The 222,056-nt window shown below is 48.6% G+C and overlaps 1 protein-coding gene across 5 annotated transcripts; it reads left to right on the forward strand.

Moving 5' to 3' along the window:
- The first annotated feature begins 34,624 nt into the window (after positions 1-34,624).
- On the forward strand, positions 34,625-204,200 carry MAN1C1 (mannosidase alpha class 1C member 1). 5 transcript variants are annotated; one of them, XM_064363495.1, is made up of 12 exons: positions 34,625-36,145; positions 104,527-104,623; positions 164,045-164,160; positions 166,594-166,674; positions 174,090-174,184; positions 179,439-179,649; positions 185,371-185,464; positions 191,077-191,192; positions 197,464-197,683; positions 200,784-200,956; positions 202,374-202,489; positions 203,416-204,200. In XM_064363495.1, the coding sequence occupies exons 1-12, from the start codon at positions 35,606-35,608 to the stop codon at positions 203,540-203,542; spliced, it is 1,986 nt and encodes a 661-aa protein (XP_064219565.1). In that variant the 5' UTR covers positions 34,625-35,605; the 3' UTR covers positions 203,543-204,200. The 5 variants fall into 5 exon arrangements, with proteins under 5 accessions (XP_064219565.1, XP_012295396.2, XP_064219566.1 ...); XM_012439973.3 differs by having other exon boundaries at positions 179,439-179,556; XM_064363496.1 differs by having other exon boundaries at positions 179,439-179,556; positions 203,595-204,200.
- The last annotated feature ends 17,856 nt before the right edge of the window (positions 204,201-222,056 follow it).

Raw genomic sequence — 222,056 nt, forward strand, 5'->3', positions numbered from 1 at the left:
ATGTATCTCTTTATCCCTTTCAAATGGTGGTATCTTAAGTGTCCAGAACCCAGAGGCAGAGCCCTTATCTCAGCATCAGGCTGACTCCCTGTGAATTCTGAGTGGATTGTGGATGACTAAGAAATTCTCTCCTTTCTTCTTTCCCCCATAATCTGAAAAGACACCCAACAAGTTCATCTTTCGGTTTAAATTTGGCCAATGTCTTTAGTCTCCGGATGTCTCGAATTATAAATCCTGAGCACCCGCTGTCTGCTCTTTCATGCATAAGGGATGAAGCCAGGAAGAACAAAGTCGCCTTTCAGACTTGATGTGACCTTCAGCTTCTCTGGGTGGATGTTAGGGTCTTCTCTCCCAGGAAGAGATCCCATCCCATGTAAATCTCTGGGGACTTTTCAACAAGCCTGGCTAGGGAATCAGCAGATTCCACATCTCGGGTGCTGGCTTGGGGCCTGGTCTTCCCCTGGCCTCCTCCCCCAACCATTCCCAGGTGTGGGTTGGAACAGGTGCCCATTTGTATATTAAGTAACCTTGCCAGGCCCAGTGGCCCATGCCTATAGTCCCAGCACATTGGGAGGCTGAGGCGGGCGGGTCACAAGATCAGGAGATCGAGACCAGCCTGACCAACATGGTGAAACCCCATCTTTAATAAAAATAGAAAAATTATTAGCTGGGCGTGGTGCCGCGTGCCTGTAGTCCCAGCTACTCGGGAGGCTGAGACAGGAGAATCGCTTGAACCCAGGAGGCAGAGGTTGCAGTGAGCCAAGATCACACCATTGCACTCCAGCCTGGTGACAGAGAGAGGCTCCATCTCAAAAAAAAAAAAAAGTAACCGTTGGCACTGTTAGGTCTTTGCACCTGCCACCGGTGATACTAGTCCTCAACCTCACATGCTCCCAGGGAGGTGGTTCTAGTCCCGTTTTCCTGATGAGGCAGCTGAGGGTGAAGGAAGCTCAACAAGTTGCCCAAAGCCTCTCATCCACTCAGAGGGGGATCTAGGATTTGAACCCTGTTCTCTGACCCCAGAGATCCGGATTTCCACTGCACTGTGCCCCTCTGTGTAGATTGAGGCAAATCCCAGCCAAGCTGCTGTGTCCTGCTCTGCCTCGCCCGTGGCCCCAGCTACCACAGAAGACACTGGAAGCTGCTGGCCAGTGGGAGTCTCCACAGGCAGAAGCTGACTTCTAGATGCCAGAGCAGATCCTCCCCACTTCCCCAGGGGCTGACCTTTGGGGCCACTTCTCTGGACATGCCTAGTTTAGAGCTTCACAGGGCTGTGTCTCATTGCGTTAAGACCCTGTTTTGTCCTGAGTGGCATTGCTCAGCCTGCCAGTGGGGCCCACAGTGAGCTTTGGTGCCCCTCAGAGAAGGAAGGCTTCCTCTGGGAGGCGAATGCCAGCCTTGGAAGGGCAGGAAGTAGGGGGCAGCAGCATCCCACACATACCAGCTAGTTTAAGCTGCTGCTCAATGCCTGTGCTCGTAGGTATTGTTAGCCCATTTTAAAGATGATGACACTGAGGCCTGTGGAGGTTACATGATTAGCCAGCCTCACATAGCTACCAGGAGGCAGGCCTGGGACTCAGAGCCTGTGTTTTCCACCATGCTGGGTGGCCCTGCCTCTGCAGGTCACCTGGGGCATTGGCAAGTCAGGATGACCTTGCTTGCTTAGGAACTTCCGAACCCAGCCCAGAGTAACCATAGCCAAGTGTCCAGCACAGAGGTATGGATCAGATGGTACGTTTGTGGCTGGGACAGATGTGGGCTGTGTCATGAGTCCTTGTTGCCAGACAGCAATTCTGACTGTACCTGCTGAGCCCCAGCACAGCCTGTCTCGGGGTGGCTGAGGCACAGCTGCCCTTGACCCCCTTGCAGTTCAGGGGTTATAGTTCATGGTGCCCTGGAAAGCTTCTGGGCATGGGCTGGGCTTGCGCCATGCCAGTAGGACATTAGAAGTCAGAGCTGAGGCATGGCAGCTGGGGAAGCCGGGGCAGGCTCCAAAAAGAGGGGCTTGTTCCCGCTGGGCCTCGGAGGAAGGGTAGAATGATTGGTGACTGCGTGTGCTAGCCTGGGAGCTCCCTGAGGACATGCTTGTCTGATTCGCCCCATGGCCTCAGTGCCCAGCCTAGCACCGGGCACAGAGCGGCCACCAGTGAGTCAGGTCATCAGGAGGGGAGAACCAGCCTGGCTCCCATGAGAGCTGCGAGAAGGGGCAGCCCTGGCTTAGCAGGCAGCACTGGAGCCCCTGCAGCCTGGTGGTCCACTTTGCCTGCTATCAGATGCATCCTATGACAGCTCCCCTGTGTGCACTGGGCTTAGGCATTCTGAGCCTTTGTCACACAGAGCCTGTGGCATGGCATGCCCGGCCTGGTTTGGTAAAACTTTGTGTGGTCCACCCTCTACCCCGACCAAAGATATTTCATGCTGCCTTCAAAGTGAGATTCTAGAATGTTAGTGCTGGGAGAACCCCTGATGGTTCCCCAGCCCACCCACTGTGCTTATAATTGGGAGCTGAGGCCTGCAGAGGGCACAGGACTTGCCTGGGACTCACAGGCAGTTAAGAGAGCTGGGATCTGAGCCGTATTTTCCACCGACTCCGTGCCCAGTCCTCCATCCACCCGGTGGAGAGGAGCGAGAAGTCTCTTTCACTCTAGCTGCAGTGGGCCTCGTGCTTGCGGGGAACTGGATGTGATGATGATAAGAAGAGGCTGGACCTTGGTGGATTCTTGAGCATGTCCTGAGCACCAGCTCATCATCTATCTCTCCACTGTCCCCCTCAAGGGCCCTGAAGTCTCATGTGCAGCTCAAGCTGCTGGCCAGACGCCTAGAAGAGGGAGCAGGAGTACAGCCTCTGGGGCCACAGCAGTCAGGACTGGGTTTCAATCCCCGACAGCCACTTTTTAGCCACAGATACAACTTAGTAGCCTGTGTCTCAGTCTCCTCCCCTGTAAAATAGGATAAAGGTGCAGTCCAAACAAAGAGGGGCTGCTCTGGGGGGTGGGGGGAGCAGGTGGGGGTGGAGAGGACCAGTCTCTTCTGAGTGGTAAAGCCCAACAGGATAGCCGAGGTGAGGGGGAGACAAGGTGTGTCCTACCGGCTCCCAGGTGCACACTCGGGCCCTGCCACGTGGAGACCACCACATGGTGCCCTCGGGAAAAACTCGACAGACTTCACTCCTCAGGAAAGCATTCCAGTCTAGCTGTTTCCAGGAGGAAGGCATTAAGTGAAGAGCGCCGGATCACAAACGCTCTGGCAGGGCAAGGGTCCAGGTGGTGCCTGCAGGGGCTCAGGGATCTGGCTGCTGCCGCTCCTGTAGATCCCAGTGGTCTCATCCTGGGGCAGAGCTGGTTGGAAGCTGCTGGCAACAGAAGTTGGGAAAAGATGGTTTGAAGGCCTCCAGCCCCTGTGGCTCAGGAGGGCACAGGGAAGGGAATGGTGCTGAGATGCAGCAGACCCTCTGGCACCCTGCCACCCTGACACTGTTGGGAGGCAGGGAGGTTAAAAGGAGCTGGGGGAGGTTAGCCCAGAGGAAACCTGGCTGCCACACCTACAGTGTCGGGAGCTATGCTGAGGCTTCGCTCACATTATCATGTAACCCTTAGGAGAGCCATGTGAGGCCATGAACTGACCTGATCAAGATGTGAAAAGCTAGGACAGCACCCCAGGGCTGTTTCATATGGGCTGGAGTCTGCTCCTGCCTCTTGCTGAGCCAGGCTTGGGTCAAGGGTCATTCATCCGATGCCCACCGATTGCGTGCCCACCACATACCAGGCGCCTGGAACATGGCAGCGAACAAAACAGAAATCCCCATAGTCATGGAGCTTATGCTCCCCAAAAATGTATGAATATTTATGAATATGTAAAAATAGGTGTGGTGTAAGCACTCCGAAGGAAAAAGGGCAGGGGAGGGGACAGGGAGTGGCCTGGCCGGCGGTGCTGCTGCACCTGGGGTGGTGGGCATTGGACAGAGTCCTGGAGGAGGCAGGGAGGCCCCAGCGAAAGAGCAGCTGAGAGGGCAAAGAGCAAGTGCAAAGTCCCGGGACTGCATTTTGGAATCTGCCAAGAACAGGAGGAGGTCTGAGGCTGGAGAGGAGGGAGGAAGGAGGTGAGCTGGGCACTGGGCTCAGAGCAGGCACAGGTGTGGACCACAGGGCGGTGGCAAGGCTCAGCCCTGCTGTGCAGGGCTCAGTGTGGGGTCTCAGGACACAAAGGCTGCACAGCCAGGGGCAATGCAGAGACTGAGGCTGTCATCCAGGGTTGGGCCCAAGAGAGAGCAACCTCTGGGCTTGAAAGGCGGCAGGTGAAAGTTTGAAAAGGAAACCGCGTTTACTTCTGCTCTGTAGTCCGATTGGGGGTTTCCAGGTTTGTCGAAGAAAAGGAGGTGTGGATGGCCAGTGGCCTGGGTTTGGTGGTGCCCAAATCTGTGTGTCGGGAGCCCTGTGGGTGTCTGTGGGCCTCTGGCAATGGCCCGTGTGGGGGATTTATGTATCCCCATGTGATGCGGGGGCTGGTGTCTCTTGGTCCCTCCCAGCCGTGCGAGAGGCTGATGCAGCGAGTGTTCAGGCATGCTGTGTTATTTCTCTGGGTGTGTGTGAGTGAGCCTGTGTTGGCTCCGTGGGCCTGTATCTGCCATGGGCGTGTAGACCTGAATGTAAGTACGTGAGTTGGGGGTGAGAGGCCTTGTGTTTCCTTGTGCGTGCCTGTGGGTTCCTGCTTGTCCATAGTGGGTGCAGTGAGGGGTGTCTTTGACTCTGGCTTGTCATTGTCTGGGTCATGCTTGCTTGACATTCCACAGCTCAGCTCTAGTTCTTGGAATGAATTGAAACAGCTCCCAAGACCCAGCAGGACTGGCCTGTGCTTACTGGGGACTTGGGTTCAGGATCTCCTCCCCGGGGGCCTCTGACAGCTGAGGTAGGGAAGACTCACCATCCTGGTCCCCAAATGCAGTGCTTTAAACCTAGAGACCTCCCTTCTGGATCACAAGGATGGACCAGGGCTCTCACCACCCGGGTGGGAAGACTGTATAATGTTTGGGCCTTGCCAACCCCAAGGAAGAGTCAGATCCCTAACCCTGGGGGCCTCCTGGGAAAGCCAGGACTCTAGCACTGTGGAAAGAGCATGGAGTTAGAAGTCAGAAGGACCTGGGTTCAAATCCCACTTCTGGCCCAGCATGAGGGTTCACACCTGTAATCCAAGCACTTTGGGAAGCTGAGGCAGGTGGATCACCAGAGTCCAGGAATTTGAGACCAGCGTGAGCAACATGGAGAAATGCCGTCTCTACAAAAAATACAAAAAGAAAACCAGACAAACAGAACACAAAAAACCGAGCTGGGCATGGTGGCATGCTCCTGTAGTTCCAGCTACTCAGGAAGCTGAGGTGGGAAGATCACTTGAGCCTGGGAAGTCAAGGCTGCAGTGAGCTGTGATTGCGTCACTGCACTCCAGGCTGGGCCCCAGAATGAAACCCTGTCTAAAACAAACAAACCAACCAACCTCACTCTGTCATTTCCTAGTTCCAAAACCTTAGTCAAATGGCTGCTCAGTTTCCTTATCTACAGAGGTGGGGACTGGCCTCTTGGGCCTAGTGTAGAGATTAATTGAGCACTGACTATGTGCTCAGCCCCACTGGCTCCTCTCAATAACTCTCTGGAATGGGTATGGCCCCATTTTGCAGAAGAGGAAACTAAAGCCCAGAGAGGTGGTGTGACTTGCCTGCCCATGGTCACTCAGCTGGGAATGAGCAGAGCCTGGATTTGAACCAGGCAGTCTGACTTCAAAATAAGAGCATGAGGCTGGGTGCAGTGGCTCACGCCTATAATCCCAGCACTTGGGAGGCCAAGGTGAGTGGATCGCTTGAGGTTAGGAGTTCAAGACCAGCCTGGCCAACATGGTGAAACCCTGTCTCTACTAAAAATACAAAAAAAATTAGCCCGGGCATGGTGTCACGTGCCTGTAATCCCAGGTACTCAGGAGGCCGAGGCAGGAAGATTGCTTGAATCTGGGAGGCAGAGGTTACAGTGAGCCAAGATCGTGCCGCTGCACTCCAGCCTGGGCGACAAGAGCAAAACTCTGTCTCAAAAAAAAACAAAAACAAAAGTAGACCAGGTGCGGTAGCTCACACCTATAATCCCAACACTTTGGGAGGCTGAAACTGGCCGATCACCTGAGGTTGGGAGTTTGAGACCAGCCTGACCAACATGAAGAAACCCCATCTCTATTAAAAATACAAAATTAGCCAGGCATGGTAGCATATGCCTGTAATCCCACCTACTTGGGAGGCTGAGGCAGGAGATCACTTGAACCCAGGAGGCAGAGGTTGTGGTGAGCGGAGATTGCACCATTGCCCTTCAGCCTGGGCAACAAGAGCGAAACTCCGTCTCAAAAAAAAAGCCAACCAACCAATCGAACAAAAACCCCAAAAGTAGCAGCATGAGACAGTGAAAGGAAAGCAGAGTGTCTGGCTTTGGGTGCCTGGCCAGTAGTGGCTATTACTACTGAGGCTCAGAGAGGTGAAGCAACTTGCCCCAGGCCACACAGCCAGGAAGGAACCCAGCCAAGACTGGAGTCCAGGCCTAACCCCACACACCATCCACTTTCTCTTTCACAGAGGTCCTCTCCCACCCCGTCCAGCCTGTCTGCCAGGGGAAACTGAGATGGGGCCCAGATTTGGAGTGGGACTTGACTGAGGTCACACAGAGGCCCAGGCGTCCTTCCTCTTCAGAGAGCAGGGCTGGGGGCAGACAGACACCCATAGGCTTAGCAAGCCCCCAATGTAGGCCTGGAGTGGGGGCTGCCCCTCCTCCACCATGCCTGGAGGAGGCAGCATGGTGCTGTCAGGCAGAGGCACTAGGACTGGCCTGAGACAAAGAGCCGAGGAGGAGCCAGTGGTGTGGTCCAGGCCCGCACCTGCTGTCTCTGAGAGCAGAGGGACTTCTGCCCAGTGCAGGGAGTCGTGGGGCGGCTGCATGTGGAAAGGCCTCAGCCAGGCCGTGAATGTCCAGCCCATGGTTCCCGCCCGTGGCAATGTCCCTGTGAGCGTGGCAGTCGGCCCTCTCCCCACTGAGTCACCCCAGGCAGCAGAGACTGTGCCATCCCTGCTTCCACCGCCTGAGAAGGATCGGGAGGAAGCATGTCCTGAATGCCGCTTTATTGCAATAAGTTTATGGATTCAGCTCATTACATTTAATTAGAATTATTTAATTAGAATCTTAATAAAAGAGTAGAGCAGGAAGGAGGCTGATGAACGGAGGTGAGGAGAGCCTTGCTGAGTGTGAGGAGCAGACCCAGCTGGGAGGTGGAGTCGGGGAGGGGCTGCCAGGATGCCGGCCTGGATGGCTAGGCAGAGGGGACTGTGAGTGCCAGGACCACTGGGGCCTGGGCTGGGCTTTCCCCGACCTGTTCCTTACCAGATGGTCCTGGCCCTATGCGCAGGTCCTGGGCTGGGTTCCTGCCCTCAAGGAACTCAGAGTTCATGCAGGGAACAGACAAGGAGCCAGACACTACCACAGCCAGTGCAGAAGGCAGAGTCACGTGCCAGTCAGAGATGGGCGTCGAGCCTGGCGTGGGTTAGGAAGGCCTTCTAGAGCAGGGAGGCCTGTGGCGAGACCTCGCTATGTTGAGCGTAGACGAGAAGGGGAAGGGCTCCAAGCAGGTGTAGGGGAAGGTGGAGTGTTCAAGGCGCCTGGCGAGGACAGGACAGGGTGTGGTGGAAATTCGGAACAGAGGCCCGCCAGGCGACTGGCTCAGGCCCCGGCATCACCATGAGCTGGCTCTGGCAAGTGACTTGGGCAGGTTGTACCACTCCTTGGAGCCTCGTCTTCCTCATCTGTAAATGGGGGTGATGGTGGGACCCACTCGTGGGGCTCTTGTGTGGATGAGATGAGCTGCAGAGAGCACTTGGAACAGCGCCTGGCACATGTCAGTGCGTGTGCACGCGCTATCGGGACTGTTGTTAGGACTGTCGCAGTGGAGGTCTCCAGCAGGTCATGTTACACGAGTCACGAGCTCAGGGGGCATCTGGGCTGGGGACGTAGCTCTGTCATCAGTCAAGCGGCAGGTGTGAGTGAGCCCCCTACCCCTCCAGCTTCTATTTCCTCTTTTCTCATTTCCTGAAAAAAAAACAGTTTTGTTCAGAGATCTGACCCCAACAGAGCTCTTGCTCTTCAGGGAAAACTGGTCCCACACCCCAGCTCCAGGGAGATCCTGGTGAGAGGAGCCAGGCTGCTCAGGCCATCCCCTGGGGCTGGTTCTCAAGGAGGCTGGAGTTTCCTCTCTCTCTCTCTGTCCCTCTCTCCTGAGCACATAAAGAAGTGGGTGACTGTCGACTAAAGAAAAAAATCAAGCTTTTAAAGAATTAAAATTAGTTTTATGCAGAAGTCTTACTGATGACTGTAGACAGAGGCCTATGGCCCTCAAGCAGCCCCCAGAAACGTTTTGTCGGGTGACACTGGCACAGCATTTGAGCCCACTGCTGATATGCAGCTGGTGGAGGTTCAGCAGAGCAAAATATCATATCCAAGTTTGGGTGCAAGAGTCCATTTGGTGACAGATTACAGAGGCATCATCACTAACCCTGTTAGACATTATTACCTTATGTGTAGGAAAAGGCAAGGACTAGGGTCGTTTATCTTTTTTTTCTTAAGATAAGGTCTCACTCTGTCGCCCAGGCTGGAGTGCAGTGCACTGGTGTGATCATGGCTCGCTGCAGCCTCAACCTCCCAGGCTCAAGCGATCCTTCCACCTCAGCCTCTTGAGTAGCTGGGACTACAGGCACACACGCCATTGCACCTGGCTAATTTTTATATTTTTTGTAGAGATAGAGTTTCACCATGTTGCCCAGGCCAATCTCAGACTCCTGGGCTCAAGCAGTCCACCCACCTTGACCTCCCAAAGTGCTGGGATTACAGGTATGAGCCACCGTGCCTGGTGTGGGGTCATTTATCTTTTAAAGAATATAGTGACTCGGGCAAGAGACGTGGGGATTTTGTCTTTAAAGCATCTTTCTGGAGAACTGCATGTTGTCACGGAATCAGGAGCTTGTGAAATTATGCTGGCATGTAGAAATGAGAAACACGGCATCTTAAATTTGTCACTTTGTCTTACGTGACCTGTGCTACCCCTTCAGAGGACCAGATCTGTGATGAAGCTAGCAGTGCAGTATGCCACCTCTCCATTTGTTGTTTAAAGCCTTGATTTGTAGCATTTGTCGATTTCCTAGTATAAATATGGCCACCATGGCCAGTGTCAGGCTACCAACATGACATCACTGACCTGGAGTTGAGATGCATACAATCAGTTCTTGCAAGCCAGAAAGAGCCAGCTCCAGCACCCTACTAGGTGAGGCCAGCCCTGAGAACAGCAGAGCTGGGAGCGAAAAGCACCTGTTCACAGATCTGCACCACGGATCCGCCTCCATGTGTGCTGTTTTCTGTTACTTGGAGCCAAAAGCATCCCACACCTTGCAGGGCTGCCGGGCAAGAAGAGAAGAAAACCCAGGAGCAGCCCAGAGGAACTGATAGGATTTATGCAGCCGGCAGAGGAGGAGGAGGCTGTGAGCTCAGCTGCCACTGTAAGGTGGTGATGCCAAGGGTCAGATTTTACATTTGGTTTTTCACAGACTTAATCCTGCTGCCACAAAAGATAAGAGAATTTTTTTCAGGCCAGTTATAGAAAGTTCCTAGGCTCCAGTCTATGCCTTGAGCCAAGAATTTAGGGATTTAAGCTTGTTATTCTTTTTCCTTGAATTGTCCAGTGCCACGGAAGAAGCTACCCAGTCTCTGAAATCTTCATGCCATTCACGTGTTCAATAGCAGTGTGGACTCAGACCCTCAAAGCTCTGCCTTCAATGGCACTTTTTTCCAGATGGCCACAGGCCATAATTTAATTAATTAATATAACTTAATTAGCTGTTTCACCACGACGTACCACAGCTGCTAGATTCTCATCCCTGAACACTAACTGGATTTTCCCTTCCTTCAGCTCCGACTAGACCAGATCATCATTTCCCTGAGGGTATGTAGCCAGAAACCCACCCCCACCAACCAATTTCCAAACCCTTCAGGTTTCTGAGTTGAAAACTATAGAAACTGACCTTCGCTAATTTAAGCAGAAAGGAACTTATTGGAAAGACACCAAGGAGCTCACACAATCAGCTGGAGAAGTGGGCTCAGAGAGAGAACAGCTGTTGAGGGAGGCTGACAGTCAGGACACACAGGCAGGGTGCCCCTACGGAAGATGTCTGCTTCTGTCTGTCCTGTCTATTTTCCACAGATTCAGGGTAGGCTCCTGGTGGATGGAGTTGGTGTCATGGCTGCTCCTAGCTGACTAGGGTGAATATCAGCTTCTGCACGAGGAAGATGGAGCTGTCTCCTGTAAGGTTCACTAGGCTTGAGTCTGCCACGGTGGCTCCTGCCTGTATTCTCAGCACTCTGGGAGGCTTGAGCCCAGGAGTTCAAGGTTACAGTGAACTATGACTGCACCACTGCACTCCAGCCTGGGTAAAAGAGTATCTCTAAAACAAAAAAGTTATATAAAGATATTTTAATGCCAAGTGAGAAAGAAAACCAAAAGCCAGAAAATATTCACCTTGGCTAGACATTGTGCTAACATTTTGGCTTCATTATCTCAATTTAATCTTCACAATTATTATTATTTTTGAGCCAGGGTCTCACTCTGTTGCCCAGGCTGGAGTGCAGTGGCACAATCACAGCTCATTGCAGCCTTGACCTTTCTGGGATCAGGTGATCCTCCCCACTCAGCCTCCCAAGTAGCTGGGACCACAGGTATGAGCCACCATGCTTGGCTAACTTTTTAATTTTTTTTTGTAGAGATGGGGTCTCACTACATTGGCCAGGCTGGTCTTGATCTCTTGGTCTCAAGTGATCCTCCAGCCTTGGCCTTCCAAAGTGCTGGATTACAGGTGTGAGGTACTGCACCTGGTCCACAACTATCTTTCAAGAGGTATTCCTTTTATAAACCTCATTTAATAGATGGGGAACAGGCTCTGAGTTTCTTCACCAGTAGTAATCCCAGGCTTTGGGGTACCATGAGAACCCAGCTGGACACCATGAATGCTGGATGGCTCAGAGCCAGGCTCTGGAGGAGCTTCCCAAAATTTAGGCCAGCCTTGGTCTGTTGGCCTTAGCAAAGGCAGGAAGAGCCCGTCTAGATGGAGTGCTTCCTAATTCTAGATGATATTGCCATTGGCCTGCTTGGAGGCCGGCCGTGGACCAAGGGGGTGCCATGCTGGGGTGGAGAGCTTCTCATCAAAAGCAAATGGGGTGTCAGGAACATGTGTTCTCTGCCAGGCCTCAGCGCATGGGCAGTCTGTCATGATGTCGCTGTAGGCAGCAGCCTGGCACGGGGCACTGCAGAGTAAAGTAAGAAGGAGTAAGTTCTGAGAAGCGGAGAGGCAGGTATGGGCCCCTGGCCTCTGAGCCAGGCAGAGGAGAGAGCTACCAACCAGGGCCCACATACTGACAACAGGAAACTGCTGTGATGGCTCAGGTTTCCCCCATCAGACCAGAAGTTCCTGAATCCGGGGTGGTCCGTTTCCCTCTTTGGGCTGGAGGCTCCTAAGGGCAGAGCTCTCGCTCCTGCAGCACATCGGGAGCTCCAATATGCAGGGCCCTATCTCCCACCTTGGGCTGAGGCTTCTAACAGCAGCGCGTCTCTTTCCTCAGACTAGGGCACCTGAAGGGCTAAGTGTTCCAAGACACCAGTGTCAGCAAAGCCTGCGCAGAATTGAGGGGTGGGACGGGCAGAGCTGGATGGAACCTGACTATGCTGAAGGGGAAACGGAGACCCTGGGAGGGGCAGGGACCTGCCGAGTGCCTCCCCCAGGGAGTAGCTGACCTGGACCACATCCTGGTACTCCTGCTGAGGGAGGAGGATTTGGGTTAAGGGGACAAAGTGTGGCCTTAGGAATACAGCCCAGGAGGGGGCAGCCCTGTAGGGCCCAGGTTCAAGTGCGAAGCTGCCAGTACCGCCCCTTGGAAGCGCCTCTGTTGCTCTGTCCTGGATGTTTGAGTCCTTGGCCAGCTTCCTGGGCAATGGCCTCATCCCACTGAGATGGGCAGATGGGGAGGGGCTAGGTAAAATCCAGCTCCGCCCAGTGCAGGCCTGGGCTTTCCAGAGGTGGAACTTATCTGGGTTCTGGTCCCAATCTCTGCCTTGGCCCTGTTGTGCGGCCCTGGGCAGTGCTATGGCTTTCCCTTGGGTCTCACTTTTCTTCTCTCTCAAATAGGGGAAGCTCTTCATTCTTTCATCAGATGTTGACTGTGGTGGTACATCCTTGGCCCACTGACTCCAGTATTTGGGGGTGCATTCTGTGGTTCTAGGATACTTCTCCCCCTTTATTTTAAAATTTATTTCAAAAAATTATGGTAGAATGATCTGGGTGTGGTGGCTCATGCCTGTAATCCCAGCACTTCGGGAGGCCGAGGCTGGTGGATCACCTGAGGTCAGGAGTTCGAGACCAGCCTGGCCAATATGGCAAAACCCCATCTCTACTAAAAATACCAAAATTAGCCAAGTATGGTGGCGCATGCCTGTAGTTCCAGCTACTCAGGAGGCTGAGGCAGGAGAATTGCTTGAAACTGGGGTCAGGTGGTCAGAGGTTGCAGTGGGCTAAGATCGCACCACTGCACTCCAGCCTGGGCAACACAGCAAGACAGCAAGACTTTGTCACAAAAAAAAAAAAAAAAGAAATATATCAAAGGCTGGGAGTGAGCAACACTGAGGAGTATGCTTGTCGAGTGTGATGGTTGATTTTGTACATCAACTTGACTGGGCTAAGGGATGCCTGGATAGCTGGTAAACCCATTATCATCATGGGTGAGCCATTTCTAGAAGAGATTCACATTTCAATCCATAGACAAAGTAAAGAAGATCCACTCACACCAATGTGGGTAAGCACCATCCAGTCTCACAGAATGAAAGAATGGAGGAATAATATAGAATATAGAATAAAATGCTGGAGGAAGGGTAAATTCTCTCTCTCTCTTCTTGAGCTGGGGCATCCATCTTCTCCTGCCCTCCAACATTGAAGCTCTTGGTTTTTGGGTCTTCAGATTTGGACTGAATCACACAAAGGCTTTCCTGGCTGTCCTGTTTGCAAATTGCAGATCATGGGACTTCTTGGCCTCCATAATTGTGTGGGACGACTCCCATAATAAATACCCTCTTATATATGCATCTCTCTATATCCTATTTGTTCTGTCTCTCCGTAGAGCCTGACTAATACACCAAGGCCCAGGGCTGCATACTGAGGACTCAGGAAGAGTCCTCTGCACGCAAGAACACTGCTATTCACCAAAGTTGATGTCAGCTGTTCCCTGCAGACTGGCCTGGTCCAGCAGAGCCAGCTCTGCTGAACTACCAAAGGCAGGAAGAAAATGAGCCACGAGGGGCCTCCACACTTGTCTCTCATAAAAAATATATGCTCCTCAAGGGCAGGGGTTTAGTCTGTCTTGTTCCCTGCTCAATAATTGTGTGCTATGGATGAGTAAATGAATAAATCAAGAGATAAGGATGGAAAAGCAACTTACAAACCCGAAGCATTGTGCAAGGCAGGGCATAATTGGGGAGGAATCTTTCTTCTAGAAGTTATTCCTTAGGAAAGGCCAAAAAAAAGTCTATTAATAGACCCAATTAATAAACATCAGCCAAGGTAAATGTTAACAGGAAGTGTATCTGCAAACGTTGGCAGTCTCTCAGGCTGGGCTCAGAGTCGGTTGGCATGCTGGAGAAGAAGGCTTTCTCCCTGTTGTTTGCTCAGAACATGCTCTCAGGCCTAGGGGAGCCTCCTCCTTGAACCCCAGAATGGGTGTCACAGGCCCAAGCTTGCTGCGTCCTGGAAGCTCACCCTGCTTCAGTGTGCAGTTAGACCCAGGTATGCATGCATGCAGTGTGTGATCAGACCCAGCTATGCATGCATGCAGTGTGCGGTCGGGCCCAGGTATGTATGCATGCGGTGTGCGGTCGGACCCAGCTATGCATGCATGCAGTGTGTGGTCGGGCCCAGGTATGCAGGGATGCAGTGTGAGGTCGGGCCCAGGTATGCAGGGATGCAGTGTGCGGTCGGGCCCAGGTATGTATGCATGCAGTGTGCGGTCGGACCCAGCTATGCATGCATGCAGTGTGTGGTCGGGCCCAGGTATGCAGGGATGCAGTGTGAGGTCGGGCCCAGGTATGCAGGGATGCAGTGTGCGGTCGGACCCAGCTATGCATGCATGCAGTGTGAGGTCGGGCCCAGGTATGCAGGGATGCAGTGTGCGGTCGGACCCAGGTATGCAGGGATGCAGTGTGCGGTCGGACCCAGCTATGCATGCATGTAGTGTGCGGTCGGGCCCAGGTATGCAGGGATGCAGTGTGCGGTCGGACCCAGGTATGCAGAGATGCAGTATGCGGTCGGACCCAGGTATGCAGAGATGCAGTGTGCGGTCGGACCCAGGTATGCAGGGATGCAGTGTGCGGTCGGACCCAGGTATGCAGGGATGCAGTGTGCGGTCGGACCCAGGTATGCAGGGATGCAGTGTGCGGTCGGACCCAGGTATGCAGGGATGCAGTGTGCGGTCGGACCCAGGTATGCATGCATGCAGTGTGCGGTCGGACCCAGCTATGCATGCATGCAGTGTGCGGTCGGGCCCAGCTATGCATGCATGCAGTGTGCATCGGGCCCAGGTATGCAGGGATGCAGTGTGCAGTCGGGCCCAGGTATGCAGGGATGCAGTGTGCGGTCAGACCCAGGTATGCAGGGATGCAGTGTGCGGTCAGACCCAGGTATTCAGGGATGCAGTGTGCGGTCGGGCCCAGGTATGCAGGGATGCAGTGTGCGGTCAGACCCAGGTATGCAGGGATGCAGTGCGGTTGGACCCAGGTATGCAGGGATGCAGTGTGCGGTCAGACCCAGGTATTCAGGGATGCAGTGTGCGCTTGGGCCCAGGTATGCAGGGATGCAGTGTGCGGTCAGACCCAGGTATTCAGGGATGCAGTGTGTGGTCAGGCCCAGGTATGCGGGGATGCAGTGTGCGGTCAGACCCAGGTATGCAGGCGTGCAGTGTGCAGTTAGACCCAGTTAGGTGGACCTTAAACATACCATGCTGGTTTGCCCCTGGGGAGTTCACCCTTTCTCTTCCGTTGTTCCTCTTTCCCTCACTTCCTTCAGGTTTTTGTAGAAATGTCACCTCCTCAGAGAGGCCTCATTTGACCCCACACAAAAATAGCAGCCACATAGAGGTATAATATGCTGAGAAAATTTTAAAAATAAAAATAAAATAAAATAGCAGCTGCTGTTGCCATCACTATCCTTAAAAAAAAAAAAAAATCCCTAAGACTGTTTGATTGTTTTATTTTTATTTTTTGAGATGGAGTCTCCCTCTGTCTCCCAGGCTGGAGTGCAGTGGTGCAGTCTCAGCTCACTGCAGCCTCAGCCTCCTGGGTTCTGGGTTCAAACAATTCTCCTGCCTTAGCTTCCTGAGTTGCTGGGATTTACAGGCATACACCACCATGCCTGGCTAATTTTTGAATTTTTAGCAGAGATGGAGTTTTGCCATGTTGGCCATGTTGGTCTCGAACTCCTAACCTCAGGTGATCTGCCCACGTTGGCCTTCCAAAATGATGAGATTATAGTTGTGAGCCACCAAGCCCTGCCTTAATTTCTTGAAAGGACTTATTACAAGTGGAAAATGTATGTAAGATATATATATACACACACACACACAAATATATATATATATATATATATTTGTTTTTATTCATTTTATCTGATTCCCTCTTCATTCTAGAGAGAAAGTTGGACAAAATACATTATTTTTTCTTTTTCTGCAGTGGCACGATCTTGGCTCCCTGCAACCTCTACCTCCGAGACTCAAGCTGTCCTCCTACCTCAGCCTCTCTTGAAAAGCTGGGACTACAGGTGCATGCCACCACGCCTGGCTAATTTTTGTATTTTTTGTAGAGAAGGGATTTCGCCATGTTGCTCAGGCTGGCTTGAATTTCTGGACTCAAGTGATCTGACCACCTTGGCCTTCTGAAGTGCTGGGATCACAGGCGCGAGCCACTGTCCCTGGCAGTTTTTCACTTTTTTAAATAAATAAATAACTTTGTCCTGTTTACTGCTCTATCTCCAGCACCTAGAACAGTGCCTGGCACCTAAGCAGGCATTTGGGAAAACTGTGGCGAATGAGTGAGTGAGGACAGAGTCCTAGTCCTCCCCAGCCCCCTCCCAGCAGTTCAGGCAGCTAGTCAGGCTGTGTCTCCCGTGAGGGCCGGGCAGGCAGTGTGATGGAGGCAGCGCAGGCTGCCTGCCCTGCGAGCCTGAGGAAGGGCTTGGAGCCCGGCTGGGAGGACAAGGCAAGCCTTCTTGGATGACACCACATCTAAACTGAGATCTGAGGGCTGAGTAGGAATTCTCTTAAAGAGGAGGAGAGAGGGCTCTGCATGGTGGCTCACAACTGTAATCTCAGCACTTTGGGAGGCTGAGGCAGGTGGATCACCTGAGGTTAGGAGTCTGAGACTAGCCTGGCCAATATGGTAAAACCCTGTCTCTACTAAAAATACAAGTTAGCCAGGCATGGTGGTGTGTGCCTGTAATCCCAGCTACTTGGGGGACTGAGGCTGGAGAATTGCTTGAACCTGGGGGTGGAGGTTGCAGTGAGCCAAGATCGCTCCACTGCACTCCAGCCTGGGGGACAGAGCAAGACTCCATCTCAAAAAAAAAGGAGAGTATTCAGAATAGAGGAACGTACAAGTGCAAAGTTCTGAAGGCAAAAGAGAGCCTGGCAAGTGGGTAGAAAATAAAGAAGATTCATGGGTGTGTATGAGAATGAGGAGAGCAGGAGAGGTGTGGAAGAGACTGGGTGGGCTGAGCAGGGTGGGCTCCTGAAGGATCTGGAGTGACCCGTAAGTCTGTACATGACATGCCCAGAACAAATATCTGCAAATGTCTCCAGGAACTTTGCCATATCCAGCATCTCTTGTGATAAATACTATATTTGCTTCATATTTTACTTATAGCTGAATCACTTTACTTAAATACATTGGTATAAAAAGGAAGCCCTTTGTAGCACTATCCCAATTTGTGTGATATACACAAAGTAACAGTAAAACTAAACCAAATGAAAACAAAATTCAGATGCTCCTTGACTTAACCTGAGGTTACATTCCGATAAACCCATTGTAAATAGAAAACATCCTAGGTCAAAAATCCATTTAATACTCTTAATCCACTGAACATCATAGCTTAGCCTCACGTCACTTAAATGTGCTCAGAACACTTAAAAATAGTCTACGGTTGGGCAAAGTCATCTGGCAGCCGGTCCACAGTGGAGTATCTGCTGTCTACCCTCACAGTCCTGTGGCTGACTGCGAGCTGTGGCTCCAAGTCAAAGCACATATTGCTAGCCCAGAAAAACATCAAAATTCAAAATTCCAAGTACAGTTTCTACTCAATGCCCATTGCTTTTGAACCATCATAAAGTCAAAAAATTGAAGTTGAACCATCATTTAAGTCAGGGACTGTTTGCAATGTTGTATTTCATTGCCTGTCTGAGACTCTGATTTCAGTCTGTTTTCTCTTTTTAAAAAGGGAGAATCACAAGTGTCAACAAAGTGTTAAAGACATGGTAGCACCAGACGGAATGTTCTGTCTGGGTTCTTTCTAAGATACTGTATTTCAGTAACTACATAACATAATCTTTTCTTTTTTTTGAGACAGAGTCCTTCCCTGTTGCCCAGGCTGCAGTGCAGTGGCGCAATCTCAGTTCACTGTAACCTCCGCCTCCTGGGTTCAAGCAATTCTCCTGTCTCAGCCTCCTGAGTAGCTGGGATTATAGGCGTCTGCCACCAAGCCTGGCTAATTTTTGTATTTTTAGTAGAGATGGAGTTTCACCATGTGGGTCAGGCTAGTCTCAAACTCCTGACCTCAAGTGATCCGCCCTCTTTGGCCTCCCAAAGTGCTGGGATTACAGGTGCGAGCCACCATGCCCAGCCAAATAATCTTATAAGTGGTATAATTTCCACAAATAGAGAAACTTGCTGTTAACTTTTCAGGTGTCTGGCTGAATGTGATTAGGACATGGAAGAGAAAATGAGGTAGATGGCTAAGAAAACCAAACAAGCCAATCAATCATCAATCAATCACGTTTTGTCCTCTCATTCCCCTTACATTGTAAAACCTACTTATCCACTCACCCACCCATCCAACCACCTGGGCATCCACATGCCTGCCCATTCACCCACCAACCTTTCTGTTTATCTGCCTACGCATCCACAAACCTATCTACTTACCAACTTGCATCTGCCTGCCCATTTATCTGAACATCTTCCCACCTGCCAAATATATGTACCCATTCTCTCCACCAAACTACGCTCCTAAACATTCCCTATCCTTTCCTCCATCTACCTACCTGTCCATCAACTCATTGTCCATTTATCTATCCATCCATCCATTCATTCAGTCATCTGTCTACCCAACCTTCCATTCATCTGTCCATTCATCTACTCATCCATCCAACCTTCCATTAATCGTCTATCCATTCTTCTACCCAAATTTCATTCAGATGTCCATCTATCCATTCATCCACCCAAGCTTTCATCCATCTGTCCATCTATCCATCAAACCATCCATCCATCCATCCATTCATCCATCTGTCCATCCATCCATCCATCAGTTCATCCATATATGTCCACCCAAGCTTCCACCATCTGTCTATCCACTTACTCATCTAGCCATCTGTTCATCTATTAACCTATTCATCTATCCATCTATCAATCCATCCACCCTTCTATCTATTCATCTATCCCACACAATACAATCCCACATAATACAACCCCCTAGTTCTCCTCCTATTCTTTCTAGCACAGAAACTGGCCATGACTTCCTTAATTGATTTCTGATCTGAGGTCTTATTGCCTCGTACAAACCTCAGTCCTAGCTGAGTTGCTTCTTGGATTGTCCCTGAGTGGAATCTCTGAAAAATCACATTTTTTTTTTTTTTTTTAATAGAGACAGAGTTTCACCATGTTGGCCAGAATGGTCTCAGTCTCTTGACCTTGTGATTTGCCTGTCTTGGCCTCCCAAAGTGCTGGGATTACAGGCGTGAGCCACAGTGCCTGGCCAAATCACCTATCTTTAGGGTGATTTTTCACCTTTTTGTAGTAGATTTTCACCTATTTGTAAATACCCCTTCCCCCTATACACTCCTCCCTGGGTCTTCTTTTCCCATAGCCTTACCAGGGCAGAGGCCTAGAGTGTCAAAGCTGGAAAGGCTTGGACAACAAAGTCCAGTGCTTGGCCCCAGATCCCAGAGAACATCAACAGGCTGAGTTTCAAATAGAGCTGAGCTAGAGGAGTCCAAAAGTCCCCAAGACTGAGGTCTATATGGGAAAGGCACTTAGGCAAGGTCACAGGGTGAGCCAGCTGCAGTGCAGAACCTTTTCTTTCCCAAACTAAATCCTCCAGTTCCTGAAAGTATGTATTGATTTCTAAAATGGCAGGGCTCAAAGCATTCTTAGACATCAGCTTGTTCAGTGTTCTTTTCACTCAAAGAGAAGGGCCTCCCACAGAAGGAGGTTGGGAATGGTCTACTTGCTGAGTCCAACGTTCCTATTCTTTTTTTTTTGAGATGTAGTCTCACTATGTTGCCCAGGCTAGAGTGCAGTCATGCAGTCTTGGCTCACTGCAGCCTCCTCTTCCCAGGTTCAAATCATTCTCCTACCTCAGCGTCCTGAGTAGCTGGGATTACAGGTGTGCGCCATCACGCCCGGCTAATTTTTTAATTTTTGTAGAGATGGGGTTTCACCATGTTGGCCAGGCTGGTCTTAAACTTCTGACCTCAAGTGATCCATTGGCCTCAGCCTCCCAAAGTGCTGGGATTACAGGCGTGAGTCACCTCTCCTGGCTTCTGCATCCCTATTCCACCACAGAATAGGCATATGTAACATTTTCTTGAACAAGAAAGAGATTTTGCTGCTAAGAAAAAGATTTAAAATCTTTGTTTTTATCCGATGCCCTAGTTTTATGAACAAGGAAGCAGGCTCAGGGAGAAAGAGGTTCTTGCTTAAGGTCCCATAGCAGGTAAGTGGCAGAGCTGGGTCACTAACTCAGGTCTCCTGGTCCTGTCATTTTTCTTTGCCAAACATCTTCTGGCTTTACAGGAACCTGAATTGTGGTGGCCAGGGAAGAATGAATGCTACTCTTCTATTTCAGAAATTCCCGAATCTGGCTTAGGGAAGGCAAATGCTGCAATTTGCTGTTCATGAACTGAGGAGATACTACACTTAAAAAAAAAAATCAAATATGGGCCAGGTGTGGTGGCCCATGCCTGTAATCCTAGCACTTTGGGAGGCCAAGATGGGCGGATCACCTGAGGTCAGGAGTTCAAGACAAGCCTGGCTAACTGAAACCCTGTCTCTACTGAAATTACAAAAATTAGCTGGGTGTTGTGGTGCTCTCCTATAATCCCAGCTACTCGGGAGGCTGAGGCAGGAGAATTGCTGCAACCTGGGAGGCAGAAGTTGCGGTGAACCGAGATCGTGCCACTGCACTCCAGCCTGGGCGACAGAGTGAGAAAGAGAAATAAAGAAAGAGAGAGAGAGAGAGAGAAAGAAAAGAAAGAGAAAGAAAGAAGGAAAGAAAGAAAAAGAAAGAAAAGGAGGGAGGAGAGAGGGAGGGAAGAAAACGAAAGAAAGAGAAAGAAAGAAAGAAGAAAGGTGTAAAGGTGGAAAGGTGACATGATAGAAAGGTGACATGGTAGAAAGGTGACATGATTGCATTTACCTTTCATATGGATCATTCTGCTTCTGCGTGAGGAACAGATTGGAGGGAGCCAGAGAGGTGGACCAGCCTGGAAATTATTGCTGTTGTTGAGGCAAGAGCTGAGTGTGACTTGGGACAAGGTTCAGTGATTAAAGGGGAGCCAGGTAGATGCATCAGAGGTAAAAGGATAATACTGGGTGTTGGCTGAGGGGCTGCAGGCTGTCTGCGTGAGTTCTACCTGATGAGACCCTTCTGTTCTCTGTGCCTCACTCAGAGTCCCTCGTACCTCTACAGTCACACAATGGAAAGAGCAAGGGCTCAGGTATTGGATATATTGGGTGTCAATCTTATATCCAACACCCACCTGCTGTGTTACCTTGGGCAGGTCACCTAACTTCTCTGGACTTCAGTTTTCCTCTTTAATCAAATGGGACAATAAGAAGGATAATCCTAATAATTCCATTGATTTGTTGAACAGTGCCTGGCATGCAGTAGGCAGTCAATACATACTTGTTGAATAAATGAATTGAATAGGCTGGAATTGAGCAGGGACAAGGAGGAAATGGCCTTACATTTTCTCCTCCACCTGCAAACTTGCTCTATAAAGAACAGATTTCCCTTCTTGACTCCTGCCGGTAATTCAGGCAGATCTATGGCTTTCTGTTCCCTTTTGGTCAAAGTAAACAGTTTCATTTTGATAATTAAAACTCACTGCAATAACTAGAAAGTCCTCTCTGACCCAGTGAAATGTAACATTTTGATTTTGCCCCCAGTTGAAAGGTAAAACACATCCCTCCTTCAATCAATACCTACCGTGTGCCAGCCCGTGTGCGGCATAGTCAGCTAAGGGCAGCTTGAGTTGTCAGAAAAAATACAGGAAGCCCTGTTAAATTTGAATTTCAGATAAATAATGAGTATCCTTTTAGTATAGATATGTTCCCAAATAATGCATGGAGCATACTTAGTAAAAATTATTTGTAGCTTATCTGAAATTTAACTGGACTTCCTGCTCAGCTTTTTTTTTTTTTTTAAAGTGGAGACTGGGTTTCACCATATTGGCCAGGCTGGTCTCGGACTTCTGACCTCAAGTGATCCACCCATCTCATCTTCTCAAAGTGCTGGGATTATAGGTGTGAGCCACCACCCCCGGCCCCTGCCCAGTATTTTTATTTGCTAAATCTAGCAACCCCAGGGGCAGAGGACATAGCCCTGAAATGACTTGGCCCTTGTCCTATGTGAGTGTTTGCCTTGGCTAAAGGCGCTTGACTCCAGGTGGGTAAACAGAAGCAGGAATACCTTTGCCTACTTTCCCTTAGCACAGTGAACATTACCTACACCTGCAGGTGAGATAGAAGCAGCACTCCCTTGTCCAAATGAACAGTCCCATTGCGTAGGTATCCACCTTTATAACTATATGCTTTGACCTTTGGAGGCTCCCTCCCTCCCTTCCTTCCTTCCATCCTTCCCTCCTTCCTTCTCTTTCTTTCTTTCCTCTCTCTCCCTTTCTCGTCTTTCTTTCTCTCTCTCTCTTTCTTTCTTTCTTCTTTCTTTCTTCTTCCTTTCTTCCAACAGGGTCTCATTCTGTTGCCCAGGCTGTGTCTCATTCTGCAGTGGCACAATCTCAGCTCACTGCAACCTCTGCTTCCCAGGTTCAAGCAATTCTTGTGCCTCAGCCTCCCGAGTAGCTGGGATTACAGGCACCTGCCACCATATACAACTAATTTTTGTGTTATTAGTAGAGACGGGGTTTCATGATATTGGCCAGGCTGGTCTCAAACTCCTGACCTCAAGTGATCGGCCTGCCTCAGCCTCCCGAAGTGCTGGGATTACAAGCGTGAGCCACCGTGCCCTGCTAGAGGCTTCTTTTCAGCTGGTTAGGAGAGCACATGTGCCTCTGGGATGTCTGAAGGCATGTCAGCAAGCACTTTATGTGACCTAAGGCGGATCACCTGAGGTCAGGAGTTTGAGACCAGCCTGGCCAACATAATGAAACCCCCATCTCTACTAAAAATACAAAAATTAGCCAGGTGTGGTGGCAGGCACCTATAGTCCCAGCTACTCAGGAGGCTGAAACAGGGGATTCGCTTGAGCCCAGGAGGCAGAGGTTGCAATGAGCTGAGATCCCACCACTGCACTCCAGCCTGGGTAATAAAGTGAGACACTGTCTCAAAAAAAAAAAAGAATAGCCATTAGAGAAAACAGTATTGAAGTTCCTCAAAAAACTAAAAATAGAAATACTGGCCGGGCGCGGTGGCTCAAGCCTGTAATCCCAGCACTTTGGGAGGCCGAGGCGGGTGGATCACGAGGTCAAGAGATCGAGACCATCCTGGTCAACATTGTGAAACCCCGTCTCTACTAATACAAAAAAAAAAATTAGCTGGGCATGGTGGCGCGTGCCTGTAATCCCAGCTACTCAGGAGGCTGAGGCAGGAGAATTGCCTGAACCCAGGAGGCGGAGGTTGCGGTGAGCCGAGATCGCGCCATTGCACTCCAGCCTGGGTAACGAGAGCGAAACTCCGTCTCAAAAAAAAAAAAAAAAAAAAAAAAAAAAAAAAAAAAAAAGAAATACTATATGATTCCACAATCCCACTACTAGGTATGTATCCAAAGGAAATGAAATCAAATCAGTATGTTCAAGAGATATCTGCATTCCCATGTTTGTTGCAGTATTATTCAAATAGTCAAGATATAGAATCAACCTCAATGTCCATCAACAAATGAATGGATAGACCAGGAGCAGTGGCTCACGCCTGTAATCCCAGCACTTTGAGAAGCTGAGGCGGGTGGATCGAGGTCAGAAGTTCAAGACCAGCCTGGCCAACATGGTGAAACCCCGTCTCTACTGAAAATACAAAAATTAGCCGGGTTTGGTGGCACACACCTGTAATCCCAGCTATTCAGGAGGCTGAGGCAGGAGACTCGCTTGAACCTAGGAGGCAGAGGTTGCAGTGAGCCGAGATCGTGCTGCTGCACTCCAGCCTGGGTGACAGAGCCAGACTCCATCTCAAATAATAATAATAATAAATAATAATACCAAGGGGCCAGTATCATTATCCTCATTTTCCAAATAAGTAAACTGAGGCTCAAGAGGCTGTCTGATCTTGGAGTATGTTTGAATTTTAGTTGTTAAAAGAAAAAAAAAAGAAAGAGGAAAAAAAAGAGGCTGTCCGAGGGCTGGAACGTGGCAGGACCTGGTACTGTTCACAGCCCTTGGACTCCAACACTCTTTTCACAGCTGTGCACAGCTCTCCTTGCAATGCCCAGAGAAGGCTGTGCCCTCTACAGCTACAAAGAAGTTGGGTCTTCTGTGGCAAAACACTGGTGACAGTGGATGCCCTGAGGTGGCCACATCATCCTCCATCTGAATGTGTCCTCTTACTGTCCGCTCTGTTAGAGATGAGGCATTATGAGAGGGAGAGACTATTTGTCAAATGTAATTAACAATTGGAAATGACCTAAATGTCTGACAGCAGCAGATTGGATAAATAAATGATCATAGAGCCACATAAGATATACTATTTGGCTGTTCAGAACAATGAGGTAGAAGAATATTTAATTTCATGGAAATGCTCCTGATATATTGGTACATTAAAAAAACCAGATTGCCTAAGCAGTGAGCATGGTACAATCCCATTTTAACAACAACAACACACACAGTCATAAATTAATTAAAAAGGAGTCAACATCTATATACCCATACCCATGTTCATAGCAGCAGCATCACAATAACAAAAACCATAGAAGCAAACCAAGTGTGCATCGATGGACGAACGGACAGGGAAAATGTGGCAGATACACACGATGGAGTGTTATTCAGCCTGAAATGGGAAGAAAGTTCTATCACATGCTACCAAACGGATGAACTGTGAGGACACTGCGCTGCATGAAGTGAGACAGTCACAATAAGACAAATACTGTATGACTCCACTTACATGAGGTGCTTAGAGTAGTCAGTTTCACAGAAACAGAAAGTAGAATGGTGGTTACCAGGGGCTGGGCAATGGGAGGAGTACAGAGTTTCGGTTTTAGGGGATGATAAATTGCTGTACAACGCGGCCGTCCATAGACATTAGCCATAAGCCACCAGGGCTTTCGGTGCACAGGAAATGTGGCTTGAAATGGCTATAAATGTAAAAGCCACAGTACAGTCTAAGACTTGGTTTGTAAAAAAGAATATATAACTTTTCTCATGAAGGATTTTTTTTTTTTTTGAGTTGGAGTCTCTCTCTGTTGCCCAGGCTGGAGTGCAACAGCATGATCTCAGCTCACTGCAACCTCTGCCTCCTGGGTTCAAGTGATTCTCCTGCCTCAGCTTCCTGAGTAGCTGGGACTACAGGTTTGTGCTACCATGCCCAGCTAATTTTTGTATTTTTAGTAGAGACGGGGTTTCACCATGTTGGCCAGGATGGTCTCGAACTCCTGACCTCAAATGATTCGCCCATCTTGGCCTCACAAAGTGCTGGGATTACAGGCATGAGCCACTGTGCCTGGCCTCACAAAGGATTTAAAAAAAAAAAAATGATTTGGCCCAGCGAGGTGGCCCACGTCTGTAATCCCAGCACTGTGGGAGGCTGAGGCAGGCTAATTGCCTGAGCTCAGGAGTTTGAGACCAGCCTGGGCAACATGGTGATACTCCGTCTCTACTAAAATACAAAAATTAGCTGGGCATGGCAGCGTGCGCCTGTAGTCCCAGCCACTCGGGAGGTTGAGGCAGGAGAATTGTTTGAACCCAGGAGGCAGAGGTTGTAGTGAGCCAAGATCACACTGCTGCACTCCGGCCTAGTCAACAGAGTGAGACTCTGTCTCCCATCAAAAAAAAAAAAAAGATTGAAGTGATAATCTTTTGGATGTATGGAGTTAAATAAAATATATTATTAAAATTAATTTTACTATAAAAGTAAACTTTTGAAAAGTTAAAAATTTAGTGGTTCCAGAACTCAGAAGTCAACACTGCACACATTAGTCTCTGATTTAAGCCCCATGCCAGTGCAACCAGGGCAGGTTCTCAGAAGGCTCTGCTGGTCACAGTCACCAGCCAGGGCAGGTCCTCACCGGGGCTCTGCTGAGGGTGCAGCTGCCATCTCATCACTGTCCATTGCCTTGCTAGTGGGACAGTCACAGCTCTAGGGGATATGGTACCCTCAATTAAATGCTCAGGCCTCCAAGTGACAATTGTCATTTCTGCTCACAGCTTATTGGCCACAACTAGTCACATGGCTCCACTCAACCACAAGGGGGCGGGGCAATCTTACCGAGTGCCCCAAAGGCAGTGATCTGGAACTATTTGGCGAACAAGGCAAAATGACTAGCTCCGTGCAGTTTATTTCTTTAAAATATATAGAATAATTTTGAAGAAGTAGAATGGAATAAAATAAGAACTATGGTATGTTTAAAAAGTTTAAAAATTTAAATATTAGGGTATGTTTAAACATTTTTTTATGTCATGCATGAGACACAATAAATATTTGTGGAATGTTGACAATTCTTTCTGAAAAGGGATCACAGCTACGATGAATGTGTCTTTTTGGCTTTATCACTAACAAAGTGCTTGCCCGTGGGTCATCTCATTTAAGGTATTATGGGCCTCTTTGCAGATGAAGAAACTGGTCTAAGGCAGGTGAGTGACCTGCCCAGGTCTCCCAATCAAGTGGCAGAAGTGGGACTTGGGAACAAGTGAGGTAACCCATGGGACTCTTTCTTCAAACCACACTATTTCTTCTCTTTCCTATATCAACCTCAAATCTTAAACTTGCTCTTCTTTACTTCTCTTAATAATACTAACATTAACATACTGAGCTGAGTGCTATCACTCTTGCGAAGGAAACTGATGCTCAGAGGAGGTGACTTGCCCAAGGTTACATGTCCCTGAAGAGGCAACACGTGGGTTCAAATGAAGATTTATGAGAATCAAAGCTACAACCACGATGCCTTTCTGCCACTCTGGCTTATGGATCTGCTTAAAAAAAAAAAAAAAAACTTGAATGGCATAAGGGATAAGTTTTAAGGGGACTTCCCATGATTGTATTGTCCAAGTGGTGTTCACCCAGCAACACCTGCCTGATGGCTTGAGACCTTCTTACCATCCTAACCCTAGAGGGGCAGATACTTTGACAACCCGTGTAGAACCTGGAGCCTCAAATCATGGACATTTAAAAAACAGACACACACTAACAAAAACTCCTTGATATTAGCAAGGGGAACCAGGTGACTAAATCATGTCAGAGTTGCATTTTAGAGAGACTTTTATTTCTGACTTTATGGTGCTTGATGTAAGCTTTTGGAAATGCATTTTTATGAGATTCAAAGATACTTATTTTACATGCCCTTTAAAAAGTGCCAGGACCGGCCGGGCGCGGTGGCTCACGCCTGTAATCCCAGCACTTTGGGAGGCCGAGGCGGGTGGATCACGAGGTCAAGAGATCGAGACCATCCTGGTCAACATGGTGAAACCCCGTCTCTACTAAAAATACAAAAAATTAGCTGAGCATGGTGGCGCGTGCCTGTAATCCCAGCTACTCAGGAGGCTGAGGCAGGAGTATTGCCTGAACCCAGGAGGCGGAGGTTGCGGTGAGCCGAGATCGCGCCATTGCACTCCAGCCTGGGCAACAAGAGCGAAACTCCGTCTCAAAAAAAAAAAAAAAGTGCCAGGACCGTAAATAATAATAGCTAACATTTGGTTCCTGCTATATGCCAGGCACACTGCGTAGACATTAACATGGATTATTTCATTTTATCCTCACAACGTCAGTGAGGTAAACATAACCCAGGACCATGGGAACAAGAAGAACCTTGATGCCTTCCTGTGCTTGTGGAAGCGGCCTCAGCTGGGATTCTCGAGTACTGCTAGACTCTCGAGTCTGCTCTGCCTCTAACTGCAAGTTACAGGCTCTGATCCTTAAATTGCACATCTGAAACATTCCACCATTGGGCTGAATGATCTCGAAACTCCTGGAGAGGAAGGGCTTCTCTGAGCAGTGCTTAGCACAACAGGGCTTCCTAAACAGCCACTATTATCATCCAAACGGGGACCATATCTTCTAAAATGAAAGTCGGTGTGTACAGTCTGACAAATGAAAGTTCTCATAGGGACCATGGCAGAGTATTTGAAATTCTAGCATCTTGGGAAGCTTTGAGTTACAATATAGCGGTTTGGGTTGCTGTCTTGCCTGCCACTAGGAAATGAGGCAGTGCTGATCCTTTTTGTCTTTTGTAACATTCCTTCATATTTATTGAGTGCTGCTGTGTACTAGACACTATGCCAAGATATTTACAAAAATTAGCTCCTAAGCCCTCACATCCACTCTCCATCCTGGGTACTATGATCATCTCCATTTCACAGATGAGGAAACTGAGTCTTCAAAAAGTGAGCAATTTGCCCAAGGTGTCACTGCTAGTAGGTGACTGAGTCCAGGCTGAGACCCAGCACTGTGGCTGCAGGGTCCTCATTCTTACCACTCTGCATTCCCTTCTCCAGCATACGAAGGACTTGGCTTTGGGAGTAGACCCAGTCCCTGCTCACTCGAAGGATGAGTAAACATTCCCCTCAAGCTCTTTACAGTCAGTGATCTCATCTAATCCTCACGTCATCTTTCTGAGGTGAGTCACTATTTTTTTTTTTTTTTTGAGACGGTGTCTTGCTCTGTTGCCCAGCCTGGAGTGCAGTAGCAAAATCTTGGCTCACTGCAACCTCTGTCTCCCAGGTTCAAGCGATTCTCCTGCCTCAGTCTCCAGAGTAGCTGGGATTAGAGGTGTGTGCCACGATGCCCAACTAATTTTTGTATTTTTAGTAGAGACGGGGTTTCACCATGTTGGTCAGGCTGGTCTCAAACTCCTGACCTTGTGAACTGCCCGCCTCGGCCTCCCAAAGTGCTGGGATTACAGGCGTGAGCCACCACGCCCAGTCCTGAGTATCAGTATTAATCCCATTTGACAGATGGAGAAACTGAGGCTCAGAGAGTTCAGATAAGTTGCCCAAGATCAACTAGCCAATGTGTGGCAAAACCAGGATTTCAGACCTGAACCTGTCTGACTTCACAGCCTTGGCTCTGAGCCAGGGTTTCTTACCCTTTGCACTGTTGATATTTGGGGCCCAATAATTCTTTGTTTGTGGGGGACTGTGCTGTGTATTCCAGGATGTGCAGTAGCATCTCTGACCTCCACCCACTAGAGGCCAGTAGCACCCCGCCCCCAGTTGTAACAATCTAAATTATCTCCAGAAATCACCAAATATTCCCTGAGGGCAGAATTGCCCCCCATTCCCCTGCTCTAACCACTAAGCACCCAGTGCTAGAACCCACGGCAAAGCTCCAGCTGACTGCTGCTTCTGCTGCAGGACCGGGGACTCAGACAAGAAGAGTTAAAAATAAAACCTTTACACTGTCATTTTAAAAGCCACGTGCCAGGTGTTCCTGGCTCTAGGATCCCGAAATTGACCCCCACTGCACAGGGAGGAAATGGCGGGGTCCCGATGTCTGCTGGGGTGAGCCCAGGACAGCTGCCAGGCCTTTTGTCTCTCAAGACTAACTTGGTGTACTCTCAGGGCTGGTGCCCCTCCTGCAGTCATTAGTGTCTCTTCTGCCCGGTGCCAAATTTGTCTGGTGGCCATTAAGGAAGCTGCCTGATGATTATCTCTTGGCTCGAGCTTGGCTTTATCTCTAGTCTTCCATTCTAAATGAGACTAATGACCATTTGAGATTCAGATTCTGCACCAACTGCCCAGCTGCCTCCTCAGTGCAGGAGCTGAAGGGGGATCCCTTACAGCCTGGTTCACTGATCCATCTCAACAAATACCCCCACCAGGCACATTTGAGACCCTGGGAGTTACCTCCCTCTCCATCACTGCCCAATTTCAAGCCATCACCTAATCCTGTCAATTTCGGCTTCTAAATATGGTTTGGATCCTTTGGTACTGTCCGTCTCCCACTCCCCAGATAGTCTAGCACAGACTATTGCAATATCCTCTGAAAGGTACCCCCTTCATTCATACCTGCCTTCCATTCTGTTTCGCACACTGTAGCTAGAGTAACCTTAAAAAATGTGCACCTGAATCTGCCCACTCACCTCCCCCTTCACATTCCCGTTCCTGAACTAATTCATTTGGTGTCACTTCTTGTCTTTCTCCATCACTTTCTCTACTCCAGACCCACTGACTTCTATTCTCAAAAGTACCACGTTCCTCCAACCCAGGGGCTTTGCCTGTGCTGCCCCCTCAGCCTGGGCATTCTCACCCTCCTTCTGCCTAGGTAACTGCACTCATCCTTAGGGGGAGCCTTCCCTGGCCCACCCAATGAAGCCTGGGTCCAGATCCACTGTGGCCTGCTCTTAGAGCAATGTTTCTCTCTCCTTTCTCTCTCTCATCTCAGCTTGAATACTCCTTTGGAGGTTATTTGTTTAAACTCGTCTTTCCCATGAGACCGTAGGTTACATGATGGGAGAAACGTGTCTGTTTTTCCTCATCACTGTATCCCTAAAACTTAGTGTATTGCCTTGGGTTGGGTATATGTGTCAGGTGCCTTGTACCTGCTTGTTGAATGACTAAATGAATTTATATAATCCTCCCAACAAGTCTGTGTTGATCTTGCCTGAGGCCAGTGCTCTTTCCCTGATCTCACCGCCTATAGAACCTGTTCTCACAGTATTACAAGAGGGAGATAGCAGACTCTGACAGGCATAGGGGGCTCTGGATCCTGATTGTCTGGGCTCAAATCTCTCTTCTGCCACTTCCCAGCTGTGTGACATTGAGTAAGTTCCTTAACATCTCTGTACTTAATGGTACCTATCACGTGGGGTGTTGCAAGGATCAAATAAGTTAGTTAAGTCTTTATTTATTTTTTTTCTTTTAAGACAGAGCCTCACTCTACTGTCAAGGCTAGAGTGCAGTGGCATGATCTTGGCTCACTGCAGCCTCTGCCTCCCGGGTTCAAGCGATTCTTGTACCTCAGCCTCCCGAGTAGCTGGGATTACAGGCACATGCCACCACGCCCAGCTAATTTCTGCATTTTTAGTAGAGACAGGGTTTCACCATGTTGGCTGGGCTGGTCTTGAATTCCTGACCTCAGGTGATCCGCCCACCTTGGCCTCCCAAGTGCTGAGATTATTACAGGCGGGAGCCACTGCGCCAGGCCAGGTTAGTCTTTAACATGTTTTAAAAAGGGCCGATCACATCGTAAGTGCTCCAGCAATCTTAGTAGTTGCTAATATCACTAACAGAAAGCACATAGATTCTGTGATTAGGTGGGCCTGATTTCCTCTCATATTTGCCCTGTGTAGCTTTGGACAAGTCATGTCACGCCCTGAGTCTCAGTTTCCCCATCTGCTAAACTGGGATCTTGAGACCTACCTCAGAGAGGGCTGTTGTGAGGGTCAGATAGGATGTGAGTGAAGCACTAGTGCAGTGCCTGGTGCCTGGTGGTTCGCTTCCTGATGGGCCAGATTGGTCTGTGTTTGTTGCCTTTTAGACAAGAAGTTCCATGAAGGTAGGCTTCACATCTGTGTCATGGCTGTATCCCCTGCCCCTCTGTACCTGACACATAGTAGGTGTTCAATAAGTAGTTTTTTACTAGAAGAATCAATGAATAATAACAAGGGACCAAGCTTCGCTCACCTTTGTGTCCAAAACCAGTGCAATACCTTGCATCTAATTTGAATAGATATTTGTTGACAGAATAAATAGATTTTTTAAGAAATAGCTGTTTGTTTCTGTTCTCAGTTCCACTTGAATTTCTGAATTAAACTGAGAAAGATGCTGTGAAGGTTAATTTTGTGTGTCAATTTGACTGGGCTAAGGGATGCTTACACAGCTGGTAAAACGTAATTTCTGGGTGTCTGTAAGGGAATTTCTGGAAGAGATTAGTAATTGAATCAGTAAATTGAGTAAAGAAGATCTGCCTGTACCAATGTGGGTGGGCAGCATCCAATCCACTGATGGCCCAAACAGAGCAAAAAGGAAGAGGAATGGCAAGTCCATGCTCTGTGCTTGAGCTGGACCATCCATCTTCTCCTGCCCTTGGACATCAGCTCTCCTGGTTCTGGGGTCTTCAGGCTCAGACTAGGATTTACACTATCGGCTGTCATGGTTCTCAGGCCTCCTGGCTTGGACTGGAACTACACCACCAGCTTTTTAGACCTCCAGATTGCAGACACCAGACTGTGGAACTTCTCAGCCTTCCATAATCACAGGAGTCAATCCCTCATAATAAATCTCTTTTTATATATCTATATATAGCCTATTGGTTCTGTTGTTCTGGAGACCTCTAATACAGATACTTAAAACTCATCCCCAGTCTCTCTAAGCCTCGGTATTCTTATCTGTAAAATTGGGCTATTAATAATTACCTACCATAAAAATAAATGGAAAGCAAATGAGACAATATGTATTTGGCACATAAAAAATGTTAGTTCACTGTTGTCCCATTCCCCAAGCCTCAGTTTCCACATCTGCGAAATGGGCATCCACTCACTCATTTATTCAATCATTTACTGAGCAAACAAACAGTGCCCATCTGGAAGGCGTTGTGGTTAAGACCTGGGGCAGTTAGAGAAGTGAGCAAGCCATGGTGAAGAACTCAGCATCTGCTTTGGAACAGCACACCAATAGTAAAAAGTCAGTGGGAGAAAAGTCACAGGATGTCTGAGGTCTCTGGGGGCTAGAAGGGAGGGCAAGGGGATACCTAGGGTTTTCAGAGAGCTTTTTAGAGAGACTGGTATCTCCCTAGCAAGTGATGGTATCAACAACATGGTGTGATCACCAACATCCCATCACTTTGAAGTGGAGTTACCTGCTGTGGCCTCTGGTTTTCGTAGCCTGACTTTGAAAGGCACGTCAGTCCTGCTGCAGCCTCACTTTCTACCCTGGCTCACAGAGCACACCAGAGTTTGGTCAGAGTGTCACATCACAGTGAGGATCTAGTTCAAACAGACAATTCCTTCTGAGACTCAGCTCTGCTCTTCTTCCTTTCTGGATCCTACGTTCACAGGGGAGTGAACAGTGATTCCCCTACACTCAAAATGAGGAACAATACAGATGATGACTCTAAAGAATGCTGGGTCCCTGCCTAACCATCCAAAGACAAGGCTGCCCTTTCCTGCAGCGGGACCCAGTGAGGCGATGCTTGGGTATTGGAGACATGGGTGAGGCCAGGCCAGGTCTCTGGGTTCCTGTACCCAAATGGGTCACAGGCTTATCTCTGATGTACACAGCTGGCCCCACATCAACCTGCCAGCCGAACTCACAAGACACTGAAATATCTGAATTAGAATTTTCTATTTAAGCTGCGTGTATTTGTAGGGTTGGGAAGGATTAGTCATCTCCAGTAACCAAAATGTTTGCACCTGTTACTCCACTTTTATTTTCAGTTGAGAGAAAGTTGCATGCCAGGGATATTTAAACATCGAGGGTGGGTCTGCTGTCAGTGGTCTGGCCAGAGGTAGACGGATGACTGAGTCCCAGCGCGTATCCGCAGCAGGCCTCAGAGAAGAAGCAAGATTTACGAGGTGAGAGCCTGCCTGGCCCGCTTCTTCTGTCGGGAAAGGCTTCCCTGCAGTATTTTCTGTCTTGTCAACGCTGCATTTCATTTTAAATTGCAGCTGAAAGTAGATATTTTCCCTCTTGCCTATTACAAACCTCTTAATTTGTTTCTCCCTCTGCTGTTATTTGTCTCTATAAAGTGTTTTGCATGAAAGACCCACACAGCACAATGTTGCTTCGCCCTGGGTTAACAGGAAGGGAAGATGCAGAGACTAAGTCCACGGAGGCAGGTGTGAGGGCCTTGGGGTTGAGGACACACGTGTCTGGGAGTTCAGCCTGGCATGTTTTTGGAGGTATCTGTTGCCTGAGTGTCTGTGGGTATGCGGGTGCACATGTCCATGTTTGTACTAATTTGCATATATGTGTATGCATACTGTGCTATAATCATGTGGGTGTCCACACCCAAATTAAGCGTATGTTTGAGTGCATTGTACACACCCACATGCCAGTCTCTGCGTGCACAGGTATCTATGCCCAGACGCACACATGTGCATATAAACACACGCAGGTATCAAGGTACACCTCGGTCACAGGATGTGTGTGGTCTTCTGTAGACACGCCTGGGGCTCTCTTCCTTTCGTGGCTTCTCAAGGCTACGGTCAGCCTCCCTCCATGCTTCACTCAGGGGCCCTGGCCCCGTTTAAGGCTGTACGAAAGGGAAGGCAAGCGGTGGTCTGCGGGGGGCCAGTGGAAACACCGCCTTCGCCGACCCGGCCGCGACCACAGCTCTCTGGCGTGGCTCCAGCCTCGAGCAACACCGTCGCGGCTCCGCGTTAGCGCTGAGACGCCCGGGGCAGCCCCCAAGGCGCGGGCTGTCAGCTCCCTGACAACCCCGGGCTGGCACTGGGGGGCGAGAGAGGTCACCCAACGACCGGCACAGGCCTCCAGAGCAGCCCCGTCTCCGGCCTGCTTCCGGGGGCCACTAACCCGAGCCGCGCGGGCGGGAAGAGGGGTGGTCTCGGTCGCTCGGGGTCCAGCGAGGGCTGGGCAGTAACCAATGGGCGACTGTGGCCCAGCGGGTATCCCTCGGATGCAGCCAATGCCCTCGCTGCGCTCCGCACCCCCGCCATCGCCAGCCCCGCGTCGTAGGACCATTGGCGCCGGCCGGATGGGGACTGCGCGCGACGCCGGCCCTTCGAGGAGGGCGGGGCTTGGAGCGGGGGCTGCGCTCCCGCCTGCGCTCGGCCTCCGCCCCGCCCACGGACGCGCGGCCCTCGGCCCGGCTGCAGCGCGGCGCGGCGGCGGCGAGAGGGGGCGCGGGGCGCGCGCGTGGGCGTGGCCGGCGGGCGTGGCCGGCGGGCGGCAGGAGGCGGGGCGGCAGGAGGCGGGGCGGCAGGCGCTGTCGCAGTGAAAGCCGGAGCAGCGGCGGCGGCGGAGGCGGCCGGGCGGCTGTGCGCGCGTGTGGGGCGCAGGCTTGGCGGCGGCGGCGGCCCGTCTGGAGCGGCCGCTGCGAGGACGACAGCTGCAGCGGGGGAGGCGCGGCCGGGGCTGCGCGCTCCGTGGAGCCGGGAACAGGTGATCCTAGCGGGAGCCCCGCGCCCTACTGAGTTGGAGGGGCGGGAGCCCGCGCTCTCGGGCGCAGCTGCAGCCGCCCAGCCGCAGCTCCGGACCCGGGCATCCCTGCACTCTCGGGAGCCCGGGCAGCCCCTTGCACCCGCAGGCTCGGAAGTGCCTGCTCCTGCTCCCTGGCCCCTCGTGGCGCCTGGCGCCCACTCCGCGGAGGAGCAAAGTTGTGGACGTGTCCCGATAGAGAGCCCGGGTGCTGTCGCGACCGAGCCGAGTGTGCGCGCGCTCGGGGCGGCGCTGACACGCCAGCCCTCTGTCGCCTCGGTCCCCTCCGGAAACTGCTTCTAAGGCTGAAACTTTGGGCACCGACCAGCGCGGGCAGGAGGCCGGGGGGCTGAGGGCGGCTCGGCGCGGGCCTGCGGGCGCCCCTCGGCGCGGACAGCCAGGACGCCGCTGACGGCATGTGACGGCCCCGGCGGCCGCAGCGCGGGAAGGCGCGGGCCCCGGCGCGGCGGGGAGGGCTCGGCCCGAGGGGAGGCTGCGGCGCGCGGCCGGTCTCTGCGGGCCCGGGCCCCGAGCCGTGCCGCCCCTCTCGCCCGGGCCCCGCCGAGGACGCTCCTCCTCTGCCTTCTCGCGGGAGGACTCGCTCCAAACTCCCTGAACTTCGGAGACAGCCCCCCAAAGCGGCGAAACTCTCAGGGTTGGCAGCCCTGCCCAGGGACCCCCATCCCGGGCGGCGCTCCGGACGCCCTCCCTTCGCCGCGCCCCCGCAGACACGTGACTGGACTCCGCGGGCCGCGGGGGTCCCGGGTCGGGCCACGATGCTCATGAGGAAAGTGCCCGGCTTCGTCCCGGCTTCCCCGTGGGGGCTGCGGCTGCCGCAGAAGTTCCTCTTCCTCCTCTTCCTCTCGGGCCTTGTCACCCTGTGCTTCGGGGCCCTCTTCCTGCTGCCCCACTCCTCTCGCCTCAAGCGCCTCTTCCTCGCCCCCCGGACCCAGCAGCCTGGCTTGGAGATGGTGGCCGAAATTGCCGGCCACATCCCGGCCCGCGAGCAGGAGCCGCCTCCCAACCCGGCCCCTGCCGTGCCGGCCCCAGGTGAGGATAACCCCAGCAGCCAGGCCAGTCCCCGCCGCAGGAAAGGCGGGCTGCGGCGCACCCGTCCCACCGGACCCCGCGAGGAGGCTACGGCGGTCCGGGGCCATGGCATCCTGGCCTCCAGGCCCGGGGACGAGGGCATCCCGTTTCGCTTTGACTTCAACGCATTCCGGAGCCGCCTCCGCCACCCGGTCCTGGGAACAAGGGCCGATGAGAGTCAGGAGCCCCAGAGCCGAGTTCGAGCCCAGCGGGAGAAAATCAAGGAGGTAATGGACTCAGCCCCCCAATTCCTCCCACCCGTTGTCCCCACCAAGGAGAAGATCCTCTGGCGCTCCCACCCCTTTCATTTGCCTCAGTCGTTCCTGGTCACGGGTCTACTTCAGGCCCTGCAGACACACTCTGCACCTTCCTCTCTCCTCCCAAACGTCCCACCTCTTCTCCTCCCTACACAGTTTCCCTCCCTTGGGGTCAGTTAATCGTCCCCACCCTGACAGATGGCCGCTGAACCCCGAGACCAGCTGCCCCCTCACTCCCAGACTCTGGTCTGTCCTGTCCAACCCCCAGCCGCATGAGCTCCACTCCTTCCCTTTGTGGAGTTCAGTTTCCTCAATGCACCCTGTTTTTGCATTTGTGGACACAGAGCCACTGGTCACGTTCTTTTTCACTGTGTCACCTTAAGTCCAAAACCCCTGCAGGACCTGCTTACCTGAAAACCCAGGATTTAGGAGGGCATTTGGTGTCCTGCAAATATTTTGTAATCTAGTAAGCAACCTACAAACCAGAGAATGTTGTGCATTCTAACTGTTTCTGTTGAGCTTATTGAGCTTTGGAACAGTTGTACACAATTGTACATAATTGCATGTGATGCAGGAAGAGATGATAAAGCAGTAGTCATGTTACAGAAGCGCCGAGGTTATTGGCTTAACGAGGCCAGTCTTGGGCTGGTTCCCTGTGGGGATTGTACCAGGAGGGATTTAGAAGGATCACTTTAAGTCTGAGTCTTAGCTTAAGAAATCAAAAGCAAACACAGCCTCACAAGGCTTGAAGACAGTTGCCAGTTTGCCACTGTTGACTAAATATTCTGCTGGACCACTGTTAGAACTGCCTGCGAGCCGTTGGTGCCCAGCAATGCAGAGGGGGCTGCAGTGACACCCCCAGGCCACGAGGGGGCCGTGGGCAAGCTGTGGGCCAGGGTCTCCTACCTAGAAACGAGAGGGTGCTCTCCCCTCCCCATGGACTCAAAAGAAAGGGCTGCTTCTGTCTGGACTTCTTGGTTTGCTGCAGGTCGGCCTGATTTCCAGGGAGAGCAGGCAGCAAGGATCAGGACCTGCCCTGTCAAGACCTGCTTAGAGCCAATGGAGAGCTTAGCCAGACAGCCAGACTGTCCCATTCTCCTTGTCTGAACCCTCCCTTCCAGCGCTCACCTCTCTTCCACTTCTTATCTCTGCCGTTACTGTTTGGACACTTAACTAGCAATCATAGGACATTTTGTGAAGTTACAGTAGGAAGCCACAAGGAAGCCGAGTCCTTGGTGTGTATGTGTGCGTGCATGTTTGTGTGCTCTTGGTTCAAAATTTCTGTTGAAATCTCAGGTTGATTGAAAGCTGGAACTTGGAGTAGCTAAGTAAGGGGAGTTCATTTCTCCCTTTCTTGTTAAGAAACTATACTGTTGAATACTCACCTGGACCACCCATAGCTCTTTCTCAAAGCTGCTTCTGAGCACAGTAGCTCTTTTTGCCCCTCTCCACCTCCTAGGAGGGCAGTGACCCCCAGTGAAATTACGTATAAACTACATGCATGCAGTTTTTCTTGGAGCGTCCAGAGCTGCCATCAGATTTTCAAACGGATCTCCCAAAGGATTAAGAATTAACTACTATCCTCCTCAGAAGAGATGCTCTCTGTATTTGCATTTAGATAGTGGCCCATTTCCGATGCCTGGGGCTGGGAGTCATGGCTGGTAGGGCAGGCTGGCTAGTTGGGAACTTGATTCTCCCTCTCTGTGTAAGACAACTTCTTTTTCCAGCAGAGGCTGGGGTGATGCTTGCTGGTGTAGCTTGAGGGTGGTAAGAGGGGTGAGGATTCTGTGCTTTGCAGGTAGGTATAAAATAATGTGATGGGAGAAGGTCTAAGTTGGTGGCCAGATGTCTGGATCTTTCTAGCTGGCATCTTCTTGCACCCCTGGTACTAGCTAGAGGCATGCTGCATATACTTGGAGTTGGTGTTCCACTAGCCCTCTCTTACTAATCTTGAAGACCTTAAGCTCCTTTGAATGGAGAGGGGTGGTTTCTGTTGTTTTGAAACGTATTGTCTCTTCAGGCTTCCTGCCATTGACCCCACTCCCACTAAAATCTGAAAGATGTGGAGTGAGTTTTGGTTTAGTTGTTCATGCAGTTACCATTCCTGCTGTCCCACTCCAAGAGGAACGCATAGATGATTGCTGGAGGACGTCTTTATTTCCTTCTCATTTAAATTCTTTCTGCGTCATGCCCAGGGGTAGATCATTTTAGAAAGGTGTCTGTTTTCACAAAAGGGACTGTTGCTTTCCTCTCTGGTTTGTTTATTTCCAGACATGGATTGATTAAATCCAAGGAACAGAGGGGGAGCCAGCATCAGATAACAAGAGCCCTGTTCTTATAAGATTTTAAAGTGAAAGTAAATATCAGGAGAGAGCCAGAGAGGGTGGTAAAGGAGGCTGAATGAAAACTGGACACTTGGACTCTAGATCAACAACAGACATTCATGAGCATCCTGAGAGACGGACATGGTCACCAGGTCTGTGTTGATAAGATGGTTGAGGCTGCAGGCTCTGGGCATATATATGTCAGGAAACACTCTGTCACTAGAACCAACTGTTTTTCCTTACTTTCCAGTTTTGGAAGCTTGACCAAAGCAATGTGGTGGAGAGGGGAGACCCAGAGCACATGGGTTGGAGTTCCAGCTGACTCTCAACTGTCTGTCTTTGAGCAAGCCACCTCTCCTTCCTGTAAAATGGGGTGAGGGAGAGGAGAATAAGCTGGTTATAGACCCTCTTGCTTCTGACTCTGGCCCCTAAGGGAACTACCAGTCTGGTCAGGGACACCATAGCAGTTGGGCTTTCTGAATTCTGTTTTGAGATATCTTAGTACTGGAACTCAGAGACGATAGTGTGGTGGTAGTGGTGGTGTTGATGGGGTCATGATATTCACTGCTGTGTCTCTATCTAGCACCTAGCCAAGAGGAGCTATTCAGACAGTTGATGAAGTTAATTATTCCCACCATCCTCAGCTTGGAATCATGAAGAGTAAAGGTGTTCGCTAAAATGTAAAGGGGTTCAGATCTGAGGATAATAGAAGAAATGAGGGATGCCATTCATAGGTGGGTTTCTTATGGATTCACGTTCAAACAGACTTGTCTCACACATGGGAATGTACAGCTTTTCAGGGTTATAGCTCAGTGGAAGATTTCAGACTGCCCTGGGTTCTACCCATGATGCTTTGTTGTGTTTTTGTTGTTATTGTTGTTTTAAATGGAGTCTTGCTCTGTTGCCCAGGCTAGAATGCAGTGGCGTGGTCTTGGCTCACTGCAACCTCCACCTCCTGGGTTCCAGGTTCAGGTGATTCTCATGTCTCAGCCTCCCACGTAACTGGGATTACGGGTGCCCCACCACACCTGGCTAATTTTTGTATTTTTAGTAGAGACAGGGTTTCGCTATGTTGACCAGGCTGGTCTCGATCTCCTGACCTCAGGTGATCCACCCGCCTCAGCCTCCCAAAGTGCTGAGATTACAGGCATGAGCCACTGCGCCTGGCCAGTGCTTGGTTGTTGATTTGAGGAACCTCAGTTCCTTCCAGTAAAGGGGATTTTTTGTAAAAGGGTATTAGGCTGGCTGGGCCACTGAGAACACGGTACTGGAGTTGGGACTTCCCCTTGGCCATATGGTGCTTTCAAACAAACCACAAAGGGCCCCTTCCTCTGGGTAGATGCAGCACTAGCACCATTCCAGAGTGCAGGGCTGGGTGAGGAGAATGTGGATTCAATTTCCCCACCTTCCTTGTGCTGTTGGCTCATTGCTCTTATAAACTACTGTTTGTAGCCGTTCTGTTAAGAATCCAAGCTGGGTTCAAGTCCCAGCTGTTCCATCAGCTCTGATTGGAAATTCCTGTTTATTACTGGGCCTCAGCCTTCATGGTAAAACCAAGAGGCTGGCATTTAGGGGACACTTCTCTCTCCTCCACTTCCACCTCTTTACTGTTTGACATTTAGTTGGAACTCAGATACTTTAATGAATGGCTACATTAAAGATCTATAAACTAACAGGTAAGGTTGCTAGTGGCCGAGGCTGGGTCTTCTCCCTCAGGGTACCTGAAATTCGAAGGATCCTCAAAGTAAGAGCTGTAGTCAGAATTAGGGGCTCAGCAGCTCAGTGACTCAAGAGGCCTTTTAGAAGTTGCGGTAATTTCCGAGGGCAAGTCTGACTTGAGGGAGTGGAGGCGGCACTCATGAGTAAAATCTCTCATGCCTGGATAGCAGGCATTGGAGGGTGCCCGTGACTTGGCAGGGAGCGCCCAGCTCTTGCCCTCTGTGCCTGCTGTGTTCAGCCGCCAGGGTATTGCTGGTTATGATATGTGACAGCATCTGAATAAGTCATCTTGGCAAATGATCTTTGTTCCCCATTAACAGGCTGGTTCGTTAGTCATGTGTGGTTTTATTTTGGTCGTTTCTCTGTATATCTGATTTATTGTCACTAGTGCCAGGGACAGGTAGGAAAATTAAAAGGCTTTGTAGCATGTGAATCTGAGCCCATGAGATGTTCAGGATAATTAATATTAGGAACAGCTCAGATTTAAATAGCTTTCCTTCGAAGAGCTCTGTTTGAGTTGCAAATCCATTCAAGATCCTTTCCCTCCTCCCTTGTCCTTCAGTCTTTTCAGTTTCCCTCTTGTCCTGCTTGACAGTACATTTATCATAGGTGGAGACTGGCCCATAATCACTGGACAGGCCCCTTGGAAGACCCTTACCTCCTCAACCCAGCCACATACCTCCTCCAGCTCCTCTGAGAGCTGCAGTTGAGTAAAGGTTAGCACTTGTTCCTACCAGGTGTACAACTTAACTCCCACACGTGGGTTGGGTCTCTGCTTTCATTTCCAGTTGTACCATTTAAGGGAATTAGGCATTCCAGGAGCAGTTGGTTCTCAGGCCCATATTCTTAACTCCGTCGTTAGTGTTAGGGCTAGAAACAAATAGAATGACGATTTTTAAAAGTCAGCTGCCTATTTCACAGTACAGTTAGCAGGGGGGTAAGAATATAGATTCCCCTGTGGTTTTCACAGTGACTGATTTACATCCGAGTTCAAGAAATGCTTTTTCTCTAGCTTTCCCGGTAGACGGATCCATTACTTCACCAAAAATAAATATTGTGATGTATATCAGGCGTACTTTGCTCAAAGGGACTTACATCTTTTCTCTTATTGAAAAAAATAAATCAGCCTTGCAGATTGTAAAGCCCCCAAGCAGGGAAGCTGCTTGGTAATACAGGTGAGCACTCAGCCTTGTGGATACTGACTCTGGCTTGGAGAAGAAACCTCTCTTTGCATCCTAAGTTGAATCTGTGTTACCGGGAAGTGTTGGGAGCTTTAGGCTCTCCCTGCTTGCTTTCATTGGCAAAATTGGGAAGAGCTCCCTAGGGAATGTTGGACGTAGGATAGTTGCCTCAGGCAAGCTCATGGATTTATTATTACATTACTTGAAAATATGGGCCATGCATGGAGCAGGGACAAGTGTCATGAGCTAAGGATTGTTATCATTCCAGTTCTGTGCACCTGCAGTCCGAAAAGACCAGGCTCATTCAAACGAATAAGCCCTGGTTCTTGATTCCCTACTATTCCTGAGCCAAGCAAGGCCTTTATGCACAAGCGTTTGCATAATTTGGGGAAAAGAAACAACAAATGTTCTTAGCTCTGTATTTCCATGCAGATGATGGTAAGAAGCCAAACTGGAGACTCCTTAAAGAATTCCAAGGACTCAAGGACCTTAGCCCCCTCCCTCTTCCTCCTCACTCTCGCTTCACTCTAGGGGCCGGTCAGTAACTCAGACAGCAGGGTTTTGGGCGTTGTAAGTGTAGGGTTGATGCAGCTGAGATTGCTGTTAAGTCAGACCTGGTTTGGTGTCTCCACTCACAAAGAGAACGGAAGCCACAGAGACCACAGCCTCAGTGTGGGACTTAACTGCAGGTGTTTCCTCCCCTAGAAGGGTGTTCTCTAAGATTTGGTTGAGAGCTCCCCACACTTGGCAGGCAGGTGGTCAGAACAGTTCTTACTCACAAGGGGGTCTGAATTTCTTAACTCAGAATCTTCTTTAATTAAAGGCTAAAACCAGGGCAATTGTCCATCTGTTTTAGTGCAGTACCTTTAGTGGTAACTTTTACAGAAGAAACTTTGACATATTGATTAGTGCCTGCCTTGATAGATGATCAATAGTTGTGCTTTTATCTGGCATCTTCTGGGAGTCAGCTGCTCTCAAGGTGAATCTTCTGGGCAAACAGTTGTCACTAAATAGCAACCATTTTCAGTGGCCAAATAATAGGAAGTTTTTCTCCCCTCTGCCATCTTCTTAAGTATCATGCTAAACACAAAATCATTCTTGATGGTTTTGTGGTCACCATAAAATCCACTGTGCAATGCAGCGATGTCCTGTTGGGGCTGACGGGGTATATCACCAAGACTGTTTGCTTCCCAATGTTTGTACTTTGTGATCTCGTCTTATTTTTTTTAACTCAACAACCTTGTATTATAGCTATTATTTATTTAAGTATAATTTATTAATACATATAGTGAAATGACAGATTTTAGATATACAGTTTGCTGTATTTTAAGAAATGCAGAAAACCATGTAGACCACAGTCCTGTCATATACAGAACATTTCCATCATCTCAGAAAGGTCCTCTGCTCCTTACAGATGATTCCTCTATCATCAACCTCTCATCCAGCCCCAATCACATCTTGTTTTCTATCAGCCGAGATTAGTTTTGCCTGTTCTAGAACTTCAGATAGATGGAGTGGTAAGCCAGGTGCAGTGGCTAATGCCTGTAGTCCCAGCACTTTGGGAGGCTGAAGTGGGAGGATCACATGAAGCTAGAAGTTCAAGACCAGTCTGGGCAACATAGCAAGATCCTGTCTCTATTAAAAAAAAAATAACGAGACATGAGGTATACACATGTGTTCCCAGCTACTTAGGAGGCTGAGGTGGGTCGATTCATTGTATGCAGGAGTCTGAAGCTACAGTGAGTTTTGATCAGGCTTTCTAGCCTGGGTGACAGAGCAAGACCCTGTCTCAAAAAAAAAAAAAAAAAAAAAAGTAGGCCAGGCACGGTGGCTCATGCCTGTGATCCCAGCACTTTGGGAGGCTGAGGCAGGCAGATTATGAGGTCAGGAGATTGAGGCAATCCTGGCTAACATGGTGAAACCCTATCTCTACTAAAAATAAAAAAATAAAAATAGCCAGGCCTGGTGGCATGTGCCTGTAGTCCAAGCTACTTCAGAGGCTGAGGCAGGAGAATTGCTTGAACTCAGGAGGTGGAGGTTGTGGTGAGCCAAGATCACGGCCACTGTACTCCAGCCTGGGTGACAGAGTGAGACTCCTCGAAAAACAAAAAAAAAGAAAAACGAAGTGGAATAGTATAGTATATGCTCTGTGGACAAGGGGACAAGGCTTCTTTCAGTGAAGACAGTTTTTGTAATTGATCCATATTGTGCATATCAGTACTTTATTCCTTTTTATTGTTGAGATGTGTTCCTTTGTGTGGTTATACCCCAATTTGTTTATTCATTCAACTGTTGGCCTTTTGGGTTGTTCTGGCTATTGTGAATAAAGCTGCTATAAGCATTTTATGTACAAGTCTGTGTGTGGGCATATGTTTTCATTTCTTTTGTTTAACTGGGAGTGGAATTACTGGCCCATAGAGCAGATGTATAATTGGCTTTATAAGAAACTGGAAGCACTTCCCCAAGTATTAGACCATATTATACTCTACCAGCAATATGTGAGAGTTCTGCATCCTTACCAACACTTGTTATTGTCAACCTTTTTAGGTTTAGCTATTCTAGATGCTGTGTAGTGACATTTTGTTGTGACTTTAGTGTTTCCCTATTCACTGTTGGTATTGAATGTCCTTTCATGTGTTTATTTGCTGTTTCTATGTCTCTCTTACAAAGGTCTGTTTAAAACTTTTTTTCCTTTTTGATGTCAAAAACTCTTCTGTTTACTGTCTTATTGAATTGCAATAATTCTTTATATATTCTAGATACATGTTCTTTATCAGATATATGTATTATAAATCTTTGTTCCCAGTCTATGGTTTGTCTTTTCATTTTCTTAATGGTGTCACTCAAAGAGTAGAAGTTTTCATTTTTATAAAGTCCAGTGTATCAGTATTTTCCTTTTGATGAATGCGTTCTGATTCTAGTTTTAAAAAAACTTTGCCTACCCCAGGTCATGAATAATTTTCAATTCCAGAAGGTTGATCATTTCAGTTTTTACATATAGGTCTTTCATTGACTTCAAGTTAATTTTTGTATGTGATGTAAGATAGGAGTTAAAGTTCTCTATTTTCTATTTAGAGGTCCAGTTGTTTAGCACTATTTGTTGAAAAAAACTTTCCTTTCCCTGATGAAGTGCTTTGATGCCTTCGTTGAACTAATTGACTATATATATGTGGTTTTGTTTCTGGACTCTTCCACTCTAGTGATTTATCTTTTATGTCAATCCATGCTCTCTCTTTTTTTTTTTTTTTTGAGACAAAGTCTTGCTTTGTTTCCCGGGCTAGAGTTCGGTGGTGCAATCTCTGCTCACTCCACCTCCCAGATTCAAGTGATCTTCTTGTCTCAGCCTCCCAAGTAGCTGGGACTACAGGCATGTGCCACTATGCCTGGCAAATTTTTGTATTTTTAGTAGAGATGGGGTTTTGCCATGTTGGCCAGGCTGGTCTCCAACTCCTGACCTCAAGGGATTTGCTGGCCTCAGCCTCCCAAAGTGCTGGGATTACAAGTGTGAGCTACCGTGCCCAGCCAATCCATGCTTTCTTGATGCTGTAGCCTCATAGTAAGTCTTGAAAACAGGTAGTGTGATTGCTCCATCTTTGATCTTCTTTTCAAAATTGCTTTGGCCATTGTAGTTTCTTTGCATGTCTGTATACATTTGAGAACAAATTTTTACTTTCCTTGAAAAATCTTGCTGGGAAGCTGGGCATTGTGGCTCACGCCTATAATCCCAGCACTTTGGGAGGCCAAGATGAGTGGATTGATTGAGCCCAGGAGTTCCAAACCAGCTTGGGCAACATGGCAAAACCCAATCTCTAAAGAAAAAAAAAAAAATTAACCAGGTATGGTGGTGCGCACCTGTAGTTCCTGCTACTGGAAAGGCTAAGGGGTGGGAGGATTGGTTGAGCCTGGGAAGTTGAGACTGCAGAGAGCCATGATCGCAACAATGCACTCCAGCCTGGGCAATGCTGTCTCAAAGTGAGACACTGTCTCAAACAAATTTTTTATTTATTTTTGCTGGGATTTTGACTGAGTTTGCCTTGAATCTGTAGATCAAATTGGGGAGAGTTATCTTAACAGTATTGGGTCTTTCATTCTATGAATGTGCTATCTATCTCCATTTATTTAGATTTTCTTTAATGTCTCTCAACAATGTTTTGCAGCGTTCATGTTCAAGAGAGCTTAAACATATTTTATTAACTGTATCTCTTTTACTTTTTAAATATTGTAAATGATATTCTTTATTTAAAAAAAATTTTTTAATTTTATTTATTTTTATTTTTGAGACGAAGTTTTGTTCTTTTTTCCCAGGCTGGAGTGCAATGGTGCAATATCGGCTCACCGCAACCTCTGCCTCCCAGGTTCAAGTGATTCTCCTGCCTCAGCCTCCCAAATAGCTGAAATTACAGGCGCAAGCCACCATGCCTGGCTAATTTTTTTTTGTATTTTTAGTAGAGATGGGGTTTCACCATGTTTGTCAGGCTGGTCTCGAACTTCTGACTAGAGGCGATCTGTTCCCAAAGTGCTGGGATTACAGGCATGAGCCACTGGACCCAGCCATTTTTAACATTTTAATAGCTTTTGGAGTACAAGTGGTCTTTGGTTACATGGATCAATTATATAGTGGTGAATTCTGAAATTTTAGTGCACCCTTAACCCAAGTAGTATAGATTTTACTCATATGTAGGTTTTTTTTAAATCCCTCTCCCTTCTGAGTCTCCAAAGGCCATTATACTACTAACTTAGCTCCCATTTACAAGTGAGAACATACAGTATTTGGTTTTCCATTCCTGAGTTACTTCACTTAGAATAATGGCTTCCAGCTCCATCCAAGTTGCTGAAAAAGACGTTATTTCATTCCTTTTTATGGCTAAGTAGTATTCCATGGTGTATATATACCACATTTTCTTTATCCATTCATTGGCTGATGGGCACTTAGATTGGTTTCGTATCTTTGCAATTGTGAATTGTGCTGTACTGAACATGTGTGTACATGTGTCTTTTTCATGTAATGACTTCTTTTTCTTTTAGTGGACACCCAGTAGCGGGATTGCAGGATCAAATGGTAGATCTACGTATAGTTCTTTAAGGAATCTCCATAATGTTTTTCATAGAGGCTATACTAATTTACATTCCTACCAGCAGTGTGTGAGTGTTCTCTTTTCACCTCATCAATGCCAATATCTATTGTTTTTTTGACTTTTTAATAATGGGATTCTTGCAGGAATAAGGTGGTATCTCATTGTGGTTTTAATTTGCATTTCCGTGATGATTAGTGATTAGAGCATTTTTCATATGTTTCTTGGCCATTTGTGTATCTTTTTTAAGAAATGTCTATTCACATCATTTTCCCACTTTATTTATTTTTATATTTGACAGAGGGTCTCCCTGTGTCACCCAGGCTAGACTGCAGTGACACGATCTCGGCTCACTGCAACCTCTGCCTCAGCCTCTTGAGTAGCTGGGATTACAGGCATGTGCCACCACGCCTGGCTAATTTTTTCGTATCTTTAGTAAAGATGGGATTTCACCATATTGGTCAGCCTAGTCTTGAACCCCGTACCTCAGGTGATCTGCCTGCCATGACCTCCCAAAGTGCTAGGATTGCGGGCATGAGCACTGTACCCGGCCATTTGCCCACTTTTTAATGAATTTTTTTTTTTCTGATTTGAGTTTCTTGTAGTTTCTAAACATTAGTCCTTTGTTGGATATATAGTATGCAAATATTTTCTCCCATTGCTGTGTGTGTTGTCTGTTTACTCAGATGATTTATTTTGCTGTGCAGAAGTTTTTAGTTTAACTAGGTCCCATTTATTTATCTATTTTTGTTTTTATTGCATTTGCTTTTGGGGTCATAGTCATGCATTCTTTGCCTAGGCCAATGTCCAGAAGAGTTTTTCCAAGGTTATCTTCTGGAATTTTTATGGTTTCAGGTCTTAGATTTAAGTTGTTGACTCATTCTGAGTTGGTTTTTGTATAAGCTGAGAGATAGGGATCCAGTTTCATTCTTCTACATGTGGCTAGCCAGTTTTCCCAGCACCATTTATTAAATAGGATGTCCTTTACCCAATATATGTTTTTATATGCTTTACCAAAGATCAGTTGGTTGTAAGTCTTTGGCTTTATTTATGGGTTCTCTATTCTTTTCCACTGTTCTGTGTGCCTACTTTTATAACAGTATCGTGCTGTTTTGGAAACTATAACCTTGTGGTATAATTTGAAGTCTGGTAATCTGATGCCTCTAGATTTGTTGTTTTTGCTTAAGATTGCTTTGGTCATTCAGGCTCTTTTTTAAAATTTCATATTAATTTTAGGATTACTTTTTTTTATTCTGCGAAAAATGATATTGTTATTTTGTTTGGAATTGCATTGACTCTAGATTGCTTTGGGCAGTTTGGTCCTTTTCACAATATTGATTCTTCCAATCCCTGAGCATGGGATGTGTTTTCATTTGGTTTGTGTTATCTGTGATTATTTCAGCAGTGTTTTGTAGTTCTCCTTGTAGAGATATTTCACCTCCTTGGTTAAGTATATTCCTAAGTATTTTATTGTATTTTTGCAGCTGTTGTGGAAGGGATTGAGTTATTGACTTGATTCTTAGCTTGGTTGTTGTTGATGTATAGCAGTGCTACTGATTTGTGTACACTGATTTTATAAACTGAGACTTTAATGAATTTATTTATTAAGTCTAAGAGTCTTTTGGAGGAATATTTAGGATTTTTCTAGGTATATAGTTATCATCTGTGAACAGCGATAGTTTGACTTCCTTTTTCCCAATTTGGATGCCCTTTATTTCTTTCTCTTGCCTGAATGCTCTGGCTAGGACTTCCAGTATTATTATTATTATTATTATTATTATTATTATTATTATTTTTGAGACAGAGTTTCGCTCTGCTGCCCAGGCTGGAGTACAGTAGCACAATTTGGCTCATTGCAACGTCCACCCCCCGGGTTCAAGTGATTCTTGTGCCTCAGCCTCCCGAGTAGCTGGGATTACAGGCATGCACCAACATGCCTGGCTAATTTTTTTTGTATTTTTAGTAGAGACAGAGTTTTACCATGCTGCCCAGGCTAGTCTCGAACTCCTGAGCTTAGGCAATCTGCCTGCCTTGGCCTCCCAAAGTGCTAGGATTACAGGTGTGAGCCACTGTGCCTGGCCCGTTACTATGTTTAATGGAAGTGGTGAAAGTGGGCATCCTTGTCTTGTTCCAGTGTTTAGGGGGGAATGCTTTAAACTTTTCCCCATTCAGTATGATGTTGGTTATGGGTTTGTCATATATAGCTTTATCATTTTGAGATAAGCCCTTTCTATGCCTAGTTTGTTGAGGGTTTTTATCATAAAAGTATGCTGGATCTTATCAAATGCTTTTTTGCAACTATTGAGATGATCATATGGTTTTTGTTCTTAATTCTGTTTATGTGATATATCACCTTTATTGACTTGTATGTGTTAGACCATCCCTGCATCCCTGATATGAAACTCACTTGATCATGGTGTACTCTCTTTTTGATGTGCTGTTGGATTTGTTTAGCTTGTATTTTGCTGAGGATTCTTGCATCTGTATTCATCAGGGACATTGGTCTGTTGTTTTCTTTTTATTAAGTCCTTTCCTGGTTTTGTTATGAGAGTGATACTGGCTTCATAGAATGATTTAGGACGGATTTCCTCTTTCTTAATCTTTTGGAATTGTTTCAGTAGCTGGAGTGTAGTGGCGTGATCTCGGCTCACTGCACCTCTGCCTACTGGGTTCAAGTGATTCTCCTGCCTCAGCCTCCTGAGTAGCTGGGACTACAGATGCATGCCACATGCCTGACTAATTTTTGTATTTATTGTAGAGATGGGGTTTCACCATGTTGGCCACGCTAGTCTTGAATGCCTGACCCCAAGTGACCTGCCCATCTTGGCCTCCCAAAATATTGGAATTACAGGTGTGAGCCACTGTGCCCAGCCCCAATTCTTCTTTGAACGTCTGATAGAATTTAGCTGTGAATTCGTTGCACCCTGGCCTTTGTGTATGTGTGTGGCAGTTTTAAATTTACTGATTGAATCTTGCTGCTTGTTATTGGTCTGTTTAGGGTTTCTGTTTCTTCCTGATTTAATCTAGGAGGGTTGTATGTTTCCAGGAATTCAGCAGTTTCCTTAGTTTTTTCTAGTTTGTGTGCATAGGAATATTCATAGTAGTCACAAATGATGTTTTGTATTTCTGTGGTGTTGGTTATAATGCCTCCAGTTTCATTTCTAATTAAGCTCATTTGAATCTTCTCTCTTTTTTTCTTGGTTAATCTAGCTAATGGTCTATCAGTTTTGTTTATCTTTTCAAAGAACCAGCTTTTTATTTCATTGATCTTTCATATTTGTGTTTCAGTTTCGTTTCCTGCTGCTCTGATCTTGGTTATTTCTTTTCCTCTGCTAGCTTTGCGTTTGGTTTGTTATCGTTTCTGTAGTTCCTTGAGAGGTTGTGAATTTGTGATAGGTTGTCAATGTGTGATCCTTCAAACTTTTTGATGTAGGCATTTAGTGCTATAAACTTTCCTGTTAGCACAGTGTTCCTGAGTTTTGATAACTTGTTACTGTTATCATTCATTTAAAAAAATGTTTGAATTTCTATCTTGATTTTATTGTTAACCCAAAATCACTCAGGAGCAGATTGTTTAATTTCCATGTGTTTATGTCATTTTGAGGGTTCCTTTTGGAGTTGATTTCTAGCTTTATTCCACTGTGGTCTGAGAAGATACTTAATACAATTTGGTGGATTTTTTTTGTTTTTTGAGACAGAGTCTCGCTGTCACCAGGCTGGAGTGCAGTGGCATGATCTTGGCTCACTGCAACCTCCACCTCTCGGGTTCAAGTGATTCTTCTGCCTCAGCCTCCCGAGTAGTTGGGACTACAGGCGTGCACCACCACGCCCAGCTAATTTTTGTATTTTTAGTGGAGAGGGGATTTCACTGTGTTGGCTAGAATGGTCTCAATCTCTTGGCATTGTGATCTGCCTGCCTCGGTCTCCCAAAGTGCTGGGATTACAGGCATGAGCCATTGCGCCGGGCCACAATTTCGATTTTTAAAAAATTTATTGAGACTTGTTTTGTGGCCTATCATATGGTCTATCTTGGAGAATGTTCCATGTGCTGATGAGAGAATGTGTATTCTACAGTTCTTGAGTAGAATGTTCTGTAAATATCTGTTAGGTCCGTTTTTTCTAGAGTGTAGTTTAAGTCCATTATTTATTTGTTGACGTTCTGTCTTCATCTGTCTAGCACTGTCAGTGGAGTATTTAAAGTCCCTCACTAATACTGTGTTGCTATCTCAATTCTTAGATCGAGTAGTAATTGTTTTGTGAATCTGGGAGCTATAGCGTTAGGTACATATAAGTTTAGGATTATAATATATCCTTGCTGGATTGATCCTTTTATCATTATGTAATGACCTTGTTTGTCCTGTTTTAACTGCTGTTGCTGTAAAGTCTGTTTTATCAGATATAAGAATAGCTGTGCTTGCTCGCTTTTGTTTCCATTTGTGTGGAATATCTTTTCCACCCCTTTACTTTGAGTTTATATAAATCCTTACATGTTAGGTGAGTCTCTTAAAGACAGCAGATATTTGGTTCATGATTTTTTTAAATCTATTCTGCCAATCTGTATCTTTAAAGTGAAGCATTTCAACATTAATACTGAGATGTGAGGTGCTGTTGCATTCATCATGTTAATTGTTACCTAGATACTTGGGTTTTTTTCCATTGTGTTATTGTTTTGTAGGCTCTGTTTTATGCTTTCAAGAGGTTCTATTTTGGTACATATCAAGCTTTGGTTTCAAGGTTTAGAAATCCTTTTAGCATTTCTTGTAGGCTTGATCTGGTAGTGACAAATTCTCTTACTATGTAAATGATATTCTTTAAATATTTGTTTTCCAACTGTTTGTTACCCTTATATAGAAGTATAATATGGTTTTTCTGTATATTAACTTTGTATCATTTGACCTTATTGAATCCATTTTTATATATATACATATTTTGGTAGATTTCTTAGGATCTGTTACGTATGCAATCATGTTGTCTATGTTAAGACAGTCTTACTTCTTCCTTTACAGTTTATATGCTTCTTATTTCCTTTTCTTGCTTCATTGCACTGACTGGGACTTCCAGTTCAATGTTAAAAAGAAGTAGTGAGAACTGACATCTTTGCCTTGTTTTTGATCTCAAGGGAAAAGCATCCAGTCTTTCATCATTAAGTATGATGTTAGATGTAGGTTTTTGGTAGATGCCTTTTATCAAGTTGAAGAAGTTCCCTTCTATTCCTAGTTTGTGAGAGTTTTTATCAGTAATGGGATTGAATTTTGTCACATGCTTTTTCTGCATCTATGGAGATTATGTGGTTTTCCTCTTTAATTCAGTTAATATAGTGAATTATATTGATTTTAAAGGAATGCTAGGCTGGGCGCACGGTGGTTCATGCCTGTAATACTAGCACTTTGGGAGGCTAAGGTGGGCGGATTGCCTGAGCTCAGGAGTTCAAGACCAGCCTGGGCAACATGGTACAACGCTATCTCTACTAAAATACAAAAAATTAGCCGGGCTTGGTGGCACATGCCTGCAGCCCCAGCTATTCGGGAGGCTGGGGCACAAGAATTGCTTGAACTGGGGAGGTGGAGGTTGCAGTGAATCAAGATCACGCCACTGAACTCCAGCCTGAGCAACAGAACGAGACTCTGTCTCCAAAAAATAAAAATAAAAAATAAAAGAATGCTAAATCAAACTTGCATTTGATCTTCTAATATTTTTGTTAAGGATTTTTTTGCATCTATGTTTATGAGGGATATTGGTCTATAGTTTTTTTGTAAATCCTTTGTCTGGTTTTTTGAGGTCAGCATCATGTTGACCTCATAAACTGTATATTGACTTGTATTCAATGTCCCTTTGTTTTCCTTCTTTTTTTTTTAAGATACAGCGTCTCATTATATTGCGTAGACTAGCCTCGAACTCCTAGGCTCAAGTGATCCTCCTGTCTCAGCCTCCAGAGTAGCTGGGACTACAGATGTGTACCACCATATACCATGCTCAGCTTCTCTATTTTCTGAAAGAGTTTGTGGAACACTAATGATTTCTCTTTCTTAAATGTTTCATAGACTTCATGAGTAGAGCACAATATGAAGCCTAGAAGATTGTTTGGGGGAAGGGGTTAATTATTAACTATATAACAGATACAGGGGAATCAGAATTTTTTTGTGGCAGTTTTCTCACTATGTATTTCAAGAAATTTTGTCTTTCATCTAAGTTGTAAAATTTATTGACCTAAAAATATTCTCATTTTCTTTCTTTCTTCCTTCCTTTCTTTCTTTTTTTAATGAGACGGAGTCTTGCTCTGTCTCCCAGTCTAGAGTGCGGTGTTGCAATCTTGGCTCACTACAATCTCTGCCTCCGGAGTTCAAGCAGTTCTCCTGCCTCAGCCTCACAAGCATCTGGCATTACAGGCATGCACCACCACACCCAGCTAATTTTATATTTTTAGTAGAGACAGGGTTTCATCATGTTGGTCAGACTGGTCTCAAATCCTGACCTCATGTGATCCACCTGCCTCAGCCTCCTAAAGTGCTGGGATTACAGGCATGAGCCACTGTACCCAGCCTCATTTTCTTTTTAATGTTTGTGAGATTTATGGTGGTATTCCTTCTTTCATTCCTGTTATTGGCAATTGCTTTTTCTGTATTCTTCTTAAAAATAATTTAGCTTCTCCAGGCGCGGTGGCTTGCGCCTGTAATCCCAACACTTTGAGAGGCCAAGGCGAGCAGATCATTTGGGGTCAGGAGTTTGAGACCAGCCTGGCCAACATGGTGAAACCCTATCTCTACTAAAAATGCAAAAATTTGCCAGGCTTGGTGGTGAGTGCCTGTAATTCCAGCTACTTGGCAGGCGGAGACAGGAAAATCGCTTGAACTGGGGAGACGAAGGTTGCAGTGAGCCGAGATTGTGCCACTGCACTATAGCCTGGACAACAGAGTGAGACTCTGCCTCAAAAAAAAAGATTAAATATTTTCACTCTTTATTTCCTTCCTTCTGCCTGTGTTGGGCTTAATTCACTTCGTTTTTTTCTAACATAAGATAGACACTCATTGATTTGGGATTTACTTTTCCAGATATCTTTTAATTATTGATTTCTAATTTAAGTCCCTTATGTTCAAAGAACATACTCTAATTTGAAGCCTTTGAAACATGAGACCTGTTTTATGGCTAGTTATATGGTTTATATTGGCAAATGTTCCATGTGCATTGAATTAAGGAATGTGTATTGTGTGGTGGTTGAGTGGAATGTTCAATAACTGTCAGGTCAGATAGGTGGATAGAGTTGTTCAAAACTCTATGTGTCTTTACTGATTTTTTTTTTTTTTTTGGTCTACTTTTAAAATCCTTTATTGAGAAAAAATGTTGCTTTCCAACTGTAATTGTGGGTTTTTTACACAATTCCCTTTTGTTCTATCAGGTTTTGCTTCATATTTTTTATATTTATGTTATTAGGTGTGTATACATTTAGGATTATAAAGAATTGACCCTTTTAAAGATCATACATGTATTTCTTCATTTCTGATAATTCTCTTTGTTTGCAATGTATTTTACCTGATTGATACAGTCTTTTCAGCTTTCATGTGGTTAGTATTTGTGTGGTAGAACTTTTTCCATCCTTTTATTATTTTTTTAACCCATACAATGTACCTCTTATAAAGAACACATAATTGGGTCTGGCTTTTGAATCCAGTCAGAATCTGCTTTTGAATTAGTGTTTATTCCATTTATACTTAATGTATTATTTATGTAATTGGGTCTAAATCTGTTTTATAGCATTTTTATTAGTCTCATATCCTTTTTTTCCCCTTTCATGCCTTCTTTTGAATTAATCAAGTATTTAAGATTCTATTTTTATGTCATCCATTGCACACACACACACACACACACACACACACACGCTTTAAGTTATTGTTTTGATGATTAGAATTTTCATCCCTATCACAATCTACCCTGAAATAATATATCATTTCATGTATAATATAAGCTCTTTCAACAATATACTTCAATTTATCTTCTCCCAGTCTTCATTCTGTTGCTGTCATATATCTTACTGCTATATATGTTATAAACCTCACAATACATTGGTATTATTTTTGCTTTAAACAGTCAATTGTCCTAAAGAAATTAACAAATTAGATTCCTTTTATTCACTCATATACTGACCATTTCTAATATTCTTCATTTCTTTCTTATATGTCTTATATCTGTCTGGTATTGTTTCCCTTCAGCATGAAGGAATCTTAACATTTTTTTGTAGAGTAGGCTTGCTAGTGACAAATTTTTGCAGCTTTTATCAGAAGGCATCTCTATTTTACCTTTATTTCAAAAGGATATTTTTACTGGATATAGAATTTTAGGTTGACGCTTTCTTTACACCAAAGATGTCATTCCATTGTCTTGTAGCCTGAATTGTTTCTGATGAGAAGTTATAGAATATTCCCCTGCATATGCTGGTTTCTTCTTCCCTTTGGATGCTATAAGATTTTCAGTTTATTTTGGTTTTCAGCAATTTGACTGGGTTGTGGTTAGGTGTGATTGTCTTTGTTGATCCTTCTTGGGGTTTCTTGAGCTTATTTTGTCTGTGGATTGATATTTTTTTCATCAGTTTGGAAGAAGTTTGGCCCATATTTCTTCTCACTCAACCTATCTCCTTTTCTTTTATCACGAGGCTCTGTTCATTTTTTTTTTTATCCTTAGTGTTCCATTCTCTCTGTACTTCAATGTGGATAATTTATAGTAACCAATCTTTAAGTTCACTGAACCCTTCTGTAATGTACAATCTGTTGTGAGCTTACCCAATGACTTTTATTTCAGATAATTTTTACTTTCAGACTTTCCATTTGGACTTTTTAATGGTTTTTCTTTCTCTGAGATTTCCCATCTGTTCACTAATTGTTTCCATATTTTCCTTAAACCATAAAGCATATTTATAATAGCTTTTTAAAAAAGTTTTTATCTGATATTTCTGACATCTTTGTCATCGTTTGGCCTGTTTATATTGATTGACTGACCTCCTGGGTATGGGTCACAGCTTCCTACGTCTTAATGTGTTTAGCCACTTTTTATTCTATGCCACACATTGTGGATGCTACTTTTTTGAGATTCTAGGTTCATCTACTTTGAAACGGTTTTTCTTCCCTCTTTTTGTTGAGCTGTCAGCTGTTACTTCTTGTAACTGTCAGAACACTTGCCTCTGGCTACTATATTCTCTACTCTTCCTTGTTATTTTCTAACCTGCTGTTGGCTAGGAAATCATTTAATCTAGCTTGTTAGGCTTATATGTAAAGTACAAATAAACAGACATTAAGTAGATCCCTGAAGACTCCTGAATCAAATGCATGAACTTCAATGTACAGGTCTTTGCATAACTTAGATATTTAAAGATTCTTACTTATTTTTTGTAATTGGCATTGGATGAGTGAAATATAATTTTTTGTTGAAACTATGACCTGAAGAGAGACAAGAGTTCTCCAAAGGGCTCCTAATTTCTGGCTGAGGTCATCCTAAGTTATTTGTGTATTTTTTGCTCATCTGCTTTTAGCCGTTAGAAGAAATGTTTATTGATAATTGTCATGTCCCAGTAGCCTCTATCAGTGTGATTTTCAGTATTTTATAACCTGTCAAATACTTTCTCTGGGATTTTTACCTTAAGCCTAATGACTGCTTTTTAAAACTTAGTTTGTAAATCCTCATATTAAAAACACTTTTAAAAAGAGAATTGTTTATATAAATCAAATTGCTGAATTGGTGATCAGAGGGAAGCTAAGTAGCTGAAGGAGTTTCTAAGGCACCTTCTTTGAGGTCTGATCTCTTGTCTCTTCATTCAGTAAATTTCAGTGTGAAGTAAATATTGTATTTTATTGTAAAGGCTGTCTTTCATTTCATTTGTCTGATTTGGGATGGGTGAAGGGATTGAATCAAAGTTTTAAGTCTCTTATTTAAGATCCCTCTCCCCCATCCTTATTCTTGGAATGAACTTTTCAGAGGTTAAACCTAAACTTTGCCAAGTAAATGCTGATTTCCTGGGAAGACATTTCAGCACCTTTTCTGTTTTTCAGCACTTGTGCTTTGGACCTAAATCAGCAAACCTTCCTCCTTTCCAACTTTCCCGGAAGCCATTCTCCATGTCTGTCACATACCTTACAGAGCTCTGGAGTAGTCTTGTTTTTTAATTCTAAGAATCAATGAGGAAAAGAAGACTTTAGTTTCTTCCTTTCAGAACTGGACCTTAGAGAACAGCCTATAAAATAGAATCAATTTTGCTGCTTCAGAGTATAAGGAAGTCCTTTATAGAGAAAGGTTCATGTTTTGGCAGAATAAATAGCAGCTCAGTCTAGAGACTTCTCTAGCAGTTTCAGATACTGGCATTTTTGTGTATATAATTAGGTGAGGGGTAGAGACCCCACACTAACATGCACTCAGAGGTGGTATTGTATAATAACTTCCCTGTAATCATGCTAGGATATCTGTGCCTGATTATTGATCCTTGAGTAGCTAAAAATGGTGCCAGAGTAGTATCAATCAAGATGGAGCCGAGGGAGACCAACGTTAGACATTTCTGTGATTAGGCACTGGAGTAGATTACAGCATGATAAGGTTCTCTCTTCTCTGAGTAAAGTGCTCTTCAACTTGGCGCTAATAGGAGCAGGATTCAGGTTTGTCAGCTCTGGAACTTGTAGTCGACTTGCCTTTTAGAGAAGGGGGTTTCGGACTCTGTACAGCCTGTAATCTTTCAAATGTAAGAATCCCCAGGGAGTTTGCCTTGAAGGGGAGTCTGGGTTAGATTGGAAGAATGCCTCCTGGACAGATCAGATCAAAAATTCTCAGTGTTCAGGATATTCTTAGAGCCCACATATCCTCTTAAAAGTTTAGCTGATCCAGCAAACAGCCTTGTGGCATACAAGGGATGGGTTCTCATCCTGTTTTATGGCTGAGAGAATGAAGACCCTGAAAAGGGAAGTGACCAACCCCAGGTCCCACCAGTTTAAATTGTGAGGCATTGACATAAACCTCTCCTCACTCCAAGGGTGATGTTCTTTCTGTGACGTCATCTGAAGGCTGGTGGGTGATAACTTAGGGGAAGAGTTTTCACTTTGGGATAGAAGAAAGTACAATCTGTCATAGCCTAGATAGGCATTCAAAAGACGGTTCTTGTGAATCTTTAGACCTTTAGACAGGAGAATCTACCCTGTATTGCAGTCTGGAATTGCCCGGGGGATTTTAGTAAATACTGAAGTCCGAGTTCCTCCAGTTGCATCAGAGATGCAGATTTAATTGGTCTGGGGTGCAGCCTGAGCAGGGGGATTGAAGAAACTTTAGAACGAACCTCTGGCAATTTTGTCTTAGCCTCGGCTTATCGCTTTTCTGGCTGAAGTTCCCTTTGACCCACTTATGGAAGAGATTGGAAATTTTCTGTATTTATTAAGACCTGCACCAAAATTGAGTCAGGAAACAGCTGGAGAAAAGTCTCAGTTAAAACTGAGTTTTCCAGAGTTAAGAGTAGACACTGTTCACATGATCTGGATAAGCTGTGAATTTATTGAAACTTTAAGGGAAATATTGAAAACACCAACCATCAATTGAGTCTCAGTTGCCGTGAGCTGAAGGAAAGACGACGACGCATCTCTGGCTTTAAGGGATCTTATTGTGTAATCTTGCCATGTACCTGAATCACTTCTAACAACATACAGGTGCACGGATGTAGGGAAATATTGCTTGGCTGCATAAATATTTGCCTGTCCCACCTAAATCTTTTTTGAGGAAGCAGCCAGGACATAAACAGCTGAAATGAAAATATTTGCTTGTCCAGAAGTCGATTTCCCCACAGGCCATTGCCCTCCTTCCTGTGGCTGCCTCTGCTGTTCTCATTAGCAGAGCAGCGTTTCCCTGTTGCTGTCTAGGCCTTACAGAGATCCTGAGGGCAACAAAGCCAGTGGTCATCTGTAAAATCCAGTAAGTGATTGATGCTCAGGAAATAGGAGATATTAAAGAAGTGAAAGAGCCTAACCCAGCCCCAGGTGTTCTGCCTCTGCAGCCGTGCTCTGCTATTTCATCTCTGCCATGCCAGGTGCGAGATGTGACTTCACTTGAGAATTGCTGACCCAGGTTGATCAGATCAAATCTATCCAGGCCACCTCTGGCAGAGGCGGCAGAAAGTAAGAATATGCTGTAGATTAGGGTGAGAATCCTCCCAGGGCTTAGTGATGGTCCCTTGGAAAGCTCTGTTTCTATTCAAGAAACCTGTGAATTCTCAACCTTTGCCAACTTGCAATCTTTCTTCAATCTGCCCCAACTATTTCTAGCAAATTCTTTGGTTAATGCAGCATAGAAAACACATCCTATTTGTCCCAGACTTATTTCATTCCAGCTTCAAGGGGTGGACATTGAACCTAAGAGCGTTCATAGAGAGTCAGACTTCAGAGAATAAATTTCCCTCTGTTAAATCATATATGAAACCATACTTGCTCCGAGGCTGCTGGCTGCAGGAAGCAGTGATGAGGATGGAGCTTGGCAGATGGCTGTAGCTGTGGTTTCCTGGAGGCCTGTGTGGGGAGATGATGGTTTGTCTATTGGTTTTCATTTATGTATTGGTCTTAACTCTCATCTTCCTGAGGTACCCAGATGCTATGGTGATAGATTGATTGGAAGTGACTCATTTGTCAGGGTTCCATGGGGGCCGTAGGTTCCCTTCTCGTATGCAGTAGAGTGTAAAATGTTTAATTAGATGCTGAGGCATTTCTGCATGGGTCCATCTCTGCCCATTCTCCCCAGTGGATGCTATTTCTTAGGTTGCAGAGGGACGGGGTTGGGGAGGGGCTTTCCAGCTCTCCATCTTCTCCCTCTACTTATTTTGTCTGGTTGCAATCCTTAGTCCTACCTTCTTTTATTTTTTTAAAATTTATTTATTTATTTTTGAGATTGAGTTTTGCTCTTGTCATCCAGGCTGGAGTGCAGTGGCACAGTCTCGACTCACTGCAACCTCTGCCTCCTGGGTTCAAGCGATTCTCCAGTCTCAGCCTCCCAAGTAGCTGGACTACAGGTATCTGCCATCACACCCAGCTCATTTTTTCGTTTTTTTGTTTTTTTTGTATTTAATAGAGGTGGAGTCTCACTATGTTGACCAGGCTGGTCTCGAACTCCTGACCTCAGATGATCCGCCTGTCTTGGCCTCCAAAAGTGCTGGGGTTATAGGCATGAGCCACCATACCCAGCCTTTTATTTATTTATTTAAAAAAAAAAAAATATATATATATATATATATTTTTTTTTTTTTTTGCCTCAACTTCCCGAGTAGCTGGGATTACAGGTACCTGATACCACGCCCGGCTAATTTTTTTTGTATTTTTAGTAGAAATGGGGTCGCCATGTTGGCCAGGCTGCTCTCGAACTCCTGAGCTCAAGTGATCCGCCTGCCTCAGCCTCCCAAAGTGCTAGGATTACAGGCATGAGCCACCGCGCCTGGCCCTACCTCCTTTCAGCTGCGGTTTTCTACCCCCAACATGATTGTCCTAAAAACTGCCTTCATATGGCTGCTAGAATTTGCAGAACTGATCCATGTTAGAAATCTAGTCAAACAGGTCCAAACCAAACTTCATGAAATAATGTAGTTGAACTGATATGCAGTGAGAGCAATGTTAACTGCTGCTTATCTGTTTTGTTCCACTTCAACTTTTTCAGGGCCTTACTTTGTTCTTACTGTGTGCCAGGCAGTGCCCTACATGCTGAGGATGAAAAGGTCTGATGGGTGCACCATGGTAGCACCATGGAGATGCTAGATAAAGGTATGGGCAAAGGGCTGGGGAGTCACCTGAAGATAGCATGAGCCATGGGCATGGGGGAAAGAATGGCATTTCAGGCAAATGCGAGCAGTTCTGGGAGTAGTGGGTTTGCAAACTAGCAGAAAGCGCCATGTACTGAGTTGTGGGAGGTATTGTACATGTGGATATAGGAGGTGCAGCTTGGAATGGCCAAGGTTGCCACCTGGGACACACGGTGACATAAAGAAGTGGGAGACAGTGAGACAGCCTGGAGTGGGGAGAAGCATTTAATGCTAGGGGTGATAAAAATGAGGTGCTTGTGAAATCTAGGTGGACACATCTAATGGGCTGTTGAAATATGGGTTTGGGACCTGTTGGGGTGATGGTGCCAGAGACGTAGACACAGTTTTTTTATTTTTTTTATTTTTTATTTTTTAGATAGGGTCTGGTTGAAAAATCTGGGTTAAAAAAAAGAAAGAAAAATTTAAAAAAGAGATAGGGTCTCACTCTCTCCCCTAGGCTGGAGTGCAGTGTTATGATCGGGCTCACTGCAACCTCCGTCTCCCATGTTCAAGCAATTCTCCAGCCTCAGCCTCTCTAGTAGCTGGGACTACAGGAGCATGCCACCAACACCCAGCTAATTGTTTTGTATTTTTGTAGAGCTAGGTTTTCGCTATGTCACCCTGGCTGGTCTTAAACTCTTGGGCCCAACGAGATCCTTCTGCCTCGGCCTCCGAAAATGCCGGGATTACAGGCGTGCACCACCACGCCTGGCCGAGAGATGTAGATTTAAAGGTCATTGTTTGATGAGTCATGGCTTGAAGACTTGAGCACAGAGCCATTTGAGGAAAACCTGGATAGAAAGGGAGAGGGCTCATACCCTTTGAGAACACCAGTGTTTTAAAGAACCAGAGGTTGGGGCAGAAGGACCAAGTGCTGCATCCAGCCTCCTTTTCCCTTTACTAGCCGATTCTGCCAAGCCTGCCTGCCTGCTGAGCCTGGTGAGCATGCCTCAGCCACTGGGGGGCTTGCCTGCAGTTTCCCCTTCTCTCTCCTCTCACAGTGTGCTGAGGGCATCTTCACTGGCTGCAGGCTCCTGGGCTTTGTTTCCTTGTTGGCATCAAGGATTGGAAAGCCTATTTTTCCCCCATCTTCTGACGTTGGTCAGAGCTCACCATTCCACCCCTGCTGAGGAGTGCCAGGTGCTCTGAGCTGTCTGCTTTCTGGTTACCCACCCAGAGCGCAAGAGCCCACCTGAGGATTGTCTGTGCCTCTTCTCCTGGGCCGTGCTACAATGAGCTCAGCCTTGTAGCTCATTCCTGATCCCAGCAGAACACTCAGAGCCGTTCCTCCACCACCTTTCTGGAGACAGGATGCATCTCTGTCGTGGCCACACACTGAAGATTCACAGGCTCGCTCCTTCATCAGGGAAGAAGTTTCATCTTCATTGCTGTCGAGGAAAGGAAGACATTGCAGACTGGTGACGATGTATTTTGTCTTTACTCAGTGACCACAAGCACATGGTGGCCAAATAGGTAACACCATGTTCTTCTCAGTTTTTGTCTGGGATCGTCAGCTCCAATGGTAGTCTTCACTTGAAACCAAGCCCGGACCATCGGAGGGAGAGTCATTTGGCAAAGTTCCTGCTGAAACTGTCATCCAAGTGGCATTCTGTCTAAGTGGTATTCTGGCTCCAGACATCCTTCCAGATTTCCCCGATATCTGAGCCCTCACTGCTACCACAGGAGCCGCCCTACTTCCTGGCCCTGCCTGGGTTTGAGCACAGCTCCTCATCTGGACTGCATGTCTAAGGAGGTCTTGAAGCCTCTGATGCCACAGCAGTCCCTGTCTCTGGCACCAAGTCATCTTGGCTTTTACTGTCGTGCCCAAATCTTTTCTTCAGTGGTTTGAGCATCTTGAAGAATGAATGTTAAGGTCTGCTTATCCCGTGGGATAGCAGGTGAGATGGGGCCGGTGCACGTCAATTCCAGTTCACCGTTGTGGAACTGAAAAGTGTGCAGAGACTTTCTTCTCTGTGTTCACTGTGTTTTCAGTAGCCAGTGCTGGGCCGCTTAGCTTCCTCGGAGAGGTGCAGAAAGCTAAGCGGAGTTCCTGTCCCTCCCTGCTGGTCCCTGCAGGGCTTATGCTAGAGGACCCTATGGCCGTCTCACCAGCTACGCCAAAATGCATCTGACTTCTGACTCTGTTCCTGTGAGCGGTGCCACCTCCCTGCTGGACCCAGGCCTGGACACTTGGAGACAGTGCCCTCATTGTCCTGGGCTTTCCAGGCTGCAGAGGGACCGAGGACCTGCATAGACGGCTATGGGAAGTGGTGGCTTTTAAATTGTGGTAAAATATATATAACATAAAAACATATGTTAAGCATTTGAAAATGTACAACTCAGTGGCATTAGGTATAATACAGTCACAGTGTATGTGACCATCACCACTACCTAGTTCCAAACTCCACCCCAAATGGAAAACCCACACCCCACCCAGACCCATTACCCCCAGCTCAGCCCCGCCCCTGGCAGTCACGAATCTGCTTTCTGCCTCTGAATTTTTCTGTTTTAGATACTTTATATAAATGGAACCATAGAATATGAGGTCTTATGACAGTTTCGAGGTTCACTGTGTTGTAGTGTGTGCAAGAGTTTCATTTCTGTGGATGGCTGGATAAAATCCCATTGTTGCGGATAGACCACGTGCTGTTTCTCCATTACATTTGGATTGTTTCCACCTTTGGGCCATGATAAATAGTACTGCTATGGGCATTCGTGTACTTGGTGTTGGGTGGACATGTTTTCAGTTCTTTGGGTTATACACCTGCAAGTGGGATTTCTGGGTCATATGGTGACTCTGTTCAACTTTGTGGGGGACGGTAAGACTGTTTTCTCCAGTGGCTATACCACTTTACACTCTCATTAGCAGTGTATGAGGGAAGGTGGTGACTTTGGAAGCTGAGAGTGCCAGCCCTTTTTTAGCATAAACCAAAATTACCTGAAGTGACCCTCAGTGGAGGGTTGCTGGGACCAGAGGCTTGAGCACAGAGCCATTCGAGGAAAACCTGGATGGAAAGGGAGAGGGCTCAGAGCCTTTGGGGACACTAGTATTTTCAAGAAGAACCAGAGGACCAGTGACATAAGGAGTGAGCAGGGAGGGGACATGGGGCCTAGGCAAGTCAGGTGGCATTCATGAGTGAAGCTGGGCAGGCCAGGGTCTGGTCCTCAAGGGCGGCTGAGCCCTCTCCAGTTGTGGGAGCATGTGGTGGGAAGGCAGGGGACTAGGGTGGTGAAAGGCTGTGTGGGGGGCTTGGGAGGGCTGATCTGGGTGGTGCCTGTGGTGCAAGGTGTTTGACCCTAGGACTGGGATAATGGCAGAGTGTGGGCTCGCCCAGGGAAGACAGGTTACAAGTCCAGAGGAAGAGGTGGGTCCAAGCTCAGCCCACAGATTAGGCTGATATGTGATGGCGCTTGGGGTGTTTCACTGGGCTCCAGTATTGAGGTGCCTTGACTTAACCCCAAGCAATGCCCCTATCCTGAGGCCAAGGCAACTGATTCTTACCTGGTGTTAGGTTCTGAATCAAGCACACATGGTCAGAACTACTCTCGAAAATCTCTCTGGCCAGGACCAGTCCCTTGGAAGCTCAAGAGCCAAGATTTGGCTGCTTTTATTTGCTCCCAGTGGTGGCTTCTCTCTCTTCAGGGCAGAAAAGGCCAAGGTCTGGTTTGGGTGGAGAAGAGCGATGGGGGAGTAGAGATTGAGGTGAGGGGTACAGACAGATGGAATGGGATATGTGTGAGTTGAATGCATGTGGGCTGTGAGTCTCTTGGCTGCCGGCTAACTGGCTTAGGACCTAGGTTAGGTTAGGGACCTGAGAGGACCAGAAAGGCTGACGTTAGAGCCTCTAGGGTGCTGGGCAGGGGCTGCAGGGCTGTCCTCCCACCCCTCACTGGAAAGACCCAGAGCCACCATAAGCCCACAGCAGCCCCAGTCAGCACAAGCAGTGTCGGGTGGGCACCTGTCACTGTGCCCAAGCTCTGGGAGCCTTGCCGGCCCCTGGCAGAGGCTTCCTTTGGGGTATGTGGGCCAAGTCATTGCCACCTTGTAAACAGCATTAGGGTTTAGCAGTGCTACCATCCCATGGTAATGCTTCTACAGTCAGTGCCTCCTGGAAGCATCTGCTGATCAGGGAGCATATTCCCAGTTTACAGATGGAGGTTTAGAAAAAGAGTGGCTTTTTTTTTTTTTTTTTTTTTTGAGATGGAGTGTCACTTTGTCACCCAGGCTGGAGTGCAGTGATGTGATCTCCACTCACTGCAACCTGTGCCTTCCGGGTTCAGGTGATTCTCCTGCCTCAGCCTCCCGAGTAGCTGGGATTACAGGTGCGTGCCACCACACCCGGCTAACTTTTTTTGTATTTTTAGTAGAGATGGGGTTTCACCATGCTGGTCGGGCTGGTCTTGAACTCCTGACCTTGTGATCCACTGACCTTAGCCTCCCAAAGTGCTGGGATTACAGGCGTGAGCCACTGCACCCGGCCAAGAGTGGCTTTAAATTCCATGATTAGGAAGAGACAGAACTGGAACACACATCTGGGACTTCTGGCTCTAGATTCAGCATTCTTTTTGTTGTGTTGCACTTCTTGAAGAAGCTATCTGGTATTGGTGCTAATCTTTTCCTACCCGCTCTTTGTTAGAGCAGATGATGGTCTTGGAGTCATAAGTTGCAAAGAACCTGGAGAAGGGAGGAGGGTGATACCTGCTTCTTATGCAGGGTGCCTTCTCTCTCCTCAGGTTCTGGTCACATATGAGATGGATCTATTTTACCCAGCTCTGTCAAGGCCATCTTGACCCCTGGCTCTGCCCCATCTGTCCCTGCTCTTTACTGGGCAGCATCCTCCCCAAGAGACAAACCCTTACCTAGAGTTGGCAGAAATTTTTGAGTCGAACCTCAATTCTGATAAGGCACAATTAGCATCCTCTGCTGTGGCCTCAGCTTTCAGCAAATGGTAAACTTTACTTGAGGGCATAATTCAATTATGAAAATCTATTTCTCTTATACATTCAAAAAATCTCCTAATGTGCCTTTGTGCACACACAAATTTAGTGACACATCACCAAATGTGTATGTGGTTGCCATGGAAATGTCTCTCTTCTAACGTGGCATTCCAAGAGCAGAGAGAAGGGAAGTTTTCTTTGTAAAGAGAAGCAGAGCAGAACTTGGCTAATTGTCATCACACTAATCCCCAAACTGTCATTCTTCCCTGACTACCTGTCTCCTACTTCCTGTCAGCAGCTGAACAGGGGAAGGCAAATCAGTGTGCAGGACTGGGTCTCTCACATTTTCTTAGGAATTTCACAAGCATCGTTCTTAACCCTTATGCCCAGCACGCACCAGGAAGGACACCAGGTTTTCCTTGATTTGGGTTTGCACCTAGAAGCTTAGAAAGTGTACCTTCCTGGACTGTCTAGCACTTGCCACCCACGAGGACTCAGAAGAACTCCTGGCACCATTTCTCTGTGGCAAGTGCAGGCTGAATAGGGCTTCTGAAGAGGCTTTGTGTTTCCCACCAGAGCTTTTGTCTTTGTGACAAGGGCATGATGTGACAGCATCTAGAGCATGCCAGTACGAAGGCTCTTTTTCAGTGTTGGAAATCCCACGTTTTCTTAATGGTGGTGTGAGTCCACAGTGTGGGACTTAAGTCTGGTTGCATGCCTCTGGTCTTCCCAGCTCAGGCTCAAGTTGATCCTCACCCTCACTCTGTTTTCACTTGTCCTCTGACTTTCTTGACTGAGCCTTTTTGTGGGCAACGAGGTCCTTGGATTTCTGGACTTTACCAGCAATCTCTGAGGGGATCCTTGGTTCATATTAGTAGACCCTTTGATTGGGTCATTGGGCTGCCTTTCCCTAGTTTGGGGGCTGGGTAGCAGTTATTTTTCTTTTTTGGAGATAGTGTCTCACTCTGTTGCCCAGGCTGGAGTACAGTCACACAATCTATTCCCTGCAACCTCTGCCTCCCGGGTTCAAGCAATTCCCCTGCCTCAGCTTCTCAAGTAGCTGGGATGACAGGTGTGCACCACTATGCCAGGCTAATTTTTGTATTTTTAGTTGAGACAGGGTTTCGTCATGTTGGCCAGGCTGGTCTAGAACTCCTGGACTCAAGTGATTCATCTGCCTCAGCTCCTAAAAGTACTGGGATTACAGGTGTGAGCCACCGTGCCTGGCCTGGCCTTGTTTTAATATCGAAACCCTTAGGATGCGCCATCTTGTCCATGGCTGTACTGGCTCTCAAGAAGACCTGTAGCCACTGACCTGACTGAGTTGCCAAAGTGGGGTAGGGGTGGGGGCACAGACCCAGCTTCTGACTCTCAAAGCAGGGGCTATAAATTCTGGACACCCGCCTGTCCACAACTCTGCACCCCTGACTGGGGCCTGTGGGTCTCCACTTACTGTGGGTCAAGCAGCAAGTCATTTCTGCCAAAAGACAATGTCCTTCTTGCTTTTATAAATCAGGTCCTTAACATTGTTTCTTACCCAGTGTTTATTTCACTGGCCCTCAAGGGATTAATCAGGAGGCATCTGGCTCATGGCTAGGCTGTGACCTTATTGAATGTGTGTAAATTTGACCAAGAGCTGAGAGAATCATACCAGCAACTTCGTAGGGGTTCAGAGCCTTTTATTACCAAATCAGTGTCCAGGGTTTGCTCTGCTGAAGCTGCTGCAGGTAGCCTCTGCTCCAGTCTACTTCCGTGTAGCTGTTGCTTCTGAGGTTGTTCTGAGGTTATTTTGGGGCCTGTTTGGGGAGCTTATGACCCCCCCTCACCCCCACAGAGAGAGCAGGGCCAGGCATGTCCTTCTTGACTCTGTGGCCTCTCCATGGCCTAACCAAATCTCCTCTTCAGCGAGGGACAGGGCTTTTAACAATAGTAAACTCTATTTGGGATAATAGAGAACTTAGCTTTGACATAGTATGTTCTCATTCTTTCTGCTGTTTTAGACACTGATAAATCTACCAAACTTGGATATATAAATGGCTGTTAGGAGAGCTGGCTGCCCCCTTTCGCCTTTGGCTTGTGCGAGTGAATATCAATTTAGTCCTTATGGAAGGAGAATGGAGACTTGGTTGTCTCCCTAATCCACACACCCTGTAATTCTCACCTGGAAAATCTAGCTCTCCTATTTCAAATCAGTTTTAATGGCAAAGGCTAAAGGGAGGCGTTATTGCTCTTATCCAGGCTTATTGTTCAACTTTTTAAAAAATTCATTCAGTAAATAAGAGCTCCTCCAAGGATACCTGGAGGGGATTGGCTTAGGAGGAAGGAAGAAGGTAAGTAAATGGAAGCTTGATGGGAGAGATTCCCACCGGGTGGACACTCAGAATGGGGGCCGCTGATCAACTGAGCAGATGTCCTAGAAATCAGCAGATGGTGAGGACTGGGCGGCTGCAGCCGAATTCTAGAGCACCAGTGGGGAATCCTCTGCCACCGTTTCTTCTGTTCCAGAGGGGAAGCAGGCAGACTGGCCCTGGTGGGAGACTTCTGACAGTGACCAGGCTTAGCTGGCCAGAAAGACAAGAGTGCTCTGAGTGAGGGACAGGAGGGGCCTAGTTGGTCCTGGCCTGCGCTGGCCTTGCACTGCTCTTCAGCTCTCTTCCAAGCCTCTCTCAAGCTCACTGCCTCGTTGATGGCGCCTGGGCTGCTCATTGCCCTGCAAGTGGTATGAGTGGGACGGATTCCTGTTCCCATTCTGCCCAGGTTGTGTGTAACAGGCAGGAAGGAAGCGGCAGCCCAGTGCTGTGGACCAAGTCTTCTAAAAGAAGTATCCAGGCCGGGCGCGGTGGCTCACACCTGTAATCCCAGCACTTTGGAAGGCCGAGGTGGGTGGATCACGAGGTCAAGAGATCGAGACCATCCTGGCCAACATGGTGAAACCCTGTCTCTAGTAAAAATACAAAAAAATTAGCTGGGGGTGGTGGCATGCGCCTGTAGTCCCAGCTACTCGGGAGGCTGAGGCAGGAGAATTGCTTGAACCTGGGAGGCGGAGGTTGCAGTGAGCCGAGGTAGCGCCACTGCACTCCAGCCTGGTGCCTGGTGATAGAGTGAGACTCTGTCTCAAAAAAAAAAAAAAAAAAAAGAAAGAAAGAAATAGCCAGCTCTTCCTTTGTTTGAAGGGCCATGACCCAAGGTGAAAATTCTTTTCTTAGAGGCAAATGCTGTCTGCAGAGAGACCAGTGCTGCGCCCCTCTGCCCTCGCACTGAGCAGGTGCTCAGAATGAGCGTGCTTATTCTGTAACCACACACGGGTCCTTCTGGCCTGTTCAAAGGTGTTGTAATCCCCACCTTGGCTGTGGCCTGAGGTTAAATGTCAGAAAGGAAATAAGATGTTCCCCACAGGAAAAATCTGTGCATCTCAGGCTGATTTCAAGTATTTCCTCAGACTGATAGATTGTAAGGTTTAGAAAAGCAACTAAGTCCTACCCCATGTGAGGTGTTAGCAACATGTTCCTGTCACTATAATGGGTGCTTGTGAAGGCGGAGAGAAGACCTCGCTGCCTGCCGGCTGGGGCTGGGCACTGGCCTGAGCAGGGGTTGTAGTAGTTTGGGAGCCCAGTAGGCCTGTCCTGCTGCCCAGCCATGGCCACTCGAAGCCAAGTGTTTGATCTTTCTGATTGCCTCTTCATAGCAGCTCCTGACTGCTAAAGTCTGACCCCAAGACCTCCAGTCACTTCCTGAGAACACGTGTGGACATATTCTCCTGGGGTCTAAGCTGAGGAGCCTCCCCACTGCTGAATGTCAGGCTCCGAAGGCCTATGTAGCTCCTGGAAGAGGCCTCCCTGACCAGAAGTCCAGGAAGCAGGAGGGACTCCTGGGCAAGACAGCTGCTGCCTTCCTGGTTGCTGTTGGGAAACAAATGGCTTCTCCTCTTGGAAGGATCACTTGCTGCCAAGGAGTCTGCTCAGTGCGGCCATGGCGCTCTCCCGGGAAGTGAGACTCTGCAAATGTGTTCTCAAGTTTTGTTCCAGCTGGTGCCAGCCCTTCCCACCTCACAGGCTAGAGGCCCCCAGCACCCAGTCAGGCATGGGGCCGAGTTGCTGGCAGCCCGTTGTGCATGGCTGGTTAGCAAAGGCTGGAGCCTACTGCCCACCTGAAGCTGTGTCATCTTTTCCCCTGCCTTGGTGGGTCTTGGCACTGGCATGAGGTTGCTTCCTCCTGAAGCAGAGTATGGGTGCCCTCCCACCGACATGCAGGAATCCACGGTGGGCCCGGAGCAGAAGTTACTCACCCTCTGCCTCAGTGTCCTTTTCTGAACAATGGGTAACAATGGGAACATCTTCGGGGTTGCAGTGCTCTGCAGGGTGCCTGGCACATTGGAGGTGTTTAATCTATGTTGGATTTATTGTCACCCCTCTGTTTGTTTGAGACGGGATCTTGCTCTGTTGCCCAGGCTAGAATGCAGTGGCGTAATCACAGCTCACTGTAGCCTCGACCTCCCAGGCTCAAGCAATCCTTCTACCTCAGCCTTCAGAGTAGCTGGGACTACAGGCATGCACCACCATTCTTGGCTAACATTTTGGTATTTTTTTGTAGAGATGAGGTCTCGCCATGTCGCCCAGGCTGGTCTTAAACTCCTGGCCTCAGGAGTTCAAGAGATCTGCCCATCTTGACCTCTTAAAGTGCTGGGATTATAGGTATGAGCCACTGCATCCAGGCTGGTTTTTTTTTGGTTTCTGTTGTTTTTTGAAACAAGGTCTCACTGTTGCCCAGGCTGCAGTGCAGTGGCACAATCTAAGCTCACTGCAGTCTTGTCCTCCTGGGCATGTCATATCCATCCTCCCACCTCGGCTTCTCAAGTATCTGGGACTACAGGCACATGCCATCATGCCAGGCTAACTTATTAATTTGTTGTAGAGGTAGGGTTTCACTATGTTGCCCAGGCTGGTCTCAAACTGCTAGACTCAAGCCATCCTTCTGCCTCAGCCACCCAGAGTGCTGGGGTTATAGGTGTGAGCCACTATGCCCGACTATCACTCTTCTGTTGAAACTCCCAACCATTTCCCAATACTGCTGGTCTTTTATAGGTCCCCTTATAGGGAACCATCTTTTTGTGTTGTGCTGTGACTGACTACTTGTGTGCCTCTAAGTCAAATTAGGTGTCTCGTTATCCCACCCTGGAGGAGGACCTCTGGCTGCTCGGGTGGGGAACTCCACGGATTCCCTGATTTTTCTGAACACTCTCAGACCTAGTAGGTATCGGTGTCCCGGGCCGAGGGGCCACATCACAGAGGGCATTGGTCTTAGGAGCCGCATTCCCCAGAACTAGGCTGCTGTGGTTTGGCCTTGGCTCCTCACAAGTCTGGCTTCTGCAGAAAGTTTGCCGAGTGGCTCAGCCCTTCCCTAGAGGGCAGGGGATCAGGCACATTTGGGAGGGCAGAGCAGGGCCAGGTGGGGACGGAGCAGCTCGCTCCAAAACTTCCCATCTATCTTCTCCAGTTCTGAACCTGGCTACTTTTGCTCCCCCAGGGGAGTCAAAGGTCAGTTTCTCGAGATGTTTTTGGCTGCCACACTGGAGATGCTATTGGCATTTAGTAGGTAGGGGCTGGGGAAGCTGATAAGCATCAGACAGCACCCAGGACAGCCCCCGCAGCAAAGAATTATCTGGCCCAAAATGTCAGCAGTGCCGGGATTGGGAAACCCTGACCTGTTCCTGGCTGTGCAGTGAGACAGGTTTGGCAACTCCCAGGGTTATAGAAGCAGCATCACCTAGATGGGTCAGCCTGAGCCCTTCATCCCTCAGCCCAAGAACCTAGTCACTTATCCTTGCTCCTGTGCTGTGTAATTATGGACAAATTCATTCCCCCCACCAGAGTCTTGGCTTTCATTTCTTAGACACAGCAGTCCTTCTAGATGAAGATCTATCAAAGACTTGAAGTCTTATCTAGAGCCTGTGGTCTTAGAGGACCCCAGACTGTTATACTGATCCATGAGGCACCTAATTCCTTCCAAAGGGTAAGGCTTTGTAAAAGGAAAGCAGTTCTGACTTTTATTTTGGGGTGGGGGGACCGTTGAGCTGCTGCTGCTGAGCAAGATCCAGGCTTCTGGTCGAGGAAACTGTCCCACACCAAGTGAGTGCTCACCCCCAAGCCTGCCAGGTCCCAGGACTTAGCTGTTGCCAAAGCAGCTTTTCTCTTCTCCAAATAACTGTCCTTTCTTTATGCTTAGCAGGCTTTTCCTTTCATCTGCATGTGGCTGCACTGGGAAGGCTGCCTTGATGGCAGATGCTGTGGAACGGAATGCAACCTACTCACGTTTGCTGTCCATTTTCTTTTCTTTCCTTTCCTTTTTTTTCTTTTTTTTTGAGACGGAGTCTCGCTCTGTTGACAGGCTGGAGTGCAGTGGTGCCATCTCAACTAACTGCAATCTCCGTCTCCTAGGTTCCAGTGATTCTCCTCCCTCAGCCTCCCGAGTAGCTGGGACTATAGGCATGCGCCACCACTCCCAGCTAATATTTGTATTTTTAGTAAAGACGGGGTTTCACCATTGTGACCAGGATGGTCTCAATCTCCTGACCTTGTGATCTGCCTGCCTCGGCCTCCCAAAGTGCTGGGATTACAGGCGTGAGCCACCGTGCCTGGCCTAGGCTGTAAATTTTCCACGGTTCCAAAGTCCTGTGGCGTTCACTGGAGCACATGCTGTCCTCTGATAATTGAAGTGGCTTAAAAAAACCCAGGTCTTTATTGGTTTGAAATAAACCGTCTTGTGCGCTTGCGTTTTTTAAAGGAAAACTGAGACCATATCTCCAATTGTGAGCTTTAGCTTCCTTCACTCCCAGAGATCATGGACTAAGTAAAGAATTTATTTACCGTGTGATCTTGGACAAGTCCTTTCAACTTCTCCAAGTCTGAGTTTCAAAATGTGGGAATAAAACTTGATCTCCAACTCCCTTGCTGCAGCCTCTCACTCAGCTCCTGGAGTCCATGGGTCTCTGGGAGGGGCTCTGCTGTCCAGCACTGCTCTTGCAGGGTTAAAGTGCCCCTTCCGCAAGGTGAGAGCGAGCTGAAGAAATGAGTCCTTCTCCTTGCCTCTGTAATTACGATTCTCAGTTACTCTCAAAATACCAAATAACTAGTTTAGTTACAGGGAACTGGCTGACACTTGTACTTTAAATCTCTTTTCTTGGCTTCAAGGGAGTGAGCTCAGTTTGACAAGCACAAATGGAAAACTGTTCCTGGGTCCTTTCCTCTGGCCCTTGGGGATAGAAGATGATGGCTGCCCGGGGCAGAGTGTAGCTGGTTAGATGGCAGACTCTTCCTCCCACATCCCTCTCCAACTCCTGGTTTCTCTCCTTGTGTCTCTTACCAGCCTCTGATTAGGGGTCCTGACTTACAAGTCTATTGGATGAAATTCTTCCAAAAAAAAAAAAAAATGCCAGTTTTTCCTCAGGGATATGTTCTGGAGGTTAATAAGAGAGTGCAAAGAAATTTACTTTTGCCCCAAAACCTCTGTTTCTCCTGTTGCAGTTTGATTTAAAGAAGAAGTCTTGACCTTGAGGCTGACAGTGTGGAATAACTCCCCCTGGGCTGTGGGTAGGGGAGAGAGTGTGGGCCCTGGACTCGGGGGTGCTCAGGAGCTGTGAGTGAGGAGGTGGGTGCAGGCCCTGGACTCGGGGCGCTCAGGAGCTGTGAGTGAGGAGGTGGTGCGGGCCCTGGACTCGGGGTGCTCAGGAGCTGTGAGTGAGGAGGTGGGTGCGGGCCCTGGACTCGGGGAGTTCAGGAGCTGCCTCCACTTTTTGGGAGGGCCCCAAATAGTCTAGCAGTCGAAAGCTGATGTGTGTTTTGGGTTGGGATTATCACATCTTTTTTCTGTTTTTTTTTTTTTTGAAATGGAGTATTGCTCTGTCGCCCAGGCTGGAGTGCAGTAGCGTGATCTCGGCTCACCGCAATCTCCGACTCCTGGGCTCAAGCCATTATCCTGCCTCAGCCTCCCAAGTAGCTGAGACTACAGGTGTGCCACCACACCCAGCTAATTTTTGTAGTTTTAGTAGAGATGGAGTTTCACTATGTTGGGCAGCATGGTCCCGAACTCCTGACCTCAAGTGATCTGCCTGCCTCAGCCTCCCAAAGTGCTGGATTATAGGCATGAGTCACTGCACCTGGCCTATCATGTACTTTTAAAGACATCATTTCATAATATGGCTACGGAGACATTTGGCACCTGCCCTGGGGCTGCTGACTTGCCTGCTTTGATAGTGCTTTACCGAAGTGTTTGCTGAAATACTTTCCTCAATGTTACAGGGTTAGCTTCATGTTTGGATAAATAAGCCTGAGCGTTGAATTTCTTCCAGGGTCTCTACCTTCTGCAGCTAATCTTCTGTGTGTCTTTTTGCTATACGTCAGGCTGTGCTTAATTGCAGTGGTTCATTTGAAAGTGCTGTTAGAAGTACAAACGAAAGGAGAAGACACTTGTTGGGTCCTGCTCAAGCTGGCATCTTGCTGTTTTAGGTTTGCTATTCAAGGAGGGGAGAGAGATGGAGAGAGAGAGACCAACCTTGGTTCTTAACTAAGCAGGGAAAAGGTCTCCTGCCTGGGGTCCAGTTGAAAAATGGACCCCAGGCTCTCAGCCTTCTAAGGAGAGCCTGTCACCACCATGCTCACCATTACCCAGGGGACAGTTCTGAGTCCTGAAAACCCTTTTCTAGGAGTAAAGGAACTTCCAGACTGAGCCGACCGCCCTCCCCCATGCCTTTCTCGGTGCCTGTTCCCCAGAGGTTGGGGAGGAGGAAGGGCAGGGGTTATAAGGCCAGACTGGCCAGGGTGCAGCAGGGTAGGGGTGTTGAAGTAGGGGAAAGCCATGAAGCGTAGCCCTGAGGCTTGAAGTGGTGGCGCCTTCCTCCTGCAGCCAGAGGTGCCTACCTTCTAGTGAATCTTCTGCACACAGAAGCAATTTATGCTCTTCATTATTCTTTAGCAAGCAATAATTTCCTACCCATTTGTCACTTTAAGACTAAGGGCTTCACACTCCCTGTGCTGAGAATATAGTAGCTTGTTGTACTTCAGTTCTATTTATGTTCCATTTGGGGGTTTGGGGGCTGCCCTTTGACAAACACACAGAAAGGAGATTGATTCAGCAGGAGCCATAGACAAACAAGATGACAGGCCCTGGGAACTTGGGAACCTCGTGTCATGCCCTGTTACCCATGGGGGCTTTGGCCTCAGTAAGTTATCACCGGCTACCACCGCCTTGCATATATCATCCTCACTAGGATGAAAACACCCATGTAACTCTTAGTGAGTCTCTCGCCCTGCATTGAGGCCCCAGGGAAATGAACTCCAGACTGAGCCTGTGTGTGGATGGAAGAAAGTGGATGGACACACACAGCCTGACCCACCAGCTGGACCGCTGCCCACTGTCAGGGCTCACCCACCTGAGCATTTCCAGCCAAGGCCCTGTGGTGCTTGACACCATCTCCTTGCCAGCTGCCCTGCCCCCTGGCCTTGACCTATCTGAATATGAGACTACCTTTCCTGCTCTCTGGGAGTCTCTGGGAGCCCCTGGTCCCTCAAGGGGTGGCCTAGCAGATGTTAGTAATTCAAACCTGAAACTCAGTGACTGCTGCAGAGGGAGGGCCTTTCCCATAGGCTGTTCACCTTCTCCTTGGTCCCAGGAGACGGTTCTCCTGAGTTCCAGGTGAGCAAGCCTAGGTGTTAAGCAGCCAGCCCAGAGTTACACAGCTTGAAAGTGGCAGCGCCAGGTTGTGAACCTAGAGCCAGGATATGACTCTAGAGTGGAGCCCTTGGTTATCCCAAAGCATAGACCCTGAGGGCTAGCATGAGTGGGAGGGGACTCGAGGCTTCGCGGGGAGTGAAGGTCGGTGGCCCCGGGCTTGGAATGAGCCTCGTAAGGAGACAGGCTGGCTGTTCATCCAAACTTGCTGCTGCTGTTGCTGCTTTTTTTTTTTTTTTTTTTTTTGAAATGAGGTCTGGCTCTATCACCCTGGCTGGAGTGCAGTGGCACCATCTCAGCTCACTGCAACCTTTGTCTCCCAGGCTCAAACCATCCTCCCACCTCAGCCTCCCAAGTAACTGGGACTACAGGCATATGCTAACATGCCTAGCTAATTTTTTTGTTTGTTTGTATTTTATGTAGAGACGGGGGTTTCACCACATTGCCCAGGCTGGTCTTGAACTCATGAGCTCAAGCGATCAGCCCTCCTCGGCCTCCCAAAGTGTTGGGATTACAGGCGTGAGCCACCATGCCCTGCCCCAAACTCATCTCTTAATATTCTGTCTCTTTTGAAGTTCCTCCAAGCTGCTCAGCCGATTGCCACTTACAGATATTTCCCCAGACGCCCCCAGCCTGTGCAGTTATATCAAACTTTACACACACAGAAGCTGAGCGGGGTTGTCCTGCTTGCTTCTGTTGCCTGCAGTCTGCATTTTTCAGTCCTGGCCAGCAGCAGCAGCAGCATCGGCAGCCCTGGCCCTGCCAGACGACCCTGCATCGGGCCTGAACCTGCTGCCCAGAGGGGATGCATTGGGAAGAGCAGGAGGCTGTTGTAGGGCTGAGGAAGGACTGGAGGTGTGATGGTGCCTACTTGCCTCAGATGTTCCCTAATCTAAGCACAGCTGCACCCAGCTGGGACTTGGCTGGGACTTGGGTTGGGGACTGGTTTGTCCTGTGGCTGAGCCAGCATCCTGGGAAGCCTTCAGAGTCAGGGCTGCTTTGTTCTAGGTGGCTCATCTCCAGGGTTGTCTCCCCACACTCCCTGGAGTCAACATAGCTTACAGTCTATTTCTGGAGAAGCCTTGGTTCTGCCCCCAACCCTCACCTCAGACTTGGAAATAACCTCTCACCTGGATGACCTGCAGGGAGCTGCTGGTTTGGTCCTCAGGCTCCAGTTTCTTACATTACGTACTTTCTTACGTAACAACCACAATGCTGGCTGCCTCTTTTTCAGGCTCTTCTCTCCAGGAACTGAGCAGGCCTGGGATGCGGCCAGAACATGACTTTTAGAATCCCTAAACCTGGGGGAGATTATGGAGCCTAAAATATAATTCAAAAGAAATCTTTCTTTTTTCATGATAAAAGTTACATGTTGTACAAACATTGACATAGCTTCTTTCTAGCACTTCTGATTGTGAAGTCCCAGGTGAGTCCATTGAAGCAGAATCTCCTGGACTCTGGCTTTGCCAGTGCCCAAAGCAAGGACTTTGGTCTGCCTGTAGGATGTACTCGGGGACGACTCCCGAGAGCCAGTTGTTAAATTTTCAGAAATGTTGTGTGCTAAGTGTTAATAGTAGCCATTATTTAAAAACAAATTATATAAAATTACAGTTAAATAAATTAAAAATGTGTAGCCAATACTCAAAACTCCATCCCTTCCTAGTTGTTTTATTATATTTTTCATTCTCGGTATGCACCTGTTGCATCTATATATGATGATACGTCGCAGCCCACACCAGATCTATGTTCAGTGACATCGTGTTGGTAGCTCTAAATCAGCCGTCATGGGAATATTTCTGTTTGCCACATAAATTGGCAAACACTGTAAATTAGGGCTTGATTTTTTGTTTTGATAATTATCTAGACTTAGAAAAGTGGTAGAATGTTAATAATGCAGATTAAACTTAAAAGTGTGTGTGTGTTTGTGTGTGTATGTGTGTGTGTGTGTGCGCGTATGTATACATTTTTTTTTTTTTTTTGAGACAGACTCTTACTCTATTCACCCAGGCTGGAGTGCTGTGGTGCAGTCATGGCTCACTGCAGATTCAAACTCCTGGACTCAAGGAATCCTCCCACCTCAGCCTCCCAAGTAGCTGGGACCACAGGTGCTCACAACCATGCCCGGCTAATTTTTTTATTTTTTGTAGAGATGGGGTTTCACCATGTTGCCCAGCCTGGTCTTGAACTTCTGTGCTCAAGCGATCCTCCTACCTCGGCCTCCCAAAGTACTGGGATTACAGGTGTGAGCCACCATGCCTGGCCAAAAGTGTGTGATTGCAAATGACAGTATTCAAAACTTACCATCCAATTTAGCAAAGAAGTGGCTCACATCATTGACAAACACATGAAATTCTGAGTTATTTTTAATTTCTGTTTTATTTGTTAAGGTACATGAAAATATCAACCACTGCCCATGTTGGAGTTGCATGGAGAGGGAGTGTTGGTTGTTAAACCACACACTGCCGGGTGCAGACGTGCCGCGTGACCCAATGTATTTCATCACCTCTATGCCTTTGCTCCTGGCTGTGTCCTTTTACTGTCTTGCCCGAGTCCCCTTTCATTCACTGACTCGTTTATTTAACAAATAAGTATCCAGTGTGGACTAAGTGCCAGGCACCAGGGATACAGCAATGAAAAAGACAGACACAAGATACAAATTCTGTTCTAGTGGAGTTAGAGGAAAATAAATGTGTTAACTTCATGGTATGAAGTTTCAAACTCTTCCCTCTTTTCTTCAGCACACAAATGTCCTTCTCTGTGTCTTGCTCTCCCCTACCGAGGATGAGCTCTGCCTCCATTGTGGCCACATCTTTCACTTCACCTCAAAGGAGATGAGGCTTAGCTTGAGTGCAGGGTCTGAGCAGAGGTGGGTGCATGGCTGGGAGCTTGAGACTAATGCCCGGCTTTGTGGGAGACAGGTGGGAAGCAGGAAGCAGCCACAGTTTCATTAGAGTTCGTGAAAATGGGATGTTTCCTCCCAATGTAATGATTTGTTCATTGTTCTCAGTGCTGTGTGGGGTTGAAGGAGATAGGAGATGAAGCCTTTGCACCTGCAAGGGGTTAACAATTTAATGAAAGACATATCACAGGATAACCTGCTCATTCCCTCATCTATTTGTTTTGCAAACACAAGTCTTGCCCCACGTCAGGTGCTACAAGCTTTATAAACTGTAAAGCCAAATGATCTACGGTCTCTCCCCTTGAGAAATTTTTAAACTGGGGGCAATTTATAATCCAGATTGCTGGCCAGAGAACAGTGGTTGGAATGCTCCGGAAGCCTTTCCTGTCTCTCTGGAGTCATCAGGCCCTTGTAGGTAGTCAGTCTTCTTTCTCTCTGTTGTCTTCTCACTTAGCATTGACCTCAGTTTATAATTCTGCATCTGTGTGTGTGTTTGATTGATGTCTGTCTCTCTCACGAGAATGTCAGCTCCAGGAGGGCAGAAACCCACATCTGTCCTGTTTACAGGGCCTGGCACAAGGAAGTGCTCAGGAAAACCTTGTTGAATACAGGGAAGAGTGAGTGTGGAGGAAGAAGCTGGTGTGAGAGGGCTCAGGGGCGTCCTGGAGAACGGACCTTCATTCTTTGATATCAGGCAAGTGAATCAAAATTCCTCAGCATTTGTCCAGGTGTGGCCACACAGCACCTCCATTGCTTAGCCTTTTCATATTCCTCTATGGAGAGACCTCTAGAACAGAGCACAGCAGTTTGCATTGCAGCTTATATGTTATTCTTAACATTTTCTTGTGTCACAGACTCCTTGCTAACCTGATAAAAAATACAAACCCTCTTCCCCAGAATAATGCTCAGGGCATGCACACATGCACGCACACGCACAGACACAGTTCCATAAAGCCCATCCATAAACTCCAAATCAAGAACTCTGCTTTTAAAGTATGATCCCAGCTGGGCATGGTGGTTCACTCCTGTACTCCCAGCACTTTGGGAGGCTGAGGCAGGATTGCTTGGGCCCAGGAGTTCGAGACCAGCCTGGCCAACACAGTAAGATTGTCTTTATTAAAAAATGTATTTTAAAAAATAAATAAAACCTGTGATCCCCATAGCAGGCACACTTCTTGTTCCTCTATAGCCCCAATATCTAGTGCTGTTCTTGGCATATGGGCTGCACTGTGTGATACAGTAGTCCCCCCTTACCTGCAGGAGATATGTTCCAAGACCCCCAGTGGATGCCTGAAACTGTGCATAATACTTCCTTATATATACTATGTTCTTCCTATACATATATCACTATAAGGTTTACTTTACAAATTAGGCACAGTAAGGAATTAACAAGAATGATAGAACAATTATAACAATCTACTGTAATAAAAATTATGTGAATGTGGTCTCTTGCTCCCAAAATACTTCATTATACTGTTTGCACCTATTTTTGGACCTTGGTTGGCTGTGGGTAACAAACTGTGGAGAGTGAAACTGCAGATATGGCGGGAGGATTACTGTATCGGGGGCATGGTGGGATGAATGGGGAGATGGATATGTAAAAAAGTGTCTGGGTTTGCCACTACCTGCATGGAGCTGAGCTGACAATTCTATTGAAGTCATGAGGGAGAGGGCCACTTGAGCACAGGGTGGTAGCACTCTATTTCACTGCTCTGTGCTGGCCCTACAGCTTCTCCTCATACCCAGGAGGCCCACCAAGTGCATAAGATCATTTTCCAAACAAAAAGAACACGGTGTCTGACACATTGTCTGATAATGGGGCAGAATATTTGAAATTGGGCTTACTTCACAAAACCAAGGGTTATATGAATTTAAAGGAACATGACTTAGTCCTCCCTGAGGCTGATAGGGTTCTTCTTGATGCTCCTTTAAGCCTCCCAGAAAGGAATGACCAGGGACTAGGCTGCATTCCCCATAGAGACGAGGTTATTCTGGGTAGAGGGGCCCAGTATGGCAACCCATCTGCCCTCCACACTCTCTGTGGTCGCCTGTGTTGGAGGACCTGAGCCCTAGTAGCAACCCTATGCTGCTCATTACCACCCCAAAAAGTAGCCAATCCTGGCTTTTAAAATGTTCAGCCCTGCAAGTTCAGTTTTTAAATTATGATTTTACTTTAATCCCTGTTTTTCATACGAGGCATTTGGCAATGTTGATTTTTAGACACCAGAATAGTTCAAAATCATGGAGAAAAAAACCTTACAGTACTAGAATTTGCTTGGAAAACGTTGTCAAGGAAATAGATTTTGCAAAACATTTCTTCCCAGGAGAGTGCTCACTTTCCGTGTATCCCCACATTGAACATTATTCTGCCATACGATAGTGGTAGGCAAAGGTACTGGAGACAAGATAATTTGTCTAGCCAACATCTAATTATGAATTAAAGGCCTGGTTGGCACTTTTACAGCCCAGCAGCCAATGGTAGACAGAGTTCAAGTTGAGTTTACAGTGCATCTGAAATGTTCTCGGACATACAGGCATGACGGAAGATTTCTTGGCCTTGGCTACAGACTGGGGAATAGGATTCTGTAAACTCTGTTAGCAGATAATGGAAGCGTCTGATAGATGGAGCTGAAATTGCAAAGCGTTGTTCGATTAAAAGAAAAGGGGAAGACTCACTGGGCGGGGGCTGCGACTCAAGGTGTTCATATAAGGAGGCACTTATCACACAATTGGGCATGCTGGCGGCCCAGTCTCTAGCCAGTGCTACTTGGAAAATCCATCACTGTTAGACATGCCAACAAATATATATACTGCTCAGTTGAGAGCAGACCTCACAAGTGAGGCTGGTGGCTTTAATTATCACTTGTGAGAACTTAAGAAAAGTGCTGGCCTGGTTAGAGTTACGGCCACCGACTCTGGCAGGTGGTTAATTACAGGCCCCTCCATTCCCACGAAAGTGCATGGCCTATGTAGAAACAGTTTCTGACAAAGAGGGAGAGAGATGGTCATGTCTCTTCATTATTTCCATTTGTGTTAGGATCTATTGTATTTGCAGTAATCTTTAATTATAGAGGCTATTACTATGGAATGGATTATCAATGTTATTCATTTCTGTAATGTTGCCTGGTAACATCCCTTTGTGCCTGAGATGCACGTACACACGTCTCTGTAGTTATGGGCTGTAGAAGTGATACCTTTCTCTCTCTCAGCCATCTTGCCATCACAATATTATAAAAGACTGTTTTAAGAATTGAGAATGCCCGATCTATGGGGTGAAAAATGGACTCGGTGTCATAACAGCCTACATCTTCAAAAAGACTTAATTTTAACCCAAGTAGTTCTTCACGATGCAATATTCCCTGGTAGCAAGACAGAAAAATGCTTCCAAATAGTTAGTTGCATTCTGCTGTCATCTTTGGAAATGCTCTGTCCCATTATAGACCAATCTCTGCTTCGAGACCCATTTTGCACACCCCTGTGGACCACACGAGACATGAGAAGTTGGGAGTCTAGGTTTTTGATGATTTCCAACCTAAGAAATGATCACTGATGGAGAAAATAGGGCATTAGATATTGCAGGTATAGTCTGTTTGCCCCTCTGTGAAGTCGGGTTATCTCCATCATCCTGCTGCTTTTGAAAATGGCCCATTAGTAGAAGAAATGGTGGCAGAGTTATCACCAGAAGTACTCAAAATCATTCTCTTTAAAGATCACACTAGTGGAATTTTCAGGTAATACTTGGCGTTGCTTTTTTTTTTTTTTTAAGCAGGAAAGCAGGTGCTCCAGCCATGGGGAGAGGTCATCTGTTGGGTTTCAGATCTCAAGTTACGGCTGTAACACCACAAAAGTGGTTATCACTTAAAGATAATTACATTCCACATTGTTCATGCTAAACTCTTGAGATGGACTGATTGGCATATTTAAATCTCATCTCTCAGGCATTTGCTAATTATCATAGCCTAGTTGGAAGAAAAACCTCTAATCAAATAGCTGTTTCGAGATGCTTTGCATTTTAAAATTTTGCTGGGTTCATAGGAAGGGAGGAATTATGCCTCTGATTTCTTCTGGCTCTTTCCCTGACCTCAAGAGGGTTTAAACTTTTAATGGTTTAAATAGCCATAGCTAACCACCCAGGAAGCATTTTTGCATTTCAGTTCTCCATCTTTTTGCATCATTTTCATCCCAACTCTATTTCTCAGTGACTTTACATCCAGGAAAAGGGGGCTGTTGAATTCCAGCTAATGAGCCTCATCTTTTTACTCCTCTTAAGTGGTCCCTGCTAGACCTGGAGTCAAATCTGAGAGCTAACGGTAGCATACATCTTTCTAAGGTTCACAAATGGAACACCAAGTCTGTAGTGAAAGGGAGTGGAATTTCTTCCTCTTGCTCAGAAAAAGACAAAAAGAGCGGCTTCTCAGGGCAGCAGTTTGAGTAGAAGCCTCTCTCCTTAGAAAAGGCAGACTTGGTGTTGTTTAATTAACAGCAGCTGGAAAGGACCCCACTCCCCCACAACTGGCAGCTGAACTGACATCGTTTTATGTAATAGATTTTTTCAGCTGCTGTGTTCAGAATTGAGAAGACCTGAAGGTTTCCTCCTTTATGCAGAACATACGGCTGTCTGACAGAAATCTCCGCCAGGCCTTTCTTTTATGGGGAGAATCTGAAAGGGCCTGTCTCTGAAATTTTGAAAGAGTCCCAGTGAGCCACCATTACCCATAGTTGTACCTCAAAAGCAAGTGCAGGGAAGAGGAATTCTGTGGTTTTGAAACAGCTGTCATAGGCCATGGGTTCATTTGTGCCTTGCCTATGGCAGGGTCTGTTTTGCCCATTGGCAGGAGTTGCTATTTCCTGTGGCCCCAGCAGGAAGTCCCAGATCTGGAGGCAGCTTAGGAAAGAGAAAATCCTGGTCCTGTTAGAAGTCAGAGTAGCAGACCTAGAGAAGGTGTATTCAGTTCTTGGGGAGGAGGATGAGAGGATGTGAGGGAGGTGGGAGGAGAGAGCTCAAAATCCCACCATCCAAAGGCCTGCGTGAGCTTTGATTTTGGCCATTTAAACAACTCAGAGAGGCCGGGCGTGGTGGCTCGCACCTGTAATCCCAGCACTTTGGGAGGCTGAGGTGGGCAGATCACTAGAGGTCAGGAGTTTGAGACCAACCTGACCAACAGGGTGAAGCCCTGTCTCTACTAAAAATACAAAAATCGTGGGCTCCTGTAATCCCAGCTACTCGGGATGCTGAGGCAGGAGAATCGCTTGAACCTGTGGGCTGAAAGTTGCAGTGAGCCGAGATGGGGCCACTGCGCTCCAGGCTGGGTGACAGAGTAAGACTATCTCAAAAAACAAAACAATTCAAAGAAAAAGAAGCAGTGAAACTTGAAGATCTGAGTTTTCTCTCTCTCCTAGTCTGTCCCCTTGAGTTCATCATGATTACAGCCTTTTGATTTTCATAGCTAATTGTTCTTCGGCATTCTATTTCAGGGTTTTTTAATCAAATTGCTCTATCTTTTACTCTCTCTTATGTGATTAGGTTATCTTTTATAATACAGCTGCAATAATCCTTTCAAGAACACAGCACTTTGGCTCAGCACTGTCAAAGAAAATATCCTAAGTGTCCCCTGAAATTCATTCTTGTAGGAGTGAGAAACACCACCAACTCCTTATTATGAACCCAGAGGTGCCACCACACATCATCCATCATCACAGACCTAGAAAAATGAAAAAAACCCCATTGAGCTGCCTGATTAATGCAAACTCGAGGAGTGCCTGTAGGGTGGCAGCTACTTGGCTTCCTGGGAAGAATGAGTCCAGGACCTCAGTTATTTTATGTGGCATTTGTAAGGCTAGGCTGGTCTGTTTACTGTTCTGGAATTCTCTCTCCTGGTATGAACTTGTAACCTTATCAGTGGGTTTTGCAAGCTTTTCTAACCAAGAAAAGAAAATACGTACTTTGGAATCTCTTCCAATGGGGGCCTGGAGGAACAAAGAGAAAAGCCAAATGCATTTCTTAGGCTATAAATAGGAAACGAGAGGAGCAGTTTTTTCAGATATTTATTAAGGTCTCAGCTCAGCTGTTACCTGAGAGGCCTTTCTTGGCCACCCCATCCACTCAGTTACCCCCCACCCCCTTGCCTTGCCTGAGTTTCCTTCATAGTGCTTGTCACCATTCAAAATTCTCCTTCTGGCTGCCGTCTGCCTCCTCACACTAGGATGTAGAGAGGCCATGAAGGCAAGGACTTTCCCATCTTGTTGAGTACCATGTGTACTAGAACATGGAGTACATAGTAGATGCTCAGTAAATATTTTCTGAATGGATGTCAGGTAGGGAGAGGTTGAGAAAAGAATGGTTAACAGGCAAAGATTGGAATCAGACAGACCTGAGTTTGAATCCAGGCCTTCTGTTTATTAGCTGTGTGTCCTTGGAATTGTTACTGAACCTCTCTGAACCTCAGTTTTCTTATCTATAAAATGGGCTTAATAATGACTTCTGGGAGTAGCAATGGAAGATTAAATGAGATAAAATATGTGATCACATCTGGCACAAGGGCTCAATAAATACTGGCACCACTGGGCACTCTGACTCATGCTTTTAATCCTAGCACTTTGGGAGGCCGAGGCAGGAGGATCACTTGAGGCCAGGAGTTCAAGACCAGCATGGGGAACATATCGAGACCCTATCTTTACAAAAAAATTTTAAAAATCAGCCAGGTGTGGTGGCACACATCTGTAGTCTCAGCTATTTGGGAGGCTGAGGTGGGAGGATCACTTAAGCCTAGAAGTTGGAGGCTGCAGTGAGTTACTCTGATATCACTGCACTGCAATCTGGACGACAAAGTGAGACTCTATTTCTAAAAATACATAAATGCATACATACAAATAAATACTGGCTTATCTCTAATTCTTAACTGAAATGCTTTTACAGGACAAGAAACAGGGCCCTTTACTGCCCATGAATGTCAGTAGTTCTCAGGCCCCCTTCTTGAGTCCAGGAAAGGAATCTCAGGAAATCTTGCTGATCCTCTTTTGGCTCCAAGAACTACTAGAAAATGTAGTTGGTTCCACATGATTCTAAATGGTTTCCCCAAGCAGTCTATACCCACAGCGGATTTCTCCAGAAATGACAACATTGCCTGGAAAACAAGTTTCCTGCCCTGCTGGAATGTTCTTGTGCTTGGCCCAGGGCCTCCCTGTAAGCCCCAAAGGCTCTGAAACCCATCACCCAAGTCCCCTTGTGGTCACAGAGATGTCACTAAGCAGTCTTTAGACAGTGATTATCAAGACCAAACTTGCAGATTGCAGATAGCATTACCTCCATGAGAAACCAGCACCTGGAGATTCCTGCACTCCATGTGCCCTGCAGGATCTCTCTGCCACTTGCATTGGTATTTTTCTTGTTTTCATTTAAACCTGTTTCTTTCTTTAAAAAAAAAAAATTCTTAAAGTTTGGATAAAAGAACTGGTTCCACCTCTTTTATGTTTCCAAGGCTCCAGGCTCTGCTGGGGCAGCTTTAAAGCAGGTCATCCATTCCTTCTAGCAGACTGAGCCTTCAGGGAGCGGGAATTTGGACATTTCTCATTTTCAAAGAGAAGCAGACATAAGGATGGGCTGCCTGAGCCAGGCACGGGGCAGTGGCCCATCCTCGTTTGATTCTGTGTGTGCCACATGCTGTCCAGAAGTGCTGGGTCAATGTTTTGTTGGTTCATTCATTAGACAGTAGAGCAGCCTGGTGAGATGGAAGAGACAAAGCTTTTTGAATCAGCCAGACCCTTGCTTCAAACACTGGCTCTGCCACCTGCCAACTACAGAGCCCAAATGTTGGTAAAAGGAGAGGCTGATCTTACCTCTGAGGGTGGTTGGGTAGGAGGCAGTTTGCTGTTGTGGTTAAGACTGCAGCTCTGAGTTAACCTCTTGCATCCATTGCCTGGCTCTGCCACTGCTTTTTTTTTGAGATGGGGTCTTATTCTGTCACCCAGGCTGGAGTACAGTGGTGTGATGGTTTGCTGCAACCTCCACCTCCTGGGCTCAAGCATTCCCCCCACCTAAGCCTCCCAAGTAGCTGGGACCACAGGTGCGTGCCATCATACCCAGTTAATTTTTTGTATTTTCAGTAGAGATGGGATTTCACAATGTTGCCCATGCTGGTCTTGAGCTCCTGGGCTCAAGCGATCCACCCATCTCCAGCCTCCCAAAGTGCTGGGATTATAGGCTTGAGCCATCATGCCTCATCGCTGCCACTGGCTGTTTGTTCCATGTCCTTGGGCAAGTTATTTCACCCTCCAGGATTCAACTGTTTCATCTTGTAAAATAGGGATAATAATGGTAACCTACCTCGAGGGGCTGATGTAGGATTAAATGCTTGTGAAGGGCCTAACCCAGTGGGTGGCACACAGTAAGTGCTCAGTGGATGTCTGCTACTGGATAACAGAGGTAGCGCATGAGCCATTGTTAGTACTGATGTGCTATGTTGACTCCCTCTGTATAGCCAAGCTCTGTGCTAGGAGTTGGGGATACAGAGGAGAATAGGTTCCAGCATTCAAGGGCCAAGGATACAGACATGAAATAAATTATTACCCCATAGAGATGTTAGGTGTTGTCACTGACGGATGGCAGGGGGCTGTAGGAGGACAGTGAATTCAGAATGCTGGTGCCTGTGCTCCGAACACCAGAACTCCTCATGTAAGAAGGTGCCGTGGCAGAGCGGAAGATGCACTGGAGATTCGGTGGGTTGGTTTGTTCATTTGGTTATTCATTGGCATGTATGAAGGCCCTTAGGTGGTGTTTAAGTTTTATCTTGCTGCAGTAACAAATCACAAAAACTCAGTGACTTAGAACAAATTCGTTCTCTTACAGCTTAGTAGGTCAGAGGTCTGAAACGGATATTACTGGGCTAAAACGCAGGTGTTGGCCAGGTCAGGCTGCATTCCTTTCTAGAAGTTCTAGGAAAGTGCATTAATTAGGATTCTCTAGAGAAATAGAACCAATAGGAGATGGTAGACACGGGAATTATTAAGGGAATTGGCCCACATGATTATGGAGGCTGGAAAATTCCACAACAGGCCATCTGTAAACTGGAGAAGCAGAGAAGCCAGTAGCATGGCTCAGCCCACACCCAACAGCCTGGGCACCAGGGCAGCCAGCAGTGTAACTCTGAGCTCAAGGCCGAAAACCTCAGAACCTGGGGGGCGGAGGGGCAGCTAGTGCAAGTCCCAGAGTCCAAAGGCCAGAAAACTTGTTGTTCTGATTCCAAGGGCAGAAGAGGAAGGGTGCCCTAGCTCCAGAAGAGAGAGAGAGAATTTGCCTTTCTCTACCTTTTCCATGCAGGCCCCAGGCCCTCAGCTGATGGGATGGTACTATTACACTGGGTGAGGGCAGACCTTCCTAACTCAATCCACTGACTCAAATGTCAGTCTCTTCCAGAAACAACCTCATAGGCATACCCTTTCCAGTACCCTGGAAGGAATACTTTCCCAGCTATCTGGGTATCCCTTAATCCAGTCAGGTTGACATCTACTGAGAACCACCACGGAGAATCCCTTCGAGAGGCCGCTTGCATCTCTGCATTCCTTGGCTCCTGGCCACCTTCCTCCATCTTCAAAGCCAGCAATGGTGGAGTCCCTTTCATATCTCATCACTTTGACACTGACTCTCCTGTCTCTCTGTCTTACTTATAAGCACCCTTCTGATTATACTGGGCCCACCCTGATAATCAGGCTAATCTTCTCTCCCCAAGTCAGCTGATTATCAACTGTAATTCCATCTGAAACCTTAATTCCATCTTACCCTGTAAACCAACATTCACAGGCTCTGAGGATTAGAACCTTTGAGGGCCATTGTTCTTCCTGCCCTAGGCAAGAAGGGCAGTGTGCATTTGAGGTGATGGGCGAAGGCCATGCTGCTGAAGTGTGGTGGGAAAACATCCGAGACGCAGGTAAGGTGTTGGAGGCTCGGTGCCGTGGGGCTGGTGGTTTGGAGGCTTTTACACAGGAATGACATTTAATGGTTTGTCTTTTCAGAGGGTGGCCCTGGTAGCTGTTTGGAGAAAGGATGGGGGTGATGGGGGGGAGGTGGGGGAGGAGAGAGGGCAGCTGGAGACCATTGCTGACAATCAGATGACAGCCAGAGGTGGACGGGGAGGAGGAAAGGAGGTAAATCAGAGATGTCAACGCCAGAAATCCTGCTGGATGCATTTGGGTGCGGAGAGGAGACTTGAGAGGACTTGGTTTCTGGCATGAGCAAGCAGCAGGATGATGGTGCCGTCTCCTGATGCAGGGAAGACGATGAGTGGGAATCCCTGGGCAGGCGGAGCACCTGCGAACACTTAGCGGGAGCGTGCTCTGGGCCAGGTGCTGTGCCGAGGGCCTTGGCGTTGTAACTAATGCTTGCAGCACCCTGGGAGGCGGGCATGGTTACTGCTCCATTCTGTGAGGCAGTGGAGTATTGTAGCCGTGAGCACAGACCACCTGTGTTCATATCCTGGCGCTCCTGCTTACTTGCTGTGATACTTGGGCAAGTACCTCAGTTTCCTCACCTGAGAATGAGATTAACGTTCTATCCTATAAGATTAGTGTGAAGATTAAATGAGTTTATTTGTAAAATACTGATGACGCATGGAAAACACTAGATAAGTATAACAGTATCTTTGTTAAACAGATGAACAAATTGAGGGACAGAGAGGAAGTATCTTGTCCAAGGACACACAGCTGGGTAGAGCCAGGATCTAAAGCTAGGCTCTGAACTGCTATGCCTTACCTCCTCCCCAGGAGCACCTCATGGAGGTGTGGTGAAAACTGCTTGTGCATACAAAAGCTCTTAGCAGCGTGCATGACACGCTCTGTCCCATAAATGTCTGTATGTGGGAGTGCAGTTTCTTTTGCCGTAAAATGGGGGTGACAACCCCTACTCTGCCTCACTCACAGGTGACTGTCAGGCTTAAATGAAAAAGCATTTTGGAAATGGTAGAGACACCTGCACATGGGCAGGTTTTGTTGAACAATTTCCCGTTGGCATTTCACTTGTGGGTGACCTAAGATCTTTTCCACTGTCACTCCTCTTTGTCCCCCCACGCTGTCCTGCCCCCACCTAACACCCAATCAATCTGTGATAGGGTGGTTGGGGACCTGCGTCAATGCAGTGGCTCCCAGGTCTGGTGGCCTTCTCCTGCAGCTGCCCTTGTCTGTCTGTACACTGCACCAAGACCAAAGCCTCGCCGGGAAGGGTCGCATCGGCCCCTGCTGTTGTGGCCTCACAATTGGAGCTGTCCCCTTATTGGGCCTTCGATAAATCTTTATTGAGTCAAGGCATCTGGGCAGTGGGTACTTCTGTCGCAGGCATCCCCCTTAACCCTCTGACATGAGAAGCCCTAGAGGGTACCCCTGCATTGTCGCCATCCTTAGTCATTTACTCAACACATTTTTATGGAAAGTCTCTATGTGCCGGCTACTCTGCTAGGTGCTGGGGAGCATTCATGAGCAGTGGAGCCAACAGAGCCTCATGGAGCCTGCATTCTCGTGGGGGAAAATAGATACTAATTAATCAGTCACACAACTAATGTAAAATTTTGACTTTAATCATCCTCCATAAGGCTGAGGCAGGAGAATCACTTGAACCTGGGAGGTGGAGGTTGCAGTGAGCTGAGATCGTACCACTGCACAGAACGAGACTTGGTTTGAAAAAATAAATAAATAATCCTCCATAATAGGGTGATTCAACCTGAAGGGAAGACCTTTCTTGGAAGTGCTAATCAAGCCTGAGAGCTGAAAGATGAGTGGAATTCACCAGGCAAAAAGAGGAAGGAGGAGTGGTCAGAGGAGCGGGACTATCGTGTGCAAAGGCCCCATGGCAGAGGGAGACATGGTTCTTTGGGGAACAGAGAGAAAGCTAGCGCAGCTGAGGCAGAGATGAGGAGGATAAACTGACTGAAGGTGTGAGTGGGTGACTTCCTGGGGCCTGATGGGCCTCAGGAAGGAGTTTATTTAAGTATCTGTTTGGGATGAAGCAGAGAGATATGAATAAATTTGCACTTCAAATAACCACCCTGGCTACAATGTGGAGAGCAGTGTAGGAAGCCTGGGAAGACCCTCTAGGCCAGTTAGGAGGCAGCCGCAGGAGTCCCATGGAGAGATGGAAGTGGTTTGGATTAGGGTGGTGCTCATGGTGGTGGTACAAACAGAAGTGGATGGAGAGATACTTCTCTTCTAGTGGATATGTTAAGAGGATAGCAATATCCCGTGGCTGCTTTTTATTAAATTTTTTATTTCAATAGTTTTTGGGGTACAGGTAGTTCTTGGTTACATGGATAAGTTCTTTAGTGATTTCTGAGATTTTAGTGCACCCGTCACCTAAGCAGTGTATACTGTACCCAGTGTGTAGTCTTTTACCCCTCAACCCCTGCAATCTTCCCCCAACTCTGAGTCCCCAAGTCCATTATATCATTCTTATGCCTTCACATCCTCACAGCTTAGCTTCCACTTGTAAGTGAGAATATATAATAGTTTTCCATTCCTGAGTTACTTCACATAGAATTATGGCCTTCAGCTCCTTCTGAGTTGCTGCAAAGGACGTTATTTTGTTCCTTTCTATGGCTGAGTAGTATTCCATGGTGTACATGTACCACATTTTCTTTACCCACTCATTGGTCATTGGGCACCTGGGTTGGTTTCACAAATCTTTGCAATTGCAAATTGTGCTGCCATAAACATGCATGTGCATGTGTCTTTCCATGTAGACTTATTTTCATGTGACTTATTTCTGGGGAGTGGTAGATACCCAGTAGTGGAATTGCTGAATCAAATGATAGTTCTACTTTTAGTTCCTTAAGGAATCTTCATACTGTTTTCTATAGTGGTTGTACTAATTTATATTCCCACCAGCAATGTAAAAGTGTTCACTTTTCACCACATCCATGCTATGGCTTCTTTTTATTGAGCACATACTATATACCAGCCATTGTGCTCAACACTTTACCTATGTTATTTACTTTCAGGACTGTTATAAGGATTAAGTATTTCTGTCCCTTTACAGATGAAGCAACTGAGACTCATAGAGGTTAAATCATTTGCTCAAGGCCACAGTAAGGTGGCAGAGCCCTTGGAGCAGCCTCTCAAACTTTATTTATTTATTTATTTGAGACGGAGTTTTTGCTGTTGTTACCCAGACTGGAGTGCAATGGCACGATCTCGGCTCACCGCAACCTCCGCCTCCTGGGTTCAAGCAATTCTCCTGCCTCAGCCTCCCTAGTAGCTAGGACTACAGGCACATGCCACCATGCCCAGCTAATTTTTGTATTTTTAGTAGAGACAGGGTTTCACCTTGTTGACCAGGATGGTCTCGATCTCTTGACCTCGTGATCCACCCGCCTCGGCCTCCCAAAGTGCTGGGATTATAGGCTTGAGCCACTGCACCCGGCCACCTCTCAAACTTTAATGTGCCTTTGAATCACCTGGGGCTCTTGTTGAAATGCTGCTTTTGATTCAGCAAGTGGGAGGGTGGAGCTGAGGTACTCTGTTTCTAACTCGCTCCCTGGTCAGGCCCTGCTGCTGGTCCCTGGATCACTCTGAGCAACAAGGATCTTTCTGCCTCTAGGGCCCACACTTGAGATCCTGATACCTTAGAAACAGCTGCAGACAGAATGCAATTCCTGAAACTGCTCAAACCCGAATCCCCACGGGCAGGATGTGGGTGAGCTGTCTGGACCTCAGGTGGGTGGGAGTCGGATCACATGTTCATTTCCCACATTGGTCTTTCAGTAGCTCAAGTAAACCCAAAACTGAGAGGGTTGGAGGCAGCATCTCCCCTTCTGCTCCCCCGCCCCACCTCCCAGCGCAACCAGACCCCACCTGTGCCCAGCTTCTGAGCCATAGACCTGGCTCTGTGTTTGCAGGAGCCTCGTTGGAATCACCAACCAGGTCATGTTGTGTTGCACCAATAAATGGGAGTGGATCAGAAAATCTAATGTGGATAGTTTTTAGGTACTGTGGGAAGTAGAAAAGTTCCTTTTTAAAGTTTCCTTTCTTGTTAAAGAATAAATGTGCTAATAACTTTTTAAGCCCTATCCTATGTAGCTGTTGACATACCATGTTTACAGGCACGTAGTACATTCTGTGTCCTTGTACTTTAACCAAGATATCTGTGCTGGATGTACTCACAGGCATGTCCCAGCTCGCCATTGCTTTTACCTGTTTAGAAAAGTTTTCTTAGTCAATTGGGTTTTAGTTTAGATTGTGAGGTCTGTCTCCAGCCAACGGAGATCAGACACAGCAGTAAGGACGACCCCAAATGCATAAGGAGTAAATTTGTGTGTTTTCCTTTGCTCATCTTGTGGCAAGATGGCTAGTGAGAGTGCCCTTCCTGCAGTCCAGGATGTAAAAATTGCGTTGCTGAAAGATCCTTTGTCTCCGTGCTGATTTTTCTTTGCGGCACCGAGCATCTATTTCCAACAGGTACCAAGCAGTCAGCTCTTTCCTTGGACTGGGCTGAAAGTGGGAGAGGAAAAAAAATCAACCCAATGTTCTCATTTCTCTATCTACATAATCATTAGATCCCAGGGTCATTAGAGACCAAATCCCTTCCTGCTTGGCCCCTGGAAATGGGGCCAGGTGTCGCTGCTGGGAGACGCCAATACGGCTGCACGTCATGGTGTGAGCACTTGTCTTTAATGACTGAGAAAATCCATTTCCCTCCTTGGCAGCTTTGAATGTAGCAACTGTGGTTCTGGGACACTACCAGAGCCAGCTCTGTATGTATGTGTGTGATTTTTTTTTAAGTGGGGGAGAGAATGTCTCAATATTCAGTGCTCACCCTTCCTTCCAAGTTGTCGCCCCAAAGAACTGTCCAATGCAAACTTAGGAGTTTTCCACTCTGGAAGCAGTCTGCCGGCACCCTCATGTCCTCCCCACCTCAAATACATCCTTTCTCTCTTGATCCCATTGTTCTGGGGTCCTCAGCTGAGTGGGCATCTGTGCCTGAGTGATACAACCGATTCTAGTCTCTTTTCTGCAACTCTTGAGCTCTGAGACAGGTAGAAAGAAAATCTTAAACAAAATAATAATGTTCTGCCTCACACTAGTAAATATTTTTCACTTAAAAATTCCATGTCATTTTGATTTGTTCAGGTAGACAAGAACATCTTTTGTTTGAGGAAAAACTGAAGAGATTTCTTAGGATTCAGCTCCGATGGCTCTGCCTGTGTCTCTTTATCATTGGAGCTTTGTTTTCTGCCTTTGCAAGACTAGGGTGAAGGGAAGGCTTTGTGGTCTATTGTTAGATGCTCTTTGAATCTACAAATCACAGGCTACAGGAAGGGAGTGGGGCTTCCAGAGACCATCTAGAGCAACCCTCTGTCTCTAGCATGGACACACAATGCACACACAGTGACCGCCTGTTGTGTGTTTCTAGAACCCAGTAGGGACAGGGAGACAATTTCTTTTGGTGTGTAGTTCTCACGTTGCTTGATTCCCACTGTCATGTTCTTGTGCCTGTCCTAAATATCTCTTGCTGCAGCTGTGGCCTGTTCCCTAATCAGCTACTGCACCGTCCTGGCCCATGTTCTTAGAGACATGGTTATCTCTGTGATATGAGTGTCTGTGTCCTGGCCTAGGCAAGTCATACGCCTTTCTGAGTCTCATATAAAATGTGGCTTTGAGAGTAGATGATGTCTCTGGTCTTAAAATTCTCTTTGACTCTGGAGTTCTGGATCTGAGCTTCTGTTTGATGTTGTTTCTCTTGCTGGGCGACCTTCTCACTGACTCTCTGCTGTAAAGCCTCCTTTTTTTTTTTTAAAATCAAAACCTAACTTGGTCCTACCTACCCCATGGCTGACCACCCAAGCACTTTCTTTTGACTTAAGGGTAGCACCATACAATTTCTTCTTTTTGTTTTTCATTTTAACAACCTGTATTTTTCACATCACGAAACATTTCTAGATATTCATTGTAGAAAATTCAGAAAATATAGGTTAATGAGAAGAAAAAAATGGAAATCACTAAACTTCTCACTATCAGACATAACCACTGTTAACAATTTGGTGTATTTTCTTTCAGTCTTTTTTTTAAACACTCATACATAGACTAGTAAATTTCGTACTATATAATTTTGTGTTCTGCTTTTCCACCTAATAATATATAATGAGCCTTTTTGCCTATCATGAAACATTTGTAAACATAATTTTTAGTACCTACTTTCTACTTTACATCTCCTACTTTATTTAGCCCTTGCATAATTATTTCCAAATGGGAAAAATATCTATCCTGTCTGAACTCACTGAACTGGCCAAATCAAAAAAGATAAACTATGCAAAGAGCTACACAGATGTAAGTGATGATTGTTCATTATGTTAGTTTTATCTCCCCAAGTGAACTACTTTACTGTATTGTCACAAAATGGTTATATAATTTCCTGTTCACTAAGTTTTACACAGTGGTGGGCAAAACATGCTGTCTGGCTGTAATTTCTTAAAAGGGCATGTAAATATTAATAACTTTAGAAGTTTTTTCTTAGCAATTTCTTAGAAACTCTGGTCTAAGGAAATTATTCAAAATGTTTTGTGCATAGAGATGTTCACTATGGCATTATTTACAATACCCCCAAACTAGAAATCACCAAAATGTCTAATTATATGGGAAGGAGGTGAAGTAAATGTTGCTGAACCTACTTTCTAGGCTATTAATAGCTTTTAAAAATGATGTTTACAAGGCCTTTGTAATAAAATCAGAAACTTTTTTTGTCATAATTACGGGAAGAAATGAAGGTACACTATGAGAGGGAAAAGAGTGGAGAGAAAGACACCAAAATGGGAATGGTGGTTGGAGTTAAAGAATGAGTAATTGTTTTCCTTCTCCGTCTGCTTTTCTTCAGTGAGCTTGTGTGCCTTTGATACATTAAAAGGTAGAGAGACAGAGAGAGACAAGATGAGAGAGACAGACGAGACGAGAGAGGGAGAAGTGAACCTTGTTTTAAAAATTACCTGGAAGGACTTACGCAGAAGAGAGAAGGAAGGGGCACAGAGCTGAGGTCAAGAGAAAGTGGAAGAAGAGGGTATGAGGGCTGAAGTCTGAATTGAGCTGAGACTTGTAGAAAATTCTCAACTGGGTCAGGCGTGGTGGCTCACACTTGTAATCCCAGCACTTTGGGAGGCCGAGGCGGGAGGATCACGAGGTCAGGAGATTGAGACCATCCTGGCTAACACGGTGAAACCTCATCTCTACAAAAATACAAAAAATTAGCTGGGTGTGGTGGCACACGGCTATAGTCCTAGCTACTCCGGAGGCTGAGGCAGGAGAATTGCTTGAACACAGGAGGTAGAGGTTGCAGTGAGCTGAGGTTGTGCCATTGTACTCCAGCCTGGTGACAGAGTGAGACCCCATCTTGAAAAAAGAAAAAAGAAAATTCTCAGAACCACCAAAGTAGCCTCTTAATTTTTTTTGAGTAGGAAGAAAATGGGTACCTCCTTTGAGCATGCTAATATAATTATAAAAGGAGAAACCAAAATAGCTAGTTCCTAATTTGTTCACCAGACTTCTTCCTCCTTTGACCAGCGTTGGGGACAGGCTTGGTGAGACAGACATGAAGACCCATCCAGGCCTTTGAGGAACTGGGGGCTAAGAAGAACTTCAAGGAGACTAACAGTGGCCACATTTGTTGTAATTTATAAAAAGTGAAGGAAAATGGAATTCTGTAATGTATAAATTTGGGTGAAAATGATAGCCTCCAGAACAATTTCTAAATGGGTTTTAAAAAAAAAGAATTTCAGATTTAAAAGTTGCAAAAACCTAACAAAGATCTTACGTTTACCTTCACCCAGATTCCGCGAATGTTAACATTTTACCCTGTTTGCTTTCAGTCTCTTTTTCACTCATTCACTCTATGCATATATAATATGTATTCACACATGTACGTATGATATACATATACACATGTACATACATATTGTTTTCTGACCATTTGAAAGTTCTGAACCATTTGAAAGTTGCAAATGTAATGCCCTCTATCCTTAAATACATCATTGAGTATTTTCAAAAAGAATGACATTTTTTTTCTTTTCTTTTGAGATAGAGTCTACCTCTGGATAGAGGTCTGGGTGACACAGCAAGACCTTTGTCTCAAAAAAAAAAAAAGATATATAGATATATCTCTCGCTATATATATAACTATATCTGTATAAAGAGAGAGAATTCACATACCACAAAATCCAACTTTTAAGGTATAAATTTCAGTCATTTTATTTTATTTTATTTTTGAGACGGAGTCTCGCTCTGTGGTCCAGGCTGGAGTGCAGTGGTGCGATCTCCACTCACTGCAACCTCTGCCTCCTGGGTTCAAGCAATTCTCCTGCCCCAGCCTCCCGAGTAGCTAGAATTACAGGCAACTGCCACCATGCCTGGCTAATTTTTGTATTTTTAGTAGAGACGGTTTCACCATGTTGGCCAGGCTGGTCTCGAACTCCTGACCTCAGGTGATCTGCCCGCCTTGGCCTCCCAAAGTGTTGGGATTACAGGCGTGAGCCACCATGCCCGGCCTCAATCATTTTAATATATTCACAGAATCGTGAATCATCACGACAATCAATTGTAGAAAACTTTTATTATTCTGAAAAAACCCAATGCCATGAACTGTCACTCACCATTTCTCCCTTCCCCTAGTCCGTGGCAGCCACTACTCTCTGCTTGGACAGATTTGCTTATTCTACACATTTCCTGTAAATGGAATCATACTCCAGGTGGCATTTTTGCATCCGGCCTCCTTTGCTAATCATAGTATCTCAAGTTTCATCCATACTGTAGCCTACGTCAGTGCTTCATTCCTTTTTCCGGCTGAATAACATTCCAATGCATGGTATACCACATTCTTTTTTCTTTCTTTCTTTCTTTTTTTTAATGAAAGAAAGAAAGAGAAAGAGAAAGGGTGAGAGAAAAAAGGAGTCTTGCTCTATTGCCCAGGCTGGAATGCAATCTAAAAATAGGTATTAAAAACCTCTTTTATGCCAATAATTGTGCTTAACAGCAGAGACAGGAAGGAATAAGGAAAGAAAATAAGAAACAGCCAACCAATATTTCATTTAAGTCTGTGAAATGCTATGCAAATGTTGAAGAGTGATTTACTTCCAATTATGTAAGTCACTTTCAAAATAGGTGTAATATGATACTGAGAAAAATATATGTTCTGTGGACCTGGGGTGGAGAATTCTATAAATATTCATTAAGTTTACTTATTCCAGGTCTAAGTTTAAATCATAGATGTCCCTGTTAATTTTCTATCTCATCGATCCGTCGAATATTAACAATGTGGTGTCAAAGTCTCCCGCTATTATTGTATGGGAGTCCAGGTCTCTTTATAAGTCATTAAGAACTTGTCTTATGTGTCTGGGTGCTCCTATATTGGGTGCATATGTATTTATAATCATTAACTCCTGTTGTTGCATTGATCCTTTTACCATTATGTAATGTCCTTTGTTTCTTTTAGTCTTTGTTACTATTAAAGTCTATTTTGTCAGAGACGAAAGTTACAACTCCTGTTTTTTTTTTTTTTTTGCTCTCCATTTGATTGGTGAGTCTTCCTCCAATCCTTTATTTTGAGTTTTTGTGTGTCCTTGCTTGTGAGATGGATCTGGATACAGCATACCGTTGGGTTTTGACTTTTTATTCAATTTGCCTGTCTGTGTCTTTGATTGGGGCATTTAATCCATTTAAATTTAGGATTAATATTGATATTTGTGAGTTTAATATTGTCATTTAATGCTATCTGGCTATTTTGCCCATTAGTTGATATATATTCTTCATTATGGAGATACTCTTTACCTTTTGGTAAGTTTTTGGGATGACTGATACTGGTCGTTGCTTTCTGTTTGTAGTACTTCTTTCAGAAGCTCTTGTAAAGCAGGCCTGGTGGTGACGAAATCTCTGAGTGCTTGCTTGTTCGTGAAAAATTTTATTTTTCCTTCATTTATGAAGCTTAGTTTGGCTGGATATGAGATTCTGGGTTGAAAATTCTTTTCTTTGAGGATATCGAATATTGACCCCCACTCAATTCTAGTTTGTAGGGTTTCTGCTGAGAGATCTGCTGTGAGTCTGATAGGCTTCCCTTTATGGGTAACCTGACCTTTCTCTCTAGCTGCCCTTAGAATTTTCTCCTTTATCTCAACCCTGGTGAATCTAACAATTATGTGTCTTGGAGTTGCTCTACTTCAGGAATATCTTTGTGGTGTTCTCTGTATTACCTGGAGTTGAGTATTGTCCTGCCTTACTAGGTTAGGAAAGTTTTCCTGAATAATATCCTGAAGAATATTTTCCAGCTTGGATTCATTCTCTTCATAACATTCAGGTACACCTATCAAATGTAAATTAGGTCTTTTCACATAGTCCCATATTTCTTGGAGACTTTGCTCATTCCTTTTTACTCTTTCTTCTCTAATCTTGTCTTATTTCATTTCCTTAAGTTGGTCTTTGACCTCTGATATCCTTTCTTCTGCTTGATCAATTCGACTGTTGAAACCTGTGCATACTTTGCCGAGTTCTCGTATTGTGTTCTTCAGTTCCATTAATTCACTTATATTCCTCTCTAAATTGTCTATTCTGGTTAGGATTTTGTCAAACCTTTTTTCAAGGTTCTTAGTTTCTTTACGTTGGGCTAGAACATGTTCTTTTAACTCACAGAAGTTTCTTATTATCCACCTTCTGAAGCCTAATTCTGTTAATAGAACACACTCGTTCTCCATCAGGCCTTGTTCCCCTGTTGATGAGGAACTGTGATCCCCTGTAGAGGGAGAGGCATTCTGATTTAGGGTATTCTCAGCCTTTTTATGCTGTTTTCTTCCCATCATTGTAAATTTATCCACCTGTCATCTTTGTAATTACCGACTTTCAAATTAGGTCTCTGAGTGGACGTCAAACTTGTTGATTCCCAGTGCTGGAATCTGAGCAATCCACTGCACTGGCTAAAACAGCGGCATTAAGATTCATGGTGCTTTTCTGCCCAAGAATCTCCGGTCTGGCTTCCCTGTCGAGTCCCTTTTTCAATCAGCTGAATGGGTAACTCTGCCTTCTCGGAGCTCCAAACGTCGACCAGAAGGGGACCCAGTCCCATTTACTCTGTACCGAGAACCGCTGCACCGGGACGCCGGCAAAACTGCCACGCCGGCCACAAGAGTCGTGCTGGCAACCCATGGGGCTCCTCCACTGGGAATCTCCTGGTCCGTGAGCAACAAAAATTCGTCTGAAAGTATGGCGTCCTCTCGTTCTCTGCGCTTTCACTGGGAGCTACAATCCTGAGCTGCTAGTAATCGGCCATCTTGGATCTCTCTCTGGTATACCACATTCTGTTGATCCAGTCAATCAATGGACATTTGGGCTGTTTCCACTTTTTGGTTATTACAGATAGTGACACTATGAACTTCTGTGTCCAAGTTTTTGTGTGGCTGTATGTCATTATCTTTCTGGGGTATGTGTCAGGAGTCCCCAAGACACCACTCCTGGGTTCAGTGATGCACTCGGAAGACTCACAGGACTCGCAGCCCATAGTCCTTGTCATGGCAGTGATTTATTACAGTGAATGTAATAAAGTTACAGAGCAAAATTAGCAAAGGAAACAGTGGCTGGAGACCAGTCCAGAGGAAACCAGGTGCAGGCTTCCAAGAGTTCTCTCCCAGTCAAGATGTGTAAGGTGTTATCTACCAGGGAAGCTCTTTAGAGACTCAGTGCCTGGGGTAGGCACCCCCTTCCTGACAAGTACCAACATTCCAGACTCCAGAAGGAAAGTAGGCTTTTAGCATAAGCCACATACTACAAACAGTCCAGACACAGGAAACCACCTTTATCAGTTAGAGACTGATAGGTTCCTAGACACCAGCTGAGGACCAACCTCACAAACAGGCCTTTCTGTGGACAGATGTCTAAGACCTGTTGCGTTAACTTCTCTGCACAGGTACATATCATTGCTAGGTAATATGGTAACTCCATTTAACTTTTTTTTGCCAAACTCTTTTCCAGAGTGGCCGTGCCATTTTCATCCCGACCTGCTATGTATGAGGGTTCTGATTTCAGCATATCCTGGCCAACGCTTTTCATCATCCGTCTTTTTTAGTGTGGCTGTCCTAGAGGGACTAATAGGTTTTTAAGTTAGTGATTTGCAAGCTTTTAGAATAAAAAATGATGACCCATAGGAGCCAAAATGCCTTCACTAAGAACAGTCATGCCAGTCTAACCCCTTATTTTCCTTTTAAAAAAAGCAATTTATTTTTTCTGTACTAGGGCAGAGTGTTTTTATATTTCAGCCCTGTCTTGCACAATATCTTGGTGTACAAAAATGGAGAATCAGGGGTTGTACTGATCACCTGGCAGATTTCTTACTTGCTGATGAATGCCATCAAAGAAAAAAGAAAATAAAAAAGAACAGAACTGGGTCCAGGAGAGAGACTCCTGAGGCTGTCTTCCCGACTCAGTCCTCAGCTGGCTGTTGATGTTTCTGTTCAAAACCTGGGGGTAGATGCAGATAGCAGTCCCATCAGGTCTGCAGATTACCCAAAGCAGGCAGACACACATGTTGAATAATATCTGGTTCTGGAAAGGTTGGATCTGGAACCAGAGAGATCCTTACAGCATGGAATGATAGGCAGAGTCCAAGGAGATGGAAGTTATTAGGGACAAATGGCAAGTCCACACCTACACAATCTGGCACAGAGGTGACCAGAGCGAGTTTGCACTTCGGTTTCTGCTCATTTCCAAAAGAATAGCCCCCCACAACAAGTAAGTGACAGAGGCGTGGGGCACCTGGAAGAATGCAATGTCGTGTGGGTCTGCAGTTGCAGAGGGCTCAGTAGATGAGTGCAGTTCAAGAGCTGGCTCCCCGTGGCTGAAGGTCTGTTGTGTGGAAGCAGGAAGAACGGTCTCCCCTGTGGCCCATGAGGGAAAACATTTCAATTGATTAAAGAACTTTGTGAAACTCCACAATCGAATGGGCTGCCTGGTAAGGTGGAGAGCAGCCCGTCACTGAGAGTATTCAAAGAGATACTACTATGAACTTCCCTGGGGCAGAAGGAAGCCTGGGTGACCTTTGAGGTCTTGGAACATCCATGATGTCAGGAACTGTCCATCTCTAAAGTCCAGGTATTGCCCACGGCACATATCACCAGTTTCAGAGTGAAAGCATCAGCCTTTCTGTGAGTCACCCTTTCTTGGGCTCCTCACAGTCTTACCTGTCCATCAGAACTCTTGTTCATCTGTCCACGAAGCTTCCCTTGAGACACACGCTTGCCCCCTTCTGAGCACCTGTTGCCCAGCAGCCCCTCCTGTCTGGCTTGTTTGCCTGTTACATGTCTTGCCTGTGAAGCGTGTGGTCCATGTTGAGTCTTCCAGCCGTGTGTTAAGCTCCAGAGCCAATTCAGCAAATACTTAACGAGCACCTTCTGTGTGCCAGTTCCTAGATGCATTATGGGGCATGTAGCAGTGAAGGAAGCGGGGGTTTGACCAAATATTTGCAGGTGTGAAAGCTTGACTGCTGGCCACCGTGGGTCTGCATTAGGAATGTGGGATGGTGTCTGTCTTCGGGCTGCAGAAGTGCCCTTTCAGCTGGGACCTGAAGGAAGATGGGCAGTTGCCAGGGGGCCAAGGGGTAGGGGCTGGGAGTGCATTCCCACCGTGGCTACTGCCCAGATACAGGACAGGACACCTGTTAGGTGCTTGCTTAGGGCGTATGTTAGGAAGAGAGAAGGACCACCTGGCTAGGAGGCTATCCAGTCCATCCCCTGTCCCCTGCTTGCCCAGCACCTACACTGAGCCACCCGTGGCCCAAGCTGGGAGGCATGTGTGCATTTAAGGAACGAAAGCATGAAGAGGCAGCTCTGATTGCCTTGTGAATCCAGTCCCCAGTGATGCTAGGATGTTTTGTGCCTTCATGCCCTCCCTTGGTGTGGATGACTGTGAAAACGGGCCACATTCCAAACCTCATATTCTTGCAGTGACAGCTTCTTTGAGACCACGTAGGTACCTGTGATTCTCGTAATTACTCCCGAACACCCACTTCTCTGTCTCTAGGTAGGGGGAACTTTCAGAGTAGGGTGCAGCCCCCCTTGGAACTCTCCTCCTCCTTTTCTGCTGTCATTTATGCTTTTTAACAGCCTGCTGCTCTACCCAAAGTACCCCCCAGCCACCTGCCCTCTCTCCCTTCACACTGACTTAATAGAGCCCCCAGATAAGAGAGACTGAGGGAGGAGGCCATTCTCTCTCAAGCACTCATGCCTGGCAATTATTTGTTGTTATTGCCAATTCAAGATAAGTAGAAAATAACAGAGGAATGGAACCAGGACTCAAAGCCCGTGCCAAGCGCTTGGCTGTGTTACCATGACGTTTGAATGTGTGTCACATGGGAAGCCACATGTCCGACCAAGCCTAGGGGTGGGTGTCTGCTGCCCTGGGAGTTGAGTGAGCTGGGTTCCAGCCTGGCTGCTGTGCTACCCTGACCACTTCTCATCTCTGGGCCTCAGTTTCATCATCTGTGAAATGGGGCATTGGTGCTAGATTGTTCTGCCATTTCCCAGAGAGTCCAGGCCATGCACCTGTCAGATCTGTCTGCCCTCCTGGTCTGTGTGTTTGGGCTGCAGCAGTGAGAGCAGCTGCTTACTGTCTCAGTGTGCCAGGAAGAGATGTCTTCTAAGCGCAGGCACCTGGAGTGGCTGAGCATGGAGAATGCAGGTGGTGATATCCTAGAAAGGGGTGTGGCAACAGGAAATACAGGCTGGGAGAGAGGCGGGGAAAGCAAATGGATGCAGGACAGTGTCTGTAAGCTAGGTGAGCGATACAAACACTAGAACAGATTAGTGCTTCTCAGATGTGGCCTGTGGACCAGCAGCAGCACGTGGGAACTTGATAGGCAGATTGTTGGACCCCACCCCAGACCTGCTGAATCAGAAACTCAGGGTGGGGCCCAACAATCTGTTTTTTTTTTTTTTTTTTTTTTGTTTGTTTGTTTGTATGTATGTATGTTTTTTTGAGACGGAGTCTTGCTCTTTCGCCAGGCTGGAGTGCAGTGGCACGATCTTGGCTCACTGCAACCTCCGTCTCCCAGATTCAAGTGATTCCCCTGCCTCAGCCTTCTGAGTAGCTGGGACTACAGGTGTGCGCCACCACACCCGGCTAATTTTTTATATTTTGGTAGAGACAGGGTTTCACCATGGCCAGGATGGTCTTGATATCCTAACCTCATGATCTGCCTGCCTCTTGGCTTCCCAAAGTGCTGGGATTACAGGCGTGAGCCACCAAGCCTGGCCGAACAATCTGTTTTAACAAGCCCCCCTGTGATTCTGATGCAAGCTAACATTTGAGAGCTAAGAGACTGGATGGAAGGAGGGGTAGATAGATGAGACTTAGAGAACAAGTATTTTAAAGGTCAAGGAGGAAATAGAACTAGTGTTTGTCAATCACTTGCTGTGTCTGGTCAGAAACTAGGCATTCCCACTACATTCTTTCATTTAAACTCATCAGGGTGGTGGCAAAGCAGGCCTTGTCCCTTGCTAAAGCAGATCTTAGCTGATACAACTGACTTCATGCCAAAGTCACAGAGATAGCACCAGAGGTATGATTAGAACCCAGGCATCTCTGGTCTGGGAGCCTGAGTACTTCCTAGCACACCAGGCTGCCTCCGGATCCACCTGAGCCTCAGTTCTACTGCCGCTGCGGGCCCCTGGCTCCTCCTCTGCTCCACGGGTCACCCCAGAATTCAGCTGGGCTGTGCTCCCTCTGCAGCCTGCCATACCAAGGGAAAAAGGGGCACACCATAAAGGCAAGTGAGGGAGACCTTGGGGGCCAGGGTTGAGGGTGGACTGTCACCTTGCATCTGCTTCAGCCTGAAGGTCTCGGGGCAGCTGGGGAGCAAGGTGCTGGTGTGATGCTCCCAAGGGCTGATGTAGCTGCCTTCCCTAGTAAGAACTCATGCATATATGGGTGACAGTCCACAGGCATCCATTGATGCCTACCTGTGCCAAGCCCTGTGCTGGTTGCTGTGGGAGAAACTGAGACAAGGCAAGTGTTGTTTCTAGCTTCAAGGAGTTTATGGTCCAGAGCCAGAGGAACAAGAAGTAACAGGAGTGAGCTGGGGTGCATGGGACTCTGGGGTAGGTCAAAGGAGTTCAAAGAGACTTGTATGGTGATTTTAGGGGCCAAAACCAAGGCTTTGGGGACAGACCTAAGGCTTTGGAGCCAGAGGGTATGGCTCACTTCCCAACGTTCTCACTGACTCACTGAGTGAGCTTGGGCAAGTTACCTCATGTCTATGACTAGTCTCCTTAGCTATAAAGTGGGGTAACAACGATACCTAGCTCAGGGGGAGTGTTCTATTAGATTATAGCAAGCACTCATTTTCCTTCCCTTCAGAGGATTACTTTAAGCCAGAGCAAAACAGAGAAGGCTTCCTGGAAGAGGTAACTTTTCACTTTGGCACTGAAGGATGTCTAGAATTTAGTGCTTTTTTTGTCTTCTCTAAGAAATCTGTGGGTAGGCCCTAGACATGTGGCATTTTCTGAGAAGAATGACCTTCCCAGCAGCTATAACTGTACAAATAAAATCATGTTGAGAGGAAATCACCTTCTTCAATTTGGAAAATTTGGAAGATGTCTTTTTAGATGTAGTTTAACATCCTGTTGCAAAGGGCAAAGCCAGGCGGCCAGTACACACTGCCAGGAATCGTCACACTGAGATTTCTCTCTATGCTGCTTTTTCTTGCAGATGATGCAGTTTGCCTGGCAGAGCTATAAGCGTTATGCAATGGGGAAAAACGAACTCCGTCCACTAACAAAAGACGGCTACGAGGGTAACATGTTCGGTGAGTTGATTCAAAACACTTTGATATCGGAGAGACCCACTGTCCCCTTGGTGGCTGAGTGGAATTTTACTTTTGGCTTTTCACCTTCTGAGTTGTGGGGGCTCCACAGTTCTCCAGATCTGGGGCCTTCCAAGTCTGTTTCTTCTGGACCGTTCAGGCTTCTGAGTCCTCCTAGATTTGGGGGGAATCCCATATGCTTCTCTCTAGCCTTACAGACTGCTTTGTATGAAATTGTCATTTAGTTTTTAGAGTGAAGAAACTTGGAAATGGGAGTAGGGATAATGAGGGATGGAGATTTGTTTCCATGGAGGTTTGGAGACCTAAAGGACACAGAGGACCAGGTTTAAATCTACTCCTCTGGAGTGTGGCTGTGAAATGGTCTTGGATGTTTTCCTAGATTGCTGGACACATTATCTGATGGGACTGAGTACATGCTTTTTAGAGTCATTGGGGGCCGGACATGGTGGCCTGCACTTGTAGTCCCAGTCATTTGGGAGGATGAGATGGGAGGATCCCTTGAGCCCAGGAGTTCAAGTCCAGCCTGGGCCACATATTGAGACCCCATCTCAAAACGACAATAGCAACAAAAACAAAAGGGTGTAGAGTCATGGGGGTGTGTCTCTCGCAAGCTACTCAGTGGACAATGGAGCAGCCGCCCATCAGGAGCAGTGGCGCGGGTCCTGCTGCTCCTGGCAGCTCACTGTGTTTTATCTGTAGCTCCACTTGCCGGTGTCTTTGTCCTCGCCCAGCCACGGGATTCTCCTAACCCAGAGCCTTGAGAGCCTCGCTCTGTGGCTCAGAGGGACTGCAAGGTGCCTTCTTGTGGGCATGGCCTCCAATTCCAACAGGAATACCCATGCAGGTTGCCAGCCCCCTCGTCTGCAGCCTGGCCTCCATCTCCCCTGAGGGACAGGAGTGGTGTGGGGCTGGAGAGGGGCAGTCCCGAACCTAGATTCCTCACCCCTTATGGATACAGGCTCCTGAAGTCAGGAACCAAAGAACTGAGTCTGAGATGGAAATTCCCAGGAAAATCTTAAAGGCAAATTTGCAACAGATATCCCCCCAGCACCCACATTGTGTGCGGCCCTATCAAAGGTCCATGTTATGGAAAAAGTGGCAGGAATCTGCCCTCCTCCTCTTCACCATCATATCGTCACCTGTCTGATTGTTCAGACATTTCACTCCTCTTGAGGGAAGTGGGGCATGGATTGGGATAGCTTTATGTCTTTATTTTTCTCATTATCTTAGGAGTATATGGGGGAAAAGAAAAGTATCAAAAAAAGTGCAAATCAGGAAAAAAATGTGTTCTGCTATGTAATGCAGCCTCCATGGACATCTTTGCCTATTTCCTCTCAATCTTTTCTTCTTTCTGCTTTTTTTTTCCGTTTATATACCATTTTATGTCTTCTCTGCTGTTGTTTTTTTTTTTGGCTTCATGTTACATCGTGTTTCTCAAAGTCATCTAAATGTTTTCATAAAGAATGTTTTAATGGTTTCTGTGATTGTATTGATATGCCATAATTCATTTAACTATCCCGCTAATGTTGGACAAAGATTGTTTCCAATTTTTTTGCTATTAAAAATAATGCATGAGTCATCTTTGTGTGTAAAATTTTGTCTCAGGATAGATTTTTAGAGATGAATTCCTGAGTCAAATGGGAGGAAGAAAGATATTTCCTTTAACTTCAAATCAAATATCAGTTAAAGAGATGTGTTGATTCCCGTTAGGAACCTGGCTATCTTACCTGCCTAGAACACAGAGTTTCCCCAAATATCCTACATCACCTGGGGAAAGATTGCGGGTGCAGATCCCATCAAAGTTGTTGGAGCTTTTGCTATTAGTGTAAACACGGAAGGACGTTATCAAGAAAGCTTCCTCCTTCTCTTTAAACACAGTTTGCAGATATTCAGGGCATTGGTAGTGGGGTGGGAGGGGCTGTTGATTTCTGAAACTGCACACTGCATGGGCTCCGCTATTGCTCAGACCGTCACGGGAAACACTTCCGGGAGGGATTCCATTTTGTAAAATTCCTCAGGGCCTGGGATTTAAATCTCAACCCCCTGGCCCCTTTCAGTCACCGAGCTTGGAGGCACATGCTTGAGCTGTCTGGAATGGTGGAAAGAACCGGAGTTAGAATCAGATGACCTGGGTGCAAGTCCTCACTCTGTCCTGAGCTGTGTGGCCAAGTCCAAGGCACTTAACCTCTCTGGGCCCCTGTTCGTTCATCATTCATACTGGGACTGCTAGAAGGATATAAATGAGTGTGTGAACAAGCAAAGGGCCATGTCTACATGAGTGATTTATGATTTCTGTTGTAATAAATGAGGTTGGCAGTTGTCCCAGTGAGCCCATGGCAGGCTCTGAGCTCCCTTGGGTTTTCTATCTCAGGAGCAGCCTTGGCAGGCCCCAGGGAGCCCTGTCACCCAGTACCTGTAGCATTCCTGGCATTGAGGCAGAGCCTTCCCTCTGCAGCCAGCAGACAAGCCACAGTGGATGGCTGGCACCTGGGAAAGGGAGATGCACGGGCGGGGACCCGGCGCTGGGTGGGGAGAGCCGGTCTTGATTGACTCCTTCACTCCATATATGGCTTGTTAGGTGCCAGTGCCTGGTGCTGACTGCTGGGGATACGGGGATAAATGGTACAGCGAAAGTTCTACCAGCTCTGCCGAGCGAGACATGCTCTGGCGACCCTTCCTGGAGCCTCTTGGGGGTCTGTCTAGGTGTTCTCAGAGAGAGGGACAAGTGGAGGTGACCACAAGTGCTGACATGGACAGTCCTTTCGGGCTGGAACTTCCAGCAGACCTGGTTTAAATTCAGACTTTACCGCTTCCTGGTTGTGTGACCTTGGACAAGTCATTTCACTCTGAGGCTGAGTTTTTCTGTAAATTGGAGCTAATGATAAACTCAAATCCCAGCCTAGGGTCTGCCTGACAAATAGAACTCGTTAATAGGTGGTAGCTCAGATTACTGTCACCACAAATGGATCTCAGGATACTGAGGCTTATGGGAACACACCCAAAGGATAAGGACTGAGGGGCATTCTCAGAGCCTGAGAGGGGTTCTAGTTGGGGTGAGCCCATGAGGGGCTTTTTGAAGCTACACTGCTCCCAAGCTAGGAGATGAACCGGCCTGAATGAAGCAGCTTGTCACACCACCACTTCTTTTCTGGACGCATTTGCTGGGTTGCACCATTCCTGGACATTTAATGTCCTCCCTGTAGGCTGAGCCCTGCAGACATGGGATGCTGCTGTGCCCATCCTGCTGTGCTGGCCAAGTAGGGTATATAAGGAGACCCTGACCGGCATCCCGCCGCCTGGTGCTCAGCTTGGACACAGGCTGCTGCAGCCTCGTCCCTGGCCTGCAGGCTGGCAGGGCTGCGTGCGGGGAAGGGTAATGAGTTCACACGGCTGCCTCGTTTTGCTGAGATTTACAGGAGCTGCAGCGAGGGCAGTCAGATGCCTGAGCCTGGTCCCCCGCTGTGGCACTTGACCAAAGTGAATCCCCCTCTCAGCAGCACACTTGCCCTTCCTTGAATCTATTCTTACTTTTAAGGACAAGATCTCTGGGTGAGGCATCTCTGAAGCCAGTTTCTGTGTCCTAAACAAGTCAGTGTCAAAGTGGCTTTCTTTTTACCCACATCCGGCTCAGCAGGCCCTGTCAGAAGATGTTCCTCGTTTAAATCCTAGTGACCGCCAGCAGTGAGGATGCAGCCTGTTCCTTGCCTTGTGGCTCAGGTCAAGGCTCATCTCTGCCTCTTTTCCTTTCTTTCTTTTTTTTTTTTTCCCGAGATGGAGTCTTGCTCTGTGGCCCAGGCTGGAGTGCAGTGGTGTGATCTCGGCTCACTGCAACCTTCGCCTCCTGAATTCAAGCAATTCTCCTGCCTCAGCCTCCCGAGTTGCTGAGATTACAGGCACACACCACTATGCCCAGCTAATTTTTGTATTTTTAGTAGAGATGGGATTTCACCATGTTGGTAAGGCTGGTCTCGAACTCGTGACCTCATGATCTGCTCACCTTGGCATCCCAAAGTGCTGAGATTATAGGCGTGAGCCACCGTGTCTGGCTGATCTCTGCCTCCTTCTCCTTCACTGAGAGGTGGCCAGATAGAGCAGTTAGTGTCTGGCCAGGTGGCAGAAAGAACATGGACTTTGAATCCAGACAGGCCTGGGTAGAACCTCTGGGTTACTGCTTAGGGGCTGTGGAGTCAGGCACGGGCCCTGCCTCTAGTCTGTGGTAAGGATTAGAGAGGAGACCTGCAAAGGCTTAGCCCCATGCCAGGCACAGAGCAGGCACTTGATCGGGGGGTGCTGTTATTGCCATTATGTCACAGAGGTGAATTTGTAGCTTGAAAAAGGCATGGTAGAGGCAGGGAAGGAACCAGCTGTAAAGTGGCTCAGTACCCTGAGGCCCAGCATCCTCGCCTATAAAAGGGTGCAGATGTTACACCTGCTGCGAGGCTTTGGGGGAATATTAAATAAGCTAGCTAAAGAATATGGACTCAGCTGGGCACGGTGGCTCATGCTTGTAATCTCAGCACTTTGGGAGGCCAAGGCAGGAGGATCACTTGAGATCAGGAGTTCAAGACGAGCCTGGCCAACATGGTGTGAAACTCCGTCTCTACTAAAAATACAAAAATTAGCTGGGCATGATGGCATGTGCCTGTAATCCCGGCTACTCAGGAGGCTGAGGCAGGAGAATCGCTTGAACCCAGGAGGTGGAGGTTGCAGTGAGTCGATATCATGGCACTACACTCCAGCCTGGGCAACAGAGACTGTCTCAAAACAACAACAGCAACACAACAACAACAAAAGAAAGAACTTGGATTCTGGGGCCAGATGGCTTGCATGTGCACACTGCTTTGCCACCTACTAGCTATGTGACCTGGGGCAAGTTTCTTAACCTCTCTGGGCCTCAGTTTTCCTATCTATAAAGTGGAAACAATAATAGTACCTCCTTCACAAGATTGTTTTGAGAATGAAATGATTCGCACATAGGAAGCATTCATCAAGTGTCAGCTGCAAAGAGGATGCTGCAAGGCCCTTAGAACAGTGTGTGCTGCTCCTATGTTAACTGGGGTGGGCGTCCAAGTCCCCTGGACTCAGGAACCCACATGAGGACTTCAGGGCTTTCCCAGCCCTGATTCCCCCGTTTTTTCCTCCCAGCCCTCAAATGGCCATGGCAGAAATCTTGGGTGGGCAGATCACTGGTAGACTGTGTACCTCTCACACCTTCATTTAAGCAACTTACACTGGAACTTTTAATAGGAGGAGGTGGGGAAGGTTAGGGTTGATGGCCTTGGAATAAATCGGCCTCCTGCCAATGGCCACTGGGGGTCAGCTGGCCAACATTGAAAGTACTTAATGGATATGCATCTTTCTCATAAATCTGTGCAGTTCGGGAGAACTTCATCCTCCCTTGGCAGCAGGGGAAATTGTCAAGGGGCCCAGAGTCCTGGAATGTCACCACTGGAGGGGTTCTTTGATGGTGAGTCCAACACCCTCGTTTACAGTTGAGGAAACCAAGGCTCAGAGAGGGGAAGGGGGCTTGCCTGGTGTGATCCAGAACGTTAACTGGGGGACCAGGATTGTAACTCTGGTGGCGTGAGTCTCAGTGCAGTGCTCTTTATACCACCCACTCTGAGATCAGCTAGATTGTCCAAGGCCATGCTGTCAAAACACAGTCCTGCCCATCATGACCGAGTCACCATCAGCAACTAGAAATCCTCTGAGCTTTAGGAGTGGCAAACTGTCTCTTAGGAGGTGTATGATTTCGGGCCCAAGAGTGCATTCCTTGCACATACATCATGCTGGGCACCATAGCTGTATTCACTGTTTTTTTTAAAAAAAATATGTATTTTTTTAAATTAATTGAGATGGTATCTTGCTATGTTGCCCAGGCTAGTCTTGAACTCCTGTGCTCAAGTGATCCTCCCAAAGTGCTGGGATTGCAGGTGGGAGCCACTGCGTCTAGCCCGTAGCTGTATTCTCTTCATCTACCTCACCGCCCTTATAAAATCTAAATTAGCCATCTTTTTTTTTTTTTTTTGGGAGATGGAGTCTCACTCTGTTGCCCAGGCTGGAGTGCAGTGGCTCGATCTCGGCTCACTGCAACCTCCTCCTCCTGGGTTTAAGTGAAGCAGGAGCAGCGAGAAACAAACATCTTGAACAACGAACTGAGAAAAGAAGTGGCTTTTTATTCAGCGAGGGGCTGCGGGGGCCATAGCCTTATTCACCGAGCTCCCCGAGAAGCAGCTTCTTTCCCCTTTTATAGGCTTACAACATTAAAGGGGAAACTGAGGCGAAACTATGTCATTGTCCATTGGCTGGATGTCGACCTTAAAATCTTTTGGCTTCATTGATTTTTTAATTCAAATGCAGCCTGAGCAGGAACAGGTAGGGGGCTTACAGAGACAAAACAAAGGCAATAAACTGTTAGCCGTCAGAGGTGTTTCCAGGAGGCAGCCTGGGCCGTGGCTGTGCAAACGTGGGAGCGTGACCCAGTGCCGGGCTCCAGCTGGTAGGAATAACATTCATTTGCAGCTCTTTCAAGGCTTACAGATGGCAGAGATGCTGGGAACCGAAAAGGGAGTCATCTTCCCAGCTCTTTGGTATTTTATTTTACTTTTATCTCTTCTCCCTCTTTCCCGTCTAGAGGGGAGGGGGAAGGAAGAGGAGGGAGGAGGTGGACACCGGGAAATGGAAGGAGGTGAGGGGGTCTCCCCTCTCATAAGCAGTTCTCCTGCCTCATACTCCTGAGTAGCTGGGATTATAGTGTGTGCCACCATGCCCAGCTAATTTTTTTGGTATTTTCAGTAGACACAGGGTTTCACCGTGTTAGCCAGGATGGTCTCTATCTCCTGACCTTGTCTCTATCTGCCCGCCTCAGCCCAAAGTGCTAGGATTACAGGTGTGAGCCACCACACCTGGCCTAAATTACCTATCTTATCCCCATTGCACAGATGAGGAGAGTGGGACTTGGCAAATTTGAGGACGTGCAAAGTCTTAATCCCAGTTCCACTGGACTCCCAAAACCCAAGCGGTAAACTATCATGCCGCCATGTCTCCCAGTGACCACCTACAGTGGCTGTCAAGAACACAGTGGGGAAGAGGAGTGGTCTTGGGGTTGGTGTGTTGCCATGTCCTCTATACCACTTCCCCTATGGAAAGCCTGGGAAGGCATGTGATTCATGGCCAGAGTCTGCAGCCTCCCATCTCTAGGCATCAACATTTATTAGACATCAGCTGAGTACTCAGGGATTGAACAGAAGACTCAGACTTCCCTCTTTTCTTCCACCACAGGAACATCTTTTATCCCTGCCTAATAACCTAAAAACATTTACAGTTCACCCTTAAACAACACAGGGGTTACATGTGCCAACCCCCTGCATAGTTGAAAATCTGGTATAACTTTTGACTTCCCAGAAATGTAACTGCTTATTAGCCTACTGTTGACTGGAAGCTTTACCAATAATAAAAACAGTAAGCCGGGTGTGGTGGCTCATGCCTGTAATCCCAGCACTTGGGGAGGCTGAGGAGGGCAGATCACGAGGTCAGGAGTTCAAGAGCAGCCTGGCCAACATGGTGCAAACCCATCTCTACTAAAATTACAAAAAAATTAGCTGGTGTGGTGGCCCTCACCTGTAGTCATAGCTACTCAGGAGGCTGAGGCAGGAGAATCGCTTGCACCCGGGAGGCAGAGGTTGCAGTGAGCTGAAATCATGCCATTGTACTCCAGTCTGGGCAAAAAGAGCAAAACTCTGTCTCAAAAACAAACAAACAAAAAACACAGTTAATACATATTTTGTATGTTCTATGTATTATACTCTGTTACAATAAAATAAGTTAGAGAAAATTAAATGCTATTAAGAAAATCAAGGAAGAGAAAATATATTTACTGTCCATTAACTGGAAGCAGATCATCATAAAGGTCTTCATCCTCATCATTTTCATGCTGAGCAGGCTGAGGAGGAGGAGGAAGTGGGGGTTGGTCTTCTGTCTCAGGAGTGGCAGAGGCAGAAGAAAATTTGCATTGGCTGGGCACAGTGGCTCACACCTGTAATCCCAGCACTTTAGGAGTCTGAGGTGGGTGGATCACCTGAGGTCAGGACTTCAAAACCAACCTGGCCAACATGGTGAAACCCCATCTCTACTGAAAATACAAAAAAATTAGCTGGGCATGGTAGCACACACCTGTAATCGCAGCTACCTGGGAGGCCGAGGCAGGAGAATTGCTTGAACCTGGGCAGTGGAGACTGCAGTGAGCCGAGATCGCCCCACTGCACTCCAGCCTGGGTGACACAGTGAGACACCATCTCAAAAAAAAAAAAAAAGAAAAAAATCTGTGATCAAATTTATAAATCTAAATTTGATCAAGGCCAAATGTACTTGCAAAACATACCATTTGCTGTCAGTATGATGGAGAGTGAGGAGCATGGATTTGAGAACCAGACCAGCCTGAGTTTGAATCCTGGCTCTGCCACTTTATAGCCATGTAACTTTGGGCGAGTTTCTTCTCTGCACCTCATTTTCCCCATCTGTACAATGGAGATAACAACTACTTCACTCAACAGCTTTAAGAATTAAATAAAAAAATGTATTTGATATGTGTAAAACACCTGGTGTATAATACCTGCCCATATGCATTCTTCAAATGTAAGCTGCCGTCATTATGATGTTTGGTAAAAAGTAATAATAGAATAATCATAGTCCAAGGAAAGAAATAGTGCCCGGTGCAGAGTAGGCTTTCGGTACATTTTGTAGAATAAATAAATTGCCTCATGCAGTCTCTGCATGCTCTATTTTCCCTCATGCTCTCTGGCCTGGGTTTGGCTGGGGAAGGGCTAGGCCTTGCTGTGTTCCTCTCATCCCCTGAAGCTGCTTTAACCTCTCATCACAGAGTACATACAGTCAGAATCAGCAGACAGACCCTGTGAAAAGTAGCAGTCCTGCTTAGTCAGCAGATCTGATGTTCAGGCATCTTCTTTGTGCTTGCATGGCCAAAAGCAACGTCTCCCTGCTCTGAGCCAGCCCCAGGATGACCATGAGGAGCCCCAAATTGGATTCCGCCTCTGCCTCGCAAATCCCCAATAGAACTGCCAGCCAAATCCCTGTTTCGAGGGATGATTTATGGCCTTGGGTGAGTTAAGAGGCAAAATGAACACAGCATGATTTTCAGATCACAGGCTGGGAATGTTCAGCCTTGGCAGAGAGAAAAATCATCTTTGCCTTGTAAACGGAGCAAATATGATGTTGAAGAGGGAATAAATCCAGGCCCCAAGATGTCATTTTTACAATTGCTTTTTGGCTTGTGACTTAGTAGTGCCTTCTGCAAAGTGTTCACACTCTCCCGCTCCACATACACAGCAGCCTTGGTGGGTCTTTTTGTGGGGGTGAGAGTTACTCTGCCAGTGTGGCTGCCTTGGGAACTGCAGATGTTGCCAGATAGATCGTTTGTGAAAACCACCTGCTTCCCTAGTGTTCCATAGCTCTCCACATACGTTTGTGGGAGGTAGCAGCTTTGACTTCAGAAATATGCCTGGGTTTAAATCCCATCCCTAGCACTTACCAGCTGAGTGAAACTGGGCAAGTCACTAACTTCTCGGGACTTCAGGCTACTCACCTGTGAAAGAGAGGGTTGGCACACAGTAAACCCTCACCAAACATTAGAATTTTTTCTTCTCTACAGGTGTACACACCCTTCCCAGTGCCTTTCTCTTTTTCCCTTTGGTTGGCTAACAGAGCATTTTGACTTAACTGGCTGAAAATACCATAACTATGTGATAAGTTTTATTTTTTGGAGGCTTTTCCTCTGGAGAAAAAAAATCCATACTTCCTGGAAACTCAGCGTCAGGCTGTGTTACTCACTGAGTCTGGCAGGCTGTGGTGCTCATTCCTGACCTAGGCTTTGAGTTTGTTTTGAGAAAGCTGTCATCAGCTTTGTAAGTGGTGATATTGCAATTCCTTGGATAGAGTGGGTCAGGCTTAAGGGCAGCTAGCAAACCTTCCTGGTAGTCACATGCTTTGAGGGCCCTGAAAGCTCCATCCGGAGGTCAGAGGCTGTCAAAGTCAGAGGAAATGGCTTAGGAGCACTGGTCACTGATACACAGGCCCTTAGCCCAAGGAAGATAAAAGAACCTACTGTTAGACAGATGCTGCGGCCCCATGGTGGCCTCCTTGGGGCCTCGAATGACACGCACACAATTCCTTGGCCACCTTCTGATGACCAGAACATTCCTGGGGCCCACGGAGTGATCATCAGAGCAAAGCATGCCTCGAAATTAGCCTGCTGCAGTGTCGTGCACTCATACCGCTGACCAACATTCACCGCTCCACGCTCTGCCCTTTCTTTCTTCAAAGATTTTTTTTTGCCAAGCAGCTTCTAATTAAGATGCATCTTGGCCATTTTCTTTTTCTTTAAAAGGCTTTCTACCAGCACAGAGCATAATTTATTTCTCTAGAAAATATAGTAGCAAGTTGTTGTTAAAAGAAAACTGGAGGTTAGGAGCCTTGGGTTCGTGTCCCCGCTCTGGCGCCAGCAGCTGCGTGAGCCGGTGTCCTCTGGGCCTCGTCTCTTCATCATTACAAAGGGGTTTGCTTTCTCTCTGCCCAGGGTTCTGTGATTGCTGGTTGGTTACTAGGTTGATTTCTTTCTTTCTTTTTCCTTTTCCTTTTTTTTTTTTCATGTCGAAGTGAGTATTTGGGCTGGTCCTCTTGGAATCTAAAATTTGAGCAACAAGTCTTGTTCCTGTCAGGAGAGAAATGAGTCAGGGTGTCTATTCCCAGAGCAAGTTGCTGGGGATGTAGGAGATGATTCATATTGAAATTGACATTCTCTCCTGGTGGCAGCGTGTTCCACCCACTTTGCGAAGACCTTTCCTTCCTTGGAAACAAGGCTGAGCCTACAGCAACAGCCTCCTTTTCTTCTCACCACATTAATGGCAAGCACTTGCCAAGTTTCCCAGCAAACCCTGTGACAAATAGGTATGTGCATTCCCAGAATCTCAGACTGCTGGGCCACTTGGATCCTTGGTAGCCTGTGGTCCAGTGTCTGAGGACTGGGAGGCAGGTCCTGAGAGGGCCGGGACTACCTGAGGTCGGACAGCCAGGATCAAACCCTGGTCTTCTTTTTTCTTGAGCCTCTACTTTTTTTGTTTTAAAATTACTTTTTAAGAATTGAGGTATAACTTATAACATATGTACATTAAAACGTACAGATCTGAAGTGCAAGTCTAATGGGTTTTACATTTAGATACCTCTGTGTAACTACCATGCAGGTGAAGATTAAAAGCATTTCCATCACCCTAGAAGGTTCTCTTAAGCCCCTCTTAGTCTGTAGCCCCCTAAGAGTTGCTGCTATTCTTTTTTTTCTTCTTTTCTAAAATATAGACAGGGTCTAGCTCTATTGTCCACACTGGAGTACAGTGGTGTGACTGTAGCTGCAACACCTGACTCCTGGGCTCAAGCAGTCCTCCCACCTCAGCCTCTGGGTAGCTAGGGCTACAGGCACAGGACACCACACCTGGCTAATTTTTAAAAATTTTTTGTAGAGATGTCTTGCTATGTTGCCCAGGCTGGTCTCAAACTCCTGGCCTCAAGGGATCCTCCTGCCTCAGCCTCCAAAAGTGTTGGGATTACAGGTGTGAGCCACCACATAGATTCGTTTTGTCTGCTTTAAGATTTTGTATTACACTGCGTGTACTCTTTTATGATTTGCTTTTTTCACTCGTTATTATATCACAAACACTGGTTTGTTTTTCCTGTTTTTTTTCCCATTCTGTTCCTGGAATTTTTCAAGATTTGGTTGCATCATACCAAAAAGAAACGCTGTACTCAATGGCAGTTACTCCTCATTTCTCCTCATCCTCTTTTCCCCCTTCCCCAGCCCTAGGCAACCACTCATCTATTTTCTGTCTCCATATAGATGTGCCTGTTCTGAACACGTCATATAAATGCTGTCATACCGTATCTGGTCTTTTGTGACTGACTTCTTTCACTAAGCATAATGTTTTAGGGTTCATCCACATTGTAGCATGTATCATCAGTACTTCATTCCAGATGTTTCTGGAATTGCCTAGGAATTTTCCTTTGTATGGTTATACCATATTTTATTTGTTCATTCAGCAATGGATAGACGTTTGGATTGTTTCTGCATTTCTTTGCTGTTATGAATAATGCTGACAGGAACATTGATGTAGAAGCTTTTGTGTGGACATAGGTTTTCATTTCTCTTGGGTACATGCCTAGGAGAGGAATTGCTGGTTCTTTTGGTAGCTCTGTATGTAACCTTTTAGGGAACTGCCAGACTGTTCTATAGCGGCTGCATCATTTTAACTTTTCATCAGGGGTGTTTAAGGTTATGAACATTTCTGTGCATGTGTTTTGGTGGAAATGAGCAGTCGTTTATGTTGGAATACACCCGGGATTTGAATTGCTGGGTCATACTGTATTAGTATGTTAAGTTTTAGTTGGAGGCTGCCAGATTTCCAAAGTAGTTAAACCAATTCCTAGTTCTGCCAGCTGTGTGTGAGAATTCTAGTTGCCCCATTATCCTTGCCAGCGCTTGCGATTGTCAGTATGCTTAACTTTAGCCTCCTGCTGAATGCTGCCTCTCTCTTAATCAAACCCCACAGTGTTCAAAGGCCCCCTTCCTGGCCTGTGCTCCCCAGAGCTCCCCTGCACTGCCTGCTAAGTGCTGGTCTAGAGATGGGCCCTGCTCTTCTGCCTTCACTTGGGGTGATTTGGGGCTCCCACACCAGCTGCCTCAAGTGCTTCTTGCAGCAGAAGGAGCAATTGGCAAAGCCTTCTTTCATCTTCTCTTCACCACTCCCTGGTGCCGTGGGGTGGCGTCTGTTTCCCATTCCACTGCAGCTCTGGCATGACAGGTTCAAGCTTCTACTGAAGTAGAACTTCTCCAGTTTGGTACCAGGTTAGGAGTAGTAAGGGGAAAGTGTTGACCGGGGAGTCAGGAGGCCTGGGTTCATCAAATCCTGGTGCCACCACCAACTCACTGGGCAGGGATCACTTTCCTTTCTTAGCCTCAGTTTTCTGTCCTGTGGAATGGGGATGATAATGCCTTCTTACAGGATTGGTGTTGGGATCTCATGAGACCATTCCTTCATGTCGATGATTGGTCGGCGCCTGCAGTGTGCCACACGACAGGCAGCAGGGAGCAAGACAGATGCTCTGTGGCCCTCCCCAGCCAGTGAGGAGACAGACACATGAATCGTGCTTCCAGCGAAGACCGTGCGAGTACTGTGAGGTACAAGCTCACACCAAGGGCTCTTCAACTCATTCTTGGAGAGATGAGCTTCAAAAAAGCTTCTTGGGGCCGGACGCCTGTAATCCCAGTACTGTGGGAGGTGGAGGCGGGCAGATCATGATGTCAGGAGTTTGAGATCAGCCTGGATGACATGGTGAAACCCTGGAAAAATACAAAAATTAGCTGAGTGTGGTGGTGGGTGCCTGTAATCCCAGTTACTTGGGAGGCTGAGGCAGGAGAATCAATTGAACCCTGAAAATGGAGGTTGCAGAGAGCTGAGATTGCACCATTGCACTCCAGCCTGGGAAACAGAGCAAGACTCTGTCTTAGGAGAAAAAAAAAGCTCCTTGGGGAGGCTGGCCTCCATACTGAAACTGGAAGCATGAATGAGGAAGCATGAAAAGCGGGCACAGTGGCTCACACCTGTAATCCCAGCACTTTGGGAGGCCGAGGCAGGCAGATCACCTGAGGTCAGGAGTTCGAGACCAGCCTGACCAACATGGAGACCAACATGGAGAAACCCTGTCTCTACTAAAAATACAAAATTAGCTGGGCGTGGTGGCACATGCCTATAATCCCAGCTACTCTGAAGGCTGAGGCAGGAGAATCGCTTGAGCCCGGGAGATGGAGGTTGCAGTGAGCTGAGACCATGCCATTGCACTCTAGCCTGGGCAATAAGAGCAAAACTCTGTCTCAAAAAAATAAAAAAAAAAGCATAAGAGAGGGATCATGGCACAAAAACACATGGGCAAAGGCCTAGACAGGAGATGTGGCAAGACTTTGGCCTGTGGGGTCTAAAAGATGTTCATTGTGGCTACAGTGGGTGGGGGACATGGTAAGAGACCATCTGTGAGCGGTGATGGCATATAAATGGGGTCATAAATGCAGCTCCCGGTATTTCCTCCCCACTCCAGGTCCCAAGAGCCAGGAGACCTGCCTTCTAATTGCTTTCCAGCCGTCAGTCGACTCTGCCACCCAGATGAGGCCTGATCCCCATCATACAGTGTGGGTGTCTGGCAGATGGTCTCTTGGGTTATTTCTGGGTCCTAAAATAGCAGGTGATTGGGCCACTGTTGGGTGTGTTTCACCCTGGCTGATGACAGCCTGGTGCAGACAGCAGGGTCAGCCCTGGAGACAGAGGTGCTTCATGGGTCACGGTGGCCCTACACTGGCCCCACAGCCAGGGGGGACTGAGCCACACGGCCACTTCTCTGGAAGGTGGGAGCCAGGGCTTCACTTGCTGCTACTTCCCGGGGCCTCTGACGCAGGCAGATCTGTTTCCAGGCTCCACAGACGGCTGTTCTCCCAAGCATAAACGGTCAGCATGAGAACTATGCTGGGATCAATAGGAATTGTTGAAAAATTCTGAAAAGAGAGCCTGGAGGAAGACAAAGAGACCCGGAAGTATGTTGTCAGCACAATTTGGTGCTAATACTCAAGTTTGTTTTTCTTTTCATCAAGTCTGAAAGGCAGTTAGAAATCCACTGCCCTTGTTTTTTTGTTGTTTTTGTTTTTGTTTTTAATGACTGGATGAAGCACAATTGCATTTTCTCCCCCAGTAACTTTGAATTCTGGGAATAGACCATGTGGGGATAACGGCTGCTGTCTGATCCCTCCGATGGCTGTGCAAACGATTAGGACTGGGAGGAGAGGAGCCGCCCTGGCTTCCTGCTTTCCCTCCAGCAAGCAGGGCGCAGCTCCCAGATAATACTCCTCCTGAAATAGCAGTTGCTCAGAAATGCATCTGGAAATTGTTTTGCAACAAGAAACTGACAGTGCATGGGGACGTGGAGAATTTGAGTAATTTCTTCAGTTTCCATTCAATTCTGCCACTTTGTCTTGAGGACTTTCTCCATGCCAGGCTGGGAGAGGGGAGCAGAGTGGTGCAGAAGATGTGAAAATGAGCAGAGGGCTTCTCAGAGAGAAGATACAGGCCATCACCCTGTGCTACCAGACATGATGTTGGCCTAAGGAACACATCTACGAGAAAGTGGGCATCTAAGAAGAGGGGCTTGTCATACTCCTGGGACTCTAAGTGTCTTCATAAAGTTCCCCAAAGTTCACTGCTGGGGAATCACACAGATACCAGCATTTGAATGGAGGCTGGGAGGAGGTGGGCTGGGGTGACAGATTTTGACAGACATCAGTGAATTTCTCTGTGATAGGTGGGGGGACAGCCCAGGCCAAGTGTAGGAGGCCCTCCTGGGCAGTGTTGGTGCTGCAGATGGGGTTGGGGTGGGAGGCGGGGAGTACAGACTTGGAAGAGACCTCTTGGGGCATCCTGCACCAGCCAGGCACCCCCGCTATACAGCTGTCTGCACAGGGCTGACTTCTCCATTAGGCTCAGTGCCTAGGGCCCACAAAAATATTTCATTTTAATTTCTCTTAAAATCCAAGGAGAAAAAGCGAATATAATAATGAAGCCAGCCTGGATTATATCCATCTTTATACTAATTGCAATTGTCAACTATCATTTTTAATATTTTTTTATGGAAGAAGGGGCTGCAAAGGCACCATTGCCGGGGTCCGGGGAGTCATCGTGCAGCCCTGCTTTTGGTCCTTGGCTTCCTCCCCAGTCCAGGGCCCTGAAAGCCTGTGCCTGCGCAGACTCGATGGGAAGGGTCGCTTTGCATTGTTGTCACAAAAGCTGGCAAATAAACCCACTGAGAACTCGGGTTCTAGTGCTGGGCAGGAAGGGCATAGCCATGGGTGCCCACCAGCTAGTGCAGGCCTCTTCCTGTGAGTTTCATGTGTTGCTTACTGTAACTCTGGAGTGGATGTCGTTCTGATGAGGAAACTGAGACTGAGAGGGAGGTGACTTGCCCAGGCCTGCACACCTGTGTTAGATATAGTGAACTCCAAGTTTCTTTTCACAGTATCAGTATGTCAGTATGTTCCACTCTCTTATTCTTTAATTCTCCATTTTAAAGTTTAACTTCCTGGTTCTCTGCACCCCCTTGCCTCTAGTTTCGATAAACAACTTTCCCGCCAGTTCTGATCAGTAGTTCACATCTGTTCACCGGATCCCATGCTCCATCCTGACACATCCCAATCACCTTCTCTGGTCATCTGCTCCATCCTGACTCATCCCGGTCACCTGCTTTGACCTGAGTCATCCCTGGTCACCTGCTCTGCCATAACCATTTTTCCTGCCAAACCACTCACCCCACCACTCTGGCTCATACCCCTGCTGTCTTTAAAATAGCCAATCAGAATTAGCTTAGACTATGCAGTCTAACCCTAGCCAACAGGGGAACGACACAGCATTAGGGGCTGCGTCAGGGGTAAGAACCTCTACTCCCCTATTCAGGTGTGTGCTTGTCATTGCTCTATCTGTGAGACACACCTGTCTATAGAAGTAAATTGCCTTGCTGAGAAAATTAATATTCGAGTGCTACTTCTTTTGTGGCACCGAAAATTTACATATAACACCTGGCAAAGAGGCGTGCAGCAGGTCACAGACAGGCTCCTCTGCCTCCAGCACCCACGTTTCCTGTTTCCACTGCCTCAGGGACTGGGAACTGCCCAGCAGGCAGGCCCTCCCATTCAACTCACCTTGTGCAGCAACACATGGCATCAGCCCAGGTGACACTTTTTGGGGTATCTGGAGATGATAGACAGCAAAACAGGGTCTGTGTGTGTGCATTGATTCAAAGGGCGTGCGATGTGCCTCTGTTGACCCTGTTCACCTTTGTCCCTGGTGTCCCTCTTCCCTGTATTAGGCTTTAAAAGTAAAGCCATGGTCTGGAGTGGTGACTCACGCCTGCAATTCCAGCACTTTGGGAGGCCCAAGTGGGTGGATCACTTGAGGTCAGGAGTTCAAGACTAGTCTGGCCAACATGGAGAGACCTTGACTCTACCAAAAATACAAAAATTAGCTGGACATGGTGGCACGTGCCTGTAATCCCAGCTACTCTGGAGGCTGAGGCAGGAGAATTGCTTGAACCCAAGAGGCAGAGGTTGCGGTGAGCCGAGATCTCGCCACTGCACTCCAGCCTGGGCGACAGAGCAAGATGCTATCTCAAAAATAAGTAAATAAAAGTAAAGCCAAAAATAATTACATTCTCCAAACCGCAGAGGATAAAGTCCCACACACCCTAGAGGAGGCTAATGCATGACAGTCACTAGCCTAAGAGGGTGTCCCTGTGGGGCTGCTTAAAAGGAACTTGAGCACCCAGAGGGACCAGGGCAAACCACCTCTCATTCTTAGCCAGAGCTAACAGCAAAGCTCATGCTGCCACTGGCAGTATGGCATCATCCAAAAGGCCTTGAATTCCCAGGACATGAAACCCACCCAGATCCAGATGTAAATACTAAAGTGGGTCCCAAATCCAGTGGAGAGCCATGCTCCCTGGACAGACAGGAAGCACAACAGAGGCAGCCCAACCCACTGAACTGGGAGGAAGCAAAACCCTGGAGGGAGGATCCCGGGGATTTGAAGCAGTTAAACCAACTGACGAGAAGCACAGGCTTTGGCACCATGGGCCCCGGTTCACCATTTTCTGGCTATGTGACCTTGGGCAAGTGAATTCACCTTTCTGTGCCTCAGTTTCTTCTCCTGGAAAAATAGGAATTATAGTACCTACCTCATAGGATAGTTGTGAAAATCCAATTAGTTAATATATTGTGAAGGGCTTAGAGTAGTACCAATAAATAGCAACTGCTGTCATCATGATTATCATTATCTTTATCATTAATGTTGTCCAAGCTGCCCAGGGAAGCTGGATAGTTGGGTGGTATCCTTGCTGTGCCAGTGACTGCATATGTAATAACGTTGAACAAATCACTTTCCTCATCCTTCCCTGGGACTCAGACTCTCTGTGAAATGAACAGTTTGGATGAATTTGTGCCCTTTACCAGAGGAAAGCATCAGAATTGCCTGCAGGGCTTTTGCAAACATAGACCTCCACATTCCGTCTCCAGAAACTCTGGCTCAGTGGGTCTGGAGCTGGCCCAGGGATCTGCATTAAAAATAGCATCTCCAGGCTGGGCACGGTGGCTCACGCCTGTAATCCCAGCACTTTGGGAGGCCGAGGCGGGTGGATCACGAGGTCAAGAGATCGAGACCATCCTGGTCAACATAGTGAAACCCTGTCTCTACTAAAAATACAAAAAATTAGCTGGGCATGGTGGCGCGTGCCTGTAATCCCAGCTACTCAGGAGGCTGAGGCAGGAGAATTGCCTGAACCCAGGAGGCAGAGGTTGCGGTGAGCTGAGATTGCGCCATTGCACTCCAGCGTGGGTAACAAGAGCGAAACTCCGTCTCAAAAAAAAAAAATAGTATCTCCATTGATGGCTGTAATGCACAACCCAGGTTGGGAGCCACAGTTAACAGAACCAGGTTAGAATTCTGAAGTGATCCGTCCTCTTCCCTCACCCCTGTTAGCTCAGGGGAAGCTCCTGCTCTCTCTGTGGGTGCTGTGTCTGTCGCCTGGGTGGGGGTCCCACTTTACCAGGTGTGGCAGGCTACCAGTTTCCGCAGGGAAGCAGCAGTGGCCTGGAGAACAGACCTGCAGTGTGAGTGGAGCCTGTACATCTAGAAGTTTTCATTCAGCAGATGTTTGGTGAAAGTGGCATCTGCAAATGACAGCAGAACGACTGTGAAAATGAGGTGTCCTCAGGCCACATGATACCTGGGGGCTCATCCTATCCTCAGGTATCACAGGATATTCTCCACAATGTTTCTGAAGTGTGGTTGAAATCAGCCCTGTCTTCCTGCATAGCCACCCAGAGCTTTTGGATGCTTTGGATAGGACAACCCTCCAAGGAACTTTAGGGTCACAAACGGCCCACCTCCCTGGGCATTGTCAGGGTCCCTCTGCCCAGTTCCCAGTTGCCCAAGCTCATCCCATCATCCAGCCCGCCCACAGACACCCCTGTCACATGCGCCTGGCTGCCTGCACCTTCATCCCGGCTCCTGTCTCTGCTCCTCTCCCTGATCAATAGCAACCAGCCAGGAAAGCAGTCCTGCGGTGTTTCAGGCTCACTCCTTTAATCTCTCTCGAGGCTGAGAACAGCCTCTCTCTAGCCATCCAGCCCCTTTATCTTCCTTCCTGCCCCCAATCCTGCTGCTGCCTTTGTGAAGTAAGCTGGACTTGTGTTTCTCTCTTTGGAGAACAGCTCTGCGGTAGAAATGGCTTCCTGAAGGCAGGAACTGCCCTGAGCTGCCCCCAAGCCCGGTGCCACCAGCCTGCAGTACAGATGCCGAGAATGGGCGGCTGACAGAACGAAGCTGTATCCCATCCTTAGACCCGATCCCAGGACAGTAGGACGATGTAGCCCCCAATGTGGTGACAAGAGGGAAGCAGTAGCGACATCTGGGCGCCACTTGGCGGCATGGCATTGGTTGCTCAGCACGCGCTTACTAGAGAATCCGCGATGGCTGTTATGGCTTACATGTTTAGCCACTTCCCTTTGGCACATGTCTAGAAGTGCTGGGTAGGCATCTTGTCAACTTTAACACAGCTGACAAAGTTATGACACCAAGAATGTTTAGACTTTGCAGTTTTCCCTGACCTCCGGCTGATCCTGTTAAAATGTCTCTCCTTCCAGAGAGCTGATTTGTGCCCCGAATTTTCTCATCTCAGCAGGCAGGGTCTCTTCGCCAGGAAAAAGAAATCTGTTGTCATCCGGATACTCTGATTTAGCATTATCTGAGAGGAAGGCATGTTTCCTATCTGGTTTGTTGCTGATTTTCAAGTTGGTTTCTGCAGGATGGAGCCATGGAGAAGATGCAGGAGGACAGCTGGAGACACTTGCGTTTTTAAACTCCTCTCCTTTCAATGCGTGGGATTTTCCCTCTTAAGGCTGCCAGTCTTCATACCTCTTCTCAGTTGGAGAGTGATAAAGTTTGAACAAATCCCTTCATCTGTGTTAGAAGTATCTGAGTGTGAAAATCCTTTTCTACCCTTAAAATTACTCGATCCATTTTTTAATGATCAGTTTAATACCTGCTCATTGTAGCAAAATCAGAAATTACAAATAAGAACCAGAAGGGAAAGTTGCTGAAATTCCTCCACCCTGTATCCCTGAGGATGTGTTCCCATACAGATGAACAGATATAAATCTCTGTTTTGAAAAAAAGGAAGAAAGAGAAGAGAAGATACATATTTCTACATAATACACAGAATCATTTGGTAAATACTGTCTTGTGACCTACAGTTTCACTTACCAGTATTTGGGGATCTTCTGAAGCTGTCAGACTGTAAACACCTGGAGTGTCATAGGTGATGGCTGAGCAGCACTCTGTCATATGGATGGGCTGTTGTTATATCGTCTGTTATATTGTATTTACTGGACATTTAGGTTATTTCTGATTTTTGTCCATTCTAAGCAATGGTGAGATGAATGTCCTAATTTGGTTCACTAATCTTTACACATTTGTCTTAATGTTTTCTGAGGATAAGTTTTTAGAACAGGACTAGCTTTTCAAGCATTTACCATGTGCCACTCTGCTAAGTGCTTTAAATATATTATCAGTCAGGCATGGTGGCTCACGCCTATAATAACAACACTTTGGGAGGCCAAGGCAGGAGGATCATTTGAGGCCAGGAGACCTTGGAAGTCTACGACATAGGGAGACCCTGTCTCTACAAAAATTTAAAAATTAACTGGGTGTGGTGGCACATGCCAGTAGTCCTAGGTATTCAAGAGGCTGAGGTGGGAGAATCATTTGAGCCTAGGAATTTGAGGCTGCAGTGAGCTATGATTGCACCACTGCACTCCAGCCTTGATGACAGAGCAAGACCCTATCTCAAACAATCTATTGAATCTTACACATGATTCTGTACAGAAATATCCACATTTTACAGATAAGGAAACTGAGTCACAGAGAGGTTAGGTACCTTGTTTGGGGTCACACAGCTGGCAAACTGCAGAGCTAGTATTGGAACTCAAGCTCTCTGACCCCAGAAGCTTCTGATGCAAAAGGTTAGGTCTGTTTAGCCTCGCTGCATGGTATAAGGATGCCTGTCCCTGGCTTCCTCTCCTCCAGCTCTCTGTGATTGGCTGGCCTGAGGCCTGGTCTCCTGGAGTCCCCTCACACCCACAATTGCATAACAGAAACAGGGAAGGAAGAATCGGCAGTGTTTGTGCCATGCCTGAAAGATTGTAAAGCATCGTCCCACATGACCCAGATGTGCATCTAGGACCCCTTCCTGGATTCTCAGTCCCTGGGAGGTACCTTATAGGGAACCAGGAAGAGCCAGGAAGATATGGCCACTGGCGATCCACCTTAGGGGAGTTGTGGGTGTGTCGGTCAGGGCTGGGCCAAGTTGTGCTGGGAGAGTCCGTGCTCTCCCTAGACCAGGTTCTTTGCAGAGACTGGACTCTGGCTGGGGGGATTCCTTGCAGGCCATTCTGGGGAGTTAGACATGCGCGGGGCAGCCTGGGAGTCTGAGTTCTTAGCAGAGAGTGTGCTGGGGAAAGAAGGATGCTGAGTGAGACACAGGTGCTAGACAGGGGCTGCGGGTGATTTATTTGGTGAGAATGCCCATAGACTGGGCAAATCTAAGGCCAGGGTCCTGAAGCCAACAACCTGTTTTGCACAGACTCCTCACCTGCAAGCACTAAGACAGGCTTGTGGCCCAGAGGCAAGAGTAGGGCTCTCCTCTCATGACCCTGCTAGGCCTGGCTCTTTGTCAGTGGCTCTGCCCTTGGAGGATAACCAGAGTTCCAGCTGCCTCTGCCATGGAGCTGGGGAACAGGGTGTGGCTGGTTGCAGTACACAGGCAGAATAAGGCATACCGTCTCTAAGCAGCAGGGGCTGTAGGATTTCCACCTTAGTTGCCTTGCAGGGAATGTCTTGGCCCAGCCGAAGAGAAAGAATGGGGAGGGCTTGCCCTCTGCTTGGCCCAGTTATCTCTTCCCGATTTATCCATAGATTGAGCTTGATGATCCAGACTCCTATTCATTCAACTAATCACATGAGTTATTTCTGCAATTTGGGTCTTCAAATAAGTACACTTGGTTGCTGAATATGTGATCAGCCACAGATTTCTTATTCTTTAAAACCCAGGGAGCGGAAATGCCAACATATAAAGCCATCAGCACAAGGCAGAGATTTCCAAAGCACTAAAATCAGGCCATTCAAAGTGCTGGCCCCTGGACTTCCCATCAAGCTGCCACTTGGCCCATCAGTGCTCTGTGTAGAGCCCAGGTAGGGGGGCTTTATCCGTCAAACCCGGGGAGGAAGGCAATCAATACATAATCTTTTCACATTCTTTTTACTTAACAAGAGAATTGGTTTGCCTCTGAAGTAACTTGATCTGGAGGAGAAAATTCATTTGAGGGCTTTTAAAGGGTGCAGACCAACTGGGAAAAGCTACTGCAGGCCTTGAGGTTGGGAAGGTCAGCTTCTGTTCTGCTCTGAGCTTTGCTATAACCTTGAACCACAACTTGCACTCTTCCTCCTTATCATCATCATGATCATCATCATCATCATCATCATGATCACAGTCCTTACCACCAGCTGGATACCTGGTACAATGAAGCAGCCACTGGACAGGACTTAGCATTCATTCATTCATTTGTTCATTGAGCGAGCCACTGTTGAACTGTTACAGAGATCCGAGTAGTGGATTAGGCCCTGGAGATTTCAGAGATAAACTCGACCTGGATTTGCATTTACATTGCTTGTAATGTCACATGGAAGACAGCTGCAAACAGTTAAAATGCAGGTGTGGGAAACAAATATTGAGAGTGGAAAGGAAGGGCCTGTGACCTCTGTTTAGCCACTGTGTGAGGAACAACCTAGGGCAAGGATTGTAGCTTCTGTTCCTATCTGGGGGAGGTTGGCATGGACCCCCAGGATGGACCCTGTCAGGAGTCATCAACTGACTGTAGGAGAGCAGCTGTCTGCTCATTTTGTTCCCAGAAAGGGGTCCCAATCCAGACCCCAAGAGAGGGTTCATTGGACCTCACACAGGAAAGAATTTGGGATGAGTCCATAGAGTAAAGTGAAAGCAGGTTTATTGAGAAAGCAAAGGAATTTTGCTTTCTACTCCATAGACAGAGCAGCAGCATGGGCTGCTTGACTGAATACACTCTTATTTCTTGACCATATGCTAAACAAGGGATGGCTTATTCATGAGTTTTCCAGGGAAGGGGTGGGCAATTCTCTGAACTGAGAGTGTCTCTCCTTTTTAGACCACATAGGTAACGTGACGTCATGCCTGAAGTTGCCACAGCATTTGTAAATGGTCATGGCGCTGGTGGGAGTGTCTTTTAGCATGGTAATATATAATAATTAGTGCGTAATGAGCAATGAGGATGACAAGAGGTCACTTTAATTGTCATCTTGTGTTTGTGGGTTTTGGCTGGCTTCTTTACCACAGGCTGTTTTATCAGCAAGGTCTTTATGACCTGTATCTTGTGCTGACCTCCTATCTCATTTTAGGACTAAGAATGCCAAACCTCCTGGGAATGCAGCCCAGTAGGTCTTGGCCTTATTTTACCCAGTCCCTATTCAAGATGGAGTCGCAGCCAGGAGCAGTGGCTCATGCCTGTAATCCCAGCACTTTGGGAGGCCAAGGCAGGAGGATCACCTGAGGTCAGGAGTTTGAGACCAGCCTGGGCAACATGGTGAAATCGCTGTCTCTACTAAAAATACAAAAATTAGCTGGGCGTGTTGGCACGTGCCTGTAATCCCAGCTACTTGGGAGGCTGAGGTAGGAGAATCACTTGAACCCAGGAGGTGGAAGTTGCAGTGAGCTGAGATCACACCATTGCCCTCCAGCCTGGGCGACAAGAGCAAAACTCTGTCTCAAAAAAAAAAAAAGGTCACTGGCTTGAAAAGTATCTGAGGAAGTGTCTGGCAAATTTCATTCCACTCCAGCTGGGGTCTTGACACTGCATTTTCCTGAGCCCAGCCCCAGGAGCCATGGGAATCCATAGATCAGCAGGAATGAGAAATAGCCAATGCCCACCGCCATGCAGGAGCCTAAGACCTACTAGGCTGAAAGTCACCTCAGGGCACTAAGCTGGGGAGGGTTGGAAGCAGGTGAAAGACCATCAGGGAGAGAGTGGGTTTTCCTGTTTGAGAAGTGAAAGGCGGTGTGATGGCTGTCCTCCATGCCTTGGATTGCCAGTGGCATTTCCTGCTCAGGAAGAAGGGACACTCAGAGACCTGATGCAGAACACGAAGGAGGCAGTGAGACAAATTAAACTGGATGAGCTTAGGAAAGTCCAGCAGAGCCACCTACTTATTTTGCAGTCATAACAACAGCAGCTCCAGGCCCTCAATGCTGCCATGTAGTAGGTACTCAATAAATGTCTGCAGAAGCAATGAAGGAGTCCTGTGAAAAGTAACAGTACTGGATCAAACCAATATTCTGGGAGGCAGACATACAGATATTCCTTGTCCACCCTAACTCTCCAGCTCCAAAGCCCATGCTCTTACCCAGGGCTCGGTGAGCCCTGTTCAGTTGTGTTAATCAGACACAGCTGCGTTGCCTCCCCATTCTCTTGGTTACAGTAAATGTCCTTTCAGTTACAAGGGCCTGAGGTGGTGGGGGTGGGGGAGTGCATGAGGGTTCCAGTTGCTCTACATCCTCACCAGTGCCTGATACTGTCAGTCTTCTTAACGTTAGCCTTTCTAGCATAAGGAAACACTATATATAAATATATATATATATATATATATATATATTTGTGTCTGGTGGGGGCGGGCAGAGTCTTGTTCTATTGCCCAGGCTGGAGTGCAATGGCACAATCTCAGGTCACTGCAACCTCTGCTTCCTGGGTTTAAGCTATTCTCCTGCCTCAGCCTCCTTAGTAGCTGGGATTATAGGTGCCCGCTACCACGTCCAGCTAATTTTTTGTATTTTTAATAGAGACAGCATCTCACTATGTTGGCTGGGCTGGTCTCAAACTCCTGACCTCAGGTGATTGGCCCACCCCGGCCTCCCAAATTTCTAAGATTACAGGCATGAACCACTGTGCCTAGCCAGAAACGCTATATTCTTGTTGAGTCCCTGGAAATTTATTTGTGTACTCATTCCTCGTTTTTGTTCAATCCATACTCTGCTGAGCACTGGAGAAAACAGAGGTGAGTAATCATTGCCTGTTCTCCCACCGGCATGGGTCACACAGCTGGGATGGGAATCCTGCTCTACCACTTCCTAGATTTATTGGCCTGGGGTAAATTAATCTCACTGAGCCTCCATTTCCACATCTGTAAGATGGGGTATGTACCTTGAAGAAGCGTTGTGAAGATGAATTGCAATGTCGTGTGCAAAAGACCTGGCCTGCACAGGCACTCAGTAAATGTTCACTGTGCTTGTTATTATTCATTCATTTTACCTGCTGGCTGACAAATGGTAACAGGCACCAAAGGTTAAAGAAAGCTGTGTCAGACAGAACTTAATAATAATACTAGCTAACATTTATTGAACATGTACTATGTGCCAAGTGCTAGTCTAAGTACCTTTTGTAGGTTACTATTGATATTAAAAATCCTATTGATTTCTGTAATTTTTTACAGAGTGAGGAAAGGCTACTATGGTTTAATTCTCATGGAAACACTTGGTTGTAATTTGTGGGGACCCAGTGGCTTTCTGGAAGCACTGGGTCTAGAACCTCAGAGGTAGCAAGATAGGAAATAATGAGATAGACTTTCCCTTTTCATGGCTGCTCAGTGACCTTCAAGTTCCTGCTGCTGCCCTTTGTTGAGAACATGAAGGCCAATGACTTAATAAAGATGAAAACAATGGATTCTTGAATAAAGGTCAGGGTTGGGTATAGCTGATGAGTGGTGAGTGGTTTCTTACTTGGACTCTTGCATTGGCAGCTGTGATTTTAGGGAAGATCTCTCCCCTCTCCAGGCCTCAGGGTCACCACTTGTTTGAAATGCTGAACTCACTGTATCAGCTAGTGGTTGCTGTGTAACAAACTACCCTGAAACTTAATGGCTTAAACAAAGACCATTACTTCTTGAGTCTGTGGGTCTTAGCTGGGCTCATATGTCCCCTGGGGCTGGTTGGTCTAGGATGGCCTTGGTTTGATGACTTAGCTCTATTCCATGTACACCTGGACTTCTCTTGTGGCAGAGATAGGGTGAGAAAGAACAGATGGAAGTACACAGTCTCTTTTTATTATTATTATTATTATTTTAAAATAGAGATGGGGTTTCTCCATGTTGGCCAGGCTGGTTTTGAACTCCTGACCTCAGGTGATCCACCCACCTCGGCCTCCCAAAGTGCTGGGATTACAGGCGTGAGCCACTGCGCCCGGCCAGCACACAGTCTCTTAAGACCTAGGCTCAGAACTGGCACACAGTCACTTCCTCTGCATCCTGTTGGTCAGAGTAAGTTACTAGGCCAGACTGGACACAAGGATTGAAGAGAGACTCCATCTCTTGATGGGAACAACTGCTAAGTCTCATGGCCAAAGTCACGGCTACAAGGAAGAAGTAGGAAACCAGGAACATGTTTGCATTCTGTCTGTCACACCAGACTCTTTCCCACTCAGACATCTCTAAAATCAAATCACTCAAGGATTGGTCAGTGTGGGAGAACGAAGTTGAATTCTCATCTCCTTAAGCCAAGGCTGAGCATGGCTTTCCTGGTTTGAGATAAATGGACCAGATACCTGGTCCCTGTTGGTGCTGAGCTCAGCTCCATTTCATCAAATGGACAGAACTAAAGGACGTATTTTTATTCAAGCACTTATTCTGCATATATTGAGCACCACTGTGTGCCAGGCCCTGCTCCCTGTGGCCCCACCTCCTCCCCTGTGCATGTGCAGCCCATGCCACTGCTTGTCCTGGTGGGAGGAAGTGATCAGTCTTTCCAAGCTGTGCTATCCTGTGTGTGAAAGAGGATACTTTCTGCATTTTACTAAAAGATTCCTTTCATTGAGATCGTGAGGGAAATTTGAAGATTTGGTCTTTAAGAACAGATGTGTAAACACCTTTCAGGAAGGTTTGTTTAAATGGGGTTTTGTATACTCACAGTGAGTGTGTTAGGGAGCTCCATCCCTGTGCCCAGGCCCTGCTTGACCTGAGGCAGACCACGGAGGAGGCAATAAGACCAGCTAAGCTGGGTGAGTTTAGGAAAGTCCAGCAGGGCCACCTACTTATTTTGCAGTCATAACAGAAGCTCTAGGCCCTCAATGCTGGCATATAGTAGGCGATAAACAGATGTATGCAGAAACAGTGAATGGATCCTGTGGAAAGTAACAGTACTGGATCAAACCAGTGTTCTGCTCTGCTTGGCCGGGGTGTTGGCAGGGGAGCTCTTTTGGCTGGCTCCCCATGTCTGACCTCTAGTTATAGAAGACACTTTTGGGTGTTTTGCCCATATTGACGTGCCCATTAGGCATCTCATTGATTTCGCTTGCCGTAAAGCCCCTGGGGAAGCCCCTGGGTGGGCTGCTCTTGGGGAGGCTCTGGAGGAGAGATGGGCCACTTGTGGAGCTTTCCAGAGCAGCCTAGCCTAGCAGAGGAGGTGAATGATCACATAGGCTCGTGCTGGTAATCTGGGGTGGCTTCCTGGAAGAAGGGGCCTGGGCCTGTTGGAGGGTTCGTAAAGGGGGAGAAAGGTGAGTCATCCTGATGGTTCTAGCATGTTTAGAGGTCTTTGTGAAACTGCTTACCTGTCTTGAGTCCCTTCTCCTTGAGCAGGAAATGCCACCGGCAATCCCAGGCGTGGAGGACAGCCGTCCACACCGCCTTTCACTTCTCAAACAGGAAAACCTGCTCTCTCCCTGATGGTCTTCCACCCACTTCAACCCTCCCCAGCTTAGTGCCCTGGGGTGACTCTCAGACTAGAGGTCTTAGGCTCCTGCATGGCGGTGGGCATTGGCTATGTCTCATCCCTGCTGATGTGGATTCCCACGGCTCCTGGGGCTGGGCTCAGGAAAATGCAGTGTCAAGACCCCAGCTGGAGTGGAATGAAATTTACCAGACACTTCCTCAGATACTTTCCAAGCCAGTGGCCTTTTGATATTGACATGGGATTAAACTCCCCAGCACCTCAGATGCTAAGATAATATATGCAGTTGTCTAATGTTTTATATTTTAGAAATATTTTGATATAAGTCTTTTTGCGTAATCCTTCTAACCTTAACCCTTTGAGGCCAGCCAGAGTTAGGAACTAGTCTTCCCATTTTGCAGATGGGGAAACTGAGGTCATTACAGATGAGGTAAATAATTTGTCTGGGATCACACAGGGCTCCTGCCTGCCTCTCAATCCAGTGCTCTTTCTACTATATGTTGTGTCCTCTCATAAGGAGTCGGGGTGGGGAGCAGAGAGATGGAGGGATGTGTTGGGTGCTTTTGTGTTACCACATTGCACCCTCATCACGATCAGGTGAGATGGCGCCATACCCCCTTTACAGATGAGGAAACAGACGCAGGGAAGCTGAGTGATTTGCCCAACATAATCATAACAAATGGCAAAGCAAAATTCAAACCCAGGTTTTGAATCTCCACAGCAACAGGCAGAGACTTCCTTTCTAGAAACAGAGTTTATTAGGGTCCAGTCTAGTGGGTGAAACAGATGAGCAGGACACAACAGTGCACAATCCAGGCACTGGACATTGAAAGCAGCTCTCTGGAGAATGGAACTGCTTCGCTAGAGGGGTTTAGATGCTGCCGTCTAACCCCAGAGCCACGGAGTTTATATGGGACTGTTAGGCCGGCCCTAAGCCTTCCTGATTTCGTATGAGGTCTGGAAAGAGGCCCATGGATCTGCCTCATCACTGCCCTCTGTTGAGACTGTAGGGTGCACAGACACATAAATCATTATAATGCAGCCTCACAGGTGACCAGAGGGCCACGAAGAAGGCATTCTTGGGGCTCGATTTAACACAGCACCAGAGTTTGGACTTCCTTGGGCCCAGTGGCTGCTCTTTGCTGCCAGGAACCAAGGCTCCAGGTTCCTCATGCACTTGCAAGCGACTGGAGCTTCAGAGGGAGTTAAATCAACCTTCGTGTTTCCTGCAGCCCCTCCTCAAATAGATACCAGCTGGCATTTTTCCTTAAATACCACTCATTTTTAAAAGGGGAAAAAATGTTGGTGGCGTTGAAATAGATCACACTTTAAAATGCAGTGTAGCAGTCAGTTCAAATTATTCTCTTAATAGAGTTCTTCAGAGTGAGGAAGTGACGAGGGAACATAATCACTTCTTTTGTCATATGGACAAAATCTGAGGACTGCGATTCATTTGTCTGCAAATGTATCTCTTCGGTACAAATTGCACCAAGCAATCCATTCCCAGGGTAAATGGTCTTTAATTAAAGTCAGTCAGTTGTCTTGGATAGCTGGGGGAGGACAGCGGTTTGAAGCACAAATTCATACAAATTTTTATCCCTTCAAAAATAAAAAAGACTATTTCTAAGTGACATTGCCTCCTTGATTTGATAATTAGGGAAAAGCTTTGTTTATAAGTAAAACGATTCTGACTCTTATTCATGAATAAAAATGTTTGCAGTAAGGCCTCTGAAAAGCAGTAGAAGAATTTCCGCACCAACCCTGGTAAAAATGCACCCTTAAGCATTGATTTTTGTAGCTGAAGTGCATTATGTGTTTTGCATGAGCTTTTGAAAGCTTAGATAAATGAGGTGGCTCAGAAAGCAGATAAAAAAATGGAAGGAAATTATACTGATCCAAAAGAAGATAAATGTCCACTAATTCTCAGATTAACATTTTAGACTCCTGTGTTTTTATAGGGGAATTTTTGCAATGCTGATAATGTGAGATTGGTTTACAATGTCACATACCAGGTAGAATCAATGAAGCTTTGTTGAGTTCTCAGAGTCAGCTATACTCTAAAGGACGTGGAGTTAATGCCACAAGCTGGTGATACCCTGGCTCCCACCTATATTAAGTGCTAGCACTACACCTAAGATGACATATTTTAAGGGTGACATTGACCCTCAAGGACAACTATGTTATTTTGCACTCTCTAGTTTGCAAGACACGAAAACTCAAGCCCATTTAAGTTCAATTTACTAGATCACTTGATTGTAAGTCACTAGGATTAGACTTCAGGCACAGCTTGATCCAGGTCTCAAATGGAGATGGACACTCTGTTTCTTTCTCTGCCCCCATGGCCTGTGTTCTCTGTCTTCTCAGATTGGTCTTTCTTGATGTGAGCAAGCTGGGATAGCAAGTTTAGTCTGCACCTGCCCAACCTCGTGTCTGGTGCAGAAGAGCTAGTGACACTCTGTTTCAGTTTCAGTCCAAAATTCATGCTGGTGAGCTTTAATTGGGCCCATGGCTCTGTCTATCTCCAACTCATCCTCATGTCCAGAGGGATGAAAGGGCTGACTGGCCAAGGCCTAGGTCACATGATCATCCCATTGCTGGGGTCAAGACAATTCTACCTCAAGCAGAACATGGACTAGGAGTTGAGGAGGGGAGGTGCCCTAGGTGATTCAGGGACCCGTTAACTAGAGAAAGTAGAAGTGTGAGATGTTGATTACCACCAGTGAAGGTCTGTCCTGCAGACCCTGACTCAAAGACAGATGAATAAAGGCACTCTCACACCTTGTTCAGTGATTAAGTGGGCTAGGGATGGTTGTTGGCTGGTTTCAGAAAGGTGACTGCTGCCGATTGACTAAGACCCCCTGTACATCCACACATGTATTCAGTAGATTTCATAATGGACATTCTAAGTCAACATGCTTGTGGATAATTAACACAGTTAAAAGAGTGGTGGTTTTACAAATGATAAAAGCTTTAGGTCCCTGGACCCAGAGTAAACACTATTAATGGGTAATTCCCCTTTGATCTCCCCACAGAGGACCATCCAGCCCAAAGTTTACATGAGTAAACAGAGACAAAGGGATGTGGGATAAACAGACTTAACTGGGGAAGCCTCTTACTGTCTCTGTCTCTTTCCTATGCTAATGTAATTGAACTGGCTGCTTTCAGCCTGTCCCAATAAAACCTTTTGGCCTTCCAAAAGTTTGAGACTAATCTATAACTTTCCCTAATATTTTGCCAGCCACCCCTAGTGAATTCCAACAAAAGTGGATGCTGGGCTGTCTATCACTCTGAATTAGCCTGAGCCTTCTAGAGTTCCTTAGAATCACATAGTGTGTACTCTTATGTCTGGTTCCTTCACTCAGCGTGTTTTTGGGGTTCCTCCGTGGTGTTTTGTGTATCCATAGTTGCTCCTGTGTCTTGCTGAGTAGTACTCCATTGTGTGGATATGCTGTGGTTTATTTTTTCCATTTGCCAGTTGATTTGTTTCCATTTTGAGTCTATTACAAATAATGCTACTTTGAACATTCACAAGCAGTATTTGTATGGATGTATGTGTTCATTTTTCCTAGGTAAATATCCAAGAGTGGAATTGTTGGGTCATATGTTAAATTTATTAACTTTATAAGAATTTGCTGGCTGGGTGCAGTGGCTCACACCTGTAATCCCAGCACTTTGGGAGGCTGAGGTAGATAGATCACTTGAGCCTAGGAGTTTAAGACCACGATCTCCCCTACCTGTGTAAAACTCCTTGCAGTGTGTTCCAGCATATTCGGTGGTAAGTCAGCTTCATCCTCTGGAAGACGTCTCTCCTGGAGGCTTCTGACCGGCTCTGTTCTGGACAGCTGACCCTCTGCCTGCTACACAGCCACTGTCCCTTATTTGTTTTGTTTTTAAATAGTTTTGTTGACACATAATTTACATTACCACAAAAGGTCACCCGTTGTAATGTACTGTTCAGTGGGTTCCAGTATATTTACAGAGTTGTATAAGCGTCATTAGAATGTTTCCATCACCTAAAAAGAAACCTTGTGCCCATCATTTCCCATTTCCACGGCCATCCACAGGCAGCCAGTAATCCTCCCTCAGTCTCTATACATTTGCCTTTTTTGGATATTTTATAAAAGTGGAAGCAACAACCTGTGGTCTTTTGTATCTGGCTCCTTTCGCTGAACATAAGTTTTTAAAGGTTCATCCACGTTATAGCATGCATCAGTATTTCATTTCCTTACGTTGATGAATAATTCATTATAAATCTACCACATCTTATTCATTTATCAGTTGATGGACAGTTGGGTTGTTTCCACTTTTTGGCTACTATGAATAATGCTGCTATGAACATTGTGTACAGACTTTTATATGAACATATGTTTTTATTTCTCTTAGGATCTCTACGTTGAATTTTCTGAAGAACTGCCAAATTGTTTTCTAAAGAGGCTGCACCATTTTACATTCCTATCAGTAATATATGAGGGTTCCAACTTCTCTGTATCTTTTCAACACTTATTGTTTGTTTTTTGAGACAGAGCTTTGCTGTTGTCACCCAGGCTGGAGTGCAATGGCACGATCTCAGCTCATTGCAACCTTCGCCTCCCAGGTTCAAGTGATTCTCCTGCCTCGGCCTCCCAAGTAGCTGGGACTACAGGCATGTGCCACCATGTCTGGCTAATTTTTGTATTTTTAGTAGAGATGGGGCTTCACATGTTGGCCAGGCTGGTCTCGAACTTCTGGCCTCAGGTGATCCAGCTGCCTTGGCCTCCCAAAGTGCTGGGATTATAGGTACGAACCATCGTGCCCAGCCCCAACACTTATTATTGTTTATCTTTTTTTTTTTTTTTTTTGAGACAGAATCTCATTCTGTGCTCTGGCTGGAATGCAGTAGCATTGTTTTAGCTCTCTGTAGCCTCAGCCTCCTGAGTAGCACATACCACCTTGCCTGGTTAGTTATTTTTAAGTTTTTTTATAGAGGCAAAGTTTTGCAATGTTACCCAGGCTGGTCTTGAACTTTTTGCCTCAAGTGATCCTCCTGCCTTGGCCTCCCGAAGTGCTGGGATTATAGGTATCAGTCACTACACCTGACCTACTTTTTTATTATTGCCATTCTAGTGGGTGGAAAGTAATATCTCACAGTCGTTGTTATTTTGTTTTTTTGAGACAGTCTCATTCTGTCGCCCAGGCTGGAGTGCAGTGGCACAATCCTGGCTCACTGCAACATCCGCCTCCTAGGTACAAGTGATTCTCCTGCCTCAGCCTCCCGAGTAGCTGGGATTACAGGCACCCACCACCACACCTGGCTAATTTTTGTATTTTTAGTAGAGATGGGGCTTCACCATGTTGGCCAGGCTTGTCTCAAACTTCTGACCTCAGATGATCTGCCCACCTCGGCCTCCCAAAGTGCTGGGATTACAGGTGTGAGCCGCCATGCCCAGCTGCCCATATTTTAATTGAGTAATTTATTGTTGAGTTATAAAAGTTCTTTATTCATTCTGGATACCAGTTCTCCATGGGATATATGATTTGCAAGTATTCTCTTCCATTCCATAGGTTGTCTTTTCTCTTTCTGGATGGTATAGTTTTCAGCACCAAAATTTTTAGTTTGATGTAGTCCAGTGTATCAATTTTTTTCTTTTGTCACTTGTGCTTTTGACATCTAAGAATCCATTGCCTAACCCAAGGTCCTGAACATAATTCCTGTGTTTTCTTCTAGAAATGTTACAGTTTTAGCTGTTACTTTTAGGTTGTGACTCATTTTGAGTTTATTTTGGGTTGTTGGTGTGAGGTTGGACTCCAGCTTCATTCTGTTACATGTGGATATCCAATTGTTCCTGCGTAATTTTTGGAAAAGACTGTTCTCTTCCCATTGAGTTGTCTTAGCATCCTTGTCAAAAATTAGTTGAGCATGATATCAGGTATTATTTCTGGACTCTCAACTTCATTGATTTATATCTCTTTTTATGCCAGTATCACACTGTCTTGATTATTGTAGCTTTGTAGTTTTTAAAATGTGAAATGTGAGTACTCCACCTTTGTTATTTTTCAAGATTCTTTTAGCTATTCTGGGTCCCTTGTATTTCCATATGAATTTTTTTTTTTACAAGGGTCTTACTATGTTGCCCAAGCTGGTCTCAAACTCCTAGCCTCAAGCAATCCTCCACTCTTAGCCCCCGAGACTGCTGGGATTACAGGTGTAATCTCAGTTTCCATATTATTTTTGGGATCAGCTTGTCAATTTCTGTGAAAAAGCCGTGGGATTCTGATAGGGATTACATTGAATTTATAGATCAGTTTGAGGAATATTGCCATCTTAATAATATTAAGTTTTCCAGTTCATGAATATGAAATGTCTTTCCTTTTATTTAGATCTTCTTTAATTTCCTTCAACAGTATTTTATAGTTTTCAGAGTACAAATTTTGCAATTATTTTGTTAAATTTATACCTAAGTATTTTATTCTTTTTTGATGCTGTTGTAAATGGAATTGTCTTCTTAATTTCCATTTTTGGAATGTTTATTGCTAGTGTATAAAATCACAATTGATGTATCCTACAACCTTGCTGAACTCATTTATTAGTTCTAATGGTGTTTTAGATTCCGTAGGGATTTTATATACAAGATGTGTCATCTGCAAACAGAGATCCTTTTACTTCCTTCTTTCTAATATGGATGGTTTTATTTCTATCTCTTGCCCAATTGCCCTGTTTAGAACCTCCATTACAATGTTAAGCAGAAGTGGACATCCTTGTTTATTCCTGATCCTAGCAGGGAAGCTTTTGGCCTTTCCTCGTAAGTGTGATGTGAGCTGTGAATCTCTCTTGTTTTCCATTCCCCATTTGCTGGTTCCTTTGTCTTTTACTTGGTCAGCACCATCCAGTACCTTTCTGGAAAAGTGTGCGTGGGAGAGGGGTAAAATATTTGAGATTTTTGAAATCTGAAACTCTGTTCTACTCTTATGCTCAATTGATAATTAGGCTGAATAAAGAATTATAAGATGGAAGTCATTTTCCCTCCGAATTTTGAAATTGATCCATTGCTTCTAGCTTCTGACATTCTGGATGAGAAACCGGATGCCATTTTGATATCTTGTCATTTGTATGTGACCTGTCTTTTCCCTGGAAGATTATAGGGCCTACTCTTTGTCCTCAATGTTCTGAAATTTCATGATGCTATACCTCAGTGTATGTCTCTTTTCAGTCACTTGCTGGGAAATTAATGGACCTTCTCAGTCTGGAAATCCATGCCTTCAGTTCTGGGACACCTTGAATGATTTCTTTGATTATTTTCTTCCTCCGATTTTTCTGTTTCTGGAATTCCTACAGTTTGGATGTTAGGCTGCCTGAGCTGGTCCTCCAGTTGCTCTTCTATTTTCTATCTGCCTCTTTAGTTTTGGTTCTACTCTAGGAAATTTCCTCAAATTCATGTTCCAACTCTTTTATTGAGTTTGCTTTTCTGCTGTCAGATGGTGTATTTATTTCCAAGAGCTGCATTTTATTCTGTGAGTGTTCTTTTGTTGGGCATTCTGTTCTTGTCTCATGGACGCACCATTTTCTTTAATCTGTGATGATATTTTGTTTTGAAAGTTTTCTTCTTTCTGCAGTCTCTGTGTCCTGCCAGTTACCTTTCCTGTTAGTGTATATGTCCATCTCTGCTGTTAGGTTTCCCTTAAATGTTTGTGGCTCCTTGGCTGTGTCTTCATGTTAAATGTGGGGCAGAAAAGAAGATGGTTGGGGCTCTGTATGGTGAGTAGGCCCTGCTGACTGATGCCTCCCAGTAGGAAGATCCAACAGGGAACTCAGTATGGGTGTTTGTTCTCTAGCGCTAGTCTGGTTCTGCATAGATGTTTTCATTCTCCTACCTAGTGAATGGACTTCTGATCACAGCCTTCTGAGATCCATGTGGGCAAAAGAAGGGCAAAGGTGGGCAATCTAAAAACCTTCACTTACCCGTCTGCTCCCAGGATGGTACCCTGTGCCTCAGCTAGGCATTCAGAGACCCTCTGTCTTACTCCTTTCTGAGACTTCACCTCTGGTTTTCTGCTGGGATGAGAGGGGGCATTTTCTTGGCACAAGTAGGAAGAGGATCCAGGGATCTTACTGCCTTTAAGCCGACTTGCAACAAACCCTCTTCTATTTCACTTCCAGAGATACCTGGTGTTGCCACCAATCCCAGAGCCTTTGGGGTTTTTCTAGCACAAACCTGAGTGCCTATTTGATTGCATTGTCATGGGTTAGGGTTCTGCTTTCTTGGGTTTGCTGAGTCAGCACTACACATCTCTTTCCCAGCTGCCAAACTTTGTTACTATCGTCTTCTTCCCTGGTTGCTCTATCTTTGTGGGTTGATGCATTTTTTAAAAAATTATCATACCATTGTCTTAGTGGAGTAGAGGCTAGTGCATTCATTCAGGTCATAATCTTTAACCACAGTCTCTGGCTCTTCTAACTGTTGGGTTCCCTGAGCCTCAACACCATCATCTGTAGAATGGGACAAAAGATCCCTTTCCTGATGTCTGCCAGGAGCCTTTGTGAAGATCTGATGAGTTTTTGTGTAAAGATTTACCGTTCAAGCAGCAGGATGTATGACTCTCCATTCTAAGTGGTGCTTGGGCTAAAGGATTAAGGGGTACCTTCCAGAGGCTGGGACTGGAGAAATGGCCAGCCTGAAGGATACTGTATCAGTTACAGACAACCACAGCCCTCACTGGCACGCAGCAGTAAGTGTTTAGGTAACTCAGGAGTCTTCAGAGTTCAGCTGGTCCTGGCGGGGCAGGCCAAACGACTGCATTTTTTTTTGAGTTTTGCTCTTGCCCAGGCTGGAGTGCAGTGGTGCAAGCTCAGCTTACTGCGACCTCCGCCTCCTGGGTTCTAGCAATCCTCCTGCCTCGGCCTCCAGAGTAGCTGGGACTACAGGCACGTGCCACCACACCAGGCTAGTTTTTGTATTTTTAGTAGAGACGGGGTTTCACCATGTTGGCCAGGATGGTCTCAATCTCTTGACCTCATGATCTGCCCTCTTCAACCTCCCAAAGTGCTGGGATTACAGGCGTGAGCCACCGTGCCTTGTTTACGACTACAGATCTTGACTGGGCTCACCCTTGTGCCTGGGGACAGCTGACTGTCAGCTGATCTAAGAGATCCTTGGCTGGGACAACTGAGGCCAACTCAGCTCTGCTCCATGCATCTCTGCGTCTCAGCTCTAGTTTGATTGTGTTCCCATGGTGGCAAAAGGACAAGAAAGCAAGCGGAAACATGCAAGTACTTTTTCAAGCCTCTGCGTCTGTCACATCTGCTCTCATTGGCTGAAGTTGGCCACATGTGGCTGAGCCCAGAGGAAGAGGATGGGGAGAGACATCCCACTCAGTGGCAAAGGACCTGAATGCAGGAAGGGGTAAGGAATGGGGACCATTGGTGCAAACTCTACCATGAGTGCCTAGACATGGCTAAGGAACAGAGCACCCTCAGCCTCTATTATTTTTCTGCAAACCCAGAATATTTTGCCTAAACAAGGAACCTGGGGTTCTGCCACCCTGATTTGCATTCAGTTAAAAGAATCAGTCCTTTACTTGCTACTGGGAAGAAATGCTGCTCATCTCTAAAACAATCAGACATGATCTCTCTGACAGAGCAGTACACTCCCCAGGCCCAGGCTAGGGATGTAGATCACAGGCAGCCGATTAAATCTGCTTAATTATTTGATTCAATCAGAAGTTGGCTTAATTATTTTCTTGCTCTCACCTCTTTTGAATCCATTCTGCAAACTGATTATGTCTTTAACACCAGCCCAGAGATAAGCATTGCAATTGGGAAATGTAATTAGCCAAGGAAAATGAATGTGGGAGCTGCCTTTTGTCAAAGCACCATTAAAACCCAACTCTGGTCAATACCAATGTGGTGTGAAGACAAAAGGCTCCATTTGCTCCTCTTGGGACTGGAGAGGGAAGGCCCAGCAGGCGGTGGGAAAATAGGTATCTTGGGATCTTAGCAAAAGGAAGCTCATTAATCCATTCATTCAGAGGCATTTCCAGGCCAGTTCTGGGATGGGTGCTAGAGATGCAAAGGTGAACTGGCCACATCCCTTGCCCCGAAAGAGTTCTCTTCTTAGAGGAGGGATTCACGCGTAATTATGAGGTCAAAGTGCTATGGGAATAGCACTTTTGCAGAGGAAGGAGCCACTGATTCTGCCTCTGGGAACTTCACAGAGCAGGTGACGTTGAGCTGGGCTTAGAAGAATAAGCTGGAGTTTCCCAGGCAGAGAAGGGCATTCTAGGTAAAGGGCACAGCATGTGCAAGGGCATGGTGGGGTGAGAGTACAGGAGGGCTTATTAGGGACACTAGAGCAAGCCTGCCGAGGGCTTCATGGGCCAGCCTGGCTCCTTCTAGGATAAAGTATGCAGCGTGTCCCTGGGCCATCCCACCTCACTTTTCAGTGCCTCGGGATTCTCCCTCACCTCCCACTTTGCTCTTTAGACAGAGTTATTAAGGATTCTCCCCAGGTGTTTGTTTTAATGGAAGTCCAAGGCGTGTGGCATTTAAAGGAGACTGCACCATCTGAAAGCCAGGGACTGGGTTCTAGGCACCTGAGAACCACAGATGCACACGGTAGAGCTGAAGAATGAGACGGTGCTCAGGGCAGAAGGTCCAGCCTGGGCCGAGGCTCGGCGGTATGGCACACTGAGCTAAGTGTGGCTGTAGCCTGAAATGAAAGGTGGGTAGTGAGCTGCCCAGCTGGGAAGGGGCTGGATCGCAAAGGGCCTTTTATAGGCCATTGCAGACCAGCTCCTTGGCCTTGGCCTCTATGATGGGGGAGACTCTCTTAGCACTACTCTGTAGCCTCTCTCCTGCAAGTCTTCACTTCTTCAAAATGGTCAGTGCTAAGAGCAGTGGTCTCTGGTTTGCTTGGATCGTTGCCCGAGGCAAAAGCTTGTCTGGAATGCAGTGGAGTGGAGAGGTTATCTGACCAGGTGGCTCCTGCACCTGGGGAAAGGGAGGGAGGCCCACCACCACTGCCTCCAGGTCCAAGGCAAGGTGGAGCCACCACACCTGTGCCCACCTGGTTTCTATTCACCTTAACCCTTAGCCATCCTTACAAGGAAGAATTCAGCCAAGGGGACCAGGCACTGACTGAAGCTGCCAGGCCCTGCCTCTCTCTGAGACACACAGCACCGACTACCAGATCCCACCCCATGTGATCCTGTGCACACACTTTGTAATGGGGTGTGGTGACCAGCATGTGTGCGATTTTATACTCTGCTTTTTTGTTTGGAAGCATCTTGAAGCCTCATCGTTTACCTTCCCCAGGTGGGCCCCGTCTTACCTGTGAGGCCGCTGATGTAGAGGGACAGCACAAGTGTGGTAGGCAATCGGGTCGTGGTTCCTGCTTATTTGCTGTGCAGCTTTGGACAAGCTTCTTAGCTTCTCTGTGTCTCGGTTTTGTCATCTAGAAATGGAGATAATATAACCACCTACACTGCAGTGTAGGAGCATTAAGAGTATGCACTACTCTGATGAAGATTAAGAGTATAAAATTCTCAGGCATGGTGGCTCATGTCTGTAATCCCATCACTTTGGGAGGGCCAAGTGGGAGGATCACTTGAGTTCAAGAGTGTGAGACCAACTTGGGCAATACAGTGAGACCTTGTCTCTATTTTTTAAAAAGTTAAATTAGCTAACTGTGGTGGCATGTGTCTGTAGTCCCAGATACTCAAGAGGTTGAGGTGTGAGGATGGCTTGAACCTGGGAAGCTGAGGTTGCAGTGAGCTGAGATCGCACCACTGCATTCCATCTTGGATGACAGAGCAAGACCCTATTTCAAAAAACGAGTAAATTCTCAGTTTAGTTGTTGGCATGAAGGATGTGTTAAACACATAACCATAATGATTATGGAGGCTGCTAGACCCAGCTCAAATGACTGCCTAGCGGACTGGCTGGGTGACCTTAGGCATCAGTCATTTAAATTCCGCGAGCCTCAGTTTCCCCCTCTGTAAACCAGGTTTAACGACACTGTTCAGGGTGGGTATAAGGAACAAACAGACTAATTCCTGCCTGTGGATAGACTTTGGAAATGGATGCTTTGTGTCCTTGTTGTAGTCCAGGGCACTGATGGTGTTTGCTCCATCAGGTGATTTGAGAACTCCTCACAGGTCCCCAGTGAGAGACGGTGAGCGACTGTATGAAGGGATGAGACAGCATGGGAGGTGGAGGAGGTTGGCGTCTGCACCCACCCTGCCCGAGAACAGGATGATGGGCAATTTGTGCAGAACAAAGTGGCCTTTCGCCTGACTCCAGGCTCCAGAGGCTGGGGGTAAGCATTCTCCACCCCTACCCCGAAGCTATGGCAGAAGAACACAGAGCAAAAGGACATGGAATGCCCAGGGTATTCTGTGTGAAAGTTGCTAAGGACAGAGACAGCTCTCACATCCTGTGTTGCTCAGGCCTTCCTACCCTGTCCCTCTGCAGGGTCTCAGCCCCAGTCCTGAGCAGGGAGTGTGGGATACTTAGGAGCAGGGTACAGGCTGAGCTTCAGCCACCCTCACGGGAATCCATCCTGGGCCCCTGGCCCCAGCCAGACAGGTTGGCAGATCGCCCAGCCACATCCAAAGGCATGGTGTGCTCTGAGTACAGAGCCTGGCCGAGGACACCAGAGAGCAGGAGAGCATGAGGGCCGTGCAGACCCATGACAAGGCTTTGATAACACAGTCTACCTGCCATGTCTGAAAAATCAAGGCATGCGTCTTCCTAGCAGGGAATGCAGTTTCCTGTTAATGAGTTGTGAGAGGTTGGAGCAAGTTATCAGAGGGAGGCTGGGCCGACTGCTTCCCAAGGCAGCTGCCAGGAGATGGAAGCCAGGCCCCAGCCTCCTTCCTTCAGAGGGCTCAGCTATTTGGGGAGCATCTCTCAAAGGGTTGAACTAAAACCTGGAGTGAGAGTCCCCAGTCTGGGCCAGGACCTGCTGGTGGATCTTGATCCTCTGCCGGGGGCTTCTCCAGGCCTTAGCTGCTACACTCCCCTGTCTCTGCGGGGACTAGCTAGAGTCCCCTCCCCTCCGCAACCTCAGGCTCTCAGGGGGACCAAAGCCAATAACCCCATGATGAACGGATCCCTGTGGTTTCTCGCTGCTCACAAAGCCCTCACACTTGTCATCTTATTAGGTGCCCACAACAATCTGTGTGAGAGAAACTGAGGCTCGGGGAGAAGTGCCCAAGGTCATACTGCCTGGTGGGTCTGTTTAGGGTAATGCTAGCTGCTGTGACAGATAAACACAGAGACTTCAGTGATTGGAGACAACAGACATTTCTTTCTTGCTCATGTAAAGTCAAATTGATGGTGGGGAGAGCTCTGTTCCCCCTGATGGCTCAGGCATCCAGGGTGATGCAGGCGCCATCATCTTCAGGTTGTAACTCCCTAGGTTGCCTTGGCCTTGTAAGATCCACAAATGGTTTTTATGGGCCAGGCCTCAAAGTAGTGTATGGAGCCTATGCCCACATCGCATTGGTCCTGAGGCCCCACCTAGATGCAGAAGGGCTGGGAACCACAGTTCCTGCCTGGGCGGCTATTTCCCAGCAACGACTCTACCTAAGGAAGGGGAACAGGAGCAGAATCTTTGCCGGCACAGTAGAGGGTATTGCCCTCAAAAACAAAGGCTGGGGACCCCTAGTGAGAATTTGATTACCGAGGAGTCAACAAGTGGCCAGTGTGGTCTGAGACCTGAAAGAAGACTGTGTGGTTCTGACCCCAGAACAATTCTGGATCTCCAAACACCGTGCCAGCCTTCTCTGCAGGCTCCTGCCCCTTCGTTAGCTTCTAATGAACACTGCTGCTCATGGCCCAGCCCTGCAGCACCCCTTTGTGGCTCCTCGTGGCCCTCACCGTAGAGACCAAACCCCTTGTCCTTCCCAGGACGGCTCCAGCTGACTGGCCACATTGCTCCCCTCATCCCCCTTCAAACCTGTGCTCCTCCCTGACCAGCTTCTACCTTGGGGCCTTTGCACATGCCGTGCCCTCTGCCTGGAATGTCCCCCCTGCTACTCTCCACCCTGCGGGTTCCTGCTCTTCCTTCCCGATCCATCACAGGTCCACGAGGCTTCCTCAGCAGAGTTAGCCACTCAGCCAGCATTTGTTGAGAGTTTACTGTGTACCAGACACTGCAGTAAAGGCTTCCCAGTAATTAACTCATTTATCTCCCAAGCCTACAAGGCAGGCATCCCATTTTCTAGATGAGGAACCCAGGTCTGGGAGGAGTGTGAGTGAGGTCACACAGCTGCAGAGTGGCAAAGTCAAATTCCAAACCAGGTTCCTGTGGCTCACAGCCAGGCCTTAACAGCTGCATGAACGTCCACCTATTATTAGCACCTGTCATAAGGCTTCGTAATCATTCATTTACTTGCTATTTTGCTGGGAAATTGCTTCCTGTCTTTCTGGGAAGGCAGCTGCAGCCTCACTAAGGACAGAGGTCAGATCTGATCCATCCTAGAATCTTCCTCACCACTGTCCCCACCACCACCAAGGCCAAGGTCCGGGTGGTGATTTCCTCTTAAATAAATCCCTTACCCTCTGAGAACCAGAAAGAGAAATTCCTCAGATTAGGGTCTGTCATAATCCCCTCCCTGTTTGCCTGTCAGTTTTTGAAAGTTACCCTGAAACCATCTGAAAATGATCTCAGAGGCAGAGACTGGCCTTCTCTACGCATGATTAAGTACGATGGCTTTTTAATGATTTGAGCTGTGCCTTCTGTGGATTGACAAAAATGGATTACCATACATTTCTGAAAACCACACTGCCAAAATCAGATTTTTTTTTTTTTAAGTTTTCTCAGCTATCCTCAAAAGACTTAGCTGAGAACAACAAATACTCTGGGCTTTAATTGTTCAGTCACGTGAAGGTGGTGCCTCCTGAGTTCCGAGAACTGCTCTCGCTGGGAAAGCCTTGAGACACTCCTGGGGTTCGATCTTTAGGAAATTGAACTGTGTGTTTTCTCTGAAGCAGAGAGCTAGCTCCTGGGCCATGGCACGTTTGCTGCATTTGTGAATTGTTTGGGCACCGAGGTCTGAAACAGAGGCAGCTCTTGCCCTGGAAGCATGCTCAGGGCTGTCACAGCTGCATGAGGCCTGGCTTGGCTGTGGGTGGGCGGACAGGGCGAGTGGGGAGGGGTTCTCCCTACATGGGCACTTCCTCCTCCTTTTCACTCTCCTGCCAGACTCTGTGCATGGAGTCCTGCACCCTTCACCTGATCCAAGCCACCCACACCTGTGACACCTTGGACAGATGCAGACTAATTGCTGGCTCAGAGAGGTGAAGTCCCTTGGTTGTGGTCACAGGCTGGTAAGCCACAGAGCCAAGGCACAGGGTTTGACTGGAAGCCTGTCCTTCCCCCAAGATCACTGCTGCCTTTAAAAAATCAAATAAGGGCCAGCTGGGTGGATCATCTGAGGTCAGGAGTTCAAGACCAGCCTGACCAATATGGTGAAACCCCGTCTCTACTAAAATTACCAAAATTAGCCGGGCGTGGTGGCGTGTGCCTGTAGTCCCAGCTATTTGGGAGGCTGAGGCAGGAGAATCACTTGAACCCAGGAGGCAAAGGTTGCAGTGAGCAGAGATCAAGCCACTGCACTCCAACCTGGGTGACAGAGCAAAGCCTTCGTCTCAAAAAAAAAAAAAAAAAATCAAATGAGGCGAAGCCTGGTGGCTCATGTCTGTAATCCCAGCACTTGGGGAGGCCAAGGTGGACAGATCACCTGAGCCCTGGAGTTTGAGACCAGCCTGGGCAATATGGTGAAACCCTGTCTGTACAAAAAAACTAGCCAGGTGTGGTGGCATGCTCCTGTAGTCCCGGCTACTCGGGAGGCTGAGGTGGGAGGATCACCTGAGCCCGGGTACGTCAAGGCTGCAGTTGAGCTGTGATCGTGCCACTGCACTCCAGCTTGGGCAAAGAGTGAGACCCTGTCTCAAAAAATAATAATAATCAAATGAGAGGCAACTCACAGGTATCCCCTGCAGTCCATTTACATTTGAGGAAAACAAACCTCATTGTGCATCCACTGGCACCAGTGGCTTCAGTAATCTATGTTATCTGCATTTCACAGAGAAGGATGTTGAAGCTTATGGGATAAGGTAGCTGACAGAAGTCACACAGCTAGTAATAGGCCAATTATTTTATTCTACGTCTACCTGATTCCAAAGTTTCTGCCCCACTCTATCCTTTGTCGGAATCTGTCTCAGGCCCCTGCCTCCCTCTCTGTTAGGTGGTAAACACAGGTAAGTCTGGCAAGGGGAAGCCTGTGTTGTTTTATGTGTAAAATGTGTGCAGGTATCTTTCCAGTTAAGGGAAGAGGCAGAGTGGCTTCGGTGAGATTCTGGAAGGGGCCTATGGACCAAAGAAAGGAAAGGACCTTGGTCTGTAGGAGGGTGGGCTGGTCCCCTCCTCTTCACTGATGCTGGGAGTCAAGCAGGTGGATTTGTCATGGCCTGATGGAGAGAGGGCCACCTGTCCAGCCTGTGGTCATGTGTGCTCTGGCTCCTGCTCTGTTCTGTCTCAGGGTTAATTTACTACATGTTTACTCCAAGCCTACCATGCACCTGGCATCACGCTAGGCTCTTTGGTGGTTCCAAAGATGCATCTGGCAGGATCCTTCCTTCCAGGGCTCCCATCTGTCAGAGAAAAAGACCAACTCGGACCCTCCTATGAGTGAGCCTCAGCCAGGGGATCAGTCATGGGGTCCAGAATGGTGTAGGTAGGAAGAGCCACCCCTCGAGGGCATCTGGGGAGGCTCCTGCAGAGGGTGCCCAGGCTCCCAGGGAGAGGCGGCAGCTCTCTGCAAGGAAATGCCTGCTGCAGGGGGCCTTGCTCCAGCCCAGAGGTGGGAGATAGGGTCAGGCTGAGCCACAGGCCCTCAGGAGGTAGCCTGGGGTCTCAAAGCCAAGAGTACTTCCCTCGGGCCTTCTTGGACCCTCCAAACTAAGCCCAGTCTCCCAAGTTGTGCAGGAATGGAATGGCACAGCAGGAAGGGCAGAGCCACCAAGGCAGATGGCCGGAGTTGAGTCCTGGCTCCCTGTTCGTCAGCCCTGGGAGGTTTAGATGATTCTCTGAGCCTCAGTTTCCCCATCTGTAAAACGGGCAGGAATTGCACCCTCCTCCTCCAGTGTTGTGAGACTTAAAAGAGATGCCGCCTGTGGGGCGCTCAGCAGCGTGGCGTCGGCATCCACACAGGTTTGCAGCTGCTGCATCCGGCATGATCGCTAGCCCTCAGGACCGTTTGCAAGGTGGAGGTCTCCTTGCTCCCACTGTGGAAGTGAGGAAACTGAGACAGCTAGTAACTGTTAGACCCAAGCTTGGGTTTCCAGGACTCAACCCTTTCTGCTGGCCCACTGCCTGCAGCTCAGCCATCCCAGCAACTACAAAGACCCTCCCCAGGGCTCAGCTCCGTACCAGGCTCTCCTGGCACTGCCTCTGCTATCTCTTAATGTTTTGTGGAGGTGAATGGGGCTTTGATTTCCTTTCTTTTCCCCTTTCCAATAATCATCATTCATCTTATCAGAGCCATGCATCTGTGCCTCTTGGCTGTGGTCCACAGGCCATGTTTGCCATGATCAATGCATAGCTCTGTGTGGCCACAGTGTATATCCAAGACAGCACGGCAACCCTGTGCCCGCAGGCCTGGGAGGCTCTGACACTGTCAAAGGCAGCTGGAGGCATCCCCAGGAGCTGAGGTGAGGCACCTGGCTCACATGCCCCATGGTCTGGTTGAATTCTCCTTGTTCCTGGACTGGTAAACAGCTACCCGCCCCCACAAGTTGGGGAGCATCTCCAGCTGCCTTTCTAGGGTCTCAAAGCACAGACTCAGGTGCTCCTGCCCCCGTCCTCCTCATCCATAAGTGCCTAGAGGACAATTCACCAAACCAAGATAGGTAGCTCTGAAGTCCCATTGGGCCCAGCCACTCATCATACAGCAGCCAGTCAGACCCAGTTCCTAAGCCATCTGGACCCCCTTTCCTGCAGCCCCAGGCTCACTACTTCCCCCTTTCCTGCTGCGCACAATCCTCACCTCGGAATATTCAGTGTGCTGTGCCTTCTGCCCACTGTGCACTGGGCCCCTTTCTTCCTGGGCTTCAGTCAAGCCTGTGCCTGAATGCTGCCCATCTCCTGGCTGTGCCCTCCCACCCCACATCTAAATGCAGCCCCTCCTTAGACACTCTATTTTTCTGCATCACATGCATGTTACACTTAGATGTGTCTCTGTGGGTCTTTCCCCTCACTCTGCTAGGCTCTAGTGCCAGGCACACCCCAAGCACCCAAAAAATATATTTGGGATGAATGAATGAATCTCAAGCAAGTGACTTAATTCCTCTAAGCCTCAATCTTCATCTGTAAAAGAGGGCCAGTGAGTTATTTATTTATTTATTTATGAGAGAGCGTATCTCTCTGTTGCACAGGCTGGAGTGCAGTGGTGCAATCATAGCTCGCCACAACCTCCATCTCCTGGGTTCAAGCGATTCTCTTGCCACCCCCTCCCAAGTAGCTAGGACTACAGGCGTGCACCACCACACTCAGCTAACTTGTATTTTTAGTAGAGATGGGGTTTCACCATGTTGGCCAGGCTGGTCTTGAACTCCTGGCCTCAAGTGATCCATCCACCTCAGCCTCCCAAACTGCTAGGATTACAGGCGTGAACCACCGTGCCTGGCCCAGTGATAGAGTTTTTAAAAGATGGATGTGAAACAAACGGCACAGTGCCAGGCACAAAAGCAAGTGCTCAGTCAGTGCTAACTGCAAGGATTGTTCTTAACTTCTGATAAGGAAGGCTTGGCTGGCATTTAGAATTCCACATTCCACAAGAAACTTTTTTGGGGTGTCTACCCTAGGCCAGGATCTCAGAGCCTCGTGGAGTCGGTGTCTGGCTCCTACCACCTCATACCACAGAGGAATTGCCTCTGGCAGGGGCACTGGCTGTCAAGGAGGCCTCCTCACACAGAGGCAGCGCAGGGAGAGTGTCCAGTCCTTCACTCCTCAGATCCCAAAGACACCTGGACTCTGCGGGGCCTGTGTAGGCTTAATCTAGCCGTGAAGACACTCCCTGCCTGGAATGGACTTGAGAAAAGGATACAAAGTACTTAATAGATGTTGAGAAACAATGCCTTTGATAACAATGTTCAGAGGAGAAAAACCTCAGGCACAGGTGGGAGAATCAGGGATATTTCATGGAGGAAGGAGCATTTTATCTAGAAGTTAAAGTAGACATTGGATTGAGACGTGTGGGGACATTGTGGGTTAGAAGAGGGCATGCCAGGCGGAGGAAACAGCTTATTCAAGGGCTGGAGGCTAGAGAGAGTGGGCCACATGGAATCAGTAGTTTGCTTAGAATGTGGAACACATGAAAAGACTATTAAGACATAGGAGGCCAGTTGTGGTGGCTCACAGCTGTAATCCCAGCACTTTGGGAGACCGAGACAGGTGAATCACTTGAGGCCAGGAGTTTGAGACCAGCCTGGCCAACATGGCGAATCCCCGTCTCTCCTAAAAATACAAAAATTATCCAGGCGTGGTGGCACATGCCTGTAATCCCAGCTACTCGGAAGGCTGAGGCAACAAGAATCACTTGAACCCGGGAGGTGGAGGTTGCAGTGAGCAGAGATCGCACCACTGCACTTCATCCTGGGCGACAGAGCAAGACTGTGTCTCAAAATATAAATGAATGAATAAATAAATAAATAAGACATAGGACTGTAAGAGCATTGTATCAATCAACTATTTCCATAATAGGGTTGTGTTATAACAAAGTATTCCACAATGAGAGGCAGACATCAATGAGTGTTATTTGTGACTGCAGATAGGCTGGAATTTGGTAATTTGGTTTATCTAGGCTGCATCCAGCTAGGTCCAAGTCTGCTCTGCACATATCTCATCCTTCCTGCACCAGTGGCCAGCTGAGACTCGTTCTTCTTGGGGAAGGTGAGGGGCGGGAGCCTAAGAGAGCAAGCCCAGCCATACGAGCATGTTTCAGATCATGTCCACTGATCCCTGTGGCAAGTCTCATGGCCAAACCTAAGATCAAGGGCAGAGTTTAATTCCCCACTCACCATGAAGCCAAAGCAAGTTACATGGAAAAGCCCAAGGTTAATGGGATAGGGATATTTACTCCTCCCAGGGAGGGAGAGGGAGGGAGTGAAGATTCATTGAATTCATTGATTCATCTAATTTCTCCAGGCAAGTAGAGGCCAGAGTATGAAGGGTCTCTGTGTCTGCTGTTAGGAGCTGACTAGAGCAGCAGCTGGACTTTGATGTCTGGTGGGATGAGCAGCAGAGGGCTCTGACTTTTGCTCTTTTCCCCGTTGAGCCAAAAAGAGTACTGCAGTCCTATTGGGTTTTTAAAATGCCTCAGTCCCACCTTCCCCAGGCCTCATGCTTTCTGCTTGCCTGGCACAAAAGCAGTACCTTCTCTGTTAGGCCAAGCATCTGCCAGGTCTCATAGCTTTGCCAAACCTGGGGGTGACTTTCTCTGCTGGAACTGAACCTTGTGATAACAGCCTCATGCATTGAGTACCTACTGTATGCTGAATGTATCATATTCTCTTGCACTGAGTACCTGCTGAGTGCTGGACAGTGCATGGGGATTCTTTTTTTTTTTTTGAGACGGAGTTTTGCTCTTGTTACCCAGGCTGGAGTGCAATGGCGCGATCTCGGCTCACCGCAACCTCCGCCTCCTGGGTTCAGGCAATTCTCCTGCCTCAACCTCCTGAGTAGCTGGGATTACAGGCACGCGCCACCATGCCCAGCTAATTTTTTGTATTTTTAGTAGAGACGGGGTTTCACCATGTTGACCAGGATGGTCTCGATCTCTTGACCTTGTGATCCACCCGCCTCGGCCTCCCAAAGTGCTGGGATTATAGGCGTGAGCCACCGCGCCCGGCCCGCATGGGGATTCTTTATGTGTATTCGTTCAAACTCATCACCACTCTAAAAGGGAGACCTCATTATCCATTTTACTTTGTTTGATTTTTGTTTTTGTGGCAGGGTCTTGTTCTGTTGCCCAGGAGGGAGTGCAGTGGCACCATCACAGCTTGCTGCAGCCTCTACCTCCTGGGCTCAAGCGATCTTCCTACCTCAGCCTCCCAAGTGGCTGAGACCACAAGCACATGCCCTTATGCCTGGCTAATTTTTGCATTTTTTTTTTGTAGAGACAGGGTTTTGCCATGTTGCCCAGCCTGGTCTTGAACTCCTGGGCTCAAGCGATCCACCCACTTAAGCCTCCCAAAATGTTGTAATTACAGGCGTGAGCCACTGTACCCAGCCTCATTATCCCATTTCACTGAGGGTGCAAGAGGTCAAGTCAGTTGCCCAAGCTCACACAGCAAGGTATGGATGAGGCTCAGATCAAAACTGGGTCTGTTTGGCTCCAAAGCCCATGCTCTCTCCCCTATCAAGTCCTCGCAGGAGGCATAAAGGTCACATGGCCTGGAAGGTGGCTTCTGGTCACAGCTCTGCTCTGAGCTGTGTGACTTTGGATATATCGCTCCAGAATTCTGGGCTCCAGTTTTGAGATCAGAGCAGTTCAGAGCTTGCTGTACACAGTCAGAGGAAACACAGGTTTCCAGATCAGATAGCATCCTCAGCTCTTGTTTAAAAACAAACAAACTTTAACATTTTACAAGCACACCCTGTTTTCCAGTGAGGAGCTGTGTCCAGCAGACTGCTTCAGTGAACCATGTCCAGCCATTCGTCACAGGGAACCTCCTCCAGCTGCTGGCTGCAGTAACCATTCTCCAGCCAGCTGTGGCAGCAAAGCATGACATCTGCTTGGGAAGGGTGGAGGAAGCCATTAGTTCCACCAGGGCCCTGATGTCTGCGGCTACCCATTTTGCTTCTCTGGCAGGGATTTCCTTGGAAGCTGGTCACTGCTGTGTGGTATGTCTTCTCCGAGGCCCAGGGCCCTGGTAAAGTATTGGAGACCCCTAGAAAGAGCTATTGGCATTTCCACTTGCCATTCATTCATTCAACAACCACTTATTTCTGCCTTCTTTGTGCCCAGCCTGAGGATGGATGCCAGGGCCACTGGGAAGAGTTAGACCCAGCTGTGGCCCTGGGATTCACTGTACCCTGGGATTCACAGGCACCTACGCAGAGACATAGTGCACACAGTGCTGGGACAAAGCCGTGTGCAGTGGAGCAGGTGGGCATCAATGGAGGGCATGGTCACTTCTCCTTGGCAGCTCAGGAGTGTCTGGGGTAAAGTCTTAATGTATGAGCCAAGGCCAGAAAGATGAGTAGGTGTTTACCAAGCTAATGCAAAGGAAGGCATCCCAGGCAGAGGGACCCATATCAGCAGGCATGCCAGGGAGTCTGAGGAGCTGCCGGTGGTCTGATGTGGGTCGAGCGTCACGTGCAAAGAGAGCAGGACAAGAGCTGAGTCTGGACAGCCTGCCATGGCTAGGGCCACAGGCTCTGCACACTATGCCCAGGAGTTTCAACTTGGAGAACCCAGGCTGGGGTAAGGCTGAGGGCTTTTAAACAGGGCAGTGATATGATTGTTATGTGCTCATCTTTCATGTATCAGCCTCCAGTAAGAACATTCTGTTGGGTTCCAGGAAGAGTTCCTAAAAAATATCATTCCTTCCGGAGGCTTTAGGAAACCTTTGCCTGGAAATATTCAGCCTCAGAGCACAATGCCAGTTGACCCAAGAAATAGCCATCATGGGAAAATCAAGGAAAATAAATTAAAACACAAACACGAAAAACAGACCAGATAGAAATGGAGAGGTCCCAATCGGTAAATGGGTTTTATGCAGCCGGAAGACCTCATCATACTAGATAATATGGTATTAAACAATAAACTTTGGGTAATGGGGATGTCACTTTAATTAATCTTCCTGGAAACCCATGTGGCAAAAACATTCCAGTTGCTATTGCTATGTTGCAAATTACTCCAAAACTTGGGGGCTTAAAACAATTATGTTATTATGTTCACAGATTGAGTGGGTCAGTAATTCAGAAAGGGCATAACGGGGCAGCTTGTCTCTGTGCAGTCATGTAGAGAGCCTCAACTGGGAAGGCTTGAAGGCTGAGGCTGAATCGACAGCTGGGTGCTGGTATTAGCTGGAAGCTTTTTCATTCATGTGTTGCAATTGATGCTGGCTGTTGGCAGGAACCGCAGATGGGACTGTCAGTCAGAAAACCGACACATGGCTCTTCATGTGTTTTCTCCTTGAGAGCTAACTGTCTTGGGCTTCCTCACAATATGGTGGCTGGTTCCAAGATCTAGTGTTCTGAGAGGCAGGAAGTGGAAGCTGCTAGTTTCTTAAGGTCTGGGCCTTAAGGTCAAGCCAGGCACAGTGGCTCACATCTGTAATCCCAGTGCTTTGGGAGACCAAGATGGGAAGATCACTTGAGGCCAGGAGTTCAAGACCAGCCTGGACAACATAGTGAGATCCCCATCTCTACAAAAAAAATTTTAAAAGTTATCCAGGCATAGTGGTGCACTCCCGTAGTCCCTGCTTCTCGGGAGGATGGCTTGAGCCCAGGAGTTCAAGGATACAGTAAGCTATGATCACACCACTGTACTACACCCTGAGTGACAGAGCAAGAGACTCTCTCTCAAAAAAATAAAGAAAATAGCACCTCATCCTTTCTGCTTCATTCCGTTGGTCCAGGTAATCACAATGGTCTGTCCAGGTTCAAGGAGAGCAGCCATGGGAGGTTGGTCAGTGTCTCAAGAAAAGCTTCATTCTTCTTGTGGAATAAGATATACCACAGCAGCTGTCTTTGGAAAAGATAGTCTGCCACACAGCCACGTGGGTTTCCGTGGATGCTGAGAAAAACACGTGTGTTGTTTCCTTACAGAGTAAGAGAAGTCTCTGTTGAGTATCTCATCAAATTAAATGCAGCCATTAGTGTGTGGCTCTGGGGACGTTGTGGTAATAGGCTACGCCTTGGGTGATTTTTTTCTTCTAAATGTTCTTCCTGGAATTTGTATGGCCAGCCTGACCATTTCTGTTTGCTAATATGATATCACATAAAAACGTCATCATCGTTAATATGGCACAGTCAGCAGGGTGGGATACTGACCAGGGAGACAGGCTGGTTCCTGGCTCAGCAGCCCCCGGGAGGAGTTTCTGGGAGCTGGGTGTTCATTTCCTGTGGAGGCTGACATGCTCTTCACAGAAAACTTTGTGTGGGGCGAGGCTTTGGGCACGTCCTCACCCTGGGCAACCTGGTAGGAGGATGTTTGTCTGGTGGTGGCAGCCCCTAAAGTAGACACTTAACCCTGCTCTGGATGTGGTCACCGCAGACACCCATGCCGTGGGCTCATTTTTTTCAGCCTAACCCCTTCCCTTTAGTGCCTCTGAGGGTCAGACTGTAGCCAGGCACTGGGAGGTATGAATGCGCCACAGCTCCCCTTAAAGCCTTCCCCATCTAGTGGGAGGAGGCCTTTCATTACTAAATATGGGCCTCCATGGGCACTGGAAAGTGTTCTGGGCAGTGGAAGGCAGGAGTGGACTGAGTTCTCCTCCGTCGGAGCCAACCCCTTAGGAGAAGACAGAGTGTCTGGGAGAGCAGATTCGTGCCTGATCCCCCTGGTGATGAAGGCTGTGGGGAGCCAGAGAGGGCAGGGACAGTTTCAGCAGAGTGGCCCACAGCTGCCAGGGCCTAGGCCAGGAGCAGGTTCGGAGGCTGAAGGGACAGCCTACAGCCGAAGTAGAGGAGGAGAGGCAGTGAGGGAGCCAGGGCGGATCACAGGGCCCCGGGGTTGGGAAGGACTAAGGCTTTCAACTCTCAGTCAAATGGGAGCCATGGCGGACAGGGGGACCTTCGAGCGGAGGAGTAGCATGATATGACTTGAATTTTTTTAAAAAAATCTCTCTGGCTGCCATGCTGAAGACAGATGGGTGGGGTGGGGGAAGAGGGAAGGGCAAGGGTACATGCCAAGAGGGCAGGGAGGAGGCCAGTGGAGTAAATGCAAGAGAGAGGAGGTGGCTGTGTTAGTTGCACGGAGGAGGTGAGATGTGGGCAGTGTCTGGAAATCTTGCAGAGACAGAGCCAGCAGGATTTGCTGCAGGACTGGATGAGGGGTGCAAGACAGAGTCAAGGGTTGGGGGCCACAGCTCTTGGGAGGAGGACACTGGCATTAATCAAGATGAGGAAGACTGTGGAAGGGACAGGTCTGGAGGAAGGCATGGGCTTGGCTTTCAGACAGTAAAACATGAGATGCCCGAAGGCCTTCGAGTGGAACTGTGCATGCAGAGTTGGATATGTGAGTCTGGGGTTTGGGGACAAGGTCTTGGCAGATACTTAAATCTGGGGGTCATCAACATGTAGATGGATTTTTTTTTTTATTTTTTGAGAGAGAGAGAAAGAGAGTCTCACACTGTCACCTGGGCTGGAATGCAGTGGCGTGATCTCGGCTCACTGCAGCCTCTACTCTCCAGGTTCAAGCAATTCTCCTGCCTCAGACTCCCTAGTAGCTGGGATTGCAGGAACACCCCCACCACACCCAGCTAATTTTTTTCTATTTTTAGTAGAGACAGGGTTTCACTATGTTGGCCAGCCTGGTCTCAAACTTCTGACCTCGTGATCCACCCACCTTGCCCTCCCAAAGTGCTGGGATTATAGGCCTGAGGCAGTGGACGGATTTTTTTTTTTCAGAGGTGGGGTTTCACCATGTTGGCCAGGATGGTCTCAATCTGCTGACTCTCGTGATCCACCCTCCTCAGCCTCCCAAAGTGCTGGGATTACAGGCGTGAGCCACCATGCCCAGCCTCAGCAGATGGATTTTAAGATTTGAAATCACTAAGAGAATAAAGGAGGATGGAGAGGAAGCCCAAAGGCAAAGCCCCAGGGCACCCCAGGGTTTAGAGGTCAGGAGATGGGGAGGAACCGGCACAGGAGACTGGGAAGAAGCGATCTCAGGGCAGAAGGAGAAGCAAGAGGAAGAATGGCAGCCTGATGGCCAAGATCCAGTAAGGAGCCAGGATTCGTGACACTGGGAGACCAGCCTGGCTCCTGCCCTCCCGCCGTCCCACTGTGGGGAAGACACAGATGCAGACTGCAATCCCCACTATTATGAAGTGACAGCAACAGGGAAACGCATGATTCTGTTAGCATGAGATGAGGATGGGGGAGGTGGAGGTGCACAGAATGTGGGACATGGGATGGGGGATTGGGGAAGACCTCTCAGAGAGGAAGGGCTCTAAGCTGGACATCAGAGGAGGGTGAGACCACATGCATGGCTTTGTGGGCAATGAGCCATTGGAGGTGGGCCCTAGATTTCCACAGGAGAAGGCGGGTTGGGGGAAGGCAGTTCCTGGCAGAGTTTGTAGGAGACATGAAAGTAGCGGTGCGTGAGGAGCTGCAGGGAATGGCGAGGGGCACATTTGGGTTGGGGGGTTCTGACCTTTCGGATGCTTGGAGACAAGGCTGGAAGGTCAGTGGGGAGGGGCATGAGAGAGGCAGTGGGGACCTTTGACCTCAAGGGGCTCACAGTCTAGTTAGGGAGGCAAAGCCCCCCAGTACAGGGAGGTAGTGGTGAGCGCCCAAGACAGAGGCCCAAGAAAGTGCTGTGGGCACTCTCGGGGCAAGAAGAGGTTAGCTAGTGGAACCCAGTCAGGCTGCCCCTGGGAGACAGACCTTGAAGAATGTGTTGGTGTTGAGCATGCCAAGATGCACAGAGAAGCTTTCTTGGCAGAGAAGACCACATGCAAAGGTATGGAGGCAGGAACTTGCACCCCTTCCTGCGTGAGTACTGGGGAGTCATTGGAGGTTCCTGAGCTGGGGGACAGACCCAAGTTGGATCTGATTTTAGGGTGAATAAGAGGTAAAGGGAAGGGGGTCTTGGGGGCAAGAGGACCCTTTTGGAGGCAACTACACAACCAGATCAGGTAGTGATGGCCTTGGCAGCAGATACAGGTGGGACCTACGGGGCAGTTTTCCTTTAAGTTTCAAGCTGCAGTCTCACTCCCACATTGCCCTGCAGGGTGAGGGAAAGGGCCAGGAATGCAGCTGCACCCCAAGGCCTCACTAACCCAAGAAGATTTTTGTGGAGGGGCTGCCCAGTGCCAGTGGGGGAAAGAAGGGCCACATGTACTCAGTATCATGCCAGCCCCTGTCCATCAACTTACCCCATTTAACCCTCCCAGGAGCCTTATGAGGTTGGTCCTAGTGTCACCCCATTTTGCAGATGAGGGAAATGAGGCACAAAGAGGTAGACTGGTTTGCCCTAGTACACAGCTAGGGTGTAAGGGACCAGGATTTGAACATGCATCTCCCTGACACCAAAGCCAGCCTCTTAGCTGTGTGTGAGGTTGCCTTGCAAAGGCTTTATTCAGTAGCCAAAGGTCCAAACCCTCCCAAAGGAAAGGACTAAGAGGGTCTTCCCCACCTCATTGCTCTTACCCACTCCCTGGCCAGGCCACTATTTCAAGGTGAACTAAAGGACCCCAGAAATAACATTAAACTGATTTATCAAGCACTTAGTCTGTGCCAAACATAGAGGATGTATTTATCAGGTGTATCTAGGCCAGGTGTGTGTGTGATGTATTTATCCTGGCTCAGGGACCTGCAATGGCTCCCCAGTGCCCTGATCCAGTATTTTACAGATGAGAACTTGGATGCCTAAAGCAGATGCATTGCTGGCCCATAGTGGGATTTGAACGTGGGGCTGCTGAATCCTGGGCCTGTATTATTTCTAAGACACCTCACTGCCTCCTGCACTGGCAGGAAGGGGTGAACCCCATGGGTTCAGAACTGGAACAGGAAAGTGGACCAACATGGAACCTGCCCCAGCCGCAGCCCTAGGGAAGCATCCAAGCTGGCTCTTTGTATATAAACCATGGTCTGTTTACTGAACAAGGAGTGTGTCTTTCCTCCTGGGGAGCTACCCCAGGGTGGTTGCAGGTGTAAATAAGGTTGAATTCAGGATAAGGCCTTCTCTCCTGCCCAGGCTGACCGCTGGGTAACCTCTGGCCTGGAATGAAAGGCCTTCCAGTAAGTGCCTTGCTGGACTGCAGCTCAGCCGTGTGCCAGGTGGGAGCGGGGGTAGGAGGCCAGCCAAGAGAAGGATTCAGGAGCCTGAGAGCAGGGGCAGGAGCTTGCCAACAAATCTCTTAGCAAGCTGCTTTCTCAGCTGGCCGCATAGAGCGTCCCCAGAGATGTGACGGGGCAGAGCTGGTCACGAGGAGCCCTGGCTGCCCTCCCGGCCTGATCTAGAGGAAGGAGGGCACATGGGGTGAAAACACCAGGGACCCCAGGGCAGGATTCAGAAATCAGATACTGCAAGCTGCCTCTCCCCTGGCCTTGAAGGACACACAGCCTGGGCCTCTCTTGAATCTGTAACTCATCAGAGTGGGTGCGGGGTTAGCAATCAGATCTGCAGTTGTTTTCACAGATAACTGAGAGGCCCTGCGATGCTGATGCCGTGGAAAACACATTCCACTTGGCCTGGGGCTGGGCCAGTCCTCCCTTGGTCCAATCTTGAGTGTGTCCCCTCATCTATGACAATGAAGGGGTAGGGGCAGCAGGATCCTCATTCCTCCAGGCCCTTCAGATGTTTGGTTTGAGGTCCCGTGATGTAACAGGAAGGGGCCCGAGCTGCAGAGTCAGGAGCGTGGACACCAGGCCTGCACCCTCTGTGCTAGGCCCCACCTGCCTTGCTCAGTCCGCCTGGGCTCCTGGGTGCCTCCCTGCTTGAGCACCTCGAGATGGTGGATACGGCCCAGGAACTCTGTTCATTCCTGCCACCTACAGGGGAAGCAGCTGGGATGAACCGGCAAAGGATCAAGTCTGCTTTGGCTTTGGGATGTGTTTTCCTACCACTCTTTAAGCGTGGGAGGGACTGACATTCTGGAAATTAACTTCAGCCCAAACTGGGAAGCCATCCCAGGACACAGTGCTGGGTCCCTCCAGGCTTTTCCTCCCTCCTTGGTGAACTTCCCTCTGGTAATAGATTCTTCGACCTCCAGCCCCTCCCAGGATGCAGGGCTGGGTCCCTCCAGCCCTCTGCTCCTCCTTGGCAAACCCTCCCTTCTGGTAATAGATTCTTCGACCTCCAGCCCATCCCAAGGTGCATGGCTGGGTCCATTCAGCCCTCTCCTCCCTCCTTGGTGAGCCCTCCCTTCTGGTGATAGATTTTCGACATCCAGCCTCATCTTCCTCCTAATTTGTCCTTCCTTCTCACCCTCACTTCCATTCTTTTCCAGGCTGTGTCCTTTTTCAGACCTTGCTCAGCCTAGAGAGGTGATTAAGTGTGTGACTTTCAGAAGGATTCTCCACATTCATTCACTAAGTGAGCAGTTAGGAAGAACTCATTAAGGAGATAAGAGGCAACTCTGAATTTGGGAGGTGCCACAAAGCACACGCTGCAGACTCAACAGGCTTCAGAGTTTCCCACTGGGGAAGGTGGAGCCTGTGACTCAATGTTTTCAGCCTCTGCAGGGAGGACACTGAGGCAACAATTACTCTTCCTAGGGTTGCTTTCTGGTCCCTAAGGGAAGCTGCTGCTACCTGCGATGACTCTGTAGTTGTAGGGAGTTGATGGGAGTCAGCCACCTCCTCAGGAAGCCCTCCAGATGGCACCAGCCATGTCTCTTTCTCCCCCCAACTCCTCCTCCACAGTTTTCTGCACTGAGTGCAAAAGGCTCTGGTTGTGCCAGAGGCTGTCTTCCTCATTACTCTCCTGTCTGGGTTATGGGATGGGAAACCATCATTTTGCACTAATCTTAGCCTTTACTCCCGGGACAGGAGCCTGATGCCCAGTGGTCGGAGACAGGCCTCGTAGCTCGTTCATGCACTAGAATGAGTATGGCCACAACTTTTTCATTTATGCATTTGTTTGGTTTCTTTGCCCAAACTTTCCTCTTTTTTTTTTTTTGTAATAGAAATAAGTTTCTGGTTATAAAAAATAACCCATGCACTAAAGAAATTAAAAAGCACCTGTAGACTGGGTGCAGTGGCTCACGCCTGTAATCCAGCACTTTGGGAGGCCGAGGTGGGTGGATTACCTGAGGTCAGGAGTTGGAGACCAGCCTGACCACCATAGTGAAACCCCATCTCTAGTAAAAATACAAAAAATTAGCTGGGCGTGGTGGTGCATGCCTATAATCCCAGCTACTTGGGAGGCTGAGGCAAGAGAATCACTTGAACCTGGGAGGTGGAGGTTGCCGTGAGCCGAGATCAGGCCATTGCACTCCAGCCTGGGTGATAAGAGCGAGACTCAGTCTCAAAATAAAAAATAAAAATAAAAAAATAAAAAGCACCTGTAATCTTAGCACTCAGAGGTAGTCACTGGGCGATTCCAACCAGACTGTACACATACTTTGATGTACAATAAGAATTATACTATGTTTTTGTGCTTCTTTGCAACCTCCTTTAAAAAAAAAAAAAGAAGCAGATCCCATAGATGTCTCCCCAGGTAGATAGGCACAGGTCTACCTCACCTGTTGGATGGCTGCATGGATCCTATTTTATATTTGAGCTGCAGTTAACCTTCATTAGCTACAACTAACCTTGAAGAGACAGAGGATTAGTACAGTTAAGATTTTGGGGTCAGGTGTGGTGGCTCACATCTATAATTCCAGCACTTTGGGAGGCCAAAGTGGGTGGATCACTTGAGGCCAGGAATTCGAGACCAGCCGTAGCCAACATGGTGAAACCCTGTCTCTAAGAAAAATACAAAAATTAGCTGGGTGTGGTGCTATGCATCTGTAATCCCAGCTACTTGGGAGACTGAGTCACAAGAATCGCTTGAACCCAGGAGGTGAAGGTTGCAGTGAGCCGAGATACCGCCGTTACACTCCAGTCTGGGCAACCAAATGAGACTCTGTCTCCAAAATAAAAAGATTTCTGCATGCCAGGCTGGGTGTGCGGGCTCACGTCTATAATCCAGCACCTTGGGAGGCCAAGGCAGGTGGATCACTTGAGGCCAGGAGTTCGAGACCAGCCTGGCAAACATGGCGAAACCCCGTCTCTACGAAAATTAGCTGGGTGTGGTGGTGGGCACCTGTGGTCACAGCTACTGGGGAGGGTGAGGTGGGAGAATCGCTTGAACCTGGGAGGTGGAGGTTGCAGTGAGCTGAGATCGCACCATTGCACTCCAGACTGGCGACAGAGTGAGACCTTGTCTCAGAAAAAAAAAAAAAGATTTTTGTATGTCAAAGCAGAGAAAAGCAGGTGCCTGACTGGCACTGATAGTTGACCCACTGATCAACAGAAGAGTAGACCGAGGTATGGGAAGTGACTCAGCCTGGGCACTCCGTCTCTCTGGCCCCTGTTTGCTGCCCTGAGGAGGAAGCAGCCCATGGAGGTACTCTGGGTCTCGGCCTCACCTTCAGTGGTGGCACTGGAGTCCCCCCAGATGGTACCCAAGGCCATACTTTGTGGCCAAGCCTGTGCTGGCATCAGAGGGGCCCTTGGAATGATGGATTGTCCAGTTGTGGAAAAGAGAAGGATGGCCCTGGGTGACACCCTCAGTGCTCTGTGCCTGCAGGAGGCCTCAGCGGGGCGACGGTCATCGACTCCCTCGACACCCTCTACCTCATGGAGCTGAAGGAGGAGTTCCAGGAGGCCAAGGCCTGGGTAGAAGAGAGCTTCCACCTGAACGTGGTGAGTCAGAGGCCCTCAGGGTGTGGGGGCAAGAAGAGGCCCAACAGCCAACTTCCGTCCGTCATCTCTGAGACCCAGAGATGTTGAGAGTCTCACCCAAGGCTGCACAGCCCAGCAGCCTCGGAGCCAGGGCTGCCCTGCACTCTGTGCTGAGTCCCTCCCTTAAGACAGCCTTGAGGTGGGGACATCCTCCCCAGTCTAGCATCTTCCCTGGGGAGGGGACACAGCCACGACCATCCATCCCCTCCCTGCAAGGTCAGTCATTGCTCATCTGGGGCACATTGCTCCCACCCCGGATGGCCCCCCAGGGCTGAATCTATCACACAAAGCAGCAGCAGCAAGTGGGGAATGGCTTTGTGGCAGGGGAAGTGGCTCATCTGCTCAGAGCTGCTCTAGCCTTCAGCCCACCCTGCACTGGCCTGTTGAGCTGGGTGGGGTGAGCATGGAGTGGGTCCCTTTGCAGGCCTGTGACCAGGCCTGGAACCTCTTGGTCTCCAGCCTTGCAGGCTCACCTGGTCAGAGACCAGGGCCTTGCAGAGGGGATGGTCATGTGTCTGGATGGCACAAAAGCCTTGAACACCAGACCCCACCTTGTTGATCTCAGCCCAGACTAAAGCAAGGCATGCATCCCAGAGGTGAGCTCCCCGAGGAGAGATGCTATTTACATGGGCTTGGGGAGTGAGCAGTAGAGATGGGGGGCAGGGGGAGGGGCCCCATCCAAGTGCATACCAGGCTCCATGCAGCTCCAGGACTGCCAGTTCCTGCTGCAGATGAGTCTGGGGCTGGCTCCTGGAGCTCCTGGTAGCAGTAATGCCCCTGCACCCTTGAGAGAGTTTGCCAGCACAGAGCAGGGTGGAGAGACAGTCTGGGAGAGCCTAGGAATGAAACACTTCAGGGAAGCTTCCCTGGAGACAGAGGCCTCTGGAGTCCTGGCTGCCCTGAAGCTCTTGGAAAAGTCATTTACCCTCCCTGAGCCTTAGATCCCTCAACTCTACAATGAGAATGGTGACCACAGCAACAATATTAATAATGCCTAATTCATAGGCTTATCATGAGGATTAAATACAGTGGAGGATTGTAACCACATTTTATAACACTGTGAAGTCTGATGCTGATGTAAAGTGATGTCACCGTTGTCTTACTAGGATTATTTTGAGGCTTGTTGATACTTCTGGTTGCTTTTGTGAGGCCAAAGAAGCTGAGAATCCTCCCATTAGTCTTCTTTGGGTTGGAGAAAGGCAGAGGAAGGAGAAGGAAGGAGTGTCTGCATAGGCCTGCCTTGTCCCCTGTGTAGACAGTGGCTCTTTGAGATACAGAACGGGCTCAGGTGGGCACCCTCAGTGCCCTAAGAGCTGGGGGACACTCAGGCAGATGGGACAGGTGAGGAGATGTCCCTGGAAGAAAGCGAGGTGGGGTCGCTCGACCTCAAACCTTGACTTTCTCATCTGAAAAATGAGAATGATGACCCTTGCCACACTGACCTCACCGAGCCCTGGGAGGCTGAAAGGGAGCGGTTTTGCAGGTGCTCTGTGGGTGGAAGAGTTCCCCCCGGTTAACAGATGAGCACTGCTGTTCTCAGTAATGAAGACAGTGGTGTGTGAAGCATGCTGAGGGAACCCTCTGGGGCAAAGAGGGTGACACCAGGCATGTCCAGCTGTGGGCAGGCCTCTCCCTGCAGCGCCCCTGTGTCCCGTGTCCACCCTTCATGGGAGGGGTTGGCAGCCCCCTTCTGCAGCTGAAGAAATGGGGCAGGGAAAGGCTGCACATTATTCCTGAGGTGCCAAAGCCAGGTCAGTGGCTCAGGTGGGATCTACCCCAAATCTGGTCCTGGTGTGATGCTCCAGCACCCTTGATTTGCAGTCCCAACTTAGGAAAGAAAATAGAAATGATTAAGGCAAGTGTGGGCATGCCCTGTGCACTCTGAGCTCAGGGCCCGAGAAGCTGCTGCTCGCTGAATACGCAGCTGCCTGACCCCTCCTTAGCCCCAGCCTTTCTGTCTGCCCCTACAGCCTCCTCAGAGAACCAGGGAAGGACCTCGCTGTCTTCCTGCTGAGCCTTGGGGTCTCCCCCAGGAGGAAGTAGCCTGGCCAGAGTGGGATTTGCCTCCCCTCAACCTAAGCTCCAGCCAGCAGCTCTCCAGGCAGGTTCTGGCGCTCCTTGGAGCCCAGCCAGGCATCACTTTGCTGCTGTCGCCTCGGCAAGGGCTAGGGAAGGAAGCCAAGCCCAGCATTTATTTGGAATGCTGGAAACTGCAGGAGCTCTGCCAGGCAGGTGCTCATTCCTCTCCTCTTTTGTTAAAAAAACCACCACCATCTTGCCTGGCCCCCAGAGCTGGGCACAGGTATGGGAGGGATATCGATGGCCAGGGTGAACTGTCTCAAGGGCCTGTGTCTTATGGGTGTCCCCACTGTCCCCCTCCTTTCTGTCCTGCAGAGCGGAGAAGCATCCTTGTTTGAGGTGAACATCCGCTACATCGGGGGACTCCTCTCAGCCTTCTACCTGACAGGAGAAGAGGTGGGTTGGCCCTTCACAACCCCTGGACTGTCCAGGCTGGAAAGGGCTTTGGAGAACTTCCGGTCCTACCCCCACCCATGCCACCCATGGGAAAAGAGACTTAAGGAGGCAGGGATTGGCCTGGAACCACCATGTCTGCCCCAAGGACCTGTTTTCCCCCAGACCATCCCTCCCACCCTGCTTGATCAGTCATTGCTCGTCTTGGGCATATTGGTACCCCCTCCCACCAACGGTCCCCCCAGGGCTGACTCTATCACAAAGCAGCAGCAGCAGCAAAGATGAATGGCTCTTCCTTCACTCTCTGAGCCTTCCATTCTGCTGTACAGGTGAGCCCAGCTGGCTCCCACAGGTGCTTGCACATTCTCTGAGAGCAGCAGCTGGGTCCACACATTATCCACTCGGACCCTACACAGCAGCCAGCAGACACCTGGGTTGGTTTTCACAGGTGATGGTTCTCAGGACTGATAAAGCCAAGACCCCCAGGCCTTGTCCTCCACAGCCACCCCTTGCCCTCCCGTCCTGGGCCAACCACCAGCCAGATACCTGCTCCAGGTATCACGGGGGCAGCAGGTGAGATGGGGTGCCACTGCTGAATGCTGCCAGTGCCAAGCCTGGCCCCTAGGTGAGCTGTGTTGGCTTCCACAAGGAGGGCCGGGAAGTGCACGCCGCAGGGAGGCAGAGCCGGTACGGTCAGGACACCTGGCCCTCACTCCAAACCACCCTAACCTACTCATGGCCTTCTCCCACCCTGGGCCTCGCCTCCTTCCCCAGCATGGATGGTTCTGGTACCCCTTCGCTCAAAGAGCTCTTAGGACATGGGATAGGTAGGAAAGGGTGGTGCCCCAGGGCTGACGACTCCGAAGCCCATATTCTCCCTCCTGAGAGAATTTTGAAAACCACAGAGCTCTATAGAAATAGGAGGCTTCTTCATCCCTCCTCCTGAGCTCCAGTAAAAGCACAACCCAGATAATCTGGTGGCGAGGTTGGCTGAGTCCCCAAAACATCAGTCATTGGTCAGTTCTGTTCCCCATGACTCAGAGGGGCTGCCATGAGGCTGAATGCCCCCCTGCTCTGACCACCCAGAGACAGATAATGATGCCTGCCCTCGGCCACCCCAGAAGCCATGGAAGTGAGGCAGGCCAGCCACAGAATAATCCCTCTTCACCTCCACCGCGGCTGCCTGGAAAGTCATTTCTGCTTCCCTTCATCTGTGAAGGTGGCAGGGGCTGAAGTCAAGGGTTTCGAGGCAACAGGCAGGCGCCTTATCTGTCCAGTCGCTCCAGGCCTCTCCATAGAGCATAATCTCCTCAGCAGAGATTAGCACTTGTACCAATTTGTCCCAGATAATTGTAGATGGAAGCCCTCGGCTTTGAGCCACCTGGAGCCTGAATTTCATTTGAAAACTCCAGGCAGGGAAATGACAGAAAGAGCACAAAAAGCATCTACATTCTTCAGGGCATGTGCCCAGCCTCCCAGCTGGGTCGTGGTCGTGGAGATGGCCTGCAGGAAGGAGGAGGGGAGGACACAGCTCGGGGCTCTCAGGTCGCTTTGGGGGTGAGTAGTTCAGGAAAGAGTTGGTGGCTGGTCAGACACATTGCTTCTCTCTTCCTTCCCTCTCTTCCATCCATCTTTCCTCCCCTCCATCCGTCTTTCCTTCTGTCCTTCCACCCATCTTTTCTTCTGTCCTTCCTTCCATCTGTCTTTCCTTCCATTCTTCCATCCTTCTGTCCATCTTTCCTCCCTTCCTTACCCCCTTTTCATCGGCCTTTCCTTCTATCCATCTTTCCTTCCTTCCTTCCATCCATCTTCTATCCTTCCTTCCTTCCATTCATCTTTTCTTCCTTCCATCTATTTTTCCTTCTGTCTTGTCTTTTCTTGTTTTTCCTTCCCTTCATTCATTTTTCTTTCCATCCTTCCTATTTATCTTTCCTCTGTCTTTCCTTCCTTCCATCTGTCTTTCCTTCCATTTTTCCTTTTATTCATCTTTTCTTCCATCCTCCTTCCATCTCCTTCCATCCAGCTTTTCTTCTGTTCTTTTCTCCTTCCATCCACTTTCCTTCCATTCATCCATCCATCTTTCCTTTCATCCTTTCTTTCTTCCATTCATCATTCCTTCTGTCCCTCTTCCCTGAATATTTCTTTCCTTCCTCCCTTCCTTCTTTGAGGGCATCTGTGGTTCTGAGAACTTGCTTTGCAGACTTAACTTCCTGGACCAGCAACCCAGCTTTCCGGAACCTAGACCAGATAGTAGGGTGTGGACAGGAGCATCTGTGACTTGAGAAACAGCTCAAAAGGCTCAGGGAGAGGCCAACGTGGCCAGAATCCCTGGGCGGGCAGGCAGGCCCCTGCCTCTTTCAGTGCAGCCCCTGCCCTCTGGCCATACCTTCCTGATCTGTCCCCAGAGCACCTCCCTGAGCCAGATGCCACGCTGTGTGCCTCGTGTGCTGTAGGGCTGTTGGGTCCCACAGGGTAGTGGGGTGTCCCTTAGGCTGTGCTGAGGTGCAGAATCCAAGAAATAAAGAGACAGGACACTGAAGAACTGGTGAAGAGCATCTGGACTTGGGGGCCACGCCACCTATGAGCGGAGATCAGCGGGGGCCCCAAATGCCCAGAAGCATCTGTATTTAGGTATAAGCAGGGGGCAGGGTCGTGAGTGAGGTCATCATCTATAGGCTTAGTAATAGGGCATACATAATCACATGGGTCACAGGCGAGGGGGCCACCCCATTATGTCACCTGGGCAGAGGGGTGGGCCGTGCACAGTAGGGGGCCATGTACAGAAAAGGGGTCCACCTCCATTAGGTCACCTAGGCAAGGAGGTAGGCTGTGTGCAACAGGTGTCACGTACAACAATTCTTATCTGGGGGCTGGAGACTTCAAGGGATTTCTAATAGAAGGATTCTGTAAGCCAATGCAATGGGAGCTGGCAGACTTGTGCTCTTAAGATATTTATGGGAGGATGATTTGAGCTAGCACAGAAGCGAGAAAAGACTGACAGGGTGTACAGCCGCTGTGACTGGTCACACCAGAGGGGTTCTTCTCCCTCGGTGATTTCCAGGATCTCAGGCCTGAGGCCTACTTTCCACAGGAACTGGCTGCAAGGTACTCCAACTCCTTTATCAGGAGGAGAGGCTCTTGCTCCAAGCCTGCCATACAGCTTATGCCCTTTCAGACAGGGACGCCACCGCCTGGGTCTTTGGTTCTTGTCCTGGTCTGGCTGTTTTCCCATGTACTGCTTCTGTTCTGTGACTGCTCTAGGCATTCCTCCTGCTACAAACTACTATATGGTTATATGGAAGGATTATATAAATCAGCACTAAATGTCAGTACAGCTCCGACTACAATACCTATATGATTATATAGAAAGATTATATAGAACTAAATATGATTATATATATAAGCTAGATATAGTAAGCAGTAAGTTATATGATTATATAGAAAGATTATATGGGACTAAGTATGATTATATATATAGGCTAGATATAAGTAAGCAGTGAGTTATACTTCAGGTACCAATTGTGCCTGGGGTCTGCACAGTTCTTCCTCAGTGCCCATGGGGGGTATTACCCACAGTGTGTGTTCTCACTGGAGCCTCAGATGGCCCCATCAGGTGCATGTCATCACCGATTTGCAGAAAAGGAAACTGAGACTTAGAAGAAGTAACTGGCTCAGGATTGCAGAGTCTCTGAGGGCTGTGTTGGGCCTTTGTGTTATGGGCCTGAGTCACAGCCTGACCTGGAGTCACTGCTTGTCATCAGGGCTCAGCCACACCAGACTGAGGCCTCTCTCTTACCTTAGCTCACACACAGTGGATGCCTGTTGAGTGGGTCTTTCCATTCTTAAGATTTCCCACGGGCCGGGTGCTGTGGCGCATGCCTGTAATCCCAGCACTTTGGGAGGCCAAGGCGGGTGGGTCACAAGGTCAAGATATTGAGACCATCCTGACTGACATGGTGAAACCCCATCTCTACTAGAAATACAAAAATTAGCTGGGCATGGTGGCATGTGTCTGTAGTCCCAGCTACTCGGGAGACTGAGGCAGGAGAGTCATTTGAACCCAGGAGGTGGAAGTTGCAGTGAGCAGAGATCATACCACTGCACTCCAGCCTGGTGACAGAATGAGACTCCATCTCAAAAAAAAAAAACAAAAAAAAAACTTCCCACAAATGTTTATGGAATGAAGGGTAAAGGAGACCCCATACTTTTCCTAGGCTAAGGCCTTTTTTTGCTTAAGATGAAGCTTCAGGGGAAGACCCCTGCTGGGAAGCCCAGTCCTCCCAAGACTCAGTGCCCATGAGAATAACTCACACAATGATGTTGGCACGGCACTTCACAGTTTATAAAGCACATTCATTTCTATACATCCTCTCATTTGATTTCCACAAAGACCCCTGCAGCAGCTGGGGCATGTGCCACCATTGTGTTGTGCGGATGAGGAAACCAAGGTGCAGTGAGCATGCAGGGCGCACCACGGCCACACTGCTGTGACATGGGAGGATCCGCACCCGGGCACTGCCTCCCAGCCCCGCGCCCTTCCCACCCCACAGAATGTACTTCCTGCTGGTTTCTCTCACCCTTCTTCTGGAACCGTGGCCATTAGGCTGTATCTGTATGTTGGAGAGACAGCTTGGTGTCCTGGAAAAGAGCCCCTTAACAGCTTCACAACCTTGGGCAAGTTGTTCCTCTGAGACTCAGTTTTCTCATCAAAGTGGGTCAGCGCCTTCCCCACAGGCTGTTGCAAGGGCTGAGGTCGGGCACGTGAGACGCCTGGCACTCCTGTCCAAACACACTCACCCAGCATCCTTCCGAGGACAGCTGAGACCTGCGGTGCCAGCCAGCAGCAGGCCTTCAGAGGAGGGGACATGGTTTGCTGGAAGAGAGGAGCATCTAAGAAGTGTTAGCTCAGCGTCCCCAGGGCTGAGGGCAGCCAGACAGCTACCTGGAGGCTCAGCGTCTGGGCTCTGGTTCTGTTAGGTTTGTTTGTCCACCTTGGACAGCCTCCCTGGGGCAAATGAAGATGTAGGAGCCTCAGTGCGACCAAGGGCTTGAGAGCCCTTTGTCATTACTAAGCCTGGCTGTGTACTGGAATCCCCCAGAGAGCAGATCTGTCGTTCTGGGCTTTGGAATCTGAATCCTAGACCAGCTCCCCAAGGGATCTGATGGGGCTGGGCCCTGTGCCCACTTCTGGGCCCCTCTGTCTGGCACTGGACATTGACCCGTCATCACTGCGAGCCCCCAGCACAGCCCCTCCCTCCATTGGGACGAAGACCCCCACCCCAGAGACCTTAAGTCCACCTCCTGGTTTAAAGTGTCCTGAAATTCCCCTCCCACTGCATTCCCTACACAGCTGCCTCAGCAATTTAATTGTTGGGGAGTCAGGGCAGGACTCCAGAAGGCTTTGTTTTGCAAGGACCACAGGAGGTCAGCAAACCGGGGCCCCTTCAAGCTCCAGAAGTGAAAAGTCCCGTGTGTTCCCCACTCTGAGTGTTTTCCTAGGGGCTTGTGTCTCATCTCTTAAAAATAAATAACATTTGTTGTGGGAGTTCTTTTATTATAAAAATCACACAGGAGATAGAGATAAGCCAAAAGAAAATAAAAGTGATCCATAAGCTTAACCCCCTAAAATACCATATTCGTATTTTGTGGTATGTCCTTCCTTTCTTTCATGTCCATACAATCTTTACCAAAGTTGAATTACAATGTTTTGAAATGTATTTCTCTTAACAGATTATAAACCCTTTCTTTGCTGTTAATATTCTTCTACAGCATCATTTTGTTTTATTTTATTTTACTTTTTTGAGACAGAGTCTCACTGTCGCCCAGACTGGAGTGCAGTGTCACGATCTTGGATCACTGCAACCTCTGCTTCCCGGGTTCAAGCAGTTCCCCTACCTCAGCCTCCTGAGTAGCTGGGACTACAGGCACAGGCCACCATGACCAGCTGATTTTTGTATTTTTAGTAGAGACAGGGTTTTGCCATGTTGGCCAGACTGGTCTCGAACTCCTGACCTCAGGTGATCTGCCCGCTTCAGCTCCCAAAGTGTTGGGATCACAGGTGTGAGCCACTCTGCCCAGCCTATACCATCATTTCAGGAGCTGCATGGTATTTTGTTTCATGGAGCTATTATCTAACCACTTTCCTATCATTTGATATTTAGAATACTTCCAGTTTTTTTCAGTATTCTAAACAGTGCTGGAATAAATAAGTCTTTACAACATTCTCGATTATTTGTTTCCTCAGAATAAATTCCCAGGCAGGAAATGGCTGGGTCAGAAGGTCACAGGTCCTTTTCAATTAATCAGGCATCTCGGAAGAACAGTTTGAGGGAGTCAGAGCCTTAGGCTGGGGCCGTGAGACCTGGGACCCCCCTGTAGTTCCCTTGCTGTCTTGTGGGTGATTGAGGAATGAAGGTGGTTCCACTCAACCCCTCCCTTCATTCCCTGTCTGTGAAATGGGCACGGTGGGCAGGATCAGGATGTCAAAGCAAAACAGGTCTGTCCACTGCTCTTACACAGGAGAGGGAAATTGCTGCCCAGGAGGGAGTGGTCTCTGGAACCTGAGGGTGATCTTGGCTCCCAGTCCAGTGCCCTTGACAGTCTGTCTGAATGGCACCACCCACTCCCACACCCTCTGCCTGTGGTATCATATTTCTGGGATGTGGGCAGGCACTGACCTTTGGAGACCAGCCCATCTCTGCCAGGTCTTCATCTGGATTTGGAGGTGCCCCCCACCCCACCTCACTGCTTTCTCCCTCATCTTCCCGGTGGCCACCCTATCTCAAGGATCAGCATCCAGCCTTTGCCACCAGTGTCCTGACACTGTGGTAGATGCTTTGTCACAATTATCTAATTTTCATTTCTCCCAACAACTCTCTAAGAAGGCCAGTATTAGGCCAGGCGCAGTGGCTCACGCCTGTAATCCCAGCACTTTGGGAGGCCAAGACGGGCGGATCACAAGGTCAGGAGATTGAGACCATCCTGACCAGCATGGTAAAACCCCATATCTACTAAAATACAAAAATGTAGCCAGAACTGGTGGTGTGTGCCTGTAGTCTCAGCTACTCAGGAGGCTGAGGAAGGGGAATCGCTTGAACATGGGAGGCAGAGGTTGCAGTGAGCTGAGATTGCACCACTGCACTCCAGCCTGGCAACAGAGCAAGACTATCTCAAAAAAAAAAAAAAAAAAAAAAAAGAAGGCCAATATTATCCTTATTTTATGGACAAAAGCTGAGGCTCAGAAGTACCCTGCTGAAGTCCACGTGGCCAGCAGTTGGAGGGGCCCGGCTGCTGGACTGCAGCACTGCCTCCCACTCTAGGCCTGCAGCCCTGGGGGTTCATTCTGCCTGCAGCAGTTCTGGGGCTGACCGTGCCTCACCCAGCCTGGAGTCGCAAGCCCTTTGACCCCTCCTTTACAGGTGTTCCGAATAAAGGCCATCAGGTTGGGAGAGAAGCTCCTGCCAGCGTTCAACACCCCAACGGGAATCCCAAAGGGCGTGGTGAGCTTCAAAAGGTAGGGTGCCATCTCGTTCCCCACCGGGGCTTTGCTGCAACTATGCCCGCCATTCCTGTGTCTTCTCTGGGTGGGGCTGGTGAGGAGGCTCCAGGGGCAGTGGGCAGACAAGCAGGAGTGGGGGGCCCTTGGGACCACCTCTGTCAAACCCATTCTTTTAGGATGTAGAAACTGAGGCACAGGGAGAGGATCATAGCTGCTGTGGGAGCCACAGTGAGTCGGTGATATGGTGAAAGTGCCAGCGACTTTCCTGGACAGACGTTTGTCACCAAACCTAGGTCTCAGGGTTTAGGTCACAGGCCTGAGTCTCCTGGGGTGGGTGGGGCAGTTCCCCTGTGGACATCCCACAGCACTGTCTTGACTTGAGAGCCCTCCACAAAGGCACCAAACACTCTCCTTCCCCGACTGGGGTTCAGAAGCCGGCAGGCACATCACACCCTTCGCCTCCCCCAGTGAGGCAGTCCCCAAAGCTGCTAGGAGATCTCAGAGCCCCAGTCCTCCCGGACAGGAGCCTCACTCTCAGGGAGCCCTAGCCACGGTCCCTGTGCTGCATAGAGCTACTTAGTAGAAACCACATCCCTGGGCGCCCAGCAGCTCTCTGGGGCCATCCTTGCAGCCCTCCAACAACCCCAACCCTGGGAAGGCTGTGGTTGCCACTGCACCAGACTTCCTGTCCTGAAGTGATTTCTCATCTCGGGCCTCAACCCAACAGAAGCTTCAGCCAGCTGTCCGGGAGAGGAGGCGGGAACCCTAGGCTCTGGTTGGAGGACCTGTAGCTCTGATCACTGTCCTGGGGAGGTTGCACCCTTTATGTCGGCCTCAAGGGCTTCACCACCCTTCTCTGATCTTGCAAAAAGAGGACTTGGCACGCTCAGCATCTTCATCAACTGTCCTCCCTATGGCCGAGAAGAATTCCCAGGGTGCAGTCTCATTGGAATCTCACCATAGGCCAGGGAGGAGGAGTCCTTGGGGGCAGGAGAAATCCTCATCTCGATGCCAGGGTTGACTCCTCAGAGCTGGACTCTTGGATCTCTGCTCAGATTCCTCTTCCGTAAACACTGATCCTAGAGAGAGAGCTGTCACGAAGCCCAGACACAAACACACTGTCCTCTGGCTCCCCCTCCCTGGGTCTGGGGGAGGGCCTTGCTAGGGGCATCCCCTTCCTCTTCTGTGCCCAGCCCTTCCCTGGATCTCTCAGAGCAGGGATCTGATCTGACATGAATCCTGAGATTTCTTATTAAGGAAGCGGTTTGCTTTTAGGCTGTTTGTGTGCTCTCAGTGCCATGTGCACATGTACGTTCATGCGTATTTCCTGGCAATATCCCCCTTCTCGTTCTTGGTAAGAGAGTCTTGCTAAAAATGCCTGCCTCGGAGATTGGCAGGGCTGTATGGGCCCGTGTGCACTGAGTTTGCTCTTCGGAGGGGGCCTCCTGGCAGGAGCTGGGCTACTATTGTTGCACCCGGCAGGGCTCGCTGTGGGCAGCCCCGACAGGAGGGGCGAGAGCATGGGCCCTGCAGGAGAGGAGGTAACCAGCCCTGCCCCACACATCAGGGTGGGAAGGATCCTGAGGGGAGGATGTTCCCAGGTGTGAGCTGCACCTCCTCCCTGGTGTCTGCACAGGCCAGCCTGGGAGACTGAGGCAGGGCCAGCCTGACCCAGGACCTTTAGGGACACTGGACTCTCTGGGAGGGTGACAGAGGCCCGTGCAAGGACCTCTGCAGCCTAGCCATCTCTTTCACTGGTGCTCGCTCACGCACACACAAACACTCTCCTGCCACCCTTACAGAACTTAAAGGCCCAGATACACAAGCCGGTCTTTGTCACAGACGCGCTCGCATCCATACACAGGCACACACATTCACACACGAATATTCGTTTACACGTGCATGCTCCCGCCACATACAAATAGACACGTCTTCACTATTGCTAATGTCTGGTGAGCAGTCACTGTGCGTCAGGCATCATGTGAGCACGTGACATGGATTGTCTTTTCAACTTCACAGCAACCACAGGGACTCTATGTTACCAGTAAAGAAACTGAGGCTCAGAGAGGTTAGGTAACTGAGATCACACAGCAGCAGAGCATACTTAACTAGAATCCAAGTCTGGTCGCTGGGCATGGTGGTTCACTCCTGTAAACCCAGCACTTGGGAAGCTGAGGCAGGTGAATCACAAGATCAGGAGATCAAGACCATCCTGGCCAGCATGGTGAAACCCCATCTCTACTAAAAATACAAAAATTAGCTGGGCATGGTGGCGTACGCCTATAGTCCCAGCTACTCAGGAGGCTGAGGCAGGAGAATTGCTTGAACCCAGGAGGCGGAGGTTGCAGTGAGCCAAGATCGTGCTATTGCACTCCAGCCTGGAGAACAGAGAGACTCTATCTCAAAAAAAAAAAAAGAATCCAGATCTGTCTGCCTCCACAGTTGACGATTACACCATACTCATGAGTGTACCTGCTTAGAAGCTACAGGCAGAGTGGGGAGGGGCCTTGTGGAGCAGCCCCTCCTGCCAGGGGAGAGAACGCAGGCTATGGGCCCACTTGCACTTGAAAGACTGGGAGAGGAGGGCAGAGCTTCCCGCTGGCCCATTGGCTCACAGGGCTGAGCAGAGGACCTCCTGGTCTCTGGGATGCTGCCCAGAGCAGATGCATTTGGTTCACAAAATGCCTAGTATTTGGAACTGGATTCAGTTCTACCACTTCCTGTGTGGCCTCGCCCTCATTCTGTGAAATAAAGGTAATGGTATCTACCTCCAAAGTTTGTTGTAAAGGTAAAATAAGAACCACCAGAACCACCTGACACAGATTAGAAACTTAGTAACAACAACAATTTACATGTGCATAACTACATAATGATAAAAATATCAATACTTACATGCACCATTTATACACAATAACTCTATCAAGTGTGGGTGCTGTCACTTAAGGGATGAGGAAACTGATGTCTAGGGAAGTTAACCCACCTGCCCAAGGTCACCTTGCTGGGACCCAGAGAAGCCAGCGTTGGAAGCTGGGCAGGAGAGGAAAGGCGCCCAGCTACCTGCCCACCTCTGCCCAGGCCAGCTCACTTGTCTGGCAGGGCATCTCCACCACAGGAAGCCCACTCGGGAGGAAGGAAGGAGAGGCCCCTGTCGGGGGAAATGAGAACAAAAGACAGCCGGAGGACCAGTGGCTTTTTCCTACCTTAAACTTCCCTGAGAGTGCAGGAGGAATCAATTATTCAGGAAGCTCTCTGAGACTCACTGAGACCACAAGCTGGAGAGAGAAGTCTCAGCCTTGCAGGAAGATGGACAGAGTTGGAGGGCAGGATGGCAACTGCTTCTTTCTCTCTGGATGAGTGCAGGGCTGTCTTACGGTGGGAGGCTCAGCAGATCTGTTTGAATCCTGTTTCCCTTATCTTCTGACTCTGACCTTGAACACTTCACTTCCTGTGTGAGCCTCAGTTTCCCCCTTTGCATAGGGGTATGAATGATGCTTTACCTTACAGGCTTTCAATGAAGTCATGATGCAAACAGCTTGCCCCAGTCACTGGCACACCATAGCGGCTCAATAAATGGAAGTTGTTTTGTTTATTCAGATCAGGAGCCAAGTTTCCCCTCCTGTGGAACCCATCCCTGCCTGCTGTCCCCTGCCCCAAGCCAGGTAAATAACCAAGAAAGTAGAGACAGGATAAAGCAGGTGGCTGTCTCTATATGTGTTGAGGTCACTATGACCCCATAGACTCAAAAACCAAGTCCTCCATCTGCTCCCAGAAGCGGGGAGGCTGGTAAATGTCCTTACCTTCCCAGAAACCACATCCAGCCCCAAGAGTGGAGTTTAGAGAGAACAGCAGCATTAGGGGAGCCCCAGCCCTACCCCAGGAAAAGCAGTACCCCTCTAGTGGCACACAGTGACCTCCACACCCCCGCACCTGCCTTCCTAAGTCCCGTCCATGGAGATAAAGGGACAGATAGGGGCCAGTTCCTGGGAGGCCAATGCAACCACCAGCAAGGAAGCAGAGGCACCCCCGGCAGAGCCAGCCCCTCAGGCTGCTCCACACTAACTGCACGCTGGAGCCTTTCCAGGTGCAAGGAGGTCAGTCCACCATGCTCTGTCCACCACACCCTTCCTACAGAGACCCTGTGCCCCTGGTTGTCCTAAATGTCCCACAGGAAAGATAATCATGATGCCTATGAGGAAACTGAGACACAGGGAGGGGGAGCAGCTTGCCCAGAACCACCCCCATTCTGTGTCCTCTTTTCCTCTTTATCCCCACAAAAGCCCAGGAAGGAGGAGGCTTGGACCTAGGAGATGGAGGTATCACTTTCGCCATGTCTTATGGATGCACCCAGGGATTAAGTGGTTTGCCCAAGGTCTCCAGCTGAGCACCACTTGAACCTGCACCTTCTGGCTCCAGATGCTAAGGGAGACTTTAAGTGAACACTCTGGAAAGGCAATGTCCTTGTTCCCCATCCTATTATCAGAAGAGAGCAAGCTGCACAGCAATTAGCACAGGCTGTGGCATCAGAGCCAGCTCTGGGTTTCAGCTCTTCGAATTACTGTGTGATCTCAGGCAGGGGACATCACTGTCCTGTGCCTTGTTTACCTCATTTGCAAAAGGGGCAGCTGTGAGGAGTAACCAGGATTCTGCCTCTGCATTCCTTGTCTTTGAAAGTACACAGCTCCAGGTGTGTGGTCACACCAGAGCTGCCTGCCTATCCCATGTAGGTTCCGTGAAATTCCAGTCCGGGGCCATTGCGTGTCCTTGGGCAGCATTGACAGTGTGCTGGGAGAGGGGAAGGGTGAGGCAGGGTCCCTGCTTTTCATCGGTCCTGTTTGCCATAGCACTGTTGATCCTCCACATGCACAGCCATCAATGGTTGTGAGCCATCCAATGCCTTCAGCCAGAGGACAGCAACAGGGTGGTCTGTGGGGTATTTGTGGCCCTGACCACATTATCCACATCATCTGTAAATACAGCGTAACTCTTTACCAGGTCTCGAGTTCCCAAATCTTACAGGGGCTGCTTGATGATGGAAACAAAGAATATTCCAAGTCAGTCAGGCCTGGATTCAAATGGCCTTTGGCGAGTCACTATCTCAGTGTCCTCATCAGGATGTGGGGCCAGGGAGGATTCACTGAAATTGTACAGTGAAAGCTCCTGATTCTGTGCCTGGCGCATAGTAGGTGCTCCCACCGAGCAGCTGCTGTTACTCTCAGCAGAGGAGCCAGCCTGGCCAGCGGGGGCTGACGGGGGCTGCTTCTCTTTTCAGCGGGAGCTGGGGTTGGGCCACGGCCGGCAGCAGCAGCATCCTGGCGGAGTTTGGATCCCTGCACTTGGAATTCTTACACCTCACCGAGCTCTCTGGCAACCAGGTCTTCGCTGAAAAGGCAAGTCTCCCCCCGACTCCCTCCCAAACAGCTCCCGCTCTTCCTCCTGCGGAGCAGAGAGATGAGCGTGCAGCTGCCACAGGGTTTTCAGAGGTGAGTAGGTCCCCCCTCATGGATCAGCAGGAGGGCCGTGGGGAGCCCAGGAGCCCAAGCTACTGCTAAGATAGCAAATAGTAGCTACCTGTACCCCAACGCCAGGTGGCAGGAACAGTGAGTGAGCAGAGTCAATAGGATTCTACAGAGGGAAAGGGAGAGACACGACTGTGCCGGAGAAGATGTGCTCACTGGTCTGTGTCAGCTCAGTGGCAGCCACCCATATGTGAAATCTGGAGAAAGTGCAACGAAATCTAGACACCACCTTGCATTGGCAGGAATTGGCCACCCAGTGCAAAAGTCCCTTTTCCAGAGACATTTAGCTTTTCCATGTGAGACCTGCCTGCCTTCTTCCCTGTGCCTGTTTAGCTCGTGCTGTCAGCAGGCTATCATGGCAATACCCTGCCATGGCAGATGCCCCGATTGTTCATTCCTGCTGTTCAAGCCCACAGTGGGAGCTGAGAGAACCCATCAGCCCTGACAGCTGCCCATACCTGGCCTTGGGCAGTCCCCACTACCTGGAAGTGTTGCTGTAGGTCTCACCTTAAATCCAAAGAAGGGAAGTGCTCACACTGCCCTCAGATGGCACTCAGGCTCCAGCAGCTACCGTCCCTCCCTGAGGGCTACCTGGGGAGATGGAAGGCCCTGCCCATCCTCCAGAGCCCTCCAAGGAGAACTTTGTAGAGATGCCCTACTCCCAAAGCCTTGTCTTCCCCCTACAATGCCTGCTTCTCAGAGCAGTATGGGAGCTGGAAGATGACAGATTCCCACCACTACCCCATGGATCCCAGTATAGGAGAACCTGGGAAATGATTGATAGATTTCTACTGCTACCCCATGGCTCCCAGTGTAGAAGCTGAGAGATGATAGATTCCCACCACTACCCCATGGCTCCTGGGATGGAAGCTGGGAAATGGTAGATTCCCACCACTACCCCATGGCTCCCAGTGTAGAAGTGGAGAGATGATAGATTCTCACCACTACTCCATGGCTCCCGGTATAGGAGAACCTGGGAGATGACTAATAGATTTCTACTGCTACCCCATGGCTCCCAGGATGGAAACTGGGAGATGATAGAGTCCCACCACTACCCCATGGCTCCCAGGATGGAAATTGGGAGATGACAGAGTCCCACCGCTACCCCATGGCTCCCTGATGGAAGCTGGGAGATGATAGATTCCCACCACTACCCCATGGCTCCGGGATGGAAGCTGGGAGATGATAGCTTCCCACCGCTACCCCATGGCTCCCTGATGGAAGCTGGGAGATGATAGCTTCCCACTGCTACCCCATGGCTTCCAGATGGAAGCTGGGAGATGATAGATTCCCACCGCTACCCCATGGCTCCCTGATGGAAGCTGGGAGATGATAGCTTCCCACCGCTACCCCATGGCTCCCTGATGGAAGCTGGGAGATGATAGAGTCCCACCACTACCCCATGGCTCCCAGATGGAAGCTGAGAGATGATAGAGTCCCACTACTACCCCATGGCTCCGGGACGGAAGCTGGGAGATGATAGATTCCCACCGCTACCCCATGGCTCCCAGATGGAAGCTGGGAGATGATAGAGTCCCACCACTACCCCATGGCTCCGGGACGGAAGCTGGGAGATGATAGATTCCCACCGCTACCCCATGGCTCCCGGATGGAAGCTGAGAGATGATAGAGTCCCACCACTACCCCATGGCTCCCAGATGGAAGCTGGGAGATGATAGATTCCCACCGCTACCCCATGGCTCCTGGATAGAAGCTGAGAGATGATAGAGTCCCACCACTACCCCATAGCTGTGAAGAAACAGATTTCTGGGCTTCACTCCAGGAGGAGGCATCTGCATTTTTAATACGCATTCATGTGCTTTTTGATGCATGGTTTGGGACCACTACTTACTCAATGTAGGAGTCCACCTGAGTGTCCTTAGGAAGCTTAAGAAAAGCTGTTCAGCCTCTTCTTGTTTACTTTCTCTGAGAAGGAGCTCACTGCCACCCTTAAAAGGTCCATCCTCCTGGCAGCCCTTCCTTCAAAAGTGCTTTCCTTACGTTGAGAGGGAGTCTGCCTCCCTGAAACTCCCGAAAGCTCGTGGAATTAGTTTAACCTCACTTCCTGGTAGCTCTTATTTTCAGGTGCTTTCCCACCTTCAAGTTCCATCCTCCAACCTCTCTGTTTCCATTGCTTGTAAATTAGACTCCTCTAGGAAGGTTCTGACCAGCTCCGAATGGAGTGGGACAGGGAGCTCACTCCAGTCTCTGGTTATTCTGGAGTAATAGCTACCCCCGCCTGAGCCCCCACTATGTTCTGGGCACATTATAATAGCTCTAATCCTCCCAACAGCCCTATGAGGTGGGTCTTCCTGGTGTCCCCATATTTACAGAGGAGGAAACTAAGACTCAGAAAGGTTAAGTCACTTGCCCTGGGCCTTCCAGCTGGTCAGTGATAAAGCTGTGATTCAAGCCCAGGACTTGCTGGCTCCTTCCACATCAGATTGGTAGAGCAGGCTGCAGGCTTTTGCACTAGAGTCCATCCATCTCTCTCTGTCTCTCTGTACATTTACGTACTCTGGCTATTTTCATCCCCCAGTCATGCCTCCCACAGAGGCAATTATTGGCAGTCAACAAATTAGCCCAAATTCTAGAAGTGCCCACACCCTCTGAGGGAGCTCGTTTAGCCTGCTTCACTGCTCACCACCAGGACAGTCAAGAGTAACTCAGGTACAAGCACATTCCTGTCCCCGTAATGGACTTCATTAACATGAATGGATATGAAATCTGATGTGGCACAGCCAAGTGCTGTCTCCTGGAAAGGAAGGTCTGACTGCAGAAAGGCGGCTCTCAGGCACTCCTGGCGCCGTACACACGTAACTACCAACATGAGACAGTGTGGTCCCAAGGGCCTTTCTCTCCCAAGGGGTCTTGGGCTGGATAGGATGTGCTGAGTAGGATTTAACCACTGTCGGAGAGCAGGCACTGTGGATAAAGCCCTCCTGAATTCCACTTCTCACTTTCATAGCCCCAAAGGTTGCAAATCCAGCCTCTTCCTGCTCCAGCTGGGGCAGCCTCTGCTCCATGGTGACTGCCCTGATCTGTATTGGCCCAGTGCTGCCCTGTGTAGGGCAGGAATATGTATGGTTTGTGTTGTCAGACAGACCTCATTCATGTCCTGGCTCTGCCACTTAAGGACCAGGTGGCCATCAGCAAGTCACCAAACCTCTCTGAGATTCAGGTTTCTTATCTGTTTTACTGAGATAATACCTCGTCCGTGATGAGGGTTGGAGATAATGTGTATAATGGATCTGACTCAAAGGAACCGAAAAAGGTTAACAGTTGTTATTGCTTTTTGTAGTTATTTTCATTAAAACCCTTAAATGCCTATTAGGGCATGGGGTTATTCAGAAGCCCAAGCCTCTCACATGAAATGATTCCAGGGTATCAGATAAAATAACATATTACTAGACTGGGCCATTTGAAACTGCTAATAGTTGACCTTTTTTGATTACCTTATATACTTACTGTTTTTTAAATGGCCAGAATACTTAAGTATTCTGAATACTTAATTAGCAACACTTAGCACTAAACAGTTTTCAAGAATACAATACATTGTTATGAACTACAGTCATCATGTCTTATACAATAGAGCTCTTGAACTTATTCCTCCTGACTGAAATGTTACATCCTTCTATCAGCAGCGCCCCAACCCTTGGTAACCACCATTCTACTCTCTACTTCTATCAGTTTAACTTTATTACATTCCACATATAAGTGAGATAATCAAGTATTTGTCTTTCTGCCTGTTTCACTTAACTAGACAAGTGTCCTCAGGGTTCATACATGATGCAAGTGACAGGCTTTCTTTCTTTTTTAAGGTTGAATTATATTCCATTGTGTATACCACATTTTTCTTTCTTTGTGTGTGTGTGTGTGTGGTTTTTTTGTTTTTAAGAGGCAGGGTCTCACTCTGTTGCCAGGCTAAAGTGCAGTGGCACAATTATAGCTCACTGCAGCCTCAATCTCGCTCTCAAACGATCCTCCCACCTCAGCCTCTTGAGTAGCTAGGACTACAAGAATGTGCCATCACAGCCAGCTAATTTTTGTATATTTTGTAGAGACAGGGTTTTACCATGTTATGCAGGCTGGTCTCAAACCCCAGGGTTCAAGCAGTCTGCCCAACTCAGCCTCCCAAAGTGCTGGGATTACAGGAGTGAACCACCGTGTCCAGCCTATGCTATACCATATTTTGTTTTCTTTCCTTCGTTTTTTTTTTTTGTTTGTTTGAGACAGAGTCCAGGCTGGAGTGCAATGGTGCCATCTCTGCTCACTGCAACCTCTGACTCCCAGGTTCAAGCAGTGCTCTTGCCTCTGCCTCCCAGGTAGCTGAGATTATAGGCCTATTCCACCAGGCCCAGCTAATTTTTGTATTTTTAGTAGAGATGGGGTTTCACTATGTTGCCACGCCTGGTCTCAAACTCCGGGCCTCAAGTGATCCACCTCCCTTGGCCTCCCAAAGTGCTGGGATTACAATGTGAGCCACCATGCCTGGCTATACCACATTTTCTTTATTCATTCATCTGCTGATGGACACTTAGGTTGATTCCACATCTTGGCTATTTGAATAATGCTGCATTGAACACAGTAATGTAGATAATCTCTTCAACATACTGATGTCATTTCCTTTGGATATATACCAAATAGTAGGATTGATGGATTTGACTATTTTTGACATATTAACAAGGCAATTTTACCTAAAGCTAACAAATGAGCTGCTGTCACTTAACCCCATCTTTAAAAGAACTCTCCCTAGGCCAGGCACAATGGCTCATGCCTATAATCCCAGCACTTTGGGAGGCCGAGGCCGGTGGATCACTTGAGGTCAAGAGATCGAGACCGGCCTGGCCAACATGGCAAAACCCCATCTCTACTAAAAATACAAAAATTAGCTGGGCGTGGTGATGCATACCTGCAGTCTTGGCTACTCAGGAGGTTGAGACAGGAGAATCACTTGAACCCCGGAGGCCAAGGTTGCAGTGAGCTGAGATTGCACCACCGCAGCAGTGAGCTGAGATGCACCACCACACTCCAGCCTGGGTGACTGAGTGAGACTCTGTCTCAAAAGAAAAAAAAAAAAGTCAGGAGTTTAAGACTAGCTTGGCCAACATGGTGAAACCACGTCTTTACTAAAAATACAAAAATTAGCTGGGCATGGTGGCACAGGCCTATAATATCCTCTATTCGGGAGGCTGAGACACGAGCATTGCTTGAACCTGGGAGGCAGAGGTTGCAATGAGCTGCCGAGATCATGCCACTACTCTCCAACCTGAGTGACAGAGCGAGACTCTGTCTCAGAAAAAAAAAAAAAAGACCCCCCTCCCCAAAAGAACCTCTCAAAAAGGATCCCTAAAGCAGCAAGCAGTGAAGACATGTTGAGAGTGGGGTGGGGTAGGAATCGGCCAGACACTCTGGTTCTGGGGTGAGACTGTTCGGGCACCAGGCAGAGCAGTCAATGGAGAGACAATGGATCAGGCCCTGCCACACCCTGCCCGTGGCACCAGGGCAAGGCCATGTCACCACCCCTGTGTTGGAGCCTACAGGCCGTTGGGCAGCTCTCCTTTCCTGCCTCCTTGAAAGGTTTCCTCCCTGCATCAGAACCAGCTGCCTCCCATCTTCAGCAGGCTGGATGCAGTTGGCTTCTTGGGAAACATGAAGACTCACCTGGTGTCCGTTTCTTGGCAGGTCAGGAACATCCGCAAGGTCCTCAGGAACATTGAAAAGCCCTTTGGCCTCTACCCCAACTTCCTCAGCCCAGTGAGTGGGAACTGGGTGCAACGTGAGTACAGCGACACCGCTGCCTCTCCTTTGGCGAGGTCCTGCCCAGGCTTCCTAGGAAGACCCCGCCAGGCCCCCAGGCTGAGAGAGGATGTGTTTATCAGAGCCACACAGCCGGCAAGGCATTGGCTCAGTGCTCCTGGACACCACCTGCCTTCACACACGTCCTGGGGGCTTGCCCGTGGTTGTCTGCTGCTGTTGTGCTGGATGTGATGGCTGCTGTTTACTGAAGCCTGCCCTGCGCACTCCTCACCCTTCCTTCTCCCGCCCTGTCAGTGCCACGGCCTTCCATCTCTTACACTGCTGCGGGAGCCTCCTGCATTATACCCCAGGCTCATGGGAAGGTCCCAGGTGGAGTCGTCCATTATAGAAGTGGCTCCAAGAGAAGCCAGGCATCCTTTCCCAGCCCCTTTGATCAGGTTCCCCACTTCCAACTTTAATTTTTTTTTTTTTGAGATAGAGTCGCTCTGTTGCCCAGGCTGGAGTGCAGTGGCACAGTTGTGGCTCAGTGCAACCTCTGCCTCCCAGGTTCAAGAGATTCTCCTGCCTCAGCCTCCCAAGTAGCTGGGACTACAGGTGTGTGCCACCATGCCTAGCTAATTTTTTGTATTTTTAGTAGAGGCGGGGCTTCACCATGTTGGCCAGGCTGGTCTTGAACTCCTGACCTCAAATGATCCACTCACTTCGGTCTCCCAAAGTGCTGGGGTTATAGGCTTAAGCCACCACTCCCAGCCCCAACTTTAATTAAAAAAAAAAAAAAAAAAAACTATACACCAATGTAGAAGTAAATCACTAATTCACAAATACAGCCGTGACTCGTGCCTGTAATCCAAGTGCTTTGGGAGGCCGAGACAGGCGAATCACAAGGTTGAGAGTTCGAGACCAGCCTAGCCAACATAATGAAACCCTGTCTCTACTAAAAATACAAAAATTAGCCAGGTGTGGTGGCATGTGTCTGTAGTCCCAGCTACTTGAGAGGCTGAGGCAGGAGAATTGCTTGAACCCAGGAGGTGGAGGTTGCAGTGAGCCAAGACTGCACCATTGCACTCCAGCCTAGGAGACAGAGGGAGAATCCGTCTCAAAAAGAAAAAAAAAAAAAAAAACATGAATTCACCTATGCATCTTAGACCTACAAGAATCAGTCCCGGAGTTTTCAGTTGTTCTCTGTTCAGAGACTTGTTTCTTAGCCAGATAATAACCAGTCACCCATGGAACATCATTCACAAGCCACCAGCCCCACCCACTGCAACAGAAATGGGTTTGGGGGTCACTTACGTGTGAGAGTGTGGACAGGTCCTGCAGGCTCCTGGAATGTGTATGCCTGTTGAGAAGCCCAGCTTTGGGAAGCAGAGGCAGGCCCTGGTCACATGGCCATGGTCAGCCAGAATTGGCAGTGACAGGTTCCATGGGGCCTCCCAAGACCTGCCAGAGCACATCCAGTGCTGTGTGCAAACAAGGACCCTTTCCCTTTCCCCTGCCTTCAACCCAACTGTTGTGACATCAGCAAGGGCTCAGAGGCAGAACAGATATGAGTCTAACGACTGCATGGCTTAGCGGGGAATTCACTGTATCTCTTTGAACCTTGGTTTCCTGTCCTGCAAAATGAGAGAAGAGAGTGAGATGCATTCTTTGTATGCCATGGAGGGGCGTAGGAAGAATGGTCAAAGGCTGCAGGAAACACATTTCACTTCCATCCTCCAAAGATGATGCGGGTTGTCCCAAGAGGGCGCAATGCAAGCGGGGCCTAGAGAGGAGGCACTGGGGGCACTGTGGCGAAGCAGCTGAGACCTTTCCCTCCAACCCGAGCCTCCCCCAGAAAACCCCACCCAGCAGTCTCCCCAGTGATCACCTCACCCCAAGTGGCCTCCTGTAAAAATCACTTACAGAAATGCAAATTATTTTTAACCAAAACACACCGCCAAATCCAAGAGTACAGGGCGGGCGGCCGGGGGGAGGTGGGGAATGAAGGCTTGAATTGCAGATTGTGGGCACGGGAAGAGGCAGTTCGATAACAGTTACTGGCTTTAATTGCAAGACCTGACTGGGTAAGGAGATAAACCCCTCTGCTGGGCCGAGCTGCTCCAGGGCAAGGCAGCAGAACCCATGAAAAGGGCTGAGAGGAGTGTGGGCTTCCAGCTAAACAGTTACCTTGGCAAATTATGAGGGAGTCCCTGCTGGGAAGCATAATTTTCTTCTCTGGCTGTGCCAGGGGCTGCAGGTCAAAGTCAGTCACATATGGGAAATTGTTTCCTATTAATAAAATACGAGCCCTCGGCCCGCTAAAGAGCAGAGGGGGTTCTAACGCCCGACTGGCCCAAATGTCTGCCTTCTTCCTCCCCTGGCCTTGGTGCCTGGGGTCATCCCAGGTTTGCTGTGGTTTTTTTGTTGGTTTTTTTTTGGTGCACATGTATTCTTTTATCACATGATAGCATTACCACCTTGCATAAGCTTAAGTACATGCACGTCACTTTCTCTTCTTGAATCTTCAGAACAAGCCTGAAGGCAGGACAGGCAGGGACTGTGTAGCCCATTTGCAACCACAGAAATTGCAGCCTAGAGAGGCGGAGGAGGAATTAGGACTGTGTCTCAGCTACCCAGGCCTCTGCTTTCACCGGCTTCCCACTCCTCCTGGAAACCAAGCTTCCAGGGCAACAGGGGAGCCCCAAGACCATCCTGCTGACTTCACACCCAGGATAAATTCACCAGGCTCCCGATGGCACCCAACGCAGATGAGACTACCCTGAGGCCGACCCGCTGAGAGCTGTGGGAGGGGGGTCACCAGCCCCTTAGTGCGGCGCCTGAGTAACTTGTCCTCCTTGTCCACTGCCTGAATCCCACACTTTCTTCTGTGGGAGGGAAGTGGCAAGTCCAGACCTCCCTGGCAGATACAGGAGCGTGAGCTGCAGCCTGGCAGCTTCCCCAGCATCAGGTCGGCTGATTTCCAGGCTTATGGCTTAGCCTCCTGCTGCCAGGTGTGACGAGCACATTGGTACAGTCAGGAAGCAGCAGAGCCCGACTCTGCTTTGGGGTTCATGGACACCAGCTCATGCACCCTTCATGCACTACAGAGGGGAGACAGGCCCAGAGTGGGCAGGGGTGCGCCCTGAGCTAATGCAGAGCCACATCTTCTCCTATGCCTGTGCTTCTCCCAGCCCCTCTCAGTGTTGGGAAAGACCACACTCATACACACACACACACACACAAAACACACTACATACACACACCATCCACACACACACAACACTACACACACACCACCCACACTCCCTCCCACACACATACACACAACACACTACACACACACCACCCACACTCCCTCCCATACACACAACATACTACACACACACCTACTACCCACACTCCCCAAACACATCCACAGACCCATACCCCTCAGTGCGCACACACACACACCACACACATTCATTTACCACACATACACACCCACACACACACAAACAGTAAAGCAGTGGGACCCTCACATGTGAGATGTCCATGCAAGTGCCCCCGAGAGGCAGCCACATCTCCGCACTCTGGACTCTAATGACCTGGTTCCAAGGAAGCTTCGTCACGCACACAATCCGCCACCTCATCATTGTGTCTCAACTCCTTGGCTTGGCATTCGAGGCCCTTCCCGGCACGGCTCAAGTCTTCCTGCCCAGCATAGCTCAAGCCTCCCTTCCTTTCACCCGCTCAGCACTCCCTGGGCATCCCTGTGCGCCTCGTAGTTACCGGGCACAGAGCAGAAATTGCATGCTGTCCCTACCCACAAACAGCCCACGTGCTAGTGAGGTAGGCAGACCTGTACGCAGGCACTCACCACACACCTAGTGGGCACCCGATGGCCAGGCGAGCCCACCACCCAAGGGGAGCACTGCCGCGAGGGCTTCAAATGGTGCCTGGCCTTGTTTCACTAAATCCCCCCGCCTCCCTGTGAGGAGAGACCCTGAGCAGGCTTGTGAGAACGCCTGAGCCCCTGTGTGGGGAACGAAGTGGGGAGGGCGTGCCACACAGGTGACAGTGCCCGTAGCTGCCGTGCCTGTGACAGGACTGGAGAAGGTCTCTGAGCAGAGGCCTGGAAGCCAGTTTGACTTCCAGCCTCCCCTGGCCCCTCCTCTGCAACAGACCTGCCCCTCCTTGCATGCCGGGCCTGGCTCAGCGCTCCCCTTCTGTGGGGCACCTAGGAAGGAGAGAGGTGCCACGTCTCTCTTCCCTCCACACCAGAGCACGGCCCAGCCCACCCTGGCCCCTTCCAGCTCCTCCCCAAAGCGCGTGCTTCATCTTATACGTTCCAATTTTTGCAGATGCTGGTCGGTTCTGGAACCCTTGCTGGGCCAGGACTTATTTATGGATCAGGGCTGGAGGGGGCCGGAAGGGCAGTGTACCATGTGGCTGGCCTCCTCTCGACCCCGCTTCCTGGGTCCCATCTGCTTTCGCCCTGTCTTTTGGTCCTTTGGGCCTCACACTTGTCTGTCTGTCTCTGCGAGTCTCTGTCTTACTCTCGGGTTGACTGTGTACAGCTGTGGAAGTGAGGCTCTGCCCTTCACCAGCTTGCCGGCCTTGGACAAGCCATTTAGGCTCAGTTGCCGTTCTCCCATCTGGGAAATGGAGTCGATAGCGCCTACCTTGCCTGGTGCCTGGGAAGATGAAGTTATAAATAATACAGTGAGGCTACTGGCCCACAATAAATGGTAGCTGTCGGCATGTTCTCTCTCTCTTTCTGTCCCCCCGCCCACCCTCAATGTTCCCTCTCCCTCTCTTTCTGCCCCCTTCTCCTGCTGAGGAGTTGAAAACACTCTGCCCATTCCCCCCCCACCCCGCCTTTGGTCCACCCCCGTTTTCTTTCTGTCTCTCTGCTTTAAGTGAATCAGAACACAGAGCTGGTTTGTTCTTTCTTAAATCTATCAAATGCCTTTACATTTCCCCATTGTTAATTTTCAAAGCCTGGGAATGAAGTGTTTTCTGTCTTGCTTCTGCGGTGAAGTGTTCCTCGGGCAACCCGTGTTCCTCCTCGGGCAGCCCTGGGTGGAGATAGCTCAGAGTTCCACCACAGCCTGTGAGGCCTCGCTCCTGGGCTGGCCCACCATCAGCAGGCAGAGGCCACCGGGCCAGAGAGGGGGTGTTCCGGCTCAATTTTTCCCTCCCCCACTCCTTAGAACTCCATTTATCCCAATTTGCTAAATTTAAACTCAGTTTTTCCAGAGTGGCTCCTTACTTGAGGGCTTGGCCAGCTAAATGAAGGCTCTTCCTCCTCTTTCCCGTGGCCTTTTATGAAGCTGCCTAGCATTAATTATCACGTTTGTCACTGGGTAATAAAAATCTCTGAACTCCCTGCCACCAGATTATCTTTGTAAAGAAATGCAACTCATTTACGGTTAATAACCAGAGGCCCCGCATCCCCAGCCTGCTAAGGCGAGTGATTTATAGCACCCGCCGGATGAGCCCGTGCACTTTTCCACGGGACAGTCCGTGGTCCAGGTTCAGCAGCTGCTGGCGAGATGCCCGCTTCCCACCCGTTTAGGCACGGGGCCCCTGAGGCCAGGTGGGCGTGCAAGGCACTGCCCTGTGAGAGCCGGCGGTAGATGGAGATAACGTATTGTCCTCTTCCCCTCACAGACCACGTCTCGGTTGGAGGACTCGGGGACAGTTTTTATGAATATTTGATCAAATCCTGGTTGATGTCGGGCAAGACAGATATGGAGGCTAAAAATATGTACTACGAAGCCTTGGAGGTAAGACAAGCACTGCATTATTCACGGGAAGCTGGTCAACAGCCCCCGGCTCTCTCACAGGCCCCTGAGTGCTGGGGGGCTGCGGGGCCAGTTGGGCCGAGGCTTGCTCCCACCCCCTGCAGTTAAGTGGTGAGAAGATTGACAGGACCGTCCCCTCCCAGCCAGGCGTTTTACACCCCTGTGGACCCTCCCGAATGCTCTAAGATTGAGACTGGTTTAGATGCAAAACCCAAGCTCAGGGAGGTAAAGTCATTTGTCCAAGTTCTCATAAGAAGTGACCCTTAGTCTGATTCAGAAACCACCACCTGCTTGCTGTCTGTGCTTCAGATGATGTATCAGAGTGCAGCCAGACTATGGGCTGGCACCTGCAAGGGTGGCTGCCAGAGTGAGACCCTTAGCCGTGTCTTCCTTGCGTGACAGAGGTGACATGAGAAGTATGTCCAAGCTGGAAGAGGCCTCCTTCAGTGGAGCATCCAATTTTGCTCTTTCTATTTATGTGGATGGAAACCAAGGCCCAGAGAGGGGAAGGCCCTTGCCCAAAGCCACACAGCACAGAGCTGGCCGAGCTGGCACCACTGCTGGTCTGTCCGTGGGGTATGGAATGAATGAGGGCTGGAAGGCTGAGGTGAGTCCCTCCAAACAGGAGAGGCCAGGACAGAAGAGGGAGTCAGCTAGTCTGAGCTGCTGGGAAGAGGGCTAGACCAGGACAGAAGAGGGAATCAGCTAGCCTGAGCCACTGGGAAGAGGGTTAGAGAACCCCACTGCTCAACAGACACCTCGGAGCTCAACTAAGGAAAAGGCACTGAGTGGACTCTGGGCCTCAGTTTCCCCATAAAGCAAGTTTAGCAAGTTGGATCTACTCTGCCACCACCTGGGTCTACATTACCTCCTTATGTCCTTTAAACTGGCTTCCCCTCTGCTTTGCACTCTGAATGATCTGTGGGGAAGAAAAGCCAGACGAGCTGGACACACACATCCCTCTCCTCTCTGGCTTCCCTTAGCACCTGTAATAAACCCGACTCCTCTCCTTTACCCACCGGGTCCGCCTTCCCTGGGCCCTGCTGATCACCCTGACTTCATGCCTGCCTCTTTGCCCTGTGCTCTCTGGGCTCTGGGCACCACTCTTCCTGCTCTTCCTCAGATACCCCAGGTGATTCCCACCTCAGGTCCTTTGCACTTGCTACCCCCTCTGCCTGGAATTTCGTTCCAATGTCTGGGTCCCACTCACTAATCAACTCTCAAGTCAAATGCCACTGAAACTACCATTCCCAGCCTATCACATTCCCAGGCTTATTCTCTTCACCTTCATCAGCCTCTAAAATTATCACAGGCACAGATTTGTTTACTTCTTCATTGTCTGTCTTCCCCAAATAGAATGTGAGTTATCTGGGATCAGAGATCTTGTCTGCTCTTAAAACTGCCTGGCACATAGCAGGCACATGGTAACTGTTTTGCAAACAAATGAATGAATGAATGAATGAATGAATGCTGAAAGGATGGATGGAGGGAAGGATGGGTGAGTAGACAGATGAGTGCGTGGATGGGTGGGTGGGTGTGGACAGATGGATGGATGTTTAGATGGTCTCTACCCTCTGATCACAGGAATCTGGCCAGGAATGGTGGTGCTTAAAAGACACACATTGACATGGACTGGTAGAGCTCAGGACCCTTTAAACTGTAGGCTGAGCAATGAGTTTTCCCTGCCCAGCTCCCTGCCACAAGACCTCAGTCATGAAGCAGCTTCTGGGACTCCAGTCCCATCTCAGTCTGAGTCTCAGCCTTGTTCACTCCTGGCTTTGGCTGAGCTCAGACCAGAGCCCGTCAGAGAATTCGTGTGCAGCTGGTGGCGGTGGTGGCCGGAGCCTGCTGCCCAGAGGCCCTTTATGCCTTCCCTTGCAGAGTAAACATGAAGTTAATGAGCAGCCAGACTCCCTGCCCTCAGGGCACACTGTAGTTGAGGCTTCTAGGGAAGAAATGGCCATGAATTATTTAAGGAAACTCCGGAGCACTTGATTTTATAGGGGAGAACTTTGAATAGAAGAGGCTTTGCTGTCTGCATTTGATCTCCCCAGTGAAGAGCTTGGAGTGTCTGTGACCCTGGGTGAAAGCTGGGCCTCTGGCAAGTTTGGGGTTTTGAAGAATGTTCTGGTGGTTCTCAACCTTGTTGGCATGTTAAAATCACCTAGGGAGCTGCAAAGTCCTGATGTCCAGACTGCACCCCTGACTCAGAACCTCTGGGCCCCAGCCGGGGCCACACATAAACCTTGGGATTTCCATGTATAGCCAGGGCTGGGAACCACTGAGCAAAGACCTGCATCCCTGCCTGCACCTTAGCATCACCTGGGGAGCTTTAAAAATCCCATGCCTAGCCTCACCCCAGGCTAATTAAATCCCAATCCAAGCTTTTTAAAAAGTTTCTTCCACAATTCTGTTGTGCAGCGGGGGTCAGAAACCACCAGGTTAGACCAGTGTCCAGCTGGGGTGGGCACGGGAGGGTCAGACAGATCGGACTGGGCACACCCCTGAGTGTCACCGCAGGAGAAAAACAAGAACAGGGAGAGCTTCGGTCACTTGGGGCTTCTCTGGACCAGTGCGTGAAGTACCTCATCGTCTTTAGCCCCCATCTTACAAATGATGAAACTGAGGGGATAGAAAGGCCCAAGGTCCACACAGCAACAAGTGTCAGAGCCAGGACACAAACACGGGTCTGACTCCAGATCCAGTGGGCTGGCCCTCACCTACTGGCGGCCAAATCGCAGAGGGGCCTGGCTTGCCTGAAACCCCTCCTGCGAGTGCTCAGATGGGGGGCTCCTGCAGGCAGCAAAGGAAGGAACAGCCAGCATCAGGTGCTGAGCCAGCCTTCGAATATCCTCTCCTTTAGTCCTCACAACCAGTCCAGGAATTGTTATTCCCATTTTGTAGATGAGCAAAGTGACTCTTTAGAAAACTGAAATGTCGCCAAAGTCATCTAGCTCTTAAATTGCAGAGCTGAGATTCAGACCCAGGCCCCTCACTACTCGGGACTCAGTGCCTACAGGTTACCCCTGCTCCACAAGGAACGGTACAAACATTTTTGTTAATATATTTCAAAAGCAAGCCCCGGCTTGTGCCCCACTTAGCTCCTTGCACTGCCTCTTGCTGCGATGTTAACCTTTACCAGTCGTCTGCCAGCCTGCACTGTCTTGTGTTTTGCTCGGAGTTTGAGAAAGCCTTGTTTTTTATCTTTGCATCTGCGTGTCTCAGTTGTGTCTTCTAAGAGGTACTGGTTTATAATTTCCTCTTGACTGCAGTTGCTTAGCTTGGGGCCAACCCCAAATGGAAATAACCTGAGGGAGACGGTCTGGCAGGTGCAGGTGCCACCTCCGGTGCGTGGCATCCTGAGGTCTCCCTCACATGTCTATGTTCTCTCCCAAAGCGTTGACAACTGATGACTCTGACCCAGGTTTCTGAGCCTTGACACTCCTCCCCTGCATGACATGCTTAGCGATGCCAAGCAGCCTCCGGGGACTTGGCTCTGCCCGGGAGCCAGGCCGGGCCCAGAGCAGACCACCCCCTCCCCCACAGCCCGGCTGCTTTGCAGGTGCCCTCAGCACTCCCCCATGTGGAGCAGGTGAGCTGGCATGTCACATCATGAGCACTTCCCCATCTGCCACTCAATGTGGGTCCTGCAGCCAGCTCACAGCCCTGGGCCCTGACAGGAGAGAAAAAAGGAAAAAACAGACCCAGGAGTGAACGAATGTTTTGTGAGCATCTTCTGTGTGTCCAGCACTGGTTGGAGGCTGCTGGTGGTGTCTTCTGTTGTCACATGGCACTCAGAGTCTGGGAGAGACAGATATGCAACAGAAACATACACCAAGTAGGAATGGCACCATGTAGAAAGGTGATGGGACCATAGGTAACGGGAGTGACAGTCCTGCTTTAAATTGGGGCATCCTCTCCAAGGAAGTGACATTCTGGAGGAGGTGGAGTTAGCAGAGTCAGGGCTGGAGCATCAGCCAAGCCCCGAAGGAGGAAGAAAAATGGAGCCTTCAAGAATGTCACCTTTGCAGAGACATTCCCTGACCTCACTCTGCAAAGTAGGGCACTGCCCCTGTCCCAATTTTTTTTTTTTGAGACAGAGTCTCACTCTTGCCCAGGGCGGAGTGCAGTAGCGCAGTCTCGGCTCACTGCAACCTCTGCCTCCTAGATTCAAATGATTCTCCCACCTCAGCCTCCCAGGTAGCTGGGACTATAGGTACATACTACCATGCCCAGCTAATTTTTATATATTTAGTAGAGATGGGTTTTTGCCATGTTGCCAGGATAGTTTCAAACTACTAGGCTCAAGTGATCCATCTGCTTCAGCCTTCCGAAGTGTTGGGATTACAGGCGTGAACCACTGTGTCCAGCGCCCACCCCCTGCCAATTTTTTAATCTTATCCTCTCACTTTGTTTTATTCAAAATGCTGATCACAAATTGTACCTCTCAGCCAGTTGTGGTGGCTCACGCCTGTAATCCCAGCACTTTGGGAGGCCAAGGCAGGTGGATCATCTGAGGTCAGGAGTTCAAGACCAGCCTGGTCAACACAGTGAAACCCCGTCTCTACTAAAAATACAAAAATTAGCTGGGGGTGGTGATACATGCCTGTAATCCCAGCTACTTGGGAGACTCAGGCATGAGAATGGCTTGAACCTGAGAGGCAGAGTTTGCAGTGAACCAAGACTGTGCCACCACACTCCAACCTGGGAGGGAGAGTGAGACTGTGTCTCAAAACAAAACAAATTGCCCCTCTCATGTATATTTGGTTTTGTTGGAAATTCTCTGCACTAATGGGTGAGCTCCCCGAGGCAGGGTCCAGGCTTCTCTCCAGCACACCTGTAGCCCCAGCACCCAGCACAGCGCTGACACCAAGGAAATTAGTGGCTCAGGAAAGATGAAGCCAGGAGGGTGCATGAGTGAAAGGAGCCAGTGTGTGATGTAGGGGGAGAAGGGAGGGCAGGAGACGGACTGCAGAGGAATCCTAGGAGCCAGTAATTACTGGGGACTCTCTATCTGCTGGAAAATATGCCAAGCCCTGCAGACATGTCTCATTTAATTCTCACAACCCTAAGAGGCAGTTAATGCTCTTCTCCCAAGTTTACACATAAGGAAACTGAGGTACAGAGAGAACATGCAACCTGCCCAGTATCACGCAGCACGGAACTGGTGGAGATGAGATTTGAACCTGACGAGTCTGTGCCCAAGAGCCACGTCCATAGCGTCAGGTCCACCCTCAGGGTCCAGATCATGGAGTCTTGGAGGCCCCTCTAGACTTTCACATAAGAGCACTTGGAAACCACTGAAGGTTCTAAGCAGGCAGGTGATATGATCCAGTTCGTTAATTGCCAAGTTCAGAGACCCCCTGAAGAGTAGATTGGAGGGGTGAGAGTGGAGGCAGAGGCCTGGCAAGGGCCCCAGAGGACCCCAGCCATGGACCAGGTCCCACCAGCCCATGGAGTCTGGCTGGAGGCTGTGTGAGCAGCCTCCTCCCGCCCCCTCTTGTGTCCAGGGCTCCTGGGGCCGACAGCAGTCTGACACTCTCCCACCCCCAACATCCCAGAGTTTACAGCAGCATCACCTCTCTTCCCACCAAAAGGCATGGCCGTCGGGTAGTGGAAGAAGCAGAGCTCTGGACATTGTGGGGTCTTGTTTCTAGGCTGGCGTGGCTGGGTGACCTGGGGCAAGCTGCCCCCGCCCCCGTTTATCTGTGTTGGATGCTACTGCCCAGGTGCCTGGCTTGCTATAGGCATTAAATGAGGAAACGTGACAAAATACCCGTAGAGAGCAGCTCTTCGCTTTCTGCAGGAAACTGATAAGAATAGATGGACATTCTTCCCATAAATATGCACATCCACAAAAAAGTGTTGGGTACAGTTTTAGGGGCCTGGACCCCTGAAATCCATCCACAGGCCCCTGGGCTTCCAGTTAAGATCAGAGGACATAATGGAGGACATATTTTAAAAATAAAAACTTTTAATGTTTTTTAAAACGTAGAAGATTTTAAAGGCTGTGTGAGAGACTTGCCCTGGGGAGCTGCCCTGAGTCTGAGCCTCCTAGCGAGTAGCAGCCCCTCCTGTGGCCCTGGCAGGCGTCTTGGCCAGCAGAGATCATTGGACCTCCTCTGCTTGGGATGGAGGGCTTGGCAGAGCTGCCCTTGCTACTGTCTCCAAAATGTTCATTTTCCGTCCTTTCCCCTCTTCTCTGTGCCCTCCCATGCCCCTTCTCCCTGCCCAATCCCCACCTTGCTCCCAGGCGATAGAGACCTACTTGCTGAATGTCTCTCCCGGGGGGCTGACCTACATTGCTGAGTGGCGAGGGGGGATTCTGGACCACAAGATGGGGCACCTGGCCTGTTTCTCCGGGGGCATGATCGCCCTCGGCGCTGAGGATGCCAAGGAAGAAAAGAGGGCCCACTACCGAGAGCTCGCAGCCCAGATCACCAAGACGTGCCACGAGTCATACGCCCGCTCAGGTAACCCTGCAAGGGGAAGGGGCAGCAGGAAAGACTGAGGCTAGACACCAGGAAAGACCAGCAGCAGTGAGCGAAGGAAGCACATGGCCTTAGGGAAGCTACCCCTTGGAAGTTAGGTGGAATTTGAGAGATGTGCTGTCCAGGCTCCGAGACTGTCCCCTGAATGAATGGAAAACTAGTAGGGGCACGGTAAACGCTTTGCATGTGCCCAGCGCTCTTCCGCCCTTGACACACACCATCACTGAACCTCACCACACAGATGAGGAAACTGAGGCTCAGAGGTGACTTGGCCAAGGTCCCTTGAGGGGGACACAGAGTAAAGGATCCTCCAGCCCCTGAGGGGGGTGACTTCCTGAGCCCAACACGTGTCCCACCCTGAGTCCCTTACCTTCCAATGTGCCTCTGCCTTTTCCCCAGCACCCGCCTTAGAGTGGGTCTCACTGCCTCCTACTGCCACCTGTTTAGTCGGCCTCTTTAACCCATGACCACCGGAAAGCCTGAGAGCTTGGTCCTCCCCACCCACTACTCACTACTGAATTGTCAGATGCTAGAGTCAGAGATCACATGTGAGAGCATGAGCCAGGCTCCTCATTCTACACAGAGAAACGGAGTCAGCCCAGAGAGGGGAGGTGACTTAGCCAAAGTCACGCTGCACGTGAGGAACTGATCTGGGGCTAGAAAGCCTTCTGATGCCTGGTTCCACCCGGCCTGCAAACTGCACCCCTCAGAAAATTCTCTGGCCCCCTTGTGGTCCCAGGAGACACCTGCTGCTCTGAGTATTAATCCCAGTGTTGGTTGGAGGGGTCGACCCAAGATTTGGAGTCAAAATCCCAGGCTCAAGCGCCGCTCTGCCACTACCAGCTGGGCAGCCTCTGTTGGATAGGAATAATGACACAGGTCTCAGAGTGAGGCACAGGGTCCCATGAGAAAGGTCTTTGGCCGCCGCCTTGGCCAGCAGCACTGCCGTTACTTGTGGACAGCTCACCACCATGTGTCTGCACCGCTCCAGTTGAATGGGGTCTCCTGGAGCTGTTTCCAGGAAGTCAGAGATTCGCAATGGGTCTTTAAAACTGATCGTTCGGGCCGGGCACGGTGGCTCACGCCTGTAATCCCGGCACTTTGGGAGGCCGAGGCAGGTGGATCACGAGGTCAAGAGATCAAGACCATCCTGGTCAACATGGTGAAACCCTGTCTCTACTAAAAATACAAAAAATTAGCTGGGCATGGTGGCGTGTGCCTGTAATCCCAGCTACTCAGGAGGCTGAGGCAGGAGAATTGCCTGAACCCAGGAGGCGGAGGTTGCGGTGAGCCGAGATCGCGCCATTGCACTCCAGCCTGGGTAACAAGAGTGAAACTGCGTCTCAAAAAAAAAAAAAACTGGTCGTTCATTCTCTTCAAAGAGCTTGCTCTGCCAGGGCCATAAACAAATAAGAAATCTCAGGAATAATAAAAAGCTCACTACTTGTCTGGGACAATCAGCCCAGACCATAAAAGACAGCCGCTTAATAGAGCATATTGTTCCAGCCGGCCCCTGCCCCCCCACTGACGGCTGCAGCAGCAGCTTCTGCCCTCACCCCACTAGTGACTTGGCAAAACAAGTGTTTTCTGATGGCCAGGAGCCGCTTCACCGTTTGAAAAGATTAGAGAAGCCAGGGTCTAGCTATGTCCTCTTCCCTGAAGCCCGCCATGGAAGAGTAGGAAGTCCTGCAAACCTCTAGCCCCTGCCTCTAGAGGAAAGCAACCCAGGGCCTCTCAGGGTTCTGAACCCTAGTGGGTGGGAAGAGGGCTCACATCAGGAATGGAGCTGGGAACAGGTGACCTGGACAGGAGGGACAGGCTAAGGAGGAGGATCTGGCACTCATACCCTGCATGTTGGGCCTATGAGGGTTAGACCTAGGAGGGAAAGAGCACCGCCCTGTGAGAAGCATCAGACGCATCCAGAGTCAAGTCCCAGCTCAGCCACAACTTGCTGTGTTACCTTGGGCAAATTACTTAGCCTCTCTGATCCTCAGTTTCCACATGTGTGAGAGGGATAGTAGCAATTACCTTAGTAAAGAAACATTTTTTAAGGATTGAAATGGTGTATTAAAGCACCGAGCACAGCCTTTGAAATCATAAATAGTGGCTGCAGAGGTGGTTTTAATTATGGCCATGCAGCCTGGCGCAGTGGCTCACACCTGTAATCCCAGCACTTTGGGAGGCCGAGATGGTGGACCACCTGAGGTCAGGAGTTTGAGACCAGCCTGGCCAACGTGGTGAAACCCCGTCTCTACTAAAAGTAGGAAAATCAGCTGGGAGTGGTGGTGCATGCCTGTAGTCTCAGCTACTGGGGAGGCTGCAGCAGGAGAATCACTTGAACCCAGGAAGTGGAGATTGTGGTGGTGAGCCAAGATCACACCATTGCACTCCAGCCTGGGCAATAAGAGCGAAACTCCATCTCAAACAAATGATGGCCATGCAGACAAGAATGGCAGCAAATTGCCCCAGAACAAAACAGTGACAGTAACAGAACCCAGACTTCCTCGGGCCTTCCTTCCTCAGCTCCCTCTGTGGGAGTAGGTGCATTTCTGGGCAATCTTCCCTTCATCTCCACCTTAGCAGTTCTGAGACTCTACAAGTTTGCCCTGGGAGGTGTTAAAAGTAGACCTCTAAGAAAAAAAGGTCATTGCATATTAGCATATTAAAGGATCTGATAAATCCTGCAGACTGGAGACTCACTTTGTTTAACCCTCTGTTCCCCCCGAAACCCTCTTGGCTGAGGTGTGGCTAACTTCTTGCAGAGCTATTGCCTCAAAGTGCACAGCTGTGGGACCCCGCACAAACCTTTGCCTGCCCAGACTGCCGAGTGGCTCATTCGGACTCAGAGTCCAAAGCTGCTCAGATTTGGAGTCCCCAGGGGTCTTGTTTTGTCCAGCCCAGGCCAAGGGGGAAGCAGTGCATCTGCCTGGTGCAGCCTCACGCAGCAGTCCAGGCAGGGGCACCCCACACCCACACACCCCTAACATCACCCTGGCCATGGGTTTGAGGCAGCTGGGACTGGATCCCAAACAGCAGGAGGTGGGAGGTCTGACCTGGGCCCTCTGCTTGGCTGTTTCCCCAGACACCAAACTCGGGCCCGAGGCCTTCTGGTTTAACTCCGGCAGAGAGGCCGTGGCCACCCAGCTGAGTGAGAGCTACTACATCCTCCGGCCAGAGGTGGTGGAGAGCTACATGTACCTGTGGCGGCAGACCCACGACCACATTTACAGGGAGTGGGGCTGGGAGGTGGTGCTGGTGAGTGGGCCTCAGGGATGGGCGGCTGGGTGCAGGTGCCCCTGAGAATTCATAGATGGCCAGGTGCTTGGTGCCCTGGCTTGGGCACGGAGAGGAAGGCTAAGCCACGTTGACCTCTGGCTGCAGTTCAGTGTACAAAGGGTCAAGGTGCTGGTTACAGAGTCAGGAGTCCCCAGCTGGGCAAAGCCGCCCGGAGACAGGACAGGGCTGACCCATGAAGGGGGTTTTGAGTGCCCATGGCCTTGGGACCAGGCCTCAGCAAACTTAGAGGGCCAGAGGCTAGGCAACTGCCCAGAGCACCACGCCGCCACTGCTGTCCCGATGGACGCTTTCCTGATCCCGAAGCTGGGCAGCTCATTTCAGCCTCCCTCTTCCCACAGGCAGCCCAGCCCCAGGGAGTCCCCACCCTAGTTTCTACTGGTCCTCAAGGCCTACCCTGCCCTTAGCCCCTGGCCTCACACCTAGGTAGAAAGCTCATGGCCGTGTTGGGGGAGGTGTCAGAGGCAGGTATGGGGATTCCAGAAGGTTCCCTGGTGGATGCTGAGCCTTCTCTGCCCCTCTCTCCCCCACTACCCCCCCATGCCCACTCTAAGCATTGCACTCAGATGGGGCCCAGGGCATCCTCAGGTTCACTGGCCTGGTTAAGTCCTCCTGCTTCTCCAGGACCCTTATTCTTGGCCTTCAAAGGCCAAGCGTCTTGTGCTCCTGTGCCCAGTCCATAGACCCCTCAGTGGGTAGAAATTATATTTATCAGCCTACAGGCAACACGGCGAAACCCCATCTGTACCAAAAAATACAAAAATGAGCCAGACATGGTGGCACATGCCTGTAGTCCCAGCTACTTGAGGAGCTGAGGCAAGAGGACTGCTTAAGCCCGGGAGGTTGAGGCTGCAGTGAGCTATGATCGTCCCACTGCCCTCCAGCCTGGGTGGCAAAGCGAGACCTCGTCTCAAAAAAAAAAAAAAATGTGATTGGCCCACGTGCCTCCAGCCAAGGGACCATCTCTCCAGATAATCCCTGGGATACCAAGTCCATCCCCAAATCCCAGCCCATGGCTATTACTAATGGCCTCTCTTCACCTCTGCCTACCTCTATGGGTGAATCTGTGAGACCAGCCTAGTCCCCTGAAACATAAAGAGAAGCTTCCTCTAAGTTCAAACCAGGTGAAGAACTCAGGACAGGCAGCCCTTTGGGCCAGAGCTCTCAGAGGTATGGGTGGAGGGAGTGTGGCCCCTCCAGCCTGGGGACAGGTGGCTGAACCCTGAAAAATAATTTGGCCTTCTGTTCCCACAAATGCCAGGAGTCTCCAGCCAAGGGGTGGGGGTGCTGTCTGTTTTCGAGCTCCAGCCTGGCAGGCATGTACAAGTCTTGAGGGGCCTTTCCCGTCCCAGGTTAAGGCTGTCTTCCTCTTCCTCAGGCCTTGGAGAAATACTGTCGGACAGAAGCCGGTTTCTCCGGGATCCAGGATGTGTACAGTAGCACCCCCAACCACGACAACAAGCAGCAGAGCTTCTTTCTAGCGGAGACACTAAAGTGAGCAGCCTGGGCTTTTCCTAGGGATGGACAGGTGGGAGATCAGGGGTGGGGGTCCGCAGTCCTTCCCCTCCACGGTCAGGTCATGTGCCCAAGATGGGTGGAGGGCTCTGCACCCCAGGGGTGAGCCTTGGGCCAGGCCGCTTTCTCAGAGTGAGACTGGGCCAGACTCCAGGTTCCCTAGGGATGCACCGTGTGATACTGAAGCTTCCTTCAGTTTCTCACCTGTCTCCCCAGGTGCTTCTGTTCTGGGAGCTGCGTCCTCATGTGTGAAATGGGATAGGATTAACGATGATGATGTCAGTACTGGTTGCTGGCGATGACATTCCCTCCTGGGGCCTCTGTCGTGTGGCTGCTGCAGCCCCCTCACTTTCTTGCCACAGAAATTGGCCACCCCACTTCCTCGCTGTTCCCCAAAGCCAGCCCTGTGTGCTTTAACCCTTTAGGGTGGGTCAGAATAATCAGTTCTTCCAGCGGGGAAAAAACTCACCGCCAGGAAGCTGGAGTTCTAGAGTCACAGCCCCCTGTTCATCTTAGTGCCCTAATGTGTACTCTGAATGTAGCGTCTCGGCGGGCAGCAGCGGGCACATAAGAGCCTATTGGACTAGAGCAGCCTCCAGCCCCCTGCAGAGGAGAACCTGGGCCACGCGAGCTCACATACAAGGCCGGGCAGGTGAAGCCGGCTGATGGCAGAGCCAGGGTAAACTAAGTCCTTCCGACCCCAAAGCTCAAGGCTTTTCTCTGCATCCACAGCCTCCTTCCCCAAGACTAGCACCCCGACCCTGCCACCCACGGTTTTGGGGTTTCAGGCTCCTGACCTTGGCCACGAGCCCATCACAAAGGCCGAGACTTGTTCCCGGGCCCACCCTTCTTCCCCAGGCCACTGACAGACTGTGTCTTGCTTCCCTGCCCCGGCCGGGGCACAGGTATCTCTATCTTCTGTTCTCTGAAGATGACTTGCTCTCCCCGGAAGACTGGGTGTTCAACACCGAGGCCCACCCGCTCCCAGTGAACCATTCAGACAGCTCCGGCAGGGCCTGGGGCAGACACTGACTGTCTCCCGCCACCACCCTGGGAACGCTGCAGGGATGCCTTGCCTTTTCAGGATTTGGGACTGTTCTCAAAGGGATTGGGAACGAAGGCCCCATCATGGGCAGACCCCCAGCAGATGTGTCGGACAGGCAACTTCTTTTCCTCTGTGAGGAGACAGGACTTGGAGACGCAGCGATGTCACAGGAGGGCCGTGGCCACACTGGCCCACACATTCCTTTCTACAGAGAATTTCTATGAAGCCACTCACTTGCCATTCCAGGGCCGAAGGGCCGGAGGTTTGCATATCCGCCCCATGCATTTGGTTTGCTTCCTTTTGGTTTCTCGGTTTTTGTTTTTGCTTGATTTTGTCTTTACAGTTTAGTTTTATCACAATTATACATACAGTTTTTAAAATCATGCGCTTTCTAAAATGGTGTCATCCTGATAAACAAAACCCAGTGTTTCAGCACACATGAAATCTTGACCCCATTATCTATATTTTAAATGCTTTTTGCCCAACACTGACCCTACGTTCAACTATGTGTCATTTACCTTATAATTTGAGGAGGGGTTCCCTTTGATTGGGCCTCAGTGTTACAAATCACTAGTGCTATTTTCATTATTATTGTAATGGGAAAATCTGTGAACCAGAATAAAAGAGTTTATTGAATAAGAAATATGATTGGGCTCATCGCACATCAGTGACTCCTACAAAAAGCCATTGCAGTGTTACCGTCAGAAAGAATAATCAACCAGCAGTTGATTTAAGGTATCATTTAGTAAACGATTCCAACTTCTATTACCTCCCCTGAATTGGTCCTGATATATTCAAGAAGCATGAGGCCAGTCCTTCAGACGGATTGTTCATTTATACTCAGGTTGCGACTGGGAAGAGGCCCGGGGAGGAGCTGCAATTTGCCTAAAGTCAGACAGCCCGTAAAAGGCAGAGGTGAGTCTCGCCCCTGCCATCTCCTGGCCACCCCAGTTGAGTGTCCTGCTGCCCCATCATTCAGCAGATGCTTGGTGAGTGCCTGCAATGGACCAGACACTGAGCTAGAGGCCAGGGACACCACTGAGAGTGAGGAAGCCATGAGTCCTCAGTCAAGGGGTCAGGAGCGGAGAGAGCGATGCTAAGGGAAACTGACAAGTAAGTGAAGTGACTGCAGGTTGTAGGAAAGGCTACAAAGGGGACAGACAGACAGCTGAGCGAGTCATAGCAGGACCTACCCTACAGGGTCAGGGAGGGCCTCTCTGGGCTGGTGACCTTTAAGCCAAGACCCAGAAGACAAGAAGGAGCAGAAGAAAGACTATCTGGCACAAGAACGAACCTCCCATAACCCGGCCCCCTTTCCCACCCTCTCCAGTGCCCACCCTGGGAGGAGGCCTGAAACACTGGGGCTGCTGTGCAGAGCAAACAGTTCAGGTCCTCACACTGAAGTGACAGCTCTTCCTCCCATGACAGTTTTTTTTTGTTCTTGTTGTTGAGAACCAGAGTCTCGCTCTGTCGCCCAGGCTGGAGTGCAGTGGCGTGATCTCGGCTCACTCTACCTCCTGGGTTCAAGCAATTCTCCTGCCTCAGCTTCCCCACTAGCAGGGATTACACCTGGCTAATTTTTTGTGTTTTTAGTAGAGATGAGGTTTTGCCATGTTTCCCAGGCTAGTCTTGAACTCCTGATCTCAGGTGATCCTCCCACCTCGGCCTCCCAAAGTGCTGAGATTACAGGCGTGAGCCACCACACCCAACCCTCTCCTGGCACATTTGCAGCTTGTCAACACAGCAGAAGTCACAGGAGAATTTTGAGGCCTTCCCTGGGCTCAGCCGCTTGCTATGTTCGTAAACTTTAGTAGCCCCTGGGCCTGTGGCTGGGTGACCTGGCTTTAAATCCCTGCTGTGTGAACTTTGTTAGGTACCTCCCCTCTCTGGGCTTTTCTTTTCCATCAAGCAGCCAGAGACCCTCAACCCCACAAGGTTGTTGTGAGAAGAATGGGAAGCTGCTGGGACCCTGGGTGCAGGAAGTATCTGCTCCTTGTTCTGGAGACTCAGACATTCCCAGAATCTTTTTTTTTTATTTTTTTTATTTTGAGACAGAGTCTCATTCTGTTGCCAGGCTGGAGTGCAGTGGCATGATCTTGGCTCACTGCAACCTCCGTCTCCCGGGTTCAAGCAATTCTTCTGCCTCAGTCTCCCAAGTAGCTGGGACTACAGGCGTGCACCACCTAATACCCAGCTAATTTTTCTACTTTGAGTAGAGACAGGGTTTCACCATGTTGGCCAGGCTGGTCTCAAACTCCTGACCTCAGGTGATCCATCTGCCTCGGCCTCCCAAAGTGCTGGGATTAAAGGTGTGGGCCACCACGCCTGGCCTCCCGGAATCTAAGCAGAGCTGCTGGGGAGTAGCCCCTGTAGCCCTGCAACAAGTCACCACACTCTTGACAGGCAGCATGAGAGTGTGACTCCTGTGACCCACCTGTGGTCACTTATTAAAAAACAAAAGCGGCCAGGCGCGGTTGCTCACGCCTGTAATCCCAGCACTTTGGGAGGCCGAGGCGGGTGGATCACGAGGTCAAGAGATCGAGACCATCCTGGCCAACATGGTGAAACCCCGTCTCTACCAAAAATACAAAAAATTAGCTGGGCATGGTGGCGCGTGCCTGTAATCCCAGCTACTCAGGAGGCTGAGGCAGGAGAATTGCCTGAACCCAGGAGGCGGAGGTTGCGGTGAGCCGAGATCGCGCCATTGCACTCCAGCCTGGGTAACAAGAGCTAAACTCCGTCTCAAAAAAAAAAAAGCAAATCAGGGAAACTGACTACACAAACATTGTAGAACAATTAGAAAATGAAGAGAAGCAGAAAGAAGACTCGTTCGCCATTCTGCACTCTGGGGTGAATACTGTTATATTTTCTGCTAGTCCTTTTGCTATGAATATATAGAATATATATTTTGCCAGCATGGTATCATACTATGCACACTGTTTTCTTATAATCTGCTTTTGCACTTAACTAGATATTGTGAACCTCTTTCCATGTCAACCAATACACGTTTGTCTCATCGCTGTACCTGCCTGTGGAGTGTTCCGTTGTGTGCCGTATCCTACTTTGCTGATCTAAGCCTGTTGCCAGGCATTTGGCTTTGTGTCCATCTGGGATTTTAGTTACAAATCACAGAAATCAACTCTGTCAACTCAAGCACAGAAAGGGATTTATTGAAATGTGATGGGGTGGATCGTGGAATCTCAGCAAAGAGTAAACAGCCAGACCTCAGAAGGGCTAGAAAGGGCCAGGGATCCTTCAAGAACCAGGGAAGCCTCTCCAGACACCGCCCTCAGGAGGGCTGAAGCCAAATGCTTCTAGATCCTACTGTGGCGCCTTTCCATGTGGCCCGGCCTGGGTCATATGCCTGCCTCTAGGCAAGGGCAGGGCCAAGCATCTTGGCTGGCAGACCCCCCAAGACCCTGTGCAGGTGACGGGCTGTTCCCTAGAGAGAAACAGGAGGTACATCACCAGAATAAGGGATCTGCAGGTGGCACAGGCAAAAACACCAGGACTGTTTACAGCTTTCTTTGATTTCTTCAGTATGATACAGAGAGTGGAAGAGCATACTTAACTATCCTCCTTTTCACTTTTGCCCAATTATGTCCTTAGAATAACTTCTAGAATATCTCTCCATCTTAAAGCCACTCTGCAGTTCCCCAGGCTCCAGACTCCCCCGCCGGCCCGCGCGGCTGTCTCCCTCTCCTCTCCTGTCCTCTGCTGTATTGCTGGGAGGAAATTGTAAAAATGAATATTTTAAAATGTATCCTCCAGGAGGGCCCTTGCAGGTGGAGAAATATCATACTTTTGGCAACTTAACTCCATTCCATGGATAAAAATAAGTAAGACTCAAGATAGGCCAAGAGGAGAGAGGAATTAAGGGATGAGTCATACTCACTGAAGGTAGCAGAGAGCTGCACAAGCCACAGAATCTGAACACCCGAACCTCCCTGAAGCAGCTCTCTCCTTCCCCAGCTGGGGGTCAGTGCACGGCTGCCAGGCTCATTTTAAGCCTCGTCTGCGCCCTCACTGAGGATCGAAGCATCATTTGCACCTGCTTCCCTCATAGATAGGCATGATGCCAGCTCCTTCCCAGAAAGCTTCATCAACACCCAGCTCCTGGCACTGAGGCCTGCATCATGGCCCTGGGAAGGGGGATGAGGGGACCACAGTCCTTTTCTAGGTGCCTCCCTTTAAATGACTGTTTGTCCAGCTAAATGCATTGGGAAGAGGAGCAAAAATGGAAAATCTGATGTAAAGGCAGTATCCAAGATGTGACTCTCAGTTCTGTTCCCTCTGCTTTGGGGAGGTGACCCCACTGTGGTTTGAGAAAGTGCTAGAGATGAACGGGCCAGCCCCCCCAGCGTTTCCCCTGGAGGCCTGTCCTTGGAAGTATGGTCATTGGTCATGTGGCAGGCACAGAGATGCCCAGCCCTCTGTGACTAATGCTTAATTACACCCTACTGGAGGCGGAGGAGCTGATTCTATTTTTTGTATCTGAAAATATCAGTTTGGTTTCCTATATTTGGAGCAGTATTGTGTTCCTGCTCAGCCTGTCTCTGAAGTCAGAGCTTTTCAAACTTGAACATGCACAGGAATCACCTGGGCAGCTTGTTAAAATCCAGGTTCATCTTCAGTGGCTCTGGCATGGAGCCTGAGATTCTGCCCCCCTTTTTCTTCTTTTTCTGAGACAGGGTCTCACTCTGTCACCCAGACTGGAGTGCAGTGGGGCCATCACAGCTCACTGCAACCTCCATCTCCTGGGCTCAAGCAGTCCTCCTACTTAACCTCCTGAATAGCTGAAACTACAGGTGTGTGCCACCACACACAGCTAATTTTATTTATTTATTATTACTTATTTATTTATTTATTTGGAGAGGGAGTCTTGCTCTGTCACCCAGGCTGGAATGCAATGGCGTGATCTCAGCTCACTGCAACCTTTGTCTCCCGGGTTCAAGCAATTCTCCTGCCTCAGCCTCCCAGGTAGCTGGAACTACAAGCATGTGCTGCCTCATCCGGCTAATTTTTGTATTTTTTGTAGAGACAGGGTTTCATCATGTTGGCCGGAATGGTCTTGATCTCCTGACCTTGTGATTCGCCCACCTCAGCCTCCCAAAGTGCTGGGATTACAGGTGTGAGCCACCGCACCCAGCTGCTATTATTATTATTATTACTTGGCTATGTTTCTCAAGTTGGTCTTAGACTCCTGGACTCAAGCAATCCTTCTGCCTCAGTCTCCCAAAGTGCTAGGATTACAGGCATGAGCCACTGTGCCCAGCCAGATTCTGCTTTTCTCTAAGAAGCTCCCAGGAGATGCTGATGCTGCTAGTCCTTGGACCACATTTGGTGGCCACTCCCTTGGTTTCTGCCTTTTATTTGCATCCCTGGAGCTGTAACTGCTCCAGAGTGGAGTAGAGGCGCTTAGGTGTTGGGATGGCATCTATAGAGACCTTGACTGCAGAGGGTCCTCCCTTAAAACAGGTGTGCCTGCCACCTATGTCAACAGCTCTCCCTTCTTCAGGACAGCCAGGGTAAGACACCAGCAGGTGGCTTAGAAAAATGATGTTCAGTAGGGTCACCCCACGTGGATCATTAATACTTAAAATGTGGTGAGTGCAACGGAGGAGCTATTGATTTTTCTTTCTTTTCTTTCTTTCTTTCTTTCTTTCTTTCTTTCTTTCTTTTTCTTTCTTTCTTTCTTTCTTTCGACTGAGTCTCACTCTGTTGCCAGGCTAGAGGCTAGACCTTGGCTCACTGCAACCTCTGCCTCCTGGGTTCAAGTGATTCTCCTGCCTCAGTCTCCCGAGTAGCTGGGACTATAGGCGCGCGCCACCACACCCAGCTTATTTTTGTATTTTTAGTAGAGCTGGAGTTTACCCCATGTTGGCCAGGATGGTCTCGATCTCTTGAGCTCGTGATCCACCCACCTCAGCCTCCCAAAGTGCTGGGATTACAGGCGTGAACCTCCGCACCCGGCCAGTTTCATTTCATTTTAATTAAATTTAGCTATGCATTTGCTGCTGGTTGCTGTTTTGAACAGTGCAGAATTAGAACTTAAATAGCAACGACCCTGCTGATGCCACAAAGACTCTCCATCAACTGCACCACTACGTAAATAATCTTAGCAGAAAATATATTGTTTAGGGACTGGAGGATTCCCATGAACATACCTGGTTATTTTTATACTCATTCCAGCTTCTGTTTTCTGCACAAGCCTCTGGGTTGGGTGTGGTTTTATGTGTTCTTACTGTCTGCAGCAGGGCTGGGTAGGCTGAAGGTCAGAGAGTCAGAGGAGCACAGCAGGAGAGGACAATCACGTGGGCTTCATACAACAGTCTTTGTAACTGCTGAGCCTGTGTTCAGCACTGCCCTGCCCTTTTCCAGGCTGCGTGGCCTTGGGCCAGCCCCTTAGTTAAGCCCCTCTGAGCCTCTGCTTCTCCATCCATGGACAAGGAAAAGTGGTTTCAAGAGTTAATTGAGCTTCCCCACCCCACCCCTTGTAAGAACTCAGTGCATCCTAGCAGTGATTGTTATGGTGTGAACCTCTTTGTAAACGATAAAACCTTGTGTAAATGTGAGGCAAAACGCTGCTGTCAAAAATTCTTCTTTTTAAACAGAATGCTCTGAAACTTGGAGGAAACCGCATCAACCAGGCCCAGGAGACAGACCAAACTCTCCAAGCAATAAATCTGAACGTTTTCTGCTTTTCCCATTGAGCAAGCATTTTGCTATTAGCCCTGAATCTACAGAAATTGGGAAACCGGGATGAAGATTTGTTGACTGTCCAAGGTCTTCCAGGGACCTGTCTGGTGGTGGCGGATGCTCGGGCCGGTTGGGAGCGGGGGTTTTGGGGCTGAGGAAGATGTTGAGAGCTTGCCCAGGAATGTTTGAGGTCCAATTAGTTTTTCCTCTTCACGGAGTACCTGATAAATCCTGTCTACAACTTCGGAAGGGAGGCGGACAGGAAAAGATGGCACCCCCATTTATAGAGGAGGGAACTGAGGCCCTGACAGGCTTGCTCAGCTCAAACAGCTGCTCCCGGCCTCTGGACAGCCTCCGCAGAGGCCACGATGCACTATATACTGTTCCCCACACCCTTCACCCCACCTTGTAAACGGCCCCCAAGGCTAGGGTGATCATCCCACATTTGCTCATGATAGCTTAGTTTTTAACCTGCTGTTCCAATGTAATAATGTAGCCCCTTTGCTCTTAAAGGTGCCCCAACTTGGGCAACACATTATATGGCCCCCTGATCTAAGTGAAAACAATGATAACTAAGGTGTTTTTCCCAGAAGCCTTCAGTGCTCTGGGGAATGGTGAAACTCAGCCTGGAAAAACGTGCAAATATCCCAGAGATTCTTTCCTTGCTGGAAACTCTCCATGTTCTCACACACCTCCGTGTCTTTTTGCATGCTGCTTCCTGCCTAGACTCCACCCCCAAAGTGTGCCTACTAAACTCCTCCTCAGTCCTCCTGGCTGCCCTCAATGTCGCCTCCTCCAGGAAACCTTCCCTGACTCCTCCCTGCCCTTCCTTTGACATTGGCTTAAAAACTCCTTTGACTTGGGCTCCTACACACCTAGGCCAGACCCAGATATGCTTGATTCTCTCCTCCATAGACTGACGGCTCCCCGGGGACAGGACCCTTGTCTTCTCACCTTTGTGTCCTCAGCATGTTATAGACGAAAATAAAGGTCTGTGCTGAAGACTTGGGGGTTAACCATGCACCAAGCCTCCCTCCCAGCTGCAGCTGGCTGAGAGTGGACCCAAGGAACCAGGTGGGAAAAGTGATAAGCAGTTTCGTTGCAGGGCTCTGTGGGCCATCCTGGTCTGGTCCGTGACTGACTGTAGATTCCAGAAAGCAAGGGGGGAAGGGAGGTGAGTTCTTTCCACTTACAGGAAGGTCCCAGAGAGATGGGGTACAAGATGGCTGGTCAGGTGCTCTCTTCTCAGTGCAGTGACCCCTTTCCACTAGCGATTGCAATGAAATTGTCGGGAATCGCCCAGTTTTCCAATCACAAATCCCCCACCATCCCATAGTGTGAAAATGGGCCAAGCCCACTTATTAACCCAAGGGGAAAAGTCCCCAGTCCAGGGACTGAGAGGCAGCATAGAGGAACGGGGGTCACACACATACCCACACTCACACACACATTCACATAAACACACGCACACACACGCTCATTCAGACATGCATACCACACACACATGCCCATTCATACAAACATGTTCACAGAAACATGCACACACACATGCACATTCATACACGTGTTCACATAAACACATGCTCACATGCATTCATACACATTCACATAAACACATGCACACACATGCACATTCACATAAACACATGCACACACATGCACATTCATACACATGTTCACACACATTTACACATACATGTTCACACATACATACACACACGTTCACTTAAACACATTCACATTCACAAACACATTTACACTTACACATGCATATTCAAACACATACACATATTCACACATACACATTCACACATACATGCCAAAACACACACACATTCACACATAACCACACACATGTTAGACACACACATGCATAGCCATACAAACATGCATATACACAAACATGCACACAAGTTCAAACACACATAAACATTCACAAATATGTGTTCACCTAAACACACACTCATTCATACACACATTCACACCTACATACCCACATGCACATTCATACAAATGCATACACATACATGTTCACACACGTATCCACACACACATGCACTTTCATGCAAACACATTCACATGAACACATTCACACACGCACTTTCATACACACATTCACACCTACATATATATTCACACTCATACACATACACACATTCATGCACATATTCGCACATACACAAGCACATTCATACACACATGTTCACACATACAAGCACATTCACACATGCATATTCACACATACACATACACACACATTCACACCTTGACTTTCCTCTCTAAGCCTTTGGATTTCCTGGCCAACCTTGCAGTCATCAGGGGTGAGGGGTGGCTATTTCTCAGGGGCATCGGATGCATATCCAGATGGCCCTGCCCGACTCTGGAGGCCCCTCACCAGCTGGGCATTCACTACTTCCTTGGGAGTTCCCTGGATCCCTAGGGTGGGAAGCTCTGCTTTCACCCACAAAATGATTCCATATCAGGCAATAATTCCATCAGCAGTTCTCAGAGTGTGGAGCCTGCAGCCCCAGCAGCATCTGGGAGCTTATTAGGAATGCAGATTCTCAGGCCCCAAAGAGCTGAATCAGCAGCTCTGGGGCAGCCCAGCAGTTCATGTCTTTGGCAAGCCCTCCAGGTAATTCTGATGCAGTAGCGGTGTGGGTCATCTCCCAAGCTCCCTGCTCCCACAACGAACCCCTCCCTGGGCCTGTTACCCCCACTTATATTTACTCCAGCCTCCCTATCCCCCTGGTGGGTGAGCAGATAATTCTGCAATGAACCAGGTAAGAAAAATAAAACTGTCCCACCTTTGAACAGGAACACCTTCCAATCATGTAATCCTCCACTCAAAAAAATGTTTTAACTTCACGATGAAATCTTCTCTATGAAAACTGAAATCCAAAGAAACATCCAAATTCTTCCATCCTCAGTTTTTATTCCACTCAATCTTGACCAGGAGGGCTCCATAGATGTCAGGACCCCTCCATCGTCAGGCCCTGCAGCCCCAGCCACCTCCTGGGCCAACTTCTACATGCTGGTGTGGTACTTTCACCACCCTCACTGTTGAATTAACCGTAGCCCAAATTTCCAGAGCATCTGCCCTTCCAAAGTCTGACTCAATAGAGATGAGAATCCCAGCAGCTGCCCAAGGTTAGAAAATACTATCACACTTCGTTTCCTCTGGCAGTTATCCTAGCAAAACCATGCTTCCAGAACCCAGATAATCCAGACCCACAATGTCCTCACCATCCATGGACCAGAGCAAGGACAGAGAGTAAACAGGACAGAGAAAGGAGAGGATGTGGGCCTCCACCATCCCCCCTGGGCCGCTTCTCACAGAGAGAGACTTTAGGGATAATTCCATCGTCTTGCACAAGTTACAAAATTTCAACTGTGGCTTTCCCAGGTCTTCGGACCAGCATGGGCCGCCTTATCCAGGAATTGACTCCACATGGAAATCACTGGAGATGGAGAGGTCAGGGATGGCCCCTGGGGAGCTGACATTTGTGACAGTCTATGTGAAGAGCATTCCAGGCAGAAGGAACGGTGAGTGCAAAGGCTCAGAGGCAGGAAGTGTTGTTGCATCGGAGGCACAGAAAGGCAGTGAGCAAGTGGGAGGGGGCTGATCTGAGGGTCAAAGTAAGTTGGCAGAAGGGGCTCCATCCTCAGTGCCTGGTGGGCAGGTATTTATTTGCTATGGTTTGAACAGCCCCTCCAAAACTTATGTTGAAATGCAATTGCCATTGAATGGTATTAAGAAGTGGAGGCCAGGCGCGGCGGCTCATGCGTGTAATCCCAGCACTTTGGGAGGCTGAGGCAGGCGGATCACAAGATCAAGAGATCAAGACCATCCTGGCCAACATGGTGAAACCCCGTCTCTACTAAAAAATACAAAAATTAGCTGGGCGTGGTGGCATGTGCCTGTAGTCCTAGCTATTCGGGAAGCTAAGGCAGGAGAATCGCTTGAACCCAGGAGGCAGAGGTTGCAGTGAGCCGGGATTGTGCCACTGCACTCCAGCCTGGCAACAGAGCAAGACTCTGTCTCAAAAAAAAAAAAACCAAAAAAAAAAAAAAAAAAAAACAGAAGTGGAACCTGGCTTGTTAAGAGGTAATTACACCATAAGGGCTCTGTCCTTGTGAATGCATTAATGTCATCACCAGAGTGGGTTGTTCCAAAAGCCGATTCAACCCTCTCTTGCTTGCTGGCTCTCTGGCACTCTCCTGCCCTTCTGCCTTTGGCCACAAGAGGACGCAGCATGGAGACTCTTGCCAAATGCAGGTCCCCAACCTTGGATTTCCCAGCCTCTAGAAATATGTTTCTTTTCTTTATAAATTACCCAGTCTGTGGTTTTCTGTTATAGTGACATAAAATGGACTAAGACAGAGTTTAATTTTAATCTGAGAGCAGCAAGAAGCTAGGAAGAGTTTAAAGCAGGGCATGAGATGACCCACATTACATTTCTGAAAGTTTCCTCCAACTTCTGAGTGGAGAGACCTAGGAATTCTTTTTCCTCTTACATCTGTCTGAGTGGAAAACCATTCTCAGATTCCTAAGTGGAAGCTTCTGAAGCCTGTGCCCCAGGAGTGCTTCAAGGCCCGAGTGCCCTCTGCCCTGTGTGCATGGCCTCTCCTCTGCCTTTGTACTCCTTAGGTTTTGAGGAGGCTGGGGGACTTCAAGGGCACCAGAAACCTTTTCTCTGACCCTTCTTCCCTGTAGCCGCAGATCGAGCCTCCAGCCTGCTGCCCACTCTGTTCCCACCACTCCTTTCACGTGGGCTCAGCTGTGCTTTTAAAAAATGGAAGCTGCTTCCTTAGATGGCCCTTCTCTCGCACACATGCAACTGAGGCTGTTTGTGGGGTCTGGGACCTTCTTTTCATTCTTCTTTGAAACCTTCAGGATTTGTGGCAGGTGTGAAGTAAGGGAGTTCTGGGTCTCTGGAAAGCACATACTGCTGAAACATACCATTATCTACCTCCACCCCTCCTCAAGGGGAATTCCAAGCAGGACTCGAGTGTTCTGCACCTGCCCGGGTTCTACCTAAGTCCACCTGGCTGTGGCCCCTTCCGCTGTGGCATTTTCCGTGTGCTTCCTAAAGGGTCCTGACTCCACACGGTTCTCCACCTATGATCACCATGTGGCCTGGACACCTTCCCTGCCGACAGCTCACCTGATCACCAAGGGACCGCCCCCACAGCCTTACTGGTGCCACCAACTATGGGTGTCAGGGTCCTCCTGGGGGTGTCATGGAGCCCGGCTCTGGAGGAACCCCTCTGACCTGCTCTCTGAGATCTTGCCTCTCCCTCTGTGAAATCTCTCTGGGCATCTGGATCCCTAATATCTCCCTATCCTCTTAGCCTATCTTCGGAGCAGTCAGGAGCTATCTGCCTCCTCTTCTCTTTCATCTCTCTGTCCACATGTCCCACCTGTCTCCTGAGAAATCACTCGTTTCCTCTTGCTCAGTCAGCATGTCTGCCTTCACTATGCTGTAATTTTCCAAGGCTCCAGTGTTATAAACCAGTGTTTCGAGGCAGTTTGCTTGAGGCCAGGAGTGCAAGGCTGCAGTGAGCTATGATCGTGCCTAGCCTGGGCAACAGAGTGAGACCCTGTCTCAATAAAATAAAATAATAAAATAAACTAGTGTTTTCCATAGTTCTGGTGTTTAATCCTTCATTGTGCTTTAATTTTCCTTGGCTCCAGTGTTTTTAAACCAGTCCTATTTCTCCTTGAGTTTTTAAGTGAAACTTAAAAAAATTTAAAACAAATATTTTTGATTGAGATATAATGTAGATACAGTAATGTGTAAAATACACTATTTTTTTTTTGAGACAGGGTCTCACTCTGTTGCCCAGGCTGGAGTGCAACGGCACAATCCCAGCTCACTGCAACCTCTGCCTCCCAGGTTCAAGAGATTCCCGTGCTTCAGCCTCCCAAGTAGCTGGGACTACAGGTACACACCACCACGCCAGGATAATTTTTGTATTTTTTGGTAGAAATGGGGTTTCACCATGTCAGACAGGTTGTTCTTGAACTCCTCACCTCAGGTGAGCCATCCACCTCAGCATCCCAAAATGTCGGGATTACAGGGGTGAGCCACTGCACCCAGCCTAAAATGCACTATTCCTAAATGTCCAGCTCAAGGAATGTTGACCTATATACACGCTCATATGATCTCCTCCCCAATCAAGACCAAGAATATCCCAGCACCCAGAAGGCTTGCTTGTGCTGCTTCTAGTCAATACCTGCCATCCCCAGGGCAAAGCCTATATGGCCGTCTTTCACCGTCACCTAATTTCAGGCACAGATATTTCATTCTTTTCATGGTCTTCTGGATTATAAACATTCCACTGAGGATGGGTACAGTGGCTCACACCTGTAATCCCAGCACTTTGGGAGAAGTCAGGAGGTTGGCTTGAGGCCAGGAGTTCAAGGCTGCAGTGAGCTATGACCATGTCGTAGCACTCCAGCCTGGGCAACAGAGTGAGACCTTGTCTCAAATAAAATAATAGGCTGGGCATAGTGGCTCACAACCATAATCCCAGCACTTTGGGAGGCAGAGGTGGGAATATCACTTGAGCCCAGGAGTTCAAGACAAGCCTGGGCAATATGGTGAAACCACTTCTCTACAAAAAAATGCAAAAATTAGCCAGGTATGGTGATGCATGCCTGTAGTCCCAGCTATTTGGGAGGCTGAGGTGGGAGGTTTGCTTGAGCCCAGGAGGCAGAGATAGGAGGATCGCTTGAGCCAGGGAAGCAGAGATTGCAGTGAGCTGAAATTACACCACTGTACTCCAGCCTGGGTGACAGAGTGAGCTCTTGTCTCAAAAAAAAAAAATTAAAAATTAAAAAAAAAAAATTCCTCTGCATTTTCTGTCTGAATTTATATGATACAACTTATAACCACTTACTCACACTTTTCTGCCTGCTCATTAGATAGCCCTCTATTACGCTGTTTGTGGTTAAAACCTTGGAAGTGCACAGCCAAGATCAGAGGTGATGAAATAAAGCCTCTCAGATGCAAGCTGAGCTGAGCCTCTCCCTTGTTCGGGTGACTAGCTCATCCCAGTTTTGGCTTTCCTGCTTTCAGGCCCGGGTATCCCACATCCGCAGAACTGCATCGGTGTCAGTCCTGAGCAGACCAGGATGGCTGACCCCCCAGTGCTGTTCCCTCCTTGGTCCTGGACACGGTTGAAAATACGCAAGACAAGAGGAGCAGAGTTCAGGGCAGCTCATCGGCACCGTCTGCCTGTGCCTGACACTAATGTTGGGAGGTCCCCAGATGGCAAACTCTTTTTTGTGGCTTGCGTATGGAACTAGGCCGTTTTTGTGTTTTCTCCATCTTGGCTGTGCATCAAAATCACTGGGGAGCTGGTGAAAATGTCACTCCTTCCCCCAACCAACTGAGGGGTGGCCCCAAGCACTGGTCTCCTTCAAAGGCCCCAGGTGACTAGCGGGCAGCCAGGCTGGGTAACCAGGGCCTCTGCACCTGATGCTGAGAATAAAGCTGTGCATCTGGCAGAGTCCCGGGACATTTCCTGACCCCAGGAAAGAAATCTCTCTCCCAGCCTGGACAGTATGAGAGCCAAGCCAAGCGTGTCGTGGCCTCTAACATTCATCTATTTTCTGGCTAATCACAGCCCCAGCCCCAAGCCTATAAATCCAGCCAAAGCCACTCAACATTCCAAGGCATGGTGGCATGCGGCCACATAGGCCAAAGGCTTCTCCTCATCTCTCTCTTCAATGATCTCATTGAATCTTGTGGCTTTAAATGTCATTTTTAGGCTAGCAACTCCCAGATTTATAATCCATGCCTCGCTTCCCTACAGCTCATAGCTCCATACTCATACACACACAACTGCCTCCTTGACACCTCTGTGAGGGTGGCTCTCAAGCGTCTTAACCCGGCAGACTGGACAGAGGCTTCCCCCTAGCCTGGGCCCCTCCAGGGTGCCTCCTCTCAGGATGGTGCCACCAGCTACCCGAGCTCAGCCCACTGATGATGCTTGCCTTTCCTCTCACCATCCACCTCTGACCCATCCGCAAATCCTGCCTCTGGCTCCACCACACTCCTGCATCTTGTCAACGCCTGCGCAAGCCCTGCCATCTTATGCCTGGGGGATAGGACTGCTTGAGCTTTCTGTCTCCCTCCTTCCTCTGTCCATCCCCAACGCTATTCTCTACCCAGAAACCAGAAAGTTCTCTGAACAAACATCAAAACCGAACGGCTTTACTGGGATGTCATTTACATGCCATAAAATCCACCCACTTCAAAGATGGACAATTCATCTTTTTTTAGTATATTTACAGAGTTGTGCGAGCATCATTATAACCTAATTTTAGAACATTCTATCACTCCAAATGAAACCCTGTACCCATTAGCAGTCACTCCTCAGCCTCCTCCTCCCCCTCTCCCACAATAGCCCCAGGCAACTGCCAATCTAGTTTCTATCTCTCTGGATCTGTGGATTCTGGACATTTCACTGAATGAATCACACAATCCGTGGTCTTTGTGTTTGGCGTCTTCCACTCAGCATAAGGTTTCTGAGGTTTATTATTGCCAACTCGTAACTACTGAATGGATACATTGCATTGTTTCTCCATTCATGGGTGGAAATTTGGGTTGTTTCTGCATCTGGGCTATCAGAAAAGTCTTTTAAAAAGTCACCAGTCAGGCACAGTGGCTCATGCCTGTAATCCCAGCAATTTGGGAAGCCAAAGTGGGAGGATCACCTGAGGTCAGGAGTTCAAGACCAGCCTGACCAACATGGAGAAACCCCCTCTCTACTGAAAATAACAAAAAATTAGCCAGGCATGTGACCAGGCGTGGTGGCTCACGCCTATAATCCCAGCACTTTGGGAGGCTGAGACAGGCAGATCACAATATCAGGAGATCAAGACCATCCTGGTCAACATGGTGAAAACACGTCTCTACTAAAATATAAAAAATTAGCTGGGCATGGTGGCAGGTGCCTGTAGTCTCAACTATTCAGGAGGCTGAGGAAGGGGACTCACTTGAACCTGGGTGGCAGAGGTTGCAGTGAGCTGAGCACCACGGTCCTCCAGTTGGATGACAGAGCAAGACTCTGTCTCAAAAAAAAAAAAAAAAAAAAAAAAAAATTAGCCAGGCTTGGTGGTGCATGCCTGTAATCCCAGCTACCGGGAAGGTTGAGGCAGGAGAATCGCTTGAACCTGGGAGGCAGAGGTTGCCGTGAGCCAAGATTGCGCTGTGGCACTCCAGTCTGGGCAACAAGAGCAAAACTCCATCAAAAACCAAACAAACAAACAAAAGAAAAACTCCCTCTCAAAACAATAACAACAACAACAACAAGTCACACATTGTCACTGCTGCTTAAAACCTTATAATGGTTTCACATATAGCTACAATGAAGTTTGGCCAAGTGCCGTGGCTCGCACCTGTGGTCCCAGCTATTTGAGAGGCTGAGGTGGGAGGATGGCTTGAGCCCAGGAGTTCAAGGTTGCAGTGAGCTGAGATGGTGCCACTGGGCTCCAGTTTGGGCAACAGAGCGAGACCCTATCTCAATAAATAAATAATTCGAATGAAGTTCGTTGCTGTGGCCTGCAAGATTCCGAGGTCCTGCCCCAGCCCCTGTCACCAAGCTTTTCTCTCCCCACAGCTCACTCTGCCTTCTGTGTCTCTCCTGGACAAGTTCGTTCCCACCCCAGGCCTTTTCACTGGCTCTCCCCTCTGCTCCGTGCCCAGGACACTCCTTCCTCCATTCCTCACATAGCTGGCTGCTTCTTCCCATTCCTGGAGCAGTGGAAATGTCACCTCCCAGCTACGCTGCTCGTGCCTGCTGCGGCACTGTGCCCTGTCTCACTCCTTCACACTTAACCTTTCTCTGAAATTACTTTGTGTGTGTGTCATTTCCTTCCTCCCAGTGGAATATTCAGTCCCCAGAGAGGAAGTACCATGCCGTCTTCCACCCTACTGTGTTCCCAGGGCTGAGAACAGTCCCTGGCACACAGCAGGTATTAGTTTGCTGAGAGGCCCACGTGGTCCAGGCATGCTTGAGCAACTCCTGCAGTGGCACCAGAAGCCTCAGTTTCCCCCAAGTGACCCTTTGTTCTCAAATGCTGGTCCTATTATTGGCTGCCAAGATGTTAGGGTTGGGTTTGGGGAAAATCATCTGCCTCTCTAGGGTCCCAGATGAAGAGGAGAAGCACAAAAAAACCAGAGCCAAATGGCCCTCTCCCTGGCTCACTGTCCCTGGTGAAACTGAAGTGGAAAATCCTAATTCGATTTGATTTCCTGGAGGGCAGCAGTGCCCCCTGGAGGAAGAAGGCCTTTCCCTGGTCTTACCAGAGAGGAAGCCTCCTCTACTAGGAGGCAGGCAGCGGTGTGTGGGTGTGTGGGTGTAGAGAGAAGGGCCATGGTTTGAGGCAGTGACCCCGCCCCTGCTTAATGTGGCTGCAGGCAGGTCAGGCTCTCTCCTCTTCCTGTGGGTGGATGGAGTGGCCTGGTGTGCTTATGCCAACACCCTCTGTGCAGGGAGGTGGGTGTGGAAATCAGAGCTTCTCTGGCCCAGGCAGAAGCTGGTACCCAGTAGGGAGTCTGAAGGGTGCTGCAATGGCTAAATGTATGTCCCTCTCTTCTGACGCCTCCACATGGTCTCAATGGTAAAGTCCAGGCTTGGCACAAGCTGGCCAGAGCTCCAGCCCAACTTTCCTGGCTCCTCCTCCCTCTTCACACTCCCCGCCAGGTCCCTCTGCTTGAATCCACTGGCTATGTTCTCAAGACACTAGGGATACTCCATGGAGTTTCACAGCACCGGGCCTTCGCCTCTGCTCTTCCCACCCTCTGAATGCTCTTCCTGGGTGCTATGCCTGGTGATCTCCCGAAGTCAAGGTCTGCCCAGACCTCTGCTCTGGGAAGCCTATTCTGAACTGTCCTGACAGTCGGGGGCCCCTCGTCTGTGCACACCCCTCTCACAGCACTTACTCCTCGACAGGAGGGTTGCAGTATCCATTGACTCGTTTGGAAGAGCAGAGACTGTTTTGTTTTCTGATGGACACCCCATCCCCAGGACACAGCATAGTGGCCCCTCAGTAAACGTGTTAGAAGGATGAATGAGTGCCCTGCTAACCTCCGAGACCTTCAAGGACGGTGTGTCATTCACTTTGCTGTGGTTCCCATTGGCTGCCAGTTCCCAAATGCCACCCTCGCCCACTGGGAGGCAAAAGCAAGGTGCCAAAGAGATCCTGCAGGGCTGCCCCCCAGAATCGACCACTAGGCCCCCATCTCTCAAGGCCTTGCCCTGCCTGGTCTTGGTTTGTTTGGGACAAGCCCTCCTGGGAAGGGCGCCCTCCAGTGGCAAACCAGCCCCACTCCACTGCCAGTGCCCAGCGCTGACGTCTCCCAGAGCTGGGCCTGAGTGACCTTTTCCCAGAGGCACACTGATCTGAGCTGAGTGTCATAAACCCACCCCGCTGTGTGCCTTCCCGAGCTTCTAGAATCATTCCCCAAGTCCTGCAAGCACATTGCTTCAGCACTGGGCAGCAGAGACCAGTGGGGTATCTGTAATCTTTAAGAAAAAGCAAGTGTAATAAATACAAGTTATCTGGGAAAGAAAACTTCCTTTGTTTATTTTCCAGAAGCCTTAGCTCATCAATCTTCCCCTCCTAACCTGCTTTGTGCTCTGCTAGCTTTGCTTCCAATAGAACGGAATTTGGTTTCTAATAGTATCTGTCGTATGCAGGGTGTCCCCAAACAGTAGCAATAATGAGTTGAACGTGGCACAGTTGGAAGTCTTCAGAAGCCAATGCCAGATGTCAGGCCCTCAGTG

This window comes from Aotus nancymaae, unplaced genomic scaffold (genome assembly GCF_030222135.1).
Source record: "Aotus nancymaae isolate 86718 unplaced genomic scaffold, 86718_ANA_hifiasm-v0.15.2.pri h1tg000053l, whole genome shotgun sequence".
In the NCBI taxonomy this organism is placed as follows: domain Eukaryota; kingdom Metazoa; phylum Chordata; class Mammalia; order Primates; family Aotidae; genus Aotus; species Aotus nancymaae.

Bases quoted from the DNA above. Each gene is read 5' to 3' on its own strand.
- MAN1C1 (XM_064363495.1), top strand. From the start codon at position 35,606: ATGCTCATGAGGAAAGTGCCCGGCTTCGTCCCGGCTTCCCCGTGGGGG. The intron at 166,675-174,089 runs GTGGGTTGGCCC...CCTCCTTTACAG, and splicing joins TCTACCTGACAGGAGAAGAG to GTGTTCCGAATAAAGGCCAT. The intron at 179,650-185,370 runs GTGAGTAGGTCC...GTTTCTTGGCAG, and splicing joins CTGCCACAGGGTTTTCAGAG to GTCAGGAACATCCGCAAGGT.